The 243,793-nt window shown below is 41.3% G+C and overlaps 13 protein-coding genes, 1 long non-coding RNA gene and 1 pseudogene across 39 annotated transcripts; 7 read left to right on the plus strand and 8 right to left on the minus strand.

Annotated features, from left to right (window-relative positions):
- Window positions 1–48,525: 48,525 nt before the first annotated feature.
- LOC110840430 (lysosomal dipeptide transporter MFSD1-like) lies at window positions 48,526–58,502 on the minus strand. 5 transcript variants are annotated; one of them, XM_087349970.1, is made up of 6 exons: window positions 57,492–58,502; window positions 56,684–56,765; window positions 55,287–55,486; window positions 54,429–54,493; window positions 48,989–53,642; window positions 48,526–48,799 (listed from the first exon to the last, which is right to left on the minus strand). In XM_087349970.1, exons 3-5 carry the CDS (start codon window positions 55,467–55,469, stop codon window positions 53,579–53,581), a joined length of 312 nt encoding a protein of 103 aa, XP_087206096.1. In that variant the 5' UTR covers window positions 55,470–55,486; window positions 56,684–56,765; window positions 57,492–58,502; the 3' UTR covers window positions 48,526–48,799; window positions 48,989–53,578. The 5 variants fall into 5 exon arrangements, with proteins under 5 accessions (XP_087206096.1, XP_087206097.1, XP_087206098.1 ...); XM_087349971.1 differs by having other exon boundaries at window positions 48,989–49,122; window positions 53,545–53,642; window positions 56,684–58,502; XM_087349972.1 differs by having other exon boundaries at window positions 58,392–58,482.
- Window positions 58,503–65,245: 6,743 nt separating this feature from the next.
- Window positions 65,246–65,696, minus strand: LOC110840702 (histone H2B). The gene has a single exon (XM_022085916.2). It carries the CDS (start codon window positions 65,649–65,651, stop codon window positions 65,280–65,282), a length of 372 nt encoding a protein of 123 aa, XP_021941608.1. The 5' UTR covers window positions 65,652–65,696; the 3' UTR covers window positions 65,246–65,279.
- Window positions 65,697–65,839: 143 nt separating this feature from the next.
- Window positions 65,840–66,297, plus strand: LOC110840703 (histone H2A). The gene has a single exon (XM_022085917.2). It carries the CDS (start codon window positions 65,888–65,890, stop codon window positions 66,260–66,262), a length of 375 nt encoding a protein of 124 aa, XP_021941609.2. The 5' UTR covers window positions 65,840–65,887; the 3' UTR covers window positions 66,263–66,297.
- A 2,153-nt stretch (window positions 66,298–68,450) lies between these two features.
- On the minus strand, window positions 68,451–68,846 carry LOC110840705 (histone H4). The gene has a single exon (XM_022085920.2). It carries the CDS (start codon window positions 68,803–68,805, stop codon window positions 68,494–68,496), a length of 312 nt encoding a protein of 103 aa, XP_021941612.1. The 5' UTR covers window positions 68,806–68,846; the 3' UTR covers window positions 68,451–68,493.
- A 168-nt stretch (window positions 68,847–69,014) lies between these two features.
- LOC110840704 (histone H3) lies at window positions 69,015–69,497 on the plus strand. Its single transcript, XM_022085919.2, has one exon. The coding sequence runs from the start codon at window positions 69,056–69,058 to the stop codon at window positions 69,464–69,466; it is 411 nt and encodes a 136-aa protein (XP_021941611.2). The 5' UTR covers window positions 69,015–69,055; the 3' UTR covers window positions 69,467–69,497.
- Window positions 69,498–76,075: 6,578 nt separating this feature from the next.
- On the minus strand, window positions 76,076–76,554 carry LOC147873434 (histone H3). Its single transcript, XM_087349976.1, has one exon. It carries the CDS (start codon window positions 76,515–76,517, stop codon window positions 76,107–76,109), a length of 411 nt encoding a protein of 136 aa, XP_087206102.1. The 5' UTR covers window positions 76,518–76,554; the 3' UTR covers window positions 76,076–76,106.
- A 171-nt stretch (window positions 76,555–76,725) lies between these two features.
- Window positions 76,726–77,122, plus strand: LOC147873435 (histone H4). The gene has a single exon (XM_087349977.1). It carries the CDS (start codon window positions 76,768–76,770, stop codon window positions 77,077–77,079), a length of 312 nt encoding a protein of 103 aa, XP_087206103.1. The 5' UTR covers window positions 76,726–76,767; the 3' UTR covers window positions 77,080–77,122.
- A 2,153-nt stretch (window positions 77,123–79,275) lies between these two features.
- LOC147873436 (histone H2A) lies at window positions 79,276–79,731 on the minus strand. The gene has a single exon (XM_087349975.1). It carries the CDS (start codon window positions 79,683–79,685, stop codon window positions 79,311–79,313), a length of 375 nt encoding a protein of 124 aa, XP_087206101.1. The 5' UTR covers window positions 79,686–79,731; the 3' UTR covers window positions 79,276–79,310.
- Window positions 79,732–79,867: 136 nt separating this feature from the next.
- LOC147873437 (histone H2B) lies at window positions 79,868–80,327 on the plus strand. The gene has a single exon (XM_087349974.1). It carries the CDS (start codon window positions 79,922–79,924, stop codon window positions 80,291–80,293), a length of 372 nt encoding a protein of 123 aa, XP_087206100.1. The 5' UTR covers window positions 79,868–79,921; the 3' UTR covers window positions 80,294–80,327.
- Window positions 80,328–86,420: 6,093 nt separating this feature from the next.
- LOC147873438 (lysosomal dipeptide transporter MFSD1-like) lies at window positions 86,421–148,898 on the plus strand. 18 transcript variants are annotated; one of them, XM_087349983.1, is made up of 8 exons: window positions 86,421–88,175; window positions 91,382–91,569; window positions 94,896–95,081; window positions 95,735–96,281; window positions 97,068–97,165; window positions 104,909–105,239; window positions 107,159–107,248; window positions 138,776–139,263. In XM_087349983.1, exons 7-8 carry the CDS (start codon window positions 107,162–107,164, stop codon window positions 138,890–138,892), a joined length of 204 nt encoding a protein of 67 aa, XP_087206109.1. In that variant the 5' UTR covers window positions 86,421–88,175; window positions 91,382–91,569; window positions 94,896–95,081; window positions 95,735–96,281; window positions 97,068–97,165; window positions 104,909–105,239; window positions 107,159–107,161; the 3' UTR covers window positions 138,893–139,263. The 18 variants fall into 18 exon arrangements, 6 of the variants coding, with proteins under 6 accessions (XP_087206109.1, XP_087206111.1, XP_087206106.1 ...); XR_015535419.1 differs by lacking the exon at window positions 104,909–105,239; XR_015535413.1 differs by lacking the exons at window positions 95,735–96,281; window positions 104,909–105,239; window positions 138,776–139,263 and adding an exon at window positions 148,796–148,898.
- On the minus strand, window positions 141,438–176,076 carry LOC110835224 (periodic tryptophan protein 2 homolog). Of its 3 annotated transcripts, none has more exons than XM_087349978.1 (19): window positions 175,852–176,076; window positions 174,242–174,354; window positions 171,932–172,026; window positions 169,921–170,049; window positions 168,309–168,426; window positions 167,567–167,883; window positions 164,758–164,953; window positions 163,425–163,632; window positions 161,492–161,640; window positions 159,068–159,215; window positions 157,333–157,489; window positions 155,160–155,340; window positions 154,855–155,002; window positions 152,849–153,020; window positions 151,559–151,702; window positions 148,896–148,970; window positions 146,408–146,639; window positions 143,805–143,905; window positions 141,438–143,179 (listed from the first exon to the last, which is right to left on the minus strand). In XM_087349978.1, exons 1-19 carry the CDS (start codon window positions 175,867–175,869, stop codon window positions 143,157–143,159), a joined length of 2,724 nt encoding a protein of 907 aa, XP_087206104.1. In that variant the 5' UTR covers window positions 175,870–176,076; the 3' UTR covers window positions 141,438–143,156. The 3 variants fall into 3 exon arrangements, with proteins under 3 accessions (XP_087206104.1, XP_021930914.2, XP_087206105.1); XM_022075222.2 differs by having other exon boundaries at window positions 141,438–143,696; window positions 175,852–176,074; XM_087349979.1 differs by having other exon boundaries at window positions 175,848–176,065.
- Window positions 176,077–176,529: 453 nt separating this feature from the next.
- On the plus strand, window positions 176,530–180,163 carry LOC110835232 (V-type proton ATPase 16 kDa proteolipid subunit c). Its single transcript, XM_022075247.2, has 3 exons — window positions 176,530–176,810; window positions 177,539–177,728; window positions 178,407–180,163. Exons 1-3 carry the CDS (start codon window positions 176,732–176,734, stop codon window positions 178,609–178,611), a joined length of 474 nt encoding a protein of 157 aa, XP_021930939.1. The 5' UTR covers window positions 176,530–176,731; the 3' UTR covers window positions 178,612–180,163.
- A 5,594-nt stretch (window positions 180,164–185,757) lies between these two features.
- LOC110835245 (uncharacterized) lies at window positions 185,758–221,644 on the minus strand. Of its 3 annotated transcripts, XR_002544845.2 has the most exons (4): window positions 220,860–221,644; window positions 218,975–219,148; window positions 192,334–192,452; window positions 185,758–185,876 (listed from the first exon to the last, which is right to left on the minus strand). It is a non-coding gene; the product is annotated as an uncharacterized LOC110835245 (long non-coding RNA). The 3 variants fall into 3 exon arrangements; XR_002544846.2 differs by lacking the exons at window positions 185,758–185,876; window positions 192,334–192,452 and adding an exon at window positions 201,678–202,235 and having other exon boundaries at window positions 220,860–221,638; XR_002544847.2 differs by lacking the exons at window positions 185,758–185,876; window positions 192,334–192,452 and adding an exon at window positions 215,509–215,968 and having other exon boundaries at window positions 220,860–221,640.
- Window positions 221,645–224,526: 2,882 nt separating this feature from the next.
- Window positions 224,527–242,430, minus strand: LOC147873439 (uncharacterized; the record flags this gene model as incomplete). Its single annotated transcript, XM_087350703.1, has 2 exons — window positions 224,527–229,261; window positions 229,554–242,430. A coding segment is annotated over one exon (924 nt), but the record flags the coding sequence as incomplete, so codon positions are not given.
- Window positions 226,727–228,466, plus strand: LOC110835237 (uncharacterized; annotated as a pseudogene).
- Window positions 242,431–243,793: the final 1,363 nt, after the last annotated feature.

The raw sequence follows: 243,793 nt of genomic DNA on the forward strand, positions 1-243,793 counted from the left end.
TCTAACTCACTATAAATAAGTATCATGTAACGAAAGAATCGGAATAAACATACGTGAATGACAGAACGTGAGTTATTAATATAAATTGCCGTAAAAGAACTGAATATAAATCTCTGGTACATTAATTGCAATGCTTGTTGGGCGCGGAATTCGTGGCGAACGTCATTCTTGTGGTAATATATTGGTGTCCTATGTCAAATGTCAACAAAAGATATCGAAAATATTGCCTCACATTTACTAGAGGACACGACGTACAAACACAAAGACCCAGTCTATCGGAAAAATACGGAACCAAAGGTAAGACGTGCCATCTGTGATTTCCTCAATGGATAGAAATCAATACTTTCGAATGGCATCGAGGACCAATCAGAAGTCAGTCAGTACTGATTCTGTCTTGGAACAGTCGGCTGGTCTCGATTGAATAGTCCCCATTATACTACCGTTGCAATTATTTGAATACGGTCGGTCAGTATCAACGTAAATTTGTGCTCTAGAAATAGAGTTCTTCTGGACCATTAACAAGGTTAATTACCACCGTTCAATCACGTATTAACGGGTGCTACCTACAGTTAATCTCAGTGTAAGGATGTCTTCTCGGTGACGTGTGAGAATAGAAACAAGTGAAACACCAATCCAACATAACATGCAAGAATATGTGCGGTTCGCCACATTAAGACATACGACTTCAGTGAAAGGACAATTGCATGCCATGTGTGCTCTGTAAAGATGTTTGTACGAGTTAGTAACACGTAAATCATATAAAGATATCGCGTATCTGCAGAAGCTTCACCTATGTAATTTGAGAACATTTAAACTTTATAACGGTCACTGGAGTCACTGTAGTAAATACATGTAGTGTAATATAAAATTAAATAAATATTTTAATAAATTATTCTTCGTGTGACAACATATATAATTCCACAATGAAATATTCAATAACATCATATTTAAGTGATAAGTGATTGGTGTACTTGCAATTACTGAAAGTATGTGTCCAATAAAATATCTTTGTAAAAAAATTAAATTAGGTATGAAAGTGAAGCCCAGAATATAATATACTTTTTAAAGTGAATGAATCGAATTTTTGAGTGTGTAATAATTTACAATTAACCATAACGAGCTCAAGGTGCCATCACATGCGCACGTCATACGACTGCACTGCGCAACAACGTCTGCGCAGGTGACCCACTAACCTAACCTAACCTAACCCAAACCAACCAAGACGGGGTAATCTGGATCAGAGCAAAATAGTTTCCTGCGCATAAATTTTGGAAAAAGCGAATGGCTGCTCGGAAAGTATTGAAATTTTGTATGGACGTCATGCCACAGGTAAGTTAATGAAATTCATACTCTATTATGTCTTATCGCTTTTTAGAAATTCGCACGTAGGCATCAAAGTCGTGAGGTGGAGGATGCGCAAAGTCGGCCACGACCACTGATAAATAAGGATATTACGCGCTCACACAATCCCCATATAACACAAATAGTGCTTATATGCGTGTAACACATCATAACACGTCTAAAAATACATAATCTTTCCACAATAATTATTTCTTGCAAAATTGATGCATTGTACATGTTGACGCAAATACGTAGCAGATTCATGCGTAACGATGACCCAATCTAACTCACTATAAATAAGTATCATGTAACGAAAGAATCGGAATAAACATACGTGAATGACAGAACGTGAGTTATTAATATAAATTGCTGTAAAAGAACTGAATATAAATCTCTGGTACATTAATTGCAATGCTTGTTGGGCGCGCAATTCGTGGCGAACGTCATTCTTGTGGTAATATATTGGTGTCCTATGTCAAATGTCAACAAAAGATATCGTAAATATTGCCTCAAATTTACTTGAGGACACGACGTACAAACACAAAGACGCAGTCTATCGGAAAAATACGGAACCAAAGATAAGACGTGCCATCTGTGATTACCTCAATGGATAGAAATCAATACTTTCGAATGGCATCGAGGACCAATCAGAAGTCAGTCAGTACTGATTCTGTCTTGGAACAGTTGGCTGGTCTCGATTGAATAGTCCCCATTATACTACGGTTGGAATTATTTGATTACGGTCGGTCAGTATCAACGTTAATTTGTGCTCTAGAAGTAGAGTTCTTCGGGTAAATTAACAAGTTTAATTACCACCGTTCAATCACGTATTAACGGGTGCTACCTACAGTGAATCTCAGTGTAAGGATGTCTTCTCGGTGACGTGTGAGAATAGAAACAAGTGAAACACCAATACAACATAACATGCAAGAATATGTGCGGTTCGCCACATTGAGACATACGACTTCAGTGAAAGGACATTTGCATGCCATGTGTGCTCTGTAAAGACGTTTGTACGAGTTAGTAACACGTAAATCATATACAGATAACGCGTATCTGCAGAAGCTTCACCTATGTAATTTGAGAACATTTATACTTTATAACGATCACTGGGGTCACTGTAGTAAATACATGTAGTGTAATATAAAATTAAATAAATATTTTAATAAATTATTCTTCGTGTGACAACATATATAATTCCACAATGAAATATTCAATAACATCATATATAAGTGATAAGTGATTGGTGTACTTGCAATTACTGAAAGTATGTGTCCAATAAAATATCTTTGTAAAAAAATTAAATTAGGTACGAAAGTGAAGCCCAGAATATAATATACTTTTTAAAGTGAATGAATCGAATTTTTGAGTGTGTAATAATTTACAATTAACCATAACGAGCTCAAGGTGCCATCACATGCGCACGTCATACGAATGCACTGCGCAACAACGTCTGCGCAGGTGACCCACTAACCTAAACTAACCTAACCCAAACCAACCAAGACGGGGTAACCTGGATCAGTGCAAAATAGTTTCCTGCGCACAAATTTTGGAAAAAGCGAATGGATGCTCGGAAAGTATTGAAATTTTTTATGGACGTCATGCCACAGGTAAGTTAACGATATTCATACTCTATTATGTCTTATCGCTTTTTAGAAATTCGCACGTAGGCATCAAAGTCGTGAGGTGGAGGATGCGCAAAGTCGGCTACGACCACTGATAAATAAGGATATTACGCGCTCACACAATACCCATATAACACAAATAGTGCTTATATGCGTGTAACACATCATAACACGTCTAAAAGTACATAATCTTTCGACAATAATTATTTCTTGCAAAATTGATGCATTCTACATGTTGACGCAAATACGTAGCAGATTCATGCGTAACGATGACCCGATCTAACTCACTATAAATAAGTATCATGTAACGAAAGAATCGGAATAAACATACATGAATGCCAGAACGTGAGTTATTAATATAAATTGCCGTAAAAGAACTGAATATAAATCTCTGGTACATTAATTGCAATGCTTGTTGGGCGCGGAATTCGTGGCGCACGTCATTCTTGTGGTAATATATTGGTGTCCTATGTCAAATGTCAACAAAAGATATCGAAAATATTGCCTCAAATTTACTTGAGGACACGACGTACAAATACAAAGACGCAGTCTATCGGAAAAATACGGAACCAAGGATAAGACGTGCCATCTGTGATGACCTCAATGGATAGAAATCAATACCTTCGAATGGCATCGAGGACCAATCAGAAGTCAGTCAGTACTGATTCTGTCTTGGAACATTTGGCTGGTCTCGATTGAATAGTCCCCATTATACTACCGTTGCAATTATTTGAATACGGTCGGTCAGTATCAACGTAAATTTGTGCTCTAGAAATAGAGTTCTTCTGGACCATTAACAAGGTTAATTACCACCGTTCAATCACGTATTAACGGGTGCTACCTACAGTTAATCTCAGTGTAAGGATGTCTTCTCGGTGACGTGTGAGAATAGAAACAAGTGAAACACCAATCCAACATAACATGCAAGAATTTGTGCGGTTCGCCACATTAAGACATACGACTTCAGTGAAAGGACATTTGCATGCCATGTGTGCCCTGTAAAGACGTTTGTATGAGTTAGTAACACGTAAATCATATACAGATATCGCGTATCTGCAGAAGCTTCACCTATCTAATTTGCGAACATTTATACTTTATAACGATCACTGGAGTCACTGTAGTAAATACATGTAGTGTAATATAAAATTAAATAAATATTTTAATAAATTATTCTTCGTGTGACAACATATATAATTCTACAATGAAATATTCAATAACATCATATTTAAGTGATAAGTGATTGGTGTACTTGCAATTACTGAAAGTATGTGTCCAATAAAATATCTTTGTAAAAAAATTAAATTAGGTATGAAAGTGAAGCCCAGAATATAATATACTTTTTAAAGTGAATAAATCGAATTTTTGAGTGTGTAATAATTTACAATTAACCATAACGAGCTCAACGTGCCATCACTTGCGCACGTCATACGACTGCACTGCGCAACAACGTCTGCGCAGGTGACCCACTAACCTAACCTAACCTAACCCAAACCAACCAAGACGGGGTAACCTGGATCAGTGCAAAATAATTTCCTGCGCACAAATTTTGGAAAAATAGAATGGATGCTCAGAAGGTATTGAAATTTTGTATGGACGTCATGCCACAGGTACGTTAATGATATTCATACTCTATTATGACTTATCGCTTTTAAGAAATTCGCACGTAGGCATCAAATTCGTGAGGTGGAGGATGCGCAAAGTCGGCCACGACCTCTTATAAAAAACGATATTACGAGCTCACACAACCCCCAATAGTGCTTATATGCGTGTAACACATCATAACACGTCTAAAATTACATATTCTGTCCACAATAATTATTTCTTGCAAAATTGATGCCTTCTACATGTTGACGCAAATACGTAGCAGATTCATGCGTAACGATGACCCAATCTAACTCACTATAAATAAGTATCATGTAACGAAAGAATCGGAATAAACATACGTGAATTACAGTACGTCTTTTATTAATATAAATCGCCGTAAAAAAACTGAAAATAAATCTCTGGTACAATAATTGCAATGCTTGTTGGGCGCGGAATTCGTGGCGCACGTCATTCTTGTGGTAATATATTGGTGTCCTATGTCAAATGTCAACAAAATATATCGAAAATATTGCCTCAAATTTACTTGAGGACACGACGTACAAACACAAAGACGCAGTCTATCGGAAAAATACGGAACCAAAGATAAGACGTGCCATCTGTGAATACGTCAACGGATAGAAATCGATACTTTCGAATGTCATCGAGGACCAATCAGAAGTCAGTCAGTACTGATTCTGTCTTGGAACAGTCGGCTGGTCTCGATTGAATAGTCCCCATTATACTACGGTTGGAATTATTTGATTTCGGTCGGTCAGTATCAACGTAACTTTGTGCTCTAGAAATAGACTTCTTCGGGACCATTAACAAGTTTAATTACCACCGTTCAATCACGTATTAACGGGTGCTACCTACAGTGAATCTCAGTGTAAGGATGTCTTCTCGGTGACGTGTGAGAATAGAAACAAGTGAAACACCAATCCAACATAACATCCAAGAATATGTGCGGTTCGCCACATTGAGACATACGACTTCAGTGAAAGGACATTTGCATGCCATGTGTGCTCTGTAAAGACGTTTGTACGAGTTAGTAACACGTAAATCATATACAGATATCGCGTATCTGCAGAAGCTTCACCTATGTAATTTGAAAACATATATATTTTATAACGATCACTGGAGTCACTGTAGTAAATACATGTATTGTAATATAAAATTAAATAAATATTTTAATAAATTATTCTTCGTGTGACAACATATATAATTCCATAATGAAATATTCAATAACATCATATTTAAGTGATAAGTGATTGCTGTACTTGCAATTACTGAAAGTATGTGTCCAATAAAATATCTTTGTAAAAAAATTAAATTAGGTATGAAAGTGAAGCCCAGAATATAATATACTTTTTAAAGTGAATGAATCGAATTTTTGAGTGTGTAATAATTTACAATTAACCATAACGAGCTCAAGGTGCCATCACATGCGCACGTCATACGACTGCACTGCGCAACAACGTCTGCGCAGGTGACCCAATAACCTAACCTAACCTAACCCAAACCAACAAAGACGGGGTAACCTGGATCAGTGCAAAATAGTTTCCTGCACACAAATTTTGGAAAAAGCGAATGGATGCTCGGAAAGTATTGAAATTTTGTATGGACGTCATGCCACAGGTAAGTTAATGACATTCATACTCTAATATGTCTTATCGCTTTTTAGAAATTCGCACGTAGGCATCAAAGTCGTGAGGTGGAGGATGCGCAAAGTCGGCTACGACCACTGATAAATAAGTATATTACGCGCTCACACATTCACCATATAACACAAATAGTGCTTATATGCGTGTAACACATCATAACACGTCTAAAATTACATAATCGTTCCACAATAATTATTTCTTGCAAAATTGATGCATTCTACATGTTGACGCAAATACGTAGCAGATTCATGCGTAACGATGACCCAATCTAACTCACTATAAATAAGTATCATGTAACGAAAGAATCGGAATAAACATACGTGAATGACAGAACGTGAGTTATTAATATAAATTGCCGTAAAAGAACTGAATATAAATCTCTGGTACATTAATTGCAATGCTTGTTGGGCGCGGAATTCGTGGCGAACGTCATTCTTGTGGTAATATATTGGTGTCCTATGTCAAATGTCAACAAAAGATATCGAAAATATTGCCTCACATTTACTAGAGGACACGACGTACAAACACAAAGACCCAGTCTATCGGAAAAATACGGAACCAAAGGTAAGACGTGCCATCTGTGATTTCCTCAATGGATAGAAATCAATACTTTCGAATGGCATCGAGGACCAATCAGAAGTCAGTCAGTACTGATTCTGTCTCGGAACAGTTGGCTGGTCTCGATTGAATAGTCCCCATTATAATACGGTTGGAATTATTTGATTTCAGTCGGTCAGTATCAACGTATCATTGTGTTCTAAAATAGAGTTCTTCGGGACCATTAACAAGTTTAATTACCACCGTTCAATCACGTATTAACGGGTGCTACCTACAGTGAATCTCAGTGTAAGGATTTCTTCTCGGTGACGTGTGAGAATAGAAACAAGTGAAACACCAATCCAACATAACATGGAAGAATATGTGCGGTTCGCCACATTGAGACATACGACTTCAGTGAAAGGACATTTGCATGCCATGTGTGCTCTGTAAAGACGTTTGTACGAGTTAGTATCACGTAAATCATATACAGATATCGCGTATCTTCAGAAGCTTCACCTATGTAATTTGAGAACATTTATACTTTATAACGATCACTGGGGTCACTGTAGTAAATACATGTAGTGTAATATAAAATTAAATAAATATTTTAATAAATTATTCTTCGTGTGACAACATATATAATTCCACAATGAAATATTCAATAACATCATATTTAAGTGATAAGTGATTGGTGTACTTGCAATTACTGAAAGTATGTGTCCAATAAAATATCTTTGTAAAAAAATTAAATTAGGTATGAAAGTGAAGCCCACAATATAATATACTTTTTAAAGTGAATGAATCGAATTTTTGAGTGTGTAATAATTTACAATTAACCATAACGAGCTCAAGGTGCCATCACATGCGCACGTCATACGACTGCACTGCGCAACAACGTCTGCGCAGGTGACCCACTAACCTAACCTAACCTAACCCAAACCAACCAAGACGGGGTAACCTGGATCAGTGCAAAATAGTTTCCTGCGCACAAATTTTGGAAAAAGCGAATGGATGCTCGGAAAGTATTGAAATTTTGTATGGACGTCATGCCACAGGTAAGTTAATGAAATTCATACTCTATTATGTCTTATCGCTTTTTAGAAATTCGCACGTAGGCATCAAAGTCGTGAGGTGGAGGATGCGCAAAGTCGGCCACGACCACTGATAAATAAGGATATTACGAGCTCACACAATCCCCATATAACACAAATAGTGCTTATATGCGTGTAACACATCATAACACGTCTAAAAATACATAATCTTTCCACAATAATTATTTCTTGCAAAATTGATGCATTCTACATGTTGACGCAAATACGTAGCAGATTCATGCGTAACGATGACCCAATCTAACTCACTATAAATAAGTATCATGTAACGAAAGAATCGGAATAAACATACGTGAATGACAGTACGTCTTTTATTAATATAAATCGCCGTAAGAAAACTGAATATAAATCTCTGGTACATTAATTGCAATGCTTGTTGGGCGCGGAATTCGTGGCGCATGTCATTCTTGTGGTAATATATTAGTGCCCTATGTCAAATGTCAACAAAAGATATCGAAAATATTGCCTCACATTTACTAGAGGACACGACGTACAAACACAAAGACGCAGTCTATCGGAAAAATACGGAACCAAAGGTAAGACGTGCCATCTGTGATTACCTCAATGGATAGAAATCAATACTTTCGAATGGCATCGAGGACCAATCAGAAGTCAGTCAGTACTGATTCTGTCTTGGAACAGTTGGCTGGTCTCGATTGAATAGTCCCCATTATAATACGGTTGGAATTATTTGATTTCAGTCGGTCAGTATCAACGTATCATTGTGTTCTAAAATAGAGTTCTTCGGGACCATTAACAAGTTTAATTACCACCGTTCAATCACGTATTAACGGGTGCTACCTACAGTGAATCTCAGTGTAAGGATGACTTCTCGGTGACGTGTGAGAATAGAAACAAGTGAAACACCAATCCAACATAACATGCAAGAATATGTGCGGTTCGCCACATTGAGACATACGACTTCAGTGAAAGGACATTTGCATGCCATGTGTGCTCTGTAAAGACGTTTGTACGAGTTAGTAACACGTAAATCATATACAGATATCGCGTATCTGCTGAAGCTTCACCTATGTAATTTGAGAACATTTATACTTTATAACGATCACTGGGGTCACTGTAGTAAATACATGTAGTGTAATATAAAATTAAATAAATATTTTAATAAATTCTTCTTCGTGTGACAACATATATAAATTTCGCAATGAAATATTCAATAACATCATATTTAAGTGATAAGTGATTGGTGTACTTGCAATTACTGAAAGTATGTGTCCAATAAAATATCTTTGTAAAAAAATTAAATTAGGTATGAAAGTGAAACCCAGAATATTATATACTTTTTAAAGTGAATGAATCGAATTTTTGAGTGTGTAATAATTTACAATTAACCATAACGAGCTCAAGGTGCCATCACATGCGCACGTTATACGACTGCACTGCGCAACAACGTGTGCGCAGGTGACCCACTAACCTAACCTAACCTAACCCAAACCAACCAAGACGGGGTAATCTGGAACAGTGCAAAATAATTTCCTGCGCACAAATTTTGGAAAAAGCGAATGGATGCTCAGAAGGTATTGAAATTTTGTATGGACGTCATGCCACAGGTACGTTAATGATATTCATACTCTATTATGACTTATCGCTTTTTAGAAATTCGCACGTAGGCATCAAAGTCGTGAGGTGGAGGATGCGCAAAGTCGGCCACGACCACTGATAAATAAGGATATTACGCGCTCACACAATCCCCATATAACACAAATAGTGCTTATATGCGTGTAACACATCATAACACGTCTAAAAATACATAATCTTTCCACAATAATTATTTCTTGCAAAATTGATGCATTCTACATGTTGACAAAAATACGTAGCAGATTCATGCGTAACGATGACCCAATCTAACTCACTATAAATAAGTATCATGTAACGAAAGAATCGGAATAAACATACGTGAATGACAGAACGTGATTTATTAACATAAATTGCCGTAAAAGAACTGAATATAAATCTCTGGTACATTAATTGCAATGCTTGTTGGGCGCGAAATTTGTGGCGCACGTCATTCTTGTGGTAATATATTGGTGTCCTATGTCAAATGTCAACAAAAGATATCGAAAATATTGCCTCAAATTTACTTGAGGACACGACGTACAAACACAAAGACGCAGTCTATCGGAAAAATACGGAACCAAAGATAAGACGTGCCATCTGTGATTACCTCAATGGATAGAAATCAATACTTTGGAATGGCATCGAGGACCAATCAGAAGTCAGTCAGTACTGATTCTGTCTTGGAACAGTTGGCTGGTATCGATTGAATAGTCCCCATTATACTAAAGTTGGAATTATTTGATTTCAGTCGGTCAGTATCAACGTAACATTGTGTTCTAAAATAGAGTTCTTCGGGAACATTAACAAGTTTAATTACCACCGTTCAATCACGTATTAACGGGAGCTACCTACAGTGAATCTCAGTGTAAGGATGTCTTCTCGGTGACGTGTGAGAATAGAAACAAGTGAAACACCAATCCAACATAACATGCAAGAATATGTGCGGTTCGCCACATTGAGACATACGACTTCAGTGAAAGGACATTTGCATGCCATGTGTGCTCTGTAAAGACGTTTGTACGAGTTAGTAACACGTAAATCATATACAGATATCGCGTATCTGCAGAAGCTTCACCTATGTAATTTGAGAACATTTATACTTTATAACGATCACTGGGGTCACTGTAGTAAATACATGTAGTGTAATATAAAATTAAATAAATATTTTAATAAATTATTCTTCGTGTGACAACATATATAATTCCACAATGAAATATTCAATTACATCATATTTAGTGATAAGTGATTGGTGTACTTGCAATTACTGAAAGTATGTGTCCAATAAAATATCTTTGTAAAAAAATTAAATTAGGTATGAAAGTGAAGTCCAGAATATAATATACTTTTTAAAGTAAATGAATCGAATTTTTGAGTGTGTAATAATTTACAATTAACCATAACGAGCTCAAGGTGCCATCACACGCGCACGTTATACGACTGCACTGCGCAACAAAGTCTGCGCAGGTGACCCACTAACCTAGCCTAACCTAACCCAAACCAACCAAGACAGGGGTAACCTGGATCAGTGCAAAATAGCTTCCTGCGCACAAATTTTGGAAAAAGCGAATGGATGCTCGGAAAGTATTGAAATTTTGTATGGACGACATGCAACAGGTAAGTTACTGAAATTCATAATCTATTATGTCTTATCGCTTTTTAGAAATTCGCACGTACGTATCAAAGTCGTGAAGTGGAGAATGCGCAACGTTGGCCACGACCACTGATAAATAAGGATATTACGCGCTCAGACAATCCCCATATAACACAAATAGTGCTTATATGCGTGTAACACATCATAACACGTCTACAAATACATAATCTTTCCACAATAATTATTTCTTGCAAAATTGATGCATTCTACATGTTGACGCAAATACGTAGCAGATTCATGCGTAACGATGACCCAATCTAACTCACTATAAATAACTATCATGTAACGAAAGAATCGGAATAAACATACGTGAATGACAGAACGTGATTTATTAATATAAATTGCCGTAAAAGAACTGAATATAAATCGCTGGTACATTAATTGCAATGCTTGTTGGGCGCGGAATGCTTGGCGCATGTCATTCTTGTGGTAATATATTGATGTCCTATGTCAAATGTCAACAAAAGATATCGAAAATATTGCCTCAAATTTACTTGAGGACACGACGTACAAACACAAAGACGCAGTCTATCGGAAAAATACGGAACCAAAGATAAGACGTGCCATCTGTGATGACCTCAATGGATAGAAATCAATACCTTCGAATGGCATCGAGGACCAATCAGAAGTCAGTCAGTACTGATTCTGTCTTGGAACATTTGGCTGGTCTCGATTGAATAGTCCCCATTATACTACCGTTGCAATTATTTGAATACGGTCGGTCAGTATCAACGTAAATTTGTGCTCTAGAAATAGAGTTCTTCTGGACCATTAACAAGGTTAATTACCACCGTTCAATCACGTATTAACGGGTGCTACCTACAGTTAATCTCAGTGTAAGGATGTCTTCTCGGTGACGTGTGAGAATAGAAACAAGTGAAACACCAATCCAACATAACATGCAAGAATATGTGCGGTTCGCCACATTAAGACATACGACTTCAGTGAAAGGACATTTGCATGCCATGTGTGCCCTGTAAAGACGTTTGTATGAGTTAGTAACACGTAAATCATATACAGATATCGCGTATCTGCAGAAGCTTCACCTATCTAATTTGCGAACATTTATACTTTATAACGATCACTGGAGTCACTGTAGTAAATACATGTAGTGTAATATAAAATTAAATAAATATTTTAATAAATTATTCTTCGTGTGACAACATATATAATTCTACAATGAAATATTCAATAACATCATATTTAAGTGATAAGTGATTGGTGTACTTGCAATTACTGAAAGTATGTGTCCAATAAAATATCTTTGTAAAAAAATTAAATTAGGTATGAAAGTGAAGCCCAGAATATAATATACTTTTTAAAGTGAATAAATCGAATTTTTGAGTGTGTAATAATTTACAATTAACCATAACGAGCTCAACGTGCCATCACTTGCGCACGTCATACGACTGCACTGCGCAACAACGTCTGCGCAGGTGACCCACTAACCTAACCTAACCTAACCCAAACCAACCAAGACGGGGTAACCTGGATCAGTGCAAAATAATTTCCTGCGCACAAATTTTGGAAAAATAGAATGGATGCTCAGAAGGTATTGAAATTTTGTATGGACGTCATGCCACAGGTACGTTAATGATATTCATACTCTATTATGACTTATCGCTTTTAAGAAATTCGCACGTAGGCATCAAATTCGTGAGGTGGAGGATGCGCAAAGTCGGCCACGACCTCTTATAAAAAACGATATTACGAGCTCACACAACCCCCAATAGTGCTTATATGCGTGTAACACATCATAACACGTCTAAAATTACATATTCTGTCCACAATAATTATTTCTTGCAAAATTGATGCCTTCTACATGTTGACGCAAATACGTAGCAGATTCATGCGTAACGATGACCCAATCTAACTCACTATAAATAAGTATCATGTAACGAAAGAATCGGAATAAACATACGTGAATTACAGTACGTCTTTTATTAATATAAATCGCCGTAAAAAAACTGAAAATAAATCTCTGGTACAATAATTGCAATGCTTGTTGGGCGCGGAATTCGTGGCGCACGTCATTCTTGTGGTAATATATTGGTGTCCTATGTCAAATGTCAACAAAATATATCGAAAATATTGCCTCAAATTTACTTGAGGACACGACGTACAAACACAAAGACGCAGTCTATCGGAAAAATACGGAACCAAAGATAAGACGTGCCATCTGTGAATACGTCAACGGATAGAAATCGATACTTTCGAATGTCATCGAGGACCAATCAGAAGTCAGTCAGTACTGATTCTGTCTTGGAACAGTCGGCTGGTCTCGATTGAATAGTCCCCATTATACTACGGTTGGAATTATTTGATTTCGGTCGGTCAGTATCAACGTAACTTTGTGCTCTAGAAATAGACTTCTTCGGGACCATTAACAAGTTTAATTACCACCGTTCAATCACGTATTAACGGGTGCTACCTACAGTGAATCTCAGTGTAAGGATTTCTTCTCGGTGACGTGTGAGAATAGAAACAAGTGAAACACCAATCCAACATAACATGGAAGAATATGTGCGGTTCGCCACATTGAGACATACGACTTCAGTGAAAGGACATTTGCATGCCATGTGTGCTCTGTAAAGACGTTTGTACGAGTTAGTATCACGTAAATCATATACAGATATCGCGTATCTTCAGAAGCTTCACCTATGTAATTTGAGAACATTTATACTTTATAACGATCACTGGGGTCACTGTAGTAAATACATGTAGTGTAATATAAAATTAAATAAATATTTTAATAAATTATTCTTCGTGTGACAACATATATAATTCCACAATGAAATATTCAATAACATCATATTTAAGTGATAAGTGATTGGTGTACTTGCAATTACTGAAAGTATGTGTCCAATAAAATATCTTTGTAAAAAAATTAAATTAGGTATGAAAGTGAAGCCCACAATATAATATACTTTTTAAAGTGAATGAATCGAATTTTTGAGTGTGTAATAATTTACAATTAACCATAACGAGCTCAAGGTGCCATCACATGCGCACGTCATACGACTGCACTGCGCAACAACGTCTGCGCAGGTGACCCACTAACCTAACCTAACCTAACCCAAACCAACCAAGACGGGGTAACCTGGATCAGTGCAAAATAGTTTCCTGCGCACAAATTTTGGAAAAAGCGAATGGATGCTCGGAAAGTATTGAAATTTTGTATGGACGTCATGCCACAGGTAAGTTAATGAAATTCATACTCTATTATGTCTTATCGCTTTTTAGAAATTCGCACGTAGGCATCAAAGTCGTGAGGTGGAGGATGCGCAAAGTCGGCCACGACCACTGATAAATAAGGATATTACGAGCTCACACAATCCCCATATAACACAAATAGTGCTTATATGCGTGTAACACATCATAACACGTCTAAAAATACATAATCTTTCCACAATAATTATTTCTTGCAAAATTGATGCATTCTACATGTTGACGCAAATACGTAGCAGATTCATGCGTAACGATGACCCAATCTAACTCACTATAAATAAGTATCATGTAACGAAAGAATCGGAATAAACATACGTGAATGACAGTACGTCTTTTATTAATATAAATCGCCGTAAGAAAACTGAATATAAATCTCTGGTACATTAATTGCAATGCTTGTTGGGCGCGGAATTCGTGGCGCATGTCATTCTTGTGGTAATATATTAGTGCCCTATGTCAAATGTCAACAAAAGATATCGAAAATATTGCCTCACATTTACTAGAGGACACGACGTACAAACACAAAGACGCAGTCTATCGGAAAAATACGGAACCAAAGGTAAGACGTGCCATCTGTGATTACCTCAATGGATAGAAATCAATACTTTCGAATGGCATCGAGGACCAATCAGAAGTCAGTCAGTACTGATTCTGTCTTGGAACAGTTGGCTGGTCTCGATTGAATAGTCCCCATTATAATACGGTTGGAATTATTTGATTTCAGTCGGTCAGTATCAACGTATCATTGTGTTCTAAAATAGAGTTCTTCGGGACCATTAACAAGTTTAATTACCACCGTTCAATCACGTATTAACGGGTGCTACCTACAGTGAATCTCAGTGTAAGGATGACTTCTCGGTGACGTGTGAGAATAGAAACAAGTGAAACACCAATCCAACATAACATGCAAGAATATGTGCGGTTCGCCACATTGAGACATACGACTTCAGTGAAAGGACATTTGCATGCCATGTGTGCTCTGTAAAGACGTTTGTACGAGTTAGTAACACGTAAATCATATACAGATATCGCGTATCTGCTGAAGCTTCACCTATGTAATTTGAGAACATTTATACTTTATAACGATCACTGGGGTCACTGTAGTAAATACATGTAGTGTAATATAAAATTAAATAAATATTTTAATAAATTCTTCTTCGTGTGACAACATATATAATTTCGCAATGAAATATTCAATAACATCATATTTAAGTGATAAGTGATTGGTGTACTTGCAATTACTGAAAGTATGTGTCCAATAAAATATCTTTGTAAAAAAATTAAATTAGGTATGAAAGTGAAACCCAGAATATTATATACTTTTTAAAGTGAATGAATCGAATTTTTGAGTGTGTAATAATTTACAATTAACCATAACGAGCTCAAGGTGCCATCACATGCGCACGTTATACGACTGCACTGCGCAACAACGTGTGCGCAGGTGACCCACTAACCTAACCTAACCTAACCCAAACCAACCAAGACGGGGTAATCTGGAACAGTGCAAAATAATTTCCTGCGCACAAATTTTGGAAAAAGCGAATGGATGCTCAGAAGGTATTGAAATTTTGTATGGACGTCATGCCACAGGTACGTTAATGATATTCATACTCTATTATGACTTATCGCTTTTTAGAAATTCGCACGTAGGCATCAAAGTCGTGAGGTGGAGGATGCGCAAAGTCGGCCACGACCACTGATAAATAAGGATATTACGCGCTCACACAATCCCCATATAACACAAATAGTGCTTATATGCGTGTAACACATCATAACACGTCTAAAAATACATAATCTTTCCACAATAATTATTTCTTGCAAAATTGATGCATTCTACATGTTGACAAAAATACGTAGCAGATTCATGCGTAACGATGACCCAATCTAACTCACTATAAATAAGTATCATGTAACGAAAGAATCGGAATAAACATACGTGAATGACAGAACGTGATTTATTAACATAAATTGCCGTAAAAGAACTGAATATAAATCTCTGGTACATTAATTGCAATGCTTGTTGGGCGCGAAATTTGTGGCGCACGTCATTCTTGTGGTAATATATTGGTGTCCTATGTCAAATGTCAACAAAAGATATCGAAAATATTGCCTCAAATTTACTTGAGGACACGACGTACAAACACAAAGACGCAGTCTATCGGAAAAATACGGAACCAAAGATAAGACGTGCCATCTGTGATTACCTCAATGGATAGAAATCAATACTTTGGAATGGCATCGAGGACCAATCAGAAGTCAGTCAGTACTGATTCTGTCTTGGAACAGTTGGCTGGTATCGATTGAATAGTCCCCATTATACTAAAGTTGGAATTATTTGATTTCAGTCGGTCAGTATCAACGTAACATTGTGTTCTAAAATAGAGTTCTTCGGGAACATTAACAAGTTTAATTACCACCGTTCAATCACGTATTAACGGGAGCTACCTACAGTGAATCTCAGTGTAAGGATGTCTTCTCGGTGACGTGTGAGAATAGAAACAAGTGAAACACCAATCCAACATAACATGCAAGAATATGTGCGGTTCGCCACATTGAGACATACGACTTCAGTGAAAGGACATTTGCATGCCATGTGTGCTCTGTAAAGACGTTTGTACGAGTTAGTAACACGTAAATCATATACAGATATCGCGTATCTGCAGAAGCTTCACCTATGTAATTTGAGAACATTTATACTTTATAACGATCACTGGGGTCACTGTAGTAAATACATGTAGTGTAATATAAAATTAAATAAATATTTTAATAAATTATTCTTCGTGTGACAACATATATAATTCCACAATGAAATATTCAATTACATCATATTTAGTGATAAGTGATTGGTGTACTTGCAATTACTGAAAGTATGTGTCCAATAAAATATCTTTGTAAAAAAATTAAATTAGGTATGAAAGTGAAGTCCAGAATATAATATACTTTTTAAAGTAAATGAATCGAATTTTTGAGTGTGTAATAATTTACAATTAACCATAACGAGCTCAAGGTGCCATCACATGCGCACGTTATACGACTGCACTGCGCAACAAAGTCTGCGCAGGTGACCCACTAACCTAGCCTAACCTAACCCAAACCAACCAAGACAGGGGTAACCTGGATCAGTGCAAAATAGCTTCCTGCGCACAAATTTTGGAAAAAGCGAATGGATGCTCGGAAAGTATTGAAATTTTGTATGGACGACATGCAACAGGTAAGTTATTGAAATTCATAATCTATTATGTCTTATCGCTTTTTAGAAATTCGCACGTACGTATCAAAGTCGTGAAGTGGAGAATGCGCAACGTTGGCCACGACCACTGATAAATAAGGATATTACGCGCTCAGACAATCCCCATATAACACAAATAGTGCTTATATGCGTGTAACACATCATAACACGTCTACAAATACATAATCTTTCCACAATAATTATTTCTTGCAAAATTGATGCATTCTACATGTTGACGCAAATACGTAGCAGATTCATGCGTAACGATGACCCAATCTAACTCACTATAAATAACTATCATGTAACGAAAGAATCGGAATAAACATACGTGAATGACAGAACGTGATTTATTAATATAAATTGCCGTAAAAGAACTGAATATAAATCGCTGGTACATTAATTGCAATGCTTGTTGGGCGCGGAATGCTTGGCGCATGTCATTCTTGTGGTAATATATTGATGTCCTATGTCAAATGTCAACAAAAGATATCGAAAATATTGCCTCAAATTTACTTGAGGACACGACGTACAAACACAAAGACGCAGTCTATCGGAAAAATACGGAACCAAAGATAAGACGTGCCATGTGTGATGACCTCAATGGATAGAAATCAATACTTTCGAATGGCATCGAGGACCAATCAGAAGTCAGTCAGTACCGATTCTGTCTTTGAACACTTGGCTGATCTCGATTGAATAGTCCCGATTATACTACGGTTGGAATTATTTGATTACGGTCGGTCAGTATCAACGTAAATTTGTGCTCTATAAATAGAGTTCTTCGGGACCATTAACAAGTTAAATTACCACCGTTCAATCACGTATTAACGGGTGCTACCTACAGTGAATCTCAGTGTAAGGATGTCTTCTCGGTGACGTGTGAGAATAGAAACAAGTGAAACACCAATCCAACATAACATGCAAGAATATGTGCGGTTCGCCACATTGAGAAATACGACTTCAGTGAAAGGACATTTGCATGCCATGTGTGCTCTGTAAAGACGTTTGTACGAGTTAGTAACACGTAAATCATATACAGATTTCGCGTATCTGCAGAAGCTTCACCTATGTAATTTGAGAACATTTATACTTTATAACGATCACTGGAGTCACAGCAGTAAATACATGTAGTGTAATATAAAATTAAATAAATATTTTAATAAATTATACTTCGTGTGACAACATATATAATTCCACAATGAAATATTCAATAACATCATATTTAAGTGATAAGTGATTGGTGTACTTGCAATTACTGAAAGTATGTGTCCAATAAAATATCTTTGTAAAAAAATTAAATTAGGTATGAAAGTGAAGCCCAGAATATAATATACTTTTTAAAGTGAATGAATCGAATTTTTGAGTGTGTAATAATTTACAATTAACCATAACGAGCTCAAGGTGCCAACACATGCGCACGTCATATGACTGCACTGCGCAAGAACGTCTGCGCAAGTGACCCACTAACCTAACCTAACCTAACCCAAACCAACCAAGACGGCGTAATCTGGATCAGTGCAAAATAATTTCCTGCGCACAAATTTTGGAAAAGGCGAATGGATGCTCAGAAGGTATTGAAATTTTGTATGGACGTCATGCCACAGGTACGTTAATAAAATTCATACTCTATTATGACTTATCGCTTTTTAGAAATTCGCACGTAGGCATCAAAGTCGTGAGGTGGAGGATGCGCAAAGTCGGCCACGACCACTGATAAATAAGGATATTACGCGCTCACACAATCCCCATATAACACAAATAGTGCTTATATGCGTGTAACACATTATAACACGTCTAAAAATACATAATCTTTCTACAATAATTATTTCTTGCAAAATTGATGCATTCTACATGTTGACAAAAATACGTAGCAGATTCATGCGTAACGATGACCCAATCTAACTCACTATAAATAAGTATCATGTAACGAAAGAATCGGAATAAACATACGTGAATGACAGAACGTGATTTATTAATATAAATTGCCGTAAAAGAACTGAATATAAATCTCTGGTACATTAATTGCAATGCTTGTTGGGTGCGGAATTCGTGGCGCACGTCATTCTTGTGGTAATATATTGGTGTCCTATGTCAAATGTCAACAAAAGATATCGAAAATATTGCCTCAAATTTACTTGAGGACACGACGTACAAACACAAAGACGCAGTCTATCGGAAAAATACGGAACCAAAGATAAGACGTGCCATCTGTGATGACCTGAATGGATAGAAATCCATACTTTCGAATGGCATCGACGACCAATCAGAAGTCAGTCAGTACTGATTCTGTCTTGGAACATTAGGCTAGTCTCGATTGAATAGTCCCCATTATACTACGGTTGGAATTATTTGATTACGGTCGGTCCGTATCAACGTAAATTTGTGCTCTAGAAGTAGAGTTCTTCGGGAAAATTAACAAGTTTAATTACCACCGATCAATCACGTATTAACGGGTACTACCTACAGTGAACCTCAGTGTAAGGATGTCTTCTCGGTGACGTGTGAGAATAGAAACAAGTGAAACACCAATCCAACATTACATGCAAGAATATGTGCGGTTCGCCACATTGAGACATACGACTTCAGTGAAAGGACATTTGCATGCCATGTGTGCTCTGTAAAGACGTTTGTACGAGTTAGTAACACGTAAATCATATACAGATATCGCGTATCTGCAGAACCTTCACCTATGTAATTTGAGAACATTTATACTTTATAACGATCACTGGATTCACTGTAGTAAATACATGTAGTGTAATATAAAATTAAATAAATATTTTAATAAATTATACTTCGTGTGACAACATATATAATTCCACAATGAAATATTTAATAATATCATATTTAAGTGATAAGTGATTGGTGTACTTGCAATTACTGAAAGTATGTGTCCAATAAAATATCTTTGTAAAAAAATTAACCCGTCGACGTGGTAGTTTAAATACCCCGCATATACTGCTGTCGTGCTGTTCCTGCGGTAGTATTTTTTAAATGCCCGTTTAAATTTTGCTGTAAAATACTCTTTTTTTCATAACTTTTGAACTATATGAGATATAATTATGAATTTTTCACTGAAATCCTCTTAAAAGATGGTTTTATAATCTTACCTTATAAGATGAGATGTGTGAGCAGTGGAAGCAAGTCGATTAGAAGTTTAGTTTCAGAAAAAAACGGAGTGTACAAGAGCCGGTTCTTTGAATAGTAAGATCTAAGTGTAGGCTTTTGCACAATGCCCATCAATATAAATAGAGCCAAAAGAACGTAAATTTCGTCCACTGTAATATCTTGCCTCTTCCTAATCCTAGAGCGAAATGTGAGAGGATTGGCACTTTTTGATATTTCTTGCTGAGCATATCTGTTGGTTTGATCAGCAATGTGCTGCACAAGTGCTATATCGAAAATATTTTCGAATGAACTCACGACATCTAGTTCAGCAGTGTCGAACTGGAATCCACATACATTACAAAATGCTTCTCGTGAAGCAGGAAATGAGTCTATATTTTCCCACAAAATCTTGTTGGAAACCACACCTGCATGTACGATGTCGTCCTGTCGACCACGTCTACCATTATCACAATCACTATCGCTAAACACGACAGTTCCCGGTGTCACAAACTGTGTGTAATCAATGTCAAATACACTATCATCGTCCGAACTATATTCACTTATACTATCATCTTCTAAAACTTCATTTAAAACTTGTATTTGGTCTAGCTCCGTCAGAGGACAACTAGTCGAAGGGAGAGAGCCCTTGTAAACTACCAGGTCAGGCGTTTATTTTTAGACTGTCCCTTTCAGGTCATTGGAATGTCCCACTGTTGCCACATGTATACACATAGAGCTTTATTTCCACAACTGGCGAGAACAAACCACATCGCGCTGGCGTTATTTATTCCATACTTATGGGCGTTTTAAATTAGGCTTTGAGGCTCGCGTGTTTATACGTAAATCCACAAGAACTTTAATTTAAATGCCCGCGTGTGTACACGTAAAACCACGTCTGAGGGTTAAATTAGGTATAAAAGTGAAGAACAGAATATAATATACTTTTTAAAGTGAATGAATCGAATTTTTGAGTGTGTAATAATTTACAATTAACCATAACGAGCTCAAGGTGCCATCACATGCGCACGTCATACGACTGCACTGCGCAACAACGTCTGCGCAGGTGACCCACTAACCAAACCTAACCTAACCCAAACCAACCAAGACGGGATAACCTGGATCAGTGCAAAATAGTTTCCTGCTCAAAATTTTGGATAAAGCGAATGGATGCTCGGAAAGTATTGAAATTATGTATGGACGTCATGCCACAGATAAGTTAATGAAATTCATACTCTATTATGTCTTATCGCTTTTTAGAAATTCGCACGTAGGCATCAAATTCGTGAGGTGGAGGATGCGCAAAGTTGGCCACGACCACTGATAAATAAGGATATTACGCGCTCACACAATCCCCATATAACATAAATAGTGCTTATATGCGTGTAACACATCATAACACGTCTAAAATTACATAATCGTTCCACAATAATTATTTCTTGCAAAATTGATGCATTCTTCATGTTGACGGAAATACGTAGCAGATTCATGCGTAACGATGACCCAATCTAACTCACTATAAATAAGAATCATGTAACGAAAGAATCGGAATAAACATACGTCAATGACAGTACGTCGTTTATTAATACAAATTGCCGTAAAAAAACTGAATATAAATCTCTGGTACATTAATTGCAATGCTTGTTGGGCGCGGAATTCGTGGCGCACGTCATTCTTGTGGTAATATATTGGTGTCCTATGTCAAATGTCAACAAAATATATCGAAAATATTGCCTCACATTTACTAGAGGACACGACGTACAAACACAAAGACGCAGTCCATCGGAAAAATACGGAACCAAAGATAAGACGTGCCATCTGTGATTACCTCAATAGATAGAAATTAATACTTTCGAATGGTATCGAGGACCAATCAGAAGTCAGTCAGTACTGATTCTGTCTTGGAACAGTTGGCTGGTCTCGATTGAATAGTCCCCATTATACTACGGTTGGAATTATTTGATTTCGGTCGGTCAGTATCAACGTAACATTGTGTTCTAAAATAGAGTTCTTCGGGACAATTAACAAGTTTAATTACCACCGTTCAATCACGTATTAACGGGTGCTACCTACAGTGAATCTCAGTGTAAGAATGTCTTCTCGGTGACGTGTGAGAATAGAAACAAGTGAAACACCAATCCAACATAACATGCAAGAATATGTGCGGTTCGCCACATTGAGACATACGACTTCAGTGAAAGGACATTTGCATGCCATGTGTGCTCTGTAAAGACGTTTGTACGAGTTAGTAACACGTAAATCATATACAGATATCGCGTATCTGCAGAAGCTTCACCTATGTAATTTGAGAACATTTATACTTTATAACGATCACTGGGGTCACTGCAGTAAATACATGTATTGTAATATAAAATTAAATAAATATTTTAATAAATTATTCTTCGTGTGACAACATATATAATTCCACAATGAAATATTCAATAACATCATATTTAAGTGATAAGTGATTGGTGTACTTGCAATTACTGAAAGCATGTGTCCATTAAAATATCTTTGTAAAAAAATTAAATTAGGTATGAAAGTGAAGCCCAGAATATAATATACTTTTTAAAGTGAATGAATCGAATTTTTGAGTGTGTAATAATTTACAATTAACCATAACGATCTCAAGGTGCCATCACATGCGCACGTCATACGACTGCACTGCGCAACAACGTCTGCGAAGGTGACCCACTAACCTAACCTAACCTAACCTAACCCAAACCAACCAAGACGGGGTAACCTGGATCAGTGCAAAATAGTTTCCTGCGCACAAATTTTGGAAAAAGCGAATTGATGCTCAGAAGGTATTGAATTTTTTTATGAACGTCATGCCACAGGTACGTTAATGATATTCATACTCTAGTATGACTTATCGCTTTTTAGAAATTCGCACGTAGGCATCAAAGTCGTGAGGTGGAGGATGCGCAAAGTCGGCCACGACCACTCATAAAAAACGATATTACGCGCTCACACAACCTCCATATAACACAAATAGTGCTTATATGCGTGTAACACATCATAACACGTCTAAAATTACATATTCTTTCCACAATAATTATTTCTTGCAAAATTGATGCATTCTACATGTTGACGCAAATACGTAGCAGATTCATGCGTAACGATGACCCAATCTAACTCACTATAAATAAGTATCCTGTAACGAAAAAATCGGAATAAACATACGTGAATGACAGTACGTCTTTTATTAATATAAATCGCCGTAAAAAACTGAATATAAATCTCTGGTACATTAATTGCAATGCTTGTTGGGCGCGGAATTCGTGGCGCACGTCATTCTTGTGGTAATATATTGGTGTCCTATGTCAAATGTCAACACAATATATCGAAAATATTGCCTCACATTAACTAGAGGACACGACGTACAAACACAAAGACGCAGTCTATCGGAAAAATACGGAACCAAAGATAAGACGTGCCATCTGTGATTACCTCAATGGATAGAAATCAATACTTTCGAATGGCATCGAGGACCAATCAGAAGTCAGTCAGTACTGATTCTGTCTTGTAACAGTTGGCTGGTCTCGATTGAATAGTCCCCATTATACTACGGTTGGAATTATTTGATTTCGGTCGGTCAGTATCAACGTAACATTGTATTCTAAAATAGAGTTCTTCGGGAACATTAACAAGTTTAATTACCACCGTTCAATCACGTATTAACGGGTGCTACCTACAGTGAATCTCAGTGTAAGGATGTCTTCTCGGTGACGTGTGAGAATAGAAACAAGTGAAACACCAATCCAACATAACATGCAAGAATATGTGCGGTTCGCCACATTGAGACATACGACTTCAGTGAAAGGACATTTGCATGTCATGTGTGCTCTGTAAAGACGTTTGTACGAGTTAGTAACACGTAAATCATATACAGATATCGCGTATCTGCAGAAGCTTCACCTATGTAATTTGAGAACATTTATACTTTATAACGATCACTGGGGTCACTGCAGTAAATACATGTAGTGTAATATAAAATTAAATAAATATTTTAATAAATTATTCTTCGTGTGACAACATATATAATTCCACAATGAAATTTTCAATAACATCATATTTAAGTGATAAGTGATTGGTGTACTTGCAATTACTGAAAGTATGTGTCCAATAAAATATCTTTGTAAAAAAATTAAATTAGGTATGAAAGTGGAGCCCAGAATATAATATACTTTTTAAAGTGAATGAATCGAATTTTTGAGTGTGTAATAATTTACAATTAACCATAAAGAACTCAAGGTGCATCACATGCGCACGTCATACGACTGCACTGCGCAACAACGTCTGCGCAGGTGACCCACTAACCTAACCTAACCTAACCCAAACCAACCAAGACGGGGTAATCTGGATCAGTGCAAAAATAATTTCCTGCGCACAAATTTTGGAAAAGGCGAATGGATGCTCAGGAGGTATTGAAATTTTGTATGGACGTCATGCCACAGGTACGTTAATGAAATTCATACTCTATTATGACTTATCGCTTTTTAGAAATTCGCACGTAGGCATCAAAGTCGTGAGGTGCAGGATGCGCAAAGTCGGCCACGACCACTTATAAAAACAATATTACGCGCTCACACAATCCACATATAACACAAATAGTGCTTATATGCGTGTAACACATCATAACACGTCTAAAAATACATAATCTTTCCACAAGAATTATTTCTTGCAAAATTGATACATTCTACATGTTGTCGCAAATACGTAGCAGATTCATGCGTAACGATGACCCAATCTAACTCACTATAAATAAGTATCATGTAACGAAAGAATCGGAATAAACATACGTGAATGACAGAACGTGATTTATTAATATAAATTGCCGTAAAAGAACTGAATATAAATCTCTGGTACATTAATTGCAATGCTTGTTGGGCGCGAATTTCGTGGCGCACGTCATTCTTGTGGTAATATATTGGTGTCCTATGTCAAATGTCAACAAAAGATATCGAAAATATTGCCTCAAATTTACTTGAGGACACGACGTACAAACACAAAGACGCAGTCTATCGGAAAAATACGGAACCAAAGATAAGACGTGCCATCTGTGATGACCTGAATGGATAGAAATCCATACTTTCGAATGGCATCGAGGACCAATCAGAAGTCAGTCAGTACTGATTCTGTCTTGGAACATTTGGCTGGTCTCGATTGAATAGTCCCCATTATACTACGGTTGGAATTATTTGATTACGGTCGGTCCGTATCAACGTAAATTTGTGCTCTAGAAGTAGAGTTCTTCGGGAAAATTAACAAGTTTAATTACCACCGTTCAATCACGTATTAACGGGTGCTACCTACAGTGAATCTCAGTGTAAGGATGTCTTCTCGGTGACGTGTGAGAATAGAAACAAGTGAAACACCAATCCAACATAACATGCAAGAATATGTGCGGTTGGCCACATTGAGACATACGACTTCAGTGAAAGGACATTTGCATGCCATGTGTGCTCTGTAAAGACGTTTGTACGAGTTAGTAACACGTAAATCATATACACATATCGCGTATCTGCAGAAGCTTCACCTATGTAATTTGAGAACATTTATACTTTATAATGATCACTGGGGTCACAGTAGTAAATACATGTAGTGTAATATAAAATTAAATAAATATTTTAATAAATTATTCTTCGTGTGACAACATATATAATTCCACAATGAAATATTCAATAACATCATATTTAAATGATAAGTGATTGGAGTACTTGCAATTACTGAAAGTATGTTTCCAATAAAATATCTTAGTAAAAAATTAAATTAGGTATGAAAGTGAAGCCCAGAATATAATATACTTTTTAAAGTGAATAAATCGAATTTTTGAGTGTGTAATAATTTACAATTAACCATAACGAGCTCAAGGTGCCATCACATGCGCACGTCATACGGCTACACTGCGCAACAACGTCTGCGCAGGTGACCCACTAACCTAACCTAACCTAACCTAACCCAAACCTACCAAAACGGGGTAACCTGGATCAGTGCAAAATAATTTCTTGCGCACAAATTTTGGAGAAAGCGAATGGATGGTCAGAAGGTATTGAAATTTTGTATGGACGTCATGCCACAGGTACGTTAATGATATTCATACTCTATTATGACTTATCGCTTTTTAGAAATTCGCACGTAGGCATCAAAGTCGTGAGGTGGAGGATGCGCAAAGTCGGCCACGACCACTTATAAAAAACGATATTACGCGCTCACACAACCCCAATATAACACAAATAGTGCTTATATGCGTGTAACACATCATAACACGTCTAAAATTACATATTCTTTCCACAATAATTATTTCTTGCAAAATTGATGCATTCTACATGTTGACGCAAATACGTAGCAGATTCATGCGTAACGATGACCCAATCTAACTCACTATAAATAAGTATCATGTAACGAAAGAATCGGAATAAACATAAGTGAATGACAGTACTTCTTTTATTTATATACATCGCCGTAAAAAAACTAAATATAAATCTCTGGTACATTAATTGCAATGTTTGTTGGGCGCGGAATTCGTGGCGCACGTCATTCTTGTGGTAATATATTGGTGACCTATGTCAAATGTCAACAAAATATATCGAAAATATTGCCTCACATTTACTAGAGGACACGACGTTCAAACACAAAGACGCAGTCTATCGGAAAAATACGGAACCAAAGATAAGACGTGCCATCTGTGATTACCTCAATGGATAGAAATCAATAATTTCGAATGGCATCGAGGACCAATCAGAAGTCAGTCAGTACTGATTCTGTCTTGGAACAGTTGGCTGGTCTCGATTGAATAGTCCCCATTATACTACGGTTGGAATTATTTGATTTCGGTCGGTCAGTATCAACGTAACATTGTGTTCTAAAATAGAGTTCTTCGGGACAATTAACAAGTTTAATTACCACCGTTCAATCAGGTATTAATGGGTGCTACCTACAGTGAATCTCAGTGTAAGGATGTCTTCTCGGTGACGTGTGAGAATAGAAACAAGTGAAACACCAATCCAACATAACATGCAAGAATATGTGCGGGTCGCCACATTGAGACATACGACTTCAGTGAAAGGACATTTGCATGCCATGTGTGCTCTGTAAAGACGTTTGTACGAGTTAGTAACACATAAATCATATACAGATATCGCGTATCTGCAGAAGCTTCACCTATGTAATTTGAGAACATTTATAGTTTATAACGATCACTGGGGTCACTGCAGTAAATACATGTAGTGTAATATAAAATTAAATAAATATTTTAATAAATTATTCTTCGTGTGACAACATATATAATTTAACAATGAAATATTCAATAACATCATATTTAAGTGATAAGTGATTGGTGTACTTGCAATTACTGAAAGTATGTGTCCAATAAAATATCTTTGTAAAAAAATTAAATTAGGTATGAAATTGAAGAACAGAATATAATATACTTTTTAAAGTGAATGAATCGAATTTTTGAGTGTGTAATAATTTACAATTAACCATAACGAGCTCAAGGTGCCATCACATGCGCACGTCATACGACTGCACTGCGCAACAACGTCTGCGCAGGTGACCCACTAACCTAACCTAACCTAACCCAAACCAACCAAGACGGGGTAACCTGGATCAGTGCAAAATAGTTTCCTGCGTACAAATTTTGGAAAAAGCGAATGGATGCTCGGAAAGTATTGAAATTTTGTATGGACGTCATGCCACAGGTAAGTTATTGAAATTAATACTCTATTATGTCTTATCGCTTTTTAGAAATTCGCACGTAGGCATTAAATTCGTGAGGTGGAGGTTGCGCAAAGTCGGCCACGACCTCTGATAAATAAGGAGATTACGCGCTCACACAATCCCCATATAACACAAATAGTGCTTATATGCGTGTAACACATCATAACACGTCTAAAAATACATAATCTTTCCACAATAATTATTTCTTGCAAAATTGATGCATTCTACATGTTGACGCAAATACGTAGCAGATTCATGCGTAACGATGACCCAATCTAACTCACTATAAATAAGTATCATGTAACGAAAGGATCGGAATAACATCGTGAATGACAGTACGTCTTTTATTAATATAAATCGCCGTAAAAAAACTGAATATAAATCTCTGGTACATTAATTGCAATGATTGTTGGGCGCCGGAATTCGTGGCGCACGTCATTCTTGTGGTAATATATTGGTGTCCTATGTCAAATGTCAACAAAATATATCGAAAATATTGCCTCACATTTACTAGAGGACACGACGTACAAACACAAAGACGCAGTCTATCGGAAAAATACGGAACCAAAGATAAGACGTGCCATCTGTGATTACCTCAATGGATAGAAATCAATAATTTCGAATGGCATCGAGGACCAATCAGAAGTCAGTCAGTACTGATTCTGTCTTGGAACAGTTGGCTAATCTCGATTGAATAGTCCCCATTATACTACGGTTGGAATTATTTGATTTCGGTCGGTCAGTATCAACGTAACATTGTGTTCTAAAATAGAGTTCTTCGGGACAATTAACAAGTTTAATTACCACCGTTCAATCACGTATTAACGGGTGCTACCTACAGTGAATCTCAGTGTAAGGATGTCTTCTAGGTGACGTGTGAGAATAGAAACAAGTGAAACACCAATCCAACATAACATGCAAGAATATGTGCGGTTCGCCACATTGAGACATACGACTTCAGTGAAAGGACATTTGCATGCCATGTGTGCTCTGTAAAGACGTTTGTACGAGTTAGTAACACGTAAATCATATACAGATATCGCGTATCTGCAGAAGCTTCACCTATGTAATTTGAGAACATTTATACTTTATAACGATCCCTGGGGTCACTGCAGTAAATACATGTAGTGTAATATAAAATTAAATAAATATTTTAATAAATTATTCTTCGTGTGACAACATATATAATTTAACAATGAAATATTCAATAACATCATATTTAAGTGATAAGTGATTGGTGTACTTGCAATTACTGAAAGTATGTGTCCAATAAAATATCATTGTAAAAAAATTAAATTAGGTATGAAAGTGAAGCCCAGAATATAATATACTTTTTAAAGTGAATGAATCGAATTTTTGAGTGTGTAATAATTTACAATCAACAATAACGAGCTCAAGGTGCCATCACATGCGCACGTCATACGACTGCACTGCGCAACAACGTCTGCGCAGGTGACCCACTAACCTAACCTAACCTAACCCAAACCAACCAAGACGGGGTAACCTGGATCAGTGCAAAATAGCTTCCTGCGCACAAATTTTGGAAAAAGCGAATGGATGCTCGGAAAGTATTGAAATTTTGTATGGACGTCATGCCACAGGTAAGTTACTGAAATTCATACTCTATTATGTCTTATCGCTTTTTAGAAATTCGCACGTAGGCATCAAAGTCGTGAGGTGGAGGATGCGCAAAGTCGGCCACGACCACTGATAAATAAGGATATTACGCGCTCACACAATCCCCATATAACACAAATAGTGCTTATATGCGTGTAACACATCATAACACGTCTAAAAATACATAATCTTTCCACAATAATTATTTCTTGCAAAATTGATGCATTCTACATGTTGAAGCAAATACGTAGCAGATTCATGCGTAACGATGACCCAATCTAACTCACTATAAATAAGTATCATGTAACGAAAGAATCGGAATAAACATACGTGAATGACAGAACGTGATTTATTAATATAAATTGCCGTAAAAGAACTGAATATAAATCTCTGGTACATTAATTGCAATGCTTGTTGGGCGCGGAATTCGTGGCGCACGTCATTCTTGTGGTAATATATTGGTGTCAAATGTCAAATGTCAACAAAAGATATCGAAAATATTGCCTCACATTTACTAGAGGACACGACGTACAAACACAAAGACGCAGTCTATCGGAAAAATACGGAACCAAAGATAAGACGTGCCATCTGTGATTACCTCAATGGATAGAAATCAATACTTTCGAATGGTATCGAGGACCAATCAGAAGTCAGTCAGTACTGATTCTGTCTTGGAACAGTTGGCTGGTCTCGATTGAATAGTCCCCATTTTACTACGGTTGGAATTATTTGATTTCGGTCGGTCAGTATCAACATAACATTGTGTTCTAAAATAGAGTTCTTAGGGACCATTAACAACTTTAATTACCACCGTTCAATTACGTATTAACGGGTGCTACCTACAGTGAATCTCAGTGTAAGGATGTCTTCTCGGTGACGTGTGAGAATAGAAACAAGTGAAACACCGATCCAACATAACATGCAAGAATATGTGCGGTTCGCCACATTGAGACATACGACTTCAGTGAAAGGACATTTGCATGCCATGTGTGCTCTGTAAAGACGTTTGTACGAGTTAGTAACACGTAAATCATATACAGATATCGCGTATCTGCAGAAGCTTCACCTATGTAATTTGAGAATATTTATAGTTTATAACGATCACTGGGGTCACTGCAGTAAATACATGTAGTCGAATATAAAATTAAATAAATATTTTAATAAATTATTCTTCGTGTGACAACATATATAATTTAACAATGAAATATTCAATAACATCATATTTAAGTGATAAGTGATTGGTGTACTTGCAATTACTGAAAGTATGTGTCCAATAAAATATCTTTGTAAAAAATTAAATTAGGTATAAAAGTGAAGCCCAGAATATAATATACTTTTTAAAGTGAATGAATCGAATTTTTGAGTGTGTAATAATTTACAATTAACCATAACGAGCTCAAGGTGCCATCACATGCGCACGTCATACGACTGCACTGCGCAACAACGTCTGCGCAGGTGACCCACTAACCTAACCTAACCTAACCCAAACCAACCAAGACGGGGTAACCTGGATCAGTGCAAAATAGTTTCCTGCGCACAAATTTTGGAGAACGGGAATGGATGCTCGGAAAGTATTGAAATTTTGTATGGACGTCATGCCACAGGTAAGTTAATGAAATTCATACTCTATTATGTCTTATCGCTTTTTAGAAATTCGCACGTAGGCATTGAAGTCGTGAGGTGGAGGATGCGCAAAGTCGGCCACGACCACTGATAAATAAGGTTATTACGCGCTCACACAATCCCCATATAACACAAATAGTGCTTCTATGCGTGTAACACATCATAACACGTCTAAAAATACATAATCTTTCCACAATAATTATTTCTTGCAAAATTGATGCATTCTACATGTTGACGCAAATACGTAGCAGATTCATGCGTAACGATGACCCAATCTAACTCACTATAAATAAGTATCATGTAACGAAAGAATCGGAATAAACACACGTGAATGACAGTACGTCTTTTATTAATATAAATCGCCGTAAAAAAACTGAATATAAATCTCTGGTACAATAATTGCAATGCTTGTTGGGCGCGGAATTCGTGGCGCACGTCATTCTTGTGGTAATATATTGGTGTCCTATGTCAAATGTCAACAAAATGTATCGAAAATATTGCCTCACATTTACTAGAGGACACGACGTACAAACACAAAGACGCAGTCTATCGGAAAAAATACGGAACCAAAGATAAGACGTGCCATCTGTGATTACCTCAATGGATAGAAATCAATACTTTCGAATGGCATCGAGGACCAATCAGAAGTCAGTCAGTACTGATTCTGTCTTGGAACATCTGGCTGGTCTAGATTGAATAGTCCCCATTATACTACGGTTGGAATGATTTGATTACGGTCGGTCAGTATCAACGTAAATTTGTGCTCTAGAAATAGAGTTCTTCGGGACCATTAACAAGTTTAATTACCACCGTTCAATCACGTATTAACGGGTGCTACCTACAGTGAATCTCAGTGTAAGGATGTCTTCTCGGTGACGTGTGAGAATAGAAACAAGTGAAACACCAATCCAACATAACATGCAAGAACATGTGCGGTTCGCCACATTGAGACATACGACTTCAGTGAAAGGACATTTGCATGCCATGTGTGCTCTGTAAAGACGTTTGTAGGAGTTAGTAACACGTAAATCATATACAGATATCGCGTATCTGCAGAAGCTTCACCTATGTAATTTGAGAACATTTATACTTTATAACGATCACTGGGGTCACTGTAGTAAATACATGTAGTGTAATATAAAATTAAATAAATATTTTAATAAATTATTCTTCGTGTGACAACATATATAATTCTACAATGAAATATTCAATAACATCATATTTAAGTGATAAGTGATTGGTGTACTTGCAATTACTGAAAGTATGTGTCCAATAAAATATCTTTGTAAAAAAATTAAATTAGGTATGAAAGTGAAGCCCAGAATATAATATACTTTTTAAAGTGAATGAATCGAATTTTTGAGTGTGTAATAATTTACAATTAACCATAACGAGCTCAAGGTACCATCACATGCGCACGTCATACGACTGCACTGCGCAACAACGTCTGCGCAGGTGAACCACTAACCTAAACTAACCTAACCCAAACCAACCAAGACGGGGTAACCTGGATCAGTGCAAAGTGCTTTCCTGCGCACAAATTTTGGAAAGAGCGAATGGATGCTCGGAAAGTATTGAAATTCTGTATGGACGTCATGCCACAGGTAGGTTAATGAAATTCATACTCTATTATGTTTTATCGCTTTTTAGCAATTCGCACGTAGGCATCAAAGTCGTGAGGTGGACGATGCGCAAAGTCGGCCACGACCACTGATAAATAAGGATATTACGCGCTCACACAATCCCCATATAACACAAATAGTGCTTATATGCGTGTAACACATCATAACACGTCTAAAATTACATAATCTTTCCACAATAATTATTTCTTGCAAAATTGATGCATTCTACATGTTGACGGAAATACGTAGCAGATTCATGCGTAACGATGACCCAATCTAACTCACTATAAATAAGAATCATGTAACGAAAGAATCGGAATAAACATACGTGAATGACAGTACGTCTTTTATTAATACAAATTGCCGTAAAAAAACTGAATATAAATCTCTGGTACATTAATTGCAATGCTTGTTGGGCGCGGAATTCGTGGCGCACGTCATTCTTGTGGTAATATATTGGTGTCCTATGTCAAATGTCAACAAAATATATCGAAAATATTGCCTCATATTTACTTCAGGACACGACGTACAAACACAAAGACGCAGTCTAACGGAAAAATACGGAACCAAAGATAAGACGTGCCATCTGTGATGACCTCAATGGATAGAAATCAATACTTTCGAATGGCATCGAGGACCAATCAGAAGTCAGTCAGTACTGATTCTGTCTTGGAACATTTGGCTGGTCTCGATTGAATAGTCCCCATTATACTACGGTTGGAATTATTAGATTACGGTCCGTCAGTATCAACGTAAATTTGTGATCTAGAAATAGAGTTCTTCGGGAACATTAACAAGTTTAATTACCACCGTTCAATCACGTATTAACGGGTGCTACCTACAGTGAATCTCAGTGTAAGGATGTCTTCTCGGTGACGTGTGAGAATAGAAACAAGTGAAACACCAATCCAACATAACATGCAAGAATATGTGCGGTTCGCCACATTGAGACATACGACTTCAGTGAAAGGACATTTGCATGCCATGTGTGCTCTGTAAAGACGTTTGTACGAGTTAGTAACACGTAAATCATATACAGATATCGCGTATCTGCAGAAGCTTCACCTATGTAATTTGAGAACATTTATACTTTATAACGATCACTGGGGTCACTGTAGTAAATACATGTAGTGTAATATAAAATTAAATAAATATTTTAATAAATTATTCTTCGTGTGACAACATATATAATTCCACAATGAAATATTCAATAACATCATATTTAAGTGATAAGTGATTGGTGTACTTGCAATTACTGAAAGTATGTGTCCAATAAAATATCTTTGTAAAAAAATTAAATTAGATATGAAAGTGAAGCCCAGAATATAATATACTTTTTAAAGTGAATGAATCGAATTTTTGAGTGTGTAATAATTTACAATTAACCATAACGAGCTCAAGGTGCCATCACATGCGCACGTCATACGACTGCAGTGCGGAATAACGTCTGCGCAGGTGACCCACTAACCTAACCTAACCTAACCCAAACCAACCAAGACGGGGTAACCTGGATCAGTGCAAAATAGTCTCCTGCGCACAAATTTTGGAAAAAGTGAATGGATGCTCGGAAAGTATTGAAAATTTGCATGGACGTCATGCCACAGGTAAGTTAATGAAATTCATACTCTATTATGACTTATCGCTTTTTAGAAATTCGCACGAAGGCATCAAAGTCGTGAGGTGGAGGATGCGCAAAGTCGGCCACGACCACTTATAAAAAACGATATTACGAGCTCACACAACCCCCATATAACACAAATAATGCTTATATGCGTGTAACACATCATAACACGTCTAAAAATACATAATCTTTAAACAATAATTATTTCTTGCAAAATTGATGCATTCTACATGTTGACGCAAATACGTAGCAGATTCATGCGTAACGATGACCCAAACTAACTCACTATAAATAAGTATCATGTAACTAAAGAATCGGAATAAACATACGTGAATGACAGAACGTGATTTATTAATATAAATTGCTGTAAAAGAACTGAATATAAATCTCTGGTACATTAATTGCAATGCTTGTTGGGCGCGGAATTCGTGGCGCACGTCATTCGTGTGGTAATATATTGATGTCCTATGTCAAATGTCAACAAAAGATATCGAAAATATTGCCTCACATTTACTTGAGGACACGACGTACAAACACAAAGACGCAGTCTATCGGAAAAATACGGAACCAAAGATAAGACGTGCCATCTGTGATGACCTCAATGGATAGAAATCAATAATTTCGAATGGCATCGAGGACCAATCAGAAGTCAGTCAGTACTGATTCTGTCTTGGAACATTTGGCTGGTCTCGATTGAATAGTACCCATTATACTACGGTTGGAATTATTTGATTACGGTAGGTAAGTATCAACGTAAATTTGTGCTCTAGAAATAGAGTTCTTAGGGACCATTAACAAGTTTAATTACCACCGTTCAATCACGTATTAACGGGTGCTACCTACAGTGAATCTCAGTGTAAGGATGTCTTCTCTGTGACGTGTGAGAATAGAAACAAGTGAAACACCAATCCAACATAACATGCAAGAATATGTGCGGTTCGCCACATTGAGACATACGACTTCAGTGAAAGGACATTTGCATGCCATGTGTGCTCTGTAAAGACGTTTGTACGAGTTAGTAAAACGTAAATCATATACAGATATCGCGTATCTGCAGAAGCTTCACCTATGTAATTTGAGAACATTTATACTTTATAACGATCACTGAAGTCACTGTAGTAAATACATGTAGTGTAATATCAAATTAAATAGATATTTTAATAAATTATTCTTCGTGTGAAAACATATATAATTCCACAATGAAATATACAATAACATCATATTTAAGTGATAAGTGATTGATGTACTTGCAATTACTGAAAGTATGTGTCCAATAAAATATCATTGCAAAAAAATTAAATTAGGTATGAAAGTGAAGCCCAGAATATAATATACTTTTTAAAGTGAATGAATCGAATTTTTTAGTGTGTAATAATTTACAAATAACCATAAAGAGCTCAAGGTGCCGTCACATGCGCACGTCATACGAATGCACTGCGCAACAACGTCTGCGCAGGTGACCCACTAACCTAACCTAACCTAACCCAAACCAACCAAAAAGGGGTAACCTGGATCAGTGCAAAATAGTTTCCTGCGCACAAATTTTGGAAAAAGCGAATGGATGCTCGGAAATTATTGAAATTTTTTATGGACGTCATGCCACAGTTAAGTCAATGAAATTCATACTCTATTATGTCTTATCGCTTTTTAGAAATTCGCACGTAGGCATCAAAGTCGTGAGGTGGAGGATGCGCAAAGTCGGCCACGACCACTGATAAATAAGGATATTATGCGCTCACACAATCCCCATATAACACAAATAGTGCTTATATGCGTGTAACACATCATAACACGTCTAAAATTACATAATCGTTCCACAATAATTATTTCTTGCAAAATTGATGCATTCTACATGTTGACGGAAATACGTAGCAGATTCATGCGTAACGATGACCCAATCTAACTCACTATAAATAAGAATCATGTAACGAAAGAATCGGAATAAACACACGTGGATGACAGTACGTCTTTTATTAATATAAAACGCCGTAAAAAAACTGAATATAAATCTCTGGTACATTAATTGCAATGCTTGATGGGCGCGGAATTCGTGGCGCACGTCATTCTTGTGGTAATATATTGGTGTCCTATGTCAAATGTCAACAAAATGTATCGAAAATATTGCCTCACATTTACTAGAGGACACGACGTACAAACACAAAGACGCAGTCTATCGGGAAAATACGGAACCAAAGATAAGACGTGCCATCTGTGATTACCTCAATGGATAGAAATCAATACTTTCGAATGGCATCGAGGACCAATCAGAAGTCAGTCAGTACTGATTCTGTCTTGGAACATTTGGCTGGTCTAGATTGAATAGTCCCCATTATACTACGGTTGGAATTATTTGATTACGGTCGGTCAGTATCAACGTAAATTTGTGCTCTAGAAATAGAGTTCTTCGGGACCATTAACAAGTTTAATTACCACCGTTCAATCACGTATTAACGGGTGCTACCTACAGTGAATCTCAGTGTAAGGATGTCCTCTCGGTGACGTGTGAGAATAGAAACAAGTGAAACACCAATCCAACATAACATGCAAGAACATGTGCGGTTCGCCACATTGAGACATACGACTTCAGTGAAAGGACATTTGCATGCCATGTGTGCTCTGTAAAGACGTTTGTACGAGTTAGTAACACGTAAATCATATACAGATATCGCGTATCTGCAGAAGCTTCACCTATGTAATTTGAGAACATTTATACTTTATAACGATCACTGGGGTCACTGTAGTAAATACATGTAGTGTAATATAAAATTAAATAAATATTTTAATAAATTATTCTTCGTGTGACAACATATATAATTCTACAATGAAATATTCAATAACATCATATTTAAGTGATAAGTGATTGGTGTACTTGCAATTACTGAAAGTATGTGTCCAATAAAATATCTTTGTAAAAAATTTAAATTAGGTATGAAAGTGAAGCCCAGAATATAATATACTTTTTAAAGTGAATGAATCGAATTTTTGAGTGTGTAATAATTTACAATTAACCATAACGAGCTCAAGGTACCATCACATGCGCACGTCATACGACTGCACTGCGCAACAACGTCTGCGCAGGTGAACCACTAACCTAAACTAACCTAACCCAAACCAACCAAGACGGGGTAACCTGGATCAGTGCAAAGTGGTTTCCTGCGCACAAATTTTGGAAAGAGCGAATGGATGCTCGGAAAGTATTGAAATTCTGTATGGACGTCATGCCACAGGTAGGTTAATGAAATTCATACTCTATTATGTTTTATCGCTTTTTAGAAATTCGCACGTAGGCATCAAAGTCGTGAGGTGGAGGATGCGCAAAGTCGGCCACGACCACTGATAAATAAGGATATTACGCGCTCACACAATCCCCATATAACACAAATAGTGCTTATATGCGTGTAACACATCATAACACGTCTAAAATTACATAATCGTTCCACAATAATTATTTCTTGCAAAATTGATGCATTCTACATGTTGACGGAAATACGTAGCAGATTCATGCGTAACGATGACCCAATCTAACTCACTATAAATAAGAATCATGTAACGAAAGAATCGGAATAAACATACGTGAATGACAGTACGTCTTTTATTAATACAAATTGCCGTAAAAAAACTGAATATAAATCTCTGGTACATTAATTGCAATGCTTGTTGGGCGCGGAATTCGTGGCGCACGTCATACTTGTGGTAATATATTGGTGTCCTATGTCAAATGTCAACAAAATATATCGAAAATATTGCCTCATATTTACTTCAGGACACGACGTACAAACACAAAGACGCAGTCTAACGGAAAAATACGGAACCAAAGATAAGAAGTGCCATCTGTGATGACCTCAATGGATAGAAATCAATACTTTCGAATGGCATCGAGGACCAATCAGAAGTCAGTCAGTACTGATTCTGTCTTGGAACAGTTGGCTGGTCTCGATTGAATAGTCCCCATTATACTACGGTTGGAATTATTTGATTTCGGTCGGTCAGTATCAACGTAACATTGTGTTCTAAAATAGAGTTCTTCGGGACCATTAACAAGTTTAATTACCACCGTTCAATCACGTATTAACGGGTGCTATCTACAGTGAATCTCAGTGTAAGGATGTCTTCTCGGTGACGTGTGAGAATAGAAACAAGTGAAACACCAATCCAACATAACATGCAAGAATATGTGCGGTTCGCCACATTGAGACATACGACTTCAGTGAATGGACATTTGCATGCCATGTGTGCTCTGTAAAGACGTTTGTACGAGTTAGTAACACGTAAATCATATACAGATATCGCGTATCTGCAGAAGCTTCACCTGTGTAATTTGAGAACATTTATACTTAATAACGATCACTGGGGTCACTGTAGTAAATACATGTAGTGTAATATAAAATTAAATAAATATTTTAATAAATTATTCTTCGTGTGACAACATATATAATTCCACAATGAAATATTCAATAACATCATATTTAAGTGATAAGTGATTGGTGTACTTGCAATTACTGAAAGTATGTGTACAATAAAATATCTTTGTAAAAAAATTAAATTAGGTATGAAAGTGAAGCCCAGAATATAATATACTTTTTAAAGTGAATGAATCGATTTTTTGAGTGTGTAATAATTTACAATTAACCATAACGAGCTCAAGGTGCCATCACATGCGCACGTCATACGACTGCACTGCGCTACAACGTCTGCGCAGGTGACCCACTAACCTAACCTAACCTAACCAAACCAACCAAGACGGGGTAACCTGGATCAGTGCAAAATAATTTCCTGCGCACAAATTTTTTAAAAAGCGAATGGATGCTCAGAAGGTATTGAAATTTTTTATGGACGTCATGCCACAGGTACGTTAATGATATTCATACTCTATTATGACTTATCGCTCTTTAGAAATTCGCACGTAGGCATCAAAGTCGTGAGGTGGAGGATGCGCAAAGTCGGCCACGACCACTTATAAAAAACGATATTACGCGCTAACACAACCCCCATAGAACACAAATAGTGCTTATATGCGTGTAACACATCATAACACGTCTAAAATTACATATTCTTTCCACAATAATTATTTCTTGCAAAATTGATGCATTCTACATGTTGACGCAAATACGTAGCAGATTCATGCGTAACGATGACCCAATCTAACTCGCTATAAATAAGTATCATGTAACGAAAGAATCGGAATAAACATACGTGAATGACAGTACGTCTTTTATTAATATAAATCGCCGTAAAAAAACTGAATATAAATCTCTGGTACATTAATTGCAATGCTTGTTGGGCGCGGAATTCGTGGCGCACGTCATTCTTGTGGTAATATATTGGTCTCCTATGTCAAATGTCAACAAAATATATCGAAAATATTGCCTCACATTTACTAGAGGACACGACGTACAAACACAAAGACGCAGTCTATCGGAAAAATACGGAACCAAAGATAAGACGTGCCATCTGTGATGACCTCAATGGATAGAAATCAATACTTTCGAATGGAATCGAGGACCAATCAGAAGTCAGTCAGTACTGATTCTGTCTTGGAACATTTGGCTGGTCTCGATTGAATAGTCCCGATTATACTACGGTTGGAATTATTTGATTACGGTCGGTCAGTATCAACGTAAATTTGTGCTCTAGAAATAGAGTTCTTCGGAACCATTAACAAGTTTAATTACCACCGTTCAATTACGTATTAACGGGTGCTACCTACAGTGAATCTCAGTGTAAGGATTTCTTCTCGGTGACGTGTGAGATTAGAAACAAGTGAAACACCAATCCAACATAACATGCAAGAATATGTGCGGTTCGCTACATTGAGACATACGACTTCAGTGAAAGGACATTTGCATGCCATGTGTGCTCTGTAAAGACGTTTGTACGAGTTAGTAACACGTAAATCATATACAGATATCGCGTATCTGAGGAAGCTTCACCTATGTAATTTGAGAACATTTATACTTTATAACGATCACTGGAGTCACTGTAGTAAATACATGTAGTGTAATATAAAATTAAATAAATATTTTAATAAATTATTCTTCGTGTGACAACATATATAATTCCACAATGAAATATTCAATAACATCATATTTAAGTGATAAGTGATTGGTGTACTTGCAATTACTGAAAGTATGTGTCCAATAAAATATCTTTGTAAAAAATTTAAATTAGGTATGAAAGTGAAGCCCAGAATATAATATACTTTTTAAAGTGAATGAATCGATTTTTTGAGTGTGTAATAATTTACAATTAACCATAACGAGCTCAAGGTGCCATCACATGCGCACGTCATACGACTGCACTGCGCTACAACGTCTGCGCAGGTGACCCACTAACCTAACCTAACCTAACCAAACCAACCAAGACGGGGTAACCTGGATCAGTGCAAAATAATTTCCTGCGCACAAATTTTTTAAAAAGCGAATGGATGCTCAGAAGGTATTGAAATTTTTTATGGACGTCATGCCACAGGTACGTTAATGATATTCATACTCTATTATGACTTATCGCTCTTTAGAAATTCGCACGTAGGCATCAAAGTCGTGAGGTGGAGGATGCGCAAAGTCGGCCACGACCACTTATAAAAAACGATATTACGCGCTAACACAACCCCCATAGAACACAAATAGTGCTTATATGCGTGTAACACATCATAACACGTCTAAAATTACATATTCTTTCCACAATAATTATTTCTTGCAAAATTGATGCATTCTACATGTTGACGCAAATACGTAGCAGATTCATGCGTAACGATGACCCAATCTAACTCGCTATAAATAAGTATCATGTAACGAAAGAATCGGAATAAACATACGTGAATGACAGTACGTCTTTTATTAATATAAATCGCCGTAAAAAAACTGAATATAAATCTCTGGTACATTAATTGCAATGCTTGTTGGGCGCGGAATTCGTGGCGCACGTCATTCTTGTGGTAATATATTGGTCTCCTATGTCAAATGTCAACAAAATATATCGAAAATATTGCCTCACATTTACTAGAGGACACGACGTACAAACACAAAGACGCAGTCTATCGGAAAAATACGGAACCAAAGATAAGACGTGCCATCTGTGATGACCTCAATGGATAGAAATCAATACTTTCGAATGGAATCGAGGACCAATCAGAAGTCAGTCAGTACTGATTCTGTCTTGGAACATTTGGCTGGTCTCGATTGAATAGTCCCGATTATACTACGGTTGGAATTATTTGATTACGGTCGGTCAGTATCAACGTAAATTTGTGCTCTAGAAATGAGTTCTTCGGAACCATTAACAAGTTTAATTACCACCGTTCAATTACGTATTAACGGGTGCTACCTACAGTGAATCTCAGTGTAAGGATTTCTTCTCGGTGACGTGTGAGATTAGAAACAAGTGAAACACCAATCCAACATAACATGCAAGAATATGTGCGGTTCGCTACATTGAGACATACGACTTCAGTGAAAGGACATTTGCATGCCATGTGTGCGCTGTAAAGACGTTTGTACGAGTTAGTAACACGTAAATCATATACAGATATCGCGTATCTGAGGAAGCTTCACCTATGTAATTTGAGAACATTTATACTTTATAACGATCACTGGAGTCACTGTAGTAAATACATGTAGTGTAATATAAAATTCAATAAATATTTTAATAAATTATTCTTCGTGTGACAACATATATAATTTAACAATGAAATATTCAATAACATCATATTTAAGTGATAAGTGATTGGTGTACTTGCAATTACTGAAAGTATGTGTCCAATAAAAGATCTTTGTAAAAAAATTAAATTAGGTATGAAAGTGAAGCCCAGAATATAATATACTTTTTAAAGTGAATGAATCGAATTTTTGAGTGTGTAATAATTTACAATTAACCATAACGAGCTCAAGGTGCCATCACATGCGCACGTCATACGACTGCACTGCGCAACAACGTCTGCGCAGGTGACCCACTAACCTAACCTAACCTAACCCAAACCAACCAAGACGGGGTAACCTGGATCAGAGCAAAATAGTTTCCTGCGCACAAATTTTGGAAAAAGTGAATGGATGCTCAGAAGGTATTGAAATTTTTTATGGACGTCATGCCACAGGTACGTTAATGATATTCATACTCTATTATGACTTATCGCTTTTTAGAAATTCGCACGTAGGCATCAAAGTCGTGAGGTGGAGGATGCGCAAAGTCGGCCACGACCACTTATAAAAAACGATATTACGCGCTCACACAACCCCCATATAACACAAATAGTGCTTATATGCGTGTAACACATCATAACACGTCTAAAATTACATATTCTTTCCACAATAATTATTTCTTGCAAAATTGATGCATTCTACATGTTGACGCAAATACGTAGCAGATTCATGCGTAACGATGACCCAATCTAACTCACTATAAATAAGTATCATGTAACGAAAGAATCGGAATAAACATACGTGAATGACAGTACGTCATTTATTAATATAAATTGCTGTACAAAAAAACTGAATATAAATCTCTGGTACATTAATTGCAATGCTTGTTGGGCGCGTAATTCGTGGCGCACGTCATTCTTGTGGTAATATATTGGTGTCCTCTGTCAAAAGTCAACCAAATATATCGAAAATATTGCCTCACATTTACTTGAGGACACGACGTACAAACACAAAGACGCAGTCTATCGGAAAAATACGGAACCAAAGATAAGACGTGCCATCTGTGATGACCTCAATGGATAGAAATCAATACTTTCGAATGGCATCGAGGACCAATCAGAAGTCAGTCAGTACTGATTCTGTCTTGGAACAGTTGGCTGGTCTCGATTGAATAGTCCCCATTAAACTACGGTTGGAATTATTTGATTTCGGTCGGTCAGTATCAACGTAACATTGTGTTCTAAAATAGAGTTCTTCGGGACCATTAACAAGTTTAATTACCACCGTTCAATCACGTATTAACGGGTGCTACCTACAGTGAATCTCAGTGTAAGGATGTCTTCTCGGTGACGTGTGAGAATGGAAACAAGTGAAACACCAATCCAACATAACATGCAAGAATATGTGCGGTTCGCCACATTGAGACATACGACTTCAGTGAAGGGACATTTGCATGCCATGTGTGCTCTGTAAAGACGTTTGAACGAGTTAGTAACACGTAAATCATATACAGATATCGCGTATCTGCAGAAGCTTCACCTATGTAATTTGAGAACCTTTATACTTTATAACGATGACTGGGGTCACTGTAGTAAATACATGAAGTGTAATTTAAATTAAATAAATATTTTAATAAATTCTTCTTCGTGTGACAATATATATAATTCCACAATGTAATATTCAATAACATCATATTTAAGTGATTGGTGTACATGCAATTACTGAAAGTATGTGTCCAATAAAATATCAAAAAAAAAATTAAATTAGGTATGAAAGTGAAGCCCAGGATATAGTATACTTTTTAAAGTGAATGAATCGAATTTTTGAGAGTGTAATAATTTACAATTAACCATAACGAGCTCAAGGAGCCCTCACATGCGCACGTCATATGACTGCACTGCGCAACAACGTCTGCGCAGGTGCCCCACTAACCTAACCTAACATAACCCAAACCAACTAAGACGGGGTAACCTGGATCAGTGCAGAATATTTTCCTGCGCACGAATTTTGGAAAAAGCGAATGGATGCTCAGAAAGTATTGAAATTTTGTATGGACGTCAAGCCACAGGGAAGTTAATGATATTCATACTCTATTACGTCCTATCGCTTTTTAGAAATTCCCACGTAGGCATCAAAGTCGTGAGGTGGAGGATGCGCAAAGTCGGCCTCGACCACTTATTAATAACGATATTACGCGCTCACAAAATCCCCATATAACACAAATAGTGCTTATATGCGTGTAACACATCATGACACGCCTAAAATTACATAATCTTCCCACAATAATTACTTCTTGTAAAATTGATGCATTGTAGATGTTGATGCAAATACGTAGCAGATTCATGCGTAACGAATACCCAATCTAACTCTCTATAAATAAGTATCATGAAACGAAAGTTTTGGAATAAACATACGTGAATGATAGTACGTCATTTATTAATATAAATAGCAGCACAAAAAGACTGAATATAAATCTCTGGTACATTAATTGCTAAACCCTATAGCGGTAATCTGCGTCAGCTGAGCATGACGTTCAGCGCACGAATTTTCGAAAAATCCATGGATGGTCGGAAATTGCTGAAATTTTGTATGTACATCGTGCCACAGACAAGTAATAAGATTTCATATTCTTTCTTGTCGCAACACTTGTAATTAATTCACACGAAGGTATCAAATTCCCGAGGTGGAAGAAACGCGAAATCGGCCACGATCACCAACATCCACTATATGCTGAAGGCTTTATGCACTCGATTTTTTTTAAAATAAAATTTTAACATGTGTATTAATATTTCTTAAGCGTAAGTAGACCACACATGCAATTCAACAACTACGACTGCGTAAAAACATGTATAATTGGCGTGAGCCTATTGTGTTAAGAATTCCACAGGTATGGAACCAAAGTAAAATTTTTCAAGTGTAAAGGTATGGTAGTGACTCAAACAAAAGATTGTTCTATAATATGAGAACATTGAAATATTCGAGTTTTTAATATCCCGCAATCGATAATAGAACTCATACGATGCCGAAACCTAGACAACTTGCACTGGTCACTGCGCATCACCTTCTACACAGATGACCTATTAACCTAACCTAACCTAACCTAACTAAACCCTATAGCGGTAATCTGCGTCAGCTGACCATGACGACCAGCGCACGAATTTTCGAAAAAAACCATGGATGGTCGGAAATTGCTGAAATTTTGTATGGACGTCCTGCCACAGGTAAGTAATAAGATTTCATACTATTTCGTGTCGCAACACTTGTAATAAATACACACGAAGGTATCAAAGTCCCGAGGTGGAAGAAATGCGAAATCGGCCACGATCGCCAACATCCGACTTTATGAACAAGGAATTAGGCACATAAACGTTCCTTTATGTTTTCCAACTGGTGCCTATACGTGCACAGATACGTCATAAGACTAAAAAATGCACATGTGTAAAAATATTTTCATGGCCAAGAAACTGATAGTGACTAAGGTTACGTAAGCGCGTTGTAGCTTCATACGTAAGGAATCGCGCACAGAAATCACTATACGTAAATAATGGGATTAAATATAATCCTAACACATTCAAGTGACGGAAATTAAGAAAAACAACAAATAAATATGCTCTATGATTTGCAAAGATCAATAACCATTTCGGAAATAATGCAATTGTTCGTACACATTGAATGTAGCGTACAGATGGCAGCATGTGTAAAAATACTTTCCGAAATAGACTGGTGATGGCGTGCTGTTGCAGTCAGGTAAATCAATAACCCTTCTACGTAACGACTGGCCGACAGCAGAGCTCACAAATTTACGAACTCTAACGGAGAGAAAACTAAACAGAAAACGACGTGGTTCCATTCGATTGGACAGACCTGTACATCGGCTTTCAAAAACGTGAGATTGATGTCAGCCCCGGAAGTGAAAGTCAGTCGTTATTGATTTTCGTCGAGAGGCAGTGGTGCAGTCTCCGTGATTCAAAGTTTGCCTAGGAATTTAGCTAAGACATATTCACCTTCTTAAGTTCAAGCTTTCGGGCGTTGGTACTCAAACAAATATGTTCATCGGGATAATTTCAAACGTTTATTTTCTGGGATACATATTAAACTACTGTGTGCTTCGTACAGAGGAGACGAGAGGACGTTCTCCTTCCAGTGTCGTATGCAAGATTGACTCAAGTAGAAAATTACACTTACGGTTTGATGTACGTGAACGTGTGAATTGCCTAGATGTGTAATTACACTCCGCGAATTAACTTTCGACATTACACGCGTGCACAAAAGAGGCGAGAGTTTCATATGGTGACAGTCAATAAATTCCAGATGTACCTGATTCACTGAAGTTGGACGTGCCTAAATGTGACTTGTGTGTGCATATGTATACATATATATTTCTGACAAACTGGATCTTTGTAATATCTCGATACACTTTAAAATAAAATCTTGACATGTGTATTAATGATTCCTAAGCGTAAGTAGACTACAAATGCAATTCAACAACTACAGTTGCGTAAAAAACATACACAAGTGACGTGAGCCAATAGTCTTTCGAGGTCAACAATAAGGTAACCAATGTAAATTCTTTGAAGTGTAAAGCTATGGTAGTAACTCAAACAAGAAGATTGTTCTATAATGCTAGAACATTGAAATATTTGATTGTTCAATATCCCGCAATCGATATTATAACTCATACGATGCCTTACTATGGACAATTTGCATCACTTCACTGCGCATCACCTTCTACGCAGATGCCCCATTAACCTAACCTAACCTAACCTAACCTAACTCAACCCTATAGCGATAATCTGTGTCAGCTGAACATGACTACCTGCGCACGAATATTCGAAGATTGCTGAAATTTTGTATTGACTTCGTGCCACATGGTGAATATGATTATGCAAAATTGATGTGGCTTCATAACCAAGGATTTTCAAATAAAATTCTTTTGTGTAAATTCACATGTTAAGATTGAATCAGTATATATGTAAGTGAATAATTTTTGGTCCTAAAGGATATAATGCAAAATAACAAAATTTTGGGAATTACATATTTTGTGTCTACAAGCTTCTACCAGTCTACGTGGCATAACAACCTATAAAACAGTCATTTGAACCTGAAATCAACCAATAAAGCACACTCACCCTGTGCTGCATCAGCCTGTTTCTTTGCGAAGGCTGGCGAGCCTTTCAGAAATTAACTGCTAGCTGTTACTCTTGAGGCAACAAATCAAGTTAACAGTCAGTGACATCATTCCCAAGTCCCCTTGTAATTTACATCTGAGTATCCTCTGTGTATATATACGAAGGAAAAAGAAAAATGTTTTTGACTTTTGGATGAAACCTACTCAGAATACAGTGAAACCTCTAGCCATCGTTCCCCGAACAATCGTTTTCCCAGATGCATCGACAGTTTTGTTCGTTCCCTGATACGTCCCATATAAAATAATGTTACATTTTCTCGTTTCTGAGAAATTATAATGAAATTTACGCAATGTTTTTAGAATTTAAATCGATCGCTTTAGAGATAAATTAATATCGAAAGACGCACAGCGAACTTCCCACATGCACGGCCGACACCATCGATGAGTCCTGTGAGGATCGTGGAAGTCACGGAAACGGGGCGGAGAGGGAAGACGACGAATACGAGCCCGAAGCTGTGCCGAGTTTTGCCGAAGCACATGCTATATTGACGAAAAAGTGAATTCGTTCTTTTGCGCGCACAATATTGTTGAAGGTGATGAGGAAAACGTTTTGAACATGGAAAGGGCTCTGTTTCGCCTAAAACGTAAAGTTATTCATTAAAGACTTTTTTGGCATAAAGAATTAACTTTGAAACAGGTTTTATGTGTATTGTTTTGTTTATGGAAAAGAGAAAAATGCACTATTTTAATTTTTTCTCATTTCTAATGCTTTCCCGTATTCATCGTTTTTATTTCCCACCCCCGCCAAAAACGATGCGTCGACGTTTCGTTCTAAGCATCTGCCTATGAAATAAGTCTAGTACCTCTCAAAGGAAAGATGAATTACAGATAACACACAAACATTTCAGAATCAAAATTTACAAAGTGTATAATATGACTGGTTATACAAACAGCATGGAATTCTGCGGAGTAGGACATAATATCAGCAACTGCAAATATGACAACACACACCACAGCAAAGTGCTTAAAAAACAAAAAAACAAAGAGAGGGAGAGACGATGACGCAAACTTTACACAGACTTCTTTTCCTCTCCTGACTTAGTTGACGGACTAAACAGAAAATCAGCTGTTGTAGAACAGTACAACCTCATGGAATGGGAATGCCACATGACCGAACAAAGCAACTGAAACATGGAAATTTTTGGTCCAGGACAAGAGATGACAAGATGTCAATGGTCTTTAATAGAGGTCTGAGACATCAATGTAATTTTGATGCAATCAGTATGAAACAAAAGCATAACAGTAAAGAACTTGAAAATGTAATTGTACTTAAAATCCATGTATCAAATGCTAATTTGTACTTTCTAACTTACCGCTGCTCCAATTCGAGAAAGGTAACAATTGCGGATATGAAAGTCTGAGCGAGGCTGAAGCGAGTCCATGAGGCGTGATGTCCGACATGGATCCTCATGCAAGTAGTTTCTCACGTTCTAGAGCATCAGCAGCTCTAAAATCACCAATCATATTGTAATGCTTCAAGATATTTTTACCCAATACCACATAAAAATTTTAATTTTTTCTTTCTGCCTAAGAAACATGGATTCAAGATTCATGTTGATAACTACAAAAGGTCCAAGATCAATACAAGTATAAAGAAAACATATACACTGAAAGAGGCAGCCAGCACACACTGAATCAATTTTGGATTACTAATTTTTAATTTGTACAATATTTCATCCATTTGCATAATATTCACCTACATAAAATGAATTCAAATATTTCAAATCAAATTCTTTAAAATTATCTCAAAACTTCCATATAGTTACATAACATATACAGTCCAATGAGTGGTTTTGACTATCCTCTGGTAGCATTCCACAAGTGCCATTGAGAGAAAAGGACATTCTGGAGAAAGGTTCCACTAGCAGAGTGAATCAGATATTATACTGAATGACATTTTGGTGAATGATAAAATGATGACAGACCCAACAACATTTGACTTACCTGTTTCATCATTGTGAAGCCACAAGTATAAGCTCCATGATCCAGTATAAAAAACCTGCAGTGTATTTATTACTCAGACATACTTCAGAGGCTCTATAGCAATTTATAAAGTTTCAGCTGTATTTTTGGTTATTAGCCATTGAAGGAAGAACTAAAATAATTAAGATTTCTGTCTTCTGGGTTGTTAAGCTGTGTATTCTGGTCGATGTTAACCAACGTTTCTGAGGTCATACTGCCTCCGTCATCAGAGTATGAAGATTTCCGTCTTCTGGGTTGTTGCGCTGTGTAGTCTGGTCGATGTTTACCAACGTTTCAGAGGTCATACTGCCTCCGTCATCAGGGCGATGAGTATGAAGATTTCTGTCTTCTGGGTTGTTGCGCTGTGTAGTCTGGTCGATGTTAACCAACGTTTCAGAGGTCATACTGCCTCCGTCATCGCCCTGATTACGGAGGCAGTATGACCTCTGAGACGTTGGTTAACATTGACCAGACTACACAGCGCAACAACCCAGAAGACAGAAATCTTCATACTCACCGCTGTGAAAACCTCAAGTCTTACAACTAAATTAATATTCCTTAGCAGCAATAAATAACATGGCATGATATAAACGTTTTCATGACTGAAATTCCTGAAGAAATAATCTGGATATTCCTCCATAATACTGGCATCTACCTATATGTTAACAGACAGAATTACATCACAGAAGACCTACATCTTCACCGCCATAAGAATGAAAAATCTGAAAATTGGAAGACTTTTCATGCTGATGATCAAAAGATATGCCACTTGTAGTCCAAAGCAAGCTGATGACATTGTGAGGCGGAGGTCTAAAGCATACAAACGACAGATTAACGACTCACAATTTCTATAAGCAATTCCCTGGAATAGAGAAAACTTCATTAAAAATGTAGATTCGGAGACCACTGTCAAAATGCTAGAACCGCTATGGCAAAACTTGACTACTTTTGGTTTAATATAAAAGATAAATGGATCTGCAATCATGGGCACTAAAACACATAAAGTGTTCTGTCCAATAATCTGAAGAGTAAAATTTCTGTGATTGCAACAAATCAAATTAGAGAGCCTGTGTAGATGACAATGACAACTACACATAAGAATTACTGTTGACCAAATCACGATTGAAATATCTCAAAAGGACAACACTATATTGCTTTGAACTTCATACAATGCTAATTCAACACATTGACAATGCAACAGTAGTTATCAACATCAGCTTTAAGGAGTATAATATCTGTTTAAATGTCACAGCAGTCCTTCCAGCTCCCAACCATCAAATTGACTATAAGAACAGTCACACCAAATAGTCCATCCATTTGTAAACTTTCTGAATGAGGAAAAGCAATCACAGGTATCTGATTACTGTGACTCTCAACTAAGAATGATGGGTGGTTTTAGTTCCTTGAATAAAATATTTAAATATTAAAGGTAATCAGCAAAGCATTCATACTTACAAACACAGGCAGTGGCATCCCACAACAAATTCCTAAAAATTTCAAATATTTATATGAAACTGCTATAATGAATATTAATGAAAATTTGAGACACACATAGAAAATTACACTATAAAATCTAAATACACATTTTCAAGGTCCTATTACAACTTTTTTACTCATATATACATAAGATATGGTATTCTATCCCAAAAAAACAACTCATTCAATTCTTTCTCCCTCTGTCCTGTTAAAACCCAATACCGCTAACATAAAATATCACCACTGAATGTGATTCATACAGTTACATCTGTACACAATACTAAAACCTACTTCCTAAAGCTCCATTTTAATATATCCTCATATCTCTGCTGCTGTCACTTTCCAAGAGGCAAATCATTTTCCAAATAAAAATTGGCAATATGATGAAAGCTCAAAATATATGTGAATTTAAGATTACAGCCAACAAAGAATTTGAAATGTGATGTGACAATTATAACATTACTACATACACATGATGGTCTAATGGGCTGTTTTGTAGTGTAGCACTTAGAGTGTCAACATTTCAAATGAAAATATTACATATAATGGCTTGAGGTTACTCAGCACAGATAGGGAAATAAAACATGGTATGACAAAAGATTATAAACTAATCGACTATATTTGGGGCGTACCAATATAATTATGAGATGACTACGGAAAGTTGTGTTTTCAAACGCCAACCACTCAATTTGCTTGTTTATTATTAGTTTTCATTATTTTGCTGTCTCACACAAAATTACCATGAAATCAGAAGTAAAAAGAAATTTAATTTAAAAAATTAGAATGTTTTATTTTTCTAACTAAGAAATCCAAATATGTGGGGCACCGTCTTTCCTGCTGCTCAGAACTTTTCCCAAATTCAAATTCAACTGTATCGCCGGTCCGAAGCATGATGTTTCAGACCGTGCGGCTACGGCGCGGGACTAATGTAGGTATTAACCAGTCAAAAAACATTCTACATCGTGATGTTTCCTCAACTGTTGCATGTGCAAAACCTCAAACACTACGTGTACGACACAGAAGTGTCACTCTGAAGCCCGCACAAAGCACAGCAAGCACATAGCATGTCATGCTAGCCTCCTTCCCACTCTTCAGCCAGATGCCAAGTTAAATGATGCAAACAATACTAACATCATACTGATAAACATTTTCACCCATGAATAAGAAACTGTAAGTGGCAGCAAAACAAATCTTGCACTGCTAGTTCAGTATCATAAGGCTTCACCTGGAAGATGAGTTAAAATGGAACTATGAAAAGGGGATTAAACTGCTTTATTAATATATAATAAATGTGTGGAATCAATTATAGTCAGACTCGCTTAAGACATTTTCTTATTGAAGTGGTGTTCACAGACAGCAAGTGTTATTGCCTAATTATGCTTACCAACATTTATTATAACAAGCCTCTAAAATTAAAAAAAATACTGCTTACAAAGTCAAGTGGTTGTCAATATCAGCCAAACAGAACACTTCTAAGTGAACTCAGCAAGATTCAGCCAATAAAAAACATCCATTTATGATTGTTTGGTGCTCAATTTCCATTACTTACTGTGTTAAGCTAAGGTAAGCATTGTTCTACTGTAATATTTGTCTGCTTTACTTACCGATTCTTTACTATGTTTGTTAATTGTAACAATTTACCAAGTTCTTATAATGTTTAATTGTCAAAAATTACCACATTTTTTAAGGTAAACTTAAGGTTAACTTACTATATGGTCTTAGAACAAATTAGGCATTCATCTAGTATTTCACCAATTTCACACAATGAAGGCTTTCATGAACAAATTAAATTCATTTTGTGGGGATAAACTATAATTAGAGTCTATCATATGTCAGAAAAAATTAATATACATGAAGCCTTTAGTTTTAATTTCAGTTCCAAAAAGTGTTAAGATATTAACCCTTCACACACCATTCGAATTTCTGCATCTTGAAGCCAATTAATTCAAACACACTTTATGCTGAAACACACTGGCCCACAATCTTTTTTTATTATTAATTATTAACACACACAAACAGCACGCCAATAAGCATCCCAGGAATCCATGTCAGTTCTCTGTTGTTTTAAAAAACGCCCCCCCAAAGCAATTTTGGTCCGAAAATGGAGCAGACACTGCATGTCTGACCACCGAGCAGAGAATCTCCTCACAAGCCCCCACACAACACAGGAAAGCTGGAGAGGACCTGGGTGCACTCTGGTGGGAAAATAAGGTTAAAAACAGGGTGACACATAGGCAGGTAGAAGAGTACCGAGTGACAGGGAAGGAAACATCATAATAAATAAAGTTTCATTCTATGAAGGAAAGGCGAAGGGGGGGGAGCATTAAATTTTAATGCTTTAAGACTGAAGTTGGAATTATTAAATGAATTAATGTCTTTTAGTACCAGAAATTAAATTATCTATAAACCACAACTTCTGCATACTACTTACATGCCATATGCTGCTCCCAGTTGATATTCAGGAATTACAAGAGCAACCATTGGCCACAGAGCACCAGCAAGCGTTGAATATGCCACACCCAAGATACACTACAAACAAAACATATGGTAATAAATTGTATAGCATCGACAAGGGATCAATCCCCGACTGGGACAGATGATCTTTCCTGTTGCCTCTGCGTCCAGACCAGTTCTGGGGCTCACCCAGCCTCCTATCCAATAGGTACCAGGGTCCTTTCCTATGGTAAAGCACGGCCAGGGCGTGATGCTGACCACTCACCCCCATCTAGTGCTGAGGTCAAGAATGAGTAAGAGCTATACCTCCTCTCCCCCCAAACGCCTACATGGCGTATAGTGGGACAGCTTTACTTATACTGAGCATGCTTTAAGAAGACTATATATTCATCTGGATTCCAGATGATGAAAATGCCACTTATTTGTTAATTGTTACTTTGTTGCAATAGGTACACTGGATAAGACAACAGTCTAAATTTGATTATTCTGAATCAATAATCCCTCCTGCACAACTAACCCTGAAGGGACATTGACAAAAGCAGCCAATCTTTGACCTGGGATCAATGGCCTTTGAGCTTCGACTTGTGGCAACACATGAACAATGGGTCACACATAAGGATACCCACGTATACATCAATCGGAACATATAAAGTTTTCCTATCCACTGGAACATAAAAGTCAATGTTCCATCTACATGGATATTGTACCTATCACGTTCAAATAATCCTTAATGTGAAATAAATATAAACCATGTCAATCAATTGAAATCTCTGTTCTGAACTCTACTTCCAGATTTAAAAATACTGCAAAATTCCAGTTTTATTGCTAAGTCAATAACAATAATAAAGATATTATTCTTACCATTGCAATATATGGATTGATGAAAGTGAAGGCAAGAAGTGCATGGCAGCCAATGGACACCAGAACTGAAAAATATACTCAGAGTATATTCTTGCCAACTTTATCCACCAGAAGACCAAGGAGAGGTGATGCCACAGCTGATATTACGTATATATACAACACTGTTCACTGTGTTTGCATTGTCAGGTGTGAATTCAAACTTGCGTTCAAAAAACACCCTGCAAATAACATACAATAAAGTATAAGTTATTTGTATTTAGACTACTTTAAAAACTGCAATCTTCACAGTCTCAGCAACTGACAGCATCATTAAATTTGTAGTTTATTTAACGATGCTGTGAACAGCTCAAATTACATAGCAAACAGTGAGAGGATGATTAAGAATAAAGAGTTGAAGAGGATGTGGGAGACGAATTTAAGGCACTACCCCAGCATTTGACCAGCAAGACTGAGGAAAACCATAACCTATTCAGTCAGACCTCTGGGCCAAGATTTAAAACTGGGACGTCCTGGATGAAATGCAGAAGCATCTGATTCATGGCAGAGTACAGGTGAACTTATTCATATGCCTAAATATCATAACACAAAGCAAAGGTAAAGCTTCATGCAATCTTAATCATAGAACTTAAAAGAGACGAGCGATCAACTTCATGCACTGGTCATATTGCCATATAGAAAAAGCCTCAGGATTCACGGGTTAGAAGTCTAGATGGCCCTCAGAGCTGTTATGGAAGTAAATGTGAGGATAAAAAGCTAAGTCCCAAATGTAATTCAAACCCTCGATACCCAGTCAGTAGATTATCACTTTATTTGCTCAAGATCAGAAATGGTAGGAAGTACAAAATTAAAATTTCTTACTTTCCAAGGGCAATAGACGGGAACACAGCCACAGAGTATGCAACACAGACAACTGATATCAGCCGGAAAATCCTTGCCATCTGTGAGACGCACTACTTCTCCCTCCTGAGCGGTTTTCATTTTGAGGATCCTTTCAGCTCTCTTGTCCATGTATGCAAGTAACAGAGCACATAAGAGTGACATGAATCATGTAGCTCATGCTGTAACACAACATAAATGTTATTTGCATAAAAGGAAGTAGGCATTTGGGGGGAGAGGAGAGGAAGTTGAGCTCCCACTCATTCTTAACCTCAGCACTAGACAGGAGTGAGTGGTCAGTGTCTTGTCCCGGCTGTGCTTTGGATGCAGAGGCTAGAGGAAGAATCCTCTGCCCCAGCCACGGATCAAAACTTGGTCGCCCAGTCCGTAGCCAGTTACTATTCCGGCAGAGCTAATCCAGCTCACAGGCTAATACTATTACACATCATAATAAATGTTACATGGTAAGTTACAATGATTACCATTCTAACCATAAAACTAAAATATTTAGTGCAAACATCATGATAGAAAAACTGTTTTTGGAAAACCTGTAGGAAGAGACAACTTTGGAGACCTAGACATAGATAAGAGGATAATATTAAAATTGATGTTAACCAGAGAGAGAATTTTTTACATGGCACTGGCTCAAGTGTAATGATAAACTACAAGGTTCCACAAAAGCAGTGACTTTGTTAATCCATCTAATAAATATTAGCTCTTCTACGAAATTCCTGCATGATGGAGTTTGTTAGTAAGTCATTTGCCATTTTGTGCAGTTGATAAGACATGTTTTATACTTCCCATTTTGCTACACATTTCCCACAATAAATACTGCATATTCTCCAAAACTTCAAGATCCTACAGTGAACAATGGAAGTGTTGATCCACCACATCAGCATTACTGATGATCATCATTTAAAAGTTACAAGGATGTGATGGCTTTGAGTGGCATATTATAAGAAATTATCTTTCAGAAGCACTTAAACCACAATGGTAGTATGTTGTCAAACATGCAACACAACATAATGTCTGTATTAATATACCACCAACTTCTAAAATCAGCTAGCTGATGGTGCTTAATGTAATGAACTAAACAATCTTGCTCTTAAGTTTATATTTTAACACCTGAAGATGGTTCATCTAGTCAAAATATGTTGTGATACCACCAACACTGTTTTTGTAATGAAGTTGATGGTATATTAATGCAGACATTGTGCTGTGTGTCTGACAACATAGCACCATTGTGTTCCAATGGTCACGCTACAAGTATGTTTATGAACACACGGTTTATAAAAAAACAGAGAAGTAACAGACAATGCTCAAAAAGACCCCATAGCATAAAGTTAGTAACAAAGTTATTAATTTATAAGTTGCGTTACCTTCTCTATACAGATGGAAGCATTCATTTAAAGGAAAGTAGAACCAGAAATTTTCTTGTTCCATTTCACCTAGTTTTCTTTCCTGTGAATGGAAACACAATCAAATAATCAAAATACAAATGCAATTTTCGAGGGCAATATCGTGTCCAGTTATCAATGAAATCCTCATCCAAGGTCATCAGGGCAATTGTAGTTTTGAACACCTGTAAGAGTAAATTTATTATTGAAATTATTTAGCTGGGACACATGAAATACAACCTTAAATGATGGAATACCTTACACCAATGAAGAAGAAATATGGGTCTGAGTAAATACAGTTCATGGTGTGGTATTACACCTACATTTTCTTATTACCTCCTAGTTTCATTCCAAGCCAGTCTTTTCCATTCTTACTACTTCAAATTTAACTACCAGATATTCATCCATTATCTCTAAGTCTTTAATTGGCCCCTTACAAAGTCATAAAAAGAATCAAAATGTTATTATTTATGAATATGGCTCCACAGTTTTATCTTCATTGCTATAAATTCAAACAAAATAAGATTCAAATACCTACAATATACTAACATACTAACTACTCAGAAGAATCTATGGTGACTGTTCAAGAAAAAAAATTGTTGTTTTATGGAACAATCTCATAGGGGCAACAACCACCTCTGAAATACCAGTCAATTTCTTATACTTGCTACCATGAAATCTCAACAAAGGAAATAAACAATCATCAGTATGTATTTAGACAAAATTTGCAACATCAGGAATGCAAAGAATAACATAGAAATAGACAGGGTATGTCATAACAACAACATACATGCAAAAATCTTGTTAGTGAAATGAGCTCCTCCACCACCTTCCTTTTAAATGACTTGTGGACAAATGTCTGTGGAATGCCCTTGGATAAGAAATTTAATGAAAGCACAACCGTGGGTAAAATATCCTCACACCTCTACACATATCAATGCTACTACATTCTTTCAACTGCTAAAAGATGCCAACCAAATAAGGAACAGGAAACCTATATTTACAGGAAGACTATATGACAAATTTATTAAGTTCATATGAAATATTAACCTTTACCAACCAGGAATAGGGGATTTAAATGTCCACAGTACAAGGCTGCCAGCTGGACTTTATAAACTCTAGGGTCAATAGTTTAGTAGTACGCTACTGCACTGAAGTGCACAATCAGCTGGACTTCACATAAACTGTGACACACAGTCAACAAAGGTTAATCAATGGAAAAATATGGTCTTGCAGAATATATCATTCAGACCAATGTGAACTTCTATCACTGTTCTTTGTGGATTCATGCCCTGACATCAAGTTTTTCACAAAGACAGTGAAAGCGGCTAATGCTGAGATTAAGGATGAGTGGAGTTTTATTTTCAAGTCCTTTACATACCCTCATAGTACAGTGTTTAGTACTAAAATAGCTTTCTATTTATATTTTATATGTTTAAGAATAACCCACTACACAAGTAGGTGTTCATATCCTGTACACATCAGCATGTCAAGTAGTGATTGGCTACAGACTAATATTTCCACCTCTTGATTACTGACAGTTCATTGCTGCTATCAATTCAGAGGGCAAAGAACAATCAAAACAAGCTGAGGAGGAAATAAATTCTGCTATAAAGAGCAAATCAGGTGAAGGAATTATATTTTCTGAATCGTTATTAAATTCTCCGTCCATTGTATAAAACAAACAAACCGAAACAGCAGACCAAAGACCAACAACAGTCCTGTTCAGTATTCGTACTATCGTAATGTATGACACGCAACCGCCTACCACAGAAAGACACCAGATGTGCTACACACGACAAATCACAGACAGTAAACCACCTGTAACAGTTAATCTCTGTGACAAACGTGATCCACAGATATACTACTGTGCTACCATCTTCTAGTGGAGCGAAACTATTTCAGCTTCGGTAGCTTTGTTCAGTCGATAATAAGAATTACTACTACTACGCCCCATTTCTCGGGATTTTAACCTTGGGTTTAGGGTAAACTGCACATTAATACGGCATGCTATTGAAAAGCATACAAAATGTGCAATACAAACAGAGGTGTAGTCTTGATTTATTATGACTGTCGTGTCTGCAGCATGTACAAAGAATGTGACTATAACTCACATGCCAAGAGAGCGTAGTCCTTTAATAGATCGTCACGTAGGAAACAAAATTTCTCCGCTGTGCACTAATATAAGAAAACCAATACTTGTATTGGTGCTGATGATACCTTGGTCATCTTTGTGATTAAGCTTTCTGTGATTTACTGAGGGCATGCATAGTTTTTTGCGCCGAGTCCTAGTAATTTTTGAGAACCAAGGTTGTGGAATTGAAGTTAGATAACATTCTAAAGAAACTGATTGAGAATGATATCAACACAAAGTTATGGAATTTTTGTAGTCAGTACGTGAAAGGCGGGAAACAGAAATACATTGCAAATGTGGCTGAAACATTTATATGTATATGTTGCCAGGAGATGGTCTGTCAGCACTGTTTGCAAACATAACTTCTGCAAATGTTGTTTGCAAAGATCATTTTCAGCTGAGGTTTACACTGTGAATGAAACTCTGTCTTCTATACTGTGCAAACTTTTCCCAGGTTATGATCACGGGCGATGTTAGATTGTAGGAAGATGGTGATGAAATTTGAAACCAGTGTTCGTCATGTATGTTGAATGTTGCATGCAATGTCAGAATACCACCAAAGTAGCCTTATACAGGTTATTCTGATGTTGACATTTTCAGTGAATTCTTCATTGAAACGGTGCATAAAAGTGGACAGACACTTTGATGCAGTTTCTTCAACATTCATCAACTTTTTGTATGTTTCTTCATAGGTGTTTGTTTTCCAATTACTGCAGTGGAACTGTAATATTATATCAATCTTATCAGCTTGTTTCAGCCCCTTATGGCTATGTTGAGTTTTATTGGTATAACACACATACAGGATGATGCTGAAAACGTCTTTCTCCGAACACATACAAAATTATATTTGCACTGGTATTTGATGGCAAGTCATATCACATCATGCTGAACCCCATAAAAGAGTTTGTGATCCAACAGAACTGTTGTACACTAGTGCTTGGAGCCTGTGATACTTGTGGGTCGTGGTCATCTAGGGTTTGGCACTTTATTCATGTTGGTAACCCCTACAAGTTTATGGCATCAATCCAGAAAACCATGAAAACCACAAATCCAATCTTACTTGCCCCTACTGAAAGTTGAGCTTCAAGAGAGTTTGTTAGAATCCAGACTAGATATGATATATACCTCTGAGTATTCCTCTTGCTTAATGTAGCTTTGAATTGTTAGCCTGCAATTTTGGTCATAAAATGTTCATTATCCTCCATAATTTGGATGCTGCAGTAGAAGTGTTTGGATAAGCATTCAATATTCATATTAGACATATCACTATATATCATGTTTACTTGACTGCAGAAGGAAGAAGGGATGCTTTGAATCTTGTACAAATACTTTCATCTACTTATTAAAAACAGATAATGCATTCTACAGAGATTTTAAATGCCATGAATAACAAACAAATAGTGGGAGGCATTTTCTGTGATTTAGAAAAAGCTTTTGATTGTGTTGATCATGACATTTTGTTATTGAAACTTAAATGTTATGGTATCAATGGGAAAGATCACACACTCTATGAATCTTACTTAAATAACAGATACATAAGAACAGTATTACATACTAATGACAATAACAATACAGCCTCGGATTGGCTTAGAGTTAGACGTGGATTTCCGCAAGGGTCTATATTGGGACTTTTGTTGTTTCTTTTATACATAAAAGATTTACCCTGGATAATAACTAAACTTGCTACACCTATAACTTTTGCTGATGATACTAGCATCCTATTTTCTCATTCTAATACAAATGACTTTAAAAAAAAAATTCATGTAACAATTGAAAATATAAATAGATGGTTTAGAATGAACAGATTATCACTAAATTTTAATAAGACACATTATATTCATTTTAAAATTAAGAGAAAAATGTCAGATACTCTCACAATAAGTTATAATGATAAATTCATTAATAATATCTTCTGTACTAAATTCTTGGGAATTATGATTGTTGGTGCATTAACTTGGAAGAATCATAAAAAACTGAGCAAGGCTTGCTATGTAATTAGAAATATGAAACCGTATATGTCTACTTCAGTACTAAAGGCAATTTATTATGCTTCTTTTAATTCCTTAATGAGCTATGGCATCATCTTCAGGGGAAATTCATCTCATAGTTACACTATTTTTTTCCTTCAGAAAAAGGCAATTAGAAAAATGATGGGATGGCATCACAATATATATTTTCTTTATCATTGTTTGTATTACAAAACAAAACTCTTTTTCCATCAAACATTGACTCTCATACTATTGATACTAGACAGAGACAAAATTTGTATCTACCTCAAGCTAATCTAACTATTTATGAGAAAGGAGTTCATTATGCGGGTATAAAGATATTTAATAAATTACCCATGGAGATTAAGAATACCTCAAATAATCTTAAAAAGTTCAAGGTTGCATTAAGGCATTTTTTAATTACTCACTCGTTTTACACTGTGGAAGAGTACTTAATTGGATAACTAGTTATATTGTTTTGTATTTAGTACGCTGCTTGTCTAGATGTAATTCTTTAATGTATGTATTTCACGCTTTTATACTTGAGTTTGTGACGTGTTCTATATCCACTATTGGATTTCTGGAACTTGTAAATAAATAAATTAAATAAAATGTGACACATGGAAAATTGTGGGAAAAATTAAAAAAAAAAACGTAACTTATGTATTATTTCTTTTATGTTGTTTCAAAATGTAGAAGTGGCCAAGAGAGCTTAGAAAGATGCAATGTTATTGAAGCCATTAGAGAAGAGAAGATACCTTGTTTAATCCTGTCCTAATACCAAGGCAAATTTTACAAATATAATGGTGATGGACCATACCATAGTTCAAATAAATGCTGACTGACTTCTCACTGCAGAAACCTAGGTTCAGTCCTCTGGAACAGGTTCCAATCCAAGGTCGTCGGTTATCTGCCGATGGCCATTCCATTGTTGCTCCATACTCATCATGCTGCCAAGCAGCACATTATCATACCTTCAGTCCCAAGTTAGGGGCTTTTATCTCTGTCCCAGCACATGAGGAGATTGTTTTGTAACTGGATACTGGTCAGTGCCATAGAAAGTCTTCATCTGTTCTGCCTCCATCACTGGGCATTTGGTCCCCACAGGCATTTAAAGCAAAAGATGGTGGGCTTCCACTAGCAAAGATCCATTTGGTAAGCATGTGCCATTGCTGTTTCTGGTGCCTTGTGTCCACAGCATGTAGCATCATCTTGATCCATGGTACATTAGCTGCACTAGGATCTAGACTCTAGATTCTAGAGACTTTCTGTACCAAGGGTCATCAGTGCCTGCTGCTTTCTACACTTGGGGACTGTCACACAACAGACAGTGGGCCGCATACTTCTCGATATGTTTGGAAGGATATCGCCAGTTCGCTATGTCATGAAGTACAGATGTACTGACACAGATTCTTTTATAAGATGTTGTAGGTGCGTCATATTGTGATTTTAATTTAAGAGTTTCTTTCTGTTTGTGTATGATTTGTTGATTTATGCTAAAGAAATTACTTGTGAAGAAATTATATTCTAAAATAAAGAAAATCTGAAGAGCCGTAGTTCCTAAGCCTTTTATATAAGCAGTCTGGTACTATACTTTTCATCCACATGCTCATGTCTAAATTGGAATGTTACGATTATGGGCTTGCACTATGTTGATGTCAGTGGTGGTGTGTGTCAGTGAAAAATGTGAAATGTTGACAGCCCAGTGGCTGGCCACTGCAACTCCATTTCTCGAGACCAAACTTTTTAGTGAACCACTGTAATTTCTAATGAGACTAATATTTAACTTTATTAATGTGATGTTTACATGTAATAAGGATAGTGTATAGCCCTGGGAATATGAGACTGACATCCCTCATAACAGCTGCAGTAGGCAAAAGGTATGATGCATCTTAAGCCTGTTGTACCTTTAATGTCAACATCCTGTTCTAGTGTATTACCCATTTCCAAAACTGTAGTGACAGTAGTATAATAACGACATATAGCATTGAGGCAATACCACTAGAGTAGTTTCAAAGTTCAGTAATAAGGTGTTGTTTAATGTTTGATCATTTCTTATGAGTCAGCTGTCAATCAGAATGTGTCAGCAAATACTGTTCTGAAATATGGAATTAATTTTGATGTTCTTTTGAAGTCTGTATTCAAAAGATTTTCATAATGAACGGCATGTGACTGCAGTAGCTTAACTGCAACAGTTTCTTGCCTTGGGGCATTCTTTCGACGTGTGCTTCGACCATCTGTCGGTGACGCTGCAAATGAGAAACTTGAACGTGATTAACTGACTGCATTTTCTGCCTCAAAAGCCATCACTTCAGGTTGTAAGTGCTCCACTCTGCTGTTATTACTAGGGTCTTCGTGATGACGATGTAATTGTAGGTTGATACTGTGAAGCACAAAAATTTTATTGTACCTAAAACCTAATTCCTCTTCTGATGTATATACATATGTTGTAACAATTATTCCTGCTCTGCACTGTCGGGATCTTTTCTGTTACCAATAATCTAAATTGAACGTTGATTTGCAGAATGATATATATCATTCACAAAATTTTGCTTGTAAACCTGAATGGAACAGCTAGTTCACACATCCACTTTTATTGTTATACATGTTAAATTATGTTAAAAAGAAGTGCATAGTTGTAATGCATTATTCATAATAAAATTTCCAACATTCGAAATTTGGTTTCCATCAGAAAGAAATTTAACTTAAGCACCAAACATTTTAATCTCTTCATTGAGGATATTTACTTATTTCAGGAATTAAAATTTATGTGTTTTCAAATAAAAAAAGCATAGCACTGGTTTTAAAGTGAAATACATTAAGACACATGCATTTATGAAGTTTTAAGAGATATGTAAAGGGAAATAATTAAAAATCCACTGACAAACAATGACAATGACATATGTGCACAGATTTCAAATCCAACATACCGAAATGTTAACATTGTATCTTTATTTTGAAATGCACTGGAAAGGTATCATAGACTGCCCTTGTTTAACAAAACACCCCTGTGGAATGAGATTAAGCTAGAACATTTGGTAGGATTCTTTTGCTTTTAATTCCAGCATAGCAATGGATTTACTTTTGGAAGTCATGTTTTGCCCTCCAAATCATGGGAAACAATGTGTGTACTTTCAGAAACAAATATGTGTTATACTCACCCTGCTCTGACTGTCAAAGTTTCCGGATGAAGGGAGCAGAGTACCAGGAACCGGCGTGTGCTGTGTGTGAGGATGGGCAGATTCTCCTGCACCAGCACAAATGTGGCCGCAGTGGTTTCATTGACTTATGTGCCACACATCTTGTGGTCTATGCGTAATATGTAGGTGTCTCTAGGACTCTCCATTAAGAAGAAGTAATTATAAAAACATCACAAAATGCAGGCTGAAGATTTTGGTCAGTGAGAGAAATGAAGGTATTTTAGTAACTGGAAACTGAAGATCTCCTGAAATCTATTCAAGTGAGGTGCGCAGATATAAAGTACAAGAATGGGCAGATAGGTTTGGAGGTCCTACATGACAACTTTGACATGCTTGGTTTGGGACCACAAAGGATACATGGTAAGCAAATTAATTCTATTCCTGTGCAAAACCAGAAACAGAAGTTTAAAAACACAAATAAATAATGAAGATTTGAAGTTTACTAAATCAAAAAGCTCGTAATTCCTCCTAAATAATTCGTATTTGCCCTCACGGGGACCAAAATTCGCAGCATTGAGTTGAGCCTTTACACGAGCTTCAAAATGGGCACTGCAGTGAATCGGTACGTGTTTTGGGTCATAGGATGCGTATTCCTAGTAGCTGACTGAAAATCAGCACCGATTTGAGAGAAAAATGTTGGCTGTAATAATGCCCACCATTCGGTAGCAAGTACTTAAATTAATAGAACGCTATGAAAGTGAATCAGTGTTAATATTATAAAATCCCACTTGAGTAGTGTACGGAAGAACATTCAAGGTTGTGATGACGCGCATGCACTTGGCGATTGGTGGAGGACAGAGATCGATAACTGCCGATTCGTCTTGACGTGTCTAACAAATTAGATGCAATCTTGAAACTTTGCATGCCGTGTAGTGTATTAGAATATAAATAAGCACACAAACAACTATTAACACAGACCCCTATTGCCAGGTCTTCTTTATGGAGGTAATAGTTGTATGTGTGCTTATTTATATAAAACAGATGCAATGTCGATATTAATGCGTCGAGGAAGAGCAACTAGTTGATACCACGAAACATTGGAATACGTAACCCAAGAAACAAGAACGCAAAATGCGAAGAGAAATAAACATCCAAAAATAATGGGAAACAAATACGGTCATAAAAAGAAAAATCTCACACGAGCACACACCTTAATGAAAAATAAAAGACGTAAAACTAAATACGAAAGACAAACATAACCACAAATGGAATCATTTGGGGCCCTGAAAAGGGCCGTTTTTAAACTGAAAGCAAGTCTATTTCGAACTGGTGTACTTAGTGACGGCCTTGGTCCCCTCACTCACCGCATGCTTAGCCAGTTCACCTGGTAGCAACAGTCGAACAGCAGTCTGTATCTCACGACTTGTGATCGTGGATCTCTTATTATAATGAGCCAACCTCGAAGCTTCAGCTGCAATTCGCTCGAAAATATCATTCACAAAACTATTCATGATGCTCATAGCCTTAGAGCTGATACCGGTGTCAGGGTGCACCTGTTTCAACACCTTGTAGATGTAGATGGCGTAACTTTCTTTCCTCTTGCGTTTCTTCTTTTTGTCAGTTTTCGATATATTCTTCTGGGCCTTACCGGCCTTTTTAGCAGCTTTACCAGACGTCTTTGGCGGCATGACACAACCAACAACCAACTTCGGTGCGGAATGCAAATTTTTGGAAAAGTGGTCGTTTTTAAGTGCGTAGGGTTCAAGGCTACTGTTACAACTCCGCACCAATGAAAACATGACTTGTGACGTCTTTGTAAGTTATTGTCGGTGATTGGGTAGGGTTCAATTCCTCATAGTCCTACAAAATGGAGCGGTTTTTCGCAAAAATTGTATTCGAACACGTGTTACTGCTGTTCTTCGCAATGTCTGGTCGCGGTAAAGGTGGTAAGGTTAAAGGCAAGTCCAAGTCTCGGTCTAGTCGAGCGGGACTGCAGTTTCCGGTGGGCCGTATCCACAGGCTACTCCGCAAAGGAAATTACGCTGAGCGTGTTGGTGCCGGTGCTCCTGTGTACTTGGCTGCTGTGATGGAATATTTGGCTGCGGAAGTTCTTGAATTGGCTGGCAATGCAGCACGTGACAATAAGAAAACTAGGATTATTCCTAGACATCTGCAATTGGCGATCCGAAATGATGAAGAGCTGAATAAACTGTTGTCTGGTGTTACAATTGCTCAAGGTGGTGTGCTACCTAACATTCAGGCTGTGTTGCTACCGAAGAAGACTGAGAAGAAAGCTTAAGAGTATCTGATTTTTAAAAACGGCCCTTTTAAGGGCCCCAAACTTTCTTAAGAGGGGTTCGTTTGTCACGAAGTACTATGTTATTTGCCTCAGCGAATCTTTGCATTGATCCTGCTGCACGATATGTTACTATCGCTTTCATCTTGTACGCATTGACATTCTTTATTTGTTTCCCATGTGGAATTGGAGTAAGTTGCTCTTATGTCATACGCCGACGACTTCTAATGGCAACGTGTGTGGGTTGCTCCTCACGATTAAACCTAGCTTTGGAGTGCGGTAGGTACAGTATTTTGTACGCCTTTCATATTCGCGACCTAGATATATACATTGTAATAAAGACGATTGGGATACTGTTCTCATTTCAGTCATCCAAATGAAGCATTTGCGAGCCAGCGTTCATTACACCATATTTTCTGATTCCTAGGACTTGCCTTTAAAATTTTCCAAGCTTTTGACCCATTCTGGAGTGTATTTCTGTTTGTACTAAATATGGTTTCTTGTAAGTTGAATGGTGTGGCAAAATTAAAAGACTAGCCCACTTCTGTATTACCACGCGGTCTTCTTCTAACCTTCGTAGTCGAGAATGTAGTTTTCTTCGAGTAATGTATCCAGGTTCACGCCAAGCAAAGCAAGATGTTGGAAACGCCCATAACAAGCACAATATTGAAGATTTCTGTCTTTTGGGTTGTTGCGCTGTGTTGTCTGGTCGATGCTAACTGTAACGTTTTATTTGAGTTTAGTCCTACTAATGTGGTAGCGTAGCTTGGAATGGCGCAAGGCAGCTGATGTGATAATTCGTCTATGAGGCTACACCTTGTTTCCTAAGACTATCACATTTATTTCTAACACGACATAAATTTAACAATTTATTAAAACATTACCTACCTAATTCAGGCTAGTTCACTTTATCATTAGTACACTCTTGTTACGTAAATTTTGAATATTATTTAATTTACCCTTACTACCTATACTTGGATTCATCGCCTCAGCGCTTACCTGTTAGAAGTAGCCCGATCAGCTGCACGTTGCTCATAGGTTTGATGACCTCCTGCCATCTTGAAAGTTCTGACCGCGATCTCACTTCAACGTTTCTTTCTTATCCCCTGAGAGTAAGGTGAACTAGCCTTGCAGCTTAACTCTATGCCAGGAAATGACATCAACAGATTCCTACATGCAAATGTCTGCTCTTCTTAATTCTAACTAAGTTCAAATCTCTACATTCCTAATTTACAATATCTTAACCAAAATTAATTCACTACGTTTCAGAGGTCATACTGCCTCCGTCATCAGGGCGTTGGTTAGCATCGACCAGACTACACACCGCAACAACCCAGAAGACAGAAATCTTCATACTTACCTATGTGAAAACCTCAAATCTTACAAGCACAATATTGATTACCATGTAGTGGCATTGAATGCAACAAATCCTGTATTAATATAGGGTGTAGTCATAACTTGGGAGGGTAGCGAAACCGAACCCCGAAATAATGTAAGGAAACATTTCCGTAAACCTAAGCGCTTCAGCGGGCCGAAAAATCTCGGCCAAATCATGCGCTCAATATTTTCGGCGCTAGGTAACCTAACACAAGTGAGTACACGCCAGTCATATAAACAATATAAAGTATGCCTTAAAGTTTAAAATGCCTGGAAGCCTCAGTCCTAAGATTGCAGGGGAACTTTAGCGTGTATCACCAGACATTGAACCCTTATAAAAGTAACGTACTTTCCCCCAACGAAAGTAGGCGGAATGTGTAACCTTTAGCAACTAGAACCCAAATTATTTTCGGTAATCCTTGTTAAAAATTATAGACATACGCATAACATTTGAAAACTTTGTTCAAACGAACATCCGAAAATATCTGGTAAGCATTTGCCGTATCTCATGCGGAAGTAGCACCAACGGCAACTGAAATTCATATTGCGATGATACTGGTCCGTATTTATTGCCATCAAATTACGTAAAGAACAAACCTGGCTTGAATAGGCACGAATGACCCGCAATGTAGCAAAATGCATACTAAACTGCCTGCTAGCCATACGATACTTCATGTATCAAGTAAAGCATTGCAAAAAAAAACATTGCGCTAGGAAATAGAAGTTACGTCCGAAACAAGTAATAGAATAGCACGCAAAACATTCAGAAATCTAAGCATAACTGAATGGCGGAATAACCAAACTCTCAAGATAATTTGGGGCCCTGAAAAGGGCCGTTTAAAATCAAAACCGTTAATTTAACCGCCGAAACCGTACAGTGTACGACCTTGTCTCTTCAATGCATACACCACATCCATTGCTGTAACTGTCTTCCTCTTAGCATGCTCCGTGTAGGTAACAGCATCACGAATAACGTTCTCCAGAAACACTTTCAACACACCTCTGGTTTCTTCATAAATGAGACCGGAAATACGCTTAACACCACCACGTCGAGCCAGCCGCCTAATAGCGGGTTTCGTAATCCCCTGGATGTTGTCACGAAGAACTTTGCGATGTCTCTTCGCTCCTCCTTTACCAAGACCTTTACCTCCCTTACCACGACCAGTCATTGTTGTTCGAGAATATAGGACGCAATACCTGAAAATTTCCAAAATTTCTCTTCTTATGCTTCTGGTCAAGTTGTTACTGTCCAATCACAGAACAGAATTCTCAGTGGGCGTGTACAAATGGGTTTTTGTTCCAACTGTCCAATCGAATTACAGTATTCCAGGGTGGGCGGATCCAAATGCCATCATAGTTAGTATAAAATAACCACGTAAATCGGTCGACACTAAATCTTCCCCGGAGATATTAGGGACTATGGCACGTACTAAGCAAACTGCACGTAAGTCGACCGGTGGCAAGGCGCCAAGGAAACAACTTGCCACTAAGGCGGCTAGGAAGAGTGCTCCTGCTACGGGCGGTGTGAAGAAGCCTCACCGTTACAGACCCGGCACTGTTGCTCTACGAGAGATCCGCCGTTATCAAAAAAGCACAGAGCTGCTTATTCGCAAGTTGCCTTTTCAGCGGCTTGTACGCGAAATCGCCCAAGATTTTAAGACGGATCTTCGCTTCCAGAGTTCAGCTGTGATGGCGCTTCAGGAGGCTAGTGAAGCGTACTTGGTGGGGCTGTTTGAGGACACTAATCTATGTGCCATTCACGCAAAGCGTGTGACTATTATGCCCAAGGATATTCAACTTGCTAGACGCATCAGAGGCGAACGAGCTTAGGTATACTACATGTAAAACGGCCCTTTTAAGGGCCACAATTTCTCTCGAATGGGTTTGGTATGTTCTCCATTTGTCTATGATTATTAATTCTCCGACATTTCTATATCTATTATGCCTTCCAACCATTTCAGGTATTCCCTTTACATGTTAAAATTTGTATTTAGACTTATTTGCTGATGGAATGTTGAAGGCATATTTCACCTATCATTCCTACTTTTAACCCAGACTGATTTCCTAATGTTTAATGCTCAATGTGGGGGTCACTAAGTACATTCTGAATGCATCATTGTCCTCGTGTTCGAACGTAGAATTTTATCAGTTCAACAGATTGTTTCATTTGTATGATTTTGAGCTTGGTGTACAATACAAGTCTAAGACTAAAATTATGTAATTACTCCAGTTCTACTGTAACTAAATACCAACTGGGTTCTTGGGTCACTAATAAATGGAGAACTTATTACTTTATCTATGGAGCCTGAATGTTACCCTGATCTCAGCACATTCTGGTACCTTGTTTAATGAATTCTATGTCTACCAGCCAGCATTTTGGGAACTGTCCTTGTCGAAAGTGAAATTTCTTAAAGACGCATTACAGTATTATTCTTCCTTCTACTATGGCTACATCTCCAAAGTGGTCTTTCTGCAAGCTGACTAAAATCTGTGATGCATGTTACATGCCCCATCCATCTCATCAACCTGGTCATTGCATAGATGCACCATTTTTGTCAGCTACTGAATGTTCATTGGGATAGTGATCTTTGATAAACTTACATTCATCTGAGCCATTAGTAGCTCGGCCTAGTTCCTCTGAGAAAGACACTTATTAAAAAGCTGAAAATGTAAAAATGGCTACTTAATCAAATTCCAGTAGGTCTAAATATGGAAAAACTGTCAGAACACTGGAAGAAATCTATAAGAAGGGTAATGGAAATTGCTGTAGTAATTATTCCAAACATCACTACACAAAATTTTACCCACACATTCTTTGTTAACCCCACCATTCGGATGAAATTATAGGGAATCATCAGTGTGGATTTTGGCATAATCCATCACACACTGACAGGATACTTTGCACTCATAAGATATCTGAGTATATATAAGAATACAATTAACAGTATATCAGATATGGAGTTCAAGGAAGCCTATGATATGGTTCAGTTAGGGTAAAGTATTATTCAACATTCTTAATGAATTTGGTATTCCCACAAAAACTAGTTAACTGATTAACATGTATTTCAGTGGATCCTAGCAAAGTCTGAAGAGGTCTGATGCATTTTCTACTCACAATGGTCTTAAACATGGAGATTTATCACCGCAGCTGCATTTAAAATTTGCTTAAGAATACGTCATTAGGAAAGAACAAAAAGAGGCACATTAGCTTCTGGTCTGTGCTCATGATAATGATAATAAAAACATAATACTATTACACATTAGTAAGGAGAGGCACTACTACAGGTGTAGAAGTAAACATGGAAACTAATCACGTCTCATCGTCAGACAGTGAGATAAAATCATAATATACTTGAAATTGTGACCAACTTCAAATATTCGGTGTAAAACTTTGTCACTCACATTAGAGGAATGATAACGTGTGAAATGTTTAAGAAGAGAATATCTGAACTTTTTGCAGGATAAAGAAACAGGAGGCTGGAAATAACTGAATAAGGAGCTTCACAATATGTCCTCAGCAAAATACTAAAATGACCAAATCAAAGAGAATGAGATACTCAGGGCAGAAAGGATTTCATGTTTGTTTCTAGTAACCCTATATTCTGATGATAGGTATTCATTGAATTTAATGAGTTTCCATTTTTACCGTGATCTTTAGAGCCAAGGTAAAAGCACTCAATAAATGTTAAGCACATCTGTGCTTTAGATTTTAAGCTATCTGTCCATGTGATCTGGCACATTTTCATAACCACACATTTAATCCAAAATCTTCATACAGCATCAAACTAACTTCTTTTCTAAGGTGCTTTCCTTTGATTCCCACAAATGATTACAACTTTTGCATGAACCATAATTTTTTTTGTATTCCAATCAATTGTCCTGTTACACTTCATAATAACTTATCTCTATTATCAGATTTAAAGATATTAACAGTATACTCATTATACATTCAAGAAACCATTTTATATGCAAACAAAATGTGTGTCTGCACTGTAAACAAACAAGTACATACATATAACACAAGAAATAATAATGACTATCATAAATATGTACATAAGTTAGAACTTTATAATAGCAAACCGTCAGTAGTAGGTTGTTTCTTCTATAACAAACTGCCTACTTTAATAAAACAAATAAGAAATAACAATCAGTTTAAGAAGGAATTGAAGGACTTTCTTATTAAGGGGTGTTACTATTCACTACAAGACTGTCTTAATGAAGAATTTTCGAATATTGGCTACTGATAATCTAATGTGTATCTCCAATGGGATTATATTGTATTTTGATAATGTATAATATAGATTGACATATCCTATATCAATGTATTTTTGATCTACAGGAAATAAAGTATTATTATCATTATTATTATCACGCTGAACACTACAGGAGACAAAACTCTTCCCTGCCAAACCCCCTACTTGTTCAATAACTCAGAATTCTTGCCACCTATGACAGCTGTTCTCACGTTTTTCATAAATGTTCTTAGGTGTCTCTATGAGTCCTTTGGAAATAGCTGCTTTGCGTAATGGTTTATAAATTTCACATCTGCTTATAGTATGAACACAAGGCTTGGGCACTCTACTGTCAAAGTAGTATGCTGCACTATAATCAAGGAAATTACTCAAGGCAATACGAAAGAGAAAAATGAAGCTCCTTATTGAGACATGACAACTTCCTCCAAAACATTTTTCAAGGTAAGGTATTGGGGAAAAAATCGAGGTGACGACCAAGAATGTCACACCTTAAGAACACGATCAGTGAGATGGGATGTGCTTCATACACTGGCATAAAGATGATCGCAGAGGACCGAAGGAAGTGGCTGCAGCGACAAGGCCTGGCCTTTAGGAAATGATATTTTATGGAACTTAGGTTGAAGGTAATGGGTTCGACTGGCTGAAAATACACTTCAATATCAGTTTTGTTGCAATAGTGATGAAAATTCAGAAACAGTAACAACAGAGAAAATTTACCAAATAGCTGAAAAATACCAGTTGCTTACTTAAATCATTAGTATTCTTTGTCACATTTTAGGATTTGGGCTTGTTATTGTACATCTAATTTCCACAAATTGCATTATGATATATGGATAAGATAAGACAGAATGGCATTTTTAACATTTCAATTAATTATATTTTATGCTTGCAACTTTTGAACCGTTACTCTTCAGTCTGCATGAAAGTTATAAGCCAGTAGCACAGAGATCCACCTGATAACGGACTGTAAACAAACATGTCGTGACGTACCTGAATTTCATAAGTATTGATGAAGTATTGAGTCTCGCCTAATTCCTTTAGTTGTTCATCAAATGCCGTCCATAATTTATCCTCATCTGCACTGTCGTTGTGCTTTTCATGCGATACGGCATACAATTCTTCGTGTTTCCTACCTCATTCTATCAGTTTTTTACCAATTGTACAATTCAATGCGAATCTTAGACACACAAGCAGAAATTCAATCAGAAGCGAAAGTTTCATTTTTGGCTATTTAGCGACGTTCAGTGTCAGAAATTATTTTTTCAATTATTCTGCTAATGCAATTCATGCGTCTCTAAACTTATTTGTTAATCACATTATCCCTAAACTGCCAAGCAAACTTACAAGCGACCACAGAAGTAGCAAGAGTAATCTTTGCCCTATGATCGACGGTAGTACCAATCTCATAACATATTTGTTTGTATGAGTATAGAGGTTATTGTAATGAATAATAGTAGTTCGGAGTTTATTTTTGCATATGAATGCCTCATAGCTGCATGAAGTAGGCTGTTTATTTTACACAAATGATTTAGGTTCTAAGTAAGAGTATGTACAGCTTTCAAAGTGGTGTAATGGCCCAGATATTGTCGAAATTTTGGGGTAGATGACATCAGGCCAGCCCTAAACCTCTGGAACATGTATTAGCTAGCTAGTTAGAGGCATACATACAAATTCGTGTTTATTTTATACAGCATGGCGTGTTTTCTTAGTAATAGACGTGACACATCAGTAAAGATACCAAATGTAGAGAAAAATGACAATATTGTTGTTTACATGATCAAGGTGAGAGTGGGCGTTATATCATAGACAGTGCTCCATCGATACAGTGATTTTCTTGATCTTCATGAGAAACTTGTCTCAGGTCATGGGGTAGCAAAGGATATTTTACCACCAAAGAAAGTGATTGGAAATCGGGATCCAGCTTTTATTGAGAAAAGAAGAGGATCCCTAGAAGCATACAGAGAATTTATAGCACACTAGCAAAATGACCTTATGTACATATTTATGATAGTCATTATTATTTCTTGTGTTATATGTATGTACTTGTTTGTTTACAGTGCAGACACACATTTTGTTTGCATATAAAATGGTTTCTTGAATGTATAATGAGTATACTGTTAATATCTTTAAATCTGATAATAGAGATAAGTTATTATGAAGTGTAACAGGACAATTGATTGGAATACAAAAAAAATTATGGTTCATGCAAAAGTTGTAATCATTTGTGGGAATCAAAGGAAAGCACCTTAGAAAAGAAGTTAGTTTGATGCTGTATGAAGATTTTGGATTAAATGTGTGGTTATGAAAATGTGCCAGATCACATGGACAGATAGCTTAAAATCTAAAGCACAGATGTGCTTAACATTTATTGAGTGCTTTTACCTTGGCTCTAAAGATCACGGTAAAAATGGAAACTCATTAAATTCAATGAATACCTATCATCAGAATATAGGGTTACTAGAAACAAACATGAAATCCTTTCTGCCCTGAGTATCTCATTCTCTTTGATTTGGTCATTTTAGTATTTTGCTGAGGACATATTGTGAAGCTCCTTATTCAGTTATTTCCAGCCTCCTGTTTCTTTATCCTGCAAAAAGTTCAGATATTCTCTTCTTAAACATTTCACACGTTATCATTCCTCTAATGTGAGTGACAAAGTTTTACACCGAATATTTGAAGTTGGTCACAATTTCAAGTATATTATGATTTTATCTCACTGTCTGACGATGAGACGTGATTAGTTTCCATGTTTACTTCTACACCTGTAGTAGTGCCTCTCCTTACTAATGTGTAATAGTATTATGTTTTTATTATCATTATCATGAGCACAGACCAGAAGCTAATGTGCCTCTTTTTGTTCTTTCCTAATGACGTATTCTTAAGCAAATTTTAAATGCAGCTGCGGTGATAAATCTCCATGTTTAAGACCATTGTGAGTAGAAAATGCATCAGACCTCTTCAGACTTTGCTAGGATCCACTGAAATACATGTTAATCAGTTAACTAGTTTTTGTGGGAATACCAAATTCATTAAGAATGTTGAATAATACTTTACCCTAACTGAACCATATCATAGGCTTCCTTGAACTCCATATCTGATATACTGTTAATTGTATTCTTATATATACTCAGATATCTTATGAGTGCAAAGTATCCTGTCAGTGTGTGATGGATTATGCCAAAATCCACACTGATGATTCCCTATAATTTCATCCGAATGGTGGGGTTAACAAAGAATGTGTGGGTAAAATTTTGTGTAGTGATGTTTGGAATAATTACTACAGCAATTTCCATTACCCTTCTTATAGATTTCTTCCAGTGTTCTGACAGTTTTTCCATATTTAGACCTACTGGAATTTGATTAAGTAGCCATTTTTACATTTTCAGCTTTTTAATAAGTGTCTTTCTCAGAGGAACTAGGCCGAGCTACTAATGGCTCAGATGAATGTAAGTTTATCAAAGATCACTATCCCAATGAACATTCAGTAGCTGACAAAAATGGTGCATCTATGCAATGACCAGGTTGATGAGATGGATGGGGCATGTAACATGCATCACAGATTTTAGTCAGCTTGCAGAAAGACCACTTTGGAGATGTAGCCATAGTAGAAGGAAGAATAATACTGTAATGCGTCTTTAAGAAATTTCACTTTCGACAAGGACAGTTCCCAAAATGCTGGCTGGTAGACATAGAATTCATTAAACAAGGTACCAGAATGTGCTGAGATCAGGGTAACATTCAGGCTCCATAGATAAAGTAATAAGTTCTCCATTTATTAGTGACCCAAGAACCCAGTTGGTATTTAGTTACAGTAGAACTGGAGTAATTACATAATTTTAGTCTTAGACTTGTATTGTACACCAAGCTCAAAATCATACAAATGAAACAATCTGTTGAACTGATAAAATTCTACGTTCGAACACGAGGACAATGATGCATTCAGAATGTACTTAGTGACCCCCACATTGAGCATTAAACATTAGGAAATCAGTCTGGGTTAAAAGTAGGAATGATAGGTGAAATATGCCTTCAACATTCCATCAGCAAATAAGTCTAAATACAAATTTTAACATGTAAAGGGAATACCTGAAATGGTTGGAAGGCATAATAGATATAGAAATGTCGGAGAATTAATAATCATAGACAAATGGAGAACATACCAAACCCATTCGAGAGAAATTGTGGCCCTTAAAAGGGCCGTTTTACATGTAGTATACCTAAGCTCGTTCGCCTCTGATGCGTCTAGCAAGTTGAATATCCTTGGGCATAATAGTCACACGCTTTGCGTGAATGGCACATAGATTAGTGTCCTCAAACAGCCCCACCAAGTACGCTTCACTAGCCTCCTGAAGCGCCATCACAGCTGAACTCTGGAAGCGAAGATCCGTCTTAAAATCTTGGGCGATTTCGCGTACAAGCCGCTGAAAAGGCAACTTGCGAATAAGCAGCTCTGTGCTTTTTTGATAACGGCGGATCTCTCGTAGAGCAACAGTGCCGGGTCTGTAACGGTGAGGCTTCTTCACACCGCCCGTAGCAGGAGCACTCTTCCTAGCCGCCTTAGTGGCAAGTTGTTTCCTTGGCGCCTTGCCACCGGTCGACTTACGTGCAGTTTGCTTAGTACGTGCCATAGTCCCTAATATCTCCGGGGAAGATTTAGTGTCGACCGATTTACGTGGTTATTTTATACTAACTATGATGGCATTTGGATCCGCCCACCCTGGAATACTGTAATTCGATTGGACAGTTGGAACAAAAACCCATTTGTACACGCCCACTGAGAATTCTGTTCTGTGATTGGACAGTAACAACTTGACCAGAAGCATAAGAAGAGAAATTTTGGAAATTTTCAGGTATTGCGTCCTATATTCTCGAACAACAATGACTGGTCGTGGTAAGGGAGGTAAAGGTCTTGGTAAAGGAGGAGCGAAGAGACATCGCAAAGTTCTTCGTGACAACATCCAGGGGATTACGAAACCCGCTATTAGGCGGCTGGCTCGACGTGGTGGTGTTAAGCGTATTTCCGGTCTCATTTATGAAGAAACCAGAGGTGTGTTGAAAGTGTTTCTGGAGAACGTTATTCGTGATGCTGTTACCTACACGGAGCATGCTAAGAGGAAGACAGTTACAGCAATGGATGTGGTGTATGCATTGAAGAGACAAGGTCGTACACTGTACGGTTTCGGCGGTTAAATTAACGGTTTTGATTTTAAACGGCCCTTTTCAGGGCCCCAAATTATCTTGAGAGTTTGGTTATTCCGCCATTCAGTTATGCTTAGATTTCTGAATGTTTTGCGTGCTATTCTATTACTTGTTTCGGACGTAACTTCTATTTCCTAGCGCAATGTTTTTTTTTGCAATGCTTTACTTGATACATGAAGTATCGTATGGCTAGCAGGCAGTTTAGTATGCATTTTGCTACATTGCGGGTCATTCGTGCCTATTCAAGCCAGGTTTGTTCTTTACGTAATTTGATGGCAATAAATACGGACCAGTATCATCGCAATATGAATTTCAGTTGCCGTTGGTGCTACTTCCGCATGAGATACGGCAAATGCTTACCAGATATTTTCGGATGTTCGTTTGAACAAAGTTTTCAAATGTTATGCGTATGTCTATAATTTTTAACAAGGATTACCGAAAATAATTTGGGTTCTAGTTGCTAAAGGTTACACATTCCGCCTACTTTCGTTGGGGGAAAGTACGTTACTTTTATAAGGGTTCAATGTCTGGTGATACACGCTAAAGTTCCCCTGCAATCTTAGGACTGAGGCTTCCAGGCATTTTAAACTTTAAGGCATACTTTATATTGTTTATATGACTGGCGTGTACTCACTTGTGTTAGGTTACCTAGCGCCGAAAATATTGAGCGCATGATTTGGCCGAGATTTTTCGGCCCGCTGAAGCGCTTAGGTTTACGGAAATGTTTCCTTACATTATTTCGGGGTTCGGTTTCGCTACCCTCCCAAGTTATGACTACACCCTATATTAATACAGGATTTGTTGCATTCAATGCCACTACATGGTAATCAATATTGTGCTTGTAAGATTTGAGGTTTTCACATAGGTAAGTATGAAGATTTCTGTCTTCTGGGTTGTTGCGGTGTGTAGTCTGGTCGATGCTAACCAACGCCCTGATGACGGAGGCAGTATGACCTCTGAAACGTAGTGAATTAATTTTGGTTAAGATATTGTAAATTAGGAATGTAGAGATTTGAACTTAGTTAGAATTAAGAAGAGCAGACATTTGCATGTAGGAATCTGTTGATGTCATTTCCTGGCATAGAGTTAAGCTGCAAGGCTAGTTCACCTTACTCTCAGGGGATAAGAAAGAAACGTTGAAGTGAGATCGCGGTCAGAACTTTCAAGATGGCAGGAGGTCATCAAACCTATGAGCAACGTGCAGCTGATCGGGCTACTTCTAACAGGTAAGCGCTGAGGCGATGAATCCAAGTATAGGTAGTAAGGGTAAATTAAATAATATTCAAAATTTACGTAACAAGAGTGTACTAATGATAAAGTGAACTAGCCTGAATTAGGTAGGTAATGTTTTAATAAATTGTTAAATTTATGTCGTGTTAGAAATAAATGTGATAGTCTTAGGAAACAAGGTGTAGCCTCATAGACGAATTATCACATCAGCTGCCTTGCGCCATTCCAAGCTACGCTACCACATTAGTAGGACTAAACTCAAATAAAACGTTACAGTTAGCATCGACCAGACAACACAGCGCAACAACCCAAAAGACAGAAATCTTCAATATTGTGCTTGTTATGGGCGTTTCCAACATCTTGCTTTGCTTGGCGTGAACCTGGATACATTACTCGAAGAAAACTACATTCTCGACTACGAAGGTTAGAAGAAGACCGCGTGGTAATACAGAAGTGGGCTAGTCTTTTAATTTTGCCACACCATTCAACTTACAAGAAACCATATTTAGTACAAACAGAAATACACTCCAGAATGGGTCAAAAGCTTGGAAAATTTTAAAGGCAAGTCCTAGGAATCAGAAAATATGGTGTAATGAACGCTGGCTCGCAAATGCTTCATTTGGATGACTGAAATGAGAACAGTATCCCAATCGTCTTTATTACAATGTATATATCTAGGTCGCGAATATGAAAGGCGTACAAAATACTGTACCTACCGCACTCCAAAGCTAGGTTTAATCGTGAGGAGCAACCCACACACGTTGCCATTAGAAGTCGTCGGCGTATGACATAAGAGCAACTTACTCCAATTCCACATGGGAAACAAATAAAGAATGTCAATGCGTACAAGATGAAAGCGATAGTAACATATCGTGCAGCAGGATCAATGCAAAGATTCGCTGAGGCAAATAACATAGTACTTCGTGACAAACGAACCCCTCTTAAGAAAGTTTGGGGCCCTTAAAAGGGCCGTTTTTAAAAATCAGATACTCTTAAGCTTTCTTCTCAGTCTTCTTCGGTAGCAACACAGCCTGAATGTTAGGTAGCACACCACCTTGAGCAATTGTAACACCAGACAACAGTTTATTCAGCTCTTCATCATTTCGGATCGCCAATTGCAGATGTCTAGGAATAATCCTAGTTTTCTTATTGTCACGTGCTGCATTGCCAGCCAATTCAAGAACTTCCGCAGCCAAATATTCCATCACAGCAGCCAAGTACACAGGAGCACCGGCACCAACACGCTCAGCGTAATTTCCTTTGCGGAGTAGCCTGTGGATACGGCCCACCGGAAACTGCAGTCCCGCTCGACTAGACCGAGACTTGGACTTGCCTTTAACCTTACCACCTTTACCGCGACCAGACATTGCGAAGAACAGCAGTAACACGTGTTCGAATACAATTTTTGCGAAAAACCGCTCCATTTTGTAGGACTATGAGGAATTGAACCCTACCCAATCACCGACAATAACTTACAAAGACGTCACAAGTCATGTTTTCATTGGTGCGGAGTTGTAACAGTAGCCTTGAACCCTACGCACTTAAAAACGACCACTTTTCCAAAAATTTGCATTCCGCACCGAAGTTGGTTGTTGGTTGTGTCATGCCGCCAAAGACGTCTGGTAAAGCTGCTAAAAAGGCCGGTAAGGCCCAGAAGAATATATCGAAAACTGACAAAAAGAAGAAACGCAAGAGGAAAGAAAGTTACGCCATCTACATCTACAAGGTGTTGAAACAGGTGCACCCTGACACCGGTATCAGCTCTAAGGCTATGAGCATCATGAATAGTTTTGTGAATGATATTTTCGAGCGAATTGCAGCTGAAGCTTCGAGGTTGGCTCATTATAATAAGAGATCCACGATCACAAGTCGTGAGATACAGACTGCTGTTCGACTGTTGCTACCAGGTGAACTGGCTAAGCATGCGGTGAGTGAGGGGACCAAGGCCGTCACTAAGTACACCAGTTCGAAATAGACTTGCTTTCAGTTTAAAAACGGCCCTTTTCAGGGCCCCAAATGATTCCATTTGTGGTTATGTTTGTCTTTCGTATTTAGTTTTACGTCTTTTATTTTTCATTAAGGTGTGTGCTCGTGTGAGATTTTTCTTTTTATGACCGTATTTGTTTCCCATTATTTTTGGATGTTTATTTCTCTTCGCATTTTGCGTTCTTGTTTCTTGGGTTACGTATTCCAATGTTTCGTGGTATCAACTAGTTGCTCTTCCTCGACGCATTAATATCGACATTGCATCTGTTTTATATAAATAAGCACACATACAACTATTACCTCCATAAAGAAGACCTGGCAATAGGGGTCTGTGTTAATAGTTGTTTGTGTGCTTATTTATATTCTAATACACTACACGGCATGCAAAGTTTCAAGATTGCATCTAATTTGTTAGACACGTCAAGACGAATCGGCAGTTATCGATCTCTGTCCTCCACCAATCGCCAAGTGCATGCGCGTCATCACAACCTTGAATGTTCTTCCGTACACTACTCAAGTGGGATTTTATAATATTAACACTGATTCACTTTCATAGCGTTCTATTAATTTAAGTACTTGCTACCGAATGGTGGGCATTATTACAGCCAACATTTTTCTCTCAAATCGGTGCTGATTTTCAGTCAGCTACTAGGAATACGCATCCTATGACCCAAAACACGTACCGATTCACTGCAGTGCCCATTTTGAAGCTCGTGTAAAGGCTCAACTCAATGCTGCGAATTTTGGTCCCCGTGAGGGCAAATACGAATTATTTAGGAGGAATTACGAGCTTTTTGATTTAGTAAACTTCAAATCTTCATTATTTATTTGTGTTTTTAAACTTCTGTTTCTGGTTTTGCACAGGAATAGAATTAATTTGCTTACCATGTATCCTTTGTGGTCCCAAACCAAGCATGTCAAAGTTGTCATGTAGGACCTCCAAACCTATCTGCCCATTCTTGTACTTTATATCTGCGCACCTCACTTGAATAGATTTCAGGAGATCTTCAGTTTCCAGTTACTAAAATACCTTCATTTCTCTCACTGACCAAAATCTTCAGCCTGCATTTTGTGATGTTTTTATAATTACTTCTTCTTAATGGAGAGTCCTAGAGACACCTACATATTACGCATAGACCACAAGATGTGTGGCACATAAGTCAATGAAACCACTGCGGCCACATTTGTGCTGGTGCAGGAGAATCTGCCCATCCTCACACACAGCACACGCCGGTTCCTGGTACTCTGCTCCCTTCATCCGGAAACTTTGACAGTCAGAGCAGGGTGAGTATAACACATATTTGTTTCTGAAAGTACACACATTGTTTCCCATGATTTGGAGGGCAAAACATGACTTCCAAAAGTAAATCCATTGCTATGCTGGAATTAAAAGCAAAAGAATCCTACCAAATGTTCTAGCTTAATCTCATTCCACAGGGGTGTTTTGTTAAACAAGGGCAGTCTATGATACCTTTCCAGTGCATTTCAAAATAAAGATACAATGTTAACATTTCGGTATGTTGGATTTGAAATCTGTGCACATATGTCATTGTCATTGTTTGTCAGTGGATTTTTAATTATTTCCCTTTACATATCTCTTAAAACTTCATAAATGCATGTGTCTTAATGTATTTCACTTTAAAACCAGTGCTATGCTTTTTTTATTTGAAAACACATAAATTTTAATTCCTGAAATAAGTAAATATCCTCAATGAAGAGATTAAAATGTTTGGTGCTTAAGTTAAATTTCTTTCTGATGGAAACCAAATTTCGAATGTTGGAAATTTTATTATGAATAATGCATTACAACTATGCACTTCTTTTTAACATAATTTAACATGTATAACAATAAAAGTGGATGTGTGAACTAGCTGTTCCATTCAGGTTTACAAGCAAAATTTTGTGAATGATATATATCATTCTGCAAATCAACGTTCAATTTAGATTATTGGTAACAGAAAAGATCCCGACAGTGCAGAGCAGGAATAATTGTTACAACATATGTATATACATCAGAAGAGGAATTAGGTTTTAGGTACAATAAAATTTTTGTGCTTCACAGTATCAACCTACAATTACATCGTCATCACGAAGACCCTAGTAATAACAGCAGAGTGGAGCACTTACAACCTGAAGTGATGGCTTTTGAGGCAGAAAATGCAGTCAGTTAATCACGTTCAAGTTTCTCATTTGCAGCGTCACCGACAGATGGTCGAAGCACACGTCGAAAGAATGCCCCAAGGCAAGAAACTGTTGCAGTTAAGCTACTGCAGTCACATGCCGTTCATTATGAAAATCTTTTGAATACAGACTTCAAAAGAACATCAAAATTAATTCCATATTTCAGAACAGTATTTGCTGACACATTCTGATTGACAGCTGACTCATAAGAAATGATCAAACATTAAACAACACCTTATTACTGAACTTTGAAACTACTCTAGTGGTATTGCCTCAATGCTATATGTCGTTATTATACTACTGTCACTACAGTTTTGGAAATGGGTAATACACTAGAACAGGATGTTGACATTAAAGGTACAACAGGCTTAAGATGCATCATACCTTTTGCCTACTGCAGCTGTTATGAGGGATGTCAGTCTCATATTCCCAGGGCTATACACTATCCTTATTACATGTAAACATCACATTAATAAAGTTAAATATTAGTCTCATTAGAAATTACAGTGGTTCACTAAAAAGTTTGGTCTCGAGAAATGGAGTTGCAGTGGCCAGCCACTGGGCTGTCAACATTTCACATTTTTCACTGACACACACCACCACTGACATCAACATAGTGCAAGCCCATAATCGTAACATTCCAATTTAGACATGAGCATGTGGATGAAAAGTATAGTACCAGACTGCTTATATAAAAGGCTTAGGAACTACGGCTCTTCAGATTTTCTTTATTTTAGAATATAATTTCTTCACAAGTAATTTCTTTAGCATAAATCAACAAATCATACACAAACAGAAAGAAACTCTTAAATTAAAATCACAATATGACGCACCTACAACATCTTATAAAAGAATCTGTGTCAGTACATCTGTACTTCATGACATAGCGAACTGGCGATATCCTTCCAAACATATCGAGAAGTATGCGGCCCACTGTCTGTTGTGTGACAGTCCCCAAGTGTAGAAAGCAGCAGGCACTGATGACCCTTGGTACAGAAAGTCTCTAGAATCTAGAGTCTAGATCCTAGTGCAGCTAATGTACCATGGATCAAGATGATGCTACATGCTGTGGACACAAGGCACCAGAAACAGCAATGGCACATGCTTACCAAATGGATCTTTGCTAGTGGAAGCCCACCATCTTTTGCTTTAAATGCCTGTGGGGACCAAATGCCCAGTGATGGAGGCAGAACAGATGAAGACTTTCTATGGCACTGACCAGTATCCAGTTACAAAACAATCTCCTCATGTGCTGGGACAGAGATAAAAGCCCCTAACTTGGGACTGAAGGTATGATAATGTGCTGCTTGGCAGCATGATGAGTATGGAGCAACAATGGAATGGCCATCGGCAGATAACCGACGACCTTGGATTGGAACCTGTTCCAGAGGACTGAACCTAGGTTTCTGCAGTGAGAAGTCAGTCAGCATTTATTTGAACTATGGTATGGTCCATCACCATTATATTTGTAAAATTTGCCTTGGTATTAGGACAGGATTAAACAAGGTATCTTCTCTTCTCTAATGGCTTCAATAACATTGCATCTTTCTAAGCTCTCTTGGCCACTTCTACATTTTGAAACAACATAAAAGAAATAATACATAAGTTACGTTTTTTTTTTAAATTTTTCCCACAATTTTCCATGTGTCACATTTTATTTAATTTATTTATTTACAAGTTCCAGAAATCCAATAGTGGATATAGAACACGTCACAAACTCAAGTATAAAAGCGTGAAATACATACATTAAAGAATTACATCTAGACAAGCAGCGTACTAAATACAAAACAATATAACTAGTTATCCAATTAAGTACTCTTCCACAGTGTAAAACGAGTGAGTAATTAAAAAATGCCTTAATGCAACCTTGAACTTTTTAAGATTATTTGAGGTATTCTTAATCTCCATGGGTAATTTATTAAATATCTTTATACCCGCATAATGAACTCCTTTCTCATAAATAGTTAGATTAGCTTGAGGTAGATACAAATTTTGTCTCTGTCTAGTATCAACAGCATGAGAGTCAATGTTTGACGGAAAAAGAGTTTTGTTTTGTAATACAAACAATGATAAAGAAAATATATATTGTGATGCCAACGGAGAAATATCTAATTCTTTGAATATATTTCTACACGAGACTCTATTGCCACATCCCATCATCGTTGTAATTGCCTTTTTCTGAAGGAGAAAAAATCTCTGTAGAATGCATTATCTGTTTTTAATAAGTAGATGAAAGTATTTGTACAAGATTCAAAGTATCCCTTCTTCCTTCTGCAGTCAAGTAAACATGATATATAGTGATATGTCTAATATGAATATTGAATGCTTATCCAAACACTGCTCCTTCTACTGCAGCATCCAAATTATGGAGGATAATGAACATTTTATGACCAAAATTGCAGGCTAACAATTCAAAGCTACATTAGGCAAGAGGAACACTCAGAGGTATATATCATATCTAGTCTGGATTCTGACAAACTCTCTTGAAGCTCAACTTTCAGTAGGGGCAAGTAAGATTGGATTTGTGGTTTTCATGGTTTTCTGGATTGATGCCATAAACTTGTAGGGGTTACCAACATGAATAAAGTGCCAAACCCTAGATGACCACGACCCACAAGTATCACAGGCTCCAAGCACTAGTGTACAACAGTTCTGTTGGATCACAAACTCTTTTATGGGGTTCAGCATGATGTGATATGACTTGCCATCAAATACCAGTGCAAATATAATTTTGTATGTGTTCGGAGAAAGACGTTTTCAGCATCATCCTGTATGTGTGTTATACCAATAAAACTCAACATAGCCATAAGGGGCTGAAACAAGCTGATAAGATTGATATAATATTACAGTTCCACTGCAGTAATTGGAAAACAAACACCTATGAAGAAACATACAAAAAGTTGATGAATGTTGAAGAAACTGCATCAAAGTGTCTGTCCACTTTTATGCACCGTTTCAATGAAGAATTCACTGAAAATGTCAACATCAGAATAACCTGTATAAGGCTACTTTGGTGGTATTCTGACATTGCATGCAACATTCAACATACATGACGAACACTGGTTTCAAATTTCATCACCATCTTCCTACAATCTAACATCGCCCGTGATCATAACCTGGGAAAAGTTTGCACAGTATAGAAGACAGAGTTTCATTCACAGTGTAAACCTCAGCTGAAAATGATCTTTGCAAACAACATTTGCAGAAGTTATGTTTGCAAACAGTGCTGACAGACCATCTCCTGGCAACATATACATATAAATGTTTCAGCCACATTTGCAATGTATTTCTGTTTCCCGCCTTTCACGTACTGACTACAAAAATTCCATAACTTTGTGTTGATATCATTCTCAATCAGTTTCTTTAGAATGTTATCTAACTTCAATTCCACAACCTTGGTTCTCAAAAATTACTAGGACTCGGCGCAAAAAACTATGCATGCCCTCAGTAAATCACAGAAAGCTTAATCACAAAGATGACCAAGGTATCATCAGCACCAATACAAGTATTGGTTTTCTTATATTAGTGCACAGCGGAGAAATTTTGTTTCCTACGTGACGATCTATTAAAGGACTACGCTCTCTTGGCATGTGAGTTATAGTCACATTCTTTGTACATGCTGCAGACACGACAGTCATAATAAATCAAGACTACACCTCTGTTTGTATTGCACATTTTGTATGCTTTTCAATAGCATGCCGTATTAATGTGCAGTTTACCCTAAACCCAAGGTTAAAATCCCGAGAAATGGGGCGTAGTAGTAGTAATTCTTATTATCGACTGAACAAAGCTACCGAAGCTGAAATAGTTTCGCTCCACTAGAAGATGGTAGCACAGTAGTATATCTGTGGATCACGTTTGTCACAGAGATTAACTGTTAGAGGTGGTTTACTGTCTGTGATTTGTCGTGTGTAGCACATCTGCTGTCTTTCTGTGGTAGGCGGTTGCGTGTCATACAACACGATAGTACGAATACTGAAAGGACTGTTGTTGGTCTTTGGTCTGCTGTTTCGGTTTGTTTGTTTTATACAATGGACGGAGAATTCAATAACGATTCAGAAAATATAATTCCTTCACCTGATTTGCTCTTTATAGCAGAATTTATTTCCTCCTCAGCTTGTTTTGATTGTTCTTTGCCCTCTGAATTGATAGCAGCAATGAACTGTCAGTAATCAAGAGGTGGAAATATTAGTCTGTAGCCAATCACTACTTGACATGCTGATGTGTACAGGATATGAACACCTACTTGTGTAGTGGGTTATTCTTAAACATATAAAATATAAATAGAAAGCTATTTTAGTACTAAACACTGTACTATGTACTCATCCCTAATCTCAGCATTAGCCGCTTTCACTGTCTTTGTGAAAAACTTGATGTCAGGGCATGAATCCACAAAGAACAGTGATAGAAGTTCACATTGGTCTGAATGATATATTCTGCAAGACCATATTTTTCCATTTATTAACCTTTGTTGACTGTGTGTCACAGTTTATGTGAAGTCCAGCTGATTGTGCACTTCAGTGCAGTAGCGTACTACTAAACTATTGACCCTAGAGTTTATAAAGTCCAGCTGGCAGCCTTGTACTGTGGACATTTAAATACCCTATTCCTGGTTGGTAAAGGTTAATATTTCATATGAACTTAATAAATTTGTCATATAGTCTTCATGTAAATATAGGTTTCCTGTTCCTTATTTGGTTGGCATCTTTTAGCAGTTGAAAGAATGTAGTAGCATTGATATGTGTAGAGGTGTGAGGATATTTTACCCACGGTTGTGCTTTCATTAAATTTCTTATCCAAGGGCATTCCACAGACATTTGTCCACAAGTCATTTAAAAGGAAGGTGGTGGAGGAGCTCATTTCACTAACAAGATTTTTGCATGTATGTTGTTGTTATGACATACCCTGTCTATTTCTATGTTATTCTTTGCATTCCTGATGTTGCAAATTTTGTCTAAATACATACTGATGATTGTTTATTTCCTTTGTTGAGATTTCATGGTAGCAAGTATAAGAAATTGACTGGTATTTCAGAGGTGGTTGTTGCCCCTATGAGATTGTTCCATAAAACAACAATTTTTTTTCTTGAACAGTCACCATAGATTCTTCTGAGTAGTTAGTATGTTAGTATATTGTAGGTATTTGAATCTTATTTTGTTTGAATTTATAGCAATGAAGATAAAACTGTGGAGCCATATTCATAAATAATAACATTTTGATTCTTTTTATGACTTTGTAAGGGGCCAATTAAAGACTTAGAGATAATGGATGAATATCTGGTAGTTAAATTTGAAGTAGTAAGAATGGAAAAGACTGGCTTGGAATGAAACTAGGAGGTAATAAGAAAATGTAGGTGTAATACCACACCATGAACTGTATTTACTCAGACCCATATTTCTTCTTCATTGGTGTAAGGTATTCCATCATTTAAGGTTGTATTTCATGTGTCCCAGCTAAATAATTTCAATAATAAATTTACTCTTACAGGTGTTCAAAACTACAATTGCCCTGATGACCTTGGATGAGGATTGCATTGATAACTGGACACGATATTGCCCTCGAAAATTGCATTTGTATTTTGATTATTTCATTGTGTTTCCATTCACAGGAAAGAAAACTAGGTGAAATGGAACAAGAAAATTTCTGGTTCTACTTTCCTTTAAATGAATGCTTCCATCTGTATAGAGAAGGTAACGCAACTTATAAATTAATAACTTTGTTACTAACTTTATGCTATGGGGTCTTTTTGAGCATTGTCTGTTACTTCTCTGTTTTTTTATAAACCGTGTGTTCATAAACATACTTGTAGCGTGAACAACATGCCATTGGTGCTATGTTGTCAGACACACAGCACAATGTCTGCATTAATATACCATCAACTTCATTACAAAAACACTGTTGGTGGTATCACAACATATTTTGGCTGGTTGAACCATCTTCAGGTGTTAAAATATAAACTTAAGAGCAAGATTGTTTAGTTCATTACATTAAGCACCATCAGCTAGCTGATTTTAGAAGTTGATGGTATATTAATACAGACATTACGTTGTGTTGCATGTTTGACAACATACTACCATTGTGGTTTAAGTGCTTCTGAAAGATAATTTCTTATAATATGCCACTCAAAGCCATCACATCCTTGTAACTTTTAAATGATGATCATCAGTAATGCTGATGTGGTGGATCAACACTTCCATTGTTCACTGTAGGATCTTGAAGTTTTGGAGAATATGCAGTATTTATTGTGGGAAATGTGTAGCAAAATGGGAAGTATAAAACATGTCTTATCAACTGCACAAAATGGCAAATGACTTACTAACAAACTCCATCATGCAGGAATTTCGTAGAAGAGCTAATAATTATTAGATGGATTACCAAAGTCACTGCTTTTGTGGAACCTTGTAGTTTATCATTACACTTGAGCCAGTGCCATGTAAAAAATTCTCTCTCTGGTTAACATCAATTTTAATATTATCCTCTTATCTATGTCTAGGTCTCCAAAGTTGTCTCTTCCTACAGGTTTTCCAAAAACAGTTTTTCTATCATGATGTTTGCACTAAATATTTTAGTTTTATGGTTAGAATGGTAATCATTGTAACTTACCATGTAACATTTATTATGATGTGTAATAGTATTAGCCTGTGAGCTGGATTAGCTCTGCCGGAATAGTAACTGGCTACGGACTGGGCGACCAAGTTTTGATCCGTGGCTGGGGCAGAGGATTCTTCCTCTAGCCTCTGCATCCAAAGCACAGCCGGGACAAGACACTGACCACTCACTCCTGTCTAGTGCTGAGGTTAAGAATGAGTGGGAGCTCAACTTCCTCTCCTCTCCCCCCAAGTGGGACAGCTTTTCCTTTTTAAAAAATAGTATTAACCTAACTAATTCCATGGAGTAGAATTTTTGGGAAGCTAATAGTTGCTCAACTGGTTAAGACATTCCTGTCTTTATTTAACCTAGAGGTTTGTTATTGTGTTCATAAGAGCCTTCCACAGTTAATCTACAGAATCCTAGAGTATAGTGCACTAATGAGAATGACTTTTAGTACTAACTAACTAGATGGCTTACCAAACCCGAAGGTTTATCACCGAACTAACCAAAGCCCTCCACCGGACCCTGTCCTCGGGCAACAAAATCCAGTCTCCTTCAACTCCTATCTCCCATAGATCCCGCCTGAGATTATCCTCCCATGTACGTCTAGGTCTCCCCAGCGGTCTCTTCCCTTCAGGCTTCCCAACCAGTACCCGGTGCACACCTCTTGTCCCATCCATGCGCGCTACATGCCCCGCCCATCTCATTCTTCTCGACTTAATCAGCCTGACAATACTGGGGGAGGAGTACAGATTTTTAAGCTCATCATTATGCAGTTTTCTCCACGCCCCATCGTCTTCCCTCTTAGGCCCAAATATCTTCCTCAACACCCGATTCTCAAACACCTGCAATCTGTGTTCCTCCCTCTGAGTGAGAGACCATGTTTCGCACCCATACAAAACAACAGGCAAGATTATTGTTTTGTATACTTTAATTTTCAGGTTCTTAGAAATCAGACAGGAAGACAAAATATTTTGAACTGAGAAGTAGCAAGCATTTCCTGAATTTAAACTCCTCCTAACTTCCTCAAGAGTGTCATTTTGATTTGTTATTGTTGTTCCCAAATATTTGAACTTTGTAAGCCTTTCAAAGGACTTATTAGCCACCCGAAGATAATTTTGCCCGCCTGTCTTCTGATGACGAGATACTAACATGTACTTAGCTTTTTCTGAATTTACTTCCAGCCCCACTTGTCTACCAGCCTCTAGTAGAACTTCTGCATTCCTCTTTAATGTATTAATATCGTCCCCCAATAAATTAACATCATCAGCATACGCCAATAGCTGATGTGTCCCATTCAATTGCAAACCCTCCTGCCTATCTTGGACTTTCCTGATAGCACATTCTAGCGCAAAGCTAAAGAACAAGGGAGACAAAGCATCTCATTGTTTTAGTCCGTTCTTGATGAAGAATGTCTCAGATACATATTTACCTACCCGAATTTTGCTACGGGTTTCATTTAAGCACATTTTTATTAGACCCACTAGCTTCTTTGGTATACCAAATTCAATAAGAATATTATATAACACTTCTCTCTTCACAGAGTCATAGGCTTTATTGAAATCTATAAATAACTGATGTACGGTCCCACCGAACTCCCATTTTTTCTCTAGTATCTGACGAATGCAAAAGATCTGATCAATCGTTGATCTGTTTCGCCTGAACCCACACTGATGATCCCCAATAATTTCATTCGCATGTGGGGTTAATCTTGCCAAAAGAATGTTTAATAGAGTTTTGTATGAGGTTGATAGCAGCGAAATTCCTCGGTAATTACCACACTCAGTCTTGTCCCCCTTCTTATGAACAGGAATAATTATGGATTCCTTCCATTGTTGTGGCATCTCTTCCTTATCCCAAATTAACTGAATAAGCTTATGGATCCTCATATGTAACCCTTTGCCACCTGCTTTAATTAATTCTGCTGGAATCTTGGTTGATTTTTTTGTAACATAGCCTTTTTTTAAAGGTGAAAGGTTGTTAGCCTTACACCCAACCCCCAACCTGGAGGGCACCATAGTATCACTGTTAGTCTAGCGCATCGCCTTTTAGTACTAGTTTAAAAAAAATTAACATCACTCACTGTGAGTGTGTTTATATGGTAAGACAGTGGTGGTGTAATGTGACACTTGTTAATGGACGCTGGCGTACTTACCATACCCCTGGATATAAGTTATTCATTGATCTTTGTAGTTGATTGAGTATCGTATGCATCTGTCCTAGCTATGTGTAGAAATTCTATATGTCCAGTATATTTATAATACATTTTATTACATGTAGATATCATGACTATACTTGTTGGCAGGATCGGTGGTGAATCATTGACAGTGGCACAGAATAATTATGCTGTGTTCTGGTTTAAGGGCAAGGAACTAAATATGGAATTTGGTCTTCAGTTGAGCTTTGCTCGGGTTGATTCAACAGTCCACTTTAATGTGATGGAGCCTCTGTACTACTCAGGGTACATGTGTATCGGAGTTGTGCTCTTCATTGGTAAGTTACTGATAAACTTTACTGACTGGGTCATATTATCTTCTGCCTTGTTTATTTTTAGCTGTGACATTTATAACAAGGAAGTATTATATATAGAGGTATAACCTTATTATGTATGGTCTACAAAATATTTACCCATTTACTGCGGAAAAGACTGGAGGAAGATTATAATAAAATTATAGGGGAATACCAATCAGGCTATGGATGATACAAAGTAGAGATAGACAAAGAATAATGATCCAGCCTAACATGACATTGGAGATATTCCAAGAAGTACAAGAATTCAAATATCTTGGAACAATCCTTACAAGTAATAATGATGAGTTGACTGATGTACAAAGTAGAATAAGAGCAGCAAATAAAATATATTTTGCATTAAAAGGGATTATGAAATCTAATTGTGTACATAAAAGCAGTAAAATAAGGATATATAAGACCATCATCAGGAGCATCGTCTGCTATGCAAGTGAGCTCTGGACACTGACAAAGAAAACAGAAATGATGCTGGGCGCTCTTGGAAGGAAGATTTTGAGAAGAATCTTTGGACCAGTACAGGAAAACTCAAAGTGGAGGATACGTTACAATCATGAGCTATATAGACTATATAAAAGTGATGATATAGTAACTCACATTAAACTGAGAAGGTTCGAATGGGCTGGACATGTCTACAGGATGGAAGAGTATAGGATACCCAAAGAAATATTGGAAGGAACAATATATGGGAGAAGGCCAGTGGAGAGACCTAAAAGTAGATGGCTGGATGCAGTGACGACTGACTCCAGAAATATCCTGGAACAGCAGCTTGGAGAAGGATAGCGTTGGATAGAGAGAATTGGAGGAAGAAGATAGAGGATGCTAGGGCTCGATTTTGGGCTGTTACGTAATAGTAATAGTAGTAGTATATATTTGTGAAAATGTTTCCTGTTATGGAAAAGAAAAAAGTTCTAACTCAGTGCGTCACCTTTCCTTAAAATGTTTCAGTCTGTATGACGAGACTAGCAACAATTGTGAATTAATAATTATATAGTTTACTGATCCATTTCTGTTCATCTTTTTGATTAGTACATGTTCTAACCACAGGTATTGTCAGATAAAGCCTCTAAGTTTCACATGTGTATACAATTTTTCATATACAGACCTAGTTACTTATTAGTTATTGCTATCAGATTGAAAGCTAAATGTAGAGTTTGTACAGCAGCCATGTTTTTTTTACAGTCTACGAAAGAAGGACCTTTGCTAAAGTTATTTTTTAAAATTTGAATTGCCCGTTGTTGAGTGACTTTAATGTGAATTCTACCTCAAATGTTCACAAGGCTGCTATGTTTATATTATTGATGATAGGAAATTAGACAAGCTCGGAAAATGTATTCCACATTGAAATACACTTAATATCCTCATGCGCTCTTTGCAGTGTGTATTTAGAGGTATTAAATCTCCCTTGTCCAATGGAAAGAAATTTGTTGTGCCTTTTTGAACAGTCACAAATTTCAAATATTCAAAACTAACTTAACCTGGACAAATCTAACCTGAAATAAGCCAACCACATTGTAGGACTTTCCTAATTGTCAGATTTTTAATGAGTTTAAGATTTTAAAACTTAAAAATCTCCAAATCTACTAAATTTTCAAAATTTATAAACATCCACATTTTTAACAATTTCAGAATTCGGAATTAAAATTTTACGATTCCCATATTCAAAATTCCCAGATTTAAAATTTGTATTTAAACATCAATCTTAACCTAAACTTCTGAAACTGAAATGAAACAAACCTAACCAAACATAACGTGACCTAAGATGTCTTAACTTTTTCGTACCTTTGTCCCAACAAAGACAGTGTTAACATACCAAACACTTATGCTGATTCCCTCTTAAATAAATATGAACTATGGTAACCCTAGCAACCATGTATGTACTGTTTTGACGTCATGCAGAGTAGCACAACCTCCACATTAAATTTCATCAAAATCTTCACTCACACAGAGACCTTCCAAGGGAACTAATGCAAAAACACAGCAGACATCTGAACATAACAGAAGTCCATACCAATAATAAAAGTACGGTGAAATGAAATGGCTTGCTAGTAAATTACATGAACTCTTCTAGAATTTATTGCTTCAGCAGAACCCAAAATTATGAAAGAAAATTACTAATAAACGTATTTAATTGCATGGAGTCCCTAAATGAAGTACTTAAACATGTCATTGGAGCTGCACTGTAAAATTAATGTTGTAATCAACCTACAGAAAAGCAAGAAAATTATGTTAAGATGTTTCTATGCCATTTATCAGTGTGAAATCAGTAGTTTAATTGTGCCCTTTCAGATTAAGTTATTAAAACACTTTACAGCCTTGCGCTCAATATTTATTTGAAAGTTACAGGATGTAACCAAAAATAAGGAGGTAGTTCTCATCTAAATGTGTTAGCTCCTGGTTGTTAAGGGAGGCTGAGCAAAAACATTTACAGAAGAAAGGAAAGGGGCCCTTTTGAAAAGAAAATTTATGACTTGAGTCCTGTTGTTCAAATTTATACCTTTGATGATGTCATGATCCAACTGAAGTATGAAAATCCATTCAGAATCCAGAATTGTGACTATGTGAATTCAGCAGTCTGGAACCCTCCATAACCTCCTTACTCTGATTGCAATGTCTCACTTGGTAGCGTGTTTGCCCATGGTGTGGGCAACCCAGGTTTATGTATGATTTGAGGTTTTCACAGCGGTGAGTATGAAGATTTCTGTCTTCTGGATTGTTGTGCTGTTTTGTCTGACGGAGTCAGTGTGACCTCTGAAACGCTGGTAAACATCTACCAGACTACACCGCGCAACAACTCAGAAGACAGAAATCTTCAACCCAGGCTTAATTTCCAATTATGTTTTATCGTCATGTCTGTATTGCTTTGAAGGCTCTATACTTACATTAATCATGAAAGTCCACTTATGCTTTCCTACCATTGACTAATTGTATGGACCCCAAAGGATTCTTCTTGTTCTTTAGAATCACCATAATTTAGATACACATTCTGCAATATGCATCTGGTCATAGTGATCCTTTCTAACCCTAATATTTCCACTGGTGTCAACACATAATATTTTGCCAGGAAGTCAGAGGAGGGTGTCACTGCCATACTCCAAAACCAGAGCGAACTAGATTATATCAGTCAAAAAGGTTCAATTGTCAGGTCTGTATGGTCCAGTGATATTTCAAAGCCTGAGTTCCTGTTCAGTATTTATGTGGCATTGGACTGCAAAGGAGTAAGACGAACAAAGTTTATATTAACTTTTATGTTTACTTCCTTTTATGCAAATAACATTTATGTTGTGTTACAGCATGAGCTACATGATTCATGTCACTCTGATGTGCTCTGTTACTTGCATGCATGGACAAGAGAGCTGAAAGGATCCTCAAAATGAAAACCGCTCAGGAGGGAGAAGTAGTGCGTCTCACAGATGTCAAGGATTTTCCGGCTGATATCAGTTGTCTGTGGCTGTGTTCCCGTCTATTGCCCTTGGAAAGTAAGAAATTTTAATTTTGTACTTCCTACCATTTCTGATCTTGAGCAAATAAAGTGATAATCTACTGACTGGGTATCGAGGGTTTGAATTACATTTGGGACTTAGCTTTTTATACTCACATTTACTTCCATAACAGCTCTGAGGGCCATCTAGACTTCTAACCCGTGAATCCTGAGGCTTTTTCTATATGGCAATATGACCAGTGCATGAAGTTGATCGCTCGTCTCTTTTAAGTTCTATGATTAAGATTGCATGAAGCTTTACCTTTGCTTTGTGTTATGATATTTAGGCATAGGAATAAGTTCACCTGTACTCTGCCATGAATCAGATGCTTCTGCATTTCATCCAGGACGTCCCAGTTTTAAATCTTGGCCCAGAGGTCTGACTGAATAGGTTATGGTTTTCCTCAGTCTTGCTGGTCAAATGCTGGGGTAGTGCCTTAAATTCGTCTGCAATTGCTTTCTCCCACATCCTCTTCAACTCTTTATTCTTAATCATCCTCTCACTGTTTGCTATGTAATTTGAGCTGTTCACAGCATCGTTAAATAAACTACAAATTTAATGATGCTGTCAGTTGCTGAGACTGTGAAGATTGCAGTTTTTAAAGTAGTCTAAATACAAATAACTTATACTTTGTTGTATGTTATTTGCAGGGTGGTCTAGCGGTCAGAACGCTGGCCTTGTAAGCCTGGGGTCCCGGGTTCAATTCCCGGTGGTGCTCAATTTTATAACTTGTGTTGGGCAAGGCCGTGGTCTAGGCATCACGGAGTTTTCCTCCGGGGGCTTCCCCGGTTTCTCCGTGGCATCCCAACAATTACTCAACTCACACACAGAAGAAGGCAATGGCAAACCACTTCTGATCATCTCTGCCAAGAATGTATATATGTATGAGCAGGTCCCTGACAACCTGAAGAGGTTGGAAGGATCCTGTTCATAATATATGGACCTGTCGTCAGACAGAACACTACAAATAAAAAAAATTGCAGGGTGTTTTTTGAACGCAAGTTTGAATTCACACCTGACAATGCAAACACCGTGAACAGTGTTGTATACGTAATATCAGCTGTGGCATCACCTTTCCTTGGTCTTCTGGTGAATAAAGTTGGCAAGAATATACTCTGAGTATATTTTTCAGTTCTGGTGTCAATTGGCTGCCATGCACTTCTTGCCTTCACTTTCATCAATCCATATATTGCAATGGTAAGAATAATATCTTTATTATTGTTATTGACTTAGCAATAAAACTGGAATTTTGCAGTATTTTTAAATCTGGAAGTAGAGTTCATTACAGAGATTTCAATTGATTGACATGGTTTATATTTATTTCACATTAAGGATTATTTGAACGTGATAGGTACAATATCCATGTAGATGGAACATTTACTTCTATGTTCCAGTGGATAGGAAAACTTTATATGTTCCGATTGCTGTATACGTGGGTATCCTTATGTGTGACCCATTGTTCATGTGTTGCCACAAGTCGAAGCTCAAAGGCCATTGATCCCAGGTCAAAGGTTGGCTGCTTTTGTCAATGTCCCTTCAAGGTTAGTTGTGCAGGAGGGATTATTGATTCAGAATAATTAAATTGAGACTGTTGTCTTATCTAGTGTACCTATTGCAACAAAGTAACGATTAACAAATAAGTGGCATTTTCATCATCTGAAATCCAGATGAATATATAGTCTTCTTAAAGCATGCTCAGTATAAGTAAAGCTGTCCCACTATACGCCATGTAGGCGTTTGGGGGGAGAGGAGGTATAGCTCCTACTCATTCTTGACCTCAGGACTAGATGGGGGTGAGTGGTCAGCATCACGCCCTGGCCGTGCTTTACCATAGGAAAGGACTCTGGTACCCATTGGATAGGAGGCTGGGTGGGCCCCAGAACTGGTCTGGACGCAGAGGCCACAGGAAAAATCATCTGTCCCAGTCGGGGATTGACCCCTTGTCGATGCTATACAATTTATTACCATATGTTTTGTTTGTAGTGTATCTTGGGTGTGGCATATTCAACGCTTGCTAGTGCTCTGTGGCCAATGGTTGCTCTTGTAATTCCTGAATATCAACTGGGAGCAGCATATGGCATGTAAGTAGTATGCAGAAGTTGTGGTTTATAGATAATTTAATTTCTGGTACTAAAAGACATTAATTCATTTAATAATTCCAACTTCAGCCTTAAAGCATTAAAATTTAATGCTCCCCCCCCTTCGCCCCCTCCTTCATAGAATGAAACTTTATTCATTATGATGTTTCCTTCCCTGTCACTCGGTACTCTTCTACCTGCCTATGTGTCACCCTGTTTTTAACCTTATTTTCCCACCAGAGTGCACCCAGGTCCTCTCCAGCTTTCCTGTGTTGTGTGGGGGCTTGTGAGGAGATTCTCTGCTCGGTGGTCAGACATGCAGTGTCTGCTCCATTTACGGACCAAAATTGCTTTGGGGGGGCGTTTTTTAAAACAACAGAGAACTGACATGGATTCCTGGGATGCTTATTGGCGTGCTGTTTGTGTGTGTTAATAATTAATAATAAAAAAAGATTGTGGGCCAGTGTGTTTCAGCATAAAGTGTGTTTGAATTAATTGGCTTCAAGATGCAGAAATTCGAATGGTGTGTGAAGGGTTAATATCTTAACACTTTTTGGAACTGAAATTAAAACTAAAGGCTTCATGTATATTAATTTTTTCTGACATATGATAGACTCTAATTATAGTTTATCCCCACAAAATGAATTTAATTTTTTCATGAAAGCCTTCATTGTGTGAAATTGGTGAAATACTAGATGAATGCCTAATTTGTTCTAAGACCATATAGTAAGTTAACCTTAAGTTTACCTTAAAAAATGTGGTAATTTTTGACAATTAAACATTATAGGAACTTGGTAAATTGTTACAATTAACAAACATAGTAAAGAATCGGTAAGTAAAGCAGACAAATATTACAGTAGAACAATGCTTACCTTAGCTTAACACAGTAAGTAATGGAAATTGAGCACCAAACAATCATAAATGGATGTTTTTGATTGGCTGAATCTTGCTGAGTTCACTTAGAAGTGTTCTGTTTGGCTGATATTGACAACCACTTGACTTTGTAAGCAGTATTTTTTTTAATTTTAGAGGCTTGTTATAATAAATGGCGGTAAGCATGTTTAGGCAATAACACTTGCTGTTCCAGAGCTGTCTGTGAACACCACTTCAATAAGAAGATGTCTTAAGAGAGTCTGACTGTAATTGATTCCACACATTTATTATATATTAATAAAGCAGTTTGATCCCCTTTTCATAGTTCCATTTTTAACTCATCTTCCAGGTGAAGCCTTATGATACTGAACTAGCAGTGCAAGATTTGTTTTGCTGCCACTTACAGTTTCTTATTCATGGGTGAAAATGTGTATCAGTATTTTGTTAGTATTGTTTGCATCATTTAACTTGGCATCTGGCTGAAGAGTGGGAAGGAGGCTAGCATGACATGCTATGTGCTTGCTGTGCTTTGTGCGGGCATCAGAGTGACACTTCTGTGTTGTACACGTAGTGTTTGAGGTTTGCACATGCAACAGTTGAGGAAACATCACCATGTAGAATGTTTTTTGACTGGTTAATACCTGCATTAGTCCCGCGCCTTAGCCGCGCGGTCTGAAACATCATGCTTCGGACCGGCGATACAGTTGAATTTGAATTTGAATTTGGGAAAAGTTCAGAGCAGCAGGAAAGATGGTGCCCCACATATTTGGTTTTCTTAGTTAGAAAAATAAAACATTCTAATTTTTTAAATTAAATTTCTTTAAACTTATGATTTCATGGTAATTTTGTGAGACAGCAAAATAATGAAAATCTCTTGAAGTGTTTTGAATATGGAATGTGGAAATAAGCAGAGGAACAATGTGATGTGACCTACCCATTGTGTGGTTTCTTATACTTTTTTCTCATTTGTCTAATGCGTGCTACATGCCCGCCCCTCTCGTCCTGTAGTGCCGGTGGCGAATCCCACTGCACCCGCTCCAGGGCATCAGAGATCTGGAGAACCTCCCGACCTAGGCCTGTGTCCAGTTATATCTTTTGCCTACTGCAGCTGATATAAGAGATGCCAGTCTCATTTTCCCAGGGCTATACATTATCTCCATTACATGTAAACATCACATTAATAAAGTTAAATATTAATCTCATTAGAAATTACAGTGGATCACTAAAATGTTTGGTCTTGAGAAATGGAGTTGCAGTGGCCAGCCACTGGGCTGTCAACATTTCACATTTTTCACTGCCACACACCACCACTGACATCAACATATCATTAGTGCCAGAGTGGGGGAGTGTAAGCCCATAATCGTAAGTTTCCAAGAAGTAAAGAACAAAACCCCAGTGTACGTCTCCGAGGTGAAGAACATTCGCGGCTTCCTGCAGAGATTCGCTCGGAGTCTGAGGGATTGTGGCCCAGATGAAGGGAGACCTCGTGACTCTGGGCTACGGGACGTGGCTACTAGATCCGTGTCATCCGCGTAGTGTTAACTCGACGTGGTGGGACACATGGCACGACGTGTGGACGTGGCAGACTGGAAGGACGTTTGATGATACATTTACAATGTACTTAGTAACCCCCACATCGAGCATAAAAAATTAGGAAATCAGTCGGTGTGAAAATGAATATAATAGGTGAAACATGCCTGGAACAGTAATTCATAAGCAAAAAAGTCGCAAAAGCGAATACCTCAAGTCGTTGAAAGTAAGATTGAATGTTAAAATGTCAAGATAATCATAGCGTTGTGAAATCTGCGCCATCATAGATGGAGAACATACCAAACTCAGTCAAGAAAAAAATGTGGCCCTAAAAAAGGGCCGTTTTACATATAGTATATCTAAGCTCGTTCGCCTCTGATGCGTCTAGCAAGTTGAATATCCTTGGGCATAATAGTCACACGCCTAGCATGAATGGCACATACATTGGTGTCCTCAAACAGACCCACCAAGTATGCTTCGTTAGCCTCTTGGAAGCGCCATCACAGCTTAACTCTGGAAGCGAAGATCCGTCTTAAAATCTTGGGCGATTTCGCGCACAAGACGCTGAAAAGGCAACTTGCGAATAAGCAGCTCACACCCTCGCCCTCTTCCGCGAGTTCCCAGGACCCTGACAAGTGACCCGTAATCCGTCGGCGGTATCGGGAACAAAAGTCGCGGTCACCATCTGGGCCACAATCCCGCAGGCCGACTCCGCGCGAATCCTATGCAGGAAGCCGCGTACGTCCTTCACCACAGAGACGTACACCGGGGTTTTGTTACGGCGCTCCCCCGGAGCCGTTTCGTCCACTTGAGCGTGGAAGGAAGAAGCGGCGTCAAATGACATGCCAGTGAGTGGCCCGGACAGGTCCCCGGAAGCCCGGGGAGACCTGCGCCCAGGTGCCTCCTCCATCGAGGAAGCGGGTCCCTTGGCTGAGGGCTTCAGTCTCGCTTGGCGGTTTCAGCGCGGCGGGGTGAGTGGGGGGGGAGGTCCACGGGACGACTTCACGTCCCTCTATCCTTTAACCTCTTGCGAGGCCCCGGCTTTAGTGGTGAGCGGTGCCGAGGAATCCGCCCCAGCAGTCGCCCCTTTAACCGGTCGCCCGGCCACTACACCGGTGTACGCCGCGCTGACCTCAGCATAGTTGAGTTGCCGGCCACACGAGGTGGCTTGTTCGCCCGTGGAAGCGGTGGTGGATGATGCTGCTACCGCCGGGCCATCGGGCCGATGAACTTTTGCCGGTGCCGGCAGGAGGGGACCCGGCTCCGGACAGTGGCCCGGGCGCTAGGCGCCTGGATGCGGGTTCCAACGAACCGCCCGAGTTGGCTTTCCTCTTGCCAGCGTTGGCTCGAACAGGCCCTCCGATCACGGCTGATGCTGCTGTAGTTACTGCTGCTGCCCGCTGTCTCTTTTCCGCGGCGATGGCGTCCAGGAGCTGCATCCGGACCTGCTGGAACAGCTCAGGGAGGTGGGCCTTCAGAAAGGTCAGCTCACCTCCTTCCATGCCTCGCCGTGGACAACTACCCCTGAATCTGACCAACCAACCAACGTGGAGGTGGTTGCTGCTACCGCCTGGCCATCGAGCCGATGAACTTTTGCCGGCAGAGGGGACCCGGCTCCGGACAGTGGTCCGGGCGCCTAGATGCGGGTTCCGACGAACCGCCCGAGGTGGACAAGTCCAATTCGTTGGCTTTCCTTTTGCCGGCGTTGGCTCGAGGTCCTCCGGCCACGGCTGTTGCTGCTGCCCGCTGCCTCTTCTTTTCGGCGGCGATGGCGTCGATGAGCTGCTTCCGTACCTGCTGGAGCAGGTCAGGGAGGTGGGCCTTTAGAAAGGCCAACTCGTTGCCTTCCATGGAGAGTAGAGATCAGTTGAGCAGAGATCAGTAGAGAACCTGAATTTTTGCGAGAAAGCGCTCCATTTTGAAGGACTATGAGGAAATATGTTCTACCCAATCACCGATAACAACTTACAAACACGTGACATGTCTTGTTTTCATTGGTGCGGATTTGTAACAATAGCCTTGAACCCTACGCACTTAATAATGACCACTTTAAAAAAAAATTGGAAATCAGCTCTCGAATTGACTGTTCGTTACACCATGCCACCGAAGACATCAGGTAAAGCTGCTAAGAAGAGGCTCATGCAACTCCGATCTAGGTGCCGGGTTGCGGACCAGGACAGTGACCGTCCCCTCACGCCGCACTTTATAGTGTTGGTAGCAGGGGGCCCCGACGTGGCGAAGGTGCGTGCTCTAACCGAGATCTGCGGGTCTAGGTGGAAACGTACGTCTCACCGAAGGGTCCCATCCAGTGCGAGCGCTTCTGACATTCATAGCGAAACTGCGGCTATGCACCCTCCCATCCGGGTCGTGTGTCACCTAGCAGCAGCTTAAGTGCTGCGGTGCCACCACATTACTAACTACAGAGGTTTCAGTAAGTGGAAGGAAGCCAAGTCGGCCGCTGCACAGCGTACGAGAAGGGAATGCTTGGCTTGGTTTTGAAGGCCCAGAAGAATATGTCTAAAACTGAAAAAGAAGACGCAAGGGCCGATCCAAAACCGTTTTTCTCTTCGTAGCCGAGTCTGACTGCACGGCCTAGGAGACGGAGGTAAAGCCTTGCGGCAGGATGCTGGAGCTTGATTAGAGGAAGGAAAGTTACGCTATCTACATACAGTGTTTAAACAGGTGCACCCAGACACCGGTATCAGCTCTAAGGCGTCGAGCATCATAGTTTCGTGAATGGTATTTTCGAGCGAATTGCTGCTGAGGCTTTGACGTTGGCTCATTCTATTAAGAGATCTACGATCACAAGTCGTGAGACACAGACTGTTGCTATGTTGTGAACTGGCTATCCTTGCGGTGAGTGAAGGGACCTAGGCAGTCGCTAAGTATATCAGTTCCGAATAGACTAGCTTTCAATGTATTTCGGCCCTTTTCAGGGCCCAATATGATCATTGGTGGTATTGTTTGTCTTTTCGAGTTTAGTTTTGCTTGGAGTGTTTTATTTTAGCGTGTGCTCGTCATAAAATATTTTTTATGGCCACATTTGATGTTCGATGGTTGTTTTTTGTGATCTTTGGATATTCATTTCTATTCTCATTTTGCTTTCTTAGTTTAAGTGAATTTTGGGTTACGTATTCCAATGTCTCGTGGTATCCGTTACTTTTCCTGGACGCATTAATATCAACATTGCAATTATTTTATATCAAGCACACAGACCTATTAACACGGACCTGGCAATAGTGTCTTCTTTATACTGTTAATAGTTTGTGTGCTTATTTATTTTCTTATACACTACACGGCATGCAAAGTTTCAAGATTGCTTCTATTTTGTTAGACACGTAAAGACGAATCGGCAGTTATCGATCTCCGTCCACCACCAGTCGCCAAGGGCATGCGCGTCATCACAACCTTGAATGTTTTTGCATTTTGTGACGTTCCGTACACCGGTCTAATGGGATTTTTTTTAACAGAAAATAAACACGAAACCCTTTTGTAATATTAACACTTTCATAGCGTTCTATAAATTTAAGTACTTGCTACCGGACGGTAGGCAATATTACAGCCAACATTTTTTTCTCAAATTGGTGCTGATATTCAGTCAGCTACTAAGGAATACGCATGGTATGGCCCAAGTCACGTACCGACTGACTAGAGCCCATTTTGAAGCTCGCGAAAATTTTCCATTCAATGCTGCGAATTTTGGTCCCCCTGAGGGCAATTTTCGAATATTTTAGGATCACAACGGAGCTTGCTTTTTGATTTAGTAAACTTCACTCACATCTTCATTATTTGCTTATTTGGGACCACTTATTTATTTATGTTATAATTCTGGTTTTGCACAGGAATAGAATTAATTTGCTTACCATGGATCCTTCATAGTCCCAAACCAAGCATGTAAAAGTTGTCATGTAGGACCTCCAAACCTATTTGCCCATTCCTGTTCTTCATCTATGCACCTCACTTCTAAAATTTCTGTCCTAACTTGGTTGACCCAACATGATTCTTGTTTAACCAACCAAAATAGCTAACTAAGGGCGGAGTTCTGCTCAAACATTGTCCCTTGCTAGGTGACACCACTCCTGCGCACGAAACGCATTGCTGGAAATGGTTGATATGTTACATACCATAATTGTACATTTCCTGTCTGTATTTTTACTCAATTATTAAGATTAACCATCAGCAAAATTATTCCAATTGGAAGCCTTTCCAATTCTTTCATTTCTCTTGTTTTGGTTCTTGCTAGGTTTTATCCTCCCTTTCCCCATAATCTGGACATTACTGTCTTCCTGGTCAGTATTTCCTGCTTATTCTTTCTGAATGGCTTAATCTCATCTCTGGTTCCTTTACCCCAAATCAAAATGTGTTTGTGTCTACAAGCTTGCCATCCTTGAGGCCACAGCGGCGTGCGCTCCCAAGCTTCGAGCCCGCGTTCACAGGCGACGGCCTCTGCCCGCTAGTATTCAGGATTGCCGGCAATTCGTTTCGCAGTAAGTGCACTCGAGCCGAGCTAGTTTGCTCCGCGATTATCGAAAACACAATGAAACGCGAGAATGAGTGTCGAGCATATGAGCTACTCTTCCTCATCGCAGTCCCTCAACGGACTTTATATTCTACTCTAAGTTTTGTGATTAATTAGTGGATGTGTGTTCTTGTGTTGTGTGTCAGTTGTTTTATTTTGAGTGTGGTGTATTGTATTGTTGTGTCTCATTGTTTTGTTGTGTGAGTGCATCAGTTCATGACGTATGTAATTCATTACTGTTATTGTCTTATGTCTATTTGGTATTAATTTTTAAGTTAAGTACTTTAGGTTAGATGGTTTTGTAATCTTATGAGTTGTTTTATTTGAGTGTGATGTGTTGTTTTGTTGTGTCTTATTGTTTTGTTCTATTGTGTCTTATTGTAGGTCACTGCCACTGGGTAAAAACCCATTTGCAGTCAGTAATAAATAATAATTAACATAGAATTCTGCCCTGCCACTGGATGCAATAATCTACCTCCAAACACAACAAGCCATTCACGAAAAGCGTGAGACGAGAAATCTTCGAGTTAAGATACATAATGCTCGTCCAGTACTTGGATGGGTGAACATTTTCTAAAATCAATTTTATTTACATGATGTTTATTGAATAAACACAGAAGGTAAGGGGTTCAGGCGTCTATCATTTGCTTCAAGATGTTTATAAATTTTAACCATGAAAATATAGGTGGATGGTATTTTCCCTCCTAAAAGTAACGCACCATTCAGGAAAGGCATGTGATTGTGAGTCACGGCGTTAAGATACAAAGCGATTGTTCGTCACTTGGAGGGGTGAACATTTTACTAAATTTTTTTTTCTTTTACAGAATGCCTAAAGATAGTCATAGAAAGTAAAGCTGCACAGGCGTCTATCAGTAGTTGACTTTAGATCGCAGACGAATACTAGGTGAAATTTCAGCTTGGATGGTTTGTTATCCTACTGTGTCGGGCAGTGTTCCAAGTGCCGGCGAATACGTACTTGTTCTAGCAAGACCATATCGTGTATAGACGGAAATACTCTATTGTGTCTTGGCGTTGCTTATTATTCATCGGCCACTGGGCAGCTCCTGATTTACACCCACCGAGAGAGTCAACTGTGATTTTCTCCTGCAACGGTATTTAGAAAATCATTATTTCAGCAAGGAACCACTCGGCCAGGTAAAATCTGTCTGCCGTATATTTCTACTTATGTCCATGGATCTTATATTTGTAATTTTGAGGAAGTTGTCTTCTCAGGACTGTGTGTAGAAAATCTTTATGGGAAAACCAGATGGGAGAAATTGTTGGATTGTGTCAGGAAGGATTTGGAGGAGTTAGAAGTATGGAGATGGAGGAAGATAGCTGAAGATAGGTCCGAATCGGCTATCATATTGAAGGAGGCACTGGCTAAACTTTAAGACCTGTATGCCCAAGAAGGAGAAGAAGAAGAATAAAAATTTCTTTCCATTATTCGTTTAATTTTCTTTACATCTTCTTTAGTTTGATTTTCATAATATGTTTCCACTCACAAGTCTTTTTATAAATAACAAACCCTACTGGGTACAGTATATTTGGTGTTTTTCTAATAGTTTAAACATTTTTCTTTACTGCCAGTTTTTATTATTTCCAAGTATCTTTTGTGGGGCCATAGGATTCTCCTGTATTTGGGATATGTTGTGCATTACCTGATCTCAATTGCTCCATATTGAAAATACATGTTCTTTAAACCCCTCGTGAAGTGTGTGATCTGTTTGTGCTATATAATTAGTGTGCAGTCTCTACAGTTTAGTGTATTTGCACCTCCATCATTAATTTTTTTATTAATTAGGTTTTCAGTGGTTTGGAAAGCTATTTTTATCAGAATTTTTTTCAATTTTGTTATAAGCCAGGTTTGTTTGCATGTGTATTCAAATGTATTTCATTTTTCCTTATGTCGTTTGTTCATTTGTGCTATTATGTTGTTTTTACATCGATGTTAAGCGTTTACTGTTGTTAAATTTGTTCCACATTATATTTGTATTTTAATTAATTTCTGTTATTTGCCAAGTGGAATTCAATTTCTTACTTTCATTCTTTATTTTATAAAGGTTATGTTTGTTACTTGGTTGAACAGGTGATTGTCGCTGTTTTGTGTTCTGTAGCATTACAACATGTTTCATGTACAGTCATACTTATTAGAGATGGCTTGCCGCATGTGTTAGCCAATTGATCTTTCTAATGCGAATGTGTGGTGTTTCCTTTCAGGCAGGTATTGACAGATTCATTTAGTGTTATTTTGAAAACTTCAGCTATAAAGGGTTAAGGGAAGAACATTCGTTGATGCTTTTTGACTGTTGGGTACAGAGCACAATATTTGGAACAGTGAAGGAAATAATGGGGACTGGAGAAGACTGCTTAATGAGGAACTTCATAATCATTTCTGTTAATCAAATATTAATTATTATTGTTATCAAATTAACTACGATGATTAGGGAATGTAAACATTAGAAATGCATACAAGAATTCAGTTACAAAACCTGAATTGAAGAGACCCCTTGGGGTATCAAGACATAGATTGGAGGATAATATTAAAATAGTTCTTAAAGAAATATGATAATGAGCACAAGGACTGGATCCTTGTGGCTAAGGTTAGCAACCAGTGGCAGGCTCTTTGAACTGACTCTGTAAACCTGTGGGTTCCGTATATGCGGCTAATGTCTCGACTGCCTGGGGACTAGTCCGTTCAGCAGGCTTAGTTCAGTAAAGAAATAAATAATTCCATTTTAAATGTTTAATGTTTTTAGTTCTTCTTGAGGGTGTTGGTACTGGATACGAGTTAACAGTTGTAATCTAATTGTTTCAGTCCAGATATATATAGATGCTATTTTATTATGCTTACTGTAATTATCAGCTCCTCCAAGTTACCTGTCACCCAAAAAGGTTATCGATCCTTGCGCTATCCTGTCTGATTGTGTTATGGTTACATTTTACATTGAAATTATAAGTGGACAAAACGTGGTCATGATCAGCATCAGGTATGGAGGTTTTGCATAAGTTCATTTTACCTAAAGTTGTACCTGGTTCATAGAATGAGACTTGTGTAACATCTTCTTTCACAGATCATGAATATAAAACTTGAGGATTTTGCAGATACACGTGAAGAGGAGGATCCTCTAGGAGAACTTCCATTAATAAAGTCTGAACATGAGGTGAGTTTCACATTTTTATGAGCTTTTAAGAAATATTTAGGATTACAAATTGTGTTTCTTTTTTCCATCTCCACATGAAGGAATTCCACTCTGGTGAATGGATTTTGAAGTGTCCTTTGCAAAATGGTGCCAGAGGATTGAATTTTGTTGCTTAGTGTTTGTGAAATGCAATTTTAAATCTGTTGCATCAGTTTTAAAATATGTGAAATTAAATATTGGCCAAACTGAGAAATATTTTAGAAAATCTTGTATAATTTGTGGGCTTTGTATTCAAAATACTGCATGCTATTGAATTTCTTATACAATTCACAGGAACTATGAATGTTCTAAGATTATCTTTTATTTCTTTTGTAAGTTGATGCAAATTGTACTGATTTATTAGAACAGTGTTGTCATTGCTGTTAAGCATCATTAACTCTTTCCATATGGAAAGCTAAAATTGAGTACGTAATAATAAACTTTGATCAGGAGATAAATTTGCAGCCATGGAGACTTTTAATTCAGGAACAATTTGTGTCATAAAATTTTCTGCTTTCATTTGATTCTGTTAATGTAGACCCAAGTATTCCCCTTTGCTCTATTGGTTTGACACATATTTAATTAATTCAAATATTTAAGAGGTTACTTGACTTCATATATAAAGTTTGCCGGGAGACAGGAATGTAAATGTGATGCTCTGCTCGGTATTTCTGTCCAAAACATTCTACATTTAAAAGTTCTCCAGCATTTTTCGATTTTTTGAAAATTACTAAAAATTTGAAAATTTGCTTCCAAATTCTCCCCACATGATACTCGCCAGACACGTTTTCTGCGTGACCTGTCTCTGGCAAAACCTCTCACTGACTGACAGGGACTCTGCTGTACACAAACTCTAGACTATCCGGTCTCTCTATGACCCTGTTTCTTACGCGACTTCGTTGCAAGGAACGCTTCCGGCGGAGACAGATTGAGACAGACGTGTGGCAGAGAACGCGTCCCGCAGAGACCTTGTGAGGAAGACTACTGAGTAAGGTAGAGAAATGTTGATGCTGTCAACGAGTCATGCAGATACCTAGTGTCGTAGAGATGAGTTCGATTAGGAAGCTGTTCTAGTGAGTTTGGGGTGTGAATATTTTGAGAATTTTTGAAAATTTTCGAAACAACAAAAAATGCTGGAAAATTGTCTAAAACCCTCACAAAACCAAAAATTTTCGATAAAATTAAAAAAAAATATGAAGTGAAAATTTTCGATTTTTTTCAGTTTTGTGCGCCATTTAGAAGATTTCCAGCATTTTTCGATTTTTTGAAAATTTTGAAAATTTGCTTCCAAATTCTCCCCACACGATACCTGCCACATACATTTCCTGGCGTGACCTGTCTCTGGCGAACCCTCTGACTGACAGGGACTCTGCTGTACAGAAACTCTAGACCATTCGGACTCTCTATGAGCTGTTTCTTACGCATAGTCGTTGCAAGGAACGCTTCTGGCGGAGACAGATTGAGACAGACGTGAGGCAGAGAACGCGTCCCGCAGAGACCTTGTGAGGAAGACTACTGAGTAAGGCAGAGAAATGTTGATGCTGTCAACGAGTCATGCAGATACCTAGTGTCGTAGAGACGAGTTCGAGCAGGAAGCTGTTCTAGTGAACTTCGGGTGTGGGGTATTTTGAGAATTTTCGAAAATTTTCGAAACAACAAAAAATGCTGGAAAAATGTCTAAAACGCTCACAAAACCAAAAATTTTCGAAAAAATTAAAAAATTATGAAGTGAAAATTTTCGATTTTTTTCAGTTTTGTGCGCCATTTAGAAGATTTCCAGCATTTTTCGATTTTTTGAAAATTTGCTTCCAAATTCTCCCCACACGATACCTGCCAGACACGTTTTCTGCGTGACCTGTCTCTGGCGAAACCTCAAACTGACTGACTGACAGGGACTCTGCTGTACACAGTCTCTAGACCATCCGGTCTCTCTAAGACCCTGTTTCTTACGCGACTTCGTTGCAAGGAACGCTTCTGGCGGAGACAGATTGAGACAGACGTGAGGCAGAGAACGCGTCCCGCAGAGACATTGTGAGCAAGACTATATATTTATTATATTTATCAATGACTGCAAATGGGTTTATACAATGAGATACAAAACAATATGACACAACAGAACAATGAGATACATCAACACAGAGTCAGAACAAAACAATAAAAAAAAAAAAACAATAAGACACAACAAACAATAAGATACATCAACACAGAGACAACAAAACAATAAAAAGGACACAACAAAACCAATAAGACACAACAACAAAAAACATCCCACTCAAAATCAACCAACTCATAAATTACATAACCATCCAACCTAAAGTACTTAACTTAAAAAAATATAATAATAATAATACCACCTAGACATAACACAATAACTGTAATGTATTACAAACGTCATGAAATGATGCACTCACACAACAATACAATGAGACACAACAATACAACATACCACACTCAATATAAAACATCTGACACACCATACAAAACACACATCCACTAATTATTCACAATACTTAGAGTAGAATATAAAGTCCGCTCTCAGCACATGAAAATTTGAAGGCAAGGCAAGCCAACGCAAGGCAAGGCGAGGCGAGGCGAGGAGAGGCGAGGCGAGGCGAGGCAAGGCAAGGCGAGGCAAGGCGAGGCGCAAGGTAAGACGAGGCAAGGCGAGGCGCAAGGCAAGCCGTTGCAAGGCGATGCGCAAGGCAAGGCGAGGCAAGACTAGGCGCAAGGCAAGGCGAGGCCAGGCGAGGCGCAAGGCAAGGCAAGGCGAGGCGAGGCGAGGCGCAACGCAAGGCGAGGCGAGGCAAAAGCAAGGCAAGGCGAGGTGAGGCGCAAGGCAAGGCAAGGCGAGGCGAGGCGCAAGGCAAGGCAAGGCCAGGCTAGGCTAGGCGAGGCGCAAGGCGAGGTGAGGCAAAGCGAGGCGCAAAGCAAGGCGAGGCGCAAGGAATGTCGATGCAATTCGAGGCTAAAGGCAACGCGAGGCAAGGCGAGGCGCAAGGCAAAAAAAAACTAACCTAACCTAACCTAACCTAACCTAACCAAACCTAACCTAAACTTACCTAAACTAAACTAAACTAACCTAACCTAACCTAAGCTAACCTAACCAAACCTAACTTAACCTAAACTAACCTTACCTAAACTAACCTAAACAACCCAACACAACCCAACCCAACCAAACCCAACCGAACCAAACCCTACCCAAACCCAACCCCACCAAATCCAACCCAACCCAACCCAACCTAACCTAACCTAACCTAACCTAACCTAAACTAACCTAACCTAATCTAAACTAACGTAACCTAACCATAACTAACCTAACCTAACCTAAGTTTTCCTAACCTAAACTAATCAAACCAACCCAACCCAACCCAACCCAACCCAACCCAACCCAACCCAACCCAACGCAACACAACCCAACCTAAACTAACCTAACCTAACTTAACCTAACATAACCTAACCTAACCTAAACTAACCTAACCTAATTTAACCTAACCTAACCTAACCTAAACTAAACTAACCTAACCTAACCTAACCTAACCTAACCTAACCAACCCAACCCAACTCAAACCAACCCAACTCAACCCAGCCCAACCCAACTCATCCCAACCCAACCCAACCTAACCTAACCTAACCTAAAGTAACCTAACCTAACCTAACCTAATCTAAAATAACCTAACCTAACCTAACGTAATCTAACCTAACATAAACTAACCAAACCAACACAACCCAACCCAACCCAACCCAACCCAACTCTACCCAACCCAACGCAACCTACCGCAACCCAACCCAACCCAACCTAACCTAACCTAAAATAACCTAACCTAACCTAACCTAACTTTGTCGCCTAGTATCATCCCAAATCGAAGCGCAAGGCAAGGTGAGGAAAGGCGATGCGAAAGGCATGTCGAGGCAAGGCGAGGCGCAAGGCAATGCGAGGGAAGGCGAGGCGCAACGCAAGGCGAGGCAAGGCGAGGCGCAAGGCAAAGCGAGGAAAGGCGAGGCGCAAGTCGATTCGCAAGGCAAGGCGAGGCGCAAGGCAAAGCGAGGCGCAAGTCGAGGCGAAGCGAGGCGCAAGGCGAGGCGAGGCGAACCGAAGCGCAAGGCAAGGCGAGGCGAAGCGAAGCGCAAGGCGAGGCGAGGCATGGCGCACGGTGACGCAAGTCGAGACGCAAGGCGAGGCGAGGCAATTCGAGGCGCAAGGCAAGGCGTGGCAAGGCGAGACGCAAGGCAAGGCGAGGCAAGTCGAGGCGCAAGGCAAGGCGAGGCACAAATCAAGGCGAGGCAAGGCGAGGCGCATGGCAATTCCAAGCAAGACGAGGCACAAAGCAAGGCGTGGCAGGGCGAGGCGCAAGGCTAGGCGAGGCGCAATTCGAGGCGCAAGGCAAAGCGTGGCTAGGCGAGATGCAAGAGAAGGCGAGGCGAGAGGCAAGGCAAGGCAAGGCGAGGCGAGGCGCATGGAAAGGCAAGGCGAGGCGAGCCGCAAGGCAAGGCGAGTCGAGGCGCAAGGCAATGTAGGGCGAGTAGAGGCGAGACGCAAGACGACGCTAGGAGAGGAGCAAGGTAAGGCGAGGCAAGGCGGACGCAAGGCAAGGTGAGGCAAGGCAAGGCGCAAGGCAAGGCGAGGCAAGGTGAGGCGCAAGGCAAGGTGAGGCAAGGCGAGGCGCAAGGCAAGGCGAGGCGCAAGGCAAGGCGAGGCGCAAGGCAAGGCGAGGCAAGGCGAGGCGCAAGGCGAGGCGAGGGAAGGCGAGGCGCAAGGCAAGGCGAGGCGAGGAGAGGAGAGGCTAAGCGCTAGGCGAGGCGAGGCGAGACGAAGCGCAAGGCAAGGCGAGGCGAGGCGCAAGGCGAGGCAAGGCGAGGCGAGGTGCAAGGCAAAGCGAGGCGAGGAAAAGACATGTCGAGGCGAGGCGCAAGGCAAGGCGAGGCTAGGCCAGGCGCAAGGCAAGGCGAGGTAAAGCGATGCGCAAGGCAAGGCGAGGAGCAAGGAAAGCGAGGCAAGGCGAGGCGCAAGGCAAGTTGAGGCAAGGCAAGGCGAGTCAAGGCGAGGTGCAAGGCAAGACGAGGCAAGGCGAGGCGCAAAGCAAGGCGAGGCAAGGAGAGGCGCAAGGCAAGGCGAGGCGCGGGGCAAGTCGAGGCAAGGCGAGGCGCAAGGAATGTCGAGGCAATTCGAGGCGCAAGTCAAGGCGAGGCAAGGCGAGGCGCAAGGCAAGGCGAGGCAAGGCGAAGCGCAAGGCAAGGAGAGGCGCAAGGAAAGGCGAGCAGCTAATCAAGGGGAGGCAAGGCAAGGCGCAAGGCAAGCCGAGGCAAGGCGAGGCGCAAGGCAAGGCGAGGCAATTCGAGGCGCAAGGCAAGGCGAGGCGCAAGGCAAGGCGAGGCGAAAGGCAAGGCGAAGCGCAAGGCAAGGCGAGGCGTATTCAGGGCGAGGCGCAAGGCAAGGCGAGGCAAGTCGAGGCGTATAGCAAGTGGAGGCGCAAGGCAAGGCGAGGCAAGGCGAGGCGCAAGGCAAGGCGAGGCGAAACGAGGCTAAGCGCAAGGCGAGGCCAGGCGAGGCGAGGCGCAAGGCGAGGCGAGGCGCAAGGCGAGGCCAGGCGAGGCGAGGCGCAAGGCGAGGCGCAAGGCAAGTAGTGGTGAGGCGAGGCGCAAGGCAAGGCGAGGCGCAAGGCAAGGCGAGGCAAGGCAAGGCGAGGCGAGGCTAGGCGCAAGGCAACGCGAGGCTGGGCCAGGCGTAAGGCAAGGCGAGACGCAAGGCAAGGTGAGGCAAGGCAAGCCGAGGCAAGGCGAGGCGCATGGCAAGACGTTGCAAGGCGAGGCGCAAAGGAAGGAGAGGCGTAAGGCAAGGCGAGCCGCAAGGCAAGACGAGGCAAGGCGAGGCGCAAGGCAAGGCGAGGCGCAAGGAATGTCGAGGCAATTCGAGGCGCAAATAAAGGCGAGGCAAGGCGAGGCGCAAGGTTAAGGCGATTCATAACGAAGCACAAGGCAAGGCAAGGCAAGACAAAGCGCAAGGCAAGGCGAGGCAAGGAGAGGCGCAAGGAAAGTCAAGGCGCAAATCAAGGGGAGGCAAAGCGATGCGCAAGGCAAGCCGAGGCAAGGCGAGGCGCAAGGTAAAGCGAGGCAATTCGAGGCGCAAGGCAAGGCGAGGCAAGGCGAGGAAAAGCGAGGCGCAAGGCAAGGCGAGGCAAGGCGAGGCGAAAGGCAAGCGAGGCAAAGCTAGGCGAAAGGCAAGGAGAGGCAAGGCGAGGCGCAAGGCAAGTCGAGGTAAGGCGAGGCGCAATGCAAGGCGAGGGAAGGTGAGGCGCGAGGCCAGGCGAGGCAAAAGGCAGGGCGAGGCAAAAGGCAAGGCGAGGCAAGGCGAGGCGCAAGGCAAGGCGGGGCGCAAAGCAAGGCGAGGCAAGGCGAGACGCAAGGCAAGGCGAGGAAAGGCGAGGCGCGAGGCAAGGCGAGGTTAGGCGAGGCGCAAGGCAAGGCAAGGCGAGGTGAGGCGCAAGGTAAGGCAAGACGAGGCGAGGCGCAAGGCAAGGCGAGGCAAGGCGAGGCGCAAGGCAACGCGAGGAAAGTAAAGGCACAAGGCAAGGCGAGGCCACGCGAGGCGCAAAGAATGTCGATGCAATTCGAGGCTAAAGGCAACGCGAGGCAAGGCGAGGCGCAAGACAAAAAAAAATAACCTAACCTAACCTAAACAAACCTAACCTAACCAAACCTAACCTAAACTTACTTAAACTAAACTAAACTAACCTAACCTTACCTAAGCTAACCTAACCAAACCTAACTTAACCTAAACTAACCTTACCTAAACTAACCTAAACAACCCAACACAACCCAACCCAACCCAACCCAAACAAACCCAACCGCACCAAACCCAACCCAACCCCACCAAACCCAACCCAACCCAACCCAAACCAACCCAACCTAACCTAACCTAACCTAACCTTAACTAACCTAACCTAATCTAAACTAACCTAACCTAACCTAACCTAAACTAAGGTAACCTAACCATAACTAACATAACCTAACCTAACTTAACCTAACCTAAACTAACCAAACCAACCCAACCCAACCCAACCCAACCCAACGCAACCCAACCCAACCTAACCTAACCTAACCTAACTTAACCTAACATAACCTAACCTAACCTAAACTAACCTAACCTAATTTAACCTAACCTAACCTAAATTAACTAACCTAACCTAACCTAACCTTACCTAACCTAACCTAAACTAACCAAACCTAACCAAACCTAACCTAACCTAAAATAACACTAACCTAATCTAACCTAACCTAACCTAACCTCACCTTACCTAACCTAACCTAACATAACCTAATCTAACCTAACCTAACCTAACATAACCTAACCTAACCTAACATGACCTGACCTGACCTGACCTGACCTGAACTGACCTGACTTAACCTAAAGTAACCTAACCAAAGCTAACCTAACCTAACCTAACCTAACCTAACCTAACAAACCCAACCCAGAACAACCCAACCAAACCAAACTCAACCCAACCCAACCCAACCAAACCCAACCCAACCCAACTCAAAATAACCTAACTTAACCTAACCCAACCAAACTTAACCTAACCTAACCTAACACTAACCTAACCTAACCTAACTTAACCTAACCTAACCTCACCTAAACTAACCTAACCCAACCTAACATAACATAACCTAACCTAACCTAACATAACATAACCTAACCTAACCAAACCTAACCTAACCTAACCTAACCTAACCAACCCAACCCAACCAAACTCAACCCAACCCAACCAAACTCAACCCAACCAAACCCAACCCTACCAAACCCAACCCAACCCAACCCAACCTAACCTAACCTAACCTAACCTAATCTAAGCTAACCTAACCTTCCCTAATCTAAAGTAACCTAACCTAACCTAACGTAACATAACCTAACAGAACCTTACCTAACCTAACCTAATCTAACCTAACCTAACCTAACCTAATCTAACGAAACCAACCCAACCCAACTCAACGCAACCCAACCCAACCCAACCTAACCTAACCTAACCTAACATAACCTAAACTAACCTAACCTAACCTAACCTAATCTAACTTAACCTAACCGAACCTAACCTAACTTAACCTAACCTAATCTAACCTAACCAAACTTAATCTAAAGTAACCTAACCTAACCTAACCTAACGTAACCTAACCGTACCTAACCTAAACTAACCTAACCTAACATAAACTAACCAAAACAACTTAACCCAACGCAACCCAACGCAACCCAACGCAACCCAACCCAACCCAACCCAACGTAACCTAACCTAACCTAACTTAACCTAACCTAACCCAACCTAACCTAATTTAACCTAACCTAAACTAAACTAACGTGACCTAACCTAACGTAATTTAACCTAACCTAACCTAACCTTACCTAACCTAACCTATCTTAACCTAACCTAACCTAAGCTAACCTAACCTAACCTAACCAAACCTAACCTAACCTAACCTAACACTAACCTAACCTAACCTAACCTAACCTAACCTAACCTTACCTAACCTAACCAAACCTAACCTAACCTAACGTAACCTAACCTAACATAACCTAACCTAAAATAACCTAACCTATCCTAACCTAACCTAACCTAACCTAAACTAACCAACCCAACCAAACTCAACCCAATCCAACCAAACCAACCCCAACCCAATCCAACCCAACCCAAATCAACCTAACCTAACCTAACCCAACCTAATCTAAAGTAATCTAAACTAACCTAACCTAACCTAACCTTACCTAACCTAACCTAATCTAACCTAACCTAACCTAACCTAACCTAAACAACCCAACCCAACGAAACCCAACTCAACCCCACCCAACCCAACCTAAGCTAAACTAACCTAACCTAACCAAACCTAATCTAAATTAACCTAACCTAACCTAATCTAACCTAACCTAACCTAATCTAAACTAACCAAACCAACCCAACCCAAACCTACCCAACTAAACCCAACCCAACCCAACCCAAACCAACCCAACCCAACCTAACCTAACCTAACCTAACCTAAACTAATTAACTTAACTTAACCTAACCTAACCTAACCTAACTTAACCTAACCTAACCTAACCTGACCTGACCTGACCTGACCTCACCTCACCTGAACTGACCTGACCTAACCTAACCTAACCTAACCTAACCTAACCAAACCTAACCTAACCTAACCTAACCTAACCTAACAAACTCAACCCAACCCAACCCAACAAAACCAAACTCAACCCAACCCAACCCAACCAAACCCAACTCAACCCAACTCAAAATAACCTAACTTAACCTAACCCAACCAAACCTAACCTCACCTAACCTAACACTAACCTAACCTAACCTAACCTAACCTAACCTAACCTTACCTATCCTAACCTAACTTAACCTAAACTAACCAAACCAACCCAACCCAACCCAACCCAACGCAACCCAAAGCAACCAAACCCAACCCAACCTAACCTATCATAACCTAACCTAACCCAACCCAACCTCACTATCCTAACCTAACCTATCCTAACCTAACCTAACCAACCCAACCCAACACAACCTAACCCAACCCAACCCAACCAAACTCAACCCAACCCAACCCAACCAATCAAAACCCAACCCATCCCAACCCAAATCAACCTAACCTAACCTAACCTAACCCAACCTTACCTAACCTAACCAACCCAACCTAACCAACCCAACCCAACCCAACCCAACCCAACCCAACCAAACTCAACTCAACCCAACCAAAACCAACCCAAACCAACCCAACATAACCTAACCTTACCTAACCTAACCTAATCTAACCTAACCTAACCTAAACTAACGAAACCAACCCAACCCAACGCAACCCAACCCAATCCAACCCAACCTAACCTAACCTAACCTAACACAACTTAACCTAACCTAACCTAACCTAATCTAACGTAACCTAACCTAACCTAATCTAACCTAACCTAATCTAACCTAACTTAACCTAATCTAACCTAACCTAACTTAACCTAACATAACCTAACCTAACCTAACCTAAATTAACCTAACCTAACCTAACCTGATGTAACCTTACATATCCTAACCTAACCAAACATAACCTAACCTAACCTAACCTAACCTAACCTAACACTAACCTAAACTAACGTAACCTAACCTAACCTTACCTAACCTAACCGAATCTAACCTAACCTAACCTAACCTATCCTAACCTAACCTAACCTAACCTAACCTAACCCAACCTAACCTAACCTAACCTAACCTAACCTAACTACCGTATCCTAACCAAACCTAACCTTTCCCAACCAAATCCAAACTAAACTAACCTAACCTAACCTAACCTAACCTAATCCTAAATTACCTAACATAACATAACCTAACCTAACCTAACCTAACCGAACCTAACCTAACTAAACTAACCTAACCTAACATAACCTAACCTAACCTAAAATAACCTAACCTAACCTAACCTAAACTAACCTAACCTAACCTAACCTAACTTTTTCGCCTCGTAACCTCGCAAGTCGAGGCGCAAGGCAAGGCGAGGCGCAAGGCAAGGCGAGGAGCTAGGCAAGGCGAGGCGCATGGCAAGGCGAGGCAAGGCGATTCGAAAGGCAAGGCGAGGGCAGGCGAGGCGCAACGCAAGGCATGGCGCAAGGCGAGGCGAGGCGAGCCGCAAGGCGAGGCGAGGAGAAGCGAAGCGCAAGGCAAGGCGAGGCGATGCGAAGCGCAATGCGAGGCTAGTCATGACGCACGGTAAGTCAAGTCGTTGCGCAATGCAAGGCGAGGCGCAAGGCAAGGCGAGGCGTAAGGCAAGTCGAGGCAAGTCGAGGCGAAAGCAAGGCGAGGCGCAAGGCAAGGCGAGGCACAAGGCGAGGCGCTACGCAAGGCAAGGAAAGGAGAGGCCCAAGGTAAGGCGAGACAAGGCGAGGCAAGGCGAGGCGCAAGGTAAGGCGAGGCATGGCCAGGCGCAAGGCAAGGCGAGGCAAGGCGGACGCAAGGCAAGTTAAGGCGAGGCGAGGCGCAAGGCGAGGTACAAGACAAGTAGAGGCAAGGCGAGCCGCAAGGCAAGGCGAGGCAAGGCAAGGCGCAAGACAAGGCGAGTCAAGGCGAGGCGTAAGGCAAGGCGAGGTAAGGGAAGGCGAGGCGCAAAACAAGGCGAGGCGCAAGGCAAGGCCAGGCGAGGCTAGGCGAGGCTAGGCGAGGCTAGGCGAAAGACAAAGCGAGGCTAGGCGAGGCAAGGCGAAGCGCAAGGCAAGGCGAGGCGAGACGCAAGGCAAGGCCAGGTGAGGCACAAGGCAAATTGAGGCAAGGCGAGGCGCAAGGTAAGGCGAGGAAATTCGAGGCGCAAGACAAGTCGAGGCAAGGCGAGGCGCAAGGCAAGGCGAGGCAATGCGAAGCGCAAGGCCAGGCGAGGCGCAAACAAGGCGAGGCAAAGCGAGGCGCAAAGCAAGGCGAAGCAAGGCGAGGCGCAAGGCAAGCCGTGTCAAGGTGAGGCGCAAGGCAAGGCGAAGCGCAAGGCAAGGCGATTCAAGGTGAGGCACAAGGCAAGGAAACGCAAGGGGAGGCGCAAAACTTGGCGAGGCAAGGCGAAGCGCAAGTCAAGGCTCAAGGCAAGGCGAGGTGCAAGGCAAAGCGTGGCTAGGCGAGATGCAAGGGAAGGCGAGGCGAGAAGCAAGGCAAGGCAAGGCGGGGCGAGGCGCAAGGCAAGGCAAGACGGGGCGAGGCGCAAGGCAAGGCGAGTTGAGACGCAAGGCAACGAAGGGCGAGACGAGGCGCAAGGCGAGACGCAAGGCCAGTCGAGGCAAGGCGAGGCGCAAAGCAAGGCGACGCGAGGCAAGTCGAGGTGCAATTCAAGGCGAGGCAAGGCGAGGCGCAAGGCAAGGCGAGGCGAGGCGAGGCGCAAGGCAAGGCCGGGCGGGGCACAAGGCAAATCGAGGCAAGGCGAGGCGCAAGGTAAAGCGAGGCAAGGCGAGGCGCAAGGTAAGTCGAGGCAAGGCGAGGCGCAAGGCAAGGCGAGGCAAGGCGAGGCGCAAGGAAAATCGTGGCTAGGCGAGATGCAACGGAAGGCGAGGCGAGAGGCAAGGCAAGGAAGGGCGAGACGAGGCGCAAGGCGAGGCGAGGCAAGGTGTAGCGCAAGGCAAGGCGGGGCAAGGCGAGGCACAAGGAAAAGCAAGGCGAGGCGCAAGGCAAGGCAAGTCAAGGCGAGACGCAAGGCAAGGCGAGGCAAGGCAAGGCAAGCGCAAGGCAAGGCAAGGCGAGGAGCAAGGCAAGGCAAGGCGAGGCGAAGGCAATGCAGGGCCAGGCGAGGCTATGCGAGGCTAGGCGAGTGACAAAGCTAGGCGAGGCGAGGCCCAAGGCAAGGTGAGGCAAGGCGAGGCGCAAGGCGAGGCGCAAGGCGATGCGCAAGGCATAGCGATGCACAAGGCAAGGCAAGGCGAGGGGAGGCGCAAGGCAAGTCAAGACGAGGCGAGGCGCAAGGCAAGGCGAGACGAGGCGGAAGTCGAGGGAAAGCGAGGCGCAAGGCAAGGCGAGGAAAGGCGAGGCGCAAGACAAGGCGAGGCAAAGCGAGGCGCAAGGTAAGGCGAGGCAAGGCGAGGCGCAAGGCAAGGCGAGGAAAGGAGAGGCCCAAGGTAAGGCGAGGCAAGGCGAGGTGCAATTCAAGGCGAGGCAAGGCGAGGCGCAAGGCAAGTCGAGGCATGGCCAGGCGCAAGGCAAGGCGAGGAAAGGCGAGGAGCAAGACAAGTCGAAGCGCAAGGCAAGGCGAGGCGCAAGGCGAGGCAAGGCAAGGCGCAAGGCAAGGCGAGGCAAGGCGAGGCGCAAGGCAAGGCGAGGCAAGGCAAGGCAAGCGCAAGGCAAGGCAAGGCGAGGAGCAAGGCAAGGCGAGGCGAAGGCAAGGCAAGGCCAGGCGAGGCTAGTCGAGAGACAAAGCGAGGCGAGGCGAGGCCCAAGGCGAGGCGATGCAAGTCGAGGCGCAAGGCAAGGCGAGGCAACGCGAGGCGCAAGGCGAAGCGCAAGGCATAGCGAGGCGCAAGGCAAGGCAAGGCGAGGGGAGGCGCAAGGCAAGGCGAGGCAAGGCGAGGCGTAAGGCAAGGCGAGGCGCAAGGCAAGGCGAGGCAAGGCAAGGCGTAAGGCAAGTCGAGGCGCAAGGCAAGGCGAAGCAAGTCGAGGCGCATGGCAAGGCGAGGCGCAAGGCAAGGCGAGGCGCAAGGTAAAGCGAGGCAAGGCGAGGCTCACGGCAAGGCGAGGCGCAAGGCAAGGCGAGGCGCAAGGCAAGTCGAGGCAAGGCCAGGAGCAAGGCAAGGCGAGGCGAGGCTAGGCGCAAGGCGACGCGAGGACAGGCAAGGCGCAAGTCGAGGCTAGGCTTAAGACAAGGCGAGGCGAGGCGAGGCGCAAGGCAAAGGAAGGCGAGGCGCGGAAAAAGGCATGTCGATTCGAGGCGAGGTGCAAGTCAAGGCATGGCAAGGGGAGGCGCAAGTCAAGGCAAGGCAAGGCGTGGCGAAATGCAAGGCAAAGCGAGGCGCAAGGCAAGGCGAGGCAAATCGAGGCGCAAGTCAAGACGAGGCAAGGACAGGCGCAATGCAAGTCGAGGCAAGGCGAGGCGAAGGCAAGGCGAGACACAAGGCAAGGCGAGGCAAGGCGAGGCGCAAGGCAAGGCGAGGCAAGGCGAGGCGCAAGGCAAGGCGAGGCAAAGCGAGGAGCAAAGCAAGGCGAGGCGAGGCAAGGCGAGGCGCAAGGCAAGGCGAGGAAATTCGAGGCGCATGGCAAGGCTAGGCAAGGCAAGGCAAGGCGAGGCACAAGGAATGTAGAGGCAATTCGACGCGCAGGCAAGGCGAGGCAAGGCGATGTGCAAGGCAAGGCGAGGCAAGTCGTGGCACAATGCAAGGAGAGGCGCAAGGCAAGTCGACGCTAGGCGAGGAGAAAGGTAAGGCGAGGCAAGTCGGACGCAAGGCAAGGTGAGGCAAGGCGAGGCGCAAGGCAAGGCAAGGCAAGGAGAGGCGCAAGGAATATCAAGGCAATTCGAGGCGCAGGGCAAAACGAGTTAAGGCGAGGTGCAAGGCGAGGCAAAGCGAGGCGCAAAGCAAGGCGAGGCACGGCGAGGCGAGGCGCAAGGCAAGACGAGGCAAGGCGAGGCGCAAGGCAAGGCTAGGCAAGGCGAGGCGCAAGGCAAGTCGAGGCAAGGCGTGGCGCAAGGCAAGGCGAGGCAAGGCGAGATATAAGGCAAGGCGAGATATTTGGCAAGGCGAGGCGAGACGAGGTGCAAGGCAAGGCGAGGCTAAGAGAGGCGCAAGGCAAGGCGAGGCGAAAGGCAAGACGAGGCAAGGCAAGGTGAGGCAAGGCGAGGCGCAAGGCAAGGCGAGGCAAGGCGAGGCGCACGGCAAGGCGAGGCAAGGCGAGGCGCTAGGCAAGGCGAGGCGCAAGGCAAGTCGAGGCAAGGCCAGGAGCAAGGCAAAGCGAGGCGAGGCGAGGCGAGGCGAGGCGAGGCGTGGCGAAAGGCAAGGCAAGGCACAGCGAGGCGCAAGGCAAGGCGAGGCAAGACGAGGCGCAAGTCAAGGCGAAGTAAGGACAGGCGCAATGCAAGGCGAGGCAAGGCTAGGCGCAAGGCAAGGCGAGGCAAGGCGAGGCAAGACGAGGAGCAAGGCAAGGCGACGCAAGGCGAGGCGCAAGGCAAGGCGAGGCAAGGCGATGTGCAAGGCAAGGCGAGGCATAGCGAAGCGCAAGTCAAGGCGAGTTAAGGCGAAGCGCAAGGCAAGGCGAGGCAAGGAGAGGCGCAAGGCAAGCCGAGGCGTAAAGCAAGGCGAGGCAGGGCGAGGCGCAAGGCAAGGGGAGGCGCAAGGTATGGCGAGACCAGGCGAGGCGCAAGGCAATGCGAGGCGCAAGGAAAGGCGAGGCAAGTCGAGTCGCAATTCAAAGCGAAGCAAGGCGAGGCGCAGGCAAGTCGAGGCGCAAGGCAGGCGAGGCGAGTCACAAGGCAAGGCGAGGCTGGGCGAGGAGCAAGGCAAGACGAGGCAAGGCAAGGCGTTGCAAGGCGAGGCGCAAGGCAAGGCGCAAGGCAAGGCGTGGCGCAAGGCAAGGCGAGACAAGACGAGGCGCAAGGAAAGGCGAGGCAAGGCCAGGCGCAAGGCCAGTCGAGGAGCAAGGCAAAACGAGGCGCAAGGCAAGGCGTGGAAAGGCGAGGCGCAAGGCAAGGCGAGGCAAGGAGAGGCGAGGCAAGGCGAGGCGCAAGGCGAGGCGAGGCGCAAGGCGAGGCGAAGCCAGGCGAGGCGAGGCCAGGCGAGGCGCAAGGCGAGGCGAGTCGCAAGGCGAGGGGAGGCGCAAGGCGAGGCGAGGCGAAAGGCGAGGCGAGGCGCAAGGCAAGGAGAGGCGAGGCGAGGCGCAAGGCAAGGCGAGGAAAGGCGAGGCGCAAGGCAAGGCGAGGCGAGGCGAGGCGCAAGGCAAGGCAAGGCAACGAGAGGCGCAAGGAATATCAAGGCTATTCGAGGCTCAGGGCAAAACGAGGTAAGGCGAGGTGCAAGGCAAGGCGAGGCAAAGCGAGGCGCAAAGCAAGGCGAGGCACGGCGAGGCACAAGGCAAGACGAGGCAAGGCAAGGCTAGGCAAGGCAAGGCGAGGCTAAGAGAGGCGCAAGGCAAGGCGAGGCGCTAGGCAAGAGGAGGCAAGGCAAGGCGAGGCAAGGCGAGGCGCAAGTGAAGGCAAGGCGCAAAGCAAGGAGAGGCAAGGCGAGCCGAGGCGAGGCTAGGCGCAAGGCGACTCGAGGCACAAGGCGAGGCGAGGCAAGTCGTGGCACAATGCAAGGAGAGGCGCAAGGCAAGTCGACGCTTGGCGAGGAGAAAGGTAAGGCGAGTCAAGTCGGACGCAAGGCAAGGCGAGGCAAGGCAAGGCGAGGCAATGCGAGGCTCAAGGCAAGGCGTGGCAATTCGAGGCGCAAGGCAAGTCGAGGCAAGGAGAGGCGAGGCGACGCGAGGCGAAAGGCGAGGCGAGGCGCAAGGCGAGTCGAGGCGCAAGGCGAGGGGAGGCGCAAGGCGAGGGGAGGCGCAAGGCGAGGCGAGGCGCAAGGCGAGGCGAGGCGCAAGGCAAGGAGAGGCGAGGCAAGGCGAAAGGCAAGGCGAGGCAAGGCGAGGCGCAAGGCAAGGCGAGGCGAGGCGCAAGGCAGGCAATTCAAGGCAAGGCGAGGCGCAAGGAATGTCAAGGCAATTCGAGGCGCAAGGCACGGCGAGGTTAGGAGAGGTGCAAGGCAAGGCGAGGCAAAGAGAGGCGCAAGGCAAGGCGAGGCAAGTCGAGGCGCAATTCAAGGCAAGGCAAGGCGAGGAGCAAGGCACGGCGAGGCAAGGCGAGGCGCAAGGCAAGGCGAGGCAAGGCGAGGCGCAACGCAAGGCGAGGCAAGGCGAGGCGCAAGGCGAGGCAAGGCAAGGCGAGGCAAATCGAGGCAAGGCGAGGCAAGGCGAGATATAAGGCAAGGCGAGGCAAGTCGAGGCGCAAGGCAAGGCGAGGCAAGGCAAGGCGAGACAATGCGAGGCGTAAGGCAAGGCGAGGCGCAAGGAATGTCGAGGCAATTAGAGGAGAAGGCAAGGCAAGGCAAGGGAGGTGCAAGGCAAGGCGAGGCATAGCGAAGCGCAAGGAAAGGCGATGCAAGGCGAAGCGCAAGGCAAGGCTATGGAAGGCGAGGCGCAAGGCAAGGTTAAGCAAGTCGAGGCGCAAGGCAAGGCGAGGCGCAAGGCAAGGCGAGGCGCAAGGCAAGGCGAGGCAAGGCGAGGCGCATGGCAAGGCGATGCGCAAGGCAAGGCGAGGCGAGGCAAGGCGAGGCGCAAGCAAGCCGAGGCGCAACGCAAGACGAGGCCAGGCGAGGCGCATGGCAAGGCGATGCGCAAGGCAAGGCGAGGCGAGGCAAGTCGAGGCGCAAGGCAAGCCGAGGCAAAGGCCAGGCGCAAGGCAAAGCAAGGCGAGGCGCAAGGCAAGGAGAGGCAAGGCGAAGCGCAAGGCAAGGCGTCGCAAGGCGAGGCGCAAGGCAAAGCAAGGCGAGGCGCAAAGCAAGGCAAGGCGAGGCGCAAGGCAAGACGAGGCAAGGCGAGACGCTAGGCAAGGCGAGGCAAGTCGAGGCGCAAGGCAAGGCGATGAAATCAAGTCGTAAGGCAAGGCGAGGCGCAAGGCAAGGCGAGCTAAGGCGAGGCGTAAGGCAAGTCGAGGCGCAAGGAAAGGCGAAGCAAGTCGAAGCGCATGGCAAGGAGAGGCACGGCAAGGCGAGATGCAAAGCAAGGCGAGGCATGGCGAGGCGCAAGGCAAGACGAGGCGAAAGGCAAGACGAGACGCAAGGCAAGGCGTCGCAAGGCGAGGCGCAAGGCAAAGCAAGGCGAGGCGCAAGGCAAGGCGAGGCAAGGCGAGGCGTAAGACAAGGCGAGGCAAGGCGAGGCGCAAGGCAAGTCGAGGCAAGGCCAGGAGCAAGGCGAGGCAAGGCTAGGCGAGGCGAGGCTAGGCGCAAGGCGACGCGAGGAGAGGCAAGGCGCAAGGCGAGGCTAGGCTTAACGCAAGGCAAGGCGAGGCGAGGCGCAAGGCAAAGGAAGGCGGGGCGAGGCGCAAGTCAAATCAAGGCAAGGCGAGGCGCAAGTCAAGGCGAGGCGCAAGGCAAGGCGAGGCAATACCAGGCGCAAGGCAAGGCGAGGCAAAGCGAGGAGCAAAGCAAGGCGAGGCAAGGCAAGGCGAGGCGCAAGGCAAGGCGAGGCAATTCGAGGCGCATGGCAAGGCTAGGCAAGGCGAGGCAAGGCGAGGTGTAAGGCAAGGCGAGGCATAAGAAATGTCGAGGCAAATCGACGCGCAGGCAAGGCGAGGCAAGGCGATGTGCAAGGTAAGGCGAGGCATAGCGAAGCGCAAGTCAAGGCGAGTCAAGGCGAAGCGCAAGGCAAGGCGAGGCATGGAGAGGCGCAAGGCAAGGCGAGGCGTAAGGCAAGGCGAGGCACGGCGAGGCGCAAGGCAAGGGGAGGCGCAAGGCAAGGCGAGACCAGGCGAGGCGCAAGGCAATGCGAGGCGCAAGGAAAAGCGAGGCAAGGCGATTCGCAATTCAAAGCGAGGCAAGGCGAGGCGTAGGCAAGGCGAGGCGCAAGACAAGGCGAGGCAAGGCGATTCGCGACGCAAAGCGAGGCGAAGGCAAAGCGAGGTGAGTCACAAGGCAAGGCGAGGCAAGGCAAGGCGTTGCAAGGCGAGGCGCAAAGCAAGGCGTGGCGCATGGCAAGGCGAGGCAAGACGAGGTGCAAGGCAAGGCGAGGCAAGACCAGGCGAAAGACCAGTCGAGGCAAAGCGAGGAGCAAGGCAAGGCGAGGCGCAAGGCAAGATAAGGCGAGCCGAGGCGCAGGGCAATGAGAGGCTAGCTCAGACGCAAGGCAAGGCGAGGCAAAGCGAGGAGCAAGGCAAGGCGAGGCGCAGGGCAATGCGAGGCGGTAGGCAAGGCGAGGCGCAAGGCAAGACGAGGCAATGCGAGACGAAAGGCAAGGCGAGCAAAGGTGAGGCGCAAGGCAAGGCGAGGCGCAAGGCAAGGCGACGCAAGGCGAGGCGTAAGGCAAGGCGAGGCGTAAGGCAAGGTGAGGCAAGGCGAGGCGCAAGGCAAGGCGAGGCAAGGCGAGGCGAGGCGAGGCTAGGCGCAAGGCGACTAGAGGCGAGGCAAGGCAAGGCGAGGCAATGCGAGGCGCAAGGCAAGGCGTGGCAAGGCGAGGCGCAAGGCAAGTCGAGGCAAGGAGAGGAGAGGCGAGGCGAGGCGCAAGGCGAGCCGAGGCGAGGAGCAAGGCGAGGCGAGGCGAGGCGCAAGGAGAGGCGAGGCTAGGCGAGGCGTAAGGCGAGGCGAGGCAAGGCGAGGCGCAAGGCAAGGCGAGGCGCAACGCAAGACGAGGCAAGGCGAGGCGCATGGCAAGGCGATGCGCAAGGCAAGGTGAGGCAAAGTCGGTTCGCAAGGCAAAGCAAGGCGAGGCGCAAGGCTAGGAGAGGCAAGGCGAGGCGCAAGGCAAGGCGTCGCAAGGCGAGGCGCAAGGCAATGCGATGCAATTCGAGGCGCATGGCAAGGATAGGCAAGGCGAGGCAAGGCGAGGCGTAAGGCAAGGCGAGGCATAAGGAATGTCGAGGCAATTCGACGCGCAGGCAAGGCGAGGCAAGGCGATGTGCAAGGCAAGGCGAGGCATAGCGAAGCGCAAGTCAAGGCGAGTCAAGGCGAAGCGCAAGGCAAGGCGAGGCAAGGAGAGGCGCAAGGCAAGGCGAGGCAGGGCGAGGCGCAAGGCAAGGGCAGGCGCAAGGCAAGGCAAGACCAGGCGAGGCGCAAGGCAATGCGAGGCGCAAGGAAAGGCGAGGCAAGGCGAGTCGCAATTCAAAGCGAGGCAAAGCGAGGCGCAATGCAAAGCGAGGCGAGTCACAAGGCAAGGCGAGGCTAGGCGAGGAGCAAGGCAAGGCGAGTCAAGGCAAGGCGTTGCAAGGCGAGGCACAAGGCAAGGCGTGGCGCAAGGCAAGGCGAGGCAAGACGAGGCGCAATGCAAGGCTTTCAAGGCCAGGCGCAAGGCCAGTCGAGGCAAAGCGAGGAGCAAGCAAAGGCGAGGCGCAAGCCAAGATGAGGCGAGCCGAGGCGCAGGGCAAGGAGAGGCTAGGTCAGACGCAAGGCAAGGCGAGGCTAAGCGAGGAGCAAGGCAAGGCGAGGCGCAAGGCAATGCGAGGCGCTAGGCAAGGCGAGGCGCAAGGCAAGACGAGGCAATGCGAGACGCAAGGCAAGGCGACACAAGGTGTGGCGCAAGGCAAGGCGAGGCAAGGCGAGGCGCAAGGCAAGGCGAGGCAAGGCGAGGCGTAAGGCAAGGCGAGGCGTAAGGCAAGGCGAGGCGTAAGGCAAGGCGAGGCGCAAAGCAAGGCGTGGCGAGGCGCAAGGCGGCTGCGAGGCGAGGCGCAAGGCGTGGCAAGGCGAGGCGCAAGGCTAGATGAGGCGAGCCGATGCGCAGGGCAAGGCGAGGCTAGGTCAGACGCAAGGCAAGTCGAGGCAAAGCGAGGAGCAAGGCAAGGCGAGGCGCAAGGCAAGGCGAGGCGCAAGGCGAGACGAGGCGTAAGGCGAGGCAAGGCAGGGCGAGGCGCAAGGCAAGGCGAGACCAGGCGAGGTGCAAGGCAATGCAAGGCATTGCGAAGCGCAAGGCAAGACTAGGGAAGGCGAGGCGCAAGGCAAAGCGAGGCAAGGCGAGGCGTAAGGCAAGGCTAGGCGAGGCAATTCTAGGCGCAAGGCAAGGCTAGACAAGGCGAGGCGCAAGGCAAGGCGAGGCATAGCGAAGCGAAAGTCAAGGCGAGGCAATGCGAAGCGCGAGGCAAGGCGAGGCACTTCGAGGCGCAATTCAAGGCAAGGCAGGGCGAGGAGCAAGGCACGGCGAGGCAAGGCGAGGTAGAAGGCAAGGCGAAGCAAGACGAGGCGCAAGGCAAGGCGACGCAAGGCGAGGCGCAAGGCAAGGCGAGGCGAGGCGAGGCGCAAGGCAAGGCGAGGCAAGGCCAGGCGCAAGGCAATTCGAGGCATAGAGAGGAGCAAAGCAAGGCGAGGCGAGGCAAGGCGAGGAAAGGCGAGGAGTAAGGCAAGGCGAGGCATAAGGAATGTCGAGGCAATTCGACGCGCAGGCAAGGCGAGGCAAGGCGATGTGCAAGGCAAGGCGAGGCATAGCGAAGCGCAAGTTAAGGCTAGTCAAGGCGAAGCGCAAGGCAAGGCGAGGCAAGGCGAGGCGCAAGGCAAGGCGAGGCGTCAGGCAAGGCGAGGCAGGGCGAGGCGCAAGGCAAGGGGAGGCGCAATGCAAGGCGAGACCAGGCGAGGTTCAAGGCAAGGCAAGGAAATGCGAAGCGCAAGGCAAGACTAGGAAAGGCGAGGCGCAAGCCATGTCGAGGCGCAAGGCGAGGCAGGGCAAGGCGAGGCGCAAGGCAATGCGAGGCGCAAGGAAAGGCGAGGCAAGGCGAGTCGCAATGCAAAGCGAGGCAAGGCGAGGCGCGAGGCAAAGCGAGGCGCAAGGCAAAGCGAGTCGAGTCACAAGGCAAGGCGAGGCTAGGCGAGGAGCAAGGCAAAGCGAGGCAAGGCAAGGCGTTGCAAGGCGAGGCGCAAGGCAAGGCGTCGCGCAAGTCAAGGCGAGGCAAGACGAGGCGCAAGGCAAGGCGAGGCGCAAGGCAGGCGAAGCAAGGTGAGGCGCGAGGCAAAGCGAGGCGAATCACAAGACAAGGCGAGGCTAGGCGAGGAGCAATGCAAGGCTTGGCGCAAGGCAAGGCGAGGCAAGACGAGGCGCAAGGCAAGGCGAGGCAAGACGAGGTGCAAGGCAAGGCGAGGCGCAAGGCAAGATAAGGCGAGCCGAGGCGCAGGGCAATGAGAGGCTAGCTCAGACGCAAGGCAAGGCGAGGCAAAGCGAGGAGCAAGGCAAGGCGAGGCGCAGGGCAATGCGAGGCGGTAGGCAAGGCGAGGCGCAAGGCAAGACGAGGCAATGCGAGACGAAAGGCAAGGCGAGCAAAGGTGAGGCGCAAGGCAAGGCGAGGCGCAAGGCAAGGCGACGCAAGGCGAGGCGTAAGGCAAGGCGAGGCGTAAGGCAAGGTGAGGCAAGGCGAGGCGCAAGGCAAGGCGAGGCAAGGCGAGGCGAGGCGAGGCTAGGCGCAAGGCGACTAGAGGCGAGGCAAGGCAAGGCGAGGCAATGCGAGGCGCAAGGCAAGGCGTGGCAAGGCGAGGCGCAAGGCAAGTCGAGGCAAGGAGAGGAGAGGCGAGGCGAGGCGCAAGGCGAGCCGAGGCGAGGAGCAAGGCGAGGCGAGGCGAGGCGCAAGGAGAGGCGAGGCTAGGCGAGGCGTAAGGCGAGGCGAGGCAAGGCGAGGCGCAAGGCAAGGCGAGGCGCAACGCAAGACGAGGCAAGGCGAGGCGCATGGCAAGGCGATGCGCAAGGCAAGGTGAGGCAAAGTCGGTTCGCAAGGCAAAGCAAGGCGAGGCGCAAGGCTAGGAGAGGCAAGGCGAGGCGCAAGGCAAGGCGAGGCAGGGCGAGGCGCAAGGCAAGGGGAGGCGCAAGGCAAGGCGAGGCAGGGCGAGGCGCAAGGCAAGGGGAGGCGCAAGGCAAGGCGAGACCAGGCAAGGCGCAAGGCAATGCGAGGCGCAAGGAAAGGCGAGGCAAGGCGATTCGCAATTCAAAGCGAGGCAAAGCGAGGCGCAATGCAAAGCGAGGCGAGTCACAAGGCAAGGCGAGGCTAGGCGAGGAGCAAGGCAAGGCGAGTCAAGGCAAGGCGTTGCAAGGCGAGGCACAAGGCAAGGCGTGGCGCAAGGCAAGGCGAGGCAAGACGAGGCGCAAGGCAAGGCCAGGCAAGGCCAGGCGCAAGGCCAGTCGAGGCAAAGCGAGGAGCAAGCAAGGCGAGGCGCAAGCCAAGATGAGGCGAGCCGAGGCGCAGGGCAAGGAGAGGCAAGGTCAGACGCAAGGCAAGGCGAGGCTAAGCGAGGCGCAAGGCAAGGCGAGGCGAGGCGAGGCGAGGCGCAAGGCAAGTAAAGGCAAGGCGAGGCGCAAGGCAATGCGAGGCGCAAGGCGAGGCGAGGCGCAAGGCGAGGCGAGGCGCAAGGCGAGGCGAGGCGCAAGGCAAGGAGAGGCGAGGCGAGGCGCAAGGCAAGTCGAGGCAAGGCGAGGCGCAAGGCAAGGCGAGGCGAGGCGAGGCGAGGCGCAAGGCAAGTAAAGGCAAGGCGAGGCGCAAGGCAATGCGAGGCGCTAGGCAAGGCGAGGCGCAAGGCAAGACGAGGCAATGCGAGACGCAAGGCAAGGCGACACAAGGTGTGGAGCAAGGCAAGGCGAGGCAAGGCGAGGCGCAAGGCAAGGCGAGGCAAGGCGAGGCGTAAGGCAAGGCGAGGCGTAAGGCAAGGCGAGGCGCAAAGCAAGGCGTGGCGAGGCGCAAGGCGGCTGCGAGGCGAGGCGCAAGGCGTGGCAAGGCGAGGCGCAAGGCAAGATGAGGCGAGCCGATGCGCAGGGCAAGGCGAGGCTAGGTCAGACGCAAAGCAAGTCGAGGCAAAGCGAGGAGCAAGGCAAGGCGAGGCGCAAGGCAAGGCGAGGCGCAAGGCGAGACGAGGCGTAAGGCGAGGCAAGGCAGGGCGAGGCGCAAGGCAAGGCGAGACCAGGCGAGGTGCAAGGCAATGAAAGGCATTGCGAAGCGCAAGGCAAGGCTAGGGAAGGCGAGGCGCAAGGCAAGGCGAGGCAAGGCGAGGCGTAAGGCAAGGCCAGGCGAGGCAATTCTAGGCGCAAGGCAAGGCTAGACAAGGCGAGGCGCAAGGCAAGGCGAGGCATAGCGAAGCGAAAGTCAAGGCGAGGCAATGCGAAGCGCGAGGCAAGGCGAGGCACTTCGAGGCACAATTCAAGGCAAGGCAGGGCGAGGAGCAAGGCACGGCGAGGCAAGGCAAGGTTGAAGGCAAGGCAAGGCAATGCGAAGCGCAAGGCAAGGCTAGGGAAGACAGGCGCAAGGCAAGGCTAAGCAAGTCGAGGCGCAAGGCATGGAGAGGCGAGGCAATTCGAGGCGCAAGGCAAGGCGAGACAAGGCGAGGCGCAAGGCAAGGCGAGGCGCAAGGCGAGGCGAGGCGCAAGGCAAGGCGAGGCGCAAGGCAAGGCGAGGCGCAAGGCGAGGCGCAAGGCAAGGCGAGGCAAGGCAAGGCGCAAGGCAATGCGAGGCGTAATCAAGGCGAGAAAAGGCGAGGCGAAAGGCAAGTCGAGGCAAGGCGAGGCGCATGGCAAGGCGAGGCGCAAGGCAATGCGAGGCAAGGCGAGGAGCAAGGCAAGGCGAGGCAAGTCGAGGCGCAAGTCAAGGCGAGGCAAGGACATGCGCAATGCAAATTCGAGGCAAGGCGAGGCGCAAGGCAAGGCGAGGCAAGGCGAGGCACAAGGCAAGGCGAGACAAGGCGAGGCGCAAGGCAGGCGAGGCAAGGCGAGGCGCGAGGCAAAGCGAGGCGCAAGGCAAAGCGAGGCGAGTCACAAGGCAAGGCGAGGCTAGGCGAGGAGCAAGGCAAGGCGAGGCAAGGCAAGGCGTTGCAAGGCGAGGCGCAAGGCAAGGCGTGGCGCAAGGCAAGGCGTGGCAAGACGAGGCGCAAGGAAAGGCGAGGCAAGGCCAGGCGCAAGGCCAGTCGAGGAGCAAGGCAAAACGAGGCGCAAGGCAAGGCGTGGCAAGGCGAGGCGCAAAGCAAGGCGAGGCAAGGAGAGGCGAGGCAAGGCGAGGCGCAAGGCGAGGCGAGGCCAGGCGAGGCGTAAGGCGAGGCGAGGCCAGGCGAGGCGCAAGGCGAGGCGAGTCGCAAGGCGAGGGGAAGCGCAAGGCGAGGCGAGGCGCAAGGCGAGGCGAGGCGCAAGGCGAGGCGAGGCGCAAGGCGAGGCGAGGCGCAAGGCGAGGCGAGGCGCAAGGCGAGGCGAGGCGCAAGGCGAGGCGAGGCGCAAGGCGAGGCGAGGCGCAAGGCAAGGAGAGGCGAGGCGAGGCGCAAGGCAAGTCGAGGCAAGGCGAGGCGCAAGGCAAGGCGAGGCGAGGCGAGGCGAGGCGCAAGGCAAGTAAAGGCAAGGCGAGGCGCAAGGAATGTCAAGGCAATTCGAGGCGCAGGGCAAAATGAGGTAAGGCGAGGCGCAAGGCAAGGCGAGGCAAAGCGAGGCGCAAAGCAAGGCGAGGCACGGCGAGGCGAGGCACAAAGCAAGGCGAGGCGCAAGGCAACGCAAGGCGCAAGGCAAGGCGAGGCGCAAGGCAAGGCGAGGCAAAGCGAGGAGCAAAGCAAGGCGAGGCGAGGCAAGGCGAGGTGCAAGGCAAGGCGAGGCAATTCGAGGCGCATGGCAAGGCTAGGCAAGGCGAGTAAAGGCGAGGCGTAAGGCAAGGCAAGGCACAAGGAATGTCGAGGCAATTCGACGCGCAGGCAAGGCGAGGCAAGGCGATGTGCAAGGCAAGGCGAGGCATAGCGAAGCGCAAGTCAAGGCGAGTCAAGGCGAAGCGCAAGGCAAGGCGAGGCAAGGAGAGGCGCAAGGCAAGCCGAGGCGTAAGGCAAGGCGAGGCAGGGCGAGGCGCAAGGCAAGGGGAGGCGCAAGGTATGGCGAGACCAGGCGAGGCGCAAGGCAATGCGAGGCGCAAGGAAAGGCGAGGCAAGTCGAGTCGCAATTCAAAGCGAAGCAAGACGAGCCGCAGGCAAGGCGAGGCGCAAGGCAGGCGAGGCGCAAGGAAAGGCGAGGCAAAGCGAGTCGCAATTCAAAGCGAGGCAAGGCGAGGCGTAAGCAAGGCGAGGCGCAAGGCAAGGCGACGCAAGGCGAGGCGCGAGGCAAAGCGAGGCGCAAGGCAAAGCGAGGCGAGTCACAAGGCAAGGCGAGGCTAGGCGAGGAGCAAGGCAAGGCAAGGCGCAAGGCAAGGCGAGGCAAGATGAGGCGCAAGGCAAGGCGAGGCAAGGCCAGGCGCAAGGCCAGTCGAGGCAAAGCGAGGAGCAAGGCAAGGCGAGGCGCAAGGCAAGATGAGGCGAGCCGAGGCGCAGGGCAAGGAGAGGCTAGGTCAGACGCAAGGCAAGGCGAGGCAAAGCGAGGAGCAAGGCAAGGCGAGGCGCAAGGCAATGCGAGGCGCAAGGCAATTCGAGGCGCTAGGCAAGGCGAGGCGCAAGGCAAGACGAGGCAATGCGAGACGCAAGGCAAGGCGAGCCAAGGTGAGGCGCAAGGCAAGGCGAGGCAAGGCGAGGCGTAAGGCAAGGCGAGGCGTAAGGCAAGGCGAGGCGCAAAGCAAGGCGTGGCGAGGCGCAAGGCGGCTGCGAGGCTAGTCGCAAGGCGTGGCAAGGCGAGGCGCAAGGCAAGGCGAGGCGCAAGGCAAGATGAGGCGAGCCGATGCGCAGGGCAAGGCGAGGTTAGGTCAGACGCAAGGCAAGTCGAGGCAAAGCGAGGCGTAAGGCAAGGCGAGGCGTAAGGCAAGGCGAGGCGCAAAGCAAGGCGTGGCGAGGCGCAAGGCGGCTGCGAGGCTAGTCGCAAGGCGTGGCAAGGCGAGGCGCAAGGCAAGGCGAGGCGCAAGGCAAGATGAGGCGAGCCGATGCGCAGGGAAAGGCGAGGTTAGGTCAGACGCAAGGCAAGTCGAGGCAAAGCGAGGAGCAAGGCAAGGCGAGGCGCAAGGCAAGGCGAGGCGCAAGGCAAGACGAGGCAAGGAGATGCGCAAGGCAAGGCGATGCGTAAGGCGAGGCGAGGCAGGGCGAGACGCAAGGCAAGGCGAGACCAGGCGAGGTGCAAGGCAAGGCAAGGCAATGCGAAGCGCAAGGCAAGGCTAGGGAAGGCGAGGCGCAAGGTAAGGCTAAGCAAGTCCAGGCGAAAGGCAAGGCCAGGCGAGGCAATTCGAAGCGCAAGGCAAGGCGAGACAAGGAGAGGCGCAAGGCAAGGCGAGGCAATGCGAAGCGCAAAGCAAGGCGAGGCACGTCGAGGCGCAATTCAAGGCAAGGCAGGGCGAGGAGCAAGGCACGGCGAGGCAAGGCGAGGTGCAAGGCAAGGCAAGGCAATGCGAAGCGCAAGGCAAGGCTAGGGAAGGCAGGCGCAAGGCAAGGCTAAGCAAGTCGAGGCGCAAGGCAAGGGCAGGCGAGGCAATTCGAGGCGCAAGGCAAGTCGAGGCAAGGCGAGGCGCAAGGCGAGGCATAGCGAAGCGAAATGCAAGGCGAGGCAAGGCGAAGCATAAGGAAAGGCGAGGCAAGTCGAGCCGCAATTCAAGGCAAGGCAAGGCGAGGAGCAAGGCACGGCGAGGCAAGGCGAGGCGCATGGCAAGGCGAGGCGCAAGGCAAAGCGAGGCAAGGTAAGGCGCAAGGCAATGCGAGGCGCAATCAAGGCGAGGAAAGGCGAGGCGAAAGGCAAGTCGAGGCAAGGCGAGGCGCAAGGCAAGGCGATGCAAGGCGATTAGCAAGGCAAGGCGAGGCTCAAGGCAAGGTGAGTCCCAAGGCAAGGCGAGGCGAGGCGCAAGGCAATGTAAGGCGAGGCGATGCGCAAGGCAAGGCAAGGCGAGTCGAGGCGTAAGGCAAGGCAAGGCGAGGCGAGGCAAGGTGCAAGGCAAGGCGAGGCAAGGCGAGGTGCAAGGCAAGGCGAGGCAAGGCGAGGCGTAAGGCAAGGCGAGGCGCAAGGAATGTCGAGGCAATTCGAGGCGCAGGCAAGTCGAGGCAAGGCGAGGTGCAAGGAAAGGCGAGGAATAGCGAAGCGCAAGGCAAGGCGAGGCGCAAGGCAAGGCGAGTCGAAAGGCAAGGCGAGGCAAGTCTAGGCGTAAAGCAAGGCGAGGCGCAAGGCATGGCGAGGCAGGGTGAGGCACATGGCAAGGCGAGGCGAGGCAAGGCGAGTCGCAAGGCAAGTCGAGGCACAAGGCGAGGCGAGGCATGTCGTGGCGCAATGCAAGGCGAGGCGCAAGGCAAGGCGAGGAACGGCGAGGCGCAAGGCAAGACGAGGCGAGGCGCAAGGCAAGTCGATGCTAGGCGAGGAGCAAGGTAAGGCGAGGCAAGGCGGACGCAAGGCAAGGTGAGGCAAGGCGAGGCGCAAGGCAAGGCGAGGCAAGGCGAGGCAAGGCGAGGCGAGGCGAGGCTAGGCGCAAGGCGACGCTAGGCGAGGCAAGGCAAGGCGAGGCAATGCGAGGCGCAAGGCAAGGCGTGGCAAGGCGAGGCGCAAGGCAAGGCGAGGCGAGGCGAGGCGCAAGGCGAGGCGAGGCGAGGCGCAAGGCGAGGCGAGGCGAGGCCAGGCCAGGCGTAAAGCGAGGCGAGGCCAGGCGAGGCGCAAGGCGAGGCGAGGCGCAAGGCGAGGCGAGGCGCAAGGCGAGGCGAGGCGCAAGGCGAGGCGAGGCGCAAGGCGAGGCGAGGCGCAAGGCGAGGCGAGGCGCAAGGCGAGGCGAGGCGCAAGGCGAGGCGAGGCGCAAGGCGAGGCGAGGCGCAAGGCAAGGAGAGGCGAGGCGAGGCGCAAGGCAAGGCGAGGCAAGGCGAGGCGAGGCGAGGCGCAAGGCAAGGCGAGGCATAGCGAAGCGAAATTCAAGGCGAGGCAAGGCGAATCGCAAGGCAAGGCGAGGCAAGTCGAGGCGCTATTCAAGGCGAGGCAAGGCGAGGCGAGGTGAGGCGAGGCGAGGCAAGGCAAGGCAAATTTTTGAAAATTTTCGAAACAACAAAAAATGCTGGAAAAATGTCTAAAACCCTCACAAAACCAAAAACTTTCGATAAATTCAAAAAAAATTATGAAGTGAAATTTTTCGATTTTTTCCAGTTTTGTGCGCCAATTAGAAGATTTCCAGCATTTTTCGATTTTTTGAAAATTTTGAAAGTTTTGAAAATTTGCTTCCAAATTCTCCCCACACGATACCTGCCAGACACGTTTTCTGGCGTGACCTGTCTCTGGCGAAACCTCTCACTGACTGACAGGGACTCTGCTGTACACAAACTCTAGACCATCCGGTCTCTCTATGACCCTGTTTCTTACGCGACTTCGTTGCAAGGAACGCTTCCGGCGGAGACAGATTGAGACAGACGTGAGGCAGAGAACGCGTCCCGCAGAGACCTTGTGAGGAAAACTACTGAGTAAGGCAGAGAAATGTTGATGCTGTCAACGAGTCATGCAGATACCTAGTGTCGTAGAGATGAGTTCGATTAGGAAGCTGTTCTAGTGAGTTTGGGGTGTGAATATTTTGAGAATTTTTGAAAATTTTCGAAACAACAAAAAATGCTGGAAAATTGTCTAAAACCCTCACAAAACCAAAAATTTTCGATAAAATTAAAAAAAATATGAATTAAATATTTTCGATTTTTTTCAGTTTTGTGCGCCATTTAGAAGATTTCCAGCATTTTTCTTTTTTTTGAAAATTTTGAAAATTTGCTTCCAAATTCTCCCCACACGATACCTGCCACATACATTTCCTGGCGTGACCTGTCTCTGGCGAACCCTCTGACTGACAGGGACTCTGCTGTACAGAAACTCTAGACCATTCGGACTCTCTATGAGCTGTTTCTTACGCATAGTCGTTGCAAGGAACGCTTCTGGCGGAGACAGATTGAGACAGACGTGAGGCAGAGAACGCGTCCCGCAGAGACCTTGTGAGGAAGACTACTGAGTAAGGCAGAGAAATGTTGATGCTGTCAACGAGTCATGCAGATACCTAGTGTCGTAGAGACGAGTTCTAGCAGGAAACTCTTCTAGTGAGCTTCGGGTGTGGGGTATTTTGAGAATTTTTGAAAATTTTCGAAACAAAAAAAAAACAAAAAATTGCTGGAAAAATTTCTAAAACGCTCACAAAACCAAAAATTTTCGAAAACATTCAAAAAAATTATGAAGTGAAAATTTTCAATTTTTTGCAGTTTTGTGCGCCATTAGAAGATTTCCAGCATTTTTTGATTTTTTTGAAAATTTTGAAAAATTTCAAAATTTGTTTCCAAATTCTCCCCACACGATACCTGCCAGACACGTTTCCTGGCGTGATCTGTCTCTGGCGAACCCTCTGACTGACAGGGACTCTGCTGTACACAGTTTCTAGACTATCCGGTCTCTCTATGACCGTTTCTTACGCACCTTCTTTGTAAGGAACGCTTACGGCGGTGACCGGATGAGGCATAGACGTCCGCCATAGACTGTGAGGCAGACATTGTAAGGAATAGACTGAGTAAGTCAGAGAGCTTTTGAGGCTGTCAACGAGTCATGGAAGGACCTGCTGTAGTAGAGTCGAGTTTTAGCACGATGCTGTTCTAGTGAGCTTCGGGTGTGGGAATTTTGAGAATTTCTTTAATTTTTTGAAAAAACAAAAATTCTCGAAATTGTCTAAAACGCTCACAAAACCAAAAATTTTCGAAAAAAATTCAAAGAAATTATGAACTGAAAATTTTCGATTTCTTTTAAGTTTTGTGCGCAATTTAGTAGATTTCCAACATTTTTCGATTTTTTGAAAATTTTAAAAATTTGCTTTCAAATTCTCCCCACATGATACCTGCCAGACACGTTTCCTGGCGTGGCCAGTTTCTGGCGAAACCTCTCACTGACTGACAGGGACTCTGCTGTACACAGTCTCTAGACCATCCGGTCTCTCTATGACCCTGTTTCTTACGCGCCTTCGTTGTAAGGAACGTTTCCGGCGGAGACCGGGTGAGACAGACGTCCGCCAGAGTCTAAGGCAGATATTGTGAGGAATAGACTGAGTAAGGCAGAAAGCTTTTGAGGCTGTCAACGAGTCATGCAGATACCTAGTGTCGTAGAGACGTTTTCTAACAGGAAGCTGTTCTAGTGGGCTTCGGGTGTGGGGTATTTTGAGAATTTTTGAAAATTTTCGAAAAAACAAAAAATGTTCAAAATTGTCTAAAACGCTCACAAAACTAAAAAAATTTGAAAAAAATCAAAAAAATTATGAACTGAAAATTTTCGATTTCTTTTAAGTTTTGTGCGCCATTTAGTAGATTTCCAACATTTTTCGATTTTTTGAAAATTTTGAAAAATTTGCTTTCAAATTCTCCCCACATGATACCTGCCAGACACGTTTCCTGGCGTGGCCTGTCTCTGGCGAAACCTCTCACTAACTGACAGGGACTCTGCTGTAGTCTCTGGACCATCCTGTCTCTCTACAGCATTTTTTCTTATGCGCCGTCGTTGCAAGGAACGCTTCCAGCGGATACCGGGTCTGGTATAGACAGTGTGAGGCAGAGACGTTGTGAGGAATAGACTTGAGTAAGGCAGAGAGCTGGTGAGGCTGTCAGCGAGTCATGTACAGACCTGCTTTGGTAGAGACGTTTTCTAACAGGAAGCTGTTCTAGTGGGCTTCGTGTGTGTGGTATTTTGAGAATTTTTGAAAATTTTCGAAAAAACAAAAATATGTTCTAAATTGTCTAAAACGCTCACGAAACCAAACACTTTCGAGAAAATTCAAAAAATTTTGAAGTGAAAACTTTCGAAATGTTTTCAGTTTTGTGCGCCATTTAGATGATTTCCAGCATTTTTCGATATTTTGAAAATATTGAAAAATTTTAAGATTTGTTTCGAAATCCTCCCCACATGATACCTGCCAGACACGTTTTCTGGCGTGTCCTGTCTCTGGCGAACCCTCTGACTGACTGACTGACAGGGACTCTGCTGCACAGTCACTGGTGCACAAGATCTTGAGCTTTCACTGCGACTGTGTACAATAAAATCCCCTTGTGCTATCATCCGCGTCAAGTGGTTAAAACATGAAGAGACCACCGTTTCGAGGTCCATCTCTATCCTCATCCTCAGGGTACTGAAGTGGTTGGGGCTAAACCAACCAAAAAGCTAACTAAGGGCGGAGGCATCGTCCCTTCCTAAGTAACACCATTCCTGCGTATGAAACGCATTGCTGGAAATGGTAAACAGAGCCTTAAAATGGAAACAGGAATTTTGCTAATAGTTGGGGCTCTCAACCATGTCATATATACAGGATGAGTCAGAAGTATGTTTACAAACTTCATGTGCATGTTCCAGGATTAAAAATAAGAAAAAATGTTCCTATGAACATGGGGTTGCAAATGTTTCATTTTCGAAATCATAGCCAAAAATAAGTTTCAATGAATTGACTTTATATCAAAGAGAATCCAGCAAAGATTTCCAATTAATGTTTGGGCAGGAAATGTTGGCGACATGCTCACTGGTCCACACATGGTTCCATCGTGTCCAAGAGGACCTTCATATCAGTGATTCTTCAGAAGACACTTGCCACGTCTCCTTGAAGATGTACCACTAAATGCAAGACAGAGCCCCAGCACACTTCTCCCATTGCATCAGAGATCATCTCAATGAACAGTACTCTCAGCGATGGGTTGGGAATGGTGGTCCAGTTGCATGGCCACCGAGGTCATTGGACCTGACTCCATTGGACTTTTATCTGTGGGGTCACTTGAAGTCCGTCATTTATGCAACACCCACAAACGGGAACGTGCTCAGAATGCATGCCAGACGATCCGAGGAAACCCTGGTGTGTATGAACGAATACGTTAGTCTTGTGCACATCATGCTCGGGCATGTGTGGAGAACGGAGGAGCAACCTTTGAGCACCTGTTTTTAAGAAACATCCCTGACCTTGTACTTGGCAATAAAGACATACATTAAAACTTATTTTAGTCTATTATTTTTAAAATGAAGCATTTAAGACCACATGTTCATAGTAAATTTTTTTTTCTCATTTTGGATCCAGAAACACACACACACAAAGTTTGTAAACACACTTCTGACTCATCCTGTATTATTATATTATAAAGTAAAATTAAAGTTGTCCATGTAGGCACTTGGGGGGTGGGGTAGTACAGCTCCTACTCATTCTTAACCTCGACACTATATGGGCCTCGAGAAGTCAGCGTCATGCTCCGCCCACACGGGGACTTTTCTGGCTGCTGAGTTTCCTCTCTGGCCCAGTCCAGCCCTCGTTAACCAACCTAACCACCCCGGGCTCCCCCAGGGTGTCCATATTGATACCGAGCTTCAGCGCGGGCGCCCAATCAAAGTGGCATAGAGCAAAACCAGATCTCCAAGCCATACGTCATTACCAGCACGTCGGAGCCCCAGCCCTGGTTTTCAGCTTCGTAGTGGGCAGTTTCTTTATGACAGCAGAGCGCCGAAAGTGCATGTACTCAGAGACGCAGAGAGCCACGACCGAGAAGACCCCCAAAAAAATTACAAATCAATGTGCTTGTGGTACCTCACCCAACCAGAACGCAAGCCTCAACTGGTGTTACAATGGGCATATTTAATAACATACAGAATGGTATTCTGCATAAACAAGAAACAAGAATGTAACTTCATAAAAACAATGTGACAACTTTTCACAGATATCTGAGTGCCCTCATATAGCATTTATACAGCTGAAATGAAAAGTACTTTAACATAATAACCATCTTTGAACATACAAAATCTGTTGCACAAACATTTCCCTTTGAAATTTTTACTTCTCACTTGGAGCAAATTAACACATACACCAAAGGGTTTAATGGTTTGCGTCTAGAAGACATTATGAATACAGTACTTAATTTTATCTTCATCCCTTTATCCCTTCATATTACACCAAACCTCTTCTCTTCACGTGAGGCTGGAATTTTCTTAGCAAGGGCAAGGGGATTCATTTCCACTCCAATGAGTTTATCCCCTGTCAGCCAATCCAAATGAACAGGATCCTTATCTTTTCTTGATTACAACATCTCGCTTTGAGGACAGACACAATAATTGGTTTAACCATCCCTAACATCACATGCATATTAACGTTGTGGATGGAGGACGTACCGGGTGGGTTCAGGGGAACCCCCCTCCCCGTGTCGACAGGACAAATGGATTCCTCCATGGGCATTTCCCCACCAACCGAAGGGAGCCCTCCGGCTTGGACCTCAGCCAACGCAACATCAACAGGATATTCAGGTCCCCTTACCTCCATGCGAATCGCCAAGATCTCCCGTTCCTCCTGTGTTCGCAAGAACGCAACGAAGCGGGCTCGAAGCTCAGCAAGAGGACCAGTGGCATCCACTCGATACCTCTCACAGAGCTTCGTAAGGTTCTCCTTACTGAGGTTGTAGACCCAGCCAATTGTCGGAGCCATGAGAGAGAGAAGAAGAAAAATCCAAAAACAAATAAATAATTAATTAATTCCACCAAACCGCAACACCCAGTGATCTAAAGCAAGGCCCATCCAACGCCCCACCTGACAAACTTGCCCCTTAGCACGCTCAAATACAAACAAGCGCTAGCACCGGCAAGGTCGGCAGGCCACAACAGAACCTGTCTGGGCCACACGGTGTCCTAATTGCGCGTTCACCACAACACACTTAGGACCCACAGAACCGTCAAAACTGTTAGAATCCAAAAAAGAAATAAAACTTCCGCAAACCAAATTTCCATTCACCAAATTTCCGAAACCACGCTCTGCTATCATTGTACCCCCCCGAGAAGGGGACTGCCGGATTATGTTACTGAGGCCAAGATCTTCCCAGGCCGGGAGGTGGTACGGCTTGGGGAGGGTAAGGCGGTGAAAGCAAAAGGAAAACCAAAAAAAAACCAAATGAAACTACTTCGAATAATCGAAGGGTATTATTTAATGAAAAATATTTAAATATAAAGATAAACAGAACAAAGACACCTTTCAGGGCTCAAACTCCGGCTGGGTATACGCAGCAGTTATACCGCTGTGACTCAGTTGCCAGAGCCTTTTAGTTGGAACAGGTTGCACCATGAGTAGACAAAGGTTGGGAACTGGATAGGAGAGGCTATAAGAGGCGCAGCAGTTTATAACACTTATAAAAACAATCTCATAATAATAAAAATTTAATCTGAACTCTCAGAATGGGAACATATTTCTGGAGGTCTCTTTCACCATTACAATTTATTATTTACATGAACACAATAATAAAAGAATGGAGACAGCCTAGACATGGAAATATTCCAACAAACCAAACCTTTACTATGGGCAAAATGCTGTTTGCAGATGACCAGGTACTCATAGCTAAATCAGAATCAGATTTACAATATTCAGTGCGCAATTTAAATAAAATAGCTACAATATATTCTTTGGAAATAAACATAGGAAAAGCGAAAGTTATGGCTTTCAAAGGAAAGGAGCAAAATCTGTATTAATAATAAAACCCTAGAACAAGTAAATACTTTCAATTATTCGGGATATCACCTGTCCTATGAGGAGGAAAATGATCTTACTGTCAAAATCGCAAACCTTTTGAAAATAAAAGGCATCACAAACCAAATTTTCCAACCAAAACTAGTATCAAAATATAACAGAATTCTCACTTATGATAGTGAATCATGGACTATTCGTTGTACTGATAGAAAATTGTTTCATAAGAACTTCAGGTTACACACTTCTGATCACAAAAGAAATGAAGAACTTATGGACATTACGGAAAAAAACTAAACTTCACACCAATAGCAGATTTTATAACATAGTACCGGAAAAACTAGAAAGAACATGTACGCAGAACGATTTCAGGCACGATACCAAAAATGTTATGATACCACCCAAAGGGAAAGAGATGTTTGGGCCAACTCCTCAGAAGATGGAAGGATTCTGTTATGTAAGATGAAGAAGCAATGTTTCTCCTTCTGGTGATTAATGTTCAAATAAGGCATGACATACAGAACAACCTGTCAGACATATTGGTCACAAATAAACAGCTCCCTGCACGTTTCTACAGCTCAACAACAAAACGTGACTGGTTCTTTTACATTATTAGATATGAACTCTTCTGTGGAATCAGAAAACTGTATCTGACGTCTAGAACAAAGCACAATCAAAGTGTTACTCTCCTTATGAAAGTCTGGCTGCAGATAAAGCTTTTCAAACGAAGGGTAAATATGAAACATGACACGAGTGACCACAGATTAAGACAACACACGCTATCATAAAGAGCTTGACAGAGAGGGAGGAGCATATGGACATCATCTTTTCCTCTTCTGACTTAATTGATGATCTAACTAATCAGAAACTTCACTGTCGTGGAGAGAAAGGGCATTCCATCTGAACTGCTATTACCAAATGACAAAAATAAAACATGGCGATATTAGGTCGAGGACAGAGACAAGACTTGAAGGCAGTGCATGGCCTGGAGAGACAGACATAATCTGTATGTGCTGATAAATACGCACAATCTACCAACAACACAAGGCGATGTTTGTGATGAACAACAAAATATTTTTATGCCACAAACTGTAAAGGACTGTAACCAGCATCGCGTACAATGACAAAGGTGATCGAATAACCAAAAACAACCAACAGTTGCTCAATATAACGGCAGACATAGAAGTGGGGGGAAGAAAAACAATTTACATTTGTTAATCATGACTACTGTTAGCAGCTTCGTCCTCCTGACATCATGTGTCAAAGCGACTCATCAACGTGTGAAACCTGATTGAAAATGCTGGGAATTTGCCTCATCCCCATCTCCCATTGGCACTCCAGCTTTTGTAGAGAAGAGAGTCACTTGGTTTGAGGTAAATTTCAGTAATTATTGGCCACTTCATTCCTGCTGAATTGTCACACCTGTTTGAAATGAGGAATATGAAAAACAGTGCAATTAAAATGTAAGGAGGGTGATGTGGGGTTGCATACTGCTTAGTGTTTCAAAGTGTACCACAAAAGATACAAAATGCGATGTACTGAGAAGTGCTGGTAGGTTCTCAAGCCACAACAAAATCTCACCAAACAGGTATGTAAGAGAAAATTTAATGTATTCTGCAATGTGTTCAAATGAGCAAAACGCGTCAGTGGATTCTCACTCCACAAAGCAACAGCACAAACGCGAGGGCACAAAGTTTTATCGAGCACAACAAAACAACAGAACTATCGATTATTATCAAAGAATTACATTTCCACAAGTCTGTTTCTAAATAAAACCATTAAAGCTTGTGGCCCAAAACAAATATGATCAACAGACTGCACTTGTCTAATGGACCACAGCTTGCACATGCTTGATCCACACTCCCCCTTGCAAGCCACGGAGGACTGACGTCTCATTCGGTCATCCCGTGAATACGGCTGCTCCCTTAGACACCTATACCTATATGAATATCACACAGAGTCAAAAGTCAATAACAACATCTGATGTAAAATGCACTACCAATGTCTCAAATGTTAATGTCTGTAACTGATTTTGAAGGTTAGATACCTGGTACAGTCTCAACTTCCATGTCCTCTTGTGCCTTGACTGAACTTCTGATCTCTCCAAGCTTTCTAATGTACTGAAGAGTGTACTTATTGAAGTCACATCTGTAAGTTTCAGAGACATAACAACTGATCATAGCAGTTTTCTTTAAAAACATGACATGCAGCAATACAAAATATAGTCATACAGTAGGGCCCCGCTTTTCAGCGCTCCGCTTTACGGCGATCCGCTAATACGGCGCTCAACAGCTGAGTCAGAGAAGTGCGTCCGGCGCCATTTTCTCGTCGCTGATTCAGTCTGTTTACAGCTTTTGTGCGCTCTGCGTCTCTGTATTTCTGGCAATTTTTCAGTTATTACGAACTGTATATTTATATAATATTTTTGTGTTACTACAGTGTAATTACAATGGCGTCTAAGGGTAGTAGCGATAAAAAGAGGAGTCGTAAGCTTCTTACTTTAAATGCCAAGTTAGATATGATTAAACTTCGTGAACAAGGCATGTCTATGGCCGAGATAGGACGTAAGCTAGGCCTAGCTCGTCAAACTGTTAGTGCCATCGTGAACGCTAAGGAGAAAGTGTTAAATGAAATTAAAAGTGCCACACCAATGAACTCTAAAGTCATAAGAAACAACATGGAAAAAATTTTGGTTGCGTGGATTGAAGATCAAACGAGCCACAATGTGTGTACTACTGATATTCATTTTACTTTCATATCGTTTTCTTAGGCCTAGCGCTATTGTGCACTTACTATATGATAGTGTAAACATCTTATTAGGCTTTGATATGCATTTGAAAAAAGGCAAAGATCCGCTTTTCGGCGATTTTCGCTTTACGGCGGGGGTCTGGTCCCTAACCTGCCATATAAGCGGTGCCCTACTGTATTTAAGATTCTGAAACATTTATGAATGCTAACACACAGAATTTGAAGAGAAAATACTTTCTCTATCATGAGCTGAAATATTACATGCATGAGGGTATGAAAATAAAAGCTGTGTAATGAGTATAACGTGCGTTTTATGAACAAAACATGAGTGACATACAAGGACAGCTGTATGTTATGACTGGATGGTCTACAGTCATAATATACAAATCATCATGAATGAGAAAACAAAACAAAAAGACATTCATTATGGAGACGGTACGTGTGCGGTTGGCAAATATCATTGACTGCTGTGAGAGAGAAAGAGGGGGTGAGGGGGATTCCCAAGATTGTGGGGGCGTTCACCTTTCACAAGTCTGCTACTATGGACATGTTTTACACAACAATAAAGACAACTTTCTCTCATGTTTTAATGTGTTTTGACATCGTCCACGGCAGATGCAAGTCCATTCACCACTGAGGAGCATCAGGCAAGTGGGTTCATGAGAAAGGATAAAGTGATTAAGGCATTATCAATTAAGAGCAAACTTTGCCTTGCACTGTCAGTAAAGCAGCTCCAGCCGAGGCTAATATACGCAGCGTGGAGAAAGGAATATTCCTGACCAATTCCATGTCATGCAAAACACAGTGGAAGACAAAAGAAATACACTTGATGTCAGTGTGTGTTTGTGTGAAGCACCCAGAAAATCTGCTAAGAAACTATCAGCTGCATTTCAGAGTCCAAAAACCTCCACTTGATGTTTGATCATGAAAACTGGAACGTATTTATCAAAACATTACATCATCATGACAAGAGTGTGCAGTAACAGGCGCATGCAACTTCATCGCACACATTCTCAAACACCGCATCTTGTCACAACATTTGGTCTGTCGTCTTCTTCGTCCTGTGACGTGTCCGCTTTTCTTGTGGGTCTTCATACAAAGCCCTCACCCAAGGCTTTGTAATGTTTTGAAAGCAGTTTCCTGTTCAATCCACTGCCAGTTTGCTGGACCTGTCGCAGCTTCACCAGGGCCCCATCCGCCATCATTTAGCAGGGTTCCTCCCCTACTTGACGTTGCTCCCCTCCATCGACAGACACGCGCTAGGGTCAGCCCTTGGGTCAGTCTGTTGTCTGGGTGGATATTTTCAAAGTCAGAGGATGGAAGCCAGCAGCATGAGACCTTTTGTTTGAGCTGTAATCTGAAGTATTTCATCTGTGCCTCTGGGAGTGACAAATGCTCTTCGTATAGACTCATAGTTTATGCTGAAATTCATCAGACAACACCATGGACACAAAATAGATCCCTGTCAGTGTGGTAGGGATTTCTAAACATATGGGGCCTTAAAACTAGAAACTGAGAATAAACATAAAAGGGAGGGTGTAGATGGCAGTCTTCTGGGTCGTTCCGCCATGTAGTCTGCTAAAGTTCACCCTGATTATGGAGGCAGCAAGGACCTCTGAAACGTTGGTAAACTTCTACCAGACTACACGGCAATACAACCCAGAAGACAGCCATCTTCAGATTCATTGCCGTGACAACCTAAAATCCTATAGGGAAGGCGTAGTTGTCGCATGGAAGTGTCGTGGCTGTTCAGCATGGAAAAGCGGGCCAGCGGGTAAAAGAAATACTGGTGTAAAGAAGAGAACAGATATGAGAATGTAAGGCTGGGTGAAAAAAGGAAAGCACAACATCCCATTTTGCATGCCCAACTCAACCGGACAAAAACCTTAGGTTTGTACTCACATTTTAGCCAGTTCCTCGTACTTCTTTGTGAGATTCTTCTGCAGAGTGAGCAGGATGGGCATCACCTGCGCTTGCTTCAAGTGAACCTGAAATGTGGGCCCATACGCTGTCAGCAGGTGCTGTATCCAGATCAGGTAGAATTCCACATGGCGTGTAGATTCCAGGCTTGATGCCACAAATTTAAGTGTACGTTCCATGTAAACTTCAGGCAGTGACCTCACAGTCAATTCCACTGTAACAACCAACATTAAGTATGAAATCTACCAACATATTTCCTGCTGGAAATTAAATGCCAGTAGAATCCTGTGAGGCAAATGTTTTTGATCGGATAAACAGATTTTTCTGCGAACCAGGCATAGAAAATCAATGCACATTTTTATTCCTGAAAGTGTGTACTACAATTGAAAGCCAAATCAGAATATTGTAATGATAAAAGAAGGATGCTGAGATCCACCAGCTACAAGCGCACCTCAATACATCACGTTTTGCGGTACACTTCTAAACACCAATACACGGTCCCACATAACTCTGCCTGCATTTTACTTGCATTCTTTTCCATATCTCCAACGTGAAACACTCAGGAGGAATAAACTGGCTTATATTTGCTAAAATTTACCTTGGGTCTAGTAAGTTTTCTCTATGACAGCCAGTCTGCTAACGAGACAACATAAACAAGGTAAAACTCCTGATAATTTGAATCAAGTTTCACACGATAGCCAGGAGGAAATTTCTTGTCCCTCTTTGACATCACATGACGCCAAAGTCCATAGTCTGCCATAGTATGTATCTTTTTGGTCAGCAGCACTGTCATTGTTCGAAAAGAGTAGGAACACTTGAAGAATACATGAAAACACTTTACAGTGTACAGTCCTTGTTGACGTGAGGTGCCACATTTTATTTTACCAGTTGTGTCACCAGTGAACTGATGGACACACCTGATGGGACCGTCAGCTGTCCTCACTTGGACACACCTTCAAATGCAAGTGGGGTGGTATCATCACATCAAAATCCTAATCAATATTTTTCATATGGGGTGTGTTCATGATCACCCTGTTTGCCCAGCCTCTCAGATTGTCTCACTTAGACACCCCTAAGGGCGACTGAAGGATTTGTTCGTCAGGTCAGAATCTTTCAGGTGTGTTTTCTCAGCTGTTGTACGACCAAACTGTTCTTGACTCCGCAAATGCACTATCAAGTTATTTTTAGACCGACAGCTTTTTGTATGAATGACTCATAACCTTTTACTGTCAACTCAATGCAGACTTCACACATTCCAGACTCATTTCAATTCCCAAATAAATTCTTTCACATTGCAAGTCAAATGAAATTTACTTCCTGTGATAGAAAGAAAGCCTTTGATTCAAGTTAAATATATTACTCTGGCATCTAACACCAGATGGAGCAAACTGAGTCACAGCTGAAATAATCTTTCCACAAAGTTTACTCATTCATTTGATGTTTGTCTGCTAAAAACTCGCTGCTGATAAACTGTTCTGTAATCAGAAAACCACCAAAGAGAAAGATTGTATTCGTTTCACTATGAGGCTTGGCAAACGAAGCAAACATGAATATAGCAGTTCTAGGCCAAGTACAATCAACTTCAAGACTTTCTTCCATTGTAAATATGCAGTATGGGATTAAATTCAAATAACAATGGCTAAAAAAAAAAGTACAAAATCGAATTAACTGAAAATAAATGTGAAGTACGCATGTACACTGATTATTATTAAATTTCATGTGCATATGTTCACTCTCATCAACAAAGTATCTATTTTTAGTTTTTAGCTATGAAGATGTAATAAATATACTGTATTTTGTAATATGCAGCACCCTGAGACACTTTAAAATTCAAATAAATCTATATATGTGCACACAGACTGCAAGAATTTAAAGGTTAATGTGGATATATATATCAGTAATTAATCGATCAAATTATTTCTGTGCTATAATAACGGTACTGATATTGATCCAGATGGGGCAGACCACTGCAGGGTCCACTGTGCACCCCTCATCTTGTTTCAACCTTCAAACAGATTTGACCGCACTGTTTAGAACCAAGCCAGAACGAACAGAAAAGTTATCCATTCACACATTCAGTTCAGGCAGATTACCTAACTATACCCACACAGTATCAAGGGCAAAGTATTTTCAAACTCGGCATCCTCTTTACTGTTCATAAGACAATAAATTTATCTCATAAATAAAAATTTCATGCACTTTCGTTGGCATTACTCAGCAAACAGCAGTAAGACTTTATTCAATGCAGTGTCTGAGGCATATGCAATAAATGAACAAGGTCAAAGAGGCTAACAGAATGTAATAAAAATATATTTGGAAAATACACATACTCCAAGTTGGAGTGCACCTTTGTATTTATGTTTGTGAAAGGAAATATATACGACCAATTCCGAAACAGCGAATGCCGGACAAGGAAAGTTCCGATCTTCCGTCCCCTGTCCAAAAGGAGGGAGACGCAGACAGCACTCACCATCAACAGGCCTGATGCTCTCCACGACCTCCTGAATGAGATCATGCTCGTTCAACTTCAGAGACATCATCAGGGCTGTGATCACAGAAAATATTATTATTACAAATGTAATTTAAGTGAGTTTATATGCATAAGCACCCAAAGACCAGCTCTCCTTTAATTTTCACACTTTTCCTTGTTCCCTCCAAGCCAATTCTATATTGGTTCCTTAAAACAGGAAGCAGACACTTCCCTCCACATCCATCGTTCACAATCATCCTCACGTTCGACACATATAACACGCACAGACGATGAAGCATTATATAAAATAACAATCAACACACACACACACAGAGGGCAGACCAGGACTCTCACCTTTGAAAATGCATCCTTTCTATTCAAATTTATTGTACCAGGTACAAATGGATAATCAGTTAGGTGGTTCCATGTGGAATTGCGTGTGAAATGCATGTTGCACAGCTATTACACACTCTTTCATTGCTATCCGCAGAACACGCCAACTCCTCTGTTGTGGGGTAGCCAATTTCAAACCTAGCGGCATCTATCAGAGGCGTGTAACAACAACAATCACCCAGGTCATTTGAAATAGAACTAAGAGAGTTTTGTGTCTGCTGGCGCGGGCGTGAAGTTATAAGTATGCCGAGATTATTTTATGTATCGTTCTGAAACTGTAAAATTGTTTTTTGCTCACTCTGCATTTCAATTACAAAACATAATACTCAAAATTAATATTTGGTTCTATGTTCTGCCAAGACCAGCTGAATTTATAACTGGTTATAAATTGTTGTTCTGACACATAAATTCACCATTTCTCTGCTTATTTAAATGCATCATCTCATTTTATCACCGAACAGCAATGATACGTGATAAGTTACGTTATTTTTAGTCACCCGACACTGAAAACTGTACTTTCAAGAGACTGATAATATCCACACACAGAAATATTAATATTTTGTAAATTTTCAATGTTTCCTAAAGTCATACGAGGTGCGATCGGAAAGTTTCAAGACTGCGCGTATAAAAACCCGTACACTTATCTCAGGTATTAAATCCATCCATCACCCTCGAAGTAGTTCCCCTGGGAGTGAACACAACGATCCCAGCGCCACTGCCAAGCCTGGAAGCATCCCTGGAAATCTTTCTTTGTCAGCCTGTCAAGCACCATCTGCGATTCTGCCTGAATCTCTTCTATCGTCTCAAATCTCCTTCCCTTTAGCTGAATTTTCATCTTTGGGAAGAGGAAGAAGTCACACGGAGCTAAGGAGGGTGCGGGATGACGGCCATGGTGTTTGAAGCCAAAAACTGACGAACTTTGAGGGCGGTGTGCGCTGGTGCGTTGTCATGATGCAGCAGCCAGTTGTGGTTGCGCCACTTTGACGGCCGCTTCCGTCCTTTAGAATCAGCTGACAGGTCCCATAGCCTATCCCAACAATGTCGCACAAGTCGTTGATGGTACGACGTCGATCTTCATGAATGGCCTGCCGAATCTTCGTCACATTTTCGGGCGTTGTGCCCGAAGATGGTCGTCCAGAACGCTCGTCATCATCGACAGAGGTTCGGCCATTTTTAAAACGTGAATGCTACACAAAAGTTTGTGCACGACCCATTGCGGACTCCCCAAATGCTTGCTTTAGCATTTCATAGGTTTCCGTAGCCATTTTGGCGAGTCTTTGGCAAGAGATTCAGGCAGAATCGCAGATGGTGCTTGACAGGCTGACAAAGAAAGATTTCCAGGGATGCTTCCAGGCTTGGCAGCGGCGCTGGGATCGTTGTGTTCACTCCCAGGGGAACTACTTCGAGGGTGATGGATGAATTTAATACCTGAGATAAGTGTACGGGTTTTTATACGCGCAGTCTGGAAACCTTCCGATCCCACCTCGTATATACAAGACTTTACTAACACACCATTGCCTTTGTCAGTACATGTCTAGAAATAAATTAGGGTATTCAAACTTTGACACATGGCAATCAAGAATATATAGAAAAATTCACATCTTATGTACAAGATTTACAATGCCTAAACTGAAAAAAAAAAATTGTCCTTTTAAAACATTACTGTCTCGGTATTTTTTTGTTTTGCTAAACATATAACTGATCAACAGCTGGAACAGAAAGGGCATTGGACGAGTTGCCAGCGAAGGTAAATAAATGGAACAGAGAAAGTATGATAGAAGTGTAGCCATTTGTGCAAGTAAGGTACAACACTAATAACATCCATCTATTTGACTTTTATTCTAATTGTTTAATTTTAATCGTCTAATCACAATAAAATATTTTATTAAATATTAAAATATTATTATTACAATTAACATTTAATATTTAAAATATTTAAAATATATTAAAATGATGCTCTTTCTATCGAAATGTTCGATTTACAGTTTTATTCTAATGTCTTATTCTTTCTTACAATACTACTACATGTTTCAGTCTAACCCAAATCATCTTCAGGTAGCACATTAACTGTGTGAGACTTACAATCCATTAATATTTAAATTACAAATTATAAAACAAGACATTAAAATAAAAGCTGTAAAGATGGATATCATTACTTATATCATACTTTATTACAGCTATTACATAAGATAATTCCCTCGATAAATAATTTAACAAAAATTTACAAGCACAATTTTATACAAGGTGACTGTCCCAGAGTAAACCCGTACCTTTCGCCCAGTCCTCTTCTTGAAGTGACTTCCTGATAGAGTTGGGTGTAATGTCCTGTTCCAACTGGAATGGATCAAACACCATGCCTTTATCTAAGGAGTAGATAAGTAGGCCCTCTGTGGTGGCGGCCGCCCACGCCTGACCTGGAACAAACCAGTTTATTCATGTCACATTCCATAAGTTCAAGCAGAAAAGACATTATGGGCTTCTGGAACATAGTTTTACTCAAAAGCTCAAGAGATTTCTTGATGCTATTTCAGATTCTCATGGCAGTGAGAATGAAGACGACTCTCTACTCTCTGGTAGAAGTTTTTCAGACGTTTCAGAGGTATTTGCTGCCTCCATCACCTGGACAATTGCCCTGGTGTTGGAGGCAGAAAGCTACATGGTACAAAAGCCCCAAAGACGGTCATCTTCAACATATTTCTTGTCTTTAAACCCTTCACTTTGGTTTCACATGCAAGGTACACTGTGCACTTAAAACATCCTACTTGTGGTTTGACGCATGTAACAAGTTCAGCTGCACTGCACTTGTGTGGCCCCTTGTGACAAATCTAACAATCACACAAAAATGTGGTTTCAACTGACCTACAACAGACAGTCAGAATTTTTTATATGTTTAGTGGTGACCTTGGTTAAGGGTGTGACCTACTGAACAAACAAATAAAATTAAGCTTCTACATAGGCAATCACATTATAGTCAACATGGCCAGACCTTCAAAATGCCACACGCTTATTGACTTTAGTAATCCCAAGTAAAACATTATGGTGTAAACAAGACCAGTAATTCATAAGACTTCAGGAAAGGTTTGTCAATCCTTTGAAGCTTAAGCACAACTCAATATTATTTAGGAATTTAGTCCGTATCTCAAACAAAACAGACCACACGACTGTCACAAAGATTGACTAGTTAACGCTGTTTAAGGAAATAATCGCTGTTTACAGTGAAAATAACACTAAGAACGTAAACACAACATGATCGTTAAAGCAGCAGATGTTTTCTGCTACTATTCAGCTTTGAAGGGTTAAGATAAACAATTGCTGAGACAAGACAGCAATTAAAGGTAAGAGCACCAATGTCAATATAAATCGCCCTGACCAGACAATGAAGAAATCATGGATTGGATCAGCAACTGTGCTACTGAATGAACAATAAAATCAAAGTCCTGTTAAACAGTACAAACAAAATGGAAGAGTCCAGATTAAAACATTAGATTCAAGTTCACGATAAACACAATACGCTGGGTAAGCAGATGTTTTCAATGTACAGCATATGAATCTGTGGTTACCTGTGGGCGAGAATTGTAGACAAGACACCCTCACTTCTGGTTTGAAAGCCCTTGCAGCCATGTCACCAGATCGCACTCCCGGCAATCTTATCGCAACGTTCCCGCCTTCCTCTCGTTCCTCCACCAACGCCATGTTGCCGAACTCCGTCATTTTACGTCGGTTTATAAAGTCCTGTACGCATCATACCATACTGTACAACTTGCTCGAACAAACAGCTACTTACGACTAGCTTTACAAACCTTTGGCCAATGTTTCAATTTTTTTCAGTCTTTTAGGACAATATAGTGTTTAACCAATGAGGATGTCTAAAATAAACTTGTTGAAAGATTTTTCAGATATCAAACATAATCGATCTCAGACGCGTAGTGACAGTACATTCTAGGTACAGTGGATAAGAAGAAGTGAATCTAGAAAGTTGTTTCATGTACAAAGCGACACTCAAAGAAAAATCTAAATAATCATCAAAATACAGCTCACTCTAGGAATCATACAAAACCCATGAACACATTCTGTGGGCAAAACGCACTGGGCTTGAAAGCATTAAGCATAACAAGGGAAGTTAATTATACCGCATTCTACAGTATCACAAATGGCAAAAGGTTAAAAGTGACACAACTGGTACGATCCTGCAAGCACAGTCAAGCTACAAGCCGTTCCATTGTCATGTACGGTAAATAACGCTATAAGTGAGATAAGCGCAGCTTTCGTGGATTGACGTCTGCAGGCTGATGACTACTTCTAATATGCAGGTAATGACTCTTGAGCGCAAAATTGAAATTTGCAAAAATTTTCTCAACACTAAATCAAGTTCCAAAACTTATGTAGGAAAAGACGTTTCAAACACAAAACGTGGGGAAATTCATAAATTGAGAAAAATAATACACAAATAAATATATATATTTTCAGCCTGGACTACAAGAAATATCCACTAATTGTGGGAAAACCTTAAATGCCGGAACCTAGAACTCAGGTTTCGCTGCATTTAAATAGCTAAAAGGGTACGACGACTTGGTCAAGAAAGTCATTCTTGTGGGCTTGGTCTCTTCACAAGACACACAAGGTTTCCAGCATTTCTCTGCTTCTCAGCTCTAACAAAGTCAAAACTTGGTGCACGCAGGAAATACCAAACAACTTTCTACAAGAAATCATTCCCATAATCTTCCTACTATCAAGAAATATGATCACTAGGTTTCATTGTTTAAAATGTGAGAGAGGGAGGGTGTGCCATGCTACATCATGCACGCCAATTCAAGTAGAGTCAGGTTAAATAAAAATGCCATCACCAACCATGCTCACCATACAACAGTAACTCCAACATCATACACAAGTATAACAGTGCAACGGCAAATCTGCATCTCTAATTTCGATAGCTTTCATGCAACAGGGTTATTGTGGCCTATGCTTTGTGATGAATTTCTGCAGGTTTAACAATGTTTTTCCTGTTCAAAATGCAGTCTTTATGCTGTTGGGCTATGTAAAATTTCACAATCAGAAAACTACACAACGCAACGACTTAGAAGATTATTACATGAACTCGCATCATTCATACCAAATTTTACAAATGTTCTTACTGGATTTTTTGGACATCATTTGAATTAAATTCAAATTTGTATTACTTTCATTCATAAGGATAAAACCAGACACTCTCACGCACGACACTACTGGGAGTAGTGAAATCAGTTTAGCATCTGCTATCACCTCAGGAATGGAAGGTTGAAGGAAAGAGAGGACTAAGAAGAAGATTGATACAGCTAACCGACGACCTTAAACAAGGAAAGAAGATGACGTTCCAGGAATTAAAGCGAGAAGCCGAGAATAGGGACAACTGGAGAGCTCTGTTTGGGCAGAGCAATGGACCTGTCGTAAGACAGAACACTTAATAATAATAATCACCTCGGAAATAAATTCCCTGAGGACTGGAGCAGTGCTCAAGTGCAAATATATTACATCCCGCTGCACCACATACAGTTTAAGGTTAAAAGCACAGTACCAAGAGTTCACTTACATCGACAGCATCGAAGGAGCGATTCTGTGTGATTTCAAACTTCTTCAGTAGTAGAGCTTCGCGGGCATTGTATATACAAACATTCTTCGATTGTCCACCAGCTAAGATACAAGTGCCATCTGCAGTGTAGCACAGACTCGTGAATGCTCTGTGAATCAGTCACATGAATGCAATTTATAAAATGTCACCCTACTTTAAAAGACACTGAAGACTATCTCTCGCTATAATACGCATATCAACACGAGGACCTCCTGATGAAGCAACATATGAACCATACACAAGGAACATTAATAAAGGTGGCATACTTTCCCTGAAGGCTCTTCTTGGCCGTAATGAGGTCCGTATCAGAACGTCCACTGCCCAGGTCATTGCGCCCCTCAATACTGCCAATCTCTTGTGAGGTCTTGCAGTGAAAAAATGTAATCTGTCCATCCAGTGTAGACACTGCCACCTCTTCTCCATTTGGTCTGTACGTCACACACAGTCCTGAAAAAGACAGAACATGTTTATCATCATCTACTACAGGGATTGGGCCTATTGGCCCTTTCCGGGACAGTTCCTCAAGGCAACTTGTCCTTATTAGTCTCGTAAGATGCGTTCAAGTAGTGAGTGACAAGCCCACTGCCTCTGCACAATTTCTACTCAATCCTGATTTTGACTGCCAGAGCCATCTAGCAGTAAATCAGGAGAAACTTGGGTGAGAAATGGCCGCTGAATTTTGCTTCGAAACATCTCGTATCGTGCTCACAAGATTCTTTTACATGCCGTAAATCTACGACATTGAACTGCGGGCTTTACTTCCCCTCCGAAGGAAGTTGCGCTACATGTTTATTTAATTCTTGATCCTGCACAATGGTATTCAAATGCCCACTAAGCTAAACGTCATGGCCTGTCAGTAAGAAATTTTCAAATTAGGAACTGTAAATTGATTCTCAATCACTACGGAATCATGGTCATTTCAACAGCAAATTGCTCACCAACTCATTGGCATCACTCACAACAACTGCTTCACTTTTCTCGCTATCTGATGAAGAAAACACTAAATATTTCAAGAAACAGCTACAACATTGCAAGCAGTTTGTGGTGGACTGCCATAGTCGGCAGCACATACAGAATTTCATAAAAATATTTATATACAATGCTGACATATGTAATGATTGTTTGTATAGTCGGCACAGTAGTTTTTGGCCGGTGGAGAAGCTAGCAGAGCTGGCGGACGGGCCTACTCTGTGGTACACAGAGTGAGGTGGCACGGCCAGTGTATTTCTTTTGTTTCGTAGTCCAGTCCGATAAGCTCCTCGGTGCAGTCAGCATTATACTATTGCACAAGTGACTCGCTCCTACCCTTCCCCTTGAATATTCCACCGGCCAAAAACTACTGCACCGATTATACACATCTGTTTGGGACATCCTGCATATTTTAAATACCCATCAAAAATTTCTTCAATCAATATAAATACTGGACAGATATGTAATTTGTTATTAATTTGTATCAGAAATGTATTTTGTGTTCAGATTTTAAAATTAAACTTACGTCTGATGGCAGGAACAATTCTAATAAGTGTTCATTGTAAACAACACCGGAAAGGTGTGACCCTGCCAGAAAACACAAGTTTCCGCTTCTTTCTTGCATCCTTCCATTCCAAATGCTACTAGGTGAAACACATTTACTACACAAGCGTCATCACAAAAATCATCCACATGAGGATACAAATAGATTGCAGATGATGTTAGAACATAATTGTACCTGTTCAACATCAAGATTTTTTCACAGATTCGTACCTGCTTATCTTCTTATTCACACAACAAATAGGAGCAAACTGCAAATACGTTTGCCTACTTTCCAATATTAAATACAGGACTGTAACTTTGTTTCTATACTTATTAGAAACCAATCAGTAAAGGAAATGTGTAGCCTCCAACATATACTAAAATGTCTCTTAACCTATTAAACAAAAAGTACTGATGATAGAAAATGTCTGTTGTCTTCCTAAAACATGTTGTGTGTCTAACTTTATAAATCATGTGTCGCTATTAATGTTTTTAAGTAAAAGAAATCTACACAAATACATTACAATGTGATTTTTATGCAGATGCTCACAGAACTGAATGTTGGGTAGGCAAAAAATCTTTTATTGGTTCATGCCATGAGTTTGGGACAGCGATGCAGTAGACTGGAAATAGCAGAGACCGCAGAAATAGTTATTGAGCGCGTGAGTGACCAAATAAGTAACAAAATGCAAATGTGGAGTCTAAGTAGAATGATTTTTTTTTAATTTACAAACTAACAGAACTTTAATCAAGAAAAATAATTAATTGTAATAATAGTGAGTAATAAATCCATACTTCAAGGAAGAAACCCAGAAAGTTAATTACCCATAATAGTTACAACATGCATTACGTTAACAATTGTGTTTCGGACAGAAAAGGAACAACACTGACACTAAAAAACACTTTACTGAGATTTTGTGCACACACCATCTGCCGTGAGCTGAATGGTCTCGTGACTACTCCCAGACTCAACAGCATTCCAGAGCTTGAGCGTCTTGTCCCAGCTGACTGACGCCAGGGCGGTGCTGGCTGGAGTTGGACTGAATGCCACACTCACGACCGGGCCTTCATGTCCAGTCAATATCTGTACGACACACGCCAAAAAGTATTACTCCACATGTCAGTGGACATTCACCACAAACGGCAATCATCGACATTCATGAGACAATATTATAAAAATAATATCACTATTTAAAAATTACACAGCCTCAAACTAAATTATTCAACAAACCAAAACATTCCACAAGAGCATTATGTTATTCTCCATTCCCCAAAAAGGACTATCGTAACATCCTCGTATAACTTCACAACCCCGCATTCAATAGCATTAGCTTTCCTCCCGGCAAATAAGTTTGCACGGATGCTGCGTCAGCAGTGTTCATCACAAGGAGTTAAAAGAACTGGAATGGGACAATCTCTGCAAAGGCATGCTCCTCACGGAAAATGTCTAGAAAAGTTTCGAGTCAAATCATTTCTGCAACTGAACCGAGTTCTAAATAAGTACACCTACACTTTCGAAATCCCAAAACACGTATTTCTTCACTATGCTACATGTAACTTATTAGAAAACTGTCCTATTGTAATGATAAAATTCAGTAGAAGTAAATTAGATCATTGATGTACAGCATTATTACAGTTAACTCCCCTTCGGTATAAATAATTGTATTCTTCTTCTTCCCCCTCCTATGACATTCCAATTAGTGTGTTTTGTGTAATGATAATGCCTCTCTATACATCTCCATCTTCCCGCACCACCTCGTCCGCAATTGCTTCCTCCTTCTGTGTGATGCGACATTCTTAACAACCTGCTGCTTCCATCTTGATCTGTCTCTCTCTTGCATGCATTAATTTTACTTTTATGATCACAAAGTCCTTTGTAAAATCTTCTGTCTGTTCATTCTTAAACATACCCATGCCATTTGAATCTCTCATTACTTCATTTACTTTCTACAGTGAAGATGACCATCTTCTGGGTTGTCGTACCATGCAGTCTGGCAGGAGCTTACAAGCACAAGTCCCTGAAGGGCCCTGATAAAAGCACTCTCCCCCCCACCTCCCTCACCCTCGCACATGCATATCTGCGTGCAGCTCACAAATCAAACTGATGATGGAGGCAGCAAGCTCATCTGAAACGTCAATAAACTCTTACTCGACTACAAGGCGTAACAGTCTAAAGACAGCCATCTTCCTTCTTGCCGAAATGAGAACCTGCAGTGTATGCCTTTAACGTCCCTCAAATTATATTGCTTCTTAATCTCCCCCTTTGGTTTATTCCTCCATATTTCTTAAAAATCTGATTTCTATCGCCACGAACCTACTAATATATGTCAGTCCACATCTGAAATCTTGTTCCATATTTACTACTGGCATGTAGTTTACTTTAATTACCCAATTTTTGCAGACACAAAACTAAAAACAGACAGTAAGTGCAACATCACCCTTCTATGATCGATCCAATTCTTCGGACTGAGTTCACATTTCATAAACTGTTGAACCATTTGGTAATTCATATCACCACATGTACCTTGTGTTCAAGTAGTTCAGACAAGTTATCAAATGGGTTAAATATTGCACATCAGTCATTTTTTACTTGAAAGAAAGAAGTTGATAATTTCTAGCAAATTTTCATTACTACTACCATGCACAAGCAAGAAATAAATACCTCTAAAAGTCGGCCTATCTTTATAGACCACAAGTAAATTTCAAACACGTCATGTCCGCCTGCAGCTACAAACTCTCCTGTTGAATCCAGGGCTACACAGGCAAACTGCACTGGTCGTGGAGACGTGAAGGTGCGGAAGTTGCGATACCTGAACACGTGCAAATTCATCCAATTTAATGTCAACTGCTCCTGCTAAGTCGACGACTACGGAAAATTAACGTCACGGTATTATGCTTGGACACAAAGTAACTATGTCATGAACTCATACTTCAGTGAGATGTCTATTTAGCAGTTTGATTCATAAGTTTTCTTGCTATCAGTTAGACTCTAGAAAGTGATGCTTTTCTTTTCCCTACGCATATGTGAGTATCCAACATTTGATAAAATAAAAAAAATTCTCAAACTAAATTTGACTTATCAATCCTAAACTTCAAGAATTTTCAGATAAACACTTCTGCTCTGTGCAGTAAAATGCAAACTACCTGATCCATCACAAATGCAATCACTGGCAACACAAATTTCTCAAGACATCTGCCTCTCTCTCTCTCTCTGTCTGTCTTCCCACGCAGCATCAGGACTTCATTCCTGAGACCACAAAATCACCTGAACAATGCCAATGCCAATAACTTATCAGTTGTAGCACTGTTTAGAATGGTAGAAGGTTACCAACAATTCAGAGGTCCTTGCTGCCTCCATCATCATCACTACAGTGATGGTGATGGAGGCAGCAAGGACCTCTGAAGTACAAGCAGACTCCACAGTGCCACAACCCAGAAGACAACCATCTTTATACCCACCTCCATAAGAACCTAAAATATCACCTTCATAACGGTTCACTTAAGAAATGCTGTTCCTTAGTCACAGTTTCTCCGTTGTATATTGTTCAATCAGAGAATTACCGCAAATTACGCCTTGAGAAGGGAGCACATTGGTCTGCTCGTGATGTCTATTATCTCAGCACGCTGTTCTTGCGAGACTCCCTAAACTATGACGGTGCTGCAGTCAAGAGATCTCACGATCCTTCATTTTAACACGCAACCCATATTCATCCATTAATTCACGCCACATTTCCTGCTAAGGTCTTTTCAATCTTTCTAGCTTTTACAATTGAGAGAAACATAAAAATATACAAAACAGTTCGAGGGAACTTACTGGAAATTATAATAAGAGTAAAACCAAAAATAAATTATAAAAAAATAAAAACAAGGAATCAGGCAAAACTTTCAGAATTCGATAGAATAAAGTTGAAGAGGAATTTCATGTGAGGTTAACAAATAAATGGAAGGGACTATGGTAAGTGCATACACACATGCGTGTGGCACTCAATTTCTCCAAAAACTGAGGAGAAAAGTTTCAAACTTAGTTCCGGTGAAATGGATAGGAGTGAGAATTTCATGATCAGTGACACTGACAATGAGAGTGAGAGTAAGCAGTGTCAGTAATGACACTGAATGACACAAACATGTTGGTAAATTGTTGACTGAAGACACAATTTATATCAAACTACCTATTACTGACAAGTAAATATTATGTAAGACTTGAGGTTCTCACAGCGGTGAGTATGAAGATTTCCTCTGAAACGTTGGTTAACATCGACCACACTACAGCGCAACAACCCAGAAGACAGAAATCTTCATACTCATCGCCCTGATGATGGAGGCAGTATGACCTCTGAAATGTTGGTAAACATCAACCAGACTACACAGCGCAATAACCCAGAAGACAGAAATCTTCATACTCATCGCCCTGATGATGGAGGCAGTATGACCTCTGAAATGTTGGTAAACATCGACCAGACTACACAGCGCAACAACCCAGAAGACAGAAATCTTCATACTCATCGCCCTGATGATGGAGGCAGTATGACCTCTGAAATGTTGGTAAACATCGACCAGACTACACAGCGCAACAACCCAGAAGACAGAAATCTTCATACTCATCGCCCTGATGATGGAGGCAGTATGACCTCTGAAATGTTGGTAAACATCGACCAGACTACACAGCGCAACAACCCAGAAGATGGAAATCTTCAAGTAAATATTAACTTTGCAATTTTACCTGATAATAATGTTTTATTCCAGGTAAAAAAAGAGGAGCCATTTCCACCCCCTTTAAAAATGTTTTGTGTATTACACACCCTAATTTTAAGAATAATTCTAAAAAAAAATGTTATACACAAGCAAATATGGCAAAAAGAAGATGGAAGGAAGTGGCAATGGCCTAATTTCAAGTACTATCCCAGTTCTTTCAAGGCAGGACAGAGCAAAACTATAAAACACCTCAGACAAGACGGCCAATCTTTGGGTCAACATTTTTTATCACAGGCCTTCCAAATACGAAGCAGAATTCCTAACCACTTGGTCACGACATTCAATGCTGGGGGAGGGGGAACCAAAGGATGAAGAAAATCTTCATTGCACTCACCTTGTCATATCATAGGCTCTAACAGTACCATCAAGAGAAGCCGAGATGATGAACTTCCTGTTGCGGCTAAACTGCACACCAGAGATGCTTGAAGTGTGCTCGTGAAATGTCACAAAGCAAAACCCAGTGCTAGTATTCCATAGTTTTACCTACAATACAAAACCTATTTTTAATATTACGCACACAACATTCCATACAGAAAATCCATTCATGGAAAGGGTTTAAACTCGATGGTTACAATTTTCATTAGGTGAAGAATAAGAAGAATGCCAAATCAGATTCAAACTAGCAAAGGCTGGTTTCCTTCCTTTTTAAAACAGTCTCAGAGCCTAAAAACATAAACATACACCCATCTCTGAATTTACATATGTAATTTCTTTGATAAAAACTGTTGGTAAGGTGAAAATTCATAAATCAAACATGAAATTCTCATTAGTATAATAAGAACAATATTACTTCTTATGATAGTTATGAACTATTTAACTCTGCAAATCAATACTTCACTGTTGAACCAAATGTCTGCGTTATTTGGCTGGTAGACGTGAGTTGGCCACACAAATTTCATGTGCTGTGTACCGCTGTATTCCTCAATGTTTTGCCCTTGGACAAAGGTTACTTCCTCAATAACATAAACCCCTTTTTAATTAATTGTATGGCTTTCAGAATAGAAACAAATTTACGGGTTAATTTTTGTTTCGTCTGAACGAATACAGTCAATGGTTTAAAAGATGTGTATGATTTACCATACAGATGCATCTTTTTATTTTATTTAATGCCCAGAGTTATATCCGGCTAACAACTTGTACGGTCACTGATTACAGTGTATATGACAAGGGTTAAGCAAGCTACTTCCTGTTTATCGCCTAGCTAATCACCACCTTAACTGTTTGAAGCCAAAGCTCATCTAAATAACAATTAAATATTCAAATCTAAAACTTCTTGACGATGGTAAAGAGTCAATTGTATGAAAATTTTCTTGGATATTATCCATCGTCTAGTAAATATAAAACGTAAAACGACGTTTCAGAGATGGGGCTCTATCTCTGTCTTCAGGTTCCTACACAGTTGGGCCCACTATCTCCGGAGATAGGGATTAGCTCTATCTAGTGGGCCCAACTGAGTAGGAACCTGAAGACGGAGATAGAGTCCCATCTCCGAAATGTCGTTTTACGTTTTATATTTACTAGACGATGGATAATATCCAAGAAAATTTTTATTCAATTAAATATTCACTTCCTACTTCAAACAACATGTAACCCTTCACCATTTAAACGATCAACTGATTAACACTGTTTATGGAAAGAATCATAATTCACTCTGAGAATCATATAAAAACCATAAACATATAAATGGACATAATGAAGAACCATTTACTGTGGTGCATGTACTTACCACTAGGCTTTAAAAGGTGAAATCTGGGTTTCTTCATGATCCCTAATTACAGTACACTTTGTACCCAATACATTTCAAGTGTCCACTACATTCTTTACTTGAATGTATCAACATATGGCCAATTTTGTGTTGGTTCTTGGAAGCCAGAGTAGCTCAGTCAGTATAGTGGCTGACTATGGACTGGACAAACGAAGTTCGATCCCCAACAGGGGCAGGGAACTTTTCCTCCAGCCTTTGTGTCCAGACTGGCTCTGGGGCCCACTCAGCCTCCTATCCAATGGGTACCGGGGTCCTTTCTCAGGGGCAAAGTTCAGTTGGGGAGTGATGTCATTATTCACCCCTACCTAGTGCTGAGGTTAAGACACAGTACAGCTAAACCTCTGCCATCCCCCCCCCCCCCCCCCAGGCATCTACATGGCGTGTAGTGGGACAGCTTCACTTTTCTTGTGTCGGTTCTCTGTGTTCCTACCACATGCTATCCCCTGTTATGCAGCTCAAATCAGACGGTTCTCACGTTAAGGAAACGGACACGACAGCTCACCTTCCCATCCTCTCCTCCAGTGACAATGTACTGTCCGTCCGGAGAATAAGCAAAGCACGTCATATTGTTGAAGTGGCCCTGCTGTTTCATGACGTACGTCTCACTCTGCCACTCCCACACCAGTAACTGGCCCAAGCCGATACACCCCAGAGCTATCCAGTCTCCAGTGCTGTTTAATGCTATGGATGAGATCTGCTGGTCTGAGATACTGGAATATTAACATTACCAAAAAATTTAAAGGAAACACAACAGAAATATTCTAAGAAACCATAACACCTATTTTTGCTTACATTTTTCCATCTGATACAGATAGGAGCAAAAACTACTAACAAGGATTTGAAGGGTTTGTGGCAGTGGGTCTGAAGATGGCAGTCTTCTGGGTCGTTCCGCCACGTAGTCTGCTAAAGTTCACCCTGATTATGGAGGCAGCAAAGACCTCGGAAACGCTGGTAAACTTCTACCAGACTACATGGCACAACAGCCTAGAAGACACCCATCTTAAAAAAAATTACAAATATGGCAATACAAAATTCAAGCATATATTTCCATCAACTCAAAAAATGGTTTCTACATTGAAGATGTGGTTATATTTATCTCCACAGTAAATTTTGCATACTTCTTTGCAACAGCTAACCAACTACCATCATCAAACAGGCAAATTAAGATTCAAAGTCTGTGCAGTCATAACATTATTTTAATATCCACAACAAAAGAGTGAGGACTTCAAAAAATATCCTTATTTTCAGATTCTGACTTCTGCATGCCATCATGTTGCAATGTTGATGGTACAGAACTAAGAAACAAACACGGGATGAAGTTCATATCGAGTTTCATAGAAACTTATCGCTTTGGTATAATTCACAGTGGTGAGATATGGGATAGCATTTCAGATGTGTTTCTCTAACAAGACTTAACAAATCATCACTCAATTGCAGACTTCTCTTATTACTGTCACAGTCATGAAACAACTGACCATACACAGATTACTCCTGACCCAAAAGATACAGGACACACATTTATAAACACGGGAAACACCACGGATATATTAAGATGAAAAGCCAGGGACGGAAAGTTTTTTAAACAGTCTAGAGAAATATCATATTTTCTTAATCAGTTACAAAAAAAAAAGAACAAATACACATGAATGAATTGAAACACACAGTTTGCCACAAAACGAACATCCGTAGTAACAGTGGGAATTAGCGTACGCGCGTGCGTGTATGTGTGGAGAAATGACAGTGACAAAGATATCAAGAGTCTACAATATAAACAACACACCTGAAGGCTACAATAAATAACAGAATTCATCAAGCAAATTTTTCAAGACCCATACCTGAGCGAGTGAATGTGGTTGACTTCCGGAAGCTCGTGCACAAAGAACGATCCATTGGAGAAGCCAGTGATGAGAATGTGCGTCTCTTTATGATATGCAGCAGAAGTCAGCTTGACATCACGCTGCTCTCTGACCAGGTCACATAGGTAGTGTCGCGCCACACGCTTGTAAAATAGCTTGTCGCTGTTTGTCGGATCTGCCATCCAAAAAACCAAACGGGGAAATAAACACATGGCAAAAACTGGAAAATAAATTATTTATTTTCTTTGTTTCATGGAAAATCCTAGCCTATAGCATATCTCGCTAGCATAAATAACTCTTTTCTTTTTATGCTCTGTGTCGTGTTACAGAAAATGACTGGATGACTGTCATTATGATTCTATCCTTACCAGCTCAATCAGTGTTCAATAAACTCTTCTCAAGCTACCAGCCATGTAAGGTGGCTTAATGAAGAGAACATCAATGATATAAGAACCATCTTCATCCTCAGGGTACTGTAGTTGCGTTCTCAAAACTTTGGTGTTTTCTTCATTAAGCCACCTTAAATGGCTGGTACTCCAAGAAGACCGCCACGGTGGTCTAGCGGTTAGAACGCTGGCCTTGTAATCCTGGGGTCTCGGGTTCGATTCCCGGCGGTGCCCGAATTTATAACTTGTGTTGGGCAAGGCCGTGGTCTAGGCAACACGGAGTTTTCCTCCGTGGCATCCCAACAATTACTCCATTCACACACAGAAGAAGGCAATGGCAAACCACTTCTGGATCATCTGCCAAGAACGTATATGAACAGGTCCCAGTCCGAGAAAAGGATGGAAGGATCCTGTTCATATGGACCTGTCCTCAGACAGAACACTAAATAATAATAACTCCAAGAAGAATTCATTGTACTTAGTGGCTGTGAAAGCTTCAGATCATACAATAATCAGTGTACCATGAACTGGTTGTTCTTAAATTTCTGAACACACACTTTGACATAAAATGGAATAAATTTTAATGCACTAATTAAGACAATGAAGTTTATATGTTCTGCGCACCAACATATTCTAGGTTAGGTTTGGGCAATTATAATCCTAGAGAAAGTAAACCTAGAACACAAATCCATGTATAAAATATACCCGCACTTTACTTACCACAACGACAATATTTCATTTTTAAATTCTCAGTTAATAACAAGTACAGGTGAATCAGTTTAAAACACAAATTCAATCTTATCATTACTCAATTCAAAGTGAATTTTATCATTAAACTGGTATGACACCTCATAATTAAAACATTATAGGAATGAATCTTACTTTAAGAACATGATAAGGACATTCCCCTACATTGACAGGGTTTCAATATTGTACTAGATGAAATCATCTCATGTTACACAGAATTTCCATGATGCAATAACATAAGTAAACTGAATGCATCTAATCAGTTGACACCACAAAATGCAGTTATCCACTGTGTACTTTGGTGTGTATCATTTTTAGGTAGATCTTCTACTTATCAAGTCATGTCACTGTCTTAAATATCTTAGTAAACATCCTACACGAATCAGTAACATGGCCTGGTAACGCTGCCAGTGGAGATATGTGCCCCAATGTCATGGATAACAGCAACGAACTAAATAAATAAAATGGATGCCTTGCATTGATAAAGGTGTCAACCAAAACCACAGTTACACAAAGACTGTTGCGCACAAAATATGGTTATAAAATCTGAAATGAACAGATGTCCACCCACTGACATACTCCTAGCTAAAACCCACGTTCATATATGTCTAACCTCAAGTCACATTAGCCAGTACATCTTCTGTTCTTCATTTAGAAAGTCACTGTGCCTTGTGCTTGCAAATGTTCTGTTGCTCAAAAATATCAAGTAAAGGCCTTTAGGTACAACTTCCAAAATATTCAACTGCAAAAAATGTTTAAAACTTGGAACACACATTTCAAACCAAGACCTGTTCGTGTTGTATCTAGATTAATTAAAGCAAGCGCATGAACTTAAAATGAACGAAAACACGCTCCTACGTGCATATTAATTAGTTCCTCTAGATACCAGACTTGACCACGGCTCATGCCATCAAACTGAATACAAACATGCTGACACGATATTATTTGCACAATTCTGTACAAAACAAATCACACGACTGCATAAAAACTACAAGACCTTTGTGAAACTGGTACCACTGCTTTGAATAACAGGTATTTACAACACAGGGTCCAAGAGATACACCTAGCTGCGAACAGCACAGCGAAATTAAAAGAATCTGACAATGTCGCCATCATTTTGCACTTTAGAAAAAAATCATCTTAACAAAATCTGTCAGTTTTTAAAAGCTTTATTACCACATATTGATTAATGCCATTATGTGGCAATCACTAGAGGTCAAGGAATAAAAAAAAGCACTAAGGTTGCCCTCAATATCATAAATGTCCTGCAGAACGGGTGGTTCTTTCAAGCATTATCAGAGCCACGCCCACATGCTGCATCAATCAGAGTTTTCTTTTTCCTTTTTAAAACCAAGCCAAAATGTAGAGATCGAAAACCATATGTGGAAAACACAAAAATAACCTGTTCAAACACCAACCAGGCACTTTCCCTGATGGTTCTTTAGACTGTAAGTTTCTATGTTGCGTGCTCATCGAGAACACAGAAGTAAATGCTACTGAGTCTGCAAGGGAAGAAGGCACGACATATTACATATGAAAGCTCCCCATCAATCAAACCTCCAACATAATTATTCCGCAATTTAAACCCGCAACATAAATATACCACGTAGATATTCTTACTTACAAAAATTAGAATTATTCAAACCTAACCTTACCCGCGGTTACTTCCTCTACTGCTCGACTGTCCTCAGCTCTGGAAGTGTCCACATCATCTTCGCTATCACTATGGGTCTCCTCACGTGTCTTCTTGGCAGGTGGCTCCCACGGTCGCAGCAAGTCTATGTCAATACTGCACTCCCATACACACACCTGTCCATTACGACTGACAGTTGTAAGATCTAGGGAACCCTTCTCAAAGAAGCAGGCCACTACCGAGTCAGTATGGCTACCCAGAGAGTACGTCTTGAAGTTGGCAAGCTTCTCAAGACTGTACAGTTTTGTGGTCATATCCTTTGATCCAACAGCCAGGACCCTGTCAGGTAACATGATCTTAAAGAACCTAAATAAACTCGTAACTACATAAATTACTGACGAACTTGGCTCTTGCTGACACCCAAATCAGAGCGCTAAAGATTTAATCTACCCGATGTTTCTTCACTTGTCACGTTAAACTCACACTTCCTAAGTGTTTATAGAACTACATACTTCAGATGCAAGTGCCTAAAGGTATCTAAGCAAAGGTATTGTCAGACATGTTGAGTAATACTGATAAATGACACCTTACTAAATTGTAATGATTCTGATACACAATGTTATCACAACTATCCACTACTCCATTAATCTCATGAAGGAAATTTCATCTAGACACAAAGCTGCAAATACATTACAATTTATGTATACATGTGTAGTACATCAACATCAACAACAACGACAAAATTTGTACAGAATTAGGTATACCTTGAATCTGAAGACCAATCCATACAAGTTGTTTCATCAAAAGAGCCATGGAAAACGCGTTCCATGATAAATGGGTTGAACTCCCCAGAGTAGAGTCCTGGAGCCTTGAAGACAAAAACTGAAATAAAAATACATTATATTTAAAATGTAAAAACGTGGACATTTTCTGGTAAATACAGTGGGTTCTCAAGTAAATACGACAGCTTCCTTAACCCCTTCAATGTCACAGACAGCACATTTCTGCAAGTGCACAGCATATTGAAACACATACAGAAAACTTTCTCGTGCATCAGTGAACAAACTGATGTAGCCAATCATGATGGAGGCAGCATGGCCCTCTGGAACGTCAGTAAACTTCTACCAGACTATACGGCACAACAACCCAGAAGACACTCATCTTCACCTTCACATTTGCCACCCCAAGAACCTGAACTTTCATTTACTAAATTTTACATTTTACGTATCGATTGATGACGTTTCAGAACAGGGACTGAAGAAATTATCTGGACATAAGAGACAAGATATAATGATACCAAAGAATACTGCATAATGAAGAGCTTCATAATTTGTATTCTTGACCAAATATTATAAGATGGACAGAATGTGTAATAAGCATGGGAGATGAGAAATACAAGATTTTAGCCAGAAAAACTAAGCTAGCAGACATCTTAATAACCACGTGTAGACAGAAGGCAAAAACAAAACCTAAAGAAATGGTGTGAAGGTGTCCGCTGGATTTATTAGGACGGTGTCCAGTTGATGACATGACAATGGCATAAATTTCTTGACTATCTGAGTAACTATTAGTTTCTTAATCAGAATTCTGTTTCATGCAGTTTGTAAAGTTAACTGAATCCTCACTTTGTATAACCTTCTTCCTTATGCAGCACAAAAACTTTATTTATAAAGACTGAAGAGAAGGACACAATTAAATCATGCAGTTACCACACGACAGCATACATCATAAACCGCTTTCCACGTGTTCGGCACTGAAAAAATTACAAAATGTGGAACTTTGAAATTTATATACCTGAAGACATCAAGGAGGATTAGACTGGCACAGCATGGGAAGATAAGAAATGTTTTGTCAGAAAACCTCAAAGCAGAAGATTTGGTAATTAAGGAAGGATAATATTAAGATGATTCTTACAGAAATAGGGTACAAGAGTATGCACTCGATACATCTCACTCAGGATAACGCCTCATCACATGCTCTTGTAAACACAGTTCCTATCAGCGAGCACGCTACAAAGGACCCAAATTTGTTACGCAGCAGCCTTGAGGATGAGGGCGGAGATGGTTCTTGAATCATTGGCAGAACATATGATTTATTCACCATTCAGCCACCTGGCGCGGATGGTAACCCGAGAGTCTTTCATCAACAGTTAAAAAGCTTTACATTTCATAACAGGCAGAAAAAATTTTAAAACAGCTTAACAACCATAACATTTCAAAGAATGAGATTTCTGTTTGATGTTAGTTAACACAACACCAAAGGCTTATGCCACTGAAATTTTTAAAAAACTTTCAGTACACAGAGAGTTTCATGCAAAATTCGTAGAAACGATCTCCTGTTATATTAAATTAAGTTTCAAGTAGTACTTTCGCATACCATTGTTATCCTTGCACGCTGCAAAGTGCTTGCTATCCGGACTAAATCGCAGGCATGAGACAGGCCGTCGGAAACGGTACTTGTGGATTACCCTCCGACTCACCATGCTGATCAGGTGGGCTTCTCCCTCTGGAAGAATGCAGATACATGTACTGAATAGAAACAGTGCTTCTCAATTTGTGCAGTAAATATAAGGATTATGTTCTACTCCTAAAATCAAGCTAGAAAGGTTCCTATAAACACATGGATGCAACAGCTATGTTGGTGAGATAATGAAACATTAAGCAATAATGAAGTATTAGTTAATAATTTATGTCTGGGCAGGAATAATTGGTGTTTACCTCACAGGTTCTCATTGGCTAATGAGTCGACTCTCAGAGAGGTTGTAATGAGACTTTTTAACAAAAGAACAACCTCAATTATGGGCAATTTACCATTGGAAACACAACAAACTATGCATCACGGAGGTCCCGGCCATTTTACTCGCAACACAGAGTAGTTTCTGAACTCTCATTATCCAGTCTCATGGGTAGGATAAAATTGATGGCTGCAAAGACAATTACATGAATGCCTGGAGTTTTTCGGTATACCGAGAATTCATAGGGTAATGGGGCTCAGTTGTGCATCAGAATAACAGACAGAATTTTCAGCAACACATGTAAATATTCTGTCATGTTGAAATCTCGTAAACAAATTCACTCTTAAAGAATGTTACACATCTGATTTAATTTCATAATACAGTGAAACCTTGATACAATGCAGGTTTCAGGGGACAGCTTCAATACCTGCGTTATATGTGAGATATGTAATCGTATCGGGGGACACGATAACAGCCGCGGTATAACGAGGCGTAGTATATCGAGGTTCCACTGTATTTCTTGTTTTCACGAACAAATGATTGTGACCAAATGTTTACAGGAACTCTTCAGCTTAATTTTAGGGCACGATCCTTATACTTAATACATGCTAGCGGAGTACCCACCGTGTTACTGTGAGGAAATTTAAAAAATGCTTTCAGATCTTACCAATCCTCCTTGCAAGCTTATCACAGGCATATCATTAGATAAGTATCAAAGAAAACTATTATTCCTAAATCCAAGAACATTTATCTTTTTGCGCCATCTACAATAATTAGTTTCACACACATCTGTAAGGATTTTAACCATTCCTTCTCCACGAATATAAATAATAGTTCGACCATTTTTCCCAAAAGCTGAGCTACTAAATTATAAGATATTGTAAATGCGTCATATTGTGATTATATATTATTAAAAATATTTATTAAAAACTTTTGCCGTCAATCACAAATATAATCACAAAAAATCGAGTACTCGATAGGAACGTTAAATGATGTTTTAATCTTTTAACAATATTATATTTGTGATTGACGGCAAAAGTTTTTAATAAATATTTTTAATACTAAATTATAGTACAACATTTTCAACACAAAGAATATAAATGCATGTAAATAAGGTGGTTAAACCTGTAGGACCTTAGTGATGGTGACAGGAGACTGGTGTAACGATAATTACCAAAGACAAACAACGAAATTTGAAGAAAAAAAAACCTGAAGCTGCATGTAATGTCTTGAGAATGAACACAATGGTATACTAAAGGTACAAAGATGACATCTACCCACCAGCATTGCAACACGTCATTATTACTATTACTCATTTCTGAAAAAAAAATAAGAAATGAAGAAACACTTCTCACCAAAGCTGTTATTTTCTATGTGAGGGGTGCACACAAGTTTCATCACATAAAAGAGCTAATTCTTGTCCTTAGGTTTCCACAGCTTGAATCCAACTTGTAACCTCAGCTTTCAGGGGTGAGCCCTGTCAAACACCGAGTATTATCCAAACTAAGGTTTCCAAAACTGTTAACCACTACACATTCACCCTGAATATGACAACTGCAATTTTTACTAAAATATTGGATAATATTCAACAGTCAATGTGTGGCACCCCCAAAAGCCAAAGTTACAGCTAATTCTGATATTTAGAATACATACCTTCATTAACAGCTATAAGGGTGCAGCCATTTGGTGATAAATCAAGAGTTACGTAATTAAAACGGCCTTCAACTGGCAGTGTTGAAGATTTGTTACTGCAAGTAAAAATAGCAAAACAGAAATTATTTATTATTTATTTAGTGTTCTGTCTGAGGACAGGTCCATATGAACAGGATCCTTCCATCCTTTTCTCGGAATGGGACCTGTTCATATACGTTCTTGGCAGATGATCCAGAAGTGGTTTGCCATTGCCTTCTTCTGTGTGTGAATGGAGTAATTGTTGGGATGCCACGGAGGAAAACTCCGTGATTCCTAGACCACGGCCTTGCCCAACACAAGTTATAAATTCGGGCACCGCCGGGAATCGAACCCGAGACCCCAGGATTACAAGGCCAGCGTTCTAACCGCTAGACCACCGTGGCGGTATAAAACAGAAATATATAACAAATAATATCATCATCTACGTCATTCACAGATATTCCGCAAAACAGTTTGAATGAGTTGTCAGTGCCACGATATTATTAGCATCGCTGGCTAAAAGAGACCATAAAAATGTGTATCGCTCTACTCCATCTTGGAGTCCTGACTTTGTAAAGGCATTCTGCACATAGCATTACCCCTGATGTTAACATATTTTAAATACAACACAACAGGGTGTTCAGGCTACGGACATCAAGAACAAAAATTGTAAACAGATTTGCTGTATTATTCTTGCACAACTTGTAAATTGTGTAAAATGGACTCTCCATGCCTTGGCATTGTAACACTAATTGCACTACAGACCTCACACTGCACAGCACCAGAAATCATTTCTCTTGGTACCTTGTTAAATATTCACTCATGAACAAATTGTGATTTTAATGAACTGTATATTTTATGTCAAAGATCAAATTTTTATATGACAAGCCACTTTTTGTGAACCGAGATACCTCAGTTAACACAGTGACCAGCCTGTTGGCTACATGACAAGGGATCAAGTCCGAAAAGGGAGAGGAGGGATTTTCCTCCTTACCACCATGTTCAGCGAGTACCAAGGCAGTCACCTCCATCAAGTGCTTAGGTGTTAAGAATATGTGGAGCTGTACCTCAACTTCTCCATACATCTTCAAGGAGGTGTTTAATTAAGCAAAAGAGATCAGCCTTCATGATGATAAACCTATTAATTAATTAATGAACATTTTAATGCCCAATGGTAACACCTGCTGTAATAATCAATAACACCGGGTTTCATACAATTCTCAGAGAGAAAATAGAAATTATTTCCTTAAACAGCACTGCCAACTAATAATTGCAATGGACAAGTGCTGTTTTGTTTGAAGTAGGAACTGAACTTTTAAATATTACTCAGACGACATTGCGGCCCTCTCAAGGTTAATATCAAAATCCAAAATTGAGACCGAAGGCAGTAGGATTCTGTTAAACTCTTTTTCCAGTGCTATTATGGGATCTCAGCAGACAATAGTAACTAAAGGCCATCAAATCAGTTAAGTATGTTAATGTATGAGAAATCTGTTGGAAAATAGAAATGGGAGAAGAGGTTGATGTTACTGTGCATGGACACTACACCCATTCTTGTTCCAAACACATTTTACTCCAGCAGTCTCTAAAGTACTTACTTACGCGATCCATTCTTCAGTGCCTTGAGCATCTGTGGGTCCCAACTTTCGTTGGCTTTGATCTATTAGACAGTTGGTAGGACTCCTTGGACGAGGGATCAGCTCGTCGCAAGGCCTCTGCCTGTACACAGGACAGCACAACACAAAAAGATGCAGACAAACATCCATGCCTTGAGTGGGATTCGAACCCACGGTCCAAGCGGCACATGGCCGACGCCTCAGACCACGCGGCCACAGTGACGGCCTCCAAAGCACAGTGTATTGTATAAACAAATAGTGAATGCAGGGATGGTCGCATATTTTGGGAATGAGTACAATGTAGCCGTTCATGCCCACCTCACTCCCAGTGGACATCTTGTGGCATGCTATCAGTACAGTCAGCTGTAAATTATATAAGACAACCGATCGCCAAACTTGTACAGATGGACTTCGTCCACCGACCCAGTTCCTGAACCCACGACACTCAGGCGTAGGAATGGAGACCAGCTCTAGAAAGAGGCCCAACAGAGTCGCATTTTTCCGCCCGAAGAAAGAAGGACAGTCAACTTCAGAAACAATGTGGGTTTGAAAAAGTGGGACAATGAACAATGTCCAAGAGATGCATCATAAACATTGTGTTTCACCACTAGCAGACTTATTTGACATTAGATAAATGGAATAGAACAACACAAATATTTCAAGTATTTCTTCTCACTTTTTTAAGTCGTAAATTGTAATTCTGTTCCCCACAGGACTGATGACTGAATTCCCATCTGGAGTGAAGAGCAGATTGCCCTTCCGGTACACTGTCCCAAACAGATTGGAAAACTGTAAAAATAAATATCACAAACATAACACAATGGCATTCATGTCTTCAAGCTTCAAATCCTCATGCATTGCATTATATTATGCAAAAATAGCATTACCATAAAAATAACGCTGATATTCACTTCAGAAGCAGTATAGAGACTAATCTAAAAGTATGTGAATATAAATGTAGACAAAAATGGACCAAAATCTGTAACATGATTATAATACTGGAAGGTGCAAATAAATGTATCAGAATTTAACCCTATCCCTTCTTTTTGTACGTCAATTCCCACTTCTACCCGGTAAAACTGGTGGTGGAAGGCTTCTAACAGTGAACCTGTATACGAAAATTACACTGGAAGTCTTCTGACAGAGGATTGGCATGAATGATACACTCATTCCTCTGCCTTTTGGCTCATGAGCAATATTACAGTAACATGGTATACATTTTGTGTGTACTGTTCACGTTAAAGATGAAAGTTACTTTACCTTCACTCTATGCTTGCATACTGGGGTGCAGACACAGGGTTACCTGTGCCATTTCAATTAACCTTTCACCCGTATCTAACTTCAGTACATTTGCCATTGTTAACTCACTGAAATCTTTCAGGTATTAAATCTAAAAATTGAATGACAGCATTACAGCACTACTTTCATGCTTGCACTCAGGATGTAAGAGCATCAGGGTAGATAAAAAGTGAATGCAAGATGTGAAGGCTGGTAATAACTCGCAGTGATCAGGATATCAACTTGTTGTGGTTGTTTTGTGTAATACGTCAAACTTGACTCTCCTTCCTTCATTAGCACTATGAGTGTACAGTTTAATACTGTAATCTATTTTTACTGATTACAAGGAATCAAAATAATACCTAGAATACACAATCTTTGAGGATGTAATTGCTGGTACAATGATAATCTTGGTAACAAACACTGGTACATTCTGAAAAAAATTTACACCATCTGTTTAAAACCAACATTAAACTGACTCAAAATGGTGTGAACGTAATGATGGATTGCTTAACAAGTCTGTGGAATTGTAGACCATAATGGTCTGAACTGTTATCATGGACAAGTGGATACAATCCGCATTACCAAGCCATACTACTTAAATGTTTATTCAAATTACATTTTGAAACATGTTTTTCAGTAACAGCTAAACGATCATACCCTTACCTATAAAGTGATCGCAAATTAATTTTAAAATGTCATGTCATGTCAAAAATTAAACAATCCATACAACCCATCAGTGGTTACACTTCAACGAGCTGTCACCTGTCTGGATAATAGCCCCTGCTGATACTAAAAATTAAACAATGTTTCCCATTGTACGAGGTACATGGTAATAAAATGTCCACATAGGTCACGACGGTACTGTTCCTAAATCGAGATACCAGCCGATTTTGGTTCATCACTGAAGTATGAGCTACCACATGGAGCACAGTTTACCCATACTACCCATCGTGCATTCTTTCAAAACCAGGTTCAACTAGGTTATGATTTATGAAACTTACTTACTTTGAACGCAAACTTCATAATTTCTTGGATCTCTCTCTCATAATATCTTCATAAATAACATGAATATTATTTCGAGCTTAAACTAATGCACTGTGTGTAAAAGTAAAGTTCACACATTTTTTGGGACCACGTGAATAAAAACCCGATTGGTTAAAAGGGCAGCCAACTTTGACATAATTGGTAGTTACATTTCACTGTACACTTGATCTATAACTCGCACATTCAATTTCATCCTTTGAACATGTAATATTTTGATCAAAGCTGCTGTTAGTTATAGACTCGCTATAAATATATTTGGTTTGCTATAAATTTGTCGGGCTAGTTACTATTTAATATCTCATTATCTATATGATATAATGACAAATTTAGTCTTTTGTAATTACTGGAATCAATGTTCCTACAGAATAAAGCGTTTAATTTTAATACACACAGGTGTAAATGAACGTTACGGAACCTGTAACTTGCAAGAAAACCCAACAAAATTTAGCACTTTTAACATGCAAATTTCTATTGCTTCAATCCACCTCCTTTACTCTGAAATTATCATATTGGTGCTCTGTGACTAATTCTACATGGAAGCCTTATCAACATTGAATAGTAGAGTACATAGCTGTTCGGCGGGTCTGCTCATCTAATGACGTCATGGAAATGGGTTTCAGAGTGATATTTCTATTCGTCTTTGGGTCTCACAGTCCTGCTTGTCAGCCAATAGAAGCTCTGCATACAGTATAGCTGCACCTGAAAATTTCTACTCATCACATGACCCATACCGTTGTGTAGGCCATATTTGACAGTGGGCAGATTAGTGCAAGGTAGAGAGTGAGTGCATGAAGATTGTTCTGTTGGCATATTAAGGAACCTGTAAATACTCCACATTAAAATGGCGATTGATCAAGAACATCCCGTGTACGGACCCTTCTTTGGTGTAATGGGTGCCGCGTCGGCGATCGTTTTCAGTGGTGAGTAATCACAGAACTATTGATTGGAATTATGAACCTCCCAAGTCAGAACAAAGTGGTACAAAAATGCATTATTCTTATAAATCGTATTTAATGAATATTAGTAAACGAACCTGTAGTTACTTTCACATTGGAATAAGAGTACATTGTGTCGTACAAGTGTAAAGTTAAATCACCTGGCCACCTTCGACCGAAACATGAAGTAATTTACTTTCAGATAAGCTTGAAATCTGTTAAAATGCGTGACTCATGTTGGGTCTGAATGGTTTTTGAAGTTGCGTATTTAAGTGCGCACCATAAATTTGCAAATTACCCACTTAACTACAATTAGTAATTGGGCGAAGGAATTTATTTTCCCCGGTTATTGACTTTCCAGTTGTATGACAAAGGATTGGGACCGAATTGTATTGCATGTTAGTGACGGCTTTCACGTTATTTCATAGTTACGAGATTACATTCCATCGAGCAAATGGTTTAAAAGTTGTTACATACATATATTTCTATATAGAAAAATACGTTTATATTCGTAATGTAATTAAATAATGTATATATATGCAGGCACTTCTGTGCTATAATTGTATGTAATATTAAAATGTAAGTACATGATAGCTTTGGAGAGTGACTAGTGTAGAATCAGTTGTAGCATGTATGAAATTGAAGTGAACAAAATGAGTTGGTCTGTAATTCAGAAAAAGAGTTGCAGTGCATGTGTTCTTAATTTGTTTCAGCCCTTGGTGCAGCATATGGCACGGCAAAATCAGGCACTGGTATTGCTGCTATGTCAGTGATGAGACCAGAACTTATTATGAAATCCATCATTCCTGTAGTCATGGCAGGTATTCTCGCCATCTACGGTCTGGTCGTGGCCGTACTGATAGCTGGCGCACTAGAGGAACCTGACAAATACTCTCTTTTCAAGTAAGTGTTGAGCTACCGTCTGTTAATTTTATGTCATTAAAATGAGCGCAGTGAAGGCATTTGTTGGTCTTTTCTGGTGTTTATAAAGCTGTGTAAATATTTAGTTACGCAGAGGTTTGTGGTTATTACAACTGAAAAGAGTACATGGTAAATATTTTAGAGGTAGAATGTAGGTATGTGGTAACTGTTTCAGAGGTGGAAAAATGTGTCTTTTTTATCATTACAGTTATTACTTGCATGCAAAGTCCCCAGCTAATCCCCCCCCCCAGCTGTTTTGTTCACCTATTCATGATATTTCAGAATTGGCTGAATTTAAATATATATATATGTTTAGAAACAACTGTCCACAGCTTCATACTTTCCTATTTGCATTTTTTTGTAGTGGATCATTACAACTAGTCTTTTTGAACAGAAAAGATAATACTGTGTGACATGGTTATGCTTTTAGTTCATTGCTGCTGTCATATTACCATATTTTGTAGGTCCATTTGTCTCAAGGTCGGCTGCTTTAACTGGGGCATGTGCCCTCTTCGCCATGAAACAGGCAGTGGTTTAGTATTGGGGGTAGACCTCTAGTTCTTGCAACCTGCTATAAATATACATTCTTATCTTTTAAATACAACTGGGTGACTGCCACTTACCATCAGATGGGACTAATCATATAATGCTTGTTTGCAGGGGGTTTGTCCACTTGGGCGCGGGGCTCGCCGTAGGATTCAGCGGGTTGGCCGCCGGATTTGCCATAGGTATCGTCGGCGATGCCGGTGTCAGAGGCACGGCCCAGCAGCCCCGTCTCTTTGTGGGAATGATTCTGATCCTCATTTTCGCTGAGGTGTTGGGTCTTTACGGACTCATTGTTGCCATCTACCTGTACACCAAATAAACTGTTGATCCTTGTTATGAGTTCCCATCATTCACGTGTAAGAAAAGTAATTTGTTGCGGGCGGGCGGAAGTCACCTTAACATGATGGGTTTTGGCTGTATTTCTCACCATGAGTTGACTTCCAAGGCCACATCCTCATTTGTAAAATAATTATCATAGCCTAGTTTAATTGGCACTTGAATGGAAAGTATCACTTTTTTTTTATATAAATACTGGATGTTATATACAAGCATATGTTCCCATTCAGAGATGTGTGTTGATTAAAAGTTGAGCAGTACCGTCGAGTTTGTAGCTATTTCGTGTGTCGCCATCTGGGTTGAGCTCAGTGAGTGCGTTAACGTGCACATAGTTCTAGATAAGATGTACATTTGAAGTCAATATTTATAATGCAGAGTCCCGATTGCGATGTGAATTGCGAAACATTTGAACAACACATTTCTTTTGTAGAGTGGTGGATGAACATTGCTTGAATGAATCTGTGTATTCTGTATCTTATGATGTCCTGTCTCGTGTTTTGTCTGGAGTGAGGAGATTTGCTACAGAATCGCCGCCACTCGCCACAGATGAGAAGAGAGAACTGATGTTAGTGTCTGTGGTCTAGCTTTTGGTGTGACTGAAAGTAATTGTAGCTCTATAAATAAATATAAAGACACTCATAACAAAACTTTGGTTGTAGTTGTAAAAGAAATGCAAGATAGAAGTTGGGTAGTTCACTTATTTCCACAAATATTCTTAAAATGGGGAATGAGGGTTTAACAATATGTGTACATTCCATTTGCTGCTCTGCTGACGTCCGAGGTATAGGGCGATACATCACCATGATTAATGATTTTCTGCTGGACATCCACCGTAGGCGTGTTTCGAACTTGAAGACTTGGATCGAGCGACTTCTGAGTAATCGCGGGAAACCTTTAAGTTCTGGTATTTGTGTATGGTGTATATGTCTGACCCACGGACAGACCGTGTCGATCTACTACCGTTACTGGCAAAAATGATTTTTCTTCCTTGTTGCCAAACTCATGTTCATAATTTTTGTCGACACTGATAATCTTATATTGAGCAGTTGGTTTGGCTGTAGGTGGTATAGTTTGGTCAGAAAGTTGTAAACAAATTTATTATTTTGTGTAGATGTGAACTGTGTATTCCGATACCATTTACTGGTGTAATTCTTGTATGTTAGCAGGCAACCTGCTCTTTTTAGCTTCGGCACAAATATTTCAGACACGGTGTTTAAAAGCAGAAGATTTCTGTGTTCTTCCACGTTTTAGCTGTGGGTTGGGGTGTATTAATTCTTTTCTTGACCCAAGATTATTTTGAAAAGCTTCACATATGGCTGTGCATGATATTATGTTTCACGTAAAATCTTCAGCTGTCCGCAGCCATGGTTTCAAGTAAGCGTAACAGTAGCTCTTGGGTATGTAGTCTAGAGCACATGAAATGTTTTTAAACAACCTTAAATTGAAATTGTTTACCTGGTGTATGAATAGCACGTGTCTGTTATTGGTGTATGAATGAGATTATGACGGAAATAAAAAAATGAGAAAATGATAAATATGTGAATATTTCCCGGCAGCCTTGACTTGGAGCTCTGGTCTATAAAGATGTTAACTGTCATGACATGTTTTATGCACAATTAAGATCTTTAATTCCATTTTGCATGACGGACTAAATAGTAACCTAACAGAAGGGAATTGTATGTGCGCATTTGCTACCATTTCAGGCTCCCTTTTCCAAGTGCCAGTTGCGATAGGTTACGGCTTCAGTTTTTAATCTCTGGTAAGTTTAGTTGTCCCCCCCCCCCCCCCCCCCCCACAGAAAGTCAGCCTTCATTGTACGTTTGTCTACGTAATACTGTTCTTCTGTTGCTGGAATTGACCAAGGCAGTGGAGTTACATAATACTCCCCCACAATATACTGTTACTCGTCATTCAGACTTCTCTCAGGGAATTATATATGGTCGCTGTGTAGGAAATTTAACTTTAAATAAATTCCAGCTATTGAACAAAAGATGTGGCAGGCATTTTTTAAAAACACTGCTCTTGAAATCAAGGAAATTTATCCCATATTAGCCTTTATCATGCAGCAGCAAAACCTGTAACGTTGTTCATCACTTCATTTACCTGAATGACATAGGGGGAGGGACATTGCTCGAGGGATGTCCCCGCTCTCCTCACCTTGCCTAATCACATCGACAACAGATATCCCGAAACCTCTAGTCATCGTCCACGCCGCTTTTGTCTCAAGGCAATGGACTTGATTGAGATCTTGCAGGTTTGCGCAAAGTGATCACGAGACTGGTTTCTCCGGTCTGCTGAAATCTTGACTTCAAGATTTAATGATGCTTGGTTGAACTTAATTGCTTTTTCAGCTGAACTGCTGTCGTAAATGAGTTGGAAAGAATGTGAAAGTTGGTGAACCATTGTCTGTTGCAAGGTGGTATCCCAGCATTTGGCTGAACGAACTGAATAAAACCACGAAACATGTCAGCAGGTTTAGATCAAATCTGGTATCCTGCAGATAATGAGGGAAAATGGTAGTTTGTGTGCAATTTTGTGCAGAATCCAATTCATGCAGCGCTGTACGGATATCTCGACTGGTGATGACTAAAGTCATTGACTTACTTTGCGATAGATGTAACATGGAAAAATGGAATATATTTCATGGGGACAACAACAACTGATGTTTTAATTTCAATGTGTATGGACTAATATAAAAAGTCTCAAATTCCCTAACTCTGTCTAGTGTTTGTTTCAATGACGTTTAAATACACAACAAACTCTAGGGTAATCCGGCAGACATTTAAAACTCGATTTGTATCGACTGGCTGATGCGTCCAATGATACTTCACGCTACTTGCAATGAATTGACCTTGAATTGTACCAGCAGACTGATACAGCTGATTTGCATGCAAATTCCTCAGCTGTCATCATTTTCCATATCGTGACTGATGTAATTGATGTCATATGTAGCCATTTTTAAAGATATCTAGAGGCAAATAGTACCTAATTTCAGTGCAATCACATTCTGCAGCCATGGCCTTGGGTAAAGCTCTGTCCTCGAGAACTGAGCTCGGTAAACACGCATTCATTTATTCTCACTGTCTGATATATTCTGAAGTACTGTTCTTTAAGCAAGGAAATGTTAGTTCTTGGTATTACAAGAGGTTCCGAGATGACGTCACGAACTTAAGTACGTCCGTCTGTATAACATCAGAACCTTACAGATGGACAGTCATGACTCTGAAAGTATACGGTTCTGATTCAAATCTGACGTTGATATTAATTAACACACCACCTCGCATTTTACAATCTTTATAAAGGTCTGGTAAATATTTGGAGCAAAGACCTTGACAAGGAAATGATCGCTCAGCTGAACAGGAAATTACGTGTCCTCAATATTATGTTTGCACGAGTGTCTCGCTGCACTGCAGTCAGCCCAGAGCCATCTGAATCCATTGCGCACACTATTTTGAGACAAGTTTTGAAGGGAAAAAAACAATCGAACTACGCCCAAGTCTATTTCATGCCCCGTCCATCTCATTCTACTTCATTTCTCGCCATTGTATTCGACGATGATCAGCTGCTCGGACAGAAGAGGGACTCCAAAGAACAACTGAAATTAGGCTACATAACCTCACTAATGCAAAACTTGTTTTAGATAATAAAATACATGACGCATGAGGAATTCTGAATACAAACCTAATGACAGAGTAACATGGGGAAGGTCTGGGATGCCAAAATACTTAATTCGTGATTAGGATTACTATTATATCATTACTAATTATATGCATTCACCTTTTTAAATCTGTATGACTCTGTGATACACAGAAACAAGTTCTGGAAGTACAAGTGTGTTTACTTTCCCTTAAATGCCTTCATTCATGTGCAGAGGCTATCAGAAATTATAAATAATTGCATTACTTATGTTTCTGCATGATTTTCAGTACCACACATGCCTGGTAATTACGAACATAACCGTATCTGTTGAAGTAATACATTAATTTTCGCCGTCAAAGAACAAACATTGTACAAGTTCCTCATGACAGACAGCAGGAAAAGTTACTATAGAAACGTGCATAATATTCAAAATGTTATCATTACACAAGATACCAAGATCCTGCATTTAACTTCTCTGGTTTCGAAGTTAGGCTGTCCTGACAGGATTCTCGTGTTCTTCCTTGGTTTCGATTGTTATGTTGATCTAGAGAATTTAAAAGTAAAAACGTGGGGTTTTATTATTGCGATGAACTTTGTAAACTAATAAAATTCGCCGAAACACTCAGAATATTGCAGCCACAAAGTAAACTGAATGCCAACCATTGTTTGAAACAAAACTGCAGAATCATTTAACATCTCGACTCCCTGACGCCACAACTACATGATTGCCAAACCTCAAACAAGTAGACGTATATCGCAAATGTGCAGGATATCGTGTAATATAAGAGGGATGAGAGATTTTACGAGGCAAGTATGAGAATAACGTAATATATCGTCTGTGAATGGAAAGCGTTTCGCAGGAAGTGACCAGTTTCAGTTTCCCTGGTTGTCATAGTTGTTTAAAATGGTACAGACGCAAAGGCAGAATTAAAAGATTCAACTACACGTAAAACGCTTAAACATAAAAATAGGAAGGAAGTCCTTCCAAGCTATTTATAAGGACGTGAGATCAGAGAGGACCAGAAAGGAAGGTTAGAAACGGCATATATTACGTATCTAAGAGCACAGATGATTTTATGTCAGCCGAGAAGATGGAAAATTACGATAATAGAACTCAGCGAGAAATTAACATTTTAAATGAAATCGTTGAACAGGGACATAAATGCTGGGGGCCGGAAGTAGTGGTGGCCTTCTCATGTTCCAAGGCAGTGAGAAGTGGCGAACGCTACAGTCTTCATAATTTACGTTGGCTTGAGTCGAGGGTTTCCGGGAAGAGACGACAGATCTCTGGGAAAATATTAACCACTAATTATCATGAGATTTACTGATGTAGTGGGTAAAAAATTAGGATTTTTTCTGTGTTGCACAACCAGCCTTGTGACTGACCAATACGTCTTCGTTTAGCTCTGAATATTTTCACGTGTTTTACTTAGCACCCGGGAAGCTCGGTCAGTGTGGAGACTAGTGTAGAACCTCGACAGCCTGAGTTCAATTTCCGGCAGGAACACGTCGAGATAGTCTGCGGGAGCCACGGGTCTTTCTCTGGGTCTTGAAAGCGAACGCTAACCTAACCTAACCTAAACTAACATAACCTAACCTAACATAACCTAACCTAGTTCCAAGGATACGAATAAATCGCGACGTGGTTCTTAATTAAGCAGAGATAAGACCATCATCCAGGTTAAAAAGAACTTTGCAGGCTCAGTCTTCTCCATACCTGGTTTACACTGCGTTACTCAACTGTTTATTTTCTACTACTGAACTACTATAAAGATTTCTCAGACCTTTGAAATTCTTCAGTTCTTTTATACCAAGAAAATTCTTTAGAACAACCAAAAGGCATTCATGATGATCACGCCGAGGGGCATATTCCACAAAACTATGAACAAATAAACTACAATTTAGAAATACAAATTCTTGTACAATTTTGTTCCACAGAGAAAGACTCCACACCTGTACATTTTGATAATAATTATTAATGACATCATCAGATTACAAATGACTCGTCCGCTGGAACGATCCTAAGCGAACTGCCTCCTTCCAGTGGACTAGTCAGACGCGCCACAAAACATTGGAGTCGTCTCGTACTAGCGGTCACCGTAAAGTAAGAGGACTATATATATCGCGGTTATGTAATCTCTGGCAGAGCGAGACAAAATACAAGGCTAGCCGCTTGCAACAGAGACGGTAGGTTGTCCTAGTGCATGTACCACGCAGCTCACAAATGGTTCTACTGAGCTCAGACAAGACACAGAAAAGCGAATATCTATTTCTCCGTCCCTGTCTGTAAGGATTGTATCTTTGAAGCCGAAGGGCGTCTAAATAATATTTAAGAATTCGGTCCGTACCGCGAAGAAAACACAACACTTCACCGTTACAAAGATGAAATGGTTGTCGATGTTTGCAGCGAGAATCATACGAAACTCATAAATACAGAATTAAGTGTTACTGATTGTTGAAGCAGGTGGTACATATACTTACCATCTCGCTTTTCCATATTCCATTTGCATGCCATTTTGTTTTACATTCCATTCTTTCAAATATCAATTAGCACTGAAACCTTGAGGCTTGTACATCGCGCGCACGGCCCCAATTTTGTCGATTAATGGTAAGGATTCAACATCTCAAAGTGATGTACGAAGATGTCTGTCTTCTGCATTGTGTCACCGTGATGATGGAGGCAAAAAAGACCTCCGAAACATAGGTAAATTTCTACCAGACTACGCGGCGCTACAATCCAGAAGACAGCCATCTTCGGAGTTACCGCCGTTGAGAACCTCAGATCTTACTAAACTGAGATAGCCGCCTAATACATTATGTTTATACCAAGTTTTATGAAAATCCGTCAATTTGTTACAAATAAACGACAGTCGCATGGCTCTTACAAATATGTATACTTCATTATATGATAATTGCTTAAAGAAATTTTTGTTAATTTAATATAATTACTCAACAATTATCACATAGGAAAATATTTCGTATGCCTCCATAAAAATATTTTCACGGGTTAGATACAACTTACCATGATATTAAATGCTAATGCATTGAATTCGTCCTCTAATGGTCTCACAGCCTCCACGTCATAACCATCAAATGTAAGTGACGTTGCTTCCGGGGTCACCGGAAGTGAAATGTTATTTTCCGTTCTACGAAATTGGCCGTCGTGTGTTGTGAGCATATCGCATTCGAAGTTCTCGAACTTTCACCGTTTTAAATAGACCACGACCTTGTTTACTTTCTGTTATCCTCAGCTGCCCTGATTACAATTCACGTGTCATTTTAAGCTTCTAATTCAATGATATTTTTGCAACGTAAAATTCAGCGCTAAATCGCTTACGAGGATTTTGCTGATATCAGCAAAGACAGACATAACCTAGACGTACGGAATTCCACGGACCAGCTGATGAGATTAAAGGAAGACATTAAGGCAACTTGTTCAGTAAGGAAAACGTAACGAAATCCAAGGTAAATGTATTCACGTCTACACGATACAGAATTCATCTGAAGTTTGAGTCTGCGAAATCCACCGCGGGACACGTTCATCCATGGCGGACAGGATTATTACCTGAGCCGGTGTAACTTTCATCCAGATATTTAATTTCCTTGATGCTGTAAGAAAATGTCGTAATGTAGACGAGCACAGATTATACTTATCAAATATTACAGTATTAGAATGAAGTACGTGATGGGTTTAACATGTAGCACGCATATTAATTGAATTGCTCATGAAATTTGCCTTATTACGTCTGAATTTTGTTTTGTTTCATAATATTATTATTATTTTGATGAACAAAATATTCTCCAAATTAGACGTCGTCTGCTGAATGTCAAAAACTGTGAGAAACAAAAGAATGCAGGGCTACCAACTCCTGTGCCACAGGTTCTAAAACCCGAGCAATTAAGCCAGAACCACAGATGATCCAGAGATCGAGTCCACGGGAGGACCTGACTCTCGTGCGAAAAGACTAGTGGGGCTAACTCACAGCTCAATGACGAAAGTGTTACTTCGTGGTACAGATAGTAACCGCTCATTAGTCGGACACGCCAACATGATCGATGCTGGTAATTAAAGCTTGCCCATGTTTGTATTCTAGATCAGTGGTATTCAACCTGAACGCTGGCCTTGTAATCCTGGGGTCTCGGGTTCGATTCCCGGCGGTGCCCGAATTTATAAATTGTGTTGGGCAAGGCCGTGGTCTAGGCAACACGGAGTTTTCCTCCGTGGCATCCCAACAATTACTCCATTCACACACAGAAGAAGGCAATGGCAAACCACTTCTGGATCATCTGCCAAAAACGTATATGAACAGGTCCCAGTCCGAGAAAAGGATGGAAGGATCCTGTTCATATGGACCTTTCGTCAGACAGAACACTAAATAAAAAATAATACCCCCAGATATAATTTCTCTTCAACTTTGTACCCCCAAAGTTGTTGGTGTATAATTCAAGTTATACATAGTATATAATCCACATCTAAAATAAATTAAATAAATTACATTACTGATTATTCAGTGATTATCATAAAATAATATTAATTTTTTTAAAATTTCACGTTCCCCCTAAGATGTCTTCGCGTACCCCCAGGGGTACGCGTACCCCAGGTTGAATACCACTGTTCTAGATTATAATGCTCTGTGTACTTGTAGGTAAGGTACCGACATTTCGGAGGAACATACTATCTCCATCTTCAATCACCTCGGTCAGAGTGAGACATTCTGTACTATGTTTAAGGTTACAGACTGAGGAAAACCATGTCCCCCTGGGCCGGATTCAAGCCCTTTACCTCTCTTATTGCAATTATTGAATCTCCTTCAGCTAACTAAGGTCGGGAGTTCAAGACGCCGTCCCTTGCTACGTTACACCATTCCTGCTTACGAGACGCATTGCTGGAAACAGGAATTTGCTTACGTTAACGGGGGTTTAGTCGTGGCGGTAGCCTCGACTATATAACCCAGGGTCTGTTGCTGCTGATGGGAGGTTACCCCGTCAGGCAACTTGTCCTTCGTGCAAAGGATTTTGGTTAGTTGGCTCTCTAGGATTTGAACCCAGACGGGGTGGGATCTTGAAGGCCTCTGCGACTCACTTCAGCTGAAGGCCTTCATGATTTGGGTGTGCGAGCCGTGAGGCCTTTGAATTAGTTTACCATGATGATTGACAAACGCGTTTCGTTTTAATGTGGACCATCATCAGTGTACATTTCAATCTAAAATCGCGGTGGTACCTATTTTTCTTTTCTGAAGAAATATTTAGTCTAAGACGAAAATTTTTAGACAGTTTGCAAATAATATATATCATTTAAAACTAGATGTGATTTAGTGGTACAAGTGGACACAGCAAAGGTTCCAGTTTTAGACGGAAGCAAGCTTCTTATCCGTCATGGTAAAATTTCTTGAATAAAACTTTGTTCTTTTATAAGATTAATTTAAATGTAATCCTCTCATGCAGACCTACATCTTCCAAGTGACATCTTCCCTCGTCTTTTGCGACTCAAAACATTTAAAACTAATCCGAATTAGAATCAGCAGACTAGAAAATGTATGGTAACGTCCAACTTTGACGTCTTCACAAGTTTACACCTCATGATATTTGTGTTAGCTGAGTTAATCATCTGTGCACGTACTGAACAGTTTAGTGATGCAATAACACTTTTACTACTCGGAAGTACGGGTCTGCGCATAACGATTTTCATTTTTATAACAAAAGAAGCGGAGTGTTCGATAAGTCGATTATGAGAATATAAATAAAGTAACCAGCCAAAAAGCTATTTGTAATGGTCAACTAAGTTTCGTGACATCTTGCGACAAGTGGAACTCTATTGGACAGAGTTCTTTAGCGATTGGTTACGTTAGGTTAGGTTAGGTTTAGTTAGGTTAGATTACGTCAGGTTAGGTTGGGTTAGGTTAGATTAGATTAGGTTAGTTTAGGTTAGGTTAGGAGAGGTCAGGTTAGGTTTAGTTAGGTTAGATTAGATGACGTCAGGTTAGGTTAGGAGAGGTTAGGTTAGGTTTAGTTAGGTTAGGTTAGATGACGCCAGGTTAGGTTAGGAGAGGTCAGGTTAGGTTTAGTTAGGTTAGATTAGATGACGTCAGGTTAGGTTAGGAGAGGTTAGGTTAGGTTTAGTTAGGTTAGGTTAGATGACGTCAGGTTAGGTTAGGTTAGGTTAGATTGGGTTAGGTTAGGTTGGAAGCCAATCACTCGGCGAGTTCACCCTATTTTTTTACGATAAGCACCCAAGTAATATTCAAGAGACAAGTTTTATTTCGAGGCAGGAAATGTTATCGAAATTTATTAAGATTGAGCATGCACATTACAAGGCATTACCTATCTCATTTTGTACCCTGCTATCAAGTCTCGACAACCTGAACGGCCTGGGAAGTCCAGTAACTTTGTCGTAAATCGGTCAAATGATCACTGGTCGGGTCTGCGTTATCATTCATCATCCAGCTTTGATACAGCACGGCAGATAATTGCTGCAATAACATATGTTGTCACTTAAGATAAAAGGTGATTAAGATCACGTCTCGTCTGTGACAGATAATTGGTCATGACGATATTCAAACCAACCAAAAAGCTACAATGGGCTGGAGTCCCTTGTTAGGTGACACCATTCCTGCGCACGAAACGCGTAGCTGGAAATGGAGAACGGGGCTTCATAATCTCTGACTTAGACCCAGCGCGTACGAGCGGTTTTTCTGCCGCGTTGATGGAACGCACTGTTTCAGTAGGAAGCGAGCGCACGTGCGGTGAAACAGCCGCACGGCGACCATTGTTTGTCCGACCTTGATGTAACTGAGTATGAGAAAAGGCCGGCCACATCGGAGTACAGTGACGAAAACTAAATAGAAACTGTGTATTGAAGTCTGTGAAGCTCTACTGCCGAAATCGAGCCAACCTCTCTAAGTTGGACACTTGGGTTTCCACGAAAATGTGTCCAACTTAGAGAGGTGTCCAAGATAGAGGGAAAGAGAAAAATCAGATTGTGGTCTAATGACAATGTAATCTATTTATTTACATACACTAATTACTGTAGGCTTACTTGAATTAAGAATTAATGACAGTGGTATTAATAATAATATTTTGAACCCCATTCCCATGCATTGTAAATTACACCACAGCCTCAATAACATTTTCTAAAGTTAATTCCACTAATTTTCGCTTCCCTGTCTCAAAAAGAAAAACTCCATTTCTGTTAACACAATCTGAACTCAAATGCAAGCTCAGTGCTGACGGAGTTAAAACTGCGTCTTCTGCAATTCTGTAGTCCAGTTAAGGGTTCAGCAAAAGTATAGTTAAGCACTTGCATTGCATTCCAGTGATGGGTTCAATGTCCATAAGACAATCCTCCAGAGAGGAGGCCTTCATCAGTCAGAAATTCAAAATAACAAAATATGGAACTGAAAAAGTTTCCCTGAAAAGCATCGAAGTTACGTTAAGTGCACGAACCTGTCCAACTTACAACAAAAGGGGTGTCCAACTTACAACAAAAGAGGTGACTAAGATATAGGGTATTGTGGGCATGTAAAATTATAGGTTATTCGCCGGTTCCAATTAAAAGTGTCCAATATAAAGGGGTGTCCAACTTACAACAAAAGGGGTGTCCAACTTACAACAAAAGAGGTGACTAAGATATAGGGTATTGTGGGCATGTAAAATTATAGGTTATTCGCCGGTTCCAATTAAAAGTGTCTAATATAAAGGGGTGTCCAACTTGAGGGGTTTTACTGTATCTGAATATTTTTTTTGGATACATGCGAAGTTCCTCATATAACTTGTGAAATTAGGCTTTCAACAATCTTTGACTTTCAAGTGGAGGGAACCAACATTTATTTCTACGGTTTTCCCTTGCTCTTAGCAAAAAACACACAGGTACAGTCTCAACAAAATTAATACCTCGACTTATCAGCCTAGAGCACACAAAATCCAGCTCCCAACTGGAAAGGAAACGCAGATGAACCCGCTGCTCGTAGTATACCTGTTTCCAGATAGGGTCGATATGGTTCAAGATGGAGGTGAACGCCTTTGTATACAGTATTAAGACAGGTAATTGGTCGGTAGTTTTCCGGATTAGACAAATCTCCTTTCTTCGGAATAAGAACGGTGCGCCCTTCTGTCAACCAAGGTGGAATGGGCTCTGTACCACACAAAAAAGATGTAAAGATACGAGATAAATGTTTGTGTGTGCTCGTGAAAGTTTTCCACCAAAAATTATTGATGGCATCTATTCCAGGAGCAGAAAAATTCTTTTTGCCAGTAAAGGAACGTTTCACAACTTGTTCGGTGATGACTAGGGACACATCATCATCCTCTAAATGGCGATCGCAGAACTGCCTAAAGAGGCCAATGGCTGGAGAATCTATGTTCAACGGAAATCTAAACTGCGTGCCGGGTGGTTGGCTCGACGCACAGACGGCAAATCTGTCAGTACAAAGACTGTCCAGGGCACGCCATTATTATTCCATTAAATATTCACCACTTTATAGTGTATTGACTTCTATGTACCCGAGAAATACCTTGTCCCTAAGATACATAGTGCAGCAGATATTTCCGAAATACATTTTTTAATACGTGTTACATGTATTATATAGTTTTATTTTTAGAGATGATTACATATTTTACGACAGCGTCTTTCGAATGATGTACGAAGATCCTAAAATGGCGGTTTTCTGAAGTTTCATGAGGTCGTGTTCGCCCGAAATGTTGGCCAAATATTTCCTGAGTGACTTTGAGACAGTTTCAGTTGCTGCTATAATTATTGGGATTACTTTTGATTTCACTTTCAAAATTCTCTGTATTTCAATGAGAAGGTCCTTGTATTTCAAGATATTCTCCGTTTCCTTCTTAATTACATTTCTTTATTATTATTACATCCCTAAACCTAACCTAACCTAACCTTCACTCAGACCCGAACCGAGAACACTTCGCGTTCGTGACCTCAGATCATGTAATGTCATCGCCTCCGAAACAAACAAATTTGTTCCATACAGGTTTCTTCATCCTTTCTTACTTCATTATATTTATTTAGTGTTCTGTCCATATGAACAGGATCCTTCCATCCTTTTCTCGGACTGGGACCTGTTCATATACGTTCTTGGCAGATGATCCAGAAGTGGTTTGCCATTGCCTTCTTCTGTGTGTGAATGGAGTAATTGTTGGGATGCCACGGAGGAAAACTCCGTGTTGCCTAGACCACGGCCTTGCCCAACACAAGTTATAAATTCGGGCACCGCCGGGAATCGAACCCGAGACCCCAGGATTACAAAGCCAGCGTTCTAACCGCTAGATACAGAAAATATCTTTAACGGGACTCAAACCCAGGACATATATTTCCGGGTTGTGACGTTTATTCCTGCGATCTTCCGTTGAAAAAGGAAGCCATTTTGGTCCTGGCGCCATTTTCTGTGACGCTGAGTCCCCGAGTTACGAGAACCTAACCTCAACTGAACTCGAACTCTTGACACTTTCTCGGATTCCTTACATTTCCTTATTGTTCTGATGGAATAATCAAGCCACGTTTGGTGCAAATCGGTTTGTCAGCTCTCGTGCCAGAAATGTACGTAACAGACAGAGAATTTCAGTTCAATACATACGATAAGATAAGGACGGAGCGTTTGTGTGCTGTGAGATTACAATGTTGGCTTCGTGTATTATAAATAATGCTTTACACATAAATCTGCAGTAATTCATTCTAATAACGTGTTATAAATAAACCTCTAGTGGGTCGTACTAATAATCCAACAAACATTGTTCAATTAATTATTTGCTCTCGACATTGACATTTCAATGTAATTCTTCAAAGCAAGAAGGACCTAAAATAATTATGTGGCTAATTGTTGACATGTATGAGGGACGACAACAATGCAAGTCACTAAACATTGCGAAAGAACAATTAATGTAGAATTCGAGTTGTTTCATGTAATCACATGCAATGCGTCGGATGACAGAAGATATGAATCGAGAAGAATATCAGAGTCGTCATTTGTTTTAATGCGCCATTTTTGCATTTGGAGTGACTGGGGAAAACTGTAAGTAGCTGTTACACCGACTGAGATTCGAACCTGCTACTTACGGACTCCTCCATGTGCACACGAACGACGATCCTCAGCTGTTAGCATTGCTACAGTGCTGCCCTCTCAGTGCATCGATGTGGCTAGTTAGTGCTGTTCTCACATCTGTATCTAATAGAATCTGAAAACAAGTTCACTCATTTTCACAGCCGACTGAATTGCTATAATAAATACTGGGGGGAAGCAAACACGTGTCTCTGGGCAAGTACCGAGCACGATCCGGCCAACTTGTGGTTACATTAGGCGACAATTCGCATTCTGATGTTCTGCTGCGATATTATGAAACAAAAAACCTTGATGTTAGCCGCTGATTAATCGTGTTTATATCACAGAAGTGTGGTTTTCAGGCCGGAAACGTTTTTGGGCTCTGGTCTCTGAGCCAGTATTAGGCGGACCGAGTTTAGGTGTGGTGAGGTTAGGTTAGGTTAGGTTGGGTTGGGTTAGGTTAGGTTAGGTTAGGTTAGGTTAGGTTAGATAGGTTGGGTTAGGTTGGGTTAGGTTAGGTTAGGTTGGGTTGGGTTGGGTTGGGTTGGGTTAGGTTGGGTTGGGTTAGGTTGGGTTAGGTTAGGTTAGGTTAGGTTGGTCTAGGTTAGGTTAGGTAGGTTGGGTTAGGTTGGGTTAGGTTAGGTTAGGTTGGGTTAGGTTGGGTTAGGTTGGGTTAGGTTAGGTTAGGTTAGGTTAGGTTAGGTAGGTTGGGTTAGGTTGGGTTAGGTTAGGTTAGGTTAGGTTGGTCTAGGTTAGGTTAGGTAGGTTGGGTTAGGTTGGGTTAGGTTAGGTTAGGTTAGGTTGGTCTAGGTTAGGTTAGGTAGGTTGGGTTAGGTTGGGTTAGGTTAGGTTAGGTTAGGTTGGGTTGGGTTAGGTTGGGTTAGGTTGGGTTAGGTTAGGTTAGGTTAGGTTAGGTTAGGTAGGTTGGGTTAGGTTGGGTTAGGTTAGGTTAGGTTGGGTTGGGTTGGGTTGGGTTGGGTTAGGTTGGGTTGGGTTGGGTTAGGTTGGGTTAGGTTAGGTTAGGTTAGGTTGGTCTAGGTTAGGTTAGGTAGGTTGGGTTAGGTTGGGTTAGGTTAGGTTAGGTTAGGTTGGGTTGGGTTAGGTTGGGTTAGGTTGGGTTAGGTTAGGTTAGGTTAGGTTAGGTTAGGTTAGGTAGGTTGGGTTAGGTTGGGTTAGGTTAGGTTAGGTTAGGTTGGTCTAGGTTAGGTTAGGTAGGTTGGGTTAGGTTGGGTTAGGTTAGGTTAGGTTAGGTTGGTCTAGGTTAGGTTAGGTAGGTTGGGTTAGGTTGGGTTAGGTTAGGTTAGGTTAGGTTGGGTTGGGTTAGGTTGGGTTAGGTTGGGTTAGGTTAGGTTAGGTTAGGTTAGGTTAGGTTAGGTAGGTTGGGTTAGGTTGGGTTAGGTTAGGTTAGGTTGGGTTGGGTTGGGTTGGGTTGGGTTAGGTTGGGTTGGGTTAGGTTGGGTTAGGTTAGGTTAGGTTAGGTTGGTCTAGGTTAGGTTAGGTAGGTTGGGTTAGGTTGGGTTAGGTTAGGTTAGGTTAGGTTGGGTTGGGTTAGGTTGGGTTAGGTTGGGTTAGGTTAGGTTAGGTTAGGTTAGGTAGGTTGGGTTAGGTTGGGTTAGGTTAGGTTAGGTTAGGTTGGTCTAGGTTAGGTTAGGTAGGTTGGGTTAGGTTGGGTTAGGTTAGGTTAGGTTAGGTTGGTCTAGGTTAGGTTAGGTAGGTTGGGTTAGGTTGGGTTAGGTTAGGTTAGGTTAGGTTGGGTTGGGTTAGGTTGGGTTAGGTTGGGTTAGGTTAGGTTAGGTTAGGTTAGGTTAGGTTAGGTAGGTTGGGTTAGGTTGGGTTAGGTTAGGTTAGGTTGGGTTGGGTTGGGTTGGGTTGGGTTAGGTTGGGTTGGGTTAGGTTGGGTTAGGTTAGGTTAGGTTAGGTTGGTCTAGGTTAGGTTAGGTAGGTTGGGTTAGGTTGGGTTAGGTTAGGTTAGGTTGGGTTGGGTTAGGTTGGGTTAGGTTGGGTTAGGTTAGGTTAGGTTAAGTTTGTTATGTGGATTTTGTTAGGTTAGGTAAAAATTTAAATTTTTTTTTGACGTTTTACTACTTACGGCTACAATTCGTCACGCTTTTACAGTACGTCACGTGTAGTCACGCCTAGTCACGCTTTATCACGCTGGAGCACGCTTGGTCAGGCTTAGACACACATTTCAAATCTTCGTCGTATTTTATCACTTATGGTGTCCTCTCGATGACGATAACAAACTGTATTATTATTGCATATTAAAGAAATGGAGGAAAATATCTTAACAACATTATATTTAAATTGATTAATAAAATTACTAAAAAAATTTAATGTGGGAAACGGCCTGATGATGGCAATAGCAGTGTCTGCCGAAACGTTAGATTATTCTTAACATTCGATGAAGCTCATCCTTGAAAGGCGTAGTCGTACGTCGAAATCTGGCCACAGAAACTTAAGGACAAGTGTATAATTGGAAGTTTGGGAATGGGCCAGCAGAATTGTTATTGTTAGAACAGGTGGCGTGCAGATGGAGAGATGTTAATAGAAATATGCATATCAGCTGTGAATCGCGAAGGGCAGATGTTTCGTGTACAAGAGCCTATCTAAAAAATATTTTATTTCATTTTAAGTAATAATAACAATGACATTAAAATCACAGGAGCTGACAGTTGAATCTGTAGTTCGTTCAACAAACGGACTAACAGATACAGCATCAATATGATTCGGTCTGGAGGAGAGCTCGTTTGAATATTTTCCCAGGACACGTGACCCCGTTATCGTTGGGCGTGCCGTGGCTTGGCTAAGGTCCAGTATGCGTGTTATTGACTTCTTGTGCGTAGGTACGGGCCTCCTCCTAGGTCCCTAAGCGAGCAACAATTCAAACAACCTGCTCGCAACGTTAAGATACAGACTGCTATTATAATGCAGATAAGACCACGGGGCGATTTTTAGTATCTACAGTGTCACAACCCTACGAAAAATTCCCAGTTTCCTGTGTAATTTGTCACGCCGAAATTATGTTTCATCCGACTGATGAAACATGTTATCAACATCAAGCCACTAGACACCACTTCAAGGCTTCTGTTATTAATTTATCACAAGTAATTACATCATATAATATCAAGTTACGATACTTTTGTGGTCATAGGTCTTCGAAGAGAAGGTGTGAGGTCTTGAATTTTAAAACAGGTTTTAAATTTTTAAAAACACGTAAACATTGTGTAGTCTGCAGTTTAAAAAAAAATTAAATTAATTAATCAATGGATCCATTACTGCAATTATGGAGTAACGCAGTGTCTGCAGTGTTACTGCAGAGAAATTCTACAAATGTTAGCATTTCTTATCAGTCTTTAGTAACAGCCCCTTCAACGATTTTCTCCACGACAAAATTTCCCTCCTTTTAGTTTTTTAGGTTAGGTTTTCCATTTCCAATAACGCGTTTCGTGCGCACGAATGGTGTAACCCAGCAAAGGACCAAGTCTTGCGCATGCGCACAACTCCTCCTTTCGTTCCCTTTTTGCCCGGTTGGGTTCGCGTTTGTAACGTTCTGTAGATTAGAATGCCAGAGTATCGGAAGGTACCAGAGCAATTTTACTCGATGCCTGCGATTTAAATTGGGATTTCGAGGCTCCGAAAACAACACGCGGACTTCATCCAAGTTCTTACTGCAGTGAAAACCTCAGGTTACTTTATTTCAAATTCTGGATGAAATTGACTTCACATGCAACGTATACAAACATGGCGGTAGTGAGAACGTTAGGGAGAGGTTATGTCTGACAAATGTAAGAGCTGAAATCTGTACTAATGGAAATCGTTCATAGGCAAAATTCTAAAACATGTGAAGGAGAATGAATTATAATTGATGAGTAGCTGTTTCTAAATACCGTATGTATAATTAATAATACCTTTCTTACTCAAAACAGCCGATTCATCCAAGTATCAGAGATTATAAGAGAACATCTTTTCGCAATTTGGTGGGAGGAAAACGTCAAGGTGGACCTTAGGAATCGATGGAACGAACTGGTTGCAGCTGGAGGTTTTTTTTAACACGGTGATGAACCTTTGGGTTCCATAGAGTGAACAAGCCGAGTACAGAGTCGAATTTCCAAATAATTTCCTGGACCATAGAGTGAGTGAATTGGGGTGGGAGATACGAAGACGCTGACTGTCTGCGTACGAAGTTACCCTTCATGGAAGTTTATTAAGGAACGCCAAGTTGATTGCAGTCAATACGTAATCACTGATTGACGACTTAATCTTATCATCACACTCCGGTTGTATGTTTGTTCCTGCGTGAAGAAATGCAAATACTCTGTACAATTTAGTGATCGAAGTTCAGAGTAAGGCTCTCGAACAGCCTGTGCCCTCATAAAATTCGCCTGCAATCTAAATTAGTGTTTTGGGAAGGTTTTCTTTGTTTCCGATTATCCGCTGACAAAAATCACAAATTTGCGTACCAACTTTAAATGTGTAATTTGAATATGAAACCTTTACAAAGATAACAGATAACTTCCTAAAATTATTCTTCTTTGCAAATTTCTGTGGTGTATCTTCCCATCTGCTATGTACAGGTAAAAAAGATTAAAATACAGTCTGTAATTTTACCTGGTGTGAAATTTTGGTTTGTTATATTAATCGTTCAAAGACCAATTAAATATTTAAAGAATCTGTAACACTCCATCCTATATTCACATTCTTTGCATGATTCTCACTGTAAGTATCGATTATTTCCTTAAACAGCGTTAACCAGTCGATCTTTGTAATGGTGAAGTGCTGTGTTTTCTTCGCGGTACGGACTGATTTCTTAAATATTATTTGAACGAGTCTCTGCTCTAAATGGTTAATTAATTATCAGAATAAATTATATTATTTCCTTAAACAGCGTTAACCAGTCGATCTTTGTAATGGTGAAGTGCTGTGTTTTCTTCGCGGTACGGACTGGATTATTAAATATTATTCAGATGAGCGCGCCGAAATTCAAGCTGTTGGATGAGATCGTAGTCACTTGGGCCTTCCAATAAATAAAAGAACGTGGATTTCTGCGTGAAGAGCAGTTTGGGTTCAGACCCAGACGCTGCAGCCAGCTTACAATTCAAAACGGGCGTCACCCGCCCTCCCCAATCATGGAGGCATTCTGAGTTCAAATCCTTGAGAGCCAATTAACCAAAATCCTTTGCACGAAGGACAAGTTGCCTTACGGGATAAGCTCCCATCAGCAGCAACAGACCCTAGTTTGTATAGTCGAGGCTACCGCCACGACTAAACCCCCGTTAACGTAAGCAAATTCCTCTTTTAGTTACAAGGCTCTTCATGAGATGGTAAAGTTGTGTCATATTGTGATATAATAAATATATATTAAATCTTGTCGGTCTAATCACAATAAATTCTTATTAAATATTAAAATATTACAATAATTAACATTTAAAATATTTAAAATATTAAATAATGTTCTTTATCGAAATATTCGATTTTACATTAGACCATCATGGTGGTTTCCTTCACGACATGGCCGATGTTCCAATTGTGAATTGAAGTCCACTTGCTACTCCCACGTAATGCGAATCTTTAAAAAGGAGTCGAACGGGTTAAGTCAGGTGACCATGGTGGCCATGTAATCGAACCACCACGGCGAGTCGATTTTTAAGGCTAATGACTACTGGAAAAACAAACACGCCTCACTAAATTTAAACGCGAGAAAAGAAAAATGTTTCACACATTAACACAAGTTACACGTACGTGGCTCTAATGACATTTAAGTACAAGTGTTCTGAAGTTTTCACGTGTGTTTCTAATTATTATCTGGAGGCTTCCCGAGGATGCGCTGAGGTTTCGTTGCTAAAGATGGCGCAAACAGAGCATAGTTTGATAGAAACCAGTCATGAGATGATAATGTTGCGTCATATTGTGTTGAATATATACTTGTTCAATTTTTATCAGTCTAATCACAATAAAATATTATTATTAAATATTAAAATATTTAAATATTATTACAATTAACATTTAAATATTTAAAATATATTAAAATGATGCTCTCTATCGAAATGTTCGATTTACATTAGAGCATCATCTTTTACACTACATGTTTCGGTTCTAAATGAACCATCTTCAGGTGTATAATCCATATAAACTCAAACGTAATATCCTGAGTTTATATGGATTATACACCTGAAGATGGTTCATTTAGAACCGAAACATGTAGTGTAAAAGATGATGCTCTAATGTAAATCGAACATTTCGATAGAGAGCATCATTTTAATATATTTTAAATATTTAAATGTTAATTATAATAATATTTTAATATTTAATAATAATATTTTATTGTGATTAGACTGATAAAAATTGAACAAGAAACCAGTGAGTACGGTGATTTGTGGAGGGTAGATGACCGGGGTTCGATTCTCGTCAGAGGAAAACATTTCAATTAATTTTATCTCAGCCTCTGCGTTCAGACCGGATCTCAGGACCACCCAGAAAATTAATTCTGGGGAACTATTCAATATTTCGGGCATAATTTTTATCTGCTTGGTTCCTGTAGAAGTGCCAAATATTGGTCCACGCGAAGACGCATCTGGAATCATTTGGGGACGTTGCGTTATCAGGCCGCGTAATCCTGACTCTCTTTTATCTCGACATTATCTTATCAGCGTTCGTCATCCCACACATTCCTGTGTAACTGGGACACTCGTGCGTGAAAGGCCAAGGATCGAGCCAGTCTCAATCCGTGAGGCTTGCCTCAGCGGTAAAACATTCAAGGAGTTATCCATTCGAAATTATGCTGTGCTTTTAGTCTTTTCAATCATTTCCGCCAGGTAAATTCACGAAATTGGCCACGGCCGTGTTCTCCCCCCGTCCTCTATCGGCATCATTTAAGTGAAGGCCCTTCAGTTGATGCAGGTTTCCTAAATAAACATATTAATCAGTTGCCGTATGCTTAAACCGGATTTATTAATCTTTGAATGGAAAAAGTTCTGTACGAAAATGACTGCATTGTACCAGAAATTGGATTAAATGTTAAGTGCGTTTTGAAAATGTTCACCGCCCGATGAAGACGTAGCGAAGTCTCGGCGAAGTTTTTGAAATCCATCAAACAAGTCTGTTCAAAGTCTCTTCATTGATCAAAACTTAAGATTAAGACGAAATACTCTGAATCAATCCACGGACCGGCTAAACGCAGGGACGAGGGAGATCCAAGTGGTTTCATTCTGTGGCAAATGGACGTTAACTTTGTCCTAGCTCCCGCTGTGATGCTGAAATTCACAGATGGACCACATAAATTCACAAAAATCAAATAAATATTACATATAAATTAATATAATAAATGATATGGAACTCTTAGACACTTAAAATAATTGTTCTGATATTAATCAATTTTTAAACTAATTCCAAGACGTCGTCCCTTGCTACGTTACACCATTGCATTGCTGGAAATGTTAAACAGAGCTAACTAAAACGGGAATTTGCTTACACTAACGGGGGTTTAGTCGTGGCGGTAGCCTCGACTATACAAACCGGGGTCTGTTTCTGCTCCTTACGATGGGTTATCCCGTCAGAAAACTTGTCCTTTGTGCAAAGGATTTTGGTTAAATGGTTATGTCGGATTTGAACCCAGCTGAAGGCTTCTGTGATTGGGAGGGTGGGGGGGGGGGGTCGTACCCCTTTTAAATCAAATCATACCCTGATATTTTCCTTACAACTCAGGTAAGCCCGTCGTCTACCCCTTGCCATCTCCAACTTCCCAACATCTCTTTCTGTGATGTAGCTCAGGCTCGGAGATATTTTACATAAATTTTAGTTGTTTTAAAAATTCTTTTACAGTAATAACGTAAGCCTCTGTATTACTTTTAAAGAGTATTTCTGTACTACTTCACGGTTTAGTTTCAATCCCATGGACTTCTATTTATTATGACACTTATTGCAGTTATCCGAGCTTTCTAAATAAAGTGACTTACTTTTATTGCTTTGCGTAATGACCAGTTTGTTCGGTTTTTGTCCGGGCAGTGAAACCGTAAATAGCTACAGACGAAATGAAGACAAATGTGGTGGATATTTGGTAGGACTGTACAGGAAGTAGGCCTCAAGGCCTATTGAGAGAACATGAACGAAGGAGATTATTCTCTGGCGACTGGCTTCGTGTCGAATAGTTTCCGGATAATGACATCTGACAAAGTCGTTAAGACTTAAAAGAAAACGTTGAAGACAGAGAGACTGTAGGGAATCTGAGACATCGTGATTGGCGAGAAGACTAGATCGAGTTGGATAGGGAAATAAGGCAACTGTTTTGTGCCGAAACGTCTGTTTATGACGAACCCAAAATCGCATACGTTCATAGTCAGAACCAATAATTTTGAGGAGGTGCATATTGGAAGGTTGTAATTTTAGGAAAACAAGAAATACACATAGAATTTTGTTTTGAAACTTCGTATAAAGATGGCATTTGCGATGCTTAGATATGGAGTCTAGGATAATGGATTTGATTTTATTTGGTTCTGGGGATATTTTCTCGCTGTTACGAACTTATGTCACTACGAAATGCCTTTCTACTTTATATTAATTCGTTGATTCGTGTAATGTGTTTTACTGCTCTCGTTCGTCGACTGGTTTGTTTGACTAGTGGTTCCTGTTTTTAGTTCGCTTTGGTTCAAATGGTTAGTACGGCTAATTAGATTTCTTTAGTTTTATTTTATTAGGTTTGTTAGCTTGACTGGTCTGGATTACTTTGATACTTGTTTGATTCGTTCGGTTTGTGCCTTTTAATTGACTTGTTGATAAGTTCTTTAGTTACCTGCGTTGTTTTTAATAAGGCATTTCACTGACTATAATTGCTTGTTATGGCTGTTTCCTTCTTGTGCCCTTCTTGGGGCTGGAAATCCGCTAATCCGTTCGTCAGTCTTTTTTCGGAACTCAGATTACAATTTCTTGGCATCCATTCTTAAAAAATCTGGAATAAAATACTTTGGAACCACGGTTCCCTAGTTAACGTTGAATAACGTTTAACTGTAGAAGTATATTTATACTGAAATAAAATTTTATTTACACATTAATGTATACGTGACGTCATCCGCCGCCATCTTGTCTATGCGTTACGTCATGTACTCAACACACTCGCTCTAGAACCGTTCTTTGTTACCAAATAAATGACCAAAACTCCTAAACCGTAAGAGTTAGCTGAAATCTGTTTCTAAATTTGAAAAGCTCGTGTTTATTTACGTATTTCATTCCCAATATGTCCGGATCTAACTCTTACGCTTTAGACGTGGCAAGCTGTTGAAGTTAAGGAACGAGGGTAAAATTATTACATGTTTTGGGTAATTATTTCAAAAACGTGTAAAATATTCATTATAGAATAAAGTAAACATCACGCAGAAAAAGCCCTTTATTTACTCTTTAATTTACATATAAATTTATATTCTCTATCTTACATAGATCTCGAGTTATTGGCGTTTGAAAATGTTACACACCAGCGTTACCTTACGTCTTACAGTTTCCGTCTAATGTACCGTGATTTTATAAACGTTAAAATACTTTGGAATACTTTTCTGTAAAAGGCCTGAATTATAAGCAGTTTCAAACTTCGTACTCTTTGAAGATTTCAGTCTTCTGGGTTGTAGCGCTTTGTAGTCTGGTTGATGTTAACCAACGTTTCAGAGGTCATACTGCCTCCGTCATCAGGGTGATGAATATGCCAATAGGGTGTGAGGTGCTAGGTTTATAGGCCGGAAAGTGAAAGGTGTAGCCTGCCCCGAGCCAATGGGAGCAGGCATGGGATTGGACCAATGGTAGCACGTGGGCGAGAAAGTACTCTTTGTCAAATATTGTTAGGATGATGATCAAATTGAAGTCGACGACCATATAACTTCATACAAAGTTTTCAACGTCGTATTTAATATCACATTCTTGTCGGTAACTGAGTGTATTTCTGTAATTAGTGAGAACATAACAATGAACTTGCATCTGAAACTTGGAAGTAGAAATTAATAACAATTGTAGTAGCATTTCTTATTTCAAATTATGTTCAGTGTAGTGTAATTTGTTGGAAACAATTACTACTGTAGAAAAGAACTATTACACTTAGTTCTCCTAAAAACAATCCAGATATAAGAGTGAAGAACGGGTCCTTATGAGCTGTTACTTCTAATTCTGCTACCCCCCCATTGGATATGTTTTCAGTTACAGAACCGAGAGTTTTAGTACGACCGTGTTTCGTCACAATGTATTTTAAGCAATTTGCAGTACATTACCAGTGTGAAGAGTTCATTTAAATGTTTAAATTTCATCTAATATGATGTATTTTTATTTTATAATCAGCGGGGTTGTGTACGGTAGAAGGAACAGCCACTACCGCAGTTGCGTGTCTGGTGCACGTGATTTGAAGTGTAGTACTGGTCTGTCCAAAGAAAAGTCAACAGGTGTCGTTGTTTCAACGGTGATTTCTTGAAATTTAATTAAATTTTATTTTGGTATCCTGATTATATTGTGCCACGAAGAACACAAGGCTACCAACCGCTGGTTTCTGTAATCTTCCTTCAGTAATACCAATCGCTGCCGGACTGTCATATTATGTGGTCACTGAAACATATTACGTCGTAGACGCCATGTTGTTTTCAAGATGGATATCTCCCGTGTAGTCTGGTATATGTTTACAGACTTTTCAGAGGTGCATTCTGCTTACATTATCAGGGCGATACGGGATCATTGCCAACATGACTGAGCCAACAGGCTGCCATTTTCTTATTCGCTGCCGTGAGAACCTGAAATCTGTTCAGTTCCATGGTTATGTAAAGAAGATACGTCTTATGAAATTGGTATAATGATTGCGGATAATGAGTTATGGATGAGAGAGTGGGTAAATTTTGATCTGTTTCAAGGCGTTATCCCGGCGTTCGCCTGGGAACGACTGACGAAAATCGTGATGTATCTAAATAAAGCTGTGTTTCGGCCAAGGTATAAACATTACATTCTGTTTTGCAGTGAATGTGGAAAGCCCAGTGCGCAGTCAAAGCTGTCTCAGAAACACGAGTCTCGGAGTATAAACCATTAGCAAGCGTTTGGCTATTCGTATGATTGAGCTTTTACATTTTTATCTTGACCTGAAGAGGGAAACCCACGGTGTAATTCTCCTTCCTCTATCACTACAGAACTCCGTTAACGTAAGCAAAATTCCCGTTTTAGTTATAAGGCAATGCGTCTCGTACGAAGGAATGGTGTTACCTAGCAAGGGACGATGTCTTGCGCCTGCGCAGGACGCCAGTCCATTGTTAGCGTATTCATTGGTTGGTTGGAAATACAAACTGAGCTCAAGAGGCCTTTGCCCGGATGTTTGGCGCTGGCAGTGGTGATTTCTTAACCCTTTGAAGCCGAAGATCGTCTGAATATTATTTATGAATTCAGTCCGTACCGCGAAGAAAACACTACACCTCACCATTACGAAAATCAGCTGGTTAACCCTTTGAAGCCGAAGCTCGTCTTCATAATATTTACGAATCCAGACCGTACCGCGAAGAAAACACTTCACTTAACCATTAGAAGTCGAATCAGGCTGTACCACATAATGGTTAAGTGAAGTGTTTTCTTCGCGGTACGGTCTGGATTCGTAGTTATGTTTTGAAATGTTTGGGTGTGAGGATTCGAACAAATCCCGGTCTTATGACTTGTGGAGAGCGTAAAAGAGAAAGCTCTCGCTCGTGCTTTGAATCTAGGCAACCGGGTCTACGGTCATGTGACACAGTTCAATGCAACTCTGGTAGAGGGAGAGGGGGGGGGGGTACTGTGAAGGCCGGTTGGACTGCGAAAAACGTGACGTAACACCTGGAAACCAGAGAATTCCACGTGGCATGCGACTCCCCCGTATTCACACGGCCTTTAGCAGGAACCTCGACCGGTACACGTGACTACTTTGTTTCAGAAGTAATACGAAAAGCTGAGTGCAGGATTCGAACATATTTCGTTGTCTCGTCCACAAAATCGTTGTTCCAACGACGACATTAAGACGTATGAGGGAATTAATCTTCATTCTTGGCCTCGGCGCTAGATGGAGATTAGTGATCAGCTTTATCCCCGGGTGACGAGGACGAGGTGCCACTGTCTGGAACTGAACCCCGTTCCTCCAGCCCGTAGATAGTCACTAATCTGTTCGGACTTAACGTCTCTCTGGAAAGTAATTGCCAATTTGCCCAAAACGATCGAAAAATCAAGGCTTATTCGTTTATATTTCATCAGAATTGTGTACGAAGTGTAATAACAGTTTACATAAAACGTAGCTTCGCTGCATGAAGTTGTTTTAATTCGAACTGAGTAGAAAAACCGGTCTTGCGAGACCGCTGATCGAAGGTGAGACCATCGGCGACTATTGCCGGCGTGTACACACTTCTTGCCGACACGGTAAGCGAGCACCTTGGGCCCTTGGATCCAGTTTATCGCGCTGTCCATCAGGAACGGTGTGCTGCTCTATAAGCAGCTCATCCGTCCCATGATGGATTACGCATGCCCGATCTGGAGGTCAGCTGCCCGCAGCCACGTCCGGAAGCTGCAAGTGTCTTCGCGTTGCTACTAACGCGCCCTGGTTACGTTAGTAAGAGGCAAATTCATGAGACCACATCAGAGCACTGACTGAGAGATTTGACTCGAAGTTAGTTGGCGTGGGGAACTCCTTAGTCCGGCAACCCGGGAGGCAAAGAGCTGACTGAGGTTTTCCGTGCTTTTCCTCAGTTGTAAGGCGAATGCCAGGGTATAATTAAAGAGATGGAATCAAGGAGGCCCTCATCTGAAGTGACCCCTCCCCCCACTCAGAGGACAATTACCAAAGCCATCCCCACCACATCTGGAATCAAATCCATGAGAGTCAGCCAACCAAAATCCTTCTGACCAAGGACAAGTTGTCGGTGGGATAATCTCCCGTGAGACCCAGGGAACGGTGTGAAACTTACGGTCTACAAGAGAAAATGGTATCTTGAAGGTCTCGACGTGACGTGAATAGATAACATGTGCCACTTTTGTTCGAAGACGACACGAGTCCTTGTTTGATTAGTAGATTATCGCGCAGCAGTGGCAAGTGCTAATCCCTTAATTAACTAACATCTTTGTTGCTGACGACAACAACAACACATGCGAGCAGATACGTCCCTGGGACCTTCATGGCCCCTAATCGGCCAGCGTCCTAGTATTGTCAAAAACAGAATTCTCAGAGCAAATAGCGATTATCCGTAAACAGCATTGACCAATTTGTTTTGTAATGGTAAAATGTTTTCTTTGAGGTACGGACTGGATTTTTTTAAACACTATTTAGACAACTTTCGGCTTAGAGGTGACAATTATTTAACTCTCACTTTCTGATGTTGAACTGAAATTTCTCCGGGTCCATCAAAAATCTGTGTTCCATTTAAAACCTACGGAGAGTAAATCGGAGAAGTTGGAAGCTCCCGAGAAACCCAAAGAGTAGAATTCTGAAACACACACACACACACACACACTGTTCAGGTATCGTAGCCGTTGATCACGTGACGCGGGCGAGTAAGTGCCAGCCACTGAGAAACTGTAAACAACTTCATGACGTCACAGCACATTATTCAAATGACTCGTTTGAATCCCATGACAGGCAACGAATCTTTCGAGCGATAACTTCAATTTGTTCACTTGAAACTTCAACGCTCCGTGATTGGTTGACACGCAAAGCCTTTAATCAAATCCAAAGCTTCAAATGTAAACTAAAGTAATTTTTTACACTGGAATTCCATTCTTAATGGATATAATGGTTATAGCGGTCATGACTCGGTCGTCAAGATCTCGTTTCTGATAACGCGGTAGTGTTGATAGTGAGACAGGCAAAGATTTGCGATGTGAATGTTTCCTCTTACCGCCATAAAATCCAAACCAAGACAAGATTCATGCACTTACGAGTCTTCTGTGAGAACGGTCTGCGATTCGAGTCCCAGAATTACTTTCGTTAATTTTTATCCTCTGAATGATAATGCTGGGGAAGAATAAGTTAGTGACATTTCCCTTCAAAATCTTTACCTACTCACATTTTTTTAAATAAATACGGAGCTTCGTTAACGACTATTGGTAAGTGAGACTTCAGGTTCTGACGGCGGTGAGTACCAAGATGGCGGTCTTCTGGGTTGTTGCACCGTGTAGTCTGGTAGGACTTCTCCGACGTTTCAGAGGTTCCTACTGCCTCCGTCATCAGGGCGATGAGCAAACTCTCAGCTTAACGAAGACTGTAAAATCAAGACCTAGGTTACGTCTCACTGATTAACATTTTGACAGATGTATGAGTTTACTCATCGTCCTGATGATGGAGGCAGCAGGAACCTCCGAAACGTCGGTGAAGTCCTACCGGACTATACGGTGCGACAGCCCAGAAGACAGACATCTTTAATTGTTTCTCATTCCACTGTCTCAGAGCTGATGTAGTCCACTAAGATACATTAGTGTTAAGAATGTTAATATTAGTTACGGAAACATGAGTCTCCTTGAAAGATATAAGTTTCTTATGCAAATGACCTCAACAGCAATTAAGGATCCCCCCCGAGCGCCCAAAATGAACTAAAATTAATGTATACAGTCGCCGAATTTGTCGCACAAATGCAGTAGGAGGGGTCAACTGAGAGCACGTGGTCAATCCAAATCCTGTATTTTGGCGTGTTGAACGGACGTTTCGAAAGTTTTGTTCCAAAAGATGTGCTGAGTAAAAACATAAGATTTGAGGTTCTCAAGATGTAAACATCTGCCTTCTGAGAAGTGACGCCGCGAAGACTTGTAGATTCCAGCGTTTCGATGGAGAATTCTGTGACCATCTTCAGAAGCAGTAGACTGTGTTCCGCAGAACCACTGGTGGCCATCCACAAATCTGCACGGCATCACGACCCAGACGAATCATAAATAATCTCATTTTATTATGTAGTCTATTATGTTCCTACTTTGCATGGACGCCTTCTCTCTGTTGGAGACAAACAAATGCACAAATTTCGGGCGAAGTGTAGTCGGTCTGGATTCGAGCTAAGTACCCCTCCCACCCGCACCCCAAATACTTTGTCTTGGCAATGCAACAGCTCAGGTTGGGTTAGGTTAGGTTACGTTGGGTTAGGTTAGGTTAGGCTGGGTTAGGTTAGGTTAGGTTACGTTGGGTTAGGTTAGGTTAGGCTGGGTTAGGTTAGGTTACGTTGGGTTAGGTTAGGTTAGGCTGGGTTAGGTTACGTTGGGTTAGGTTAGGTTAGGCTGGGTTAGGTTACGTTGGGTTAGGTTAGGTTAGGTTAGGTTACGTTGGGTTAGGTTAGGTTAGGCTGGGTTAGGTTACGTTGGGTTAGGTTAGGTTAGGCTGGGTTAGGTTAGGTTACGTTGGGTTAGGTTAGGTTGGGTTAGGTTAGGTTAGGTTAGGCTGGGTTAGGTTAGGTTACGTTGGGTTACGTTAGGTTAGGTTATGTTGGGTTAGGTTAGTCGCCGGTTTCAGACCTCAGGTCTCTCTGTTTGGGCCCAGACCAGTCCATGTGAAATTTGTGGTGGACGAAGTGACGCTGAGACAGATTCCTCCTGTTAGGGCTATCAAATCAAGGAGTTTAAGATGGACAGGTGATGTAGCACGCAATATGAGAAATCCAAACAAAGTCTTCGTTAAAAACCATGATGGGAAAAAAGAGATAATTTATTTTATACTGCTGGTATAGATGGGAGGATAATATTAAAATGGCTACAGCCCACTTGCCTTCATCTTCCAGCAGTGTTCAGCGCCATTTTTTATCTCCATACGCCTATTATTTATTTCCGACTATATTACTATTAAAATTGGATGTCAGGCGACATTAATGTCCAGATGGTCACGAAATAAGTAGTGTAAAGCTTCTGATTGATTTAGCTGGCTAATGACGGACTTTTATGAACGAGGTCATGAACTTTATAGGGCGAATTCTTCAACAACTGATTGACTGTTAATTTCCATACAAAGACTCCGTCTGTTTCGTCAAATTCATTTTTTGAAATAGCTCCCCGGCTACTGGAACACACCCGGGTCCTGACTTCAGTGTCTTCCGAAACGTCCTCAGAAGGAGGACTCTGTCTTTCGTTCCTAGAGGCGCTGCGACACGCAGTCAGGTGCAATCTTAAGTGGGACAGCTCGCGTCTGTCTGTCCTTGGAGTCATATGACGTGTTTCGTAACCGCAGATAACGAGAGACACTGTGATGCAAATGCAACTCTTAGCGCGGCCGACTGTTAATTGATGAAACTCGTAGGCACTTCTGAGAGGCGGCAACTATCAGCTTGCATCTGGAAGACGCCTTGTTCTCGAATTACGTCATGGCTACTGAATGCCCCGACGTTTAAAAAGAAAACTAAATTGCATTAACTTAGACATATCTGTTAGTCCGTCCGTCTGTCTCTGTCCGAATGTAAGACCTCGAGAAACGCTGAACGGATTTTCATGAAATTTGATATTGCAGAGTTTTAATACGATTTAAAGAAATTATTCCAAAATTGACGAATGTCGGGCAACAACGACGATTCGCATGAAAAAATGTGTGGAGAATCCCCCGACCGACTCTGATCTCACTGGTTACATTCACTGAGGTCAAATCTGGACAACGGACCAAATATTTTATTTATGCGTACATTACCTAACTTGTTTCCACGAATCTGGAGATTCGAAATATATTCTCACACTTCAAGATCATCTCATTCCGCTGTTTCATGCGCGTTTATTTCAAATAACCTAAAACGAATCCATCATCACAAGCCCAAGCTCTGATATTCTTGCTTCGTATTCGGGAGGTCCCGTGTTCAGATACAGGCCCAGATAACTGCTATTTTTATCGGGCGTTTTCGTAGTTTTCCTCAGACCCCCAGACAAATGCCCGAAAAGTTCATTATATTAGTTAATGACCGCTTCCTTCCACATCCTTTCCAATTCATTATTCAGTATCATTATAAATAGATAAAAGCTGTGTATGATTCGTGTGATTAAATACTGTGGTAATTGAAATAAAATCATCAATTCAGTGCGCCTGGACCGGAAAAACCAAAGAAAAATACAGAAATCCATTTTCCGACATGAAATTCTTGAGACAGATGGAAAAATGTTCTTGTAGGGAGTGGACAGGATTTTCCACGTCAACAGAATCAGAGTCATCTTTCAGTGCCAAGCCGAACTGCGAGTCACAAGAAAGGTAAATCGATTTAATTGTTTTCATGTAGCGATAACTCGTATCGGGAAGATCTTGTGGCTCTTGGCGATTAGTCATGCAGTTCCTGCCGGGATCCGAGTGATGACAGTTGCGTTCTGGATCACCAATGAATTCGCAGTACAGGCAGGGGCTTTTTTGCATATTGAATAATTATTCAGCCCGTGAGATTCGCTCCTTGCTGCAGATAATACTATGATACGTAGCCTTTTATTAAGATTATTATATTTATTTAGTGTTCTGTCTGACGACAGGTCCATATGAACAGGATCCTTCCATCCTTTTCTCGGACTGGGACCTGTTCATATACGTTCTTGGCAGATGATCCAGAAGTGGTTTGCCATTGCCTTCTTCTGTGTGTGAATGGAGTAATTGTTGGGATGCCACGGAGGAAAACTCCGTGTTGCCTAGACCACGGCCTTGCCCAACACAAGTTATAAATTCGGGCACCGCCGGGAATCGAACCCGAGTCCCCAGGATTACAAGGCCAGCGTTCTAACCGCTAGACCACCGTGGCTGTCCTCAGGTAATTATACGTAAATAAATCGAAACATTTATATTCCTTATTTACAGTTCGATCTGAATAAATATTTCCCCATTAGCCTTAAGCAATAAACCATAATACAGCTAACATTCTTGTTGTAGGTAGATGATCTGTTAATGGAAACAACCATTTCTTAACTTTAAGTTCATTCTTTAACGCCTCGGTATAATTTTTGCACCGGCAGAGATTTAAACATTGAACTTTGGCCCGCTCTGAGCTAGGACGAAAGACACGTAACGTCATGAAAGTGTAAATAAACGACAATGAAAGTGATTAGACTCCGAGATAGCGTCAAGGAAAATTATCAGGTGGGGCGCACGAGGGTAGATACTTCCAACGAGGTCTCGCAGCGACGAGAGTCGCTCGTCATTTGTTGCCATCATCAGCGCACGGTGTGGCCATCTAGCGAACTGTTTACTGGGTACCTGGCCTGATTATTCAGCAAGACAGTGCGACTGGAACATTCCGTTATGATTGATGTCTTCGTGTCCATAAACACTGTACTTAGAAAAACAAGCGACAGGTCTAGATCGAACTGTTCCTTAATTTTCTTCCTAATTCTTTTCACGGATTTCTCGGTTCACACTAACAGATAGACGCTACATAACCTCTAAGGCTGAAAAAGTGTCAATGAAACAATGTATTGGTCCAACGCCTACAAGTACGTCACGCAACTGGGAAAATTACAAACACGATTTCATGTAGAAACAACCTTTCCGTCGTCTTATATTCGTGAGACAAATCCTTCGCATCTCAGTGGCGGATCACACAGTCTCCCATTGAGTGGGTACTGAGAGGACTTTCTTTACAGTTTAAGGCGACCGGGACATGCCTCTGGCTTATTAAGTTTTAATTATTAGATATAAAAATAAGCGTAGATTTACTCAGGCACTTCTCAACCACCTGAACCTTGTAGATAAGTAATGTAAGAGAATCCAGGGTCAATGCGAGGTGCGTCAGTGGCGTTGGGTTGGTTGCCAACGATCCTCCTAAACTCTGGGGACAATTCACAAGCCAACATGGCGTCAGAATATCACAGTCGACGATGCTAAGACGGCCAGTCGTAGGAACCTTCCGAAGCACCAATATTAAACAGTATTAAATAATTCGTGCCCCCAGCGAAAAGAATTTTCCGTAGTGTTTCTGGATATTTTACTCATTTATCTTTTTTGGCTGACATGTTTCCTCTGCTAAACCAGAAATCACGTGGGATCCCACTGGTACATGTCTCCCCTTTGGCGACCTTCCGCGACAACCAAACAGGTTTGCACGCAAGCGCAGTTGGATTCACACATTGCTGGCAAAGCGAACTCCAAGCACACAGAGGCAAAGCGAACTCCAAGCACAATGACGAGACGTTGATGAGGTAGAGTGCAGACCAACACCTACATTTTTCAGGCGTGTTAACTATGCAGTGAAACATCAGTTTGTACTTGATTGGCATCGGGTTAGGTTAGGTTAGCGAAACATCTATCACTGGAAGCCAGAAACGTTGCTAACAAACGCGCCTGATTTCAGGTCTTGTAGCTTCTGTAAGTCTGAGGAATTGTCAAACGAGTCACTATTCCTCCCCCTCCCACCTGACTGTTCAGTCACTTTCGATTTTTTATTGGCAAAAGTTTGACAAGGCTGTGACGTGGTTTATCCCCTCCAAGGACGTACAAGCCTTTACCCTCTTTCAAGAGCACCTTGTCAGATGATTCAGGTAGACACGCGGTCTCAAGGCCAGTTCATGGACAGTATCGGGATAATTCTGTTTGCAGTCAGCGCCACGGACTTTACTCAAACTTCAGCGTCGTGCCCCCTAACTATAAGCCTGACCTCATTTGTTATTCCAGCCCGATCTATTTTCAATCTGCCCTGAACATCGTACCATTAATATATATGCCATTTATGCATACATGCCAGTATTCAACGTGGGGTACGCGAAGACATCTTAGGGGTACGTGGAATTTAAAAAAAATATATTATTTTATGATAAACACTGAATAATCAGTAATGCAATTTATTTAATTTATTTTAGATGTAGATTATATATTATGTATAAGTTGAATTATACACCAACAACTTTGGGGGTACAAAGTTGAAGAGAAATTATATCTGGGGTTTTTATTTATTATTAGTGTTCTGTCTGACGACAGGTCCATATGAACAGGATCCTTCCATCCTTTTCTCGGAATGGGACCTGTTCATATACGTTCTTGGCAGATGATCCAGAAGTGGTTTGCCATTGCCTTCTTCTGTGTGTGAATGGAGTAATTGTTGGGATGCCACGGAGGAAAACTCCGTGTTGCCTAGACCACGGCCTTGCCCAACACAAGTTATAAATTCGGGCACCGCCGGGAATCGAACCCGAGACCCCAGGATTACAAGGCCAGCGTTCTAACCGCTAGACCACCGTACGGGTACGCGAACAAAAAAGGTTGAATACCACTGATATATATCACCAGCGTATGCCAAGTACGCACATCGGTGTCCGTCAGCAGGGGATTAGAGAAGGCATAGAATCAGTGATCACAGAACAGCAAATGTTTCGCTCTTCCTACTTCCCTCTTCACATCAAGTTTTCCAATGAGTTTCATAAACCAACTACCATTGCCCATTTATTTACTTCGCCTTTCCAAACGCGTTCGTGCGCCATCTTTAGTGGCCGCGCGGTCACATATTTGCTTCGAAGCTACGCCCTGTGGCTCCCTTTTGTCTATAAATCGCAGTTCAGTTCAGGAACAAAGCCACTTTTCCTCCATCATCCTCGATTATACAAACGATCAGAACCCATTCGGATGTTTTCGGAAGCAGTCGGGATAGTCCTTATGACGTCACCAAATTCTCGTAATGTTACAGAGAGCGTGTTACGTCACGTCGTGACGTCACTAGGCCTTGGTAAGGCTAGGACTTGGAGCAGGCAGGCACAGCGTGATTCCACAGCAGCTGGCATTGCAGGAAATGTCTTACCCACTGCGATATCATCATCGGAAGTCCAGTGATCTGAACATTTTGGTTTGTTCGACTGTCAGACGACAATGTGTCAGCTGCAGATGTCTGATTGTGAGTTATGCATCGGAAGAAACAGCCGACTGTTAAAGCAGATGGTATATTTCCAAACGCAGTGAGGAATGTGGTTATAAGAATGCCCTAATTCACACAGCACACGATAGGTGTCAGTGTTCGGTACGAGGAAAAGCCTAGCGCGTGACGTATAAAAAAACTATCGATATAATAGACACGTATTGATCGATTAATCGGCTGTCACTTGTTTATCGCTGCTAGACAAAGACAATAAAGGAGCGAGTTTAAGTCTAACAGACTTTCAACATTTCGCACAAGTTTCACCGAATCACATTTGTACACTTTTAAAAATTGTTCTCTTTCCTGTGTTCCAATTCAGTTGTTTCTCGGAAACAAATTGTTGACAGAACAGCAATGCAGTTTCTTCGATATATGTTGGCACAGACGTGGTAATTCTTTAAAATCACTATTTTCACTTCAGTAAATAGTACCTTACTGTTCAATAAAGCAAAGATAAGCAATTATTTTAATTTTCACATTATACTTCTCAGATTTTCCAATGAAAACGTGTTTTAAGTACTACTTAAATTTTGCTGTTATTCTTGATGGGTAATTTTACAGCGTCTCCAATAACAGATTTAGATCTTAAACAAATGTAAATGAATGAAACAGGAAATTGAAATCAAACACGTAGAAGTTAAATTGTGGGTTTATGTAAAATTGTGGATGCAATTCACCGATAAGGGCCATTGTTTAAACGAAATCTTTGTTTAGATTGGGGTACGGAACATGTAGATAGACGGACACGAACTCCCCATCAGGCGTTTATTTTATGAAATTAGTGCTAAGAGCTTTCGGAATAGCGGTGGGTCTATGAATTTACTCTGTTGTCATCAACCGTGTGCGTGCTACATATCTTGTCCATCTCATGCGTGTTTGATTATTCTAATAATTATAGTAAGGGTACAAATTATGAAATCTCAATGCACAATTCTTTTCAGTCTCGTGTTTCTTTTGTATATTCCCCTCAGTACTATGCTCGCAAACGCCCTGAGTCTATTTGCCATGCTGCCTCCATGAGAGACCGGGTTTTACACCCGTAAAACTATAGATGAAATTAATTTTGTATAATTTAGTCGTTACATTTCTAAATATGGCGCTTAAATGACAAATTATCTGACTTGTGTTTCAGTAAGTATTATTCAAAAACGTAACCCACTCGTAATTTCTTCCTGAATGTAATTTTGATAAGTTACTATCGTCCACAAATACTTTTAAAATCTGCTTCATTATCCGTGGGTTTATCAATTATTCTTACGTTACAATTCTGTGCTGCATTCTGGTGGCGAGATATGAAGTGTAAAATCTCGCCATCTACTATGTTGGCTGGTTCTTAGTATTGGAGGAACTGCCACTTGGATACACGAAACAATTACATCTTAAGGCAGGTATATTTATTTTCTCTTATTATGAGAGACCCCGAATAAATTGACCACTTTAATCTGAAGTAGAGTAATTATCTTATCAGTGACACTTACGAGTATCTTTACAAGAACACGGTGATTTAAGATAACTACAACAATCCGTTTCTAAAAACAATTCATTTCAGCAAAGACGAACATAGTTCGAAAATAAAACAAAGTTTTTACGTAGAAAGCCAAACACCGAGCCGTGGGAAATTTGTTGAAAAAAAAGTTTTCATTCGCTTGTTGCAATAATGTCTGAAACGAATATCAGTAAACACAGAAAAATACAGAATGCGCTGTTACCGAGTGATTTGTGTTGTACGACTCGAAGACGAGCTAACCTGACTGAAGTTTACATTTATTTCCGCAAGCCCTCAAGGAAAATGGCAGCACTATGTTATTAGATAAGGGAAAACCGTGTTAGTAGAATCGACATTTGGTAGATCTTCTTTCTAGCCAGGGGCTTTCCAAACACGAGGTAGACGCGTGCGATGCGCTCCCATCGTCTTACGGCAACACAGATAACTTATTCACATTGCGACTTACTTACCTACAAGTGAGCCTATCGATATGGAAGTCACTCATTTGAAACGTGTGCGCGCATGCGTGGGATGAATATGCGCATCGTGACGAGTGCAAAAGGAAATGTCACACGGGCAGAGTACTTTTCCCCATAACCTCAATTTCGATTGCAATTGTAGTTCTGCGTAATGGCACCGCGTATTCTTGTAGATGGTTACCACAGACCCATTTGCTTTCCTCTAATGAACGAATTACGTAATCCGCTCATGCCGTAACACGTGTCCATCAGACATGGGCCCTGTGAGGCATCAGCACTCAATTTAGGGTACACATGGAGGAGATAAAAATCCTCCAAAAACTTGGTATGCATTTACACGGTCTCAGGACAAATTAACACAATTTCATTATCGTAAAAACATCGAGTGTCACATGACTCACACTTACACGAACACTTGCGAGGCCCAAAACATATCCCCCTTGTTTTACGACACTTGGTCCACCTTTGCACGTGCTTCAATACGTCTTCAAGGGCGAAAATACTCTCGTTCCCTCCCTAAGTCACGTACGCATCGCACCCTTCAGGACGTCGCCGCTGGCCCAAAGACGGAACATCTCAAGGCCATTCTGATGGGTCAACAAACATGGCGTCTGTGTGGCCGAGTGCTGAAGGACTTTACGTCACAACTACTGGGGGGGGGGGGGGTATGAGCGTGGGAAACATAAGGAGGGGGAGGCATTACTACGAAACGAGTCTCCGTGGCAAATCCTCGGCATTTGCTGCCAATCGCCGGCTTTATTATGTCCCGCAGAATCTCACTGCACTCACTTTCTTCCTCAAGATGTTTTGAAATGCATCTTCGACGTCTGTCGTGATTAATCTTCAGGAGGTGCGCCACTACATCGGTCATCGCCCTTGCGTTATCAAGTGCCAGCGCGCGGACCTGTTGGACGATCCCTCAAGTCAACATGGAGGCGTATTGATCATTCTTCGTCCGTGGCACTTATCACTTGAACAGGGGGGAAATTCCGTGCCTCCGAGTGCACTCAAGATCACGTATCTTCCATTGTCAGTAAGACAATTGTTTTATTTTGTTTTTATTTTTTCAAAAGCGATAGTCAAAACCTGCGACGCGGTGCCCCGAGATATCGAGCTTCATTAAGGCCGTACAATGTCGTATGGTTGTGAACTTTGGAAAATACGAAAATTTGACATTTTTTGTATAATATAAAACAGAAATTGGGCAACTTTGCGGCTGCAGAAAAGGAAACTTTGACTATTTTAGGTTAGTTTAGGTTAGGTGAAGTTAAGTTAGGTTAGGTTAGGTTCTTGTGCTCTCTGTACGATGCGTAAGACGTAAGCGTATAGGGCAAATAATTTCTGTATTTCTGTCCGCCTGATTTAACCTCAAAACCATTAGATGAATGTGGATAAAATTTGATATGAACTCAATGCCATTTGAATCTACTCTACAATCGATTGTACCAACATCGAGGGTGAAAGATGAGTTCGACTTTGGGCACTTACAACAGGGTCATATAACGGCGTTTGGTAAAACATTTTCCGAAAATGCAAACATTTTACATAGTAATTCTTTTAATAATGTAAAATAACAACATGGCGGCTACAGGGAAGAATATTTGACTTGCCCATGTCTTAATCCCATGACCCCAAGCAACACAGAACCAAATCACTTTTTGAATTACATCAGTCATAGAAGACAAGAGACAACATGATCTGTGCAGTTGGAAATTAAAGTGACGTAATGTTATTTGAAAATTACGTCACATAGGAGCCTTTAGAATTCAGAATTTACAAAGAACACGCGTGTATTCAGCTGTGGACTTAACCTCCCTTGTCTTGTTGAACTTACTGTTAATAGTTTTCCCCCATTATTGAAGAAGACTGGACACAGGCATGTGATAAAATGTGATTGGCTTGCCTAATTCATAATTTAGAGACCCTAAGTTCAAGTTTTGGCCCCAAAACTGACTAACCTCAGTTTTCCTCAGACCTTGAAGACAAAAGCCTTAAAACCTACCTCAAACCCAGGTCTCTTTTTGGAAGGTGGGAAGCACAAGATGGCGGCAAAATTTTTGTAGTAGCCATGGTATTAAACTACAAAAAAAAATGCATTCTCAAATAATGAGGTTATGAATCGATCTGTAACTTGTGTTCACTCATCGAGGCATTTTCCAAAAAAATCTTTTATCACACTCTATTTCACAAAAATAGTCTCCGTGAGAAACTGATAGTAAATCATTCTTTTAGGAAACGTCAGCATATGAACCCCTCAATTAAAATATTTGATCAACATCTATTTACAACTCATCAGCGGAAATCACCACGCGCTTCGCAGTCATCGGTGACTAATCGAGGAATTATTTATTATAAATTTTTAAAACCTTTGTGGAAACCCATTTCCTCTTCAGCGGACATAAAGGAGCCCATGGGTTGTGGCTGGCAATCCTTTGGAAAGTTATAAATAACAGTGATTTATATTTTCTCTTGTAATTATTATTTCCAACAATTTGAATAGAATTTTAAAAACAATTAATCTTCTACTCTTCAGCTGCATATTCTATAAAATAAAGGTCTATGGGGAATAGATCAGTTTATCAACACTAACCCCATGAATTACTCATCACTGTTGAACAAAGCCATCGTACAGACGCCGACGGAATACGGCGTTCCACGATCACATGCACGTGGGACTTTGCAGGATAATGTTCATCGTTCCCTCAACATGCATTCGACGTGACAATCTTGAACTGAATGTCACACTAAATATTAATTAAATTTCAGATTGAAAGGCAATTATTGCCTGTGAAATACATTTTATCCATGGGTTAGGCCAGAGATGAGGAACCTGTGGCTTTCTAGGTCCTTAAGTGTGGCCTTTTGACTGAATCCAAATTTTAGAGAACAAATCCTATGATCAACTGAAACTGCAACCAAACATTCAAATGCTTTCCAACAAAAAGCAGACACAACAAAGTCATTAAAAGATTAGTTAACTTTAAAATTAATAAATACTTTAAATCTTTTGAAATTACTAAGTACATAGCAGTTAGATTTTTACAAAATAATGTACATTTTTAAGTATATCTAATTGAAGTTTCTTGAATGCGGCCTTATTTGATTACAGCTAAATTAATACGGACTTCCAACATGATAAGGTTCCCCACCCCTGGGTTAGGCATTCGCCATTATAATAAATTTAAATTCTCGGTCACATGTCAAAAAGCATGAGGTAGCTCAAAGTGACTGTCAGTAGAGAATTTTTGTAAATTCATAGTGTGAAATAGCGGTCAGTCATCTTTGTGGTCCATCGTACTCTGACGGCTGCTTCATACAGCTTTATTTATACAGTAAAATGTTCCTACGTAAACAAGAATACTAATATAAATATAATATGATGCAACGCCTACATAATTCATCACCGAGGCAAAAGACTACAGAAAGAAAGTTTTCAATGAACATGAAAGGGAAAGGTGGACCAATTCCATGGCCGTCTAAAAACCAGACTTGAGCTCATTATTATTTTATCTAAAGTGTAACATTCAAGCAAGCTGTAAATAGGCCACAGTCATAAAAACACATAAATAAAGCCACTGTCGCAGTAGAGCGTAACGTACCAATATGCATAAGAGCTGAAGGCCACTTTGAAATCTGAATTTGGTTATAAACTTTTAATTTCATAACAATTCTGTCAGTGAAGTTGATAATTTGGTTGCAAATGCCGAGAGTCACAAATTACGGTCAACGGGAAAACTGCTTTTTTTTTCATAAGATTTTAACTTGATTAAAATTCTGAATTTAAACATTATTTACTTCAAATGACATGTAGGATATTCTCCCAAAATCTGCATAATATGTAGTTCCTGCAAAAAGATATGTAACGACAATGAGGCAACAGGTAAATTTAACTTCAGAAGCGATCACTTACTAGTGGCCATGCCTTCGGCCAGGCGATACGTCGCCGGCTTCTTGTTCTCTCCCAGGGCTGTCCATGTGAGTTCTGTGGCAGTCAAAGTGGCACTCGGTGGCTTCCCTGAGAGTCCTTTCACCTTTGCACTGTGAATATCATTTCACTGGTGTTCCACATTCAATCACATATCCCCTGGGGGATAGAAAATAAGCTTTACACACTTTGTCTCACACTAATGTGCAACAATTAAAAATATTCACTTATTGTTTAAAAAGCATGCACTTGCACAAATAATTTTACATAATTTTCTTGTACATGAACTGATAAAGAAGCCAAATAAATAATCTGTGATGTGTACAAAACTTCCTGTTTGTTTGTTTCTTAATTATCTTTCAGAATACAAATTTCAGTAACAAATTAAAAACAAAAATGTTTTGAAGATCAGGAAACAACCAAATCATGTCATATTATGATATAATATTTTCCTGCAAAATTCACCATTACTGTCTGACATCAGAAAAATAAATTTAGATGAGATACCGACTGATATCTGTGTTCAAGTAAAACCTTGTTTATGGTGAAATAATCCTCTTTCAACACAAATTTCCCACTAGAAATAATGTAAATAAGGGGATTTGCATTCCTAGTTGACATCTTATTGGCACATTTATAATCAGTGCTTCATTATTGGTAAATCATGTTATGCATAGAAACAATTTATAAAATATGAAACAACAATCCTGGGTAATGATGGAGTGGACATCAGAGTCACCTAGGAGACAGTAGATTGAGTTAACCCAACCTCACAAGAGTTGACATCATCAGGAAGTGATCTTCTTGATTTTAACAATCAAAAAATAAGGCAGGAAGCCTTGTGCTTTTCCAGTTGATCTGGACGGACGTGATTCATCTCAAGTTTTTTTGTCTGGGGCCTTTTGTGCCGGTTTCCAAGGAGGAAGTCGAGCCTCGGCTGAGACGCCGACTGCCTCATTTCTTTCAACAAGTAATAAGGCTTTGGTGTGTTCATTGTGGTTTTTGCAACATCTGAACAAACCTCAAAATTTATCATGTTCCTCAATCTCACTCAGAACTTCTTAATAGTTACTGAAACTGCATAAAAACGTCCTTCGTCAGATCTGTCTTCATGTCTTCAGAACAGGGCCAAGTTCTTCATTTGCCAGATTTTCTTTATGTGACTCCGACCTGATCCCATCTACTTCATCGATTTGTCAAAGTTAATTCTCTTTTGCCAGTAAAATGCACTACCTTTGAAATTGTTTTTAATTTCAACAAAACCAGTCTGACAAATCATAAACAACATGAGGAAGCCATTTTTTTCTATGTTCCATTCATGAAGGTTAGAGAAACTTCATTTCAGGTCCTGCTTATGTCTATGGCATCTTTAATGTTGAAGAATTTCCCAAATTCCAACACAGTGGGTATATTTTCACCATCAGATGACTATTAAATTTAGTAAGTGCCTTTATGAGGTTATAAGCCTTAAATGTTGCATGTACTCCTTGGAACATTAGTTGAAGAAGTGGATTATGTTGGGAGGCAAACAAAGCTTTTTATGTATTTTTTAAAAAATACCAGAAGAGAAATATAACAAAAATATACTAATTCCATCACAATTACTAACAATGGTGGATGACAAGGAGTATTATTCAACACAAACAAAATCTTGAAGTAGATATGTTTTGGATTTGCAACAATTTTTTTTTCTCACTGCCCAGTTGATCACTGTGAACTGCCTGTACATCGTACTCTCCCTTAAAACATTGCTGAGTTAGGGGCAGGAGAGGTACGGTCAAATGGAATGTAAACTATAATCACGACGATGAACTACATGGCATAAGACGATTTTAAAACAAAGAAAAGTAAACCGAGCATATTTACTTACCTCAAGCGTTCACAGTACTTTGAAAGGTTAGTAAAAACACACAATTTGGGGCAGATAAGAAAGTCATGTATGAATAAAGTGAAGCTTTCGCGGCGACCGAAGCTGACGAAAGATTCTCGGGCTAAACCACCACTACCACATGACGCGGTTTGTAGCACCGAGTATCTTCCATCAAAGAAAGTCATAACCCGTTGGAACAAAGAAGGCAAATGCCATGAGCTTTATAATCTGTGCCGTTGCAGTCGCACCACAGACGAACAAAAATGGAGTAAGGCAAGGGGGTGAGGGAGGGAGGTGGTGCAATGAGAAATGCCGAAAGATGGCGTCGAAACTGAACCTTTAAGTGGGCGTAACAACCAATCGGTGTTCGCAGACCGCTCAAAGCAGAAAGGCAAGATTTCTTTAATTTATTAACATTTTTGATTCTCGGCATGTTGGATGCTAGCGACATTCTCTGGAGAAATTTATGTTATGAATTCCGTACCTGTTGAACCAAGCAGTAGCCACTTGCCGTGAATTTTACATTGGCTTTACGTGGGATATCTTTCTTTAAGATTCTTTGGAGAAGTGAAATACTGGGGGCGAGGGATGTGGAAAATGCAGTAAAGGGAGAAACTGAAGTCTACTTAGATGTGGAAACAACTATGTATCTGCGCACGTATTCAAACTCCACCGATGAAAAAAATACGTATATTTTTTATTTTGTGACCAAATGCCATTAGATGATTACACTTATTTCGTATGAACATCTCTTCGTGTGAGTAACGAGAATAAATTAGGGTGAACCTCGTAACGATGTGTTAAAACGAATTTAAATTCTGGTTTTTGTCAATGTGGCCTATACATGCGCGCTGAACTCTGTCAGAGAACTCACTGTATATTTCAGATCGCGGGAACGCAAACAAGTTATGACACAACACACTGTACAGTCTATTAACGAGCACAGACTACTTCTCTATAATTCTACAAAAAAAATACATATACAGGGTTATTCATAATTCCCTGACACATTACAAAAAATCGCTAGACTTGAATGGTGCAATGGATGGTAACATAGGACATGCCGATAGAAAGAGAAACTCTCCAAGTTTATTTTACATACCATGGCTGCTTCGTTGGCCACCCCGATCACCTGACCTGACGCCATGTCATTTCTTCTTATGGGGGTACGTTAAGGACCAGGTCTTTGTACCGCCTCTGCCACGGAATCTGCATGAATTGCGAAGAAAAATCATCGCTGCCATCTCACAAATCGATTATGGGCTTGAAGTCTGCCGCGTCACAAAGGGCGGACACGTAGAGCATTTATGAGGTATGCAAAATAAACTTGGAGAGTTTCTCTTTCTATCGGCATGTCCTATGTTACCATCCATTGCACCATTCAAGTCTAGCGATTTTTTGTAATAAAAGGGGAATTATGAATAACCCTGTGTACACAAACCTAACACGAATGCACCACGTAACAACAAAACATACGAAAAAATGTAGACGTAATCCATGTTGTCTCAATGTTCAATACCATTATGCACTGAAAATTCTCTTTATTCTATATTTGAACGTTTTAGGTGGAAACCTTTTACTGCTTTATTGCTGGGCATTCGAAGGTACCAATTTATGAACTACAGCTAAATAACAATATCATAAAGGTGCAACAATGCTGCACAGAAAAATGTTCGAGAGCAAAATTTGGGAAGGAGTTTTATTAAAAAAAGTGCCATGCAGCACTACCTCATGGGAAGCCTCAATGAAGTTCATTAAATCACTTCCTGAATAACGTAATGAAAACTCACTGCTTCTCAGGCTTCCAGCTTGTTCATCCCTGCACCATATGACAAAGTTACCATGGATTGTATATTCCATAACAATGGAAAAACACGCCAATTTTAAAAATCTAATTTGATACTAGTTCGACCAAAAAAAAGGCGTTTCATTGTCACAGAGAAATAATTCACCCTCTCCATTATATTACTACTTCATCTATTATGCTTTTGGAATATGTCACTTTAAAATCTGCTCTCTGGTTGTTCTCAGTGTTGAAATATGACCCATAAACTCAATATCAAATCATGACGAATAAGTTACAACGCATTGCAAATTTACGAAACGACAGTCACATTGAGATTAACGCCTGCGTACATGGGAACTTCCCCGTTAACCCATTTTCACCGGAACTACAAGAACGTCACAAGTTCACAGAGACCGGTAGCTCCATTTTGACTTCAGGAGGCGCACAAGACATTTTCTTCGTAATTTAAAGAATAGGAACTTCTGCTCGTAGAAGCAACATTGTACTCTGACCAGTCTTCATCGTGTCCCATAACCTCAAATGTTACTGGAAACTTTCGATTAATCAATCATCGAGCTATACACATCAAATGCTCGCCTTTGGCCAGACCCCAATTAATGTATTAATAAAGTTTATCCATGCAAATTAACATTCCAAGCGGCCCAGAAAACAAATGACTTGCTGTAACGTACAGCGAAATGCCTAGGTAGAATCTCGGTAGCGCGATACCCCAGCGTTACAACAGTTCACCTCTCTAAGCCTTTCTGACGCAGAGCCCAGGACATAGGAAAATATGTTGAATTCTATGTTAAATTAATTCTTACCTGCAACCAGACTTCACTCTTATGATCTGAAGCTGTGGACTTCTCTCTTCTGAGGCTGGCTGGTGGATGTAATAAGACGCCTGACTGATAACGCAATGAGAATGGAGACAAGAATGTACAGTCTAAACACGAAATAAACTGATTCTTGACACATATTTACAACACATGAAACTGAAAATTAATTACATGTGTCCAGCTTACATCCCTGAAATACTCTATTGACCATTTCACTTCTCGACAGACATGGCTGGCTTCCATGTTAGTAAAAGGTCCAATCTGCCTTTCTGCCATGTACAGAATATTTCTTAATTATCATTAATTAAATTTGGCAAAATTCTAGCCTGCAAATTATTTTTAATTACCTTCTGATTATGTCTAAACATATTTCAATATTCCAAGGTTGCCTACAAATAAAACTACCCACTGGGTTATCCCGTAAGGTGAAATAGTGGATCGTCGATCAGATATCACTTAAAAGGATTTTTACAACAGAGCTCTCTCCAGTCGACTAGCTCATTGAGGGTAAGTGTGGAAAAAAACCCCATTCAACAAAACTTTCAATTATTTGCATAAATATGCTGGAAAACTCTGACTTAACCAAACGCCTACCTGACATCATGAGTGAGTAAACCTTGGCATGATTTGAGGTTTTCATGGCAGTGAGTCTGAAGATGGCCGTCTTCTAGGTTGTTGCACAGGTATAACCCTCATGATGCAGGCAGCAAAAACGTCGGCAAGCTTCTACCATCAGGGTGAAGATGGAGGAGGTGCCAAGAACCTCTGAAATGGCGAACTTCTGACTACACGGCGCAACAACCCAGAAGACGGCCATTGTCAAAGCCACTGCTGTAAGAACGTCAAATCCTTAAAAATTATCTGGAAAGTACACATCTCTGCTGCTTTAGAGTGAAGAAGTCAGCAAAGAACTGGAATATTCGTTTCCAAGGAAGTGAATTATTCATTCAGGAGGAGACAGAAATAAACGGGGTTGCTGATGGGAAACAGTGGACACACATTAGAGACGTGTTCTGGCCAATTTTAAGGAAAACCACAAATGTAAGTACAAGACATAATTTATTATATCAGTAATGACTTTTAAACTGTGACGTACATCATACAAAACAACATTAATGTATGGCGCTACGTAAACATAACCTGGAAACACTTTTAATAAGTTACAATTGTCCTCAATGAATTAAATACAAGGTACATGCAAAATATTGAGCATCATTGAATTGCATATTGTATTAACTTCACAGGGTAAGACTGCAATGCCGACAAGACAGAGGCAAATGGCGGCACGGAAGCATAACAAAATTAAATCAACCACAAAGTTCGTTATAATAAAGGGGAACAATAATTTTGTCCCAAGATATAATCTTCCCGAATATTATAAATCATACAGCAAAATCAATGTCTTGCTTCAGTCCCGTGTAGCCTAAAAATGACGACATTTTACACCGTGGCTCAAAGTCACAAGCCTCAATTACAGACAAGACATTTTCCTGCACACTTCAGTCACTTACATGGATCGACAAGTTGATCCTCAATCAAATTTATATTGTGAGAAATCCAAAATAGGACGACTCCAATATACGTACTTACAAGACGCTGTATGCTCGGCTTCGTTCCGTCACAGTCAACTTGATGGCCCCTCTGACATGAAGCTGGCAAGACTCATCAGCAAATACTTCCAACTGTCCTGATTGCTGCCATGACAGCTACTCATGGTTTTATAAGTGATTTGGAGGGCCGAAGCATTGGCACTCACCAGTCCATTAACATAATGCATTCCTCACTAGTGAACAGCAAGTATCAATATGACCTTATGAAGAAATTCAGGGCAAATACCTTTAGCGGGGCATCGTGTTAAAGAACCAATCAAAATGTGCTTGTGTCATGACCACACAAGAGGATAAAAAATAATACAGTTTAGCTAGCATATGTAAGTGCAACTGCACCGAGATGAATCAAGTAACGTATGACGACGTTAGTCAGAACTGGCGTTGAGATATGTGGACAGAAGCGCTGCTGTCCGCTGACAGAGTCTGCTTGCTGACTTGTGTACTGTAAATCAATGCCAAAAAATGGCTCATCCTTTTCCCACATACGATTAGACATTGCCATAGGAGACGTAAGCAATCACCGGCTGTACCAAGGCACAACAGATGATTGCAAGTTATGGGACAAACGTATTCAAATGATGACTACGTCACTGTGTGATCGCATTCATTTGGACTTGCGGGAGTGTTAAGTCCGCGCCAGAGGTCCGAGGAAGTCAGAAATGGCTTACGGGATCTTACGTCCACGCCAGAGGCCAACATTCATTCACACGGGGGCCTGTTACCTAAGGCAATGTAAGTAAATTCTTGAGGAAGCTCACGATACCCACCGCTAAAATGTCAATTTAGAAATGGGGAAACCATATGTAAAAAATATGAAATGCAATGGAGAATGCTTCACAATCTGACCACTAGCAAAAAAAAAAAAACTGCATGTTCTCTAAGCGTCATCGTGGCAATCATCAGTCTACGACTGTGACGTTCCAAAACAGCCTAGAACATATAAGATATAAGTAAACATACGTGTACAGAACTCAGATCAACAAGGAGGCAAGTTATTAAACATTCATAACAGCTGTTTTGAAAGTTCTATAGTAAGTTAATTGATTGAAAGTATTTATAGCCCCTTCCTCCGAAACAAAGTAACTTAAAGTCGGCTGTATTCCGGGTTGTTGGGCCGTGTAGTCTGACAGATGATGGAGGAGGCAGCAAGGGCCTCTGAAACGTCGGTATGCCTCTACCGGACTACAAGGCGCTACAACCCAAAAGACAGCCACCTTCAGACTCAACACTGTGAAAACCTCAAATCCTATATTACTTAAAGTCATTGCTAATAGTAGTCTATATCAGTGGTATTCAACCTGGGGTACGCGAAGACATCTTAGGGAGTATTTGAAATTAAAAGAATATTATTTTATGATAAACACTGAACAATCAGTAATGTAATTTTTTTAGATGTAGATTATATACTATGTATAACTTGAATTATACACCAACAACTTTGGGGGTACAAAGTTGAAGAGTAATTATATCTGGGGGTATGCGAACGAAAAAGGTTGAATACCACTGGTCTAAAGAACATATCTCAGCAGTTTAGCAAACAGTGAAAATATCAGCTAAAGTAAAGTACAGAATATCCACATATGATTACAGTGTGCTATAATTTTTTTCTGTCGGGTTATTCTTCTTTTGTAACCAAGATTCATCTACGCATTCAGTGGCGAGCGACCACATACTTGTGATGAGTGCAATAAATCATTCAGTCAAAGAAGCCACCTGAAGATTCATCAACACATTCAAAGTGGCGAGCGACCATATATTTGTGATGAGTGCAATAAATCATTCAGTCAAAGAAGCCACCTGAAGATTCATCAACGCATTCACAGTGGCGAGCGACCATATATTTGTGATGAGTGCAATAAATCATTCACTCAAAGAAGCCACATGAAGATTCATCAACGCATTCACAGTGGCGAGCGACCATATATTTGTGATGAGTGTAATAAGTCATTCAATCAAAGAAGCCACCTGAAGATTCATCAACGCATTCACAGTGGCGAGCGACCATGTATTTCTGATGAGTGCAATAAATCATTCAGTCAAAGAAGCCACCTGAACATTCATCAACGCATTCACAGTGGCGAGCGACCATATATTTGTGATGAGTGCAATAAATCATTCACTCAAAGAAGCCACCTGAAGATTCATCAACGCATTCACAGTGGCAAGCGACCATATATTTGTGATGAGTGTAATAAGTCATTCAATCAAAGAAGCCACCTGAAGATTCATCAACGCATTCACAGTGGCGAACGACCATATATTTGTGATGAGTGTAATAAATCATTCACTCAAAGAAGCCACCTGAAGATTCATCAACGCATTCACAGTGGCGAGCGACCATATATTTGTGAGGAGTGCAATAAATCATTCACTCAAAGAAGCCACCTGAAGATTCATCAACGCATTCACAGTGGCGAGCGACCATATATTTGTGATGAGTGTAATAAATCATTCACTCAAAGAAGCCACCTGAAGATTCATCAACGCATTCACAGTGGCGAGCGACCATATATTTGTGATGAGTGTAATAAATCATTCACTCAAAGAAGCCACCTGAAGATTCATCAACGCATTCACAGTGGCGAGCGACCATATATTTGTGATGAGTGCAATAAATCATTCACTCAAAGAAGCCACCTGAAGATTCATCAACGCATTCACAGTGTCGAGCGACCATGTATTTGTGATGAGTGCAATAAATCATTCAGTCAAAGAAGCCACCTGAACATTCATCAACGCATTCACAGTGGCGAGCGACCATATATTTGTGATGAGTGCAATAAATCATTCACTCAAAGAAGCCACCTGAAGATTCATCAACGCATTCACAGTGGTGAGCGACCATATATTTGTGATGAGTGTAATAAATCATTCACTCAAAGAAGCCACCTGAAGATTCATCAATGCATTCACAGTGGTGAGAGACCATATACTTGTGATGAGTGCAATAAATCATTCACTCAAAGAAGCCACCTGAAGATTCATCAACGCATTCACAGTGGCGAGCGACCATATATTTGTGATGAGTGTAATAAATCATTCAGTCAAAGAAGCCACCTTAAGATTCATCAACGCATTCACAGTGGTGAGCGACCATATATTTGTGATGAGTGTAATAAATCATTCACTCAAAGAAGCCACCTGAAGATTCATCAATGCATTCACAGTGGCGAGAGACCATATACTTGTGATGAGTGCAATAAATCATTCACTCAAAGAAGCCACCTGAACATTCATTAACGCATTCACAGTGGCGAGCGACCATATATTTGTGATGAGTGCAATAAATCATTCAGTCAAAGAAGCCACCTGAAGATTCATCAACGCATTCACAGTGGCGAGTGACCATATATTTGTGATTTTTTCGAATGAACTCACGACATCTAGTCCAGCAGTGTCGAATTGGGGACCATACACATCACAAAATGCTTCTCCTGAAGCAGTAAATGATTCTATATCTTTCCACACAAACTTGCTGGAAACCATACCCGATCCTGCCTGTACAATATCTTCCTACCTTTTGCCTCTACCATTGTCACTCTCACTATCACTATTGACGTCACTTCCAGGTGTCACTAATTGTGTATAGTCAATGTCTACTATTACATTGTCAGTGTCCGAAGTGCTATAACTTTCACTTTCATCCAAAACTTCATCTAGAAGTGCCCTTCGTTCTGCCTCTGTCAAGACACGACTTGTCGAAGGGTGATCCATGATGACTTAATAACATAATAAAACTCTATATTTATCTACTTCTGTTTAAAACTCTGTAATTACCAGTGTTCATTAAAAAGTTATTGCATACTGTAATGAGCATAATCATTTATGGACATTCTGCATAATCCCTATGTGGTAAATTGTATGTTTTGTTCACTGTTATACATTTAGTCTGTAGTCATGCAACTTCCACGGAATTTGTCATAGGACCTTGGTACATATCCGACAAAGCTTCCGTCTTGCCAGGTAGCTGTCGCACTTCACACGTCCATTCCCTTGCTGCAGGTTGTGGATCACGAGTGGGTCCTGCCGTCCTTAGTTGATGTTCGTGATTGCACCACTGTCGATGGAGGTCTCGACCTTGACCAGCCAGCAGTAGTGGGTTCAAAGCCAGAGCAGAACATCCAGTTGTTCAGGGTCATAAGTATCACCCTGCCTTCCCCTTAACCACTGGAAGACAAAAGAATTTGTATGTGTACAACAAACAGGGCAAAGAGAATTGTCAATAAAATAAGACATTCAAAAACTAGTTTTTGAATGACGAACAGAATGCTACAAACTTGTGACATTCCTAACTTTCTTTGATGTCATCCAGATGTAATCAAATATCGCCCGTAGAATTTGGAATTTCAAGTAAGTGAACCTTGAACATGGTCTGTTTTCACTTAATTAACGGGATTCATAAAATCTCTGATGATGTCAAGAACATCATGGAAAAAATTGGTTGAAAGTTGAAACATACCTGATTTGAAAACAGCAAAGGCTCCCAATGTACGATGTATGTCCTTGTGCACACAACAGTTCTTCGTAAGCCTTGATGGTGCGGGAACAGTGTACACCCAGAAGTTCTTTCAGGAGGTCTGTACCACAGCGGTTGCCTCCGAAGTCCAACAAGACCCTGGTCACACAGCTGTAATTCTGCAAAAACTACTAAATCCACATGACAGAGAGTAAAGGCATTTCCTTGACAATGTATGGCATTGCTGTTATTCCACACAGGTAGATTGGCACAATTATGTAAAAACCTCAAGGAAGTAATATGGGCCATAATCAATAACACTGATTCACTGTTGTTTGTGAAACCAACCACGTCCACTCCATTAAAATGAAGCTTACGTCTTGTTGCCTTACGCTGTGAGCCGCAGGCAAGGTACATTGGTCCATCTAGGCGCATTTATGCGTTACTCAGATCCATGACAAACTTATAAATCCACAATTTTATATGGCAGGGAAAACTGGACATTAAAAATGGACAAAAACAGAATTACAACGGCTGAGACAAAATTTATGAGACACAGTGCTAAGTACACTTGGACTGACTACAAGAGAGAAAAAGACATTGTCTTGAACCACCCTTTAATACTTTATTGTTAATCCAAGTATTGATAGAATTATTGTAATTAACATGAGTTATTATTTCATAAGAACAAGTAAAACAAGTTCCTATTTCAAAATTTGCTAAGAAACAGTCAACAAGACATAGAAAACCAAAGGACTACGTTGACTTTCGTAAAAACACATTGATGGGAAACTTTATGCAGACTCTTAACATCCTGCGATGTGAACTCGATGTTACCGATCAGAAACTGTCTACAAATAAACTTTATTTGAAATTAGGGCGTGAACAGCCAATTAGGATTTTCGTTATATTCCATATTAGGAAGAGAGATTTCTATTTAACCTTAGAAGGGATTACTATACGAGACTCTTATTCACTCAAACCTTGTAGAGATAGACAAGAACTAGTAGTTAACTCGAAGATTCTCTCTCTGGGACGAGACTCCTAGACTTCATTCATGTAGAGACTACATACACGCCAAGCTAGCGAAACAGACTTCTACCATATCTACAAGATGGGCATCATAGCTGTAATTATCATTTACATTCTTATACGAGGTGCGATCGGAAAGTTTCCAGACTGCGCCTATAAAAACCCGTACACTTATCTCAGGTATTAAATTCATCCATCACCCTCGAAGTAGTTCCCCTGGGAGTGAACACAACGATCCCAGCGCCGCTGCCAAGCCTGGAAGCATCCCTCGAAATCTTTCTTTGTCAGCCTGTCAAGCACCACCTGCGACTCTGCCTGAATCTCTTCTATCGTCTCAAATCTCCTTCCCTTTAGCTGAATTTTCATCTTTGGGAAGAGGAAGAAGTCACACGGCGAATAAGGAGGGTGCGGGATGACGGCCATGGTGTTTGAGGCCAAAAACTGCCGAACTTTGAGGGCGGTGTGCGCTGGCGCGTTGTCATGATGCGTCGCATGTGGAGTTCTTCCTTTAGAATCAGCTGACAGGTCCCATAGCCTATCCCAACAATGTCGCACAAGTCGTTGATGGTACGAAGTCGATCTTCGTGAATGGCCTGCCGAATCTTCGTAACATTTTCGGGCGTTGTGCTCGAAGATGGTCGTCCAGAACGCTCGTCATCATCGACAGAGGTTCGGCCATTTTTAAAACGTGAATGCCACACAAAAGTTTGTGCACGACCCATTGCGGACTCCCCAAATGCTTGCTTCAGCATTTCATAGGTTTCCGTAGCCGTTTTGGCGAGTCTTTGGCAAAATTTGATGCACACGCCATTCCGAAATCGCAGGAGGGTCTGTGTAATGCACTACCAAAACGCCCGTAACTAAGAAACAAATGCTAATTCGATGATGCCGGCTGGCACACTGATTCACTATGAATGTAGGCCGCACCCCCTAGCGGCAGAAGCTCGTATTACATCCGGTTCGCCATATATTGACAGAGTCTTGAAACTTTCCGATCGCACCTAGTGATTGCTGTAGTGTTCGGGGTTGTTTGGATTGGTTTGAATGTACGATCAATGTGGAACCTTGTCGTTCAGAACAAAATTGTTCAGTTGATAAATTGTCGTTCTATTGCCGGTTGTGGTTTTGGGGTCGATCGACAGTATCTTTCTGGTTCAGTGACCCGTTTGTGGTTGAACATTTGCAGAAAGACAAATTCCCTCAGGAATTTCATAATGAATGTAGAATTTGTACGGTTAGTAGTCAAAAAGTGTTTGGCCCGATTAGTAGGATTTCGGGAGGGTGGCCTACACAGGTTGCTTTATGGTGGAACAAGCGTATCAGGGATGAGTATTTTTTTAAAGCGCTATATGATATGGATGTGGAGGAGTTGTTAAGATGCATTGTGTCGAACTGTTGGTTGGTAGTGATCCCGCTGAAGTGTACTTCCCCGTATCCGGTAAACTTTTTGGGAGTGATCTCAGTGACCACCGGGTCGTACTTTTTCAAGAACTTAGCTGGGAAAATTTTCTATTTGCTCAGCCTAGCTTATCGCGGACAGTATTAAACTAGTAATTTGAAGATAGTAGCGAACTGGACTTCCAATTCCTTATTTACCACTTGTTCATATAACTATTTTATTTTTCACTGTAATATAAGGTATTTATTACTGATTACAAGTGTTTCATTTAGACAGGGTGGGTAGAAACCCTGATGGTGATTAACATCTACCAAACCCCTTCCCATCCAGGTTTAGAGAACTAAAAACAGAACCCATTTTAGACAACATTTTGAAATATAAAAACAATTAGCTTCAACATTAACAGAATGCACAGACACACACGTAAATCTTGTTTGTATTTTGTCAGGCATTGGAGTGATTATTTGTCATTATATTGTTTTAACAAACTGATTTGTTTGTTCTTGGACGTAAATCTTGTAAGCTTCCAGTCTGTGGTCTAACCGGGAAAACTGTCTGTGATATTGCCAGAATTTGAACAAACTAAACTTTGTGGCCGCGAGTTCTGGGTTCAAGTCCCGGTGAGGTGCCAATGAATATAATTTTGAAACAAATAATAAAATTCTACGCATTTCACTTGTTAGGCATCTGCTTCCTTTCCAGGCCAAGAGTCAATTTGTTGTTAGGTGGTCTGCATCTCATTGCAGAATGCTATCTCACACTTGAGTGAAAAGGAAAAATTAAACAATCAAAGATCGTAAGGGCAAGAATTATGGCACCAGAGTTACAGCCACAATTCTTGGAGGGCCACCCTCAAGCTAAATCGCATCATTACTGGCCAAGCGGATCATTTTTGTGGAAATTAAGGGAAAAGTCTGGCGACGAAGACACATCCCGGATTGTCTGTAGTTCGCTTCAGTAAAATGGTTAAGGGAATAAATAAAAGTGCTCTGCAAATCTACAAATCTGTTCTCATCTCCTTACCGAAACCTCCTTGCTGTCATTCAGCTTATACTCCGCCATGTAATACTCCTTGAGAAAAGTTCCATGAGTACCTGAACAGAAATTCCAGAATAACATCGTAATAGTCAGTGATCGACAAGACTTCAACCGAGCCGGGCAACTCCAAACGGAAAGAAAGTTATAACTTGGATGGTGTGACAAAGATGTCTGATGATGATGTAATGTGTATCATTACAAAAGTAGGAAGCCAAGCTGACATCTTTTACCTTAGATGGGGAAGATCTCACAGATGTTTTTTCTTACCTTCTTGTAAGCAGAAGAGAACAAGACCACAAACAGTGTGAACTGAGAGGAATAACGCATCATTTCCACCAATCAGAAACCCAATCTTCGGGCGGTAACCTTCCACCCCGGGCATTGTGAATCATAGAACAGGTTAGACCACTACTGGTGGTTGAGACGAACTATCAGAAAAGACTTCTACTAAACCGGGACATTCATCTGCGAGTAATGTCAGGTCTGTCACTAATTTTTTAAATAAATGTACAACAACGGCCTAGTTTTACCTGGTTCTACAGAGGTGTGGGTGGTTAAGGGTCAAGGTAACCCTCTCGTCTCCACCCACCCTCCTCAGTTATTTCACTTTAAAAAATCCGCAGGTTCCTCTGCTACATCCTCGAATGAGTTTACTCTCGAAGCCATTACGTTGGTCGTTAGACCAGCGCGGTTTTCAAGCTTTGTGTGCAAAAGTGTGTTTCCTGGCAGTAGTTTAACGTATCCACCGTATCCAAAGGTGGAATTATTTCCAACATTTCACTACGTCAAGCGAATCCTTTACTCATTTAAGTACGAAAGTATCATTACAACATACTGTAATCACATCATGTATCAACATTGGCTGCCTAAGAGCTGTTGATCAGGTTATTGAAACAGATATCCAGTGAAGAAAGACGAAAGTTACTCGCAATTAATGCTAATTGCATTGATAAGCATTTCTTAGCGTTTTTGGTCTCTGGTTTGGACAACATCGGGTTAAATGAGACGCCACATTTGAATGTGAATCGATTTACTTGCTAATAATCGACTGGGAGTTTTCAAACTTTTTTGTTACGAACCTTGGATTATTTGTGTCTGAGGTCCTCGCCTCTGCCCACACGGGCGACGGCCAAGGCACGGCGCTTAAACCCAACGCCTCTATGAGTCTAGCGACTGAGCAAGTTGAGTTCGTCAGGTTACGCGTGGGAAACGCGGATGACAGCGAACAGCTGAACCGGACAACCAATTTTACCGGCGGAAAATGTTGCAGACATGGCAACAGGACACACGAAGGATGCTGTTCAACGTATCCAAAAGAGTGACTCTGGAAAAAGAACGGAAATCCCGCCCTACAAGAACGAGTTACCGGAAGAGCCCAGGCCTCGAAGACTCGCATCCTCACACAAGGCCAGCACGTGCTATGTAGCTGACGGGACTAGAACCATTTTAATTCACCTACACAAAGTATACTTGATACAGGAGGCAGTCGAAGATTCGGAGAGATCTTTCGACTGGGATTTGGAGATTGATCGCTGTCTGATGGAAGGAAATGAACTGGCCTTTTTAAGGCCCATCTCCCTGAGCTGCCCCAGCACGTCCTGAAGCAGCTCAAGGCCGCCATCGTCGAAGAGAAGCCGAGACAACCGCCGCGGCTAAGGGGGCAGCTCGAGCCACCGTCGGCAAGAGAAAGGCCAACGAGTTGGACTTGTCCAACTCGGGCGGTTCATAGGAACCCGCCTCTAGGCGCCCGGGCCACTGTCCGGAGACGGGTCCACTCCTCTGCCGGTACCGGCGAATGTTCACCGGCCCGATGGTTGCATCCACCAATTCCACGGGCGAACAAGCCACCTCGTGTGGCCGGCAACTCAGCTACGCTGAGGTCAGCGCGGCGTACACCGGGGTAGTGGCCGGGCGACCGGTTAAAGGGGCGACTGCTGGGGTGGATTCCTCGGCACCGCTCCCCACTAAAGCCGGGGCCTCGCAAGAGGTTAAAGGAGCGAGGGGCGTGAAGTTGTCCCGCCCACACCGCAGAGCGGGACAGTCAAGCCCTCAGCCAAGGGACCCGGCTCCTCGGCGCAGGTCTCCCCGGGCTTCCGGTGACCTGTCCGGGCCGCTCACTGGCATGTCATTTGACGCCGCTTCTTCCTTCCACGCTCAAGTGGACAAAACGGCTCCGGGGGAGCGCCGTAACAAAACCCCGGTGTACGTCTCTGGGGTGAAGGACGTACGCGGCTTCCTGCATAGGATTCGCGCGGAGTCGGCCTGCGGGATCGTGGCGCAGATGAAGGGAGACCTCGTGACTCTTGTGCCTGTGACCGCCGGCGGGTTCCGGGCCACCGTCAGGGTCCTGCGTTCCCTCGGTGAGGGCGAGGGTGTGAGTTTTCACACATTCTCCCTCCCCGAGGATCGGTGCGTGCGCCTGGTGATTAAAAACCTGGGCGTGCGCATGCCCGAGGAGCTGGCCGCCATGCACATTGCTGTGCAGGGTGTCCTGCAACTCCGATCAACGCGCCGGGCCATGGACCAGGACGGTGACCGTCCCCTTACGCCACACTTCATCGTGTCGGTAGCACGGGGCCCCGACGTGGCGAAAGTGCGTTCCCTTACCGAGATCTGCGGTCTGCGGGTCAAGGTGGAGACGTACGTCGCACCGAAGGGGCCCATGCAGTGCAAACGGTGCCAATGCTTCGGGCGCACGCAGCGAAACAGCGGTTATGCATCGAGGAGGGGGGTAATCACACTGCAAACTACAGAGGTTATAAAAATTCTGTTATTTCAGCAGAATAAATTACCTCCAGACGTTTTAGTACAATCAATGTTTTATTGCATAGCAACCACAAAATAGCCTAACTTACAATGACACAGACTTCAGTCGAGCTATACAGCTTGAATTCCAATAGTCCACCACGTTTGGCGGTAAACTGATTCCGCATTCACTGTATTTGTTACCGTCGTTCCTGTTAAAGATAGTGGATCCAGGTCCCACGCAAACTAGTGTCGATGACGAAGTCGTGGCTGGTAGTGAACCTCTGGAAGAGAACAGCTGAAAATGACCACTCCCCGACCGTACGGAGTGAGCCTGACACAAATTTGGACAACACGGCGCAGGGTAATTGAAAATAACTTATTAAAGTTTATGAATACTCCTATGTCAAAAACCACACGCGAAGTACCGGACGATGAAAAATCATTTTTTGAATCATTGCCGTTGGACACCAAATTGGAGTTTAGATGCGAAGTTATAAGGTTACTGAAAATGTTCAGGACAATGAATGAACATCCCCAATACATCGTACCACGAAGTTCTCAGCAATTGCAACCCATCGATCGTTTTTCAAGAGTTCAATAATCAATCTCGTGCATCGTTTACAGATTCACGTACTCAACCTCATTTATCTGTCAATTCACAACGACCACCCTACACAAAGACCACTCCTTCTGCATACCAGAAGGAAACCTTGTTAATTATGGAGGTCGAATTAAGACCTACTTTGTGGGATCCATCTCGAGAAGATTATAGAAACCGAGATCTAAGAACACGTGCTTGGCAAGACACACGTGAGAAACCTATTCCTAACTTCGAAGGGATGGACAAAATGGGGTAAGTTATACAAAGTCACTTATATGATTTTTTAATTTACAAACAGTGACTCCAAATGGACGATATTTTCACGAAGTGCCACTGGTTTTGAAGATAATGCAGGCACTAATACAAGATTTTAAATAGAGTAGTATTCATGAGATGGTAATGAGATGGTAAAGTTTCGTCATATTGTGATGGTCTAATGTAAATCGAATATTTCGATAAAGAGCATCATTTAATATTTTAAATGTTAATTATTGTAATATTTTAATATTTAATAAGAATTTATTGATTAGACGGACAAGATTTAAATAATATATAGAATAGTATTGTTCAATTGTTCAGTACCCGTATCTTATTGCAACTAATACTGTACAGTGTATACCGTATTTAATTAAATCACCTATATTATTTAAAATTAACATTACCATCGTTGAAATGTGTGAAATTAATTCTTGGAATCGTAATTATAACACACACACTGCGTACATTACAGTCTATATGAGCGGTATCGCACTAGGATGCCAGCATCTCGGCCAAACTCAATGTATTAATTTAGTAGTCATATATCGCACCTTAGAAGACTAATCGAAAAAAGTCAAAGTGAGACTGGACTCAGGAGACACCAACAGCGTTGAGATAGGTAGAGGTGTAAGACAGGGATGCTGCTTATCACCAATTCTTTTTAACCTGTACGGGGAATGGCTTGCCAAGGAAGCTCTGGAGGGAACAGGAGACTTCTAAATTGGAGGAAGAGTGATAACGACTGTAAAGTATGCAGACGACTTAGTAGTATTGGCGAAGGAAGAGAACATGATGGACAAGTTAGTGGAAACAGGTAGAGAGTATGGAATGGAAATCAACATTGAAAAATCAAAGGTAATGAGGATAGCACCGAGAGCAGAACCATTGAACGTTGTAGATGGAAACCAACAGCTGGAGAATGTGGAGCATTTCAAGTACTTGGGAAGCATAGTCACGACGGACGCCCTATGCACCAAGGAAGTAAAAGCGAGGATAGCCATGGCCAAGGCAGCTTTCGTCAAGAAGAGGATACTTCTCACTAGCAAGTTGGGCTTGGAGATGAAGGAGAAACTAGTAAAGTGTTACGTATGGAGTGTCTTTGAAATGTGGTGTTGGAGAAGAATAGAGAAGATCAGGTGGACGGATCGAGTGACCAACGAAGAAGTATTGAGGAGAGTCAACGAGCAAAGATAACACGAAGGAAAGCCAACTGGCTGGGACATATTATGAGAAGGAATGGGTTAATGAGTGATATCACCGAAGGCCAGGTTGAAGGAAAGGGAGGACTAGGAAGAAGATTGATACAGCTAACCGACGACCTTATACAAGGAAAGAAGATGACGTTCCAGGAATTAAAGCGAGAAGCCGAGAATAGGGACAACCGGAGAGCTCTTTTTGGGCAGAGCAATGGACCTGTCGTAAGACAGAACACTTAATAATAATAATAAATAATATCGCACCTGGCATCCGTCTGGCAGCGCTTCCAACTTGGCATCACTGCCACAGCCAAGGTAAAAAAATCAACATCACACGACAGTCTGAGGCCAGTCCATTGACGTCGACATCGAAAGATTGATAATTGAAATTCAGAGTCTAGCGACTGAGCAAGTTGAGTTCGTCAGGTTACGCGTGGAAAACGCGGATGACAGCGAACAGCTGAACCGGACAACCAATTTTACCGGCGGAAAATGTTGCAGAAATGGCAACAGGACATACGAAGGATGCTGTTCAACGTACCCAAAAGAGTGACTCTGGAAAAAGAACGGAAATCCCGCCCCTACAAGAACGAGTTACCGGAAGAGCCCAGGCCTCGAAGACCAGCACGTGCTATGTAGCTGACGGGACTAGAACCATTTTAATTCACCTACACAAAGTATACTTGACACAGGAGGCAGTCGAAGAATCTCGTCTCGCCGGAGGATTCTTCGCCTTGGAATTCCTCTACCGCGGTTCTAATATCAAGAGACAGGCACGAACAGGACAAAAGGACTCTCAGAAACCGAAAACTACGGACGCCGTCATACAACAGACATCCCCTACCTTGTACCTGGAACCCTGACAGGCTTTGAACCAACAACTGAAGGATACGAGAGTTCAGATCTGTCGTGAGCTGCTGACATTACACGACGCACACCCAGAGGCATTTTTTTTGCACGGTTGTAATCATGGTTCCATTACCACACGCCTGAAACCAAGGTGCAGTCGAAGCAAGCTCCACACCGCTCAGCACCGTCTGCTGGGAAACAGATGGGAACAGTATTCTGGGATGAAAGGGCCACGATCATGGTGGCCTGGCTGCCACAGGGACTGACCATCAACCACTGTTGGCAAAATCCAACAGTGTTGCAAGGGGAAGTGGTCTCGGAATGTGTTGTTGTACGACAATGCCCCGCCCACACACCAGTCAACAGATTCAAGTTGAGCTGCAGTCACTGGGGTTCACCGTGCTCCCTGGCACTAAGTGACTGCCCTCTTCCGTGGTCACCGATTCCCCGATAGTGACGCCTTACATGATGACGTCATGGAGTGGGTGTAACCTGGGAGCCACCACCATCAAGGATCACATAATTCAAGTTAGTCTAAATAATTTGTATATGCATGCACAACACCTAGTGCGAAACAAGTATATGAACATTCACGAGTTACATTGTCTTCGATATGCAGATCTGTGTTACGTCTTCCAGAGGAAAGATTTTATAACTTTACGAGCTCTCTTAAATGTTAGGAAACAGTTTGTCACGTCCCGCGCGTGGGGGGCAATGACCCTCTGGCGGTAACTTTATAATTTCTTAAGGTGTGGTCGACCATAGTTCACATTCTCGGAGCAAGGTGACGCCGTTAAATAGCGAATGCTTCAGAAAACTCTTGAATGAAACGATAATTTTTATTGTTAATGGTCATATGATGGACGAACTGGTTGTGAAGTCGTTGCGTACACAAATGCTTTTGACTAACGAGGAACTTCGCCTATGTCTCTCAGAGGTTTGGTCATTAATATGTCACGGCGGTATAACCATTCCATCGAGGTTGGGGGAAAATACCAACTCATCACAAATATATGGTCGCCCGCCACTGTGAATGCGTTGATGAATCTTCAGGTGGCTTCTTTGACTGAATGATTTATTGCACTCATCACAAATATATGGTCGCTCGCCACTGTGAATGCGTTGATGAATCTTCAGGTGGCTTCTTTGACTGAATGATTTATTGCACTCATCACAAATATATGGTCGCTCGCCACTGTGAATGCGTTGATGAATCTTCAGGTGGCTTCTCTGATTGAATGATTTATTGCACTCATCACAAATATATGGTCGCTCGCCACTGTGAATGCGTTGATGAATCTTCAGGTGGCTTCTTTGATTAAATGATTTATTGCACTCATCACAAATATATGGTCGCTCGCCACTGTGAATGCGTTGATGAATCTTCAGGTGGCTTCTTTGATTGAATGATTTATTACACTCATCACAAATATATGGTCGCTCGCCACTGTGAATGCGTTGATGAATCTTCAGGTGGCTTCTTTGATTGAATCATCTATTACACTCATCACAAATATATGGTCGCTCGCCACTGTGAATGCGTTGATGAATCTTCAGGTGGCTTCTTTGGGTGAATGATTTATTGTACTCATCACAAATATATGGTCGCTCTCCACTGTGAATGCGTTGATGAATCTTCAGGTGGCTTCTTTGACTGAATGATTTATTGCACTCATCACAAATATATGGTCGCTCGCCACTGTGAATGCGTTGATGAATCTTCAGGTGGCTTCTTTGATTGAATGATTTATTGCACTCATCACAAATATATGGTCGCTCGCCACTGTGAATGCGTTGATGAATCTTCAGGTGGCTTCTTTGATTGAATGATTTATTGCAATCATCACAAATATATGGTCGCTCGCCACTGTGAATGCGTTGATGAATCTTCAGGTGGCTTCTTTGATTGAATGATTTATTGCACTCATCACAAATATATGGTCGCTCGCCACTGTGAATGCGTTGATGAATCTTCAGGTGGCTTCTTTGATTGAATCATTTATTACACTCATCACAAATGTATGGTCGCTCGCCACTGTGAATGCGTTGATGAATCTTCAGGCGGCTTCTTTGACTGAATAATTTATTGCACTCATCACAAATATATGGTCGCTCGCCACTGTGAATGCGTTGATGAATCTTCAGGTGGCTTCTTTGATTGAATGATTTATTGCACTCATCACAAATATATGGTCGCTCGCCACTGTGAATGCGTTGATGAATCTTCAGATGGCTTCTTTGATTGAATCATTTATTACACTCATCACAAATATATGGTCGCTCGCCACTGTGAATGCGTTGATGAATCTTCAGGTGGCTTCTTTGATTGAATCATTTATTACACTCATCACAAATATATGGTCGCTTGCGACTGTGAATGCGTTGATGAATCTTCAGGTGGCTTCTTTGAGTGAATGATTTATTACACTCATCACAAATATATGGTCGCTTGCCACTGTGAATGCGTTGATGAATCTTCAGGTGGCTTCTTTGATTGAATGATTTATTACACTCATCACAAATATATGGTCGATTGCCACTGTGAATGCGTTGATGAATCTTCAGGTGGCTTCTTTGATTGAATGATTTATTACACTCATCACAAATACATGGTCGCTCGCCACTGTGAATGCGTTGATGAATCTTCAGGTGGCTTCTTTGAGTGAATGATTTATTACACTCATCACAAATATATGGTCGCTCGCCACTGTGAATGCGTTGATGAATCTTCAGGTGGCTTCTTTGATTGAATGATTTATTACACTCATCACAAATATATGGTCGCTCGCCACTGTGAATGCGTTGATGAATCTTCAGGTGGCTTCTTTGATTGAATCATTTATTACACTCATCACAAATATATGGTCGCTTGCCACTGTGAATGCGTTGATGAATCTTCAGGTGGCTTCTTTGAGTGAATGATTTATTACACTCATCACAAATATATGGTCGCTTGCCACTGTGAATGCGTTGATGAATCTTCAGGTGGCTTCTTTGATTGAATGATTTATTACACTCATCACAAATATATGGTCGCTTGCCACTGTGAATGCGTTGATGAATCTTCAGGTGGCTTCTTTGATTGAATGATTTATTACACTCATCACAAATACATGGTCGCTCGCCACTGTGAATGCGTTGATGAATCTTCAGGTGGCTTCTTTGAGTGAATGATTTATTACACTCATCACAAATATATGGTCGCTCGCCACTGTGAATGCGTTGATGAATCTTCAGGTGGCTTCTTTGATTGAATGATTTATTACACTCATCACAAATATATGGTCGCTCGCCACTGTGAATGTGTTGATGAATCTTCAGGTGGCTTCTTTGATTGAATGATTTATTACACTCATCACAAATATATGGTCGCTCGCCACTGTGAATGCGTTGATGAATCTTCAGGTGGCTTCTTTGAGTGAATGATTTATTGCACTGATCACAAATATATGGTCGCTCTCCACTGTGAATGCGTTGATGAATCTTCAGGTGGCTTCTTTGATGGAATGATTTATTACACTCATCACAAATATATGGTCGCTCGCCACTGTGAATGCGTTGATGAATCTTCAGGTGGCTTCTTTGATTGAATGATTTATTACACTCATCACAAATATATGGTCGCTCGCCACTGTGAATGCGTTGATGAATCTTCAGGTGGCTTCTTTGATTGAATGATTTATTACACTCATCACAAATATATGGTCGCTCGCCACTGTGAATGCGTTGATGAATCTTCAGGTGGCTTGATTGAATGATTTATTACACTCATCACAAATATATGGTCGCTCGCCACTGTGAATGCGTTGATGAATCTTCAGGTGGCTTCTTTGAGTGAATGATTTATTACACTCATCACAAATATATGGTCGCTCGCCACTGTGAATGCGTAGTTTCTCACTTGGGTGTGCCGCTGTTGAGGTGAAGGTAAGAGGCATCAGGACAAGGGAGATATCATGGTTCTGGTATTTATGTGAGCAGAGAACTGACTAATCCTTTGGGCCATATGTTGCGTTAGATTGTCAGAAGTTAGAAGTCAATATACGTTGTGATAGTGTTAACAATTATATTTCAACTTACTAGTTGATACCCATATCTCACATTACAGCTAGAAGCCGTCTCGAATAGATCGCTTACCTAAAACGGCCTAATGAAACTCTAGCTCAAACCAGCTACGACTTTCAATTAAGCCTGGGGCAGTTGTGTTTCGAAACCTACGCGGTCTCACATCCTAAATTTCGACAGCAGAACAACTTTCACGCTTCAATATGACTTGTGTAATGAGAACGCCTCGAGATGACCAACAAGTAGGACGCTGTGGTCTTGATACTTAGCCGCTAGCGAAGATTCAAAGTTGGTAGATGTAATCTACAGTCATACCTTGTGCGTAATGAAACATGAGGATGCCTGATGTAATCACTGGTGAAAGCATGAGTTATAAGTTTTATTGGTTTAGGTTTTAGGGTTTATATTTGTATATGTTGCTTATTATTGCTAGTTTGTGTAACCATATCGGATAAAAGTCATTCAAATATTTATTGTAGAATACACGTTCATATTGTTACAGATATAGTTTAATTAATACGGTAACCCCTCGTCTCCACCCACCACTAATATCACCACCTCCCAGGTGTGTATACAACAAATTGGTGGCAGCGTCGTGATTAAACACGTCTTTTAAAACTGGAGATTGAAGGTGAGGATAATCAAACAGAAATAAACATGGATGAGTTACCTCACACCCAAAATGAGTTTAATTGTCCAGATGGAGACAATCAGAACAGAAGTGAACGGTATAACTTTAGACCCTTAAGAGGCAGATTTCCAACGAATGAAAATTAAAATCTCTTTCTAACTTTCAAGCCTCCTATCTTCAGCATATGGGACTCCCCAAATGAATAAGGGAGCAATATTCCTGCACGAGCAAGAATTGCTTGTGACCAGGAACCAATGGAGCGTAATAATTAATATTAACGTAAAATGGTTTAGGGATACCTTAACCATAATCAAATTCATTAGGCGTCAGCACCAAATTTATGCTGAAAAACCTCAAGGTGCAGGCCTGATAAGTTGGGAGGAACCGTCCAGAGTAAATCAGTTTACACTAGAATTGGATCGGGAA

Source organism: Zootermopsis nevadensis, unplaced genomic scaffold, assembly GCF_977971745.1.
Source record: "Zootermopsis nevadensis isolate Lab colony 2312 unplaced genomic scaffold, Znev_1.0 Znev_ptg000017l, whole genome shotgun sequence".
NCBI classification, from domain to species: Eukaryota; Metazoa; Arthropoda; class Insecta; order Blattodea; family Termopsidae; genus Zootermopsis; species Zootermopsis nevadensis.

Coding starts and splice junctions, on each gene's coding strand:
- LOC110840430 (XM_087349970.1), bottom strand. CDS start 55,469: ATGTCACTCTTATGTGCTCTGTTACTTGCATACATGGACAAGAGAGCT. Junction 54,494..55,286: donor CCGTCTATTGCCCTTGGAAA/GTAAGAAATTTT, acceptor TATATTTTTCAG/TTCTGGTGTCCATTGGCTGC. Junction 53,643..54,428: donor TCAATCCATATATTGCAATG/GTAAGAATAATA, acceptor TTTTGTTTGTAG/TGTATCTTGGGTGTGGCATA.
- LOC110840702 (XM_022085916.2), bottom strand. CDS start 65,651: ATGCCGCCAAAGACGTCTGGTAAAGCTGCTAAAAAGGCCGGTAAGGCC.
- LOC110840703 (XM_022085917.2), top strand. CDS start 65,888: ATGTCTGGTCGCGGTAAAGGTGGTAAGGTTAAAGGCAAGTCCAAGTCT.
- LOC110840705 (XM_022085920.2), bottom strand. CDS start 68,805: ATGACTGGTCGTGGTAAGGGAGGTAAAGGTCTTGGTAAAGGAGGAGCG.
- LOC110840704 (XM_022085919.2), top strand. CDS start 69,056: ATGGCACGTACTAAGCAAACTGCACGTAAGTCGACCGGTGGCAAGGCG.
- LOC147873434 (XM_087349976.1), bottom strand. CDS start 76,517: ATGGCACGTACTAAGCAAACTGCACGTAAGTCGACCGGTGGCAAGGCG.
- LOC147873435 (XM_087349977.1), top strand. CDS start 76,768: ATGACTGGTCGTGGTAAGGGAGGTAAAGGTCTTGGTAAAGGAGGAGCG.
- LOC147873436 (XM_087349975.1), bottom strand. CDS start 79,685: ATGTCTGGTCGCGGTAAAGGTGGTAAGGTTAAAGGCAAGTCCAAGTCT.
- LOC147873437 (XM_087349974.1), top strand. CDS start 79,922: ATGCCGCCAAAGACGTCTGGTAAAGCTGCTAAAAAGGCCGGTAAGGCC.
- LOC147873438 (XM_087349980.1), top strand. CDS start 95,016: ATGTCAAGGATTTTCCGGCTGATATCAGTTGTCTGTGGCTGTGTTCCC. Junction 95,082..97,067: donor CCGTCTATTGCCCTTGGAAA/GTAAGAAATTTT, acceptor TTTTGTTTGTAG/TGTATCTTGGGTGTGGCATA. Junction 97,166..99,043: donor CTGGGAGCAGCATATGGCAT/GTAAGTAGTATG, acceptor CTCGTCCTGTAG/TGCCGGTGGCGAATCCCACT.
- LOC110835224 (XM_087349978.1), bottom strand. Junction 164,954..167,566: donor AGTAGAGGAAGTAACCGCGG/GTAAGGTTAGGT, acceptor TTTGGATGGCAG/ATCCGACAAACAGCGACAAG. Junction 157,490..159,067: donor AGATAGGCCGACTTTTAGAG/GTATTTATTTCT, acceptor TGTGTCGTACAG/ATATTGACTGGACATGAAGG.
- LOC110835232 (XM_022075247.2), top strand. CDS start 176,732: ATGGCGATTGATCAAGAACATCCCGTGTACGGACCCTTCTTTGGTGTA. Junction 176,811..177,538: donor GTCGGCGATCGTTTTCAGTG/GTGAGTAATCAC, acceptor AATTTGTTTCAG/CCCTTGGTGCAGCATATGGC. Junction 177,729..178,406: donor GACAAATACTCTCTTTTCAA/GTAAGTGTTGAG, acceptor GCTTGTTTGCAG/GGGGTTTGTCCACTTGGGCG.